The 288,358-nt window shown below is 35.6% G+C and overlaps 12 protein-coding genes across 12 annotated transcripts in view; 6 read left to right on the forward strand and 6 right to left on the reverse strand.

Moving 5' to 3' along the window:
* Positions 1 to 52,493: 52,493 nt before the first annotated feature.
* CSN7 (COP9 signalosome subunit 7) lies at positions 52,494 to 190,296 on the forward strand. Its single transcript, XM_073990970.1, has 5 exons — positions 52,494 to 52,876; positions 52,942 to 53,194; positions 176,017 to 176,237; positions 181,113 to 181,257; positions 190,144 to 190,296. Exons 1-5 carry the CDS (start codon positions 52,679 to 52,681, stop codon positions 190,146 to 190,148), a joined length of 822 nt encoding a protein of 273 aa, XP_073847071.1. The 5' UTR covers positions 52,494 to 52,678; the 3' UTR covers positions 190,149 to 190,296.
* A 28,630-nt stretch (positions 190,297 to 218,926) lies between these two features.
* On the reverse strand, positions 218,927 to 219,604 carry LOC141406540 (larval cuticle protein 4-like). Its single transcript, XM_073992173.1, has 2 exons — positions 219,461 to 219,604; positions 218,927 to 219,378 (listed from the first exon to the last, which is right to left on the reverse strand). Exons 1-2 carry the CDS (start codon positions 219,467 to 219,469, stop codon positions 219,031 to 219,033), a joined length of 357 nt encoding a protein of 118 aa, XP_073848274.1. The 5' UTR covers positions 219,470 to 219,604; the 3' UTR covers positions 218,927 to 219,030.
* Positions 219,605 to 229,862: 10,258 nt separating this feature from the next.
* LOC141386886 (larval cuticle protein 4-like) lies at positions 229,863 to 230,304 on the reverse strand. Its single transcript, XM_073955787.1, has 2 exons — positions 230,293 to 230,304; positions 229,863 to 230,196 (listed from the first exon to the last, which is right to left on the reverse strand). The coding sequence occupies exons 1-2, from the start codon at positions 230,302 to 230,304 to the stop codon at positions 229,876 to 229,878; spliced, it is 333 nt and encodes a 110-aa protein (XP_073811888.1). The 3' UTR covers positions 229,863 to 229,875.
* Positions 230,305 to 230,765: 461 nt separating this feature from the next.
* Positions 230,766 to 231,182, forward strand: LOC141386887 (larval cuticle protein 4-like). The gene is made up of 2 exons (XM_073955788.1): positions 230,766 to 230,777; positions 230,847 to 231,182. The coding sequence occupies exons 1-2, from the start codon at positions 230,766 to 230,768 to the stop codon at positions 231,180 to 231,182; spliced, it is 348 nt and encodes a 115-aa protein (XP_073811889.1).
* A 5,973-nt stretch (positions 231,183 to 237,155) lies between these two features.
* LOC141386888 (pupal cuticle protein Edg-78E-like) lies at positions 237,156 to 237,573 on the forward strand. Its single transcript, XM_073955789.1, has 2 exons — positions 237,156 to 237,167; positions 237,229 to 237,573. Exons 1-2 carry the CDS (start codon positions 237,156 to 237,158, stop codon positions 237,571 to 237,573), a joined length of 357 nt encoding a protein of 118 aa, XP_073811890.1.
* A 4,519-nt stretch (positions 237,574 to 242,092) lies between these two features.
* LOC141386889 (larval cuticle protein 4-like) lies at positions 242,093 to 242,548 on the reverse strand. Its single transcript, XM_073955790.1, has 2 exons — positions 242,537 to 242,548; positions 242,093 to 242,446 (listed from the first exon to the last, which is right to left on the reverse strand). Exons 1-2 carry the CDS (start codon positions 242,546 to 242,548, stop codon positions 242,126 to 242,128), a joined length of 333 nt encoding a protein of 110 aa, XP_073811891.1. The 3' UTR covers positions 242,093 to 242,125.
* A 462-nt stretch (positions 242,549 to 243,010) lies between these two features.
* LOC141386890 (larval cuticle protein 4-like) lies at positions 243,011 to 243,420 on the forward strand. Its single transcript, XM_073955791.1, has 2 exons — positions 243,011 to 243,022; positions 243,094 to 243,420. The coding sequence occupies exons 1-2, from the start codon at positions 243,011 to 243,013 to the stop codon at positions 243,418 to 243,420; spliced, it is 339 nt and encodes a 112-aa protein (XP_073811892.1).
* A 13,602-nt stretch (positions 243,421 to 257,022) lies between these two features.
* On the forward strand, positions 257,023 to 257,512 carry LOC141386891 (larval cuticle protein 4-like). The gene is made up of 2 exons (XM_073955792.1): positions 257,023 to 257,106; positions 257,168 to 257,512. The coding sequence occupies exons 1-2, from the start codon at positions 257,023 to 257,025 to the stop codon at positions 257,510 to 257,512; spliced, it is 429 nt and encodes a 142-aa protein (XP_073811893.1).
* Positions 257,513 to 260,044: 2,532 nt separating this feature from the next.
* LOC141386892 (larval cuticle protein 4-like) lies at positions 260,045 to 260,535 on the reverse strand. The gene is made up of 2 exons (XM_073955793.1): positions 260,452 to 260,535; positions 260,045 to 260,389 (listed from the first exon to the last, which is right to left on the reverse strand). The coding sequence occupies exons 1-2, from the start codon at positions 260,533 to 260,535 to the stop codon at positions 260,045 to 260,047; spliced, it is 429 nt and encodes a 142-aa protein (XP_073811894.1).
* Positions 260,536 to 275,050: 14,515 nt separating this feature from the next.
* On the reverse strand, positions 275,051 to 275,461 carry LOC141386893 (larval cuticle protein 4-like). The gene is made up of 2 exons (XM_073955794.1): positions 275,450 to 275,461; positions 275,051 to 275,386 (listed from the first exon to the last, which is right to left on the reverse strand). The coding sequence occupies exons 1-2, from the start codon at positions 275,459 to 275,461 to the stop codon at positions 275,051 to 275,053; spliced, it is 348 nt and encodes a 115-aa protein (XP_073811895.1).
* Positions 275,462 to 276,483: 1,022 nt separating this feature from the next.
* Positions 276,484 to 276,933, forward strand: LOC141386894 (larval cuticle protein 4-like). The gene is made up of 2 exons (XM_073955795.1): positions 276,484 to 276,534; positions 276,598 to 276,933. Exons 1-2 carry the CDS (start codon positions 276,523 to 276,525, stop codon positions 276,931 to 276,933), a joined length of 348 nt encoding a protein of 115 aa, XP_073811896.1. The 5' UTR covers positions 276,484 to 276,522.
* Positions 276,934 to 288,231: 11,298 nt separating this feature from the next.
* LOC141386895 (larval cuticle protein 2-like) overlaps positions 288,232 to 288,358 on the reverse strand; it is a 464-nt gene continuing 337 nt past the window's right edge. Inside the window, exon 2 of the mRNA XM_073955797.1 lies at positions 288,232 to 288,358. This exon is cut by the window's right edge and continues 245 nt beyond it. Within this exon, the coding sequence (XP_073811898.1) occupies positions 288,232 to 288,358 (127 nt within the window).

Here is a 288,358-nt window from a genome sequence, read left to right on the forward strand (position 1 = left end):
CTTTTGGAAAAAATATTTTTAAAAATCACACGCCTTTTGGAAAAAATATTTTTAAAAAATCCACGCCTTTTGGAAAAAATATTTTTAAAAAATCCACGCATTTTGGAAAAAATATTTTTAAAAAATCCACGCCTTTTGGAAAAAATATTTTTAAAAAATCCACGCCTTTTGGAAAAAATATTTTTAAGAAATCCACGCCTTTTGGAAAAAATATTTTTAAAAAATCCACGACTTTTGGAAAAAATATTTTTAAAAAATCCACGCCTTTTGAAAAAAATAGTTTTAAAAAATCCACGCCTTTTGGAAAAAATATTTTTAAAAAATCCACCCCTTTTGGAAAAAATATTAAAAAAAAAAATAAAAATTTTGGAAAAAAAATATTTTTAATAAGTCCACACATTTCAGAAAAAAATATTAAAAAACCAGACAACCTTTATTCAGTCCGGCTGAATTGAGGATTTCCCATCTAAAACCTTGTTCAGCCAGGCTAAACAAAATTTTTCTTACGGGAACCTGCTGAATATAAGTTTTGTTTTCGTGCTTCTACCCAAAAATGAACATCTTCCGACATTTTTGGGGAAAGCATCTTTAATCTGTTACAAAATGCTTTTGCTTATTGATTTGACACATGCCAATGTGTGCGTGAAATAATTCTAATGTCATGTCTATGTTTGTATTCTCAAAAACAGTCTTGTTAAACACACATTTGGCCACACTCTGCAGCAGACACTGACAAGTTCGGTTAGTTTTGAAAGGAAGTGAAATATTTTCACACATCATGAAACTGGCTTCCTGGCTGGGTGAGTGAGAGTGAGAGTGAGAGTATGTGTTGCCGGTCTTAGTTCTGGGGATGCCTGAAACTAAAAACGGTTGAATGTGTTTTTCATTTTCGGCAATTGGACTACCCCACACACACCGACATCATATGGCTTTAAGTATTTAGGCGTTTTCATGTGAATGACCCTTGGCTAGGCCTGGTCTATAGCCGACTATTTTCACATGATTTTGATGTTGTGTTAGCCTGATGATTTCTGGCATTGCTGACATTGACGAATGAGGAAGGTTGGGTTGGTAGCCATCCGATATGATGTTGATTCGCAATGACTTGAATGACCATAATCACATTGTTGTTTTTGTTCTTGTTTAGCTGCTGGACCCAATACAACAACATCAACATATTTTGCCTATTTCCTATAATAAGCCAATAAAAATATTTTTCTTTGAAATTTCTATGCCCTTGTTGGTATTTGTGCGTGTGTGTGTGTGTGCATGTAATTCAGCAACGTAAACATATTTGTTTACATCGTTTTGTAGAGAAAAGGAATTGAACCGTTTGTTGTTCTTCTAGGCCTTCAGCTTTCGTTGTAAACAAACCCGTTAGCAAAGTTCCAGAAATGGTTTGGATTTCAAAGGATTTTGTTGTTGCTCACTGAGGATATACCGAAAAAAACCACGCAACATATACCCATATTTGACTTATGATAAGCTTACGCTGAGCTAGGAGTTTTGGAAGGTAGCTACGGTTTTTTTAGTGGGGATTTGGAAAAGTTGTTTTGATTCATCCATTCCCAAAACAAATGAAGGTAGAGATAAGGAAGAGATTCCTTCAAACATGAAAACACATTACAAAGCCTTTTTAAGCTTGCTGAATTAAATTACACACAGCTGAATTGGCTTAGAATGCAGCTGAATAGGAAAATTGTCAGATTGAGAAAAAGTGACAATAGGAAAACTTTAATTCAGCCTGGCTGGATAATGGTTTCAAATAGGAAAATGGTTTCAAAGATGGCTGACAGAATATAAAGCTCTATTCAGCCAGGCTGATTGGCAAATTCTCTATGGAAACTTCTATTCAGCCAGGCTGAATGGACATTTTCCTATGGAAACCTTCGAATAAACTTTTCAAATTACCTTCACATTGACAAAAAACCCAAAGGACTTTCACCCCTTCCCCCACCCTATGATTTACCGTTGGCTTATTTATGTTTGCAACAAATGTTATTTATAAAGCTGAGATCTCAACGAAGGCAACTACATGGCATAAATTTTGCAAGCGAAACAAGTGAGCAAAGGCTATAGTCGGGACGGGGCCGACCATGTGATACCCTACACGACTGTGCATAAGGTTTTCACTGGTAAACATTTCTTTTAGGGAATATAATCCGACTACCACCAAAAATAATATGCCTCTTTCTCTCTGGGACACCCATAAGCAATCAAACTTTCGTGACCATCCGATCAAAATTACGACCTGTAGCTTGATTGCAAAAAATGGAAGAATTGGATGAATTACCGACTATTGTGGTATCTCCTTGTTTGACCACCTTCGCCAACCTGCTTTACGCCAATGTAAAGGTAATATTTTCTTCTTCAATTGACAGGTTTTGCCGTTTGAATACCCCTACTAAAAGCCAATATATTCACAAAGAATAAAAATTTGAATTTGTCTCCAAATGAGTTTTTGCCCATTCCGACCCCTGAATATTATCCGACCATCATTAAAATCAGCAGGCTTCTTCCTCTGTGGGACCCCCATTAAACCAAAAATATCGTGACGATCCGATCAAAATTGCGACCAGTGGCGTGATTACAAAAAAATCGGAAAATGGGATGCATTATCAACTATTGTCATATCTCTGCTATTTGACCACCTACGACAACCTAATTTACATCGCTGGAAAGGTGATATTTTCTACTTTCCTTGCCAGGTTTTGCTTTTTATATACCTCTTAAAGAAACAGATATATTGGCTTTGAAATAAAACGTTGACCTTTCTCTAAATAACTGTTTGCCCATTCCGACCCCTGAATATTATCCGACCATCATCAAAATCAATAGGCTTCTTTCCCTTTGGGACCCCCATTAACCCCCAAAATTTCGTGACGATCCGATCAAAATTGCGACCTGTAGCGTGATTACAAAAAAATCGGAAAATGGGATGCATTATCGACTATTGCCATATCTCTGCTATTTGACCACCTACGACAACCTACTTTACATCGTTGTAAAGGTGATTTTTTCTACTTTCCTGGCCAGGTTTTGCTTTTGATATACCTATTAAAGAAACAGAGATATTGGCTTTGAAATAAAATGTTGACTTTTCTCCAAATAAGTGTTTGCCCATTCCGACCCCTAAATATTATCGGACCATCACCAAAATCAATAGGCTTCTTCATCTGTGAGACCCCCATTAACCCTCAAATTTTCGTGACGATCCGATCAAAATTGCGACCTGTAGCGTGATTTTCAAAAAAATAGAAAAATGGGATGTATTACCGACTATTGCGATATCTCCGTTATTTGGTTACCTACGCCGACCTAGTTTGCATCATTGTAAAGACGGGATCTTCTACTTTCATAGCCAGGCTTTGCTTTTGGAAAATTTGCAACCAAAGCTGTGATATTCGTCAATATAATTAAAATCGCAAAAATTAAAATTGGGGTTTTATTTGCTAGTATTGTGATATCTTCGTTGTTTGATCTTCTACGAGCACCAACTTTACATCATTAGAAAGGTGATATTTTCTACTTTCATTGTCAGGTTTTGCTTTTGGTATACCCCATATAGAAGCTGAGATATTCGCTTTGGAAAAAAACGTTGTCTTTTTATCCACCTAAGTTTTTTGCCCTTTCCGACCCCTAAATATTATCCGACCATCACCAAAATCAATAGGCTTCTTCCCCTCCGGGACCCTCATCAACACCAAAAATTTGGTGACGATCCGATCAAAATTGCGACCTGTAGCGTGATTACAAGGTTTAGATGGACAGACGGACAGACGGACGGACGGACGGACTGACGGACGGACACACATAGCCAGATCGACTCAGCTCGTCGAGACATTCATTTTGGTATATATAAGTATGGGTCTACGACCATTATTTCGATGCGTTACAAACTTTTTGGCCAAAACCAACTTATAATACCCTCCCCACATAGTGGTGTAGGGTATAAAAAGGTCTGCTCTCTTGGAATCCACATGTATTTGCATATGTAAATAAAGTTGTAATAAAAACAGCACCCTCTGAACATTTTTTTTAAATAAATTTATTGTTTATTCGCTGAGAGGATTTTGTGTGAAGAAAAAGGCCGCATTTTATTCTTCTTTGATATTTTTATTGAATGTTGTTTAGCTGTTATTTTAAGACTTCAATTTGCATTTTTATGTTTCTCACGAATGTTGAAAATTCCGCTTGGCACAGGCATCTTTCGGATGTTTCTAACCTTACCCTTTAAGCAATCAATTCCAAGCAATTTCTTAAAATTAATTTTTGATGTCTATACCAGATTTCTTTAAGCACTTCAACACCTCGCCTTCGTCTCGTTAACATTCAGCATGTTCTGCACCTAATGATAGGTTCGGTAGAGCGTAATTGGCTTTTCCGGCAAGGAGAACACATCTATACTTGGAATTTTATTGTCATCACTTATGTTCTATTTGGTGTAGCTATGAGGGTGTGAATGTAAGAAAACATGTTATTGGCTGTGACAGCAATGAAAGCAAGAGATACCGTAAAACGGCTGAATCAAATGTCGTCATTAATTTCGTTTAAAAAATATACTTCTTATTCCTGCACCAACATATAAAAGAAACGACAGTGAAGTTTACGTATGGAAACCTCTATTCAGCCAGGCTGAATAGTAAGTTTCCTATGGAAAACTCTATTCAGCCAGGCTGAACAGAAGTTTACCTATGGAAAACTCTATTCAGCCAGGCTGAACAGAAGTTTACCTATGGAAAACTCTATTCAGCCAGGCTGAACAGAAGTTTACCTATGGAAAACTCTATTCAGCCAGGCTGAACAGAAGTTTACCTATGGAAAACTCTATTCAGCCAGGCTGAACAGAAGTTTACCTATGGAAAACTCTATTCAGCCAGGCTGAACAGAAGTTTACCTATGGAAAACTCTATTCAGCCAGGCTGAACAGAAGTTTACCTATGGAAAACTCTATTCAGCCAGGCTGAACAGAAGTTTACCTATGGAAAACTCTATTCAGCCAGGCTGAACAGAAGTTTACCTATGGAAAACTCTATTCAGCCAGGCTGAACAGAAGTTTACCTATGGAAAACTCTATTCAGCCAGGCTGAACAGAAGTTTACCTATGGAAAACTCTATTCAGCCAGGCTGAACAGAAGTTTACCTATGGAAAACTCTATTCAGCCAGGCTGAATAGAAGTTTACCCATGGCAAAACTCTATTCAGCCAGGCTGAATAGAAGTTTACCTATGGGAAAACTCTATTCAGCCAGGCTGAATAGAAGTTTACCTATGGGAAAACTCTATTCAGCCAGGCTGAATAGAAGTTTACCTATGGGAAAACTCTATTCAGCCAGGCTGAATAGAAGTTTACCTATGGGAAAACTCTATTCAGCCAGGCTGAATAGAAGTTTACCTATGGGAAAACTCTATTCAGCCAGGCTGAATAGAAGTTTACCTATGGGAAAACTCTATTCAGCCAGGCTGAATAGAAGTTTACCTATGGGAAAACTCTATTCAGCCAGGCTGAATAGAAGTTTACCTATGGGAAAACTCTATTCAGCCAGGCTGAATAGAAGTTTACCTATGGGAAAACTCTATTCAGCCAGGCTGAATAGAAGTTTACCTATGGGAAAACTCTATTCAGCCAGGCTGAATAGAAGTTTACCTATGGGAAAACTCTATTCAGCCAGGCTGAATAGAAGTTTACCTATGGCAAAACTCTATTCAGCCAGGCTGAATAGAAGTTTACCTATGGGAAAACTCTATTCAGCCAGGCTGAATAGAAGTTTACCTATGGGAAAACTCTATTCAGCCAGGCTGAATAGAAGTTTACCTATGGGAAAACTCTATTCAGCCAGGCTGAATAGAAGTTTATCTATGGGAAAACTCTATTCAGCCAGGCTGAATAGAAGTTTACCTATGGGAAAACTCTATTCAGCCAGGCTGAATAGAAGTTTACCTATGGGAAAACTCTATTCAGCCAGGCTGAATAGAAGTTTACCTATGGGAAAACTCTATTCAGCCAGGCTGAATAGAAGTTTACCTATGGGAAAACTCTATTCAGCCAGGCTGAATAGAAGTTTACCTATGGGAAAACTCTATTCAGCCAGGCTGAATAGAAGTTTACCCATGGCAAAACTCTATTCAGCCAGGCTGAATAGAAGTTTACCTATGGGAAAACTCTATTCAGCCAGGCTGAATAGAAGTTTACCTATGGGAAAACTCTATTCAGCCAGGCTGAATAGAAGTTTACCTATGGGAAAACTCTATTCAGCCAGGCTGAATAGAAGTTTACCTATGGGAAAACTCTATTCAGCCAGGCTGAATAGAAGTTTACCTATGGGAAAACTACGGGAAAACTCTATTCAGCCAGGCTGAATAGAAGTTTACCTGAACAGAAGTTTACCTATGGAAAACTCTATTCAGCCAGGCTGAATAGAAGTTTACCCATGGCAAAACTCTATTCAGCCAGGCTGAACAGAAGTTTACCTATGGAAAACTCTATTCAGCCAGGCTGAACAGAAGTTTACCTATGGAAAACTCTATTCAGCCAGGCTGAACAGAAGTTTACCTATGGAAAACTCTATTCAGCCAGGCTGAACAGAAGTTTACCTATGGAAAACTCTATTCAGCCAGGCTGAACAGAAGTTTACCTATGGAAAACTCTATTCAGCCAGGCTGAACAGAAGTTTACCTATGGAAAACTCTATTCAGCCAGGCTGAACAGAAGTTTACCTATGGAAAACTCTAATCAGCCGATCAAAATTACGACCTGTAGCTTGATTGCAAAAAATGGAAGAATTGGATGAATTACCGACTATTGTGGTATCTCCTTGTTTGACCACCTTCGCCAACCTGCTTTACGCCAATGTAAAGGTAATATTTTCTTCTTCAATTGACAGGTTTTGCCGTTTGAATACCCCTACTAAAAGCCAATATATTCACAAAGAATAAAAATTTGAATTTGTCTCCAAATGAGTTTTTGCCCATTCCGACCCCTGAATATTATCCGACCATCATTAAAATCAGCAGGCTTCTTCCTCTGTGGGACCCCCATTAAACCAAAAATATCGTGACGATCCGATCAAAATTGCGACCAGTGGCGTGATTACAAAAAAATCGGAAAATGGGATGCATTATCAACTATTGTCATATCTCTGCTATTTGACCACCTACGACAACCTAATTTACATCGCTGGAAAGGTGATATTTTCTACTTTCCTTGCCAGGTTTTGCTTTTTATATACCTCTTAAAGAAACAGATATATTGGCTTTGAAATAAAACGTTGACCTTTCTCTAAATAACTGTTTGCCCATTCCGACCCCTGAATATTATCCGACCATCATCAAAATCAATAGGCTTCTTTCCCTTTGGGACCCCCATTAACCCCCAAAATTTCGTGACGATCCGATCAAAATTGCGACCTGTAGCGTGATTACAAAAAAATCGGAAAATGGGATGCATTATCGACTATTGCCATATCTCTGCTATTTGACCACCTACGACAACCTACTTTACATCGTTGTAAAGGTGATTTTTTCTACTTTCCTGGCCAGGTTTTGCTTTTGATATACCTATTAAAGAAACAGAGATATTGGCTTTGAAATAAAATGTTGACTTTTCTCCAAATAAGTGTTTGCCCATTCCGACCCCTAAATATTATCGGACCATCACCAAAATCAATAGGCTTCTTCATCTGTGAGACCCCCATTAACCCTCAAATTTTCGTGACGATCCGATCAAAATTGCGACCTGTAGCGTGATTTTCAAAAAAATAGAAAAATGGGATGTATTACCGACTATTGCGATATCTCCGTTATTTGGTTACCTACGCCGACCTAGTTTGCATCATTGTAAAGACGGGATCTTCTACTTTCATAGCCAGGCTTTGCTTTTGGAAAATTTGCAACCAAAGCTGTGATATTCGTCAATATAATTAAAATCGCAAAAATTAAAATTGGGGTTTTATTTGCTAGTATTGTGATATCTTCGTTGTTTGATCTTCTACGAGCACCAACTTTACATCATTAGAAAGGTGATATTTTCTACTTTCATTGTCAGGTTTTGCTTTTGGTATACCCCATATAGAAGCTGAGATATTCGCTTTGGAAAAAAACGTTGTCTTTTTATCCACCTAAGTTTTTTGCCCTTTCCGACCCCTAAATATTATCCGACCATCACCAAAATCAATAGGCTTCTTCCCCTCCGGGACCCTCATCAACACCAAAAATTTGGTGACGATCCGATCAAAATTGCGACCTGTAGCGTGATTACAAGGTTTAGATGGACAGACGGACAGACGGACGGACGGACGGACTGACGGACGGACACACATAGCCAGATCGACTCAGCTCGTCGAGACATTCATTTTGGTATATATAAGTATGGGTCTACGACCATTATTTCGATGCGTTACAAACTTTTTGGCCAAAACCAACTTATAATACCCTCCCCACATAGTGGTGTAGGGTATAAAAAGGTCTGCTCTCTTGGAATCCACATGTATTTGCATATGTAAATAAAGTTGTAATAAAAACAGCACCCTCTGAACATTTTTTTTAAATAAATTTATTGTTTATTCGCTGAGAGGATTTTGTGTGAAGAAAAAGGCCGCATTTTATTCTTCTTTGATATTTTTATTGAATGTTGTTTAGCTGTTATTTTAAGACTTCAATTTGCATTTTTATGTTTCTCACGAATGTTGAAAATTCCGCTTGGCACAGGCATCTTTCGGATGTTTCTAACCTTACCCTTTAAGCAATCAATTCCAAGCAATTTCTTAAAATTAATTTTTGATGTCTATACCAGATTTCTTTAAGCACTTCAACACCTCGCCTTCGTCTCGTTAACATTCAGCATGTTCTGCACCTAATGATAGGTTCGGTAGAGCGTAATTGGCTTTTCCGGCAAGGAGAACACATCTATACTTGGAATTTTATTGTCATCACTTATGTTCTATTTGGTGTAGCTATGAGGGTGTGAATGTAAGAAAACATGTTATTGGCTGTGACAGCAATGAAAGCAAGAGATACCGTAAAACGGCTGAATCAAATGTCGTCATTAATTTCGTTTAAAAAATATACTTCTTATTCCTGCACCAACATATAAAAGAAACGACAGTGAAGTTTACGTATGGAAACCTCTATTCAGCCAGGCTGAATAGTAAGTTTCCTATGGAAAACTCTATTCAGCCAGGCTGAACAGAAGTTTACCTATGGAAAACTCTATTCAGCCAGGCTGAACAGAAGTTTACCTATGGAAAACTCTATTCAGCCAGGCTGAACAGAAGTTTACCTATGGAAAACTCTATTCAGCCAGGCTGAACAGAAGTTTACCTATGGAAAACTCTATTCAGCCAGGCTGAACAGAAGTTTACCTATGGAAAACTCTATTCAGCCAGGCTGAACAGAAGTTTACCTATGGAAAACTCTATTCAGCCAGGCTGAACAGAAGTTTACCTATGGAAAACTCTATTCAGCCAGGCTGAACAGAAGTTTACCTATGGAAAACTCTATTCAGCCAGGCTGAACAGAAGTTTACCTATGGAAAACTCTATTCAGCCAGGCTGAACAGAAGTTTACCTATGGAAAACTCTATTCAGCCAGGCTGAACAGAAGTTTACCTATGGAAAACTCTATTCAGCCAGGCTGAACAGAAGTTTACCTATGGAAAACTCTATTCAGCCAGGCTGAACAGAAGTTTACCTATGGAAAACTCTATTCAGCCAGGCTGAACAGAAGTTTACCTATGGAAAACTCTATTCAGCCAGGCTGAATAGAAGTTTACCCATGGCAAAACTCTATTCAGCCAGGCTGAATAGAAGTTTACCTATGGGAAAACTCTATTCAGCCAGGCTGAATAGAAGTTTACCTATGGGAAAACTCTATTCAGCCAGGCTGAATAGAAGTTTACCTATGGGAAAACTCTATTCAGCCAGGCTGAATAGAAGTTTACCTATGGGAAAACTCTATTCAGCCAGGCTGAATAGAAGTTTACCTATGGGAAAACTCTATTCAGCCAGGCTGAATAGAAGTTTACCTATGGGAAAACTCTATTCAGCCAGGCTGAATAGAAGTTTACCTATGGGAAAACTCTATTCAGCCAGGCTGAATAGAAGTTTACCTATGGGAAAACTCTATTCAGCCAGGCTGAATAGAAGTTTACCTATGGGAAAACTCTATTCAGCCAGGCTGAATAGAAGTTTACCTATGGGAAAACTCTATTCAGCCAGGCTGAATAGAAGTTTACCTATGGGAAAACTCTATTCAGCCAGGCTGAATAGAAGTTTACCTATGGGAAAACTCTATTCAGCCAGGCTGAATAGAAGTTTACCTATGGGAAAACTCTATTCAGCCAGGCTGAATAGAAGTTTATCTATGGGAAAACTCTATTCAGCCAGGCTGAATAGAAGTTTACCTATGGGAAAACTCTATTCAGCCAGGCTGAATAGAAGTTTACCTATGGGAAAACTCTATTCAGCCAGGCTGAATAGAAGTTTACCTATGGGAAAACTCTATTCAGCCAGGCTGAATAGAAGTTTACCTATGGGAAAACTCTATTCAGCCAGGCTGAATAGAAGTTTACCTATGGGAAAACTCTATTCAGCCAGGCTGAATAGAAGTTTACCTATGGGAAAACTCTATTCAGCCAGGCTGAATAGAAGTTTACCTATGGGAAAACTCTATTCAGCCAGGCTGAATAGAAGTTTACCCATGGCAAAACTCTATTCAGCCAGGCTGAATAGAAGTTTACCTATGGGAAAACTCTATTCAGCCAGGCTGAATAGAAGTTTACCTATGGGAAAACTCTATTCAGCCAGGCTGAATAGAAGTTTACCTATGGGAAAACTCTATTCAGCCAGGCTGAATAGAAGTTTACCTATGGGAAAACTCTATTCAGCCAGGCTGAATAGAAGTTTACCTATGGGAAAACTCTATTCAGCCAGGCTGAATAGAAGTTTACCTACGGGAAAACTCTATTCAGCCAGGCTGAATAGAAGTTTACCTGAACAGAAGTTTACCTATGGAAAACTCTATTCAGCCAGGCTGAACAGAAGTTTACCCATGGCAAAACTCTATTCAGCCAGGCTGAACAGAAGTTTACCTATGGAAAACTCTATTCAGCCAGGCTGAACAGAAGTTTACCTATGGAAAACTCTATTCAGCCAGGCTGAACAGAAGTTTACCTATGGAAAACTCTATTCAGCCAGGCTGAACAGAAGTTTACCTATGGAAAACTCTATTCAGCCAGGCTGAACAGAAGTTTACCTATGGAAAACTCTATTCAGCCAGGCTGAACAGAAGTTTACCTATGGAAAACTCTATTCAGCCAGGCTGAACAGAAGTTTACCTATGGAAAACTCTATTCAGCCAGGCTGAACAGAAGTTTACCTATGGAAAACTCTATTCAGCCAGGCTGAACAGAAGTTTACCTATGGAAAACTCTATTCAGCCAGGCTGAATAGAAGTTTACCTATGGAAAACTCTATTCAGCCAGGCTGAATAGAAGTTTACCTATGGGAAAACTCTATTCAGCCAGGCTGAATAGAAGTTTACCTATGGGAAAACTCTATTCAGCCAGGCTGAATAGAAGTTTACCTATGGGAAAACTCTATTCAGCCAGGCTGAATAGAAGTTTACCTATGGGAAAACTCTATTCAGCCAGGCTGAATAGAAGTTTACCTATGGGAAAACTCTATTCAGCCAGGCTGAATAGAAGTTTACCTATGGGAAAACTCTATTCAGCCAGGCTGAATAGAAGTTTACCTATGGGAAAACTCTATTCAGCCAGGCTGAATAGAAGTTTACCTATGGGAAAACTCTATTCAGCCAGGCTGAATAGAAGTTTACCTATGGGAAAACTCTATTCAGCCAGGCTGAATAGAAGTTTACCTATGGGAAAACTCTATTCAGCCAGGCTGAATAGAAGTTTACCTATGGGAAAACTCTATTCAGCCAGGCTGAATAGAAGTTTACCTATGGGAAAACTCTATTCAGCCAGGCTGAATAGAAGTTTACCTATGGGAAAACTCTATTCAGCCAGGCTGAATAGAAGTTTACCTATGGGAAAACTCTATTCAGCCAGGCTGAATAGAAGTTTACCTATGGGAAAACTCTATTCAGCCAGGCTGAATAGAAGTTTACCTATGGGAAAACTCTATTCAGCCAGGCTGAATAGAAGTTTACCTATGGGAAAACTCTATTCAGCCAGGCTGAATAGTAAGTTTACCTATGGAAAACTCTATTCAGCCAGGCTGAATAGTAAGTTTACCTATGGAAAACTCTATTCAGCCAGGCTGAATAGTAAGTTTACCTATGGAAAACTCTATTCAGCCAGGCTGAATAGTAAGTTTCCTATGGAAACATCTATTCAGCCAGGCTGAATAGTAAGTTTCCTATGGAAACCTCTATTCAGGCAGGCTAAATTGGACTTTTTCTATGGAAACCATCATTTGTCCTTGTGCTCTTCGATATCTTTGTCCCACCAAATGTTTCAATACATCCACCACTTATAACCAAAATTCTGTGCTAATTAACCATAAATAAATTTGGAAATTTTATTCTAATGATTGAAAACGGAAATTACAAAACTTTTGTTTAACATCTAAATTGATTTTGGGTTTTAGCACCAAATGGTTTTGCGGTGGTGAGGGTGGAGGAATGAAAGTTTTCCGCAATTTATTTTTAAGTGACATTTTAAATGAAATCAGATTTGAAAGCACAGAATTTATTGATTTCTTTAAAGGAAATTGAACCTATGTCATAAAGTTTAAAAATAAAAAAGAGGATTAGAAATGTCAAGGCAGAAGGATGAGGGATGAGAGATAATTGTCTTTTTGACAAGAAAGCAAAATTAAATACTACTGGAAAAATACATCAAAAACTTACTTTATGGGGCTTTTTTCTAAAAAAAAAAGTTTCATTAACAACCTTTTCATATAGGAAAAAGTCAGTGAGCTTTTTTCCTATATAGAAAAAAGTTACATCATTGAGCTTTTTTCCTATATAAAAAAAGTTACGTCAGTGAGCTTTATTCCTATATAGGAAAAAGTAACGTCACTGAACTTTTATCCTATAAGGGAAAAAGTTACGTCAGTGAGCTTTATTCCTATATAGGAAAAAGTTACGTCAGTGAGCTTTATTCCTATATAGGAAAAAGTTACGTCAGTGAGCTTTTATCCTATATAGGAACAAGTTACGTCAGTGAGCTTTATTCCTATATGGGAAAAAGTTACGTCAGTTAGCCTTTTTCCTATATAGGAAAATGTTACGTCAGTGAGCCTTTTTTCCTATATATAGGAAAAAGTTAAGTCAGTGAGCTTTTTTCCTATATAGGAAAAAGTTACGTCAGTGAGCTTTTTTCCTATATAGGAAAAAGTTATGTCATTTTTCCTAAAGTCCCTCTGTTAGGATTTCTTATTATACAATTATCTGCTTTCATATTTTTTTTTAGTAAATTTGCAACTTTAATGAAACTTTGTTGCAAAGCCTCACTCAATACTACAATTAAATACTACATTTTATTTTGACCCTTTGCATCGGAGGCCAGCCAGTCAGCCGCTTAAATAAATAACCCCTTGACCTTGTGGCTGTTGCAAACAAAAAATAAAAAACATAAATAAAAAAGTTTTATAATTTTCTATGAACTTGAAATTTTATGCACCCAATGGACCAGTTCCGTTGAAGACACTTGACAAGACAAGGCAAACAAACGCAGCCATCCAGTCAGCCACCACCACCCACATCATATCATGTGATGCTTCTGGTGAAAGGAACATGTCTTAGGCCCATTCTAAGAATGTCTTGTTAGATATGTCTGATTGTCATTCAAATTGAAATGTATTGCTAAAAATAAATAAAAAACCAAACAACTTTTTTTTAGCTCTTGCGGTTACCTTCTTCAAAAACAAGGAAGAATGAGATGAAGCAGAAACCTTGAACCATAAAACCCATAAACTTTTCCAATCCTCAAATACATTTGGTATTTGGAAACAACAACGAAAATAAAGCGACTAACGAATGCACGTTTGTCTCTCTATCCTGCCTGTCTACCTATGTTATGGGTAATCGATATTGTCATATCTTCAAAGCTTGCTTCTTACCGGGGAGCAAGTAAGGCTGTTTTGACTGTTGCTTGCCGAGTTGTCACAAGTGCATGTCCATATTGTGGGTTTGTTGAGGTTTTTTTGGGAGGCAGATTTTTTTTTGACTACTGTTTGCTATTCACTTTCGAAGAAGAAGAAGGAAGCATAGAAGGCTAGCAAGTGTTGACAATAAAATCCTTTCCCATTTTCCTTGTTAAACCTTTACTTACAAATCTCAATGGCCATTGAATGCAAGAAATCTCAAAGACTTTCCATGGATTTGTTTGGTCTTTTCAAACGTTTCTTTTTCCTATTCATTTCTTGTTGAATATTTTTGCATAAATTTGTGAATATTATTTATGATTTAAATTCGAATTTTGTTTATGCTTTAGTTTCTATTTAAGGTTAAGTTTTTTTTTGCATTTAATTCCTGCTGCTAACATCAGCTCTGTTATATGGAAAATCAAATTAATTGAACAATTTATTGCGAACAAAAATGAATAATTAAATAATACCTTATTGAAAAAAAGCTCAAGGAAGAATCAGTTGGACAAGCTTCCTATAAGAAAAGTTGCGCCGATGAGGTTTTCCTAAAGAAAAATTTAATGAGCTTTTGTCTATAGAAAAATTTACGTCAGTGAGGTTTTTCTATAGAAAAAGTTACGTCAGTGAGCTTTTTCTATCTATAGAAAAAGTTACGTCAGTGAGCTTTTTCTATCTATAGAAAAAGTTACGTCAGTGAGCTTTTTCTATCTATAGAAAAAGTTACGTCAGTGAGCTTTTTCTATCTATAGAAAAAGTTACGTCAGTGAGCTTTTTCTATCTATAGAAAAAGTTACGTCAGTGAGCTTTTTCTATCTATAGAAAAAGTTACGTCAGTGAGCTTTTTCTATCTATAGAAAAAGTTACGTCAGTGAGCTTTTTCTATCTATAGAAAAAGTTACGTCAGTGAGCTTTTTCTATCTATAGAAAAAGTTACGTCAGTGAGCTTTTTCTATCTATAGAAAAAGTTACGTCAGTGAGCTTTTTCTATCTATAGAAAAAGTTACGTCAGTGAGCTTTTTCTATCTATAGAAAAAGTTACGTCAGTGAGCTTTTTCTATCTATAGAAAAAGTTACGTCAGTGAGCTTTTTCTATCTATAGAAAAAGTTACGTCAGTGAGCTTTTTCTATCTATAGAAAAAGTTACGTCAGTGAGCTTTTTCTATCTATAGAAAAAGTTACGTCAGTGAGCTTTTTCTGTCTATAGAAAAAGTTACGTCAGTGAGCTTTTTCTATCTATAGAAAAAGTTACGTCAGTGAGCTTTTTCTATCTATAGAAAAAGTTACGTCAGTGAGCTTTTTCTATCTATAGAAAAAGTTACGTCAGTGAGCTTTTTCTATCTATAGAAAAAGTTACGTCAGTGAGCTTTTTCTATCTATAGAAAAAGTTACGTCAGTGAGCTTTTTCTATCTATAGAAAAAGTTACGTCAGTGAGCTTTTTCTATAGAAAAAGTTACGTCAGTGAGCTTTTTCTATAGAAAAAGTTACGTCAGTGAGCTTTTTCTAAAAAAAGTTACGTCAGTGAGCTTTTTCTATAGAAAAAGTTACCGCAGTGAGCTTTTTCTATAGAAAAAGTTACCGCAGTGAGCTTTTTCTATATATAGAAAAAGTTACCGCAGTGAGCTTTTTCTATATATAGAAAAAGTTACCGCAGTGAGCTTTTTCTATATATAGAAAAAGTTACCGCAGTGAGCTTTTTCTATATATAGAAAAAGTTACCGCAGTGAGCTTTTTATATATATAGAAAAAGTTACGTCAGTATGCTTTTTTTCCTATATAGGAAAAAGTTACGTCCGTGAGCTTTTTCTATATAGAAAAAGTTACGTCCGTGAGCTTTTTCTATATAGAAAAAGTTACGTCAGTGAGCTTTTTCTATATAGAAAAAGTTACGTCGATGAGCTTTTTCTATATAGAAAAAGTTACGTCAATGAGCGTTTTCTATATAGAAAAAGTTACGTCAATGAGCTCTTTCTATATATAGAAAAAGTTACGTCAGTGAGCTTTTTCTAACTATAGAAAAAGTTACGTCAGTGAGCTTTTTCTATATAGAAAAAGTTACGTCAGTGAGCTTTTTCTATATAGAAAAAGTTACGTCAGTGAGCTTTTTCTATATAGAAAAAGTTACGTCAATGGGCTTTTTTCTATATAGAAAAAGTTACGTCAGTGAGCTTTTTCTATATATAGAAAAAGTTACGTCAGTGAGCTTTTTCTATATATAGAAAAAGTTACGTCAGAAAAAAGTTACGTCAGTGAGCTTTTTCTATATAGAAAAAGTTACGTCAATGAGCTTTTTCTATATATACAAAAAGTTACGTCAGAAAAAAGTTATGTCAGAAAAAAGTTACGTCAGTGAGCTTTTTCTATATAGAAAAAGTTACCGTAATAAACTTTTTTCTATATAGAAAAAGTTACGTCAGTGAGCTTTTTCTATATATAGAAACAGTTACGTCAGAAAAAAGTTACGTCAGTGAGCTTTTTCTATACATAGAAGAAGTTACGTCAGTGAGCTTTTTCTATATATAGAAAAAGTTACGTCAGTGAGCTTTTTCTATATATAAAAAAGTTACGTCAGTGAGCTTTTTCTATATATAAAAAAAGTTACGTCAGTGAGATTTTTCTATATATAGAAAAAGTTACGTCAGTGAGCTTTTTCTATATATAGAAAAAGTTACGTCAGTGAGCTTTTTCTATATATAGAAAAAGTTACGTCAGTGAGCTTTTTCTATATATAGAAAAAGTTACGTCAGTGAGCTTTTTCTATATATAGAAAAAGTTACGTCAGTGAGCTTTTTCTATATATAGAAAAAGTTACGTCAGTGAGCTTTTTCTATATATAGAAAAAGTTACGTCAGTGAGCTTTTTCTATATATAGAAAAAGTTACGTCAGTGAGCTTTTTCTATATATAGAAAAAGTTACGTCAGTGAGCTTTTTCTATATATAGAAAAAGTTACGTCAGTGAGCTTTTTCTATATATAGAAAAAGTTACGTCAGTGAGCTTTTTCTATATATAGAAAAAGTTACGTCAGTGAGCTTTTTCTATATCTATATCTATCTATCTATATCTATCTATATATATAGAAAAAGTTACGTCAGTGAGCTTTTTCTATATAGGAAAAAGTTACGTCAGTAAGCTTTTTTCCTATATAAGAAAAAGTTACGTCAGTAAGCTTTTTTCCTATATAGGAAAAAGTTACGTCAGTAAGCTTTTTTCCTATATAAGAAAAAGTTACGTCAGTAAGCTTATATAGTTATATAGTTATATAGAAAAAGTTTCATAAAAAAAACGGCGAAACGTTCACAAATGAAAAAGCCTATAGATGGAGATTTTCCTGTTGGAAAATTTGCAGGGGCACATTTCATACTGGAGATGTTCATAGAGAGATATTTTGCTATAGGAAATGTTCACAGAGAATCCTTTTCGTATAAGAAAAGTTGACTGAGTATCATATCCAATAAGAGTTTTTCCTTCAAATAGGCTAGCAGATAAAGCTTACGGATGGAGCTTGAGCTATAGAAAATTTACAGAGGAACATTTTCTTATAGGGAAAGTTCCCACAGGGGCCTTTTCTAAGAAGAAGCTTAAAGATGGAGCGTTTGAAAGGAGAGGACAAGTTTCCCATAAATAAAAAAGTTCTCAGAGAAAACTTTTCCTATTGGCAGAGCTCTCTAGTGGGCTTTTTCCTGAAAAAAATATTGTCCTTTTCCTGCAGGAAAAATTGTCAGATAGATCTTTTCCGTTTGGAAAAGTTCTCAGGACAATATTTATATATCGGTAAATGTTCTCGGAGGTCCCTTTAAGAAGAATTTTCCTATGGAAAGAAATCCTCAAAGAACTTTTCTTAGAGAGAAACCTTTTCATATTCAGCTATTAGAAAATTTCTTAGAAAAATTGTTTCCTATTGTAAAGAAAGATCCTTTTTCTTTTAAGAAAAAATTCGCCGTGTTTAACACCTTTATTGAAAATATACTCCACGTGATTCAAATTAAACTGACTTCAATCCTCCCAAAATAAACAACCAAAAACACACCACACGTCAATTAAAATTGTCATGTTTTTATTTTGAATGTCATATTTAATAGTGCAACAAAAACAACAACAGCAATAATAACAAACGACAAGGTCAATGCAAAACTTTGTTCGTTTTTATGGGACATTTGAAATCAAAATCTTGAACTAAGACAACAACAAAACAAAAAAGAAACAGCAATCATAACATGAAACCTATTTTTTTGTTTATTGTGGCAGTTTTATTTGGGCGCCAAACTTTAGATATATATTTTTTGGGTATCTTGAAATTCGACGAGTTTTTCGTATTCTAGGACATGCGCTTTGCAAATGGGAGCATAATAGAGGAGGGGAAATTTTGAGAGAATATAAGTGTTATACAAGGGATGATAATCCTTAACACAATTTAAGGGGAAGGTTAGCGTTAGAGGACATGTTGTGGAAGAAGGACAAATTTCAGAAGTTTTAAAACAAATTTAAAAAATCGACATTGATCACAAAATGTTGAAAAAAATATATATATAAAAACCACGTCGATCAAAAAATATTTAAAAAAATTGTATGTATATGGTTATTGTTGACCTTTGATCAGTAATTTCCTTCTTCTATTGGTTTGGCTTAAGGTCATAATGAAAAACAGAATATTTTCGGTTTTTAGTTTTTATTTTAATATCCGATATTTCGACTATCGTCAATAGTCATCATCAGGGATTTTATTTACTTTAAAGAGAAACAAAAAACATTTTCTTACATAATTATATATAAAACAATCATATTAATAATTACATTGTGTTGCAACTAATTGTTGTTAAACTACTGCCGTTTCTTCATCCTCGTCTGTTGAGAATAACTTGCCAACTAAATTTTTTGGTGTTTTCTATTGTATTCCTATAAATCTGCATACAGTGTTCCGTGTCAGACTTATAATTAATTATATTTGCTGCAGGTATATTGACAATGTGCAACATTTCTAATATGAATCTATGTTTGTAGTTGTTCTCCTGATCTAAAATATCTACATCTTTGAATAAAAAAAAAGAAATTAAAAAATCCACGTCGATCAAAAATATTTTAGAAAAATCCATTTCGGTCAAAAAATGTTTTTTAAAAATTTAGGTCGGTCAAAATATTTATAAAAAATCTTTAAAAGTCCTCATCAATCAAAAAATATTAAAAAAATCCACGTCGTTGAACAAAAAACCATTAAAATTATTAAAAAAATAAAAAAAAAATTAAAAAATCGTTGTAAAATGCACGTCGAAAAAAAAAATATTTAAAAAAAAATCCCAACAAATCTACTTCGATCAAGAAGGCTTTAAAAAAAATTTACGTCGATCAAAAAATAATTTAGGAAAATCCTTAAAAAATTCACGTCATTGAAAAAATATAAAAAAATAAAATCTACATCGTTAAAAAAAAATTTAAAAATAGATGAAAAAATATTAAAAATATCTTTAAAATAATCCACGTCGCACAGTAGTTCAGAATCGTTTTTCCTGGCCAAAACTCTGTAACTTTTGAATGGATAGAGATATTTTCATAATTCCGACACATTAAAAGCCACAAAAATCGAACTATCGGTTTGAGAGAAATTTAAGGTCAAAGCTAAACATTTTAGTTTTTTCATATTTTGCAGCAACATATGAGTATTTTTGAGTTTTTCATACCCAGCAAAAATACTCATTACAAATTGGCCTACTGTCTCATTATTTTAACACGGGCATGTCATAGGGAGTAAGTACTTATTTTTTGGCCACTAAAAAGTAGATACATAAGTAGTTACTCCCTGGTTACTTCAAGTCGTAACTACTTATTTAAGTACTTATGTATTTACTTTTAAGTGCCAAAAAATAAGTACTTACTCCCTATGACATGCCCGTGTTAAAATAATGAGAAAGTAGGCCAATTTGTAATGAGTATTTTTGCTGGGTATGTTCTAACTATTTAAAAAAGGTCAAACCCCAATAAAGAAACAATAAAAATAAAAAAGTTGAAGATTTTTTTTTTAAAAAATTTAAATTTTTTTCCGAAATTGAAAAAAATACTCTTATAACACTTATAAAAACTCATATATTAAAAAATGTACATTTGTGAGAAAAATCTATAATTTATATGGGAAACGGTATGGAAAAACACACAGATTTTTATCCATGTAATTTCAAAAAAATTAAAAAAGTCTTAAACGGACGGAACGGCACGGGTACAAAAGTATATGTGGACCGAAAGAGGACACTCTCGGGCATCATCCTGTGAAAAGAGAACTTTGTTTGTAAAAAATCCAAGTCCAAGTTAAAAAACAAAAAACTTTTAAAAATCTACGTCGATGAAAAAATATTTTAAAAAATTCCGGTCTATCAAACAAACCTTTAAAAAATCTTCTTCGATCAAAAATTATTTTAAATAATTAGAAGCATTGTGGCGTTTTTTATTTTTTATTGGGATAGCGTTTGCAATTTTGTTTTTTCAAAATAGTCTGGCTTAATCCCATTGTTGTTGTTTTAATATTTTAAAACAACTATTTTATTAGTGGAAAAGATTTGGCATTGTTCGCCAAGGGGTAAGGCAGGGAATACTATAGTTTCGATCCACGCCACTGGATCTCATCAGTTCCCTTGTTTCTTGTTTGTGGATATTCTCCACCGAAGTTATTTTTCAATAACTTCTTCAACAAGAAACTTTTTATACCCAAACATCAATCGTCAGCTCGAAGTATAAAGGTAAGCAAAGAAAAAAGTTCAATGAGAAGTTTTTCCTTGGCAACCTCACACAACTCCGACGAAAGTGTCTGCGAAAACAATTCAAACCTCTTCCACTAGTATGTGTCGTCAAATTTCAACGAATGCACATACCAAAATTTGGTTGGTCTGCTTTACAGCAAAAACAACACACGTCGTGCCAGTGTCTTCAATTAGAAGCATTGTGGCGTTTTTTTATTGGGATAGCGTCTGCAATTTTGTTTTTTTTTTTTTCAAAAAATATTCCTAAAAAAGTTCACGTCGTTAAAAAATACCCCTAAACAAATCCACGTCGTTGAAAAATATCCATAAACAATCCACGTCGTTGAAATAATATTTAAAAAATCCACGTCTATCAAAAATATTTTAAAAAATCTTTAAAAAAATGCACGTCGATAAAACATATTTTTAAAAAATCCACAAACAAATCTTTAAAAAATTATTTTAAATAATTTTTAAGATATCCAAGTCAATCAAAATCCACGGCGATAAAAAAAAGTAAAAAAATATTTTAAAAGTAAATGAAAAAATCTTCACGTCGATGAAAAAATATTTTAAAGCATCCACGTTGCTGAACATTTTTTTTAAAAAAATCTATAAAAAATCCTTGTCTATCATAAAATTGTTAAAAAAACTTTAATTTTTTTTCTTTAACAAATCCACTTTGATCAAAAATATTTAAAAAAATCTTTTAACAAACCACGTCGTTGAAAAATATATTAAAAAATTAACGTCGTTGAAAAAATATTTTTAAAATATCATTTTTTAAAGATGACAAATATTTAAAATAAATGAAACAATATTTGAAAAATCCACGTCAATGAAAAAATATTTTAACAAATCTTTAAAAAAATCCACGTTGATGAAAAACTATTTTAAAGAACCACGTCGCTGAAAAATGCTTAAAAAAATCTTTAAAAAATCCTCGTCTATAACAAAAATTATTAAAAAGCGTTAAAATATTCACGTCGATCAAAAAATAATTTAAAAAAAAATCTATAAAAATCGACACCGTTGAAAAAATATTAAAAACTCTTAAAAAATCCACGTCGTTGAAAAAATATCTCTAAAAAAATCCACGTCGTTGAAAAAATATTAAAAAAAAACTCTTAAAAAATTCACGTCGTTGAAAAAATATTAAAAAAAAAACTCTTAAAAATTCACGTCGTTGAAAAAATATCTCTAAAAAAATTCACGTCGTTGAAAAAATATCTCTAAATAAATCCACGTCGTTGAAAAAATATCTCTAAAAAATCCACGTCGATGAAAAATTATTTTAGAAAATCCATGTCGTTGAAAAAATATTTTAAAACATCCAAGTAGATGAAAAAATATTAAAAACATTAAAAATCCACGTCGATGAAAAAATATTAAAAATATCTTTAAAAAATCCACATTGATAACAAAATATTTAAGAAATATTTTTTAAAAACTTCACACAGTTGAAAAAATATTTAACAAGTAAAAAGTCGTTAAGTTCGGCCGGGCCGAACTTTTTATACCCTCCACCATAAAATATTCTTAATTAAAATTGAATAATTAAGGTCCTTTCACAATTTTAGGTGGAACAACTTTTCGACAATGTATAGACTCCTACTGCCTCCCACTATTGCTTAAATTACACTGTGCACACAAATGGTGGGGCAGAGATAATTCCTTTTGGAGATGGAAACCCTTGGTGTGTGTATATTAAAAACCCCGAAGGACAGATGCGTCGTGAGTCGAACTTCCGCCTTATGGCGTGATGAAGTTTTTGCAAGAGACCCTGTAAGCCATCATGAATTAGCATTTTATCTTTGTTTGTTGTTTTTGTAGAGCACTTAGGCAACAATGAAGAAAGATATAACGCTAAATCCTGATGGCCCACAGGGTCTCTAACAAAAATTTCATCACGCCATAACGCGGAAGTTCGACTCACGGCGGATCTGTCCTTCGGGGTTCATAATATACTCACCAAGGCCTTTCTTCCACAAGAGGAATTTTCCGTGCGCCAGACTTTCACCTCCATTTTGTTGCACAGTGTTATCTAATCTAATCTAAAAAAATGTGTTCAGCTAGGTGAAAGGTACCACCTACGGGGCTATATCAAAGAGTCAACCCATCTTTAAATTTTTTGGCGGAAAAGTTTTACAGCTGCAGGGAACTTCAAGAGTCAAATTGAGGGTAGTTTCATCAAAACAATGTAGACCCTCAAAAATGGACTCATGTTGACGAATTTTAGTGAAGAAATTTCGCGACCACTGAAAATTCCCGAAAACGGGAGGAACAGTTATATGGGGGGATATACCAAAACATGGACCTATATTGGCGATTATTTTTGAATACAACATTACAGCTAGTTCGGTTAAAATTTGCAGCTAAAATTCTCAAAATATCGAAAATAGGGAGATACCGTTGTATGGGGCTATATCAAAACATGGAGCTATGTTGACGATGTTTCGTTGGAGATGTTTTATGACCACTGAGAACTTCAAATGTCAAATTACAGCTATTTCGGTTAAAAACTATAGCTAAAATTATCGAAATACCGAAAATTGGCAGATATCGTTATATGGGGGTTATACCAAAACATAGACCTATGTTGACGATGTTTTGTGGAGATGTTTTATGACCAATGAGAACCTCAAATGGCAAATTACAGCTAGTTCGGTTAAAAATTGTAACTAAAATGCTCAAAATATCGAAAATCGGGAGGTACGGTTATAAGGAGGCCATACCAAAACATAGACCTATGGTGACGATGTTTGGTGGAGATGTTTCATGACCACTGAGAACCTCAAATGTCAAATTATAGCTAGTTCGGTTAAAAATTGTAACTAAAATGCTCAAAATACCGAAAATCGGGAGGTACGGTTATAAGGGGCCATACCAAAACATTGACCTATGTTGACGATGTATGGTGGAGATATTTCATAACCACTGAGAACCTCAAATGTCAAATTGCAGATAGTTCGGTTACAAATTGTGGCTAAAATTCTCAAAATACCGAAAATCGGGAGGTACCGTTATATGGGGGCTATACCAAAACATGGACCTATGTTGACGATGTTTGGTGGAGATATTTCATGACCACTGAGAACCTCAAATGACAAATTACAGCTAGTTCGGTTAAAAATTGTAGCTAAAATTCTCAAAATACCGAAAATCGGGAGGTACCGTTATATGGGGGCTATACCAAAACATGGACCTATGTTGACGATGTTTGGTGGAGATATTTCATGACCACTGAGAACCTCAAATGACAAATTACAGCTAGTTCGGTTAAAAATTGTAGCTAAAATTCTCAAAATACCGAAAATCGGGAGGTATTGATATATGGGGGCTATACCAAAACATGGACCTATGTTGACGATGTTTGGTGGAGATATTTCATGACCACTGAGAACCTCAAATGACAAATTACAGCTAGTTCGGTTAAAAATTGTAGCTAAAATTCTCAAAATACCGAAAATCGGGAGGTACCGTTATATGGGGACTTATATCCTTTGGGATATAAGTTTGTTGACCACTAGGAACCCCAAGTGCCAAATTATAGCTAATTCGGTCTACAAATGTGGCGAAGAACGTCAAAACACCTCAAATCCGGAGGTACCGTTATATGGGGGCAATACCAAATAGTGGCCGATATAGCCCATCTTCGAACTTGAACTCGGGTGCAAAATTTCAGCACTCTATCTCAATTATTGCGGATGCTAGAGTGATTACAACAGACGGACGACCAGACGGACATGGCTAGATCGTCTTAGAATTTTATCCTGATCAAGAATATATATACTTTATAGGGTCGCAAATGATTAGTTCAATGTGTTACAAACGGAATGACAAACTTAATATACCCTACATACTATGGTGGAGGGTATAATAAAGTCCACATCGTTGAAAAAAATATTTTAAACAATTTTTAAAATATCCATATCGATCAAATATTATTTTAAATTATTTTTAAAATATCCAAGTCGATCAAAAAATATTTAAGAAAAAATCTTTTAAAATTCAATGTCGATTAAAACATTTTTAAAAAAATCACGTCGAACAAAAAGTATTTTAAAAAAATCGATAAAAAAAATCCTCCTCTATCAAAAAATAATAAAAAATACGACAATCAAAAAATATATATATATTTTAAAAAAATCCACATCGATCAAAAATTATTTAAAATAATTTTTAAAAAATCCACATCGATCAAAAATAATTAAAAAAATCTCTAAAACATCCAATATTTTTAAAAATCTTTAAAAAAATCACGTCGATCAAAAAATGTTTAAAAAATCTTTAAAAAATCCTCGTCGATCACGAAAATTAATAAAAAAAAACTTTAAAACATTCACGTCGATCAAAAAATATTTTAAACAAACCTTTAAAAATCCACACAGTTGAAAAAAATATAAAAAAATCTTTATACAAAGCAAGTCGTTGAAAAATATTTTAAAAAATCCACGTCGTTGAAAAAATATTTAAAAAAATCGTTAAAAAATTCAAGTAAAATCAACGAAAAAATATTTTCAACAATTTTTGAAAAACTCCACGTCCATGAAAAATTTGTTAATGAATCCATGTCGCTGAAAAATGTTTTAAACAAAATCTTTTAAAATCTTCGTCGATCACACAAATTATTAAAAAACAACTTTAAAACATTCACGCCCACCAAAAAATCTTTAAAAATCCACGGCGATCAAAAAATATTTTAAACAAACTTTTAAAAATCCACACCGCTGAAAAAATATTTAAAAAAATAAAAACTCTTACAAAATCCACGTCGTTGAAAAAATAACTCTAAAAAATCCACGTCGTTCAAAAAATAACTCTAAAAATCCACGTCGATAAAAACCATTTTCGAAAGTCCATGTCGTTGAAAAAAAAATTTTAAAAAAAATTTTAAAAATCCACATCGATGACAAAATATTTATGAAATATTTTTAAAAACCACGTCCTAGAAAAAAAATTAAAAAATTCACGCAGCTGAAAAAATTTTTAAAAAAATAAAAAATTGTCTTTAAAAAATATTTCTTTGAAAAAATATAATAAAAAAAATAAAATTGGTATTTCAAAAATATTCATTAAAAACCCACGCCACTGAAAAAATATTTAAAAAAATAAAAAAGTTATTTGAAATAAATTTTTCTCTAAAAAATTCCTTCGTTGAAAAAAATATAAAAAACAACTTTAAAATATTCACGTCCATCAAAAACTATTTAAAAAAAAATCTTTAAAAAACCCACGTCCATCAAAAAATATTTAAAAATCCACGGCGATCAAAAAATATTTTAAAAAAACATTTAAAAACCCACACCGTTGAAAAAATATTTTTAAAAAAATCTCTTAAAAAATCGACGTCGTTGAAAAAATATCTCCAAAAAAATTAACGTCGTTGAAAAATTATTTTAGAAAATCCAAAATATTAAAAAAAACTAGAAATCCACATCGATGACAATATATTTAAGAAATAGTTTTAAATAATCCACGTCCTAGAAAAATAATTTTTTAAAAACTTCACGAAGTTGAAAAAAACATTTAAAAAAATAAAAAATAGTCTTTAAAAAATATTTCTTCTGAAAAAATATAATAAAAAAATAATAATTGGTCTTTCAAAAATATTCATTAAAAAACCTACGCCGCTGAAAAATATTTAAAAAATAAAAACAAAAAAATTTTTCTGAAAAATTCCTTCGTTGAAAAAAAAATATTAAAAACAACTTTAAAACATTCACGTCCATCAAAAAATATTTTAAAAAAATTATTAAAAAATCCAAGTCCATCAAAATATTTTAAACAAACCTTTAAACCGTTGAAAATATATTTAAAAAAATCTCATAAAAAATCCACGTCGTTGAAAAAATATCTCTAAAAAATCCACGTCGATGAAAAATTATTTTAGAAAATCCATGTCGTTGAAAAAATATTTAAAAAAAATCCAAGTAGATAAAAAATATTCAAAAAAAAAATTAAAAAATCCACGTCGATGAAAAAATTTTTTAAAAAAAAATCTTTCAAAATCCACAATGATAACAAAATATTTGAGAAATATTTTTAAAAATCCACGTCCAAGAAAAATATTTTTTTTAAAAACTTCACGCAGTTGAAAAAATATTTAAAAAATAAAAAAATGGTCTTTAAAAAAATTATTAAGAAGTCCACTTCTTTGAAAAAATATTTAAAAAATCTTTAAAAAATCCACGTCTTTGAACAAATATTTAAAGAAAAAATCAAAATTGGTTTATAAAAAATATTCATTAAAAAACCTACGTCACTGAAAAAATATTTAAAAAACTAAAAAATGGTATTTAAAAAAATACTAAACAAACTAAAAATGATCTCTGAAAAAATATTCTTTGAAAAAATAATTAAAAAATAAGAAATTGCCTCTAAAAAAGTAAGACTATCACTTCTGAAGGTCTTTAAGAAAATATTCTTTAAAAATCCTCATCCGAACGTTTATTGTTGTTTTTGTTATAAATGCATAAGATATGTTTGTTCACTGCTTACTCTGGATCTGGTTCTACTTCACCTATAGGAGTAAGAATGCTTCGATTTGTTGTTACCACAAAGCTACTAGAGTTAGTTCAGTATGTTTGGCTGGGCCTTTGAAAAGGTGCAGTATGTTGAGTGGGCCTGTACCGCATGCTGGGACTACGTCAATATACTGTCGAATGTGACCCCTAAAATCCTGAGGTAGATAGAGGTCGGAATTCTGCGATCATGACATTCATCTCAGTACTCACCTCTGTAGTCCATGTGGTAAATAGAGTGACCATAGATTTGGTGGCGGATATTTGCATATTCCATGCTTGGTAGAACTTGGAAAGATCAATAAATTATCCAACGTTTCAAACTTGTCTGGAGAGTACTTTTCTCAATATCCTCAAACAGTGTGGAGTACAAGACAGTATGAACGGCTTTTGATAAGTCAACGAGCGCCACCAACACTATCCTATTGCAAGGTTTGCTCTGTTTGAGTACTCGACTAATATATGTGTGGAGATGGCGCTCAGCGCTGTTGTCGTGCTGTGTTTTACAGCTATTTCTGACGCTGGGGAGTAGTCAAGCCTCAAGAGTCTTTCCAGCGGCCGACAAAAGCGAAATCGGTCTGTACGATACTCCTTTGCCGGTACATACATATGCCACGTTTATTGTTGTAATGGTCGTTGGAAAAAAATTGCCTTAAAATCCATTTTCATTCTCCATTTCTCCATTCATCCTAGAAGCTCTTAACACTCCACATAGATCATTAACTCGTTTGAAATAAGAATCGTCATTGAATGCATATGAATGCAGGAATGGCTGACTGGCTGGATGCAATGTCATTCATCTGTGTTTTCACGCCATAAAACACACGCATACCACCACATAGCAGCACATTGTATGCCCAATTACGCTTAGACCCTGTGTGCTATTGACTTTAAATGTTGCTAACTTTAACATATGCCCACCCCATCCCACACTTACTTCACAGGATGCTAAGGTATCCTCTACATAGTTTGCTTTTTTGTCCAACATTGAACTGGGAGCAAAATTGTCGATTTAAATGGATAGATGCTAAGTTTTATGACCTGCGGAAAAAAGCATTTTCATGATGACTTTTATTGCTGGAAAATGCATTAAAAGGGAAAAATTATTGGATTTTTTTTTTCTGGCCACCACAGGCAAGGAAAAACCAAACTGCAGTGGCAATAGAAAATGGTAAATGGATTCACTCAAATTCATGTTGTGAATTTTAAATGAAATCGGAATGTAAGGTAATGTAAGGTTTGAGGTGATTACAGCAAGGTGTAAATTTTGCCATAATAAGGACTTTCGTTCTTCTATTTAGGACTCTTTGGTTTTATATTAAAAGCCTGGTGGAAGTTCTATTCCACGTTTCGCTATTAGAAGAACCCTCCATGTAAACCTTCTGATTATTACCTAGAAAACTTTCTATGCCAGAACCTTCTAAATCACTCTAGAAAACCCTCCTGTTATTATGTACGAAGATTTTCTGGCCGTCTTTGAAAACTCCAACTACCCTTAAAGAATTTTTTCCCCTTCACCACAAGCTAAATTCCTCTCATATTATCCAAAGTTTTGATAGGTGATAATAGTCTGTGCGTGTTTCTATTCCCCACCTCCACCCTCCGAGTACAAAGTAATAATATTTCAACATTTTTTATTGTTTAAACAAACATAAAAATCCGGATATCAACCATAAAAAAAAACTGTCATAAGCCAGAACTACCGTGAGAAAACGATTAGCCATGGTAGTAACTGGGACGATAGCAATCTACAACAAATCACAAAGCCGCACTAGGACAACAACTATGGTAACTATAACTGTAACGCAAAGGTTAAACATAACCACAACGGTCACATTGCTGTGTTTACAACAAAACCAAAAAAAAAACACACAGAGGATATAAAAAACTGCTAATACTAACTTAGCCATTAGAGAGAACCTGGTTGGGTACTTAAAGTTAAAAATTAAAATTTAATTTTTAGAGGTCTTAAAATGTAAAAATCTCTTCCTACATCCTCAACAAATTATAACAGTAAGCGTAATAAGAATGACGGAAGTAAAACAACAACAAAAAAATAAAACACAACACCGGAACCATAAAGTACATAATGCCGTGAAGATAATTTCCGGTCATTAAGTCTTTACACTTCTTGGAACGAAAATTAACTTTGAAAATCAACTGACTTGGTTTGTAGCAGCAAAAATGAAATCCAAACCCAAGCATAACCTCCAGTTAAACAACATTATTAATGATAGTAAATTAATGTGCATATAATAAATGCACACACATACACACATGCCCCCCGGTATGAAAAGCAAAACCCAAGCCGTACATTAAAGAGAGCCAAGAATGCAGCTGCCAACATTTTTCTTACAGAATTTCAATTATGTATCGAAATATGTATGTTAACATCATAACTCAATGATTAAATCATGTTTATGGTGGTTTCATTTTTCTTCTTCTTCTTTCCAATAGCCTGGAAGGGTTCATAATTGGAGCTATAAATACATATGGAAAAGTATAAAGGTGGTGCAAAGTTTTTCCAAACAAGGCTATTCTGAAAGAAGAACACTTGGTCTTCACCAAAGATCGGAATGTCGCCAAAATGATGACAAGAAAAATACAAAAAGGACTTCTTATGGAAGACTACATCGACTACATAAAGGAGACCACAAGGGCTTCATTTAGCACAAGATCTTATATTTTACATATTATACACGTCGTTGAAAAAAATTATCTAAAAATCCACTTCGTTCAAATAAAAATATTCAAAAAATCCACTTTGTTGAAAAAATTCTTCAAAAAAATCCACGTCGTTAAACAAATTCTTCAAAAAATCTACGTCATTGAAAAAAAGTCTATGTGCTTTTTTTGGAAAAATCCAAGTCTTTAAAAAAAATCATTAAAAATTGAAGTCGTTAAAAAAAAAATTTTTCATAAAAAAACTTTATAATAAGTCGTTAAACAAATTATTTAAAAAATTCAAGCCGTTGAAAAAAAAATAAAAGTCCACATCGTTAAAAAATATTTTTTAAAAATACACGTTGTTGAAAAATTATTCTTTAAAATATTCAAAATTCATTACAAAATCCAAGTCGTTAAAAAAATATCATAAAAAATTCCAAGTCGTTAAAAAAATTGTTTGAAAAATCCAATCAGTGAAAAAAATCCAAAAAAAAATATTCTTTAAAAAATCCAAGTTGTTAAAAATATTATTTAAAAATACACGTTGTTGAAAAAATATTCTTTAAAATATTCACGTCGTTGAAAAGTATTTAAAAAAATCCAAGTCCTTGAAAAATATTTTAAAAAATTCAATTCCCTAAAAAATACCTTTCAACATATTTTTAAAAAATATACATTGTTGAAAAATATTTTTAAAAAAATATATTTGGTTAAAAATTATTTTACAAAATATACGCCGTTGAAAAATATTTTAAAAAACATTATTTAAAAAATCCACGTTTTTGAAAAAATATTGTTTAAAAATCTACGTCATTGAAAAAGTATTTTTCATAAATCCACGTCGTTAAAAATTAATCTTCAAAAATTCCACGTCGTACAAAAAAAATCTTAAAAATCCAAATAGTTGCAAAACATATTCATTAAGAATCCAAGTCTTAAAAATATCAGTCTTTTAAAAAAATTGCATAAAAGATTCCAAGTCGTTAAAAAATTATTTAAAAAATCCAAGTCGTTAAAAAAAATAAAAATCCACGTCGTTAAAAAAATATTCTTTAAAATATCCAAGTAGTTAAAAACATTAATTAAAAGCACACGTTGTAGAAAAATTATTCTTTAAAATATCCACGCCGTTGAAAAATATTTAAAAAAAATCCAAGTCCTTGAAATTTTTTCATCATATTTTTAAAAAATATACATTGTTGAAAAATATTTTAAAAAAATATGCATTGTGGAAAAATTATTTTAAAAAATATACGCCGTTGAAAAATATTTAAAAAAAATTCCAAGTGGTTTAAAAAACATTCTTCAAAAATCCACGTTTCTCAAACAATATTCTTTAAAACATCCAAAAAATTTATTTAAAAAATCAAAGTCGTTGAAAAAAGTTCATTAAAAAATTCAAGTCGTTGAAAAAAATGCACTAAAAATTCCAATTCGTTTAAAAAAATTAAAAAATCCAAGTTGTTGAAAAAATACTCTTTAAAAAGTCCAAGTCCTTGAAAAATATTTAAAAATAAATCCTACTACAAAAATTAATTAAAAAATCCAAGTCATTGAAAAAATATTCTTTAAAAAATCCAAGTCGTTGAAAAATATCCTTTAAAAAATTCACGTCGTTGAAAAAAATATTCTTTAAACAATTCACGTCATTGAAAAAATACTCTTTAAAAAATCCACGACGTTAAACATATTTTTTGAAAAATATTTTTAAAAAATATACATGGTTTAAAAATTATTTTAAAAAATTTCAAGTCGGTGAAAAAACGGTTTTTAAAAAATCCACGTTTTTGAAAAAATATTCTTTAACAAATTTACGTCATTGAAAAAGTATTCTTTATAAATCCACGTCGTTAAAAAATATTCTTTAAAAAATCCACTTCGTTCAAAAGAAAAATTCTTCAAAAAAATGCACGTCGTTCAAAAAATTCTTAAAAAACCGAAGTCGTTGCAAAAAATATTATTTAAATAATCTAAGTCGTTAAAAAAAATATTTAAAAAATCAAAGTCGTTGCAAAAAATACTCATTAAAAAAATCAAGTGGTTGAAAAACATGCATTAAAAATTTCAAGTCGTTTAAAAAAATAAAAAATCCAAGTTGTTGAAAAAATACACTTTAAAAAATCCAAGTCCTTAAAAAATATTTAAAAACAAATCCAAGTCATTACTAAAAAAATTAATTAAAAAATCCAAGTCGTTGCAAAAATATTCTTTAAAAAATCCAAGTCGTTAAAAGATATTCTTTAAAAATACACGATGTTTTAAAATTATTCTTTAAAATATCCAAATCGTTGAAAAATTAAAAAAAAAAATTAAAAATTCCACGTCATCGAAAAAATTTTTAAAAAACGTTGAAAAAATCTTTTTTTCATTAAAAAAAGTCGTTAAAAAAATATAAAAATCCACGTCTTTGAAAAAATATTCTTTAAAAAATCCAAGTTGTTAAAAATATTATTTAAAATGTCCACGTCGTTAAAATATTTAAAAAATTCAAATCGTTGAAAAAAGTCAAGTTAAAAAATTATTCTTTAAAATATCCACGTCGTTGAAAAATATTAAAAAAATCCAAGTCCTTGAAAAATATTTAAAAAAAATCCAAGTCGTTGAAAAAATATTCTTTAAAATATCCACGTCGTTGAAAACTATTTAAAAAATCCAAGTCCCTGAAAAATATGTTAAAAAATTAAATATTAGTTAAAAATTCCATGTCATTGAAAAATATTTAAAAAAATCCAAGTCGTTGCAAAAAATATTTATTAAAATTCCCAAGTCGTTGAAAAAATGTTGAAAAAATATTCTTTAAAAAATCCACGTCGTTAAAAATATTCCTTAAAAACTCCACGTCGTTAAAAAATGTTCTTTAAAAATCCACTTCGTTGCAAAAAATATTCGTTAAAAAACTCTAATCCTTGAAAAATATTATTTAAAAAATCCACGACATTGAAAATATTTTTAAAAAATCTATGTCGTTGCAAAAAATTTAATAAAACAATTGAAACAAATGAAAAATGTTTAAAAAATCCAAGATGTTGCAAAAAATTTCATTAAAAATTCAAGGCCTTGCAAAAAATATTCGCTCAAATATTTAAAAAAATCCAAGTCCTTGAAAATTTTTTTAAATATTTTTTAAGGACTTGGATTTCACTGTGCAACACTGAAAATGCAAACAACATCTCGTGGGCATTTTCTGAAAGTACATTTTGAGACTACAAAACCCCTAATTGGGTTTCGTGTTTTTAGATCGAGTTTGGATTTTATGGCCTCATCTATACCGGGCAAAAATCTTTACCTTTCTTTTTCCATTTACTTGAAAATAATATTATTTAACAAATACACGTCGTTGAAAATATTTAAAAAAAATACAAGTCGTTGCAAAAAATATTTATTAAAAATTCGAAGTCGTTGAAAAAATTGTTTAAAAAATCAACTTCGTTGAAAAAATATTCTTTAAAATATATACGTCGTTGAAAAAAATATTCATTAAAAAATCAAAGTCCTTGAAAAATATTATTTAAAAAAGCCACGTTGTTGAAAATATTTTTAAAAAATCTACATATGTCTTTGTTTAAAAATGTACAAGTCGTTGAAAAAATTTCATTAAAAAACTTTGTCGTTGAAAAATGTTTAAAAATCCAAGACGTTTCAAAAACTATTCATTAAAAATCCAAGTCATTGAAAAAATATTCTTTAAAAGTCCACGACGCGTCGTGGTCCCACTTGTATGGAAAAGAGTGCCAAAACTAGTTCTACTCGAGCTACCGCCTCCAAATTTTAAACGTAGGTTTATAACAAGCCAAAAATATAGAAAACTATTTTTAGTGGATGTAGGTCCATATTTGGGTGTAGCTCCCATAGAAAGGTACCGTCCGATTTGTGGTATTTTGACGATTTTGGCCAAATTAAACAGCCGATTTGGATGTTATTTTGCATTTTGAGTTCTGAGTGAATAAACTACCTCCTTGCAAAAAATATTCAATATAGGTTCAGGTTTATGTATAGCCGCCATATAAATGTACCCTCAGATTTTAGGTATTTTGAAAATTTTAGCGAAATTTTCCAACTAATTTGGCTGTAATTTGGTATTTTGAGTTCTGAGTGAACCACATACCTCCATGAAAAAAATGGTCAATATCGGTCTACGTTTAGGTATAGCCCCCATATAAAAAATTTTGACGATTTTACCCACATTTTCCAGCCGATTTGGCTGTAATTTTGCATTTTGAGTTCTGAATGACCAAAATACCAAAAATGTTCAGTATAGGTCCAAGTATAGGTATAGCTCCCGATTTTCGGAATTTTGACGATTTTACAGGTGTGGGATAAGAGGAATAACTTAGCGGGTGGCAGATGGGCGCTGCTGGACTTTTTTTAATCGTAAAGTAGAGACGTTCCCCCGCATTCTAAAAAAATCGAGACTTACAAATGCTCACAACATTAGTAAAACTTAAAATAAATTAATAGTAATTATATTAAAAATAGCAGAAAAAGTCATTTATAAACAATTTATTTTTAATGAAGTTAGAAAACGAATTATTAATTTGTTTTTTCGTAAAAACATTGTCAATGCCATCACCTATAAGTTGCATTTTGAAAATTGCACATTTATCTCTCCAATTTTTTATAATTTTACTCATAACCTACGAATGCTTTGCGGATGTATTTTTCGTTTTTAAGGCCTCACATACAAATCACAGCTTCTTCGACTTAACTTGGCGTATAACCGCTGTAAATTTACAAAAATAAGGCTGGATGTTAAAAATTTGATATGATTAGAGAATATTTATTTCAATCGCAATAAAACTTGTCGCCATCAATTTTTCGACTTTTCAAAAAATCCAAAATATACATATATTATATTTTATATCATTTATTTCATATTTTATATCTTAAATTTTATATATTTTATTTTGTATTTTATATTTTATTTTTATTATACTTTATATTCTATATTTTGTATTTTATATTTTTTATTATTTATTTTAGGTCATACTTATTTTTTATATTTTTAATTTTATAATTTGTATATTATATGTTATATTGTATATTTATATACTATTGTAAAATTTTATTTTCTATTTATGTTTTATATATTATATTTAACCTTTTATAATTTTTATTTTGTATTTTGTATTTTATGTTTTTTTTTTTTTTTTAATTTTATATGTCGCCGTCCTCGCATGCCAAAGCTATCTGCGACAGGCTGAGAAGGGGTGCAGACAAGGAAGCCTTGTAATGCGATAGGCCTATCTGTGGTAAGCTATGCGGCTCTATTGTGGTCCACGAACAAAAGTCCATGTGTACATTGAGGACTCAACCAGAGCAAGACGTCATTGTTCTATCAAAAGCCTTTGAAACGTCGAGCAGAAAACCCTCCGACCAAGTTTGAAACATTGAATCAATTATACGTCGTACGTGGAACAACAAGTCGTCGAAGCCCCGCAGAGTGAAACAAGGATTTCTCCAAGCTGGTGTGATACTGTTTAAGCTCTACCTTTCCTGTATCCAACCCCTCCATACGGCATTGTAATCGTTTACGTATGATTGTACAATCATGGCGTCAGGTACCTTCCCTGATGACATTTGTGGGATGCAGATAAAGAAACCTTGTTGACCAGAACTTGTGGCCACAAGGTCCTTTTATAGGAGACCACAAGGTCTTCTTAAAGAAGATCAGCAGATCTTCATATAGAAGACGGACAAGTTTTCTTTTAGATGACCATAAGGTCTTCTTATAGACGACTTGAATGCCTTCTCATAGAATTGAATGCCTTCTCCTCTCATAAAGACCATAAAATCATAAAAAGCCAAAAATATCTTTTCATAGACGACCACAAGGTCGTCTCGTTGAAACCCTCTAAAAAGGTTTGTCATTTCACTCAAACACTTTTTGAATAGAAAGTGTCCTCAAAAACACAAAATAACAGTCTCTTTACTTTTTAAATTTATTACCAATTTTGGCTAAAACAACTTCTTCCTTCCTTCATACACCATGTAAAAAAGGGAGATAAGTTCGAAAGGTAATTCAAAGCAAACATTTCCCCTCTCAAAGGATTAATTCAATGATTGGCTTTTAGCCAGACATTTACTAATCCTTTCAAGCGTATCATTAAATTTTGTTTAAGTACCTATAACCCACCACTTTTGGAACTTTTGTTGTTCACTTTTTTGTGCGTGTTTACCATTAGGCCACTTGAATCCTTTTCCAAACGGTGGAGAGCACTCGCTTTTTTAAGGTTCTTTTTTTTTGCAACACACACTTAACTCTTTTGGGTGAAGAGGGCTTTTTAGTATTGGCATTTGCTTTCTATGTCAAAAAATATTTACTGAAAAAAGAAGCAACACATTATGGCAAAATGACGATAAGAAAACAAAATAATGCCTTTAAACCACCAAAATACGCCAGACGTTTTTTAGTTGAAAAACAGACAAAGTTGATGCATACATATGTAAATTGGGTTCCAGCAACAGTTACTTTTGTAATACTCTCCAGAGACTATAAACATCAAATGGAAAGGTATAGGTCAATAGTCTATGAAAGTCGTACGTGGTGTAAGGTAAAGTGTGAAAACAAACCCTTCCCTTAAAAGTGGATTTATTATTCCCAGTGGTAACCAAAAATGTTTAAGATTTTAAACAATTCGTATCATCTTCATTAGGAGCACTTTATTTTGAAGACAGAACGAACATTTTGGCTAAATTTACATACAAACATACATATGTACTATGTTCCCACAGCATCCCCGAAGAATAAAGGGAAACTTTCATATCAATGAGTAGAGTTGGGAAATGGGTAAATTCCAAGGCATATCGACCAGGTAGTGGCATCGACATACATATTTGTAATATGTTATTTAAAAAATTTCTTTGTTGGGGAAATTACAACAAAAATAATTTTTTTTATAAAATGATTTAACACTTCATATTCGATCGAACAGCTGCACAGAGGACGAAATCATTGATCTAGCGGCGCGAAAGTCAAAAAATCAAAGTATAAAATTGCGAAATGTTTTCCATTGTATCGATTACAGACACTCTGCTGACTAAGATTTTGTTTTTACTTTTTTGTTGTTGTAAATATTCACTCAGTTATTCAGTGTCAAGTGCAAGAAATTTTGACGGATCAGATTTTAATAAAATTGTTGCTAAAAACCTGATCTCATATTTTTTAAATTGTTAAATAAATTCGTAATAAAACTAAACAAAGTTTATTTTTTATTGATAGGGGAGGGTTTAAGTTAAATTAAAATAAAATGTTTGGGGCCTGAAGTTACATAGTTATAAAGCAATAAATTTTCAAAAATTATTATTTTTTGTATGTTTTTAGTGCAATATACTTTTGTTGGATGGAGCGTAACTACGAAGGTCCACCGAGGTTCGGTCCAGTTATTTTTTTAATAATTAAATTGGACTCCCTAGATTCCGAATAACCAAAATTTAGCTGCAAATAGCTGCAAATCTTGCTGATAAATGGTCTTGAAAAATAGCTTAAATCCTCAAAATACCCAAAATCTGTCGGTACGGTTATATGGGGGCTACATGTTCGCAAATTTTGGTGGAGAATTTCTGTGTCCACTGGGAACCCCAAATACCAAATTACACCTAATTTGGTCGGAAAATGTAGCTTTAAATCCCCAAACTACTGAAAGTCGGGTGGTACCTTAAAAGGGGCCTATACCTAAACGTGGACCTATGTCCACAATTTTTGGTGGAAAGGTTTAGTGATCACTAGGAACCCTAAGTACCAAATAACAACTAATTTGGAAGGAAAAGGTGGCTTAAATCCTCAAAATATCGAATATCAGGAGGTACCGTAATATGGGGGCTATACCAAAATATTTCCCTATGTTGTTCATATTTAGTCCATAATTACCCACAGACACAGATTGAGTTGGTGCAAAATTTCAGAAAGATATGTTCATTCGTTTCCAAGTTATTAATTTCGTGCCGCTAGATCAGTGGTTTCGATCACTGTGAGCTGGTGTGATACCACACAGTACAACAAAGTCGAACTTTTTTTAAAATTACAAAAAAAGCAGATTATAAAAGAGGACCGAAAAAAGGAAGACACGTGAATCGACGTTTTGAAAGTTTACGTCGGGAAGTAACCTGAATAGGCGTGGCAAGTTCCGCCCATTTCTACAGATTTTGAAATATTCGACATCAGATTCCTTGGAATCCTTGCATTCTAGGTATAAGGTGTCTTTGGCAATATTACTGACAACAATCTTTTTATGAAAAAATGAACACTCATGCGAGTCACAAAAGGAGTCTTTTTGGTCCATTTTTTCAAAAAAGTTTAAAAACTCATTTAAAATGAGATCGTATCAAATCAAAATATTCTACAAAATTATTTGTCATAAAATTTTACTATAGGTCCCCGAATACACCAAAACTCTAAATCGTACCTAAACGCCAGGAATCTGCCAAGAGTAAAATCACGTTTTAGGGTTACTTACTTACTTACTTAGCTGGCCCATTACAGAACATTTGTTCTATAGGCCGAACTAAGAAGAGATCTCCATTCCTCTCTATTTGTTGCTTTGCTCTCTGGAATACCGCGCCTTTTCATCTCAACATCCACTTGTTTGCGCCATCTATTCCTTGGCCTGCCAATTCTGCGTGCACCGCCATGTGGCATGTATTCATACGCCTTTTTAGCGGGTTCATCATCGCTCATTCTTATGATATGGCCTAGCCAACGCAATCGCTGCATCTCGATACGTTTAACAATATTCATGTCGTTGTATAGCAGATACAGCTCGTGGTTCATGCGACGTCGATATTCACCGTCAACGCAGATTGGTCCGTAGATCTTTCGAAGAATTTTTCTCTCAAACACACCAAGCACTGCCATGTCTGCTTGCGCAAGTACCCAGGCTTCGGAGCCATACATCAGCACGGGTAGTATCAGTGTTTTGTAGAGCGTTATTTTTGTTTGACGAGATGTGGCTTTGTTTTTAAACTGCTTACTTAATCCAAAGTAGCATCTGTTGGCCAATACAATTCTTCTTTTTATTTCACAACTGATGTCGTTTGTTGTGTTGACGGAGGTGCCGAGGTAGACGAAGTCTTTTACTACCTCAATATTATAGGAACCAACTTCCACAGTCGGTCCGAGCTCAATGGACGCATTGCGCGTCGACACCATCAACTTGGTCTTCTCACCGTTTACCGCCAGACCCACTTTAGCAGATTCTCCTTCGACCTTTATAAAGGTATCAGTTACTTCTTTTACTGATCGACCCATGATGTCTATATCATCAGCATAAGCAAGTAACATGTGACTATTGGTGTAGATTGTGCCACTTCTTTTGACGTTTGCCTCTCGTATAACCTTTTCTAGCAGGATGTTGAAGAGGTCACACGAAAGGCTGTCTCCTTGTCTGAAACCTCTTTTGGTACCAAACTCTTCGGAGAGGTTCTTTCCTATTTTAACTGAGGACCTCGTGTCAGTTAAAGTCATTTTACAAAGCCGGATGAGCTTTGCGGGAATACCAAATTCAGACATGGCTTGGAATACCTTTGAGCGCAGCGGACTGTCGAAGGCTGCTTTATAATCGACAAAAAGGTGGTAGGTGTCGATCTGCATCTCTTGGGTCTTCTCCAGGATTTGCCGCAGGGTAAATATCTGGTCAATGGTGGACTTGCCAGGTCTAAAGCCGCATTGGTATGGTCCAATAATCTCGTTGACCATTGGCTTTAGTCGTTCGCACAATATCCCTGACACGATCTTGTAGGCAATAGGGAGTAGACTTATGCCCCTATAGTTAGAGCATACAGTCTTATCTCCCTTCTTGTGGACGGGGCACAGGATACTCAGGTTCCAATCGTCGGGTACTCGTTCTTCCTGCCAGATGGTGCTAACTAGCTGATGAATACACCTTATCAGCGTCTCGCCTCCGGTTTTGAACAGCTCGGCTGGTAAGCCATCGGCCCCTGCTGCCTTATTATTCTTCAGCCGATTTATTGCTGTCTTTACCTCATCTTGGCTGGGCAGTATACATTCAATACCATCTTCTGGGATTGGGACTGTGGTATCTTCGTCTTCTTCGCTGCTATTGGATACCAACAGATTTGAAAAATGTTCTTTCCATATCCTGAGTATACTATCTGTATCAGTTACCAAATTACCTTGCTGGTCTCTACAGGAGGATGTGCCTGTACCAAAGCCATCAGTTTGATGCTTGACTCTTTGGTAGAATTTTCGGACTTCATTCTGGCTCCTGTACATCTCGATTTTTTCACACTCCCGCTTTTCCATCTCTCTCTTTTTCCTGCGGAAAAGACGTTTCTCCTCTCTCCTTTTCTCCCTGTATCTCTCTCGTGCGCTACGCGTTGCTACGGATTGTAAAGTAGCCTTATATGCCGCATTTTTCTCTTCGGTGGCAGCACGACACTCCTCATCATACCATGGATTCCTTGGTGGAGGTCTCTGGTATCCAAGTATGGATTTTGCGGCTGTTTGCATGGAGTGGGCAATGCTTTGCCATTGCGCTGATATGTTATCGGGATGAGGAGGGCTTTGATTAAGCAATTGGGCTAGTTGAGTGGAATATGCTGTGGCTATCTGTTGTGATTGCAGCTTACCGATGTCTAACTTTCGTGTTGTGTCTGCTCGTACTTTGTTTGCTACGTTTAAGCGGGTGCGTACCTTTGCTGCAACAAGGTAGTGGTCCGAATCAATGTTTGCGCCTCGGAACGATCGTACATCCAACACGCTCGATGAATGTCTTCCATCTATCACAACATGATCAATTTGGTTTCTTGTTTTCTGATCTGGAGACAGCCAGGTGCCCTTATGAATATCGAGATGATTAAATCTGGTACTGCTAACTACCATGTTTTTTGCAGCTGCAAAGTCTATCAGTCTCATACCATTGTCAGATGTTTCACTGTGGAGACTGAATTTCCCGACTGTTGGGCCAAAGATATTCTCCTTTCCAATTTTGGCATTAAAATCGCCTAGAATGATTTTAATGTCATGGGCAGGGCAACGGTCATATGTTTCTTCTAAGCACTCGTAAAATATATCTTTGGTCTGTTCGTCCTTTTCTTCAGTGGGAGCATGAGCGCAAATAAAGCTGATGTTGAAGAATTTAGCTTTTATTCGAATTGCAGCAAGTCTTTCATTCACTGGAGTGAAGCTGGATACAAGATGTTTTAGTCTCCGACTAACTACGAATCCACAACCAAACTCATGCTTTACGTCATGGCAGCTATAATACAGTGCGTCACCTTTAGGTGTTGTTGTGACGCCTTTCCCAATCCATCGTATTTCCTGTATGGCAGTAATATCGGTCTTGTACTTTTCAAGTACGTCTGCCAATGCGAAGACTGCACCTTCTCTATAAAGAGTGCGAACATTCCAGGTGCAGATTCGCAGATCATGGTCCTTAAAACGTTTGCGGGGTTCGTCAACTTTAGAGGGGTTTGTTTTTCTTTTCTTTCGTTTTTTCATAGTAGGCTGTTTTTTCTAGGGGAGGGTTACTAACCCGACGCCCAAACCCAAGTTTTTAACGTTCTTATGGGTGAACGCGCGGCACATGTTAGCTCACTACCTTTAACGGGTGTTAAAGGCAGTTCCCCAGGTGACACCACGGGGAGGTCAGTGTCCACTTGGGATGAAAGAGGGACCAAGATAAATCCTGGGCTTTGCCATGTTAAAACCGGTCAGGACCGTTCCTTGGTATCTTCCATCCAGGGTTAATGTTTTACTTTATCTGAGTTTATTACGTTTTGTCCCACAAAACTTCATTCTAGATAGAAGACGTCAAACACAAAAATATTCTCCATCAAATTTCAATGTAAGTCGCCAAATAAATGAAATATGTATTTACAATATTTATCAAGAAAATATATACATTTTTGCTCTGTTCCAGAACCTGCAAGAAGCTACTATTTTTTACTACGATAACATTTTTTCCTCTATGTTATCGAAAAAATAGTAGAAATTAGTAGATTCTTGCAGTACTGGAACAGACCACAAATTTGCCAACAAAACACCCACATATTCTTTGAATAAATTTGTTTTGTCCTGGGCCGCATTACAGTAATTTCACTGAAATTTTGACACGAAATTATGCGTCTCTAGATCGAGTTCCATAGTAGAATAAAATCATAAAAATGCTGTAGTAGGGAATTCGAGCTAAGAACGCCTAATTTCATGAAATTTTTTAATGAAATTCATACTAGTGTGGACCGGGACTTAGTTCTTTTTTCGGGTTGATGCATGAAAGTAACATGAAATTTATGGTCTGTTCCAGTACTGCAAGAATCTACTAATTTCTACTATTTTTTCGATAACATAAAGGAAAAAATGTTATCGTAGTAAAAAGTAGTAGCTTCTTGCAGGTTCTGGAACAGAGCATTAGTTTTAGACGAAAGTTGTTAGAAGAAGAAATATTCTACACAAAATTTCACTATAATACTATGTTTTCATTTACGAAATCCACTCGATTTCAACTGTCAATTCCATTGCTCAAACGTCAAATGAAATCCAATCGATTTCAGATGAGTTTTCATTTGACGTATACGCAAAGGAATTGACAGCTGAAATCGAGTGGATTTCGTAAATGTAAACATAGTATAAGTCCCAGAACAAACTATAGCTGTGTTCCAGAACTAAAAAGTTTTTGCAACTTTTACCCATTTTACCCGAAAAAGCGTTCCCGTACACAAAAAAGTTGTAAAATGTTCACTTCTCTTTGAACAAAAAGGGCGCTGAATGGCGCTCTCTTTAAAAACTTTTTACTCGACAAATTTGAGCGTGTTAAAAATAGTAACATGGCTGCCGGCGTCTGATTGGCTGATACGCCGACTTTGACATTTGTTCCAGTTTTTTATACCCTCAGCATTTATGCTAACGAGGGTATATACACTTTCATACGGGCAAAATGTGCCTCATCGAAATAATGGTTTTAGACCCCAAGTATGTTTGGACGAAATGTGTTTCAGACAATTTGGAGTCGATTGAGCAATGTCCGTCCGTCTGTCTGTCTGGCTGGCTGGAGCGCACGATAACTCTCGAACGGATGAACCGATTCGGTTCAAATTTTGGCTTTCGTAATATTTTGCCCAAACTTAGTTTAAGTTCGAAGATGAGCTATATCGGTCCACTCCTTCCGGTACCTCCCCCACAAAAGTTCGAAAATGTTCGGAAAATTTGTGCGCACGATAACTCATGAAGGGAGTAACCGATTTGGTCCATACTTTGCCCATCGTGGAGCGTGTGCCAGACTTAGATCAGGTTTTAATATGGACTCAATCGGTCCACTCCGTCGGGTACCTCCCACACAAAAATTTGGAAAAGTTCAGTTTAGGACCATCTCTCGAATCGCTTTGATTTTTGCTTTATCAACTTGTATTCACTGTCCTCCATACGCCGGTATAAGTTTCATCAGGGGCAAGTCCATACTTCCTGAGAAAATAGCCTGAAAGTTGCAAAAACCCCTATGACACCGTGTGAGGAGGTTGGAGGGCAAAATAATTCTCGAACAGGTCTGCCGATTCGGTCCAAAGTTTGGCCTTAGTAATATTTTGTCCAAACATAGTTTAAGTTCGAAGATAAGCCATATCGGTCCACTCCTTCAGGTACCTCCCCCACAAAAGTTCAAAAATGTTCAGAAAAATTGTGAGTACGATAACTCTTGAAGAGAGTGGCCGAATTGGACCATACTTTACACACCCTAATATATCTACCAGATATAGATCATATAGGTTCCAATATGGACTCAATCGGCCCACTCCTTCGGGTACCTCCCACACAAAATTTCGGATAAGTTCAGTTTAGGACCTGCTCTCGAATCGCTTTGATTTTTGTTGCAGCAACTTGTATTCACTTCCCCCCATACGACGGTACAAGTTTTATCAGGGGCAAGTCCATACTTCCTGAGAAAATGGCCGGAAAGATGCAAACAACCCCTATGACACCTTGTGTAGTGGTTGGAGCGCAAGATAACTCTCGAACGGATCTGTCGATTAGGTCCAAAATTTGGCCTTCGTAATATTTTATCAAAACATAGTTTAAATTCGAAGATGGGCTATATCGGTCCACTCCTTCAGGTACCTCCCCCACGATAACTCTTGAAGGGAGTGACCGATGTAATCCATATTTTGCACATCCTAATATATCTACCAGATATAGATCAGGTTCGAATATGGACTATATTTGTCTACTCCTTCTGGTAGCTCTCACACAAAATTTCGAATAAGTCCACTTTAAGACCTGCTCTCGAATCACTTTGATTTTTGTTGAAGCGATTTGCATTCGCTACCTCCATTACGACGGTAAAAGTTTTTTCAGGGGCAAGTCCATATTTCTTGGGAAAACAGCCCGAAAGGTGTAAAAAACCCATATGTCACCATATGTGGCGGTCGGAGAGCACGATAACTCTCGAACTGTTCAACCGATTTGGACTAACATTTGGTCTTCGTCATATTATGTCCAATATTTAAAAAATATCACTAAAATGCTAGGACGATATCACTTGAATGGGGCAACAAATTTGTTCCAAACTTTGGATCTCCTAATATTTTATCAAAATTTAGTTTAACTTCTAAAATGGCCCATATCGGTCCTCCCTAAGGGTACCTGCCCTACAAAAGTTCAACATTTGTGTCTTAGTGCAGTTAATTCCTAATCCACATTTTTGTCGACAAGTTCAAATGTCCAAAAAGGGCCGCAAAATTCTGAAGAGACATTCGATCTGTCCGTGGGTGAAAGTTTCACTTCACATTGGCTGAGGGTATATATCTGTCGGCAAAGCCGACAGACACTTTTTTACTTGTTTGACATATTTTCAATTTTTCCGTTCCCGAACTATTTCAAAAAACTTTTGTGTGAGAAAAATTTTTTTACAGTTCTCTCTTTTACGAGTTTTACTATTAAAAAGTACAGGAACGAAGCTTATATATCTAAGTAAAATACTTTGTTAAGAAAATTACGTTACAAAATTAGATATTATAGGTAGAAATTATTTGTTAAACTTTTAGAATCTTATTTGAAATTTATTCCATACTTAGTCAAAATCTCCTAAAGTACTTCACTTTTTGGGGATTGTGTCAAAAAAAGAAATGTTCCAAATCAAATTTCATTATGAGTCTCTGGACAAAAGAAATTAGTAGCTATAATATTTAACATCTCCAGAAGCTTTCGCTTTTTATATATGATTTAGGACCATATTCTACCGTTTTTATTCACATTTTCGTTATCTGCGGTCACAAAATTATTTTATTGATGTTTTTCATAATAAATTCTTGCAGAAGATTATGCGTACTCGATCCGAACTGTTTTTGAAATTACGTATTTTAGTACTATAAACTAAAATAACGTCATCAGGATAAGTCATAGGTTCCTGATATTGTATGTGAAAATGCGGGGACAGTCTACGGCTATTCTCCAGTGATTATATCTAACATACGAGTCCTAACATCCATGATTTTGACATGGTCCTAAATACTATAATGGTGGCAGCTACTCATGCTCATCATTTCTTTGTAAATCATTTCTTTCATAAAAAACAACACAGAATTAACATCAAGCATTAACAATTGTGACAGCGCCATCTATTGACATACCAGTAACATTAACTTTTTCCATGTTCGTGTAGATACAGTCAATGTGAAAATAAATCTAATGTGTACAGTACACCAAATCAGCTGGTCGCATCACAGATGAATGTTAAATGGTGCCATTTCAGCGATTTTGTGGCAATTTCCAAACATTTCTAAATTACGAACGATGAAAGTCCCAATACACACTAAACCGATTTCGATGAAATAATTTCAAGAGATTAAGTCCCGGGCCACACTAGAATAATTTCACTGAAATTTTAAAATGATATTATGAGTCTCTAGATTGAGTTCCATAGTAAAGTCTTGAGATTGCTGCATGGTACAATTAGAAAGGTAGATGCCTCAGCCCAGCTGATCGAATCTAAAATGTCAAAAAACTATGAATTCGCCATGAAAAATCAAAAGAAACAAGAAAGTATCAGTCAGCTGAGCCGACAGAGATATACCCTCAGCCACGTACCCGAAGAAAAAAAGTTAACACAATACTTCTGTAGGTTTTTTAGCTGTTGGGAAAATTTTCCAGGATGGAAAGGGCCTAAACTACATGTTGCAACAAAATTCAGAATGATCCAAGACGAGTGCATTTTTTCCAAACTTTGGGTAGGGTGTACCCATAGGAGTGATCCGATGTAGTACATATTCGGACCTAATACAAATCTGTAGGAAATATTTTTTTTCTTTATTAGTAAAGTAAGTAATATTACCAATAGCAAAGTTTGGCTCAATTCGGTTATTCCCTCCTAGAGTTATCATGCCCACAATCTTGGCGAAAAATTTTGAACCTTTGTGGGGGAGGTACCGGAAGGCGTGGACCGATATGGTCTATCTTCGAATTTAAACTAAGTTTGGACAAAATATTGAAAGACCCAAAATTTTAACCAAATATGTTGATCCGTTCGAGAGTTATCGTGCACTCCAACTACGATACATGGTATTATATGGATTGTTTGCAGTTTTCGTGCTGATTTCTGAGGATATATGGACTTGCTCCTGGAAAAAATTATATCGTCGTAATGGGGGTAACGAATACAAGTGGCTGCAACAAAAATCAAAGCGATTCGAGAGCAGGCCTTAAACTGCACTTAAGCAAAATTTTGTGTGGGAGGTACCCGAAATAGTGAACCAATAGGGTCCATATTGGAACCTCATCTATGTCTGATAGAAATGTCACGATGTGCAAAGTATGGAATAATTCGGTTACTCCCTTCAAGAGTTATCGTGCGGACAATTTTTCCGAACATTTGTGAACTATTGTGGGGGAGGTACCTGAAGGAGTGGACCGATATTGTCCATCTTCGAACTTAAATCAAATCTGGACAAAATATTTCGATACCCAAAATTTGAACCGAATCGATTGATCCGTTCGAGAGTTATCGTGCGCACCAGCCAGCCAGACAGACAGACGGACGGACATTGCTAGATCGACTCAAAGTTGTCTGAAACGGATATCGTACAAACATACATGGGGTCTAAAACCATTATTTAGATGAGGCACATTTTTGGCCGTATCAAAGTGTAAATATAAAAACCATATGATTCGGTAAGTAAGAGATAGCATGTCTACACTTTATAGACAAACACAAGCGATAAAAAGAGACAACAAGAGACCATTTGGCGAAAATTTGACAGTTTACATTACAAAAAAGTTGCTTTGTTGTAGCAATTCGCCGATGCATCTACCTTCCTTATTGTACCATGGATTGCTGTAATGGGGAATTCGGCCTAAGAACACCTAATTTCATGAAATTTTTTAATGAAATTTAGTCTAGTGTGGACCGGGACTAATGCTTGGTTTACATTTACGAAATCCACTCGATTTCAACTGTCAAATCCACAGGTTAAACGTCAAATGAAATCCAGATGAGATTTCATTTGACGTTTGTGCTATAGAATTGACAGTTGAAATCGAGTGGACTTCGCAAATGTAAACTTGGTATAAGCGTTCTTAGAACGAGTTCAATACCCACCCAGCAAAAAAGTTTGGAAGTAGTGCAATGCAGTGTTATGATTTCACAACATCTTTCGATGTAGTGCATGAAAAATGCACTCCGTTCGATACGTTTTAGAAGCACTCGCTTAAAGATCCCTACAAGCACAAGCCAATTTGTTGATCCCTAGGAAAGATGTCGCAGTTTTTTTTTCTAATATAAGGAAGAGTGTCTAAAATTCTAAAGGCCTGCGTACATAAGCTGCCTTGCCTGCTTACCTTGCTTACTTCTGATAAAAGAATAAAAAAGAAAAGGGCAACCCAGTTCGAAATTTCCTCGGCCTTCTTTATTCTTTTATTTTTATTATGTCAAAATTGAAGCAGGAAAGCAAGGCAATCAGGCAGAGCAGCTTATGTACGCAGGCCTTAAGAATTTGTTTAAAAAATAAAGAAATATTAATTAAATTGGGAACATTGCGGTAATTCACGAGACGGAAATTAGTTTTGGAGTTGGAGTAAATTTCGAAATCTGAGCTGGAGTGGGAGGACAATATGTATAAAAACCCTTTGGATGACGAAGCAAAATCAAGCAGAGGAAGTAAACTCAGTCACGCTTAAACGTAATGGAGAGTTTTTATAATTTGTGTTAATATAATAAAGTTCTTAATATTGTTGTTTTACACAAAAAATAAATGAATTTTATATATTTATTTTGGTATACTTCGCAATTGCTTACATTTTTATAGCATATAAATACAATCCAAAACACTGCATCAAATGCATTGATTTGGATCGAAAATGGAGTGTATCCCAGTTGTGTGCTGTGGAAGCAAAATGGAGTGCATCCATTTTCGATCCAAATCACGGCTTTTGATGCAGTGCTTTGCATTGAATTTAAAGTCTTTCTTCGGATTGTGTTTTTAATCAGTTCGAAATTTCCTCGGCCTTCTTTATTCTTTTATTTTTATTATGTCAAAATTGAAGCAGGAAAGCAAGGCAATCAGGCAGAGCAGCTTATGTACGCAGGCCTTAAGAATTTGTTTAAAAAATAAAGAAATATTAATTAAATTGGGAACATTGCGGTAATTCACGAGACGGAAATTAGTTTTGGAGTTGGAGTAAATTTCGAAATCTGAGCTGGAGTGGGAGGACAATATGTATAAAAACCCTTTGGATGACGAAGCAAAATCAAGCAGAGGAAGTAAACTCAGTCACGCTTAAACGTAATGGAGAGTTTTTATAATTTGTGTTAATATAATAAAGTTCTTAATATTGTTGTTTTACACAAAAAATAAATGAATTTTATATATTTATTTTGGTATACTTCGCAATTGCTTACATTTTTATAGCATATAAATACAATCCAAAACACTGCATCAAATGCATTGATTTGGATCGAAAATGGAGTGTATCCCAGTTGTGTGCTGTGGAAGCAAAATGGAGTGCATCCATTTTCGATCCAAATCACGGCTTTTGATGCAGTGCTTTGCATTGAATTTAAAGTCTTTCTTCGGATTGTGTTTTTAATCAGTCTAAAGATGTAATAAAAATACAAGCAATTGCAAAATATCCCACAATAAATAAATTGCATTTACTATTTGTTATTTGTGTAAATCAAGAATAGAAAGAACTTTATTATATAAACACAAATTAAAAAAAGTTTCCATTAAATAAATTCAATCGCAATTGAGCTTACTTCCTCCGTTCTCCATTTAATTCAAGCGCATCTGATTTTGCTTCATCATCCTAAAGGGTTTTTATGATGCCGTCCCATCACTAGTTCAGCTTTCGACATGGACTCCAACTCCACTCCATTAAAAATGTCCGTCTCGTGAATTAGCGCAAAAATGTTCGCAACTCAAGTTTTTATTTCTTTATTTTATACAAAATTATACACTTTTTTTGTTTAAAAAATGATTTCGCCAGCGGCGGGTAGGGATTAGCAAACTGGTTTGTTTTGTAGGGATCATTAGGTTAGTTTAGTAATACCTTCTCTGATCCAGAGGTATGGCTTTTAAGGTAGAAACACAATCAAATACGCCGCTTCGTTCACGCTCAGTTTCATGTAAAGGATTAAAGGCCAAGTACTACCTAACTCAAATGCTATCGAATTCATTTGAAATAGGTAGTACTTGGCCATTAATCTTTTACATGAAACTGAGCGTGAAAAAGCGGCGTATTTCATTGTCGGTTTTACCTTTTTCAAAAGTAAAGGAACATACCAATTTTTACCATATTTGTAAAGAAACGTATCCACTGCAAAAAATACAATAACTTATAGAACATTTACACTAAAGGATTTGGGGCTGGATTCTTGTTCTATGAAAAGTTGAAATGAAAAATATTTGCTTTATAAAATTTTTCATTTGACATTTATTTCCTTTATAAAAGTTTTCATTTCAAATTTTCATAAAACAAGAATTGAGCCCCTGGATTCTTGTTCTATGAAAATTTGAAATGGAAAAAACGGAAAACAAAAAGAAATTGACGATTTTCATTCATACTTTTACAACTGTTTTGCAGTTGTCTGGACGCCTACGTCACACAGGCAAGTTTTGGGTTTTTGACAATCAATACATGTACTCAACTGTCCTGTCATGTGTAAACGCAGGTTTACTAACACTTACATATAAGCTCTGTTCCTTTCCTTTTTTAATAGTAAAAGTTTTGACAGCGTTCGTTTTTTTCATTGACGTAGGTGGATGAAATTTTGGGAAAATCTATTATTTGTACGTAGGACTTTTGGTATTGAAAGCGGATTATGTAGGTCCATGCTTTCGTATAGCCCCCATACAAAATGATGCTTCGTTGTTTTAAGGAATTTTTAATATATTTGTCCCATTTTACCACCGAATTGGTTGTAATTTGGTATTTTGTGTCTCCAGAGGCCAAAAAACATTCCTACCGAAGTTGGTTTATATAGGTCCACGTTTTGGTATAGCCCCCATATAACGCCCCACATAAAGTACGCGTCATTTTAATATATTTTGAATGTATTAGTACTATTTGACAACAGAATCGGTTGCAACTTTGTATTTTGTGTTTCCAGAGGCTAAGAAACATTTCTACCATATAATGTTTATATAGGTCCACGTTTTGATATAGCCCCCATAGGACGATATCTCCCGATTTTCGGTATTTTGAAGGTTTTGGCCTTATTATCACACCGAGATGGCTGAAATTTGGTATTTAGTCTTCGTTGGGGGTATAAAACTTCCCCCCCCCCCCCCAGAAATTTGTAGGTATAGGTCCGCGCCATTATATAGCCCCCATAGAACGGTAACTTCCGATTTTCGATATTTTGAAGGTTGTGGCCACATTAATCCACCGAAATGGCTCGACCGAACTTAACGCTTTTCCCACTTGTTCATAACTCTGTTGGACTACATCGAAAGATGTTGTGAAATCATAACTCCAATTGCACAACTTCCATTTTTTTTTTTGTGGTATAATAAAGTTATTTTATTCAATTGCTATAGTGGGAAATTCGTTTTACGAATGCCTAATTTCATGAAATTATTTCATTGAACTCGCTCTAGTATGTCCCGGTCCACACTAGAGTGATTTCAATCGTAGTTCAATTAAAAAGGTTAGCTAAAGCTATCTGTCAGTTTAATTTTTTTCTTTCGAGTGTTCCCAAAACTTCCAAAATTATATACACAATCTGTGTATGGGCGTGTGCTGTTTGAAAAATGTGTCAAACAATTTTAAAAGCAGTCGAATTCAATGATTTTTAAATTTGTTTTTAGAACATTTGTGTGGAAGAAATTCTTCAGCTTTGCATTGAAACAATCATTTCATCATATCCACAATTCGATTATGTGGAAAAACTTTGACACTTCATTCATTTTTCGCGTTTTTTTTTATAAAATGCTCAAAAAATGTATTGTAAACAAACCCACTTGTTGCTTTTGTGTTTAGTAATTTTGACGTTTTAGGAATTCAGGAAAAAACAGGTTTCTATAATTCGTTTTCATCTAGATCTACCTCTTTAGTCCCGGTCCACACTAGCGTGAATTTCATTAAAAATTTCATGAAATTAGGCGTTCTTAAATCGAATTCCTCACTACAGCAATTTTATTATTTTACTCTACTATGGAAGTCGATCTAGAGACGCATAATTTCATGCAATTTTTTCAATGAAATCACTCTAGTGTGGACCGGGACTTACTTATACCATGATTTCAATGAAATAATTTCATGAAATTAGGCGTTAATTAACAAAAACAAATGAAAAAAGCGAACGCAGTCAAAACTTTTACTATTAAAAAGGAAAGGAACAGAACTTATATGTAAGTGTTAGTAACCCTGCGTTTACACATGACAGGACAGTTGAGTACATGTATTGATTGTCAAAAACCCAAAACTTGCCTGTGTGACGTAGGCGTCCAGACAACTGCAAAACAGTTGTAAAAGTATGAATGAAAATCGTCAATTTCTTTTTGTTTTCCGTTTTTTTAATTTCAAATTTTCATAGAACAAAAAAGTGGTAAAACTTGAAGATTCTTGCACGTAAAGGAACAGAGCTAATGTGAAAAACTTCTTATTGGATTTTGAAGTCTACATTAAAGCTCTGTTCCAGAACTAAAAAGTTTTTACAATTTTTACCACTTTTACACATTCTGCGTTCCCGTACATAAAATTTATATGAAAATCGTTTACGACTTTTACAACTTTTACAACTTTTACCACTTTCTAAAGTACGGGAACAGGCCATAAAATAAATAAATGCAATGCTTGGTTTTCATTTACGAAATCCGCTCGATTACAACTGTCAATTCCTTTCCTTAAACGTCAAATGAAATCCAATAATTTCAGATGAGTTTTCATTTGACGTATACGCAAAGGAATGGACAGTTGAAATCGAGGGGATTTCGTAAATGTAAACCACCAAGCACAAGACTTCTTCCCTCGTTGAAATGATACAATTATTTATTTCGGCGCTTTTTCCCTATCTTTGCACAGGCATCATTGACACAAACGAATACCAAAAACAGCTGATTGTCAAATTCGCAAAAGTTTTTTGTTTGCCGGTGACGACAAAGGGACAAAAGGACGGATTCGATCAATTTTATAAATAAATTTCTCAAGTTTCCTTAAATATTGCGAAAAAATTGTGCTCCATACGAAAAGAAGAAGAACCGAGTCAACCAACAATATGACACAACAAGATATACTCATGAGTGACGAGCCTGTGGCTCATACCAATGATACATCCAGCAAACAATTGCAACAATTCATTTTGCTGGCGAAGACCGCACATGGTTCTGCCATTTTGGAACTGATAAAACAAGTCTTGGAAGCACCGGGTGTTTATGTGTTTGGTGAATTGTTGGTTATGCCCAACATAGAAGCGGTAAGTTTGGAGTTTGCATAGAAATGTGATTGATTTTGTTCAAAATGTATCTTTGTTGTTTTCAGCTCAAGGAGGGCGACAATGTCAAGTACTACAACACATTGAATTTGTTTGCCTATGGCACCTATAAACAATATCGCCAAAAACCTGAGGATTATTTGGAACTCACCGCTGCCATGCAAAAGAAATTGCAACATTTAACTATTGTCTCGCTCGCCATCCAGAACAAGTGTATACCATATGAAATGCTGCTGGAGGAGTTGGAAATCGATAATGTTCGCCATTTGGAAGATGTTATTATTGAAGCAATCTATGCAGGTAAGTGGGAAAAAGTTTACGGATAGATTTGGGAAAGTGGTAAATAAGTGATATTTATTGTGAAAACCCTGTTTGTGTTGCATATTGAATTTTTTGTGTGAATCGGTGTTTTTAACTATAAATCTTAATTTTAACTTTAAATCTTAATTGTTCATTTTCACTGGGTCTTTTCAAAACCACGGGGTGACAATCTGCTCATACTCTGCTCTCTATGTCAAATGTTTTTGTTGGCGAGATATTATATATATATATATATATATATATATATATATATATATATATATATATATATAATTGTTCCACAAACATCCCAGACGGGACAGGGGAGACTTCTCTCATATCAATGAGTGCACCCCGATTCATATTTGCTCAATGATATGGGACCTACTGTTTATCGCCGAGTCCGAACGGCGTGTCTTACGACACCACTTTATAGAGAAGTTTTACATGGCTGAAATACTCAGGAAATGTCGCCAACATTACTGAGGGGTATTTTGCCACCGTTGAAAATGTTGATGTTGCCTGGCCGGGGAATCGAATCCATGACCTTCTACGTGCAAGGCGGGTGTGCATACCATTGCACCACGGTGGCAATGGCGAGATATTTATCAAAATTTAATAATAGGAATGTGTTAAAAAACATAAAGTTAGAGGTAACAAAGGTGGAACTTCTCTATAACGCAGCATTTGTGGACCGATGAATAATATCATCTTGCGACAATGTTTCGAGAATATTTCTACAAATTCTTCAGCACACACTCTGGCATAAGATGAATGTAGTGGCTGGACTCAGCAAATTCTGAAATCTTGTCCACAGGTAGGTCTTGGAATGCTGACTACGCCAATATAAAAATCATGTGCGGGAAGTCCGTATTTCCCGAGATATAGGCTTCGAAAATTCCGAAAAACCCATATGATTTTTGACAAAAAATGATTTTGAAAAAAATTATGATCGCGTTAGCCCTGTTTAGTATCTGTCCATAGGGAGAAAGTCTTAAATCCAGGCCGAAGGCCGGCTTTTTTCCACAAAAATTTAATTTTTGAAAACTTTCTGTGGCAAAAGTTTTAAGTCCAGCCACTACATTCAATTTGCTCCCACACTCTCTAAAAAATCGGTGAAAACTATTTCCACAGTCGTCAAATAAAATACGTTAAAGATAAGTATATACCTATGAAGAATCGCAAATAGTGAGAGAAGTAACAAATTAACAACTGAAACAGCAAATTATTATACAATTGTGAAGATCTATCCTGAATGCTTTTATAAATTAATCGGTTCTTTAAAATCGTTGGTGTTGCCACCGAATTCAAAGTATACCTTCAATTAAATGGTTAGGAATCCATCATTCGGAAGAAATGAGTTCCTAATTATGGAAATTTGCACCTGATGGTCGACAGCATCGGACACTTTGGACAGATCTAGTCTGTTTCGGACAATTTGGATCGATTTAGGACTGTTACATAATATTTTTCCAAACTTAGATTGGTCGACTCGGTCTCGTAGACTTCGGCTCCGACTCCGAAACCCTGGTATCAACCACCACAATTTGCGATGAGAAGTCATACGATACGCAGAATCATCATGTTAATGCTAAAGCAATTGGACCAACCCGGAGTTGAGTTTTTGGCAAGTGCCCCATAACCTATCGTTAGCCACTCATATTGTACCAGATGTCTGGAAAATTGGCTCCGACTCCGAAACCCTGGTATCAACCACCACAATTTGCGATGAGAGGTCATACGACACGCAGAATCATCATGTTAATGCTACAGCAATTGGACCAACCCGGAGTTGAGTTTTTGGCAAGCGCCTCATAACCTATCGTTAGCCACTCATATCCAGATGTCTGAAAAATTGGCAGGGAGGTCCCGCTACTAAGGTCAGGCAAGGATGGCAGCAGAAGCCGATCAAACGACTTCCCTCCAGCCTTGTTTGAAATATAGGGTAAGTAAAAAAGGAAATACCTCAAGGTTGAGTGATATCTCCAGATCTGTTAAACTCTACCGCAATATATGGAGATAATTGTACGACGAGTTCTTTCCTCGATGACATATGTGATATGTTAAATGTCTATAGACCTGACTTATCGCAGTTATTCCACCTGAGGAATATGAAAGCATCCGCCGCTAAATTCACTGCCTCACAGCCACCTTGACGACTGACATGAGGCTCCCCCTGAATATGTTGGTAGATGGTCCCCTGATTCTGAACAATAACTACCCACACTGCTATTTGCGACAAGATCAGAAGTATAGGAACAAAATTCTCAAGTCGCTAGCCGGCTAAACTAAGGTTGGGCCCGAATTGATGTCACGATACCCTGCCCTGCATGTGGATTGGGACCACACGACAAGCTACATTTGTTTAGCTAGCCAGGAGCTTCTATAGACATTTTCTGAAAGAAAGGGTGCTCTTATAGACCTTTTCTGAATGAATGGCATCTTCTATAGACCTTTTCTGAAAGAAATGGTGTTTCTATAGACCTTTTCTGAGAGAAAGTGTGCTTCTATTGACGTTTTCTGAACGTAAGGGTGCTTCTATTGACTTTTTCAAAAAGAAAGGGTGCTGCTACAGGACTTTTCTGAAAGAAATGGTGCTTCTATAGACCTTTTTCTGAAAGAAAGGGTGATTCTATAGATCTTTTCTGAAAGAAAGGGTGATTCTATAGACCTATTATGAAAGAAAGGGTGCTTCTATAGACATTTTCTGAAAGAAAGGCTGCTTCTATAGTCATTTTCTGAAAGAAAGGGTGCTTCTATAGACTTTTTTTTAAAGAAAGGCGCATCTGTGGACATTTTCTGAAAAAAGGGGGCTTCTATAGACCTCTTCTGAAAGAAACGGTACCCTTTCTGAAGAAAATGGTGCTTCTATAGACCTTTTCTAAAAGAAAGGGTGCTTCAATTGACCTATTCTGAAAGAAACGGTGCTTCTATAGACCTTTTCTAAAGGAAAGGGTTCTTCAATTGACCTTTTCTAAAGGAAAGGGTTCTTCAATTGACCTTTTCTAAAGAAAAGGGTTCTTCAATTGACCTTTTCTGAAAGATACGGTGCTTCTATAGACCTTTTTTGAAAAAAGGTTGATTCTATAGACATTTTTTAGAAAGAAAGGGTGATTCTATAGACCTTTTCTGAAGAAAACGGTTCTTCTATAGACCTTTTCTGAAAGAAAGGATGCTTCTATTGATCTTTTCTGAAAGAAACGGTGCTTCTTTAGACCTTTTCTAAAGGAAAGGGTGCTTCTATTGACCCTTTCTGAAGAAAAGGGTGCTTCTATTGACCCTTTCTGAAGAAAAGGGTGCTTCTATTGACCCTTTCTGAAGAAAAGGGTGCTTCTATAGACCTTTTCTAAAAGAAAGGGTGCTTCAATTTACCTTTTATAAAAGAAAGGGTGCTTCAATTTACCTTTTCTGAAAGAAACGGTACCCTTTCTGAAGAAAAGGGTGCTTCTATAGACCTTTTCTAAAAGAAAGGGTGCTTCAATTGACCTTTTCTGAAAGAAACGGTGCTTCTATAGACCTTTTCTAAAGGAAAGGGTTCTTCTATTGACCTTTTCTGAAAGAAAGGGTGCTTCAATTAACCTTTTCTGAAAGAAAGGGTGCTTCTATAGACCTTTTCTGAAAGAAAGGGTGCTTCTATACACCTTTTCTGAAGAAAAGGGTGCTTCTATAGATCTTTTCTGAAAGAAAGAGTGGTTCTACTGACCTTTTCTGAAAGAAAGGGTGTTTATATAGACGTTTTTTGAAAGAAAGGGTGCTCCTATAGACCTTTTCTGAAAGAAAGGGTGCTTCTATAGAACTCTTCTGAAAGAAAGGGTGTTTATATAGACCTTTTTTGAAAAAAGGGTGATTCTATAGACATTTTTTGGAAAGAAATGGTGCTTCTATAGACATTATCTGAAAAAAGGGTGATTCTATAGACCTTTTCTGAAGAAAACGGTGCTTCTATAGACCTTTTCTGAAGAAAACGGTTCTACTATAGACATAATCTGAAAAAATGGTGATTCTATAGACCTTTTCTGAAGAAAACGGTGCTTCTATAGATCTCTTCTGAAAGAAAGGGTTCTTCTATACACCTCTTCTGAAAGAAAGGGTGCTTCTATAGACCTCTTCTGAAAGAAAGGGTGGTTCTATAGACCTTTTTTTGAAAGAAAGTGGGCATCTTTGGACATTTTCTGAAAAAAAGGGGGCTTCTATAGACATTTTCTGAAAAAAGGGTGCTTCTATAGATCTTTTCTGAAAGAAAGAGTGGTCCTACTGACCTTTTCTGAAAGAAAGGGTGTTTCTATAGACCTCTTCTGAAAGAAAGGGTGCTTCTATAGACCTCTTCTGAAAGAAAGGGTGCTTCTATAGACCTTTTTTTGGAAAAAAGGGTGATTCTGTAGACATTTTTTAGAAAGAAAGGGTGCTTCTATAGACATTTTCTGAAAAAAGGGTGATTCTACAGACCTTTTCTGAAGAAAAGGTGCTTCTATAGACATTTTCTGAAAAAAGGGTGATTCTATAGACCTTTTCTGAAGAAAACGGTTCTTCTATAGACCTTTTCTGAAAGAAAGGGTGCTTCTATTGACCTTTTCTGAAAGAAACGGTGCTTCTATTGACCTTTTCTGAAAGAAACGGTGCTTCTTTAGACCTTTTCTAAAGGAAAGGGTGCTTCTATTGACCCTTTCTGAAGAAAAGGGTGATTCTATTGACCCTTTCTGAAGAAAAGGGTGCTTCTATTGACCCTTTCTGATAAAAAGGGTGCTTCTATAAACCTTTTCTAAAAGAAAGGGTGCTTCAATTGACCTTTTCTGAAAGAAACGGTGCTTCTATAGAACTTTTCTAAAGGGAAGGGTTCTTCTATTGACCTTATCTGAAAGAAAGGGTGCTTCAATTAACCTTTTCTGAAAGAAAGGGTGCTTCCATAGACCTTTTCTGAAAAATGGTGCTTCAATTGACCTTTTCTGAAAGAAACGGTGCTTCCATAGACCTTTTCTGAAAGAAAGGATGCCTCTTTAGACCTTTTTTGAAAGAAAGGGTGCTTCTATAGACATTTTCTGAAAAAAGGTGCTTCTATAGACCCTTTCTGAAGAAAAAGGTGCTTCTATTGAAATTTTCTAAAAGAAACTGTGCTTCTATAGACATTTTCTAGAAGAAAGGGTGTTTCTATAGACCTTTTCTGAAAGAAAGGGTGATTATATTGACCTTTTATGAAAGAAAGTGTGATTCTATAGACCTTTTCTGAAAGAAAGTGCGCTTCTATAGACCTTTTCTGAAAGAAAGGGTGCTTCTATTGACCTTTTCTGAAAGAAAGGGTGCTTCTATTGACCTTTTCTGAAAGAAAGGGTGCTTCTATTGACCTTTTCTGAAAGAAAGGGTGCTTCTATTGACCTTTTCTGAAAGAAAGGGTGCTTCTATTGACCTTTTCTGAAAGAAAGGGTGCTTCTATTGAACTTTTCTGAAAGAAAGGGTGCTTCTATTGACCTTTTCTGAAAGAAAGGGTGCTTCTATTGACCTTTTCTGAAAGAAAGGGTGCTTCTATTGACCTTTTCTGAAAGAAAGGGTGCTTCTATTGACCTTTTCTGAAAGAAAGGGTGCTTCTATTGACCTTTTCTGAAAGAAAGGGTGCTTCTATTGACCTTTTCTGAAAGAAAGGGTGCTTCTATTGACCTTTTCTGAAAGAAAGGGTGCTTCTATTGACCTTTTCTGAAAGAAAGGGTGCTTCTATTGACCTTTTCTGAAAGAAAGGGTGCTTCTATTGACCTTTTCTGAAAGAAAGGGTGCTTCTATTGACCTTTTCTGAAAGAAAGGGTGCTTCTATTGACCTTTTCTGAAAGAAAGGGTGCTTCTATTGACCTTTTCTGAAAGAAAGGGTGCTTCTATTGACCTTTTCTGAAAGAAAGGGTGCTTCTATTGACCTTTTCTGAAAGAAAGGGTGCTTCTATTGACCTTTTCTGAAAGAAAGGGTGCTTCTATTGACCTTTTCTGAAAGAAAGGGTGCTTCTATTGACCTTTTCTGAAAGAAAGGGTGCTTCTATTGACCTTTTCTGAAAGAAAGGGTGCTTCTATTGACCTTTTCTGAAAGAAAGGGTGCTTCTATTGACCTTTTCTGAAAGAAAGGGTGCTTCTATTGACCTTTTCTGAAAGAAAGGGTGCTTCTATTGACCTTTTCTGAAAGAAAGGGTGCTTCTATTGACCTTTTCTGAAAGAAAGGGTGCTTCTATTGACCTTTTCTGAAAGAAAGGGTGCTTCTATTGACCTTTTCTGAAAGAAAGGGTGCTTCTATTGACCTTTTCTGAAAGAAAGGGTGCTTCTATTGACCTTTTCTGAAAGAAAGGGTGCTTCTATTGACCTTTTCTGAAAGAAAGGGTGCTTCTATTGACCTTTTCTGAAAGAAAGGGTGCTTCTATTGACCTTTTCTGAAAGAAAGGGTGCTTCTATTGACCTTTTCTGAAAGAAAGGGTGCTTCTATTGACCTTTTCTGAAAGAAAGGGTGCTTCTATTGACCTTTTCTGAAAGAAAGGGTGCTTCTATTGACCTTTTCTGAAAGAAAGGGTGCTTCTATTGACCTTTTCTGAAAGAAAGGGTGCTTCTATTGACCTTTTCTGAAAGAAAGGGTGCTTCTATTGACCTTTTCTGAAAGAAAGGGTGCTTCTATTGACCTTTTCTGAAAGAAAGGGTGCTTCTATTGACCTTTTCTGAAAGAAAGGGTGCTTCTATTGAACTTTTCTGAAAGAAAGGGTGCTTCTATTGACCTTTTCTGAAAGAAAGGGTGCTTCTATTGACCTTTTCTGAAAGAAAGGGTGCTTCTATTGACCTTTTCTGAAAGAAAGGGTGCTTCTATTGACCTTTTCTGAAAGAAAGGGTGCTTATATTGACCTTTTCTGAAAGAAAGGGTGCTTCTATTGACCTTTTCTGAAAGAAAATGTGCTTCTATTGACCTTTTCTGAAAGAAAGGGTGCTTCTATTAACCTTTTCTGAAAGAAAGGGTGCTTCTATTGACCTTTTCTGAAAGAAAGGGTGCTTCTATTGACCTTTTCTGAAAGAAAGGGTGCTTCTATTGACCTTTTCTGAAAAAAGGGTGCTTCTATTGACCTTTTCTGAAAGAAAGGGTGCTTCTATTGACCTTTTCTGACAAAACTGTTGTTTGATATTGTAACTAAACTTATCATCTTCACACATTTCATATCCCAAATGAACCATAGGAATATCTCTCGACAAACTAAGTTCATCGATATGACCTTATACCATAATGACATTAAAAATGATTCAATGCAATATTCAATCTTCTAACAAAGCCTTCTTATAAGAAATGAGAATTCTAAATCACATCTAAGATTGATTTCATGAAATCTTAGCCCACTACAAGCAGCTATCCAGCAGAGTCATATGAAGACAACATTAGTCATTGTCAGATTTAAGAAAATTTCATTTTAAAATTTGAGAACAATTTCAGTATCCATATCTGAAGGATAAATCATAGTAAATACATAGCATAAAATCATTTCCAAAGCTGGTGGCATTGTCTTAAGGCTGTAAACACACTCGAATACACGGAGCAAACAACATTCACTCTCGCTTTATCACTGATGATGGCCCACACAATGTGAATGTGAAAACTAAGTGAAGGATATTTATCACAACACGCACGATTCGAAATTAAATTGTTGTAGTATGGCATCTTTTGTGTGTGGCAAGCAAATTGTGTGTCTGATGGCGGAGCGTTTTGCGCGTTGTCAGTAACAATTTAAATGAAATTCTCTCAACTTAATTAAGGGAGACAGAGACACAGTAGTCAGTCAGTTATTCACTTAATGTTGCTCCTATATATTTGCATTTGTCAATTTGCTGCTGGCTTTCTGCTGAAGAACACATGTTTACAGATGTGAATTCGATTTATATTATGTTAAAATTCTGCTATAAATTATGCAAATATATGCGAGGGGTTTGGAATCTAGTATTGGAGCTACTTAATAGTACACTTTTGCTCATCATATGAGGTCATTTGGGAACAAAGAATGAAATTATCACCAATGTCTAGGATCTGTAGATACATAATTATGGAACGTTCAACTAAAATTGTGGAAGACCCACCGTAGAGAGTATATAATCTCAATGCAGGCAATTTCATTTCAAGTCAAATTTGAACGTTTTTAGTATCAAAAGGAACGTAACCCAAAATAATGAAAATATTTTACAACTAACTAATTGGTTTTTCTTAATTTTAGAATTCCATTTGAACTTATTTAAGACCCCACCTTAAATTACATGTCATTCCACTGTTCTATGCCCACAACAAACATTTGATACATCATCTAAGCAATCTGCGAAATAATTACATGCATTCTCTATTAAATGGTGTTTGTGTCTGCATTCACCAGATCTACTGAACTGGATGGTGGAGCGAGCCTTAACTATCCTTACTAGTTTCACAAAGAGCATAAGAATAACAACAACAGCAGACAGACAAAAAAGAAGTAACTAAATCTGCCATTTATGGATGATTGCTGGTTACGCTATACGCTATAGAGTTGGGTTTGGCATGGCGGGAGGATTAGTTACTGGGTTACGTTAACACACATATACCAAGTGAGCCCAGACAACAAGCAGTCGTACACATTACATTTATTTGTGTGCGTGTGTGATGGCATGTTATTTGTCGCTTTACAGGAAATGTTTCCAATTTAGTTGTTGTCATACACAATGGAACAACATATAACGACCGAGCAAGCAAGCACTTTAGTAAATCGCAATGCTATTCTGCTTTTGGTTATTGTATCCTTTTTTACAAGCCGTAGAAGAACTTCTACTTTTTCTTTGTCACCATTGGGAGTCTATGGTGACATTGAAATTTCGAAAGATACCGAAGAAATAGGTATTGAAATCACGTAGCATGAAAATAAATGCTTGTTCAAAAGACATTTTGAAAATTGTACAATGCATTGCTATTTTTTGCTTTTCTTTAATAGGTGGTGCGATTTTCTATTGATGTTTTGACTAGACGGCTTGGCATCAAAAGCTTCTGATAGAATATGGTATCAGTTTACTTGGCTTGGAGTTGGAATAGAAAGCATTCGTTTTTGGTATTTCAAGGTTAAACATGTGTATCAGTATTTGGACGGGTTAAGGTATCATTTTAATTAATCTTTACAACAAGGAGTTTTCTATGAGAAGATCACTTGGTCTTCTGTGAGAAGACAACTTGGTCTTCTATGAGAAGGAAACTTGGTCTTTTGGGAGAAGACCAGTTGGTCTTTTAGGATCAGACCGTTTTTATGCTCTTCTATGAGAATACCACTTGGTCTTTCATAAAAAGGCTAACGGGTCTTCTATAAGTAGGACATCGGGCCTTCTGTGTGAAGACCACCGGTCTTCTACTTGGTCTTCTATGAGAATACGTTTTTTATACTATTCTATTAGAAGGCCACTGGCCTTTCTATTAGAAGACCACTGTGTATTCCATGAGAAGACCACTGGCTCTTCTGTACGACATTTTTTGAAAGTAAGGGCGCTTCTATTGACCTTATCAGAAAGAAAGGTTGCTTCTGTTGACCTTTTCTGAAAGAAAGAGTGTTGCTAAAGACCTTTTCTGAAAGAAAGGGTGCTTGTATAGACATTTCCTGAAAGAAATGGTGCTACTATAGGTAATTTCTGAAAGAAAGAGTGCTTCTGTAGACCTTTTCTGAAAGAAATGGTGCTTCTATAGACCTTTTTTTTGAAAGAAAGGGTGCTTCTATAGACTTTTTTTTAGAACGGGTGCTTCTATAGACCTTTTCTGAAAGAAAGGGTGTTTCTATTGACCTTTTCTGAAGGAAAGGGTGTTTCTATTGACCTTTTCTGAAGGAAAGGGTGTTTCTATTGACCTTTTCTGAAAGAAAGGCCAACGTGTATGCTATAAGAAGGCCACCGGGTCTTCCATGAGAAGATCACTTGGTCTTCTATGAGAACACCACTGGATCTTCTTTGAGAAGATCACTGGGATAAGATAACACTGGGTATTCTATGAGAAGAGCACTTGGTCTTCTAGGAGAAGAACACTATATGAAGAACACTTGATCTTCTATGAACAGACCACGTGGTTCTCTATGAGAAGACGACATGGTCTCTAGGAGAAGAACATTTCGTCTTGGTCTTCTAAAGAATCAGAAGACAGCGTGTCGTGTGGTCCCAATCCATATGCAGGGCATGTGATGAGTATCGGACCCAAAATGAATTGAGTCGACTGCATCATCCGAATCTTAACTAGGCTAAAAACACACTGGTGTTTGCCTTGGCATCTGGCGTTCTTCTGCTGCAATGGATGGGAGGTGTTCTGGGCCTGGGCGACTGCATCATTGAGAATGCTATCCAAACCTGTCTGATAGCCGCGTTGGTCTACACCATTTTTAGAAGCAATTCGAATTTCTTTAGATTCAATTCGTAACATTTCATTTGTAATTCGAGAATTCCATTTGTAATTTGAAGCTTTTCAATTGTAATTCGAAAATTCCATTTGTACTTCGAATTATTCCATTCGTAATTCGAGGATTCCATTTGTAATTCGAAGAATTTCCATTGTAATTCGAAAATTCCATTTGTAATTCGAAGCATTTCCATTGTAATTCGAAAGTTCCATTTGTAATTCGAATTATTTCATTTGTTGTTGTAGCTGCATAGAAACCTACGTGGAAGCATAGGCTTGATGCTGGGTTGGCAGCCGCCGGCCGAAACACTGTGGATTCTGGTCAATCCGGTAACCCACTGCCATTTGTAATTCGATTTATTGAAATTTGAATTATTCCATTTGTAATTCGAATTATTCCGTTTGAAATTCATATTATTCAATTTGAAATTAGAATTTTTTCATTTGTAATTCGAGGCATTTTTTTTGTAATTCGAAAAAATCAAATATAAAACCGATGCAACAAGATATTTTGTATTTTTTTACTTATTTCAAATTCAATAATTTGAATTTCAAATGGAAATATTCGAATAAAAAATTAAATAATTCGAATTTCAAATGGAAATCTTCGAATAAAAAATTAAATAATTCGAATATCAAATGGAATGTAATAAAATACAAATAGAATTATTCGAATTACAAATGGAATTTTCGAACTACAATTGAAATGCCACGAATTACAAATGTAGTTCTCGAATTACAATTAAAATACTACGAATTACAAATGGAACTCTCGAATTACAATTAAAATGATACGAATTACTTCTGAAAATGGTGTAGATCATGAAGATCTCTCCTGACGTGACAAGGTGGGGGAAGCCTGTCAACTAAATCGTGACAGGAATGCAGGTATTGCTTAGACAACAGGATGTGGTTATGCACCAGGATGTGGTTATGTACCAGGATGTTGTTATGCACCAGGATGTGGTTATGTACCAGGATGTTGTTATGCACCGGTAAAACCAAGCTGGTACTGCATAGATAAAATCCTGTTGTGCTAATACACCGTTAAAACCTTCGTCTCCTCATGAAGATGGTGTTGCATTCCTCTGGTTTGAAAATTATTCCACTGCGTAGCGCTCACATTTCCATACCACGCAGGCGACGCATAGCTTACCACACACCGGCCTATTGCTTTGTAAGATGTCAACAAGGTTTGTTTGTCAGCAACCCAAGTGTTGCCGGCCAGCGATTTAAGAACCTTGTTCCTACTTGTGATCTTATCGCAAATAGCTATGGTTTACGCGGGCGGCTTAAACATGCTATCGAGCGTTACACCCAATATTTTGGGTTATTGGTCGACCAATATGTTAAGTGGGAGCCTCTTTTCGGCCATGTAATTGGTGATGTGTGGTAGTGGATTTAGCAGCGGATTTCATATTCCTCAGATGGAAGAACTGCACTAGCTCAGCTATGCAGACATTTAACCTATCAGATATTTCGTCGACGATAGGACCCGACGCACACTGGTCGAAACCACTGATCTAGCGGCGCGAAAGTCAAAAAATCGAACTATAAAATTGCGAAATATTTTCCATTGTATCGATTACAGACACTTTGCAGACAAAGATTTTGTTTTTTCATTTTTGTTGTTGTAAATATTCACTCAATTATTCACTATCAAATACAAGAGTTTTTGTTTCATCAGATTTTAAAAAATTGTTGCAAAAAATTGGCTTCATATTTGTTTAAATGTTAGATAAATTCGTAATGAAAATGGACAAGATGTATTTTTAATTAATAGCAGAGGGTGTGATTTAAATTATAAAAATTACTTTGGGATCTGGAGGTACTTAGTTATATAGCAATAAATTTTCAAAAGATTAAATTTTTTAGTGTTTTTATGGGTTGTACGCGCTTGTTCCATAGAGTGCATCTTGTAAACTTGGCCGAACTTAGGTCCGATTAGTTTTTGGGGAATGAAATTGGACTCTCTGGATACTGAATAAACACATTCGGGCTGCAAATATTTGCAAATCTTTTGATGAATGCACTTTTAAAATAAGAGATTTTGCATGAAATTCATACAAATTTAGCTGTGCATTTGTATGGGAGCTAAATAAAAATATGGACCTATCTTGAGAAATGTTTGCAAGGAGGACTTCTACCCCCGAAGACACTATTATACCATATTGTTCAAACTACGTTTAAACAACTACCAAATCTGCTAAAATTTATTTATATTTATTAATGTATGCCTTCTAAATGTAAACTACGTATAATTATATCTTATGTTTAATAATACGTTACTGAATTGTACTAATTTCACATCTCTACTTTGCTTTCGTCAACTATTCTGAACGAATGTTAATATCTTTGCTTTACCAGTACTCCTCTCTCTGAATAAAAAACACTTCTTAAACGCACGCCGACTGGTAAGCACCTCTCCTCATCTCTAAACTTTTTATACAACAAATAAACTGAATTACGTTTTATAACGATTTGTGAAAATATTAATTCCTTGTGTTTTATTTTCTCATCTCTCATTTCTCCGCAAATTATTCCTCATTTGCTATGAGGAATAATTAATAAAAATATACAGTCCACTACTTTCTACTATTTGATGTTCCTGTTGGATATTTCTTTGGCTCGTCTCTACACAGCAAAACCCTACCAACAAAACATCAACTTTATTCACATATTATAGCTAAATATGTTATTAAATATGGGATAACACGTAAAAATTCAACGAATCGGGGGTACCATAAAAGGGGCTACATCGAAACATAAATCCGTATTGAAAAAGTTTTGAAAGAAGATTTTATACGCACTGAGAACACGGAATACAAAATTACAGCCAAGTTGAATTAAAAATGTGGTCATGATATTCAAAATACCTTAAATTGGGAGGTACGGTTACATGGGGGCTATATCAAAACGTGGACCTATGTTCATAATTTTTGGTGGAAATATTTTGTGACCACTAGGAACCCTAAGTACCAAATTACAGCTAATTTGCTACGAAATTGTGGCTTAAATCCTCAAAATACCGAAAATCGGAAGGTACCGTTATATGGGGGCTATACCTAAACATTAGCCGATATTGTTCATATTTGGCCCATTATTACCCACAGGTACAAGCTGAGTTTGTGCAAAATTTCAGTGACGTATCTCAATTCGTTTGCAAGTTACGAATTTTGCGCCGCTAGATCAGTGCTTTCGACCACCGTGCGACGCCAAGATGGTACAATCATCGGCATACATTATATGTTTGTGGAAAATATTTTTTGAGGTTTAGTTTCCTTTAAGGCGTCCACACACCTATCAGTCTGTCCGACAGCATTTGTGATAGTATGTGTAAATTTTCGAGTGGAGGCCTTAACTTATTCGAAACTATAATTTTTGTTATAAAACAACATTACATTTAGTTATAATTCGTAACATTTCATTTGTAATTCGAATTATTCCATAAAATTCAATTACTAATAGATTTTCAATTGACTCTTAAAATGACATAGTGACAAAATTAAAATTGAAATGAAAATGTACTATTTTCGTTGTTTTAACAAAATAACTGACATTTTGGGGGCATTTTTGTTTTCCACTCAAATAGTTTCGAAAAACAAAATAAAAAAGCGCATCACAAAAAGTCATTGCAAAACATTTCCAATAAAAAAATAAAACTACAAAACTAGCTGTAAAATTGTAATCATTATTTTCAATTCAAACACAAAAAACATGGTGTTGGGGGAGAGTTTTCAAAGCTTCGATCATTGTATTATGTATTACAAATGTTTCAATAAAAAAACATGGAAATAGGGGAAAACTAATAGGTTAACAAATTTAAACAAATTGATGACAACTGCAACGAAAAAACTGCTATATTTGCAAATCTGTCTTGTTTGGGCTTCAAAAATAGAGACATGCGAAACAATAAGCAAATCCCCGGATTATTTGGCTAACATAACATCAAAAGGATTTTTCGTTATGTTTTGTTTTTATTGAACGTCGATTGAAATACCTTTTTGTTTTGGATACATTTAAAACTAATTGCTTTTATAATTTCACAGAAAGAGAAAAACTTTTTAACACATTTTAAAATTGATTGTCGTATGGCTTTGTCGGAATTGCCAACAGCAAAATACCATCAGCGATAACAGGAAGGGTGGACCTGAATATACTACGAAGAGACTCTTAATTTTAAAGCTAAATAGATTTTCGTAGGTGATAAAATTATTCCATAGACAGAGTCAATCAACATAGAGCTATTGGGAAGCATTGACCTCCCTCGAGGATCAAAAAGAGAACTATTTTTCTATAGGTGTTCCTCTAGAACCCTTGAGGACTGCTTTTCTATAGAAAAATTTTCCTCAGGATCCCCTGAGGACTGTTTTTCTATAGACAAATTTTTCTCAGCATCCCCTGAGGACTGTTTTTCTATAGAAAATTTTTCCTCAGGAATCCCTGAGGACGGTTTTTCTATAGAAAAAATTTCCCTGAGGACTGTTTTTCTATAGAAAAATTTTCCTCAGGAACCCCTGAGGACTGTTTTTCTATAGAAAAATTTTCCTCAGGAACCCCTGAGGACTGTTTTTCTATAGAAAAATTTTCCTCAGGAACCCCTGAGGACTGTTTTTCTATAGAAAAATTTTCCTCAGGAACCCCTGAGGACTGTTTTTCTATAGAAAAATTTTCCTCAGGAACCCCTGAGGACTGTTTTTCTATAGAAAAATTTTCCTCAGGAACCCCTGAGGACTGTTTTTCTATAGAAAAATTTTCCTCAGGAACCCCTGAGGACTGTTTTTCTATAGAAAAATTTTCCTCAGGAACCCCTGAGGACTGTTTTTCTATAGAAAAATTTTCCTCAGGAACCCCTGAGGACTGTTTTTCTATAGAAAAATTTTCCTCAGGAACCCCTGAGGACTGTTTTTCTATAGAAAAATTTTCCTCAGGAACCCCTGAGGACTGTTTTTCTATAGAAAAATTTTCCTTAGGAACCCCTGAGGACTGTTTTTCTATAGAAAAATTTTCCTCAGGAACCCCTGAGGACTGTTTTTCTATAGAAAAATTTTCCTCAGGAACCCCTGAGGACTGTTTTTCTATAGAAAAATTTTCCTCAGGAACCCCTGAGGACTGTTTTTCTATAGAAAAATTTTCCTCAGGAACCCCTGAGGACTGTTTTTCTATAGAACATTTTTTTGGTACAGAAGTTTTTATTACTTGCAGGATGGTTGGTATTGAAAATCGGATATATGGGTCCACGTTTTGAAATAGCCCCCATAGAACGGTACCTCCCGATTTTCGGTATTTTTAGGTTTTAGCTTTATTATCCCACCAAAATGACTGAAATTTGGTACGTGGTCTTCTTTAGGTATAAAACTTTCCCCCAGAATTTTGTCGGTATCGGTCCACGCCTTCATATAGGCCCCATAGAACGGTACCTCCCGATTTTCGGTATTTTGAAGATTTTAGCTTCATTATCACAACGAAGTGGCTGAAGCTTGGTACTTAGTCTACGTTGGTGGTATAAAACTTTCCCCCAGAACTTTGTCGATATCGGTCCATGCCTTCATATAGCCCTCATAGAACGGTACCTCCCGATTTTCGGTATTTTGAACGTTGTGGCCTCAATATTCCACCGAAATGGATGAAATTTGGTATTTAGACTTCGTTGGGGGTACTCAAACTTCCCCTTTAAATTGGCGGTATACGCCTTCATATAGCCCCCAATGAAAAGGTACCTCCCGATTTTCTGTATTTTGAAGGTTGTGGCTTCAATATTCCACCAAAATGGCTGAAATAGGTATTTAGTCTTCAATGTGATATAAAACTATTCGCCAGAAATTTGTCTGTACAGGTCCACGCTTTCATATTGCCCCATTTCCGACTAAAATTCGGTATATCCCACCGAAATGACTGAAATTCGTTATTTAGTCTTCCAAGAGTTATAAAATATTCCAGAAGAGTATTATCAGTATAGGTCCACGTCTTCCTATATCCCCATATAATCGTACTTCTTGATTTTCGGTATTTTTTAAGTTTTAACCCCATTCTCTTACCGAAATATAGGAAATTTGGTATTTTGTCTTCTTTGAGTCTAAAAACTTTCCGTCAGAAATTTGTCGGTATAGATCGACGTTTTGAAATAGCTCCCATAGAACGGTGCCTCACATTGTTTTACCGAAATTGCTGAAATTTAGTATTAAGTCTTCTTCATACACGAAAGGAAACAAATTATTTCATTTTACTTCAATACAACTTGTGGTGGAGGGTATAACCAGTTCGGCCCGGCCGAACTTAACGCCGTTCTTACTTGTTCTATAGAAAAATTTTTCCTCAGTAACCCCTGAGGACTGTTTTTCTATAGAAAAATTTTCCTCAGGAACCCCTGAGGACTGGTTTTCTATAGAAAAATTTTCCTCAGGAACCCCTGAGGACTGGTTTTCTATAGAAAAATTTTCCTCAGGAACCCCCCTGAGGACGGTTTTTCTATAGAAAAATTGTCCTCAGGAACCCCCCTGAGGACGGTTTTTCTATAGAAAAATTGTCCTCAGGAACCCCCCTGAGGACGGTTTTTCTATAGAAAAATTGTCCTCAGGAACCCCCCTGAGGACGGTTTTTCTATAGAAAAATTGTCCTCAGGAACTCCCCTGACGACGGTTTTTCTATAGAAAAATTGTCCTCAGGAACCCCCCTGACGACGGTTTTTCTATAGAAAAATTGTCCTCAGGAACCCCCCTGACGACGGTTTTTCTATAGAAAAATTGTCCTCAGGAACCCCCCTGACGACGGTTTTTCTATAGAAAAATTGTCCTCAGGAACCCCCCTGAGGACGGTTTTTCTATAGAAAAATTGTCCTCAGGAACTCCCCTGAGGACGGTTTTTCTATAGAAAAATTGTCCTCAGGAACCCCCCTGAGGACGGTTTTTCTATAGAAAAATTGTCCTCAGGAACCCCCCTGACGACGGTTTTTCTATAGAAAAATTGTCCTCAGGAACCCCCCTGACGACGGTTTTTCTATAGAAAAATTGTCCTCAGGAACCCCCCTGACGACGGTTTTTCTATAGAAAAATTGTCCTCAGGAACCCCCCTGACGACGGTTTTTCTATAGAAAAATTGTCCTCAGGAACCCCCCTGAGGACGGTTTTTCTATAGAAAAATTGTCCTCAGGAACCCCCCTGAGGACGGTTTTTCTATAGAAAAATTGTCCTCAGGAACCCCCCTGAGGACGGTTTTTCTATAGAAAAATTGTCCTCAGGAACCCCCCTGAGGACGGTTTTTCTATAGAAAAATTGTCCTCAGGAACCCCCCTGAGGACGGTTTTTCTATAGAAAAATTGTCCTCAGGAACCCCCTTGAGGACGGTTTTTCTATAGAAAAATTGTCCTCAGGAACCCCCCTGAGGACGGTTTTTCTATAGAAAAATTGTCCTCAGGAACCCCCCTGAGGACGGTTTTTCTATAGAAAAATTGTCCTCAGGAACCCCCCTGAGGACGGTTTTTCTATAGAAAAATTGTCCTCAGGAACCCCCCTGAGGACGGTTTTTCTATAGAAAAATTGTCACCCAAATCTTATTATATGTCAATTGTTCTTTGTAATAAATTTTAGAAAAATCTTAGCCAAACTAACCTCAATTATCATCTGTTCTTGTGTTTGACAAGAAAAGCAACAAAAAATCAATTAAAAATTCCAAAACCGAAAATTGCGGTTAAACTGAGCATTGCATCAATTTAGATATATTTATTTTTAATTACAATAAATATCTTTTTGAAGTTATGTATTTATATAGTTTCTAATACAGAGGTAGGGCTATTATTTGATTGTAAAGAATTCATTAAATCTACTGAAGATTCTAAAAATCAAGGAAATTCGCAACTTTGTCAGCATTTTTTGGTTGGGTCATCTTTATAATTTAGAGACGCTTCCTAAGCGACTGCCATATCGGCTTTGCTCTTTTCAAAAACACCCGCCAGTACATGAACTGTAACTTCTCGGCAATGGGCTCATGGTCCTTTTAAACAAGCATATTATCCTTTTTGGGATTTTATTATTGATCACTTCACTAGACCACTTAAAATAATCTGCCTCCCAAAAAAAATTTTTTTCCCTTCTCTGCCCTAAAGCAATTATATTTAAAATTGTCTTTCTTTCTACTTGGTGCTAATTTTTGGGCGAAACTTTTTTAGTTATTAAAAGTTTAAGAAATTTATTTTTGTGTGTTCTCAAAGACAAAACTTTAGAACTGGCAACTGGTAAATATGCAACTGGCAAAAAACTGGCAAAACTAATAGTCTCACAAACAAGTTATTGGCTGGTGATAAATCATGGTAAAATGTTCTCAATGCTCTACAGCTTTTCATTTACCATTTAGATTTTTATGTTTTTTTAAATAAAGTTGTTTTTTTTTCTATTTTAGTAATGGCTTTTTTTAATTTCTATGGCAACCCAAAAAAGAAGAAGTTTTTGTTTTCTATTTATACCCTACACCACTATGTGGAAAGGGTATTATAAGTTTGTTTTGGGAAAAATTCATGTAACACCGCGAAATATTCGTCGGAGACCCCCAATGTGGTATACCAATCTTCATATCTCGGCGAGATTAAGCGATTTTGAGATGTGTGTCCGTCCGTCCGTCCGTCCGTGTGTCCGTCTGTCCATTATAAATTGTAATCAAACTCCAGGCCGCAATTATGAACCGATCGTCACGAAATTTGGTATGTAGGTCGGTTTCACATCAGAATAGATATTAATTGGTGATGATCGTGAAATATTTAGCGGGTGAAATGGACCAAAAACATAATTTTTATCCGATTTTGTAGCTGCTCTGTAGGTCGCAATAATAGTCCGATCCCCTCGAAATTTTAAATAAGGTAAGAGTATATGACGAAGTAGAAGCTTGCAATTTGAGATGGCGATCAGATAATATTTAGAGGGTTAAATGGACCACAATTTTTGTGTGAAAATTGTGAAAAGTTTTAATATACAGCTTATTACTTTTTTCCTGGAAGAGACATTCCGGGCAAGTAAGCTATACTTGGAAGAGGAACGCTTGACCTTTCTATTGATGTCTATTGTGTTGATGTACGTGATCAGATAAAAGAGTTACAATCTAATATATCTAGTTTTTTGTTTGTAGTGTTTTCATAAACACGTTAGAGGTCGCAATTACAGCTCAATAGTCGCGAAATTTTGCTGGAGGTAAGAGTTTAGATTTAAGAAAATGCCTATAATTTTGCAGGATGATCTGATATTATTTAGCGGGTGACATAGACCATTGCTTTGTATGAAAAATATACAAATTTTATTTTTGGTCCATATTTTAATTCCTGGAGGGCATATACCGGCAAAGTAGCCTACATATGAAAAAATAACTACTGACCTTTCCCCTGATGCAAATTGCAATAATGTTCTGCTAAATAATGTGCCTAGTGCCTAATATATAATAGGTTTTGTGTAGATAACCACAATTTGCTCCCATGATACAAATTGTCTCTATCATGACAGAGAAATTTTCAGTTCAATTGTCCAATTGGATTTTTTATACAAATATTGCAACATCGGGTTGCCTCGCTACATATTTTATACCTCAGGATTTAGGGTAAAGGGGATACAAACAAAATACGACCAAAGATGTGTCTCATCGAAATATTGGTTTTAGACTCCAAGTATGTTTGGACGAAATTCGTTTCAGACAATTTGGAGTCTATTTAGCGCTGTCCGTTCATCCGTCTCTCTTAATGTCTAGCTGGCTGGTGCGCACGATAACTCTCGAACGGTTCTACCGGTTAGAACCAAATTTTATACAACGTAATATCTTGCCCAAACTTTGTTTAAGTTCGAATGTAGGCTATGTCGGTCCACACCTCCCCCAAAAAAGTTCAAAATTGTTTTCGAAAAATTGTGTGAACGATAACTGGCGAAGTGAGCAATCGGTTTGCTCCAAACTTTCCATATACATATTATTATTCCTTCCATATATAGATCGGATAATATATAGATCGGATCCATATATAGATTCGGAAAAGAGAAATTTAAGAGTCCTATCGAATCGTTTTGAATTTTTTTCAACAGATTGTACTTGCGCCGCAAATCCGCAAGATAACTCTCAAGGGGATTTTCTGATTGGTCGAAACTTTACACATCGTATTATTTCATCCAGTCATGTGTCAGGTCGGAATATGGACTATATCGGTCCGTCCTTCGAGTACCTCTCACACAAAATTTGAGAAAAGTGCAGTTTGAGGACCCGTATCGGATCTATTTGATTATTATTTTTTTTTTTGAAGAAGGTTCTGTTTACGGTCCCTATTCTAGTCCCTTTCCCGGGGTAAGTCATACTTCCTGAGATAATAGTCCAGAAGTTCCAAAAACCCCTGCCGGCTCCAACTAAAATTACAAATTTGAAAAAATAATTCTCAAATATTTCCAAAACTCAGAACGTAGCTTACTAAATTGATTTCGTATATCCCCATATTACGATACCTCCAGATTCCACGTATTTTGAAGCAAACTCGTGTTACTAAATAAATATATTTTTGTATATCACCGTTAGCGCAGCTGACTTATACTATATTCTTTGCTGTGTAATTGAATATGAATAATTTTGGGATTTATAAAATTGTTTGCATGCAATTTTCGAATTTCTCTTCATTGTTAGTTATTTCTACCGGTATAAAATATATTTTTGATATCACAATATATGCCCACAATGAACTATTTTCGAAGCATTTGTGAGGTACAAGTGCACAATTTTTGGACGATAGATCTTCAATAAAATCGCAATTTTCCCAATTACCAATTATCAAATATGCCAAATTGCATGGTATATATTTATTTATTTAAGGTGTATTCCAAAAAGGAACCTGGTATTCAAAGACAATTTGAGGGGCTAATCAATGTGAATTTTCCAATTTTCGAATATTTTTTAGAAATGTATAATTTATATTTTTCCCCAAATATCCCAGTAAAGACAAGGGAGGCTTCTCTTATATCAATGGATTCATATTAAGTTGATATGTGACCTAGTTTTTTATCGCCGAGTCCGAACGGCGTGTCCTCAGTTTCCACTTGTAGAAACGTTTTTCATGGCTGAAATACTCAGGAAATATCGCCAACATTACTAAGGGGTATTTTGCCACCGTTGACAATTTGATGGAAATCGAACTCGGAAATTCAGCGTGTAGGCGGTTTCACATAGCTAATTCCTACAGGTTGTGGTGTAGGGTATCACATGGTCGGCCCCGTCCGACTATAGCCTTTGCTTACTTGTTTTATAATGGGTTTTTCTTTAATTTCTATGCCAACTCAAAAAATAAGATGGAGCGTAAATATGTATGCATCAAAAAGAAATAGGATGTTCATTTACAGCATCGTCATCAGCAAAGTTCAAAGAGAAATTTAAAAAACCATATAGCCAGAAAAGCTTTTCTTCCTGTTGTCAACTTAAATAGTTTTTGGCTTTGCTCCAAAAACCATTAGCCTTGGCCTACCTGAGAAGAAATGGAATTTAAAGAAAATATAGAAAGTTGTAATCAATTTGAAATAAATGTGGGATGTTGGTGTTTCGTTATATGTTTCCACGCTTTTGGATGGGGGCAAAGGAAATAGTGTCAAGTAGTTTAGTATTTTTTTTAAGCAATGGCCTGTAATCAATCTAGCCTCCACAAAATGGAGATAGGATGCTGGAATTTTGTCAATATGCCTCTTTGTTTGTTTGCATGTAGGTCAAGTTCGATGATGGGCTATATCGGTCAACGTTTTGGTATATCCTCCGGTTTCAGGTATTATAAAGTTTTTTGTCGCATTTGCAGACCGAATTAGCTATAATTCGACACTTATAAACTTATATTCCAAAAATTATGGACATACCATTTTTGGTATATCCCGCATATAACGGTACCTCTGGATTTTCTGTAGTTTGAGGGTTTTAGTTACAATGTACAACCTAACTAGCTTTTAATTGATATTTGAGGTTCTCTGTGGTCACGAAACTTCACACAAACATACATAAAAAAATTAAAGAACAATTAAAAAATTAAGAACAAGTATAATAGAATAAGGTACAGAAAAATTCTTTAAAAAAATCTTCCAAGAGTTATACAATATTCCAGAAGAGTATTATTAGTATAGGTCCACGTCTTCCTATATCCCCATAGAAGCGTTCTTCTTGATTTTCGGTATTTTTTAAGTTTTAGCCCCATTCTCTTACCGAAATATAGGAAATTTGGTATTTTGTCTTCTTTGAGTCTAAAAACTTTCCGTCAGAAATTTGTCGGTATAGATCGACGTTTTGAAATAGCCCCCATAGAACGGTGCCTCACACTGTTTTATCGAAATTGCTGAAATTTAGTATTAAGTCTTCTTCATACACGAAAGGAAACAAATTATTTCATTTTACTTCAATACAACTTGTGGTGGAGGGTATAACAAGTTCGGCCCGGCCGAACTTAACGCCGTTCTTACTTGTTCTATAGAAAAATTTTCCTCAGTAACCCCTGAGGACTGTTTTTCTATAGAAAAATTTTCCTCAGGAAACCCTGAGGACTGTTTTTCTATAGAAAAATTTTTCCTTAGGAACCCCTGAGATCTGTTTTTCTATAGAAAATTTTTCCTCAGGAACCCCTGAGAACTGTTTTTCAATAGAAAAATTTTCCTCAGGAACCCCTGAGGACTGTTTTTCTATAGAAAAATTTTCCTCAGGAAACCCTGAGAACTGTTTTTCTATAGAAAAATTTTTCCTTAGGAACCCCTGAGATCTGTTTTTCTATAGAAAATTTTTCCTCAGGAACCCCTGAGAACTGTTTTTCTATAGAAAAATTTACCTCAGGAACCCCTGAGGACTGTTTTTCTATAGAAAATTTTTCCTCAGGGACCCCTGAGGACTGTTTTTCTATAGAAAAATTTTCCTCAGGAACCCCTGAGGACTGTGTTTCTATAGAAAAATTTTGCTCAGGAACCCCTGAGGACTGTTTTTCTATAGCAAAATTTTCCTCAGGAACCCCTGAGGACTGTTTTTCTATACAAAAATTTTCCTCAGGAACCCCAGAGGACTGTTTTTCTATAGAAAAATTTTCCTCAGGAACCCCTGAGGACTGTTTTTCTATAGAAAAAATTTCCTCAGGAACCCCTGAGGACTGTTTTTCTATAGAAAAAATTTCCTCAGAAACCCCTGAGGACTGTTTTTCTATAGAAAAATTTTCCTCAGGAACCCCTGAGGACTGTTTTTCTATAGAAAAATTTTCCTCAGGAACCCCTGAGGACTGTTTTTCTATAGAAAAATTTTCCTCAGGAACCCCTGAGGACTGTTTTTCTATAGAAAAATTTTCCTCAGGAACCCCTGAGGACTGTTTTTCTATAGAAAAATTTTCCTCAGGAACCCCTGAGGACTGTTTTTCTATAGAAAAATTTTCCTCAGGAACCCCTGAGGACTGTTTTTCTATAGAAAAATTTTCCTCAGGAACCCCTGAGGACTGTTTTTCTATAGAAAAATTTTCCTCAGGAACCCCTGAGGACTGTTTTTCTATAGAAAAATTTTCCTCAGGAACCCCTGAGGACTGTTTTTCTATAGAAAAATTTTCCTCAGGAACCCCTGAGGACTGTTTTTCTATAGAAAAATTTTCCTCAGGAACCCCTGAGGACTGTTTTTCTATAGAAAAATTTTCCTCAGGAACCCCTGAGGACTGTTTTTCTATAGAAAAATTTTCCTCAGGAACCCCTGAGGACTGTTTTTCTATAGAAAAATTTTCCTCAGGAACCCCTGAGGACTGTTTTTCTATAGAAAAATTTTCCTCAGGAACCCCTGAGGACTGTTTTTCTATAGAAAAATTTTCCTCAGGAACCCCTGAGGACTGTTTTTCTATAGAAAAATTTTCCTCAGGAACCTCTGAGGACTGTTTTTCTACAGAAAAATGTTCCTCAGGAACCCCTGAGGACTGTTTTTCTATAGAAAAATTTTCCTCAGGAACCCCTGAGGACTGTTTTTCTATAGAAAAATTTTCCTCAGGAACCCCTGAGGACTGTTTTTCTATAGAAAAATTTTCCTCAGGAACCCCTGAGGACTGTTTTTCTATAGAAAAATTTTCCTCAGGAACCTCTGAGGACTGTTTTTCTACAGAAAAATTTTCCTCAGGAACCCCTGAGGACTGTTTTTCTATAGAAAAATTTTCCTCAGGAACCCCTGAGGACTGTTTTTCTATAGAAAAATTTTCCTCAGGAACCCCTGAGGACTGTTTTTCTATAGAAAAATTTTCCTCAGAAACCCCTGAGGACTGTTTTTCTAAAGAACTGTTTTTCTATAGAAACCCTGAGGACCGTTTTTTATATTTATTATCCTGAGGAAAATTTTTCCAAGGAAAACATTGCTATATATATACTAAATTATGTAATATGTTTTAAACCAAAAATTTAAACCGTAATTATTTTGGCTTTAAAATGCCACAAAGTGAAAAGCAAAAAATGTTTTTTTTTTTGTAAACCCTTTGACTAACTGTAACCCTCATGTTTCATTACCACTAATCCTGGCATAATCTCCTATGTGGTTTCGGTTTTATTTGTATTTATTTTTAATTCAAATAAAAATACATTGAAAACATAATCTCGTTCAGCCCTCCCCCTTTTTAAAGATTTGCTTAAATTTGTTGTCCCATTATCAATTCGATGCACGAATTAGTTGCAAACAACTGCACTAATGAATGCAATATTCAATTGAAATTTTATTTTCACTCTGATGTTTTGCAATATTGAACAGCTTGCCATAACGAATGTAGTTTTTATTTGTTTTTAAAACTATTTGTTCTTTTTTTACCTAGAGCCAAAAAGTATGCAATGAAAATTATTTAAAATTTCAAAATTTCTGAATTAAATCTGTTCATCATCTGTTTTCAATAAAAATAACAAGAAAATTGTATTGTATATTATTCTTACAAATAAATCTTTCAAAAACTTCTAACAACAACATTAGTTGTTGCTGTAACCAAGTGTTAGATGTACAAAAAAATATAAACTCTATTGAAACTTTCTCTTTCGTAATAGTAGAGTTAGTCAGCACATAAGTAGGAACACTGTAAGTAACTTTGAGACGACAGCCATGTGGTAAAACTTTTCTTTATTGTGGTGATGCTGAAAATATTTGTTGAAAATATTGGTTTATGTTCGGAAGAGGAGGGAAACTAGAAAGGCCAAAAAGCTTTTACTACAATCTTCAATTTAATTGTATCGGAGCTGGTTAGATGGTTTCTTACTTCCTTGCCTTATACTGCAATTTAATACCCGTTTTACTTTACCGCTCACAAAGCCGAGTTTTACACCTCTTGTAATGCGACGTTGATAGTTTAAGTTTGAACCACATTTACTTTAACTGTCACAGCATTTTGCAGCAACCACCACCTCACTTTACCAGCAGAAAAAACCAACGACTCTGCTACCCTGCCTGCCTGCTTGGTGACACAAAAAATTGCTCTCAACTTTGTTCAAAATAAATGTCATAGCAATAAGGAAAAGTTGTTACGAAGCCCTGGCCTGCAATGTAATATTGTAAAAATGTTGCTGCTAACTTTAAACGTAAACCACAAAACTTTTGCCTCATTGTTTTGGCCCAACATTTTAATGGAGAGAGGGAATGCCACGAGAAAGAGAGAGCACCAGCTTTGGCAAAAATTCTTGTCATTTTTCTTTGCTTTATTAAAAAGTTCGTCGCATTGACCAAAAAGTGTTAGCACTTTTCACACAATTATTTTTCTACGAATGAGCAACTCAAAACTTTTCTCAGAACTTGAAAGCCAAAGAAGAAATACATAGCTGGAAGTTATTTTCTTGGAAATAACCACCACAACTTAGTTGTTGTTTCTAAGATAAAACAAAATACTTGTGGGCAATTTTTCCAAAATGCTCGTCATTACTTTGCTGGGTTATGGAATGATTGATTATTTGAAAGGCATGTTATATAATTAAAAAAAAAGTAATAATTAGAAGATATTACTCAAAAGTCTTTTAATCTCTATAGGCAATTCTAAATATTCCTAAAAGTAGACAAACTCCCTATTTCTCATTCTCTATCTGAGGAGTAGAAAGAAATCCTCAGGTACCACACTGAGGACTGTTTTTGATTTAAAAAAAAACCAAATGAGGAGTTTTTTTCTTATTAAAAAATTCCTAAGGTCATCTAAAAAATTCTCAGCCCCTCTGAAGACCTTTTTCTAAAAAAACAAGTAAAAAAGTATCAGTCGGCTTTGCCGACAGTGATATACCCTCAGCCTGTGTTTTTGAAACAATTTTTTTTTCCAAAAAACGCATATATTTAGGGGGTTTTAGAAATTTTGGGCGTTTGAACCGACAGGAAATTTTGATTAGGATTGAAGATCAAAAGTTTTGGGAAGGAGATACTAAAAAGAATTTATCTCCAGCCACTACATATGGTACCATAGGGGTTTTTTACACCCTTCGGGCTGTTTGCTCAAGAATTATGGACTTGCCCCTGACAAAAACTTTTACCATCGCAATTGAGGCAGCGAATGCAAGTTGCTTCAACAAAAATCAAAGTGATTCCATATCAGGTCTTATCCGAAATTTTGTGTGGGAGGTACCGGATGGAGTGGACAAATATAGTCCATATTTGAACCTGATCTATATCTGGTAGATATATTAGGATGTGTAAAGTATGGACCAATTCGGCCACTCCCTTCAAGAGTTATGTTTGGACATAATATTACTAAAGCCAAATTTTGGACCGAATCGGCAGACCCGTTCGAGAGTTACCTTGCGCTCCAACCACCTCACACGGTGTCATAGGGTTTTTTTTTGCAACTTTCAGGCTATTTTCTCAGGAAGTATGGACTTGCCCCTCATGAAACTTATACCGTCGTATGGGTGGCAGTGAATACAAGTTGCTAAAGTAAAAATCAAAGGGATTCGAGAGATGGCCCTAAACTGAACTTTTCCGAAATTTTGCGTGGGAGGTACCCGAAGGAGTAAACCAATTGAGTCCATATTGAAAGCTTATCTAAGTCTGGTACACATTTCACGATGGGCAAAGTATGGACCAAATCTATTACTCCCTTCAAGAGATATCGTGCGCACAAAATTTCCGAACATTTTCGAACTTTTGTGGGGGAGGTACCGGAAGAAGTGGACCGATATAGCCCATCTTCGAACTTAAACTAAGTTTGGGCAAAATATTACGAAAGCCAAAATTTGAACAGAATCGGTTCATCCCTTCGAGAGTTATCGTGCGCTCCAGCCAGCCAGACAGGCAGACAGACAGACGGACGGACATTGCTCAATCGACTCCAAATTGTCTGAAACACATTTCGTCCAAACATACTTGGGGTCTAAAACAATTATTTCCATGAGGCACATTTTGCCCGTATGAAAGTGTATATACCCTCGTTAGCACAAATGCTGAGGGTATAAAAATCCTCAGGTCCATCTGAGGTTTTTTTTCGTTAAGAAAAATTCTCAGGTCCCTTAGAGGAACTTTTCGTCAAGAAAAAAATCCTCAGGACGTTTTGAGGACTTTTTTGATCTATCAAAAAAAAAAATCTTCGGTTCCCTTCGAAGACTTTTTGTCGTCTTCAAGGGTTCCTGAGGAAATTTTTTCTACAGAAAACCGTACTCCGGGGTTCATGAAGAAAAATTTTCTATTGAAAATCAGTCCTCAGGGGTTCCTGAGAAACATTTTTCTATAGAAAAGCAGTCTTGAGGGGTTCCCGAGAAAATGTTTTCTATAGAAAAACCGTACTCCTGCGTTTCTGAGGAAATTTTTTCTATAGAAAAACAGTCCACGGGGGTTCTTGAGGAAACTTGAGGAGGTCCATCTAAGGACTTTTTCGTTAAGAAAAATTCTCAGGTCCCTTAGAGGAACTTCTCGTCAAGAAAAAATTCCGCAGGCCGCTTTGAGAAATTTTTTGGTGTACAAACATTTTTTCGGGTCCCTTCGAAGACTTTTTGTCGTTTTGAAAAAAAATCCTCATATAAGACTGTTTTCGTCCAGAAAAAAAAAATCCTCAGTTCACCAACAGAGGACATTTTTTTTTAAGAAAAAAATCCTCCGTTCTTCAACTGAGGACTGTTTCTTTTTTCATTTCCTCAACTACGAGCTGTTTTTCGTATAGAAAAAAATTCCTCAGGACCCTTAGGGGCTCGTTTTCGTATAGCAATATTTTCTCAGAGATGTTTTTGGCCTATAAAAAATTCCTCTGGTCCCGATAAGGACTGTTTTTCGTCCAGAAGAAAACCTCAGGTCGACACGAAAAAATTCCTCAGGACCCTTTGAGGACTTTTTTGCCTACAAAAAATTCCTCAGGTCCCTTCGAGGACTTTCTGTCGTCTACAAAAATTCCTCATATCAAGAAAAGGACTGTTTTTCGTCCAGAAAAATCCTCAGTTCACCAAATGAGGACTGTTTTTTTTTTGTATAGAAAAATATTCCTCAGGACCCTTACTGAGGACTGTTTTTCGTATAGAAAAATGTTCCTCAGGACCCTTCCTGACGACTGTTTGTTTTTCGTATAGAAAAATATTCCTCAGGACCCTTCCTGAGGACTGTTCGTTTTTCGTATAGAAAAATATTCATCAGGACCATCCTTCCTGAGGACTGTTTTTCGTATAGAAAAATATTCCTCAGGACCATCCTTCCTGAGGACTGTTTTTCGTATAGAAAAATATTCCTAAGGATCCTTCCTGAGGAGGACTGTTTTTCGTAGAAAAATATTCCTCAGGACCCTTTCTGAGGAGGAAAAATATTCCGTATAGAAAAATATTCCTCAGGACCGTTCCTGAGGACTGTTTCTTTTTCGTATACAAAAATATTCCTCAGGACCCTTCCTGAGGACTGTTGTTTTTCGTATAGAAAAATATTCCTCAGGACCCCTCCTGAGGGCTGTTGTTTTTCGTATAGAAAAATATTCCTCAGGACCCTTCCTGAGGACTGTTGTTTTTCGTATAGAAAAATATTCCTCAGGACCCTTCCTGAGGACTGTTGTTTTTCGTATAGAAAAATATTCCTCAGGACCCTTCCTGACGACTGTTGTTTTTCGTATAAAAAAAAATTCCTCAGGACCCTTGCTGAGGACTGTTGTTTTTCGTATAGAAAAATATTCCTCAGGACCCTTCCTGAGGACTGTTGTTTTTCGTATAGAAAAATATTCCTCAGGACCCTTCCTGAGGACTGTTGTTTTTCGTATAGAAAAATATTCCCCAGGACCCTTCCTGAGGACTGTTGTTTTTCGTATAGAAAAATATTCCTCAGGACTCTTCCTGAGGACTGTTGTTTTTCGGATAGAAAAATATTCCTCAGGACCCTTCCTAAGAACTGTTTTTCGGATAGAAAAATATTCCTCAGGACCTTTCCTGAGGACAGTTTTTCGTATAACCTATGGACCCATCCTGAGGACTGTTTTTCGTATAGGCAAATATTCCTCAGGACCCTTCCTGAGGACTGTTTTTCGTATAGAAAGAAAGTTACTCAGGGCCCGTTCTGAGGACTGGTTTTCGCATAAAAAAGTTACTCAGGCCCGTTTTGAGAAAAACTTCCTCAGACCAGTTCTGAGGACTGTTTTTGGTATAGAAAAAAATCCTCGGACCAGTTCTGAGGACTGTTTTTCGTATAGAAAAATATTCCTCAGGACCCTTCCTGAGGACTGTTTCTTTTTCGTATAAAAAAATATTCCTCAGGACCCTTCCTGATGACTGTTGTTTTTCGTATAGAAAAATATTCCTCAGGACCCTTCCTGAGGACTGTTGTTTTTCGTATAGAAAAATATTCCTCAGGACCCTTCCTGAGGACTGTTGTTTTTCGTATAGAAAAATATTCCTCAGGACCCTTCCTGAGGACTGTTGTTTTTCGTATAGAAAAATATTCCTCAGGACCCTTCCTGAGAACTGTTGTTTTTCGTATAGAAAAATATTCCTCAGGACCCTTCCTGAGGACTGTTTCTTTTTCGTATAAAAAAATATTCCTCAGGACCCTTCCTGAGGACTGTTGTTTTTCGTATAGAAAAATATTCCTCAGGACCCTTCCTGAGGACTGTTGTTTTTCGTATAGAAAAATATTCCTCAGGACCCTTCCTGAGGACTGTTGTTTTTCGTATAGAAAAATATTCCTCAGGACCCTTCCTGAGAACTGTTGTTTTTCGGATAGAAAAATATTCCTCAGGACCCTTCCTGAGGACTGTTGTTTTTCGTATAGAAAAATATTCCTCAGGACCCTTCCTGAGGACTGTTGTTTTTCGGATAGAAAAATATTCCTCAGAACCCTTCCTGAGGACTGTTTTTCGCAGAGCTCCGTTTTACTCGCGAGTGAAATTTTGGGGGGAGGTGGTAAGTTTTTTGGGTGCATTTTTTTTTTTGGTGAGGTGGGGCAAGTTTATTTGAGGGTGAGGTAAGTCTTTGGGTGGGGAAAGGGGCAGTTTGCATCCTTAAATTGCTCGATTTCAAGAAGAGTTTCACTCGCGAGTTGAATTCGAGCGAATTAGAGCGAGTATTCGGAGCTCTGGTTTTTCTTATAGAAAAATCTGCCGAGGATCCTTCCTGAGGACTGTTGTTTTTCGGATAGAAAAATATTCCTCAGGACCCTTCCTGAGGACTGCTGTTTTTCGGATAGAAAAATATTCCTCAGGACCCTTCCTGAGGACTGTTGTTTTTCGTATAGAAAAATATTCCTCAGGACTGTTTTTCGCATAGAAAAAATTTACTCAGGATCGTTCTGAGGACTGTATTTCGCATAGAAAAAAGTTACTCAGGCCCGTTCTGAGGACTGTTTATCGCATAGAAAAAAAGTTACTTAGACCCGTTTTTAGGACTGTTTTTCGTAAAAAAAAAATTTCAGACCCGTTCTGAGGACTATTTCGTATAGAAATTTTTTCTCAGGACTTTTTAGGACGTATTTGGTCTACAAAAAAATCCTTAGGTGCTGATAAGGATGGTTTTTCGTCCACAAACAATTCTCAGGTCCCTAACTGAATACTGTTTTCCTTATAGAGCTATATTACTAGTTCCTCAACTGAGGACAGTTTTTCTTAAAAAACTTCTCAGCTTTTCCAGGGGACTCTTTTTCGTATAGAAAAATATTCCTCAAATCCCACACTGAGGAGTGTTGAACTCAGAACTCTTTTTCTTATAGAAAAATCCACCGTTGCCCATTTTTTCTATAGAAAAAACATTCGTATAAGACTGTTTCAGGTCTTCTGAGGACTGTTTTTTATATTTAAGAAATCCTCAGGTATCCTGAGCACTGTGTTTTGTATACAAAAAAATTCCTCAGCCCTGACACTGAAGACTGTTTTTCGTCTGAAAAAATCCTCATGCCCGTTCCGAAGAACGTTTTACCTGAGGACTTTTTTTTGTATAGAAAAAATCCTCAGGTGTGACACTGAAGGCTGTTTTTCGTCTAAAAAATTCTCAGGTCGCTCAGAGACTTTTTTCTGAAAAAAAAAACTCTTCAAGTCTCAAATCAAATCACTTCGTAAAGGGACAATGATAACAATCCCTCTGATAACTCATAAAAGAAACCTCCAGCCATTCTGAACGCAGTTCTTTTTTTAGTCGAAAAAATCTTCCAATCTTTCGACGGACTATACTTATTATAACAAAATCCTCTGGTTTTTTCTGAGGACACGCTTTAGTGTAGAATAAGATTACTTTCGTCCCTCTGGGTTTCCATTTCAGGACCCTTGTTTTTCCTCTAATGGCTTCTAAAGGGTGTTTTTTTTAAAATTGTAAAAAATAACGCAAAAAATTAAATTGTTATCAAAATTTTTTTTTATTCGAAAGATCAATACATGACATTAACATTTGAAAACGATTTCGGGCATATGGGCACCGCGGCTGTTCTTGACGAAGTGCATTCTGGACGTCCAATGTTTGGCCACTTTTTCGAGCACTGCTGGCCGTATGTCACGAATAACACGAACAATGCTGGCCTCCAAGGCATCAATTGTTGCTGGTTTATCAGCATAAACCAGTGACTTCACGTAGCCCCACAGGAAATAATCGAGAGGTGTCAAATCGCACGACCTTGGAGGCCAATTGACAGGTCCACTTCTCGAAATCAACTTATCGCCAAATTTTGATTTCAATAAGTTGATGGTTGCGTTCGCCGTATGGCACGTAGCGCCATCCTGTTGAAACCACATCTCCTCCGGATCAATGTCATCCATATTTTCAAACAAAAAATCATTGATCATGGTGCGGTAACGATCTCCATTGACCGTAACGCGAGCTCCGGCCTCATTTTTGAAGAAATAAGGTCCGATGATGCCACCAGCGTGAAAACCGCACCATGCGGTGCATTTTTCTGGATGTAATGGAGTCTGTAGGGTCTCTTGTGGATTGGTCTCACTCCATATGCGGCAATTTTGCTTATTAACAAACCCGTTAAGCCAAAAATGCGCCTCATCGCTGAGCACAATTTTGCGATAAAACAACGGGTCATTTGCCAACTGCTCTAGAGCCCAATCGGCTAAAGAACGACGCATATAATGGTCTCGTGGCTTCAATTCCTGCACCAGCTGGATCTTATACGGGTGTAGGCCGAGATCTTTGCGCAAAATTTTCCACGTAGTGGACGGACAGAGCCCCAATTCCTGCGACCGACGACGAATCGATAAATTTGGATTTTCTTCCACACTTTCGTTTACAGCGGCGATATTGTCTTCAGTACGCACATTCCTTCGACGTGCTGGTGTTATTGCATACTCTAGAGAGTATGTGGTACGAAATCTATCCGCAGTTCGACGAATGGCTTGTTCAGATGGACGATTATGTACGCCATACAAATGACGAAGTCGTCTATAAGTTGCGCGAATCGACGACTGATTTTCAAAGTAAATTTGGATAATTTCGTAGCGTTGTTCAAGCGTGAGTCTATTCATGATGATTTGTCAGAGTATACTGAAACAAATAAAAAAAAAAGTTTCATCAAAATTTAATTTTTTGTGTTACTTTTTACAATTTAAAGTTCTATCTAGCTTAAAAAAACACCCTTTATAAAAAAATGTTTCCCTTTTTATTAAAAAATCCTGACGAAAGCCCTTTTCTATAGAAAAAAAATCCTCAGGTAGCTGAGCAATGCTTTGTGTAGAAAAAATCCTCAGTTGTGTCTAAGGAAAGTCTTTCTTATAAAAATTTCTCAGATCCTTTCTAATATTAAATCTCCTATTAATATTAAATCTCTCATTAAACCTTATTAAATATATATATATACACCTTAAATACTCCAACATACCTATCCTTAGCTAAACCTTAACAAATCCTTCTAATATTCGGGCTTTAGCAGGAAAAAATTGAACCATTAAATACTGATATCCGGCCGCATTAGCCAACAAACAAGCCGTCGTTAAACTCACTTCAGCAAAGTATTTTCCATACATTTTGTTTCTTTCTTTGCCAGGCACTTTAATTTTTGGACAGCCTAAAAGTAGGCCACAACAGTGGCCATGTGTTGAATTGTAACATTGACAGCTGTAGTGGCAAAATGTTAAAAGCTTACATATATTTCTTCTTGCCACTTTTCACCTGTCTAAAGTGTGGCTATTATAAGTAAAGACCACCACTGACTGACTCTTCTCCGACTAAATGTAGATTTGGATGGTTGTAAAAATGAATGGACAGTAACGTGGACATTGGACACAAAAACATACGAAAAGAGGAAGCAAAAAAAAATAAAATTACACCAGATAGACATCTAGACAGGAGCTACAACAAAAACAATAAGTGGTGGTGGAGTAGGAGGAGATAAGGAAGGTAGGGGGAATGAGAGTAATTTTTGGTCTACATTTGTTGGTTTTTATTGTCCTCAGGCTAAATAGCAGGAAACCAACAACAGCAACAACAACAAAAGCTTACCAGAAAAACAAATAAAATCTCTGCTTGCCACACGGCATGCTGTAAGCTAAATGTTCAACATTTCGTCCATGGTTCCCCAATCTCTACCCTCCCCACCAGCTACCTTTCCGTTTATGCTTTTCGTCCTTTGTTTATGTTTACTTTGTGATTTCTTCTATTGATTTGTATGTAGTGTCTTGTGATTAAAACTCCATTGGGTGCTCGGTTTGTTTGTTTTCTTTGTTGTTTTTGTTTTTGTTTGTCTGGTCATAACAATTATTTCAAATAATAACGTTTTTATTAAAATTAAACAACAACAACAGCAAATCCCCACAATAATTGTTTCATATTTGATGGTGATTCTTATCAGAATAGATAATGATGTCGATTTTGACACTCGCCATGTGATGTGGAGAGGACACCTGTTGCTCTCTAATGGATGTAGCATTAATTAATCTATACAAATATTTATTCAGCTTAGGGAGTGGATAAATAGATACATAGAATGGTTAATTAAAAGATTAAATTAAAAAAATATTGGTTATACTTTTAGGATGAATTGAGAAAAATTAAAACTTGTGCATACATTTGGGGTTTTAATTAAAAATAGCTGAGGAAAATTTCAGAGGGATTTGAGGAATTTTTTCTATAGAAAAAAAGACCTCAGAGGGATCTGAGGAATTTTTTTCTATAGAAAAAAAGACCTCAGAGGGTTCTGAGGAATTTTTTTCTGTAGAAAAAAGACCTTAGAGGGGTCCGAGGAATTATTTTTCTGTAGAAAAGGGCTCAGTTTGGTCTGAGAATTTTTTTCTATAGAAAAAAGACCTCTGATGTGCCTGAGGAATTTGTTCTATAGAAAAAAAGACCTCAGAGGGGTCTGAGGAATTTTTTTCTATAGAAAAAAAACCTCAGAGGTTTCTGAGGAATTTTTTCTAAAGTAAAAAAGACCTCAGAGGGGTCTGAGGAATTTGTTTCTATAGAAAAAAAAGACCTCAGAGAAGTCTGAGGAACCCCAGTGGGATCTGAGGATTTTTTTCTATAGAAAAAAAGACCTCAGAGGGGTCTGAGGAATTTTTTTCTATAGAAAAAAGACCTCAGAGGTGTCGGAGGAATTTTTTTCTATAGAAAAAAAGACCTCAGAGGGGTCTGAGGAATTTTTTCTATAGAAAAAAAGACCTCATAGGGGTCTGAGGAACTTTTTTCTATAGAAAAGATATTTAATTTAAAGATATTTAATTTAAAATTTATTACTTTTATTCCTCAGACCGCTCTTAGGTCTTTTTTTCTATAGAAAATAAGACCTCAGAGGGGTCTGAGGAATTTTTTTCTATAGAAAAAAAGAGGTCTGAGGAATTTTTGAGGAATTTTTTTTTGAGGAATTTTTTTCTATAGAAAAAAAGAGGTCTGAGGAATTTTTTTCTATAGAAAAAAAGACCTCAGAGGGGTCTGAGGAATTTTTTTCTATAGAAAAAAAGACATCAGAGGAGTCTGAGGAATTTTTTTCTATAGAAAAAAGACCTCAGAGGGGTCTGAGGAATTTTTTTCTATAGAAAAAAAGATTTTTTTCTATAGAAAAAAAGACCTCAGAGCGGTCTGAGGAATTTTTTTCTATAGAAAAAAAGACCTAAGAGCGGTCTGAGGAATTTTTTTCTATAGGAAAAAAGACCTCAGAGGGGTCAGGAATTTTTTTCTATAGAAAAAAAGACCTCAGAGGTGTCTGAGGAATTTCTTTCTATAGAAAAAAAACCTCAGAGGTGTCTGAGGAATTTTTTTCTATAGAAAAAAGACCTCAGAGGTGTCTAAGGAATTTTTTTCTATAGAAAAAAAGACCTCAGAGGTGTCTGAGGAATTTTTTTCTATAGAAAAAAAGACCTCAGAGGGGTCTGAGGAATTTTTTTCTATAGAAAAAAAAAAGACCTCAGAGGGGTCAGGAATTTTTTGTGTCTGAGGAATTTTTTTCTATAGAAAAAAAGACCTCAGAGGGGTCTGAGGAATTTTTTTTGCTATAGAAAAAAAGACCTCAGAGGTGTCTGAGGAATTTTTTCTATAGAAAAAAATACCTCGGAGTGTTCTGAGGAATTTTGTTCTATAGAAAAAACACGTCAAAGGGGTCTGAGGAAATTTTTTCTATAGAAAAAAGGCCTCAGAGAGGTCTAAAGATTTTTTTCTAGAGAAAAAAAGGCTCAGTTTGGACTAAGAATTTTTTCTATAGAAAAAAGTCTTCAGATGGGTCTGAGGAATTTTTTCTATAGAAAAAAGACCTCAGAGCAGTATGAGGATTTTTTTTCTATAGAAAAAAGACCCTTGAGGGATCTGAGGAATTTTTTCTATAGAAAAAAGGGGGTCTGAGGATTTTTTCTATCGAAAAAAAAACTTAGGGGGGTTTGAGGATTTTTTTCTATAGAAAAAAGTCTTCAGAGGGGTCTGAGGAATTTTTTCTATAGAATAAAGACCTCAGAGGGTTCCGAGGAATTTTTTCTATAGAAAAAAGGCCTCAGAGAGGTCTAAAGATTTTTTCCTGAGGGATTTGACAAATTTTTTCTATAGAAAAAAAGACCTCAGGGGGTCTGAGAATTTTTTCTATAGAAAAAAGACCTCAGAGAGTCCGAGGATATTTTTCTATAGAAAAAAGGACCCCTGAGGGATCTGAGGAATTTTTTTCTATAGAAAAAAAGACCTCAGAGAGTCCGAGGAATTTTTTCTATAGAAAAAACCTCAGAGGGGAATTTTTTCTATAGAAAAAAAGACCTCAGAGGGGTCTGAAGAATTATTTCTATAGAAAAAAGACCTCAGTGGTGTCTGAGGAATTTTTTCCATAGAAAAAAGACCTCGGAGGGGTCGGAGGAATTTTTTTCTATAGAAAAAAAGACCTCATAGGGGTCTGAGGATTTTTTGTTCTATAGAAAAAAGACCCCTGAGGTATCTGAGAATTTTTTTCTACAGAAAAAAGAGCCCAGAAGGCTTCTAGGATTTTTTCTTTGCTTTAAAGCATAAAAAATCATCTTTACCAAGATATTTAATTTAAAATTGATTACTTGACTATAGACTAGACTGATTAATTTGCATAAATGTATTCGTATGTATGTATGTATCAATGACTCAGTCTTGATGTATGTCACCTTACAAAGTGCCTTCATTATGCTACAACGCGTTTACTCCACCCGTTGTCATTTTCATCATCATAATTTTACATTAAACTCAATTACCCGGGCTGTGGTTATGCGGTCTCTACGTAATCGAATGATGTGTGTCAGACATGACAGGTGTTATTTTTTTAATGTGTGACAAACTGAATCCTTGCAGAATTAAAAAAGTCGGTTTTGTGATGTTGATTTTGTTGTGGATTCTTTTCATACCTTTAAACAGCCACCCATATGTATGTATATGCCTTTCTTTGTCTAGTCTCCTCGCTTGGTGTTGGTGGTGGGTATGAAGAAGATACAAAAAAACCAAACAATCAAAAGCAGATAATAACTTATATTATGGCGTCCGGGAGAAGAATGTTGCTGTCACTTTCTAATTAAATATGTATTCAATTTAATTGAAAGTTATTTATTTTTCTCGGTTACAGTCCATTAACTAACTGACATAAAGTATTTACAAGGAGATAGACTGACTACTAGCAAATAAGAAGATAAGGTACTTGAAAGTTGTGTAAAATGTTTAAATAATGGACAAAGCTTCTTCTGCTTCTTCTTCTTTTGGTGGTTTTTGTGTTGGATCTTGTGCTCTCGGAACCAATTTCTAAAGCATGACATTGCATATACTCATCAAAGTAATTCCTATTTTAATTAGTTTATTGAATCTAATTTAATTAAAAAAGTTTCAAAAGCTTTTGAGCTTTGACCATGTCGTTGTTGTTCCCTCATCCCATTCCTCGTGGTGGAGGTTTTAAATTTAATCTAAAAAAACTTTAAATTTAACATTTGGCCCTTCTAAATTGCTTAGATTAAGGCAATGGTTATGTGTGGTTAGATTCTACAGCCTAAAGGTATGCAACACAACTTTGGGTTTTGTTTGTTTTTTCCTTTCTTTCTCTTAATATTAAGAAAACTTTGTTAAGATTTTAATTTTCTTCTCCAAAGCTAATCTCTTTCGCTTTTTTTGTGTTTTTTGTTTTCTTTCCAGGTAAATATCTAGTCGTACTTTTAACTTTGTTAATTTAATTATAAATGTACCGACGCTGGTACGGCTGCTGCTGTTGGGGACCCACACGTGTGAAGTTTGTTGTGTATGTGGAAAAACTGTTGCTTTTGGAAAGTTAACTTTGCAAAACAAATTAATGCGGAAAGGAGAAAAGTTTTTGTTTCCTGATGTCACTTAAATCTTAATGAAAACAATTGCAGGAAGTTGTTTTTTGCAAAAGACTTGTGAATAAATTATTAAAGATTTTCGCTTTAATAGGAGCTTTAGGATTACCATGCCAATTGGATAAAAGAGGAGGTGTAGATTATGCCTAATGGTGGTGTTTATTGGATCAGAAAGAGGTCGCTTCGTTTCTGGTTCACAATGTTTCCAATATGTCAATTCCGTAGAGATAGGTCCTAAAGGTCCCTCTCGCAAAATTTAAATATTCTTAAGCATCGTTAATACCAGAAATTGTTCTTGAAACCCTAGGATTTGTTAGCATAGCGTGCATACGAGTATGATCTTCGAGTGGTTGAGATGTACCTTCCAATCGAAACCATTTAATAACAAGATGAAGCGGTACTTTATGATTACAACAGAATAAAAAAATCCACAATTTCATGCCAATTGCAGGAAGGATTTCAAAGGAATAAACTATTCCTAACAATAGATCAAGTAACATAACTATAGATTGAAACTTACAACCGACAAATCTTGGCGACAGGTCTTATCTGAAGAATTTTTCTATAGAAGAAAAAAACTTAGAGGGGTCTGAGGATTTTTTTTCTATAGAAAAAAACCTCAGAGGGGTCTAGGAATTTTTTTCTATAGAAAAAACCTCAGAGGGTTCTGAGGAAAAAAACCTCCTTTGAAATTTTTTTCTATAGAAAAAAAAACTTCAGAGGGGTCTGAAAAATTTTTATATAAAAAAAAACTTCAGAACAACTTTTTTCTACAGAAAAAATATTCAGAGAGGTCTGAAGAATTTTTTCTATAGAAAAAAAAACTTCAGAGGGGTCTGAGGAATTTTTTGATATAGAAAAAAAAACTTCAGAGGGTTCTGAAGATTTTTTTCTATAGAAAGAAAAACTTCAGAGGGGTCTGAAAATTTTTTTCTATAGAAAACAAGTAAAAAAGTTTCAGTCGGCTTTGCCGACAGATATATACCCTCAGCCAATGTGAAGTGAACCTTTCACCTGCGGACAGATCGAATGTATTTAAGGTCTCTCCAGAATTTTGTGGCCCTTTTTGGACATTTGAACTTCCCGACAAAAATGTGAATTAGGAATTAACTGCACTAAGACACAAATGTTGAACTTTTGTAGGGCAGGTATCCTTAGGCAGGACCGATATGGGCCATTTTAGAAGTTAAACTAAATTTTGATAAAATATTAGGAGACTTAACGTTTGGACCAAATGGGTTGCCCCTTTCAAGTGATATCGTCCTAGCATTAGTGACATTTTTTAAATAGTGGCGAGAAGTACCGAAAATTGTGAACCGGAAATGTTGGACGAAATCGGACCGAAAATGTTGGACCAAATCGGTTGAACAGTTCGAGAGTTATGGTGCTCTCCGACCGACACATATGTGTGATATAGGGGGTTTTTAGACCTTTCGGGATGTTTTCCCAAGAAATATGGACTTGCCCATGAAAAAACTTTTACCGTCGTAATGGAGGTAGCGAATGCAAATCGCTTCAACAAAAAATCAAAGTGATTCGAGAGCAGGTCTTATCCGAAATTTTGTGTGAGAGGTACCAGAAGGAGTAGACAAATATAGTCCATATTCGAACCTGATCTATATCTGGTAGATATATTAGGATGTGCAAAGTATGGATTACGTCGGTCACTCCCTTCATGAGTTATGGTGCGCAAAATTTTTCCGAACATTTTTGAAATTTTGGGGGAGAGGTACCTGAAGGAGTGGACCGATATAGCCCATCTTCGAATTTCAACTGGGTTTTGATAAAATATTACGAAGGCCAAATTTTGGACCGAATCGACAGATCCGTTCGAAAGTTATATTGCGCTCCAACCACTACACAAGGTGTCATAGGGGCTTTTTGCACCTTTCCGGCCATTGTCTCAGGAAGTATGGACTTGCCCCTGATGAAACTTGTACCGTCGTATGGGGTGAAGTAAATACAAGTTGCTGCAACAAAAATCAAAGCGATTCGAGAGCAGGTCATAAACTGAACTTATCTGAAATTTTGTGTGGGAGGTACCCGAAGGAGTGGACCGATATAACCCATCTTCGAACTTAAACTAAGTTTGGACAAAATATTGCGATAGCCAAATTTTGGACCAAATCGGTTCATCCGTTCGAGAGTTATCGTGCGCACCAGCCAGCCAGACAGACAGAAGGACGGACATTGCTAAAGCGACTCCAAATTGTCTGAAACACATTTCGTCCAAACATACTTGGGGTCTAAAACCATTATTTCGATGAGGCACATTTTGCCCGTATGAAAGTGTATATATCCTTTTTTTTCTATAAACAACAGTCCTCAGGACAGGCCTGAGGATTTTTTTCTATACGAAAAACACTCCACCGTACAGACCTGAGGATTATTTTCTATACGAGCGAACAACTGTCCTCAGGATAGGACGAAGGAATTTTTTTCTATCAGGAAACAGGCCTGAGGAATTTTTTTCTATACGAAAAACAGTCCTCAGCACAGGAATGAGGAATTTTTCTTCTATACGAAAAAACAGTCCTCAGGACAGGCATGAGGAATTTTTTTTCTATACGAAAAACAGTCCTCAGGACAGGTGTGAGGATTTTTTTTCTATACGAAAAACAGTCCTCAGGACGGGCGTGAGGAATTTATTTCTATACGAAAAACAGTCCTCAGGATAGGCGTGAGGAATTCTTTTCTATACGAAAAACAGTCCTCAGGACAGGCGTGAGGATTTTTTTTCTATACGAAAAACAGTCCTCAGGACAGGCGTGAGAAATTTTTTCTATACGAAAAACAGTCCTCAGGACAGGCCCGAGGATTTTTTTTGCTATACGAAAAACAGTCCTCAGGACAGGCCTGAGGATTTGTTTTCCTATACGAAAAACAGTCCTCAGAACGGTTCTGAGGAATTTTTTTCTATACGAAAAATAATCCTCAGGACGGGTCTGAGGAATTTTTTTCTGTCCATGTATTCTTCCGGACCTGAGGAATTTTTCTCTATAGAAAAAGTCTTCATCAGCGCATGAGAAATTTTTTCTATATAGAAAAAGTCTTCCTCAAGACCTGAGGAATTTTTGTCTATAGAAAAAGTCTTCATCAGCACTTGAGCAAGTTTTTTCCCGATAGAAAAAGTCTTCCTCAGGACCTGAGGATTTTTCAGCGCCTGAAGCAATTTTATAAAGAAAAATACTTGCTCGAAAACTGAGGAATTGTTTGAACATTTTATAGCAAAAGACGTCCTCAGTATCTGAGGCATTTTTTAACATCTCATTATTTTTTCTACCGAACCATGTTGTCCTCAGTACAAGAGAAAAAAATTCATCTTGTATAGAAATGAGCCATCTTCATGATCTGAGAATTTTTTTTTCTATAGAAAAAAGTCTTCCTCAATACTTGAGGAAATTATCTTTCTCAATACCTGAGGATTTTTTTTTGCTACGGAATAAAATCTTTTTTCAGGACCAGAGTAAATTTTTTCTCTTAAAATAAGTCTTCTTCATGAGTTGAGGATTTTTTGATTGACTTCTTCAGTATATGAAGAAGAGTTCTTCAAAGACTTCCTCAGGAAAATTTTGTTTCAAAAAATTTTTCCTCAATTGAAAAAGTCTGCCTCTGGACTTGACGATTTTTTTCTCTATAGAACAGGACATGAGGAAATTTTTTTCTATAGATAAAGTCGTCTTCAAGACCTGAGGAAATTGTTTTCTATAGAAAAAAATCTTCCTTCAAAAGTACTGCGATAGGAGTCATGTTATTGTCCCCGAACATCTCCCATAGTGTCTTCAACTTCGTTGTCGCATTCATCGTCGTCTTGGGAATACGAGACAACCCGTGTAGTGAATAAGACTCCCCAATCACTCATGTCAGAAGGGATTTTCATTATTAAGAGAGAGAGAGAGAGAGAGAGAGAGAGAGAGGAGAGAGAGAGAGGTCAAACGTTACAAGAGAGAGCTCCAGCTGCTTTGTGGTTATAACCGATTGATATCTAGGCCTGGAGATAGAGCTAGATTAACCAGGAAAACGAAACCAAAAAATATAGTATGATGCTGTTACAACTACTACCCTTCTCACATATTCGTTGACTTTAGAGATGGACGCGTGTCACGATCGTGACACTAAACAACAACAACTAAGAACTTCAATGACGACAAAGTACATTTTAGTTGCTGTTGTTGAGTGTCACGATCGTGACACGCACCCCTTTCTAGCTTTCTTTCTATAACCAAAAAAAAAAAAATATTCGACCTTCGGAAAGCAGAAACTGTTTAGACTTTCCAACGAATTCGTTCGGAGAGGAACCTCTTTGAAATTATTATTATGATTACGGAACAATTTCTAAAATACACCGAGAAACTAACCACCATTATATAATTGTCGTAAAGCACTTGTCCTATTACGACACTGTCTTGTGTCGTGTCATGATGTCGTTGTGGTGAAGCAGAATTTTTATTTATAGACATACCTTTACACTTAAGCCATTAAGCATGTTTTATTACCTGACTTAATTTTCTACATTAATGGCATTTAAGATATGCAATAACTGTAAATTTGCGCATTCTGTTAACAACATCTAAGTGCGTATGATCACGATACAGACAAGCAAATATGTAAAACAAAGTGGAGGAGAATAAACCTAAGAGGTATATCCTTTTTTAGCAAATGCGTCTACTTCATATACAACCCAAAAGATAGCTTTCTGGTCAAAGTTTTTGGGGGTTTACCTAACGTAAAGTCTCCCGGGGAATTTAAATTCAAAATAACCCCCTTTGTCTTTAGACGATTGAGAGGTCCACTGTGTGGGTGAGCACAAGGCCCTCCAACTAAAATTCTCATTTTCCAAATGAGACGACTGATTGTCTTTCCTAATTTAAAATCTGTTCCTCATCTCGAAAGACCAAAATTTCGATCACAATAAAAAATTCTTAATTTTTAGTGTTTACTTTTCTATTTTTATTTCAAATAGTCATTTGATTTGATTTCTTTTCAATCTTTTCCCCACCTCCCCACCCTCAATTACTATTACCAAAATGATGATATCACAACGAAACGAACAAATATCGTCACACGCAAACCATTCATTCACAAACTTTGCGTGTGTGTACTTTGTTAAAGTGTTTATTTGTCTACGTAGTTCTTCAAAATACAAAAGCTGTCGTCCGTGTATTGTATACATTTGAGTGCATGTCTATTCATGTCTACATTTTCGAATGCCCCTCTAATAGCTACACTTACATATATGTCACTCATGGAAAATAGCATTTTTCGGTTAACCACTTCCTAGAACATAGAAATGTCCTTTTACAAATTTGAATTCATTGTAAATCATACCTGAAACATGGTAGTGGAGAGGGAACTGAGTGAGTAAGTGGGCGAATGAGTGGGATTGGATACAGTTGTGAGGAAAATTGTGGCAAAGATTGGAAAAATGTGATGAAAAAATAAATCCCTTAACAAATAACTTTTCCCTGGGGAAAATACCAATAAAGAGGTAAGAGATCATTGGTTCCACAAAGAACCTTAAAGATTCCCTAAAACCTTAAAAAACTACATTTAAAAAATGTACGAGAGTTCTATGTTAGCTCTTTAAAATGTTAATAAGATAATGGTCGGGGGAGTAGTAAATTAAATCAGAACTGAAAATATCAGTTAATGAACCCCATTCCAAAGTAACGCGAGAACGGTCACGTAGATGTTGTTGTTGTAACAGTGTTTGTTATTTTGTTTGTATGTTCGTTCTTCTGTTCAATCTGGCTCTGGGTCTACCTCCAGTTTCAGGAAAGTGGCTGCTTCGATGGGATGTAACCACAGATCCCCTGGAGTTAGATGAGTAGGTTTGGCTGGACAGTTGAAAAGGTGTTTTGTGTCGTGCGGGACCATGCCACATACTGGGCAGATGTCTTGCACGGCGCGATTTCCGCCCAATAAGAATTTAGGCGACTGCAATATCCCGAGCATAGTTGAGCCAAAACTACTCTAGTTTGTCGTGGCAGCTGATGCTCCTCAGCTGCAATAGATGGGGTATGTATTTCGAGGACTTTATTCACACTATAATTGCTTAAGGCCTTGACAACTGCATCCGTGTGAATACTATTTAAACCTGCTTGATGTGCTTGTTGATCTAGGGGTTCTCTCCTGTATCGTTGGACCTCTCCCTCTAGAGCATGGATATCCTTCCTGATCTGCCTGAATGTTGGGCTTAGCCACAATATGGTGATTGGGATGGCTCACACGGAAACATCCAAGCAGGTACTGCAACGAAAGCATATCATTGTGTTGGTTTACTGGAAGAATCTTTGCCTCCTCGTGTAGATGGTCCACTGAAGATTTGAGGAGGCACCCTGTTGCTGTTCGCAGGGCAGCATTCTGGCAAGTTTGAATCTTTTTCCAATTCGTATCACATAATCTCGGGGACCAGACTGGCGCCGCATAGCTTACCACAGACCGACCTATCGCGTTATGTGGTTAACAAGGTTTCTTTATCTGCACCCTACGTGCTGCCGGCTAGGGACTTGAGGACCTTGTTCCTACTTTTCAGTTTGTCGCAGATAGCTGCGGCGTGCGCGCACGACGTGAAAGTAATGTCGAATGTGACCCCTAAAATTTTGGGACAGTTTGTGATCGGAATTCTGCTACCGTCGACCACGACATTCAATTCTTTTCCAAACTGCGCTGTCCAGTGGTGAACAGAGTGGCTGTTGATTTTGTGGCGGAAATCTGCATATTCCTCGAATGGAAAAAGGTGGTAAGATCGGTTCAGTCTCTCACAGATGTCATCAGGATAGGTACAATCATCCGCATACGTTACGATCTCGATGCCGTCTGGAGGGGGCGGAATACAGGAGAGGTAGAGGTTAAACAGTTCCGGAGATATCACCCCAACTTGGGGAACTCCCTGTTTCACTCTACGGGGTTTGGACTTCTTGTTCCGGAATTCCACGTACGACTGGCGTCCACACATATAATTGCCTATCCAACGTTTCAAGCTTGGCGGGAGGGTTGCCTGCTTAATGTTCTCAAACAGCGTGGAGTGCCTGACTGTATCAAAGGCTTTTGATAAGCCAAGCGCCACCATCACTGTTCTATCGCACGGCCGTCTCTGGTTGAGTGCTTGACAAATATGTGTGTGGTAATGGCGTGCAGCGCAGTTGTCGTGCTGTGCTGCTTACGGAATCCATGCTGATGATCGGTAACTTAATAGCTATTTCTGATACTGGGGAGGACTAAGGCCTCAAGGGTCTTTGCTACGGGCGACAAAAGCGAAATCGGCATGTACGAGTCACTTTTGCTGGCATCCTTGCCGGCCTTCCGTAGTGGGACCACCTGCCCATTTTCCAGACTTCGGGAACAATGAGGGTGGATAGCGACAAGTTGAGAACTTTAGTGAGATACTCCACTCCTCATCTAGCTGCTTCAGCATTACCATGGAGATTCCATCAGGGTCCAACGCTTCGAATGATTTAGCGATCCTGATGGCATTGGCAACATCGTCCATTGTAAACTGTGGTGGTTTCTCCTCGGCAGAAAGAGATCTGATGCGACGTAATACTCTTCTCTTCGCCCTGTCACGTAGTGGTGGTTCTTGTTTAGGACCACTATTGATAGTGCGACGTTACGTCTATTGAGGTCTTGTATAGACAACAGAAGACCTATTTAGGTCAACACAAGACCTCTTGAGATCTTCTATAGACAACAGAAGGACCTCTTGAGGTCTTCTATAGCCAAGAAAAGACCTCTTGAGGTCTTCTATAGGCGACAGAAGACGTCTTGAGGACTTCTATAGACAACAGAAGACTTCTTGAGATCTTCTATAGACAACAGAAGACCTCCTGAGGTCTTCTATAGCCAACAGGAGTCTTCTTGAGGTCTTCTTTAGCCAACAAAAGACCTCTGGAGGTCTTCTATAGACGACAGAAGACGTCTTGAGGTCCTCTATAGACGACAGAAGACCTCTTGAGGTCCTCTATAGACAACAGAAGGCCTCTTAAGGTCCTCTATAGACAACAAAAGACCTCTTGAGGTTTTCTATAGGCAACAGAAGACCCTCTTGAGGTCTTCTATAGACATCAAAAGACCTCTTGAGGCCTTCTATAGACAACAGACGATCTCTTGTGGTCTTCTATAGCCAAGAGAAGACCTCTTGAAGTCTTCTTTGGACAAGAGAAACCCTCTTTAGGTATTCTGTAGGCAACACCTTTTGAGGTCTTCTATAGCACACAGAAGATCTCTTGAGGTCTTCTATAGCCAACAGAAGACCTCTTGAGGTCTTCTATAGCCAACAAAAGACCTCTTGAGGTCTTCTATAGACGACAGAAGACCTCTTGAGGTCTTCTATAGACGACAGAAGACCTCTTGAGGACTTCTATAGACAACAGAAGACTTCTTGAGATCTTCTATAGACAACAGAAGACCTCCTGAGGTCTTCTATAGCCAACAGGAGTCTTCTTGAGGTCTTCTATAGCCAACAAAAGACCTCTTGAGGTCTTCTATAGACGACAGAAGACCTCTTGAGGTCCTCTATAGACAACAGAAGACCTCTTAAGGTCCTCTATAGGCAACAAAAGACCTCTTGAGGTTTTCTATAGGCAACAGAAGACCCTCTTCAGGTCTTCTATAGACAACAAAAGACCTCGTGTGGCCTTCTATAGACAACATAAGATCTCTTGTGGTCTTCTATAATCAAAAGAAGACCTCTTGAAGTCTTCTTTGGACAAGAGAATCCCTCTTTAGGTATTCTGTAGGCAACACCTTTTGATGTCTTCTATAGCACACAGAAGACCTGTTGAGGTCTTCTATAGCCAACAGAAGACGTCTTGAGGTCTTCTTTAGACAACATAATTCCTCTTTAAGTATACTGTAGGTTGAGGTCTTCTACAGCCAATAGAAGACCTATTGAGTTCTTCTATAGCAAACAGAAGACCTCTTGAGGTCTTCTATATCCAAAATAAGACGTCTTGATGTCTTCTTTAGCCAACAGAAGACCTCTTGAGGTCTTCTTTAGACAACAGATTTCCTCTTTAAGTATTCTGTAGGTTGAGGTCTTCTATCGCCAACCGAAGACCTCTTGAGGTCTTCTATCGCCAACCAAAGACCTCTTGCAGTCTTTTGTAGACAGCAGAATAGCTCTTGAGGTCTTTAACAGCCAACAGATGACCTCGTGAGGTCTTTAATAGCCAACAGATGACCTCTGGAGGTCTTTAATAGCCAACAGATGACCTCTGGAGGTCTTCTATAGCCAACAGAAGACCTCTTGTGGTCTTCTATGGCTAACAGATGAGCTCTTGAGGTCTTTAATAGCCAACAGAAAACCTCCTGAGGTCTTCTATAGCCAAGGAAGGCCTCTTCAGGTCTTCTACAGACAACACAAGACCCCTTAAGTTCTTCTATAGCCAACAGAAGACCTCTTCAGGTCTTCTATAAACAACAGATGACCTCTTGCGGTCTTCTACAGCCAACAGAAGACCTCTTGTGGTGGTCTATGGCCAACAGAAGACCTCTTGTGGTCTTATATGACCTCTTAAGTTCTACTATAGCCAACGGAAGACCCCTTGTTGTTTTCTATGGCCAATGGAAGACCTTTTGAGGTCTTCTATAGCCAAAAAAGACCTCTTGAGGTCTTCTATAGACAACGAAGACCGCTTGAGGTAGTTTTTCGACAACAGAAGACTGTTGATGTCTTCTAAAGGCAACATAAGACCTATTGAGGTCTTCTATAGTTATCTATTGGGGTGCTCTATAGACAGCAGAAGATCTTTTGGAACTCTTCTATAGAAAATATACAACAGTAGACCTCTTTAGGGTCTTCTATACGCAACAGAAGACTGTAGTGGTCTTCTACAGATAACGGAAGACGTCTTGATGTCTTCTGTAGACAACAGGAAACCTATTGAAGTCTTTTATAGGCAACAGAAGATCTCTTGAGGTATTCTATGGACGATAGAACCCTATAAACAAAAGAAGACCTACTGAGGTCTTCTATTGGCAACAGAATACCTATTGAGGTCTTTTATAGGCAACAGAATACCTACTGAGGTCTTCTATAGAGATCTATTGTGGTGTTTCATAGGCAACAGAATACCCTTTAAAACTCCTATAGACCTATTAAGGCCTTGTATAGAAAACTGACAACAGAAGATATCTTTATGTCCGGCCAAAACGATGTCTATATAAAATCGATTTTGTGGCCGAAAACAAAGTTGCGGTTTTTGGCGACCAGGAGATCGGTTAAAAGGTCATCTGGATGGTCTTCTATATAGGCGACCAAAAGATCTTCCATACCGACGATCAGACAACCACAAGTACGTTTTTTTTACAAGGGTTGACTTTATGTATGTCCCTATACGCGTCCACAGGTTCGTCCCTATAGGCGACATAATAGACGATCAATGGATGACCTCAAAAGGTTACTGTAAGGAAGAGACTTACTTACTTAGGTGGCCCACAGAATATTTGTTCCATAAGCCGAGCTAAGGATAGATTTCCATTTTCCCCGATCGCTAGCAATCTCTTCCCAGTTAGTGGGAATACCACGATCTTCGATGTCATCTTTCACCTGTTCTTTCCATCTAAGTCTTGGCCTTGGAAGAGAACCGTCTTTATAATCGACTCAGAATATCGTTTGAATTTAACCTATTCAGACGAGTTTCTGGTGATCTTAAAAGCTTATCAAATAGTTGTTTTTAGAGGCGACATTTTTGGCGAATAGAAGACCACTAGGTAATCTACTTGGCTTCAGCAAACATCCCATCATTTTGGGGGCTATGTCTCAGAAGGTATTGGCTTTCTAATTTTGACAGTTTCGATTTGTTCCTCTAAAATATAGGAATCAGCGGCATAAGGCTCTATTCTTATATACTGCCTTCACAAAATTGGCGCCCAATGTAAACAAATTTGTACGTTGATTCTTGTAAAAACCTTTCTGAATAGTGGCGCCCAATGTGAAAAATTTTTATTGAAATGTGTCTTCAGAATGTCCGACATTTTCGATTTGCTCATCTATAATATAGAAATCAACAGAATATGGTTCTATTCTTATATATTTCTTACACAAAATTGGCGCCCAATGTAAACAAATTTGTACGTTGATGCTTGTAAGAACTTCTTAAATAGTGGCGCCCAACGTCAACAATTTTTTTTATGAAAACGTGTCTTAAAAATGTCCAAAATTTTCGATTTTTCCTCTGAAATATGGAAATCAACAGCATATGGTTCTATTATTATATTTTGTTTGCAGCCAAATGGCGCCCAATGTAGACAAATGTGTATGTTGATCCTTGTAAAATTTTTTTAAATAGTTGCGCTCAATGTGAATAATTGTTTCTACTCAAATGTCCGACATTTTCGATTTGTTCTTGTAAAATATAGACATCAACAGCATAGTAGGGCTCTACTCTTAGATATTGCATACACAAAATTGGCGCCCAATGTAGATAAGTTTGTAGGTTGATCCAAGTAAGAACTTTTTAAATAGTGAAGCAAAATATGAAATATTTTTATTGAAATGTGTCTTTAAAATGTCTGAAATTTTCGATTTGCTCCTCTAAAATATAGAAATCAACAACATAGGGCTTACACAAAATTGGCGCCCAATGTAGACAATTTTTTATGCCGATCTTTGCAAAACCATTTTTAAAATGTGGCGCCCAATATCAAAAATTTCTATTGAAATATGTCTTTAAAATGTCCGTCATTTTCGATTTGGTCCTCTAAAATATAGGAATTCAAATTGGCGCCCAATGTAGAGAATTTATTACGTTGATCCATTTAAAACCTTTTAATAGTGGCTCCCAATGTGAACAATTTTTATTGAAATGTGTCTTTAAAATGTCCACCATTTTTTGAGTTGTCCCTCTAAAATATAGAAATCAACAGCACAGGGCCCTATTCTTATATTTTCTTTACAGCCAATTGGCGCCCAACGTGAACAATTTTTAAATGTCATCACATATCGACGAACTCTTTTTGCTTTTAACTGTACATAGTTATGCTCAACTATGAAAATGTGCTGGCACATGTCGTTCATAATACTTTTCCTTCCTTGACCTTCCTCTCCACTATTTCCTCCTCTTTTCCTCTACCCAAAAATACCAATATCCTTTTAACAATTGAGTCATGACATCGACCACAAATGTTACACTTGCAAACTTCAAGCATTCATGGCTTCGTGTTGCTGTTGTTGTTGTTGTCGTATGCATGTAAATACATCATTTGGACATTGTGCACACATTTGAATGGTTTAAATATCCTTCTGAAACAAGGTTTGTGTACTGCTGCACACAATAAATGGCAGGATAGACGACACGCACGTACAACATACATTTCTACATACAGACGTACGTATATTCGAATGTATTTACCATTCATAGAATTGTGTTTTAAGGAATTTGTATGTAAATATTTACAATAGACATGTGAGAGTATAGTCAAAAAGTTTTGGTTAAGCACGAAAATTGTCCCATCCGCCGCCTTTGCTGGCCACTCCACAACAAACTCATAGTCGTCGTCCTCTTCGTCTACTATTACATATGACAGGGAACATTTATAGTGATTTATGTTATGGAAGTCGGATGTTGACATTTGATTTACCCCCACCCCCCAACAACCAATACTCGAGAGTAAAATTTCAACTCAATGTAGCAAAATGGGTGCGTTGTGAACGAATGGTAAATAGTAGATGGATAGCTGGAAGGTTAACATATGTACGTTCTTCCGTTCAACTAAGTTTTTGTCAACTTTAGTTTTATGGTATGACAAATAAATGTTTATATATTCCATAAAGAGCAAAACAAAACAAGGCAAAAAAAAAAAAACATTTTATTGTCGTTCCCAAGTAGCTTTTAGTTGGTTGGTTGGTTGTTGCCGCTTAGGAAATTGAATGAAGCATTTTTACCTTTTTGGTAAATTTTTAAAGTGCCAACATATTTCATGTTGTGATTTTTACAAACTCTAGTGACCAGTTTTGATGGTGATGAGAGGAAGGACATAATCAGAAGCGACTAAAAAGTAAACCCTTAAAATGGCGATATATTCTAAATTCATTTTCAACATTTGTGGGTAAGAAATCCTTGAATTAGGCTATAAGTTTGATATTAAAGACCTCTAATACCTTTAAGACCTCTGTTGTCGAAAGAAGACCTCAAGAGTTCTTCGGTAGTTGATGGAGAACCTCAAGAGGTGGCCTGATGTCTATAGAAGACCTCGAGAGGCCTTCTGTTGTCGATAGAAGACCTCAAGAGGCCTTTTGTTGCCGATATAAGACCTCAAGAGGTCTTCTGTTGTCGATATAAGACCTTAAACGGCTTTCTATTGTCGTTAGAGGACCTCAAGATGTCTTCAGTTGTCGATAGAAGATCTCAAGAAGACTTCTGTTGTCGGTGGAAGACCGAAAGAGGTCCTCTATTGCCGTTAGAGGACCTCAAGATGTCTTCTGTTGTCGATAGAAGACCTCAGGAGGTGTTCTGTTGTCGATGGAAGACATCAAGGGGTCTTCTGTTGCCGATAGGAGACCTCAACAGGTCTTCGGTAGTCGATGAAAGACCTCAAGAGGTGTTCTGATGTCTATAGAAGTCCTCAAGAGATCTTCTGTTGTCGTTAAAAGACTTCAAGAGACCTTGAGTTGTCGATAGAAGACCTCAAGCAGTTTTCTGTTGCCGATAGAAGACCTCGAGAGGCCTTCTGTTGTCGCTGGTAGACCGCAAGAGGTCTTCTGTTGTCGATAGAAGACCTCAACAGGCCTTCTGTTGTTAATAGAAGACCTCAAAAGGTCTTCTGTTGTCGATGGAACACCGCAAGACGTCTTCTGTTGTCGATAGAAGACCTCAACAGGCCTTCTGTTGTCGATGGAAGACCTCAGGAGGACTTCTATTGTCGATGGAAGACCTCGAGAGGACTTCTGTCGTCGATAGTAGACCTCAACAGGTCTTATGTTGTTAATTGAAGACCTCAGGAGGTCTTCTATTGTCGATATAAGATCTCAAGAGGTCTTCTGTTGTCTATAGAAGACCTCAAAAGTTCTTCTGTTGTACATATGTATAAGACATTAAGTGGCTTTCTATTGTCGATAGAAGACCTGCAAAGGCCTTCTGTTGTTGATAAAGACTTGCACAGGTCTTCTTTTGTCGATAAAAGACTTCAACATGTCTTCTGTTGTCGATAGAAGACAAACCAAAAGTCTTCTGTTGTCGATGGAAGACTTCAAGATGTCTTCTGATGTCGATACAAGACCTCAATAGGGCTTCTCTTTCCGATAGAAGACCTCAAGAGGTCTTCTGTTGTCGGTAGAAGACATCAAGTGGTCTTTTGTTGTCGATAGAAGACCTCAGAAGGCCTACTGTTGGCGATAGAAGACCTCCAGAGGCCTTCCGTTGTCGATAGAAGACCTCCAGAGGTATTCTGTTGTCGATAGAAGACCTCAAGGGATCTGTTGTTGATATGGTGATACAAGACCTCAAGACGTCTTCTGTTGTCGATAGAAAACCTCCAGAGGTACTCTATTGTCGATAGAAGACCTCAAGAGGACTTCTCTTTCCAATAGAATACCTCAAGAGGTCTTCTGTTGTCGGTAGAAGACCTCGAGATGTTTTCTGTTGTCGATAAGCGACCTTAAGACGCCTTCTGTTTTTTATGGAAAACCTAAAGAGGTATTCTGTTGTCTATGCAAGACCTCAAGAGCTCTTCGGTTGTCTATAGAAGCCGTCAAGATGCCTTTTGTTGTTGTTAGAATACCTGCAAAGACCTGTTGTCGATATAAGACCTGCATATGTCTTCTGTTGCAGGTAGAAACCTCAAGAGGCCTTCTGTATCCGATAGAAGACCTCAAGTGGTCTTCTGTTGACGATAGAAGACCTCAAGAGGAATTCTGTTATCGATATAAGACCTACAGAGGGCCTCTGTTGCCGGTAGAAGACCTCAAGAGGCTTTCTGTTTCCGTTAGAAGGCCTCAAGAGGTCTTCTGTTGTCGGTAGAAGACCTCGAGAGGTTTTCTGTTGTCGATAAACGACCTTAAGAAGTCTTCTGTTTTCTATGGAAAACCTAAAGAGGTCTTCTGTTGTCTATAGAATGCACATAAGGTCTTCAGACTATCTAAAAAGAATGTATTCTGTTAACGATAGAAGACTCAAGAAGTCCCCTGTTGTAGATAGAAGAAATCATTAACTTTTCATTTGTCAATAGAACACTTCATAAGGCCTTCTTTTGTCGATAGAAGGCCTCAATAGGTACCCAGAAGACCTCAAAAGGTATTTTGTTTTCGATAGAATAGCTCAAGAGGTTTTCTGTTTCCTATAGAAAATATCAGGATGTATTCTGTTGCCGATAGAAGCCCTCAAAAGGTGTTCTGTTGTCGATGGAAGACATCAAGAGGTCTTCTGTTGTCTATAAAATACTTCAAGAGGTCTTATGTTATCGATAGAAGACCTCAAGAGATCTTATGTCATGTGTAGAAGTCCTGCAAGGGTTTTCGGTAGTTTATTGAAGACCTCAGCAGGTCTTCTGTTGTCTATAGGACACCTAAAAAGTCTTCTAGTGCCTTGTATTGTTTAGGGAGGATCTGTAGTCTATAGAAGATTTTAGGAGGTTTTCTTTGTCTACATAAGTTCTTAAGAGGTCTTGTGTTGTCTATAGATGACCTCATGGGGTCTTCTGTTGCCTATAGAACCCATATTAGGTCTTGTATTGTTCAGGGAATACCGCAAGAGGACTTCTATGGTCAACAGAAGAACTCAGGAGGACTTCTGTTGACTTGTGTTGCCTGTAGAAGATCTCAAGAGGTCTTCTGTTGCCCATATAGCCGTTAATAGGCCTTGTATTGTTTAGAGAAGAGCTCAAGAGGACTTCTATGGTCTATAGAAGACCTAAGGATGTCTTCTGTTGTCTATATAAGTTTTCAAGATGTCTTGTTGTGTCTATAGAAGACCTCGAGGGGTCTTCTTTTTCCTATAGAAAACTTAATAAGTCTTGTACGGTTTAAGGAAGACCTCTAGAGGACCTCTGTTGTCTATATGAAACCTCAAGAGGTCTTCTGGGTCTTCTGTTGCCAAACAACCCCAAATAGGTCCTTCGTTGCGAGAAGACCTATAGGAATCTTCTGTTGTCTATAAAAACAAAACCTCTAGAGGTCTTTCTAGAGACGTTGTCTCTAGAAGACCACAAGCTGTCTTCTGTTATCTGTAGAACACTCAATAAGTCTTATTTTGTCCATAGAAGACCTCAAGAGGTCATTTGTTGTTGAAAGAAAACATCAAGGGGACTTCTATTGTCTATGGAAGACCTCAAGGGGTCTTAAAAAAATTAAAAGAATTCACCTCTGCTGGCATCTTTGCTTGGCTTTAGTAGCTAACTTTCCAAGCTTCTGGCACAATATGGGTGGCTAACGATGGATTCAAGACATTATAAACCAAACCCCGGGTTCATCCAGTTGCTTAAGCATTACCATTGAGATTCCGTAGGGGGCACAACGTTTCGGATGATTTCGTGTTTCGGATCGTTCATCACATATTGTGTGTGTACTTCCTCTGAGAGGGCTATTATACGGCGTTGTATACTTCTCTTGGCTCTATCGCTCTCGCTGTGCTCTATAAACTGTGGGTTAAAAAAATGCGCATCTCTTTGGATATGTTACGCCGTTTAAATTATCCGTCTTTCCCGCATGCGAGAGTGAGTTAAGTGATTTGTCTAAAATTTAGTCAAACCCGTGTCTATTTTGCATTGCTTCAGGTGGTCTAGCCACATTTTCTGCTGAAGCTCCCCCAGTAGCCTGTTGAGTTCAAAAGTAATTTCCCCTTAACTCTTGGGTCTTTAGGGTTCGTACAACGATGCTCGTTACGCTCATTTGCTAGTGTCGTCACCTATTCTGTGAAATTTTTTCTATTTTTGGGTATTCGACCGTTTTCGGTTATCTGTAGAAGACTTCAAGAGGTCTTCCTTTATCTATAGAAACCTCTAGAGGGTTTCTATGCTCATAGAAGACCTCAAGATGTCTTCTGTTTATCTGTATAAGACTTCAGGAGGTCTTCTGTTATCTATAGACGGCTTTAAGAGGTCTTCTGTTGTCTATAGGAGACCTTAAGAAGTATTCTCTTGTCTATAGAAGATCTCAAGAGGTCTTCTGTTGTCTAAAGAAACTCTCAAGTTGCCTATAGAAGACCTCAAGAGGTCTTCAGTTGGCTAAGGAAGACTTCAAAAGGTCTTCTATTGCCCATAGAAGAAATTGTCTCAAAAAATGATTTCCTGTTGCTCGAATGAATGGCTTTTTGCCTATTAATGACTAAAAGAAATTTTATTCCATTTAAAAATTGAAAAAGGTCCCGCACAAACCACTTTTAATTTTTATGATATATGAAATAAAGTTATATATAATATTAAATTATATATATGTTATAATACGATGATAAAATTATACCCTAGACAGACATACGGCAGCGTTAAATTGCATTAACTGCCTTAATTCAAATTAATTCGTGCATTATCCACATTCTTAATGCACAAAATCAAACTGAATTTAAAGGGCATTTAGGTATTTCAATATGGCAATACCGTAGAAGAGAGCCAATATTCATATGAGGGAGAGATCATATTCATGCTCTGAGACACAAGGACAACAAAAAATACTGTGCAAACAACAACAAAACAGCAATGAGCTGTTTCGTAAATGCAGAAACTGTCGTCTGTCAGGCTAAAATTAAATGCACCTCTTAATGCAAATTAACGCTGCCGTCTGTCTAGGGTATTAGTGAGAAACAAACGGTTATGTCATTTTGGTTATGTTGTGTGCCCCCATACCTTGTTTTCAGTGAAATATCTGCTTATAGTGATTTTAAAAGTTTGTCAAAAGTTCTGAAAAATAAACACTTTAAAAGCTTTTTGTACCGAAAATTTTTTTATTGAATCACTTTTTAATTAAGGGGTCGATTATGGATAGCAACTCAACTGTAGTTGCGTTGCCCGATGAGAAAATCACACAATTAAAATAACTGAAACTACAGAAATTTTTGTCAAATCCATTTAATGTCAGTGTTTTGAACCTTCAGCTATTAATTTAATTGTAAAAAAGAATGAATTTCAATGAGGAAATGGAAATTTTTATTTTTAAATTTGCTTTCGGCAACGCAACTGGAGTTGGGTTGCTATCCATAATCGACCCCTAAGATTTTATGCAATCTTAGATAAAAACTCATCAAATTATCATACAGGGATACGATATTGTAAAAAAGTCACAACCCTAATGTTTATATTTGCATTAATGCCTCAAATGGTTCACTTAAAAGGACATTGTAAGATAATTGTGTAGTTTACATTAAAGGAGGAAGCATTGTCCTATTGACTATATACAAATTTACATACATATGTATGGTTGTATGTGGTTACCCAGGTCCCTAGCACATTTCCATATGACATTTTATATTCAATGCTCATTAATAAGATAAATATGTCATACGTTGCATGAGGAGGTGTGAGATTTGTAAACCTTATCAATCGGACTCGGACAACTCTTTAGAATTTTGTGGTTGTAGGGCACACATGATAGCACAAATGTATGTAGTGGTAATATGGCTGATGGGAGGAACTATCATTTGGAAAAGTGGTTTTCAATTGCTACCACTTAAACGACATAACCACGATTGTACATTTAGATGGCTATGGAAGATTGCATGTGACATGTTTCCAGGTAGAAGACTAAAGTCTTACGAGGATAATTAATATTTATCTTAATGAAACATTAGTAGATAACACCAGAAGACATCTTGATGTGTTCTATAGACAAAAGAAGACCTTATAAGGACTTCTATAGACAACAGAAGTCATCCTAAGGTCCTCTATAGACAACGGAAGACCACTAGAGGTCTTCTATGGGCAACAGAAGACATCTTGAGATCTTGATGTCTTCTTGAGTCCTTCTATAGACAATAACAGACTTCTTGAGATCTGTTACAGATAACAAGATACCTCTTCGATCTTCAATAGGCACCTGAGGACATCTTTAGGTAATCTATATGCAGCAGAAGTCTACAGACAACGGAAGACCTCTTGAGGTCGCTTATAGGCAACCGAATACCTCTTTAGGTCTTCTATAGACAGCAGAAGATCACCTTAGGTCTTCTCTAGACAAAAGGAGACCTCTTAAAGTAGAAGACTTCTCGGGATCTTCTATCGAAAACAGGATACCCTTTAAGATATTTTATAAACAACAGAATGCCTCCTAGGTCTTCTATACGACAACAGAATACCTCTTGAGATCTTCTCTAATTAACAGAAGTCTTTTTGAAGCCTTCTATAGACACTAAAAGACCTCTTGAGATCTTCTACAGACAACAGGAGAGCTCTTAGATCTTCAATAGGCACCAAAAACATCTTTAGGTCATCTATAGGCAACATCAGACTTTTTTGATTTTCTATGGACAACAGAAGACCACTTGAGGTCTTCCGTAAACCACGGAAGACCTTTTGACGTCTTCTATCGAAAACAGAAGACATCTTGAGGTCTTGTATAGACAATGGGAGACCTTTTTTTAGGTTTTCTATGGATATAGGACAACAAAAGAACTTTCGAGGGCTTCTATCGGCAACAGAGGTCTTTTGGAGGTCTTTGGACCTCTTGGGGTTGACAAGAGAAGAGGTCTGCTATCGACAACAGAAGATTTATTGAAGTCTTTTATCGCCAACACAAGACCTTTTGAGGTCTTCCATAGACAACAAAATATCTCTTGAGGTCTTCTATGTCCCGACGTCTTCTATCGAGAAGAGACACAGAAGACCTATGTACAAAAGAAGACCTCGTGAGATCTTCTATAGACAAAGAAAGAAATTTTGAGATCTTCTACCTTTTGAGGTCTTCTATAGACAACAGAAAACCTCTTGAAGTCTTTAGCGATAACGGAAGACCGCTTGAGGCGTGATGTGCTCAACCTGTAGTAGGTCCGTCAGCGTTTTCATTATCTATATGAGACCCTTCAGATGTGTATTTTCTCCACAGAAGACCCTTCGAAGGTGTCCTATATTTTTAGAAGACTCTTTAGTGGTGTCTTCTATCCGCAAAAGACCCTTCAGTGTTGTCTTCTATACGCGGAAGACCCTTCAAAGGCGTCTTCCCTGTATTATTTCCAGACGTGTATTCTAAAATGACCTTTTGAGGTCTTATAGGACAACAAAACAAGTCCCTGTAGTCTTTCCAGACATGTGTTCTACTTAAAGAAGACGCTTCAGAGGTGTCTTCTATCTCTAGAAGACCTTTCAAAGATATCGTCTATTTATACAAGACCCTTAAGAGGTATTTTCCTCCACAGAATACCCTTCGAAGGTGTCTTATATTTATAGAAGACTCTTTAGTAGTGTCTTCTATCCGCAGAAGACCCTTCAGTATTGTCTTCTATACACGGAAGACCCGTCTGAAGTGTCTTCTATTCAAAAACAAGTCCCTGTAGTATTTCCAGACGTGCATTCTATTTGTTGAAGACCCCTCAGAGGTGTCTTCTTTCTCTAGAAGACCTTTCAAAGATATCGTCTATTTATACAAGACCCTTAAAACGTGTATTTTTTCCACAAAAAACCCTTCGAAGGTGTCTTATATTTATAGACGACTCTTTAGTGGTGTCTTCAGTCTTGTCTTCTATACGCGGAAGACTCTTCAGAGGCGTCTTCCCTGTAGTATTTCCAGACGTGTATTCTATTTATAGAATACCCTTCAGAGGTGTCTTCTATCTCTAAAAGGACCTTATGAGGTCTTCTAGGACAACAAAACAAGTCCCGTAGTCTTTCCAGACAAGTGTTTTACTTAAAGAAGACGCTTCAGATGTGCCTTCTATCTCTAGAAAACCTTTCAAAGATATACAAGACCCTTAAGAGGTGTATTTTCTCTACAGAAGACCCTTCGAAGGTGTCTTATCTATCTCTAGAAGACCTATCAAAGATAACGTCTTTTTATACAAGACCCTTAAAACGTGTATTTTCTCCACAGAAAACCCTGCTAAGGTGTCTTATATTTATAAACGACTCCTTAGTGGTGTCTCCTATCCGCAGAGGATTCTTCAGTGTTGTCTTCTATATGCGGAAGACCCTTCAGAGGCGTCTTCGCTGTAGTATTTCCAGACGTGTATTTTATTTATAGTATACCCTTCAGAGGTGTCTTCTATGTCTAAAAGGACCTTTTGAGGTCTTCTAGGACACTCTGGACGTCTCTCGACAACAGACACAGAAGACCTATGTGCAATAGAAGACCTCGTGAGATCTTCTATAGACAAAAGAAGAAATTTTGAGATCTTTACCGACAACGGAAGACCGCTTGAGGTGTAATGTGCTCTACCCGTAGTAGGTCCGTCAGCGTTGTTATTATATATATGACACCCTTCAGGGGTATATTTTCTCCACAAAAGACGCTATCTATAGAAACGCTTCGAATGTGACTTCTAGCCGCTGAAGACCCTTCAGATGTGCCCTCAATCCTTAGTAGGCCCTTCGAAGATGTCTTCTATCCATAGAAGACGACTCAGAGCTGTCTTTTAACCATAGAAGGCTCTTAAGATGTGTCTTCTTTATACAGAGGACCCTTCACAGATGTCTTATTTATTTAAGACCCTTCAGAGATGTCTTCTGATTACACTGTGAACCGAAATTTTGGGGGGTGGAAAATTCCTATTGGAGATGAAAGCTCTTGGTGAGTATATACAGAACCCCGAAGGACAGATTCGCCGTGAGTCGAACTTTCGCGATATGGCGTGATGAATATTTTGCTGGAGACCCTAAAAGCCATCTGGAATCAGCGTTATATCTTTGTTCGCTGTTGTTTAAGCTTATATTTAAGATGACATGTCTTCAGTCAAATCAAATGAGGATTTTTTCGTAGAAAATTTCGACCTTCTAACTCGCTTCCTTCAATGTCCTTTTCGTCCTTTATTTCAAGAACCGCAATAAAAGTGGCACAAGATGACATTTTTCAGCTTCGGAATATTCTACAAAAATGTCACTCGGAAGATTTTAGGTACGGTTCCCAAAGACATAAAATCGATAAAATCATGTTTAAGCGGTCGGTTTTCACTTTTACCCGAATCTTGCTCAGACAGCCCTATATCTATTTATTTCAATACATTATTGTTAACCTATTGATGATCTAGAATTCTCGGAGTCATTAAAACAGTTGTATCTTGTTTTGCTAAGCACCTTAATTTCATTATTTTTTGGAATAAATATCCGGATATCCGAATTATGGAACCGGTTATTCTGATATTAAAACCGAATTTTTATCCGGTTTTTATGAACCGAATAACCGTATATGTATATCATTAGAAAGCTATTAAAATTGTCCAATAGATATGAGTAATATGCATTAGACGTTTTAAGCGGTTATGGTGCTGGAACAAAAAAACCGTATTTTTGAACCGTTTCTTAACGTTTTTGAGGATACATTTCTGTGCGTGAAAAAAATTATGATCATGACCTGGGGGGTGGAAAATTCTTTTTGGAGGTGAAAGCCCTTGGTGTGGACATACAGAACCCTGAAGGGCAGATCCGCCGTGAGTCGAACCTTTGTGTTATGGCGGGTTGAATTCTGGGATGGTGACCCATTATTGCAAGCTTAAAAAGTTACGTAACTGAATTTCAAGTGGGTTTAGGGTGCTACTGGGACAGTATGTGCTAAGTCAAATCGTTTTAAGACGATTTCTGTAGAACATTTACTGTCTTACTATTATCCTGCTCTTTTTGTTGAAGAAGGTATAAAAATATACTTTAAAGAAAAGGAAAGATACAATTTCAGGGTTAAAATATTAAAACAAAAAAATCCTCAGCCGATTTGGCTAGGGCATATCACGAAAATAATCTTACGCCGACATAGCACATACTGTCCCACTAGCACCCTAAACCCACTTGAAATTCAGTTACGTAACTTTTTACGCTTGCAATAATGGGTCACCATCCCAGAATTCAACCCGCCAAAACACAAAGGTTCGACTCACGGCGGATCTGCCCTTCAGGGTTCTGTATGTCCACACCAAGGGCTTTCACCTCCAAAAAGAATTTTCCACCCCCCAGGTCATGATCATAATTTTTTTCACGCACAGAAATGTATCCTCAAAAACGTTAAGAAACGGTTCAAAAATACGGTTTTTTTGTTCCAGCACCATAACCGCTTAAAACGTCTAATGCATATTACTCATATCTATTGGACAATTTTAATAGCTTTCTAATGATATACATATACGGTTATTCGGTTCATAAAAACCGGATAAAAATTCGGTTTTAATATCAGAATAACCGGTTCCATAATTCGGATATCCGGATATTTATTCCAAAAAATAATGAAATTAAGGTGCTTAGCAAAACAAGATACAACTGTTTTAATGACTCCGAGAATTCTAGATCATCAATAGGTTAACAATAATGTATTGAAATAAATAGATATAGGGCTGTCTGAGCAAGATTCGGGTAAAAGTGAAAACCGACCGCTTAAACATGATTTTATCGATTTTATGTCTTTGGGAACCGTACCTAAAATCTTCCGAGTGACATTTTTGTAGAATATTCCGAAGCTGAAAAATGTCATCTTGTGCCACTTTTATTGCGGTTCTTGAAATAAAGGACGAAAAGGACATTGAAGGAAGCGAGTTAGAAGGTCGAAATTTTCTACGAAAAAAATCCTCATTTGATTTGACTGAAGACATGTCATCTTAAATATAAGCTTAAACAACAGCGAACAAAGATATAACGCTGATTCCAGATGGCTTTTAGGGTCTCCAGCAAAATATTCATCACGCCATATCGCGAAAGTTCGACTCACGGCGAATCTGTCCTTCGGGGTTCTGTATATACTCACCAAGAGCTTTCATCTCCAATAGGAATTTTCCACCCCCCAGACTTTGAGTTCCATTTTGTTGCACAGTGTTATAGAAGATCCCTCCGAGATATCTTCTATCCACATTTCAAAGGTGTCTTCTACGTATAGAAGACCCTTCGGAGGTGTCTTTAATTTATATAAGATTCTTCGGAGTTTTATTATATTTTTAGAAAACCCTAAAGATGCATCCTCTGGAGGTGTCTTCTATCCATTAGAGATCCTTCAAAGTTGTCTTCAATCCTTATGAGACCTTTCGGAGCTATTTACTATGAATAGAAGGTTCTTCAGAGGCGTCTTCTATCCATAAAAACCCATCATTGGTGTTTCTTATCCACACAATACCATTCAATGGAGTCTTTTAATTGTAGAAGAGTCTTCTAGAGGTGTCTGCTATTTATATGACACCCTTCAGATTTTTATTATGTTTTTGGAAGACTCTCCAGAGGTGTCTTCTTCCCATAAAAGATCCTTCAAAGATGTCGAAAGGTCATAGGAGGGTGTTTTCTATAAATAGAAGGTTCTTCAGACGCGTCTTCTATCTAAAAAAACCTTCCTAGGTTTCTTTTATCCACAGAACACCTTTCACAGATATCTTCTAATTATAGAAGACCATTCAGAGGTGTCTTCTATTTATATAAGACCCTTTAGAACTTTATTTTATTTATAGTAGACCCTCCAGAGGTGTCTAATATTTATCGAAAATGCTCTGGAAGTGTCTTCTATCTATTAGAGATCCTTCAAAGTTGTCTTCAATCCATAGGAGACCTTTCGGAGGTATTTTCTATGGACAGAAGGTTCTTCAGAGGCGTCTTCTATCCATAAAAAGTCCTTCATAGGTGTCTTCTATTTATAGAAGACCCTTTAGTGGTGTCTTCTGTTCATAGAAAGCCATTTATACCTGTATTCTGTTAATAAGACACCTCAGAGATCTCTTCTAACTATATAAGGCCCTTCAGAGGCAATCTTTTATTTATAGAAGACGCTCCAGATGTGTTTTATATTTATAGAAATTTCTCTGTAGGTGTCTTCTATCTATTAAATACCCTTCATAGGCTATTCAGAAATGTGACATATTTATAGAGGATCCTTGACAGATGTTTTCTATCTATTAAAGGTCCTTCAAATTTGTCTTCAATTCATAGGAGACCTATCGATGGTGTTTTCTATGACCATAAGGTCCTTTAGAGGTATCTTCTATACATAAAAAGCCATTCATAGGCGTCTTCCATCCACAGAAGATCTTTCAATGGTGTCTTCTAATTATAGAAGATCCTTTCAGAGGTGTCTTATATGCATAGAAGACGCTTTATAGATTTATTATATTTATACAAGACCCTCCAGATGCGTCTTATATTCATAAAAGATCCTTCAAAGTTGTCTTCAAACCATAGGAGACCTTTCGGAGGTGTTTTCTATACATAAAAAGCCATTCAAAGGTGTCTTCTATCCACAGAATATCTTTCAATGGTGTCTTCTAATTATAGAAGACCCTTTCAGAAGTGTCTTATATGCATAGAGGAGGTGTCTTCTTTCATAAGAGGGTCTTCTGTCGATAAAAAGCCATTCATAGGTGTCTTCTATCCACAGAATATCTTTCAATGGCGTCTTCTAATTATAGAGGACCCTGTCAGAAGTGTCTTATATGCATAGAATACCCTTTATAGATTTATTATGTGTCTTATATTCATTGAAGATCTTCTGGAGGTATCTTCTTCTTTCGTAGGAGGGTCTTCTGTCGATTAAAAGTCATTCATAGGTGTCTTCTATCCACAGAAGATCTTTCAATGGTGTCTTCTAATTATAGAATACCCTTTCAGATGTGTCTTATATGCATAGAAGACTCTTTATAGATTTATTATGTGTCTCATATTCATTGAAGTTCTTCTGGAGGTGACTTCTTCTTTCATGGGAGGGTCTTCTGTCGATAAAAAGCCATTCAAAGGTGTCTTCTATCCACAGAAGATCTTTCAATGGTGTCTTCTAACTATAGAAGACCCTTTCAGAAGTGTCTTATATGCATAGAAGACCCTTTATATATTTATTGTTTCTTATAGTCATTGTAGATCTTCTGGAGGTGTCTTCTTCTTTCATAGGAGGGTCTTCTGTCGATAAAAAGCCATTCATAGGTGTCTTCTATCCAAAGAAGATCGTTCAATGGTGTCTTCTAACTATAGAAGACCCTTTCAGAAGTGTCTTATATGCATAGAAGACCCTTTATATATTTATTGTGTCTTATATTCATTGAAGATCTTCTGGAGGTGTCTTCTTCTTTCATAGGAGGGTCTTCTGTTGATAAAAAGCCATTCATAGGTGTCTTCTTTCCACAGAAGATCTTTCTATGGTGTCTTCTAATTATAGAAGACCATTTCAGAAGTGTCTTATATGCGTAGAAGACCCTTTATAGATTTATAATGTGTCTTATATTCATTGAAGATCTTCTAGAGGTGTCTTCTTCTTTCATAGGAGGGTCTTCTGTCGATAAAAAGCCATTCATAGGTGTCTTCTATCCAGAGAATACCTTTCAAATATGTCTTCTAGCTATATGAGAGCCTTCAGAGGTGACTTCTAGGCATAGAAAACTCTTCAGAGGTGTCTTATTTCCACAGAAAGATCGTTATTAAGTGTATAGGTGTCTTCTATCTAAAGATGGGTAACAAGCGACGACACCTATGGACACATTTATCTACCTTTAATACGCAATCAATCAATCTAAATTCCGCTTCTCTATCACATAAAAACAGGCGGCGAACGAACTTCCTGCCAATACAATGACAAAGTAGAGAGGATAACTTTCATTAATTTATTTTTCGTGGTAAAGGTTATGTCCGAACTTGCTGATGATATTTATATACACACGTCATATTGACAATAGCTTATATCATCTGTTGAATATTCCTTCCAACTCCACACAAAAGAGACTCACAAATACACACCCACAATTCCATTATGCCACCAATCCCCACAATCCTGGGCAATCAAACATTCTCTGTCAGACTGTGTCATACATTCTTATCGATTGAAATGACACCAAACCCCGGACAATATTTCTCAAAGTCAGTATCAGCAGTAGCACCTCTACCACCATCACCACCACCACCAGCGGCTGCCACAATAAATACTTATAAGACGGATTTTCCGGAGGCATGTCCAGTTACTCACTACAACTACTACTTGTTGTTGTTGAAATTGTCATCGAGGGCTTTAGAGTAGTGGACAAATTGTTGTTGTTGTTGTTTTTTTATTATTGAGGTCATATTTATTTATGGCAAATATCTTCGTTACGATGGATATCTTGTTCTTGTTGGTTTTGTGTGACATACGAATATGTCACCCCAATACTCGTCTCGAAGCCTCTGCGGAAGGTTGGGTGTATTGAGTTATAAACGTTGATTAATATTTGATAAGTTCATCATTGATATCGCAAAGAAAATAATTGATGTTTGATGTTCTTTTCTGTTGTGTTTTTTCGAAACGGAATTGTAAAAGTCATGTTAAGTCAGCTATTTGCCATAACTTCTTGTTGGCTGGATTATGGTCATCAAACATGATCTGATATCATAATAGAGGTTATCCATGTTTTCTTTTAATAATAACAAGAGGATTTCTTGGACTACATATGTTCTTGGCAAATATTGCTCTTTAAGATTGGGAAACTCCAAAATTCCCAGTTTAAGAAATCCTTAACATTCCCTTAAGGAAATCTACATCTTCCACAATTAAAACTAAATGTATAAAACAATAAAATAACAAATTTTACCTTTGTTGCATTTTCAAATAAAATCCTGGTTGTCCTTGTCTACACCACCATCATCACTCTTAGTCTCTAAGCGTATCAACTACCAGTAAAGAATAGCTTCAAAAGTTGGCTAGCATTGACACAGACATTTCGAATTACAAACATCTCCATCGTTGTTAATACTCCTGTGGTTGGTTTTTTTGTTTTTGGTTGAAGAAACCAAATTTCTGTTTTGTTAGTTTGGTTGGTTTGTGAATGTCAAAACTAATTAAAAGTTGCCTCCAGACTTTTACACACAATTGGGAAACATAGCAATGCATATCCCTTTGGTTACCGTAGATTTTTCTCAACAACACAAAAAAATATTCGAGAACATTTTAATTGCTGTTGCTCTCTGTGCCATTCAGGGGAAGACCATTAAAAATCACAGATTCAAAATAATGAATATATGTTGTAAAACAGACAGAGAGGAAGATTAACAGTCTTTGGTCGGAGAATTATTACGGCTTTAGAAAAAAACATAATTTCTTTTATCTGCGTTCTTTTTGATCTCAGAAGAAGAAGACCTTGTGGTCTTTCACGAGGAAACCATGTGGTCTTCCATGAGAAGACCTGCTGGTCTTCTATAAGAAGACCTAGTGGCCTTCTATAATAAGACCTAATGGACTTCTATAAGAAGACCTAGTGGACTTCTTAAGAAGACCTTCTATAAGAAGGCCTGGTAGTCTCCTATAAGAAGTCCTGTTAGTCTTCCATAAGAAGACCTAGTGGTCTTCTATACGAAGAATTGGTGGTATTGTTTAAGAAAAACTGGTGGTCATCTATAAGAAGACCTGGTGGTCTCCTTTAAGGATTCCTTCTTCTGTGGATAACATATACTAATGTAGGGTTTTCTATAAATATATGACACCTCTGAAGGACCTAGAAACACCTTCGAAAGGTCTCCTATGGATTGAAGACAACTTTAAAGAATCCTTTATGGATAGAAGACAACTCCAGAGGATCTTCTATAAATATAAGACACATCTGGAGGGTCTTTTATAACTATAATAAAACTCTGAAGGGTCTTATACAAATTGAAGACACATCTGTAGGATCTTATATAATTAGAAGAGAATATTGAAAGGTCTTCTGGGGATAGAAGCCACATATGAAAGGATTTTTCTGGATAGAAGACATCTCTGAAGGACCTTCTATTCATAGACAACATGTCCGAAGGGTATTCTATGGATTGAAAAAATATTGAAGGATCTTTTGTGGATAGAAGACACCTCCGGAGGATCTTCTATAAATATATTACACCTCTTGAGGATGTTCTTTAAATATGATAAACCCCTGAAGGTTCATATATATAGCTAGATGGCACCTCTGAACGTTCTTCTATAATTAGAAGATACCTAAGAAAGGTCTTCTGTGGATAGGAGACTCCTATGAAAAGCTTTTTATGGATAGAAGACACCTCTAAACACCTCAGAAATGTCCCCTATGGATTGAAGACAGCTTTAAAGGATCTTTCATGGATATAAATCACCTCCGGAGGAACTTTAATAAATATATGTAAGATACCTCTTGAGGATCTTCTTTAAATATAATAAAATCCTAAAGGATCTTATGCAAATAGAAGGCACCTCTGAAGGGTCTTCTATAATTAGAAGATACCTTTGAAATGTCTTCAGTGGATAGAAGACACCTATTAAAGGCTTTTTACGGATAGAAGACATCTCTGCATTGAAGATAAGTTTGAAGGATCATTTATGGATGGAAGGCACCTACAGACGATCTTCTGTAAATATAAGACTCTGAAAGATCTTGTACAAATAGAAGGCGCCTCTGAAGGGCCTTCTTTAATTAGAAGATACCTTTGAAAGGTCTTCTGTGGATAGAAACCACCTCTGAAGGGTCTTAGTTAAATAGAAGACTCCTCTGAAGTACCTTATATTCATAGAAAACACCTACGAAAGGTCTCCTATGGATTGAAGAGAACTTTGAAGGAATATTTTATGGATGATACATCTGGAGGATTTTCTTTAAATATAATAAAACTCTGAGGAGTCTCATATATAGAAGACACCTCTGATGGGTCTTCTATAACTAGAAATTACCTTTGAAAGGTCTTCTGTGGATAGAAGACACCTATGAAGCGCTTTATATGTATAGAAAACACCTGCAATGACTCTTCTATTCATAGAAAACACCCCCGAAAAGTCACCTATGGATTGTAGATAACCTTGAAGAATCTTTCATGGATATAAGTCACCTCCGTAAATAAATATAACATACGTTCCATAAATATAAGATAAGGGGTTTCGTTAAATATAATAAAACTCTAGGGGTCTTATATAAATAGAAGACACCTCTGAAGGGTCTTATATAACTAGAAGCCAATATTGAAAGGTCTTCTGTGAATAGAAGCCATCTATGAAGGGCTTTTTACGGATAGAAGACAACTCCAGAGGATCTTCTAAGGGTCTTATATATATAGAAGACACTATTGAAAGGTCTTCTGTCGATAGAAGACGCCTCTGGTGGACCTTCTATTCATAGAAAACACATTTGAAAGGTCTCCTACGGATTGAAGACAACTTTGAAAGATCCTTTATGGATAGAAGACACCTCCAGAGGATCTTCTATAAATATAAAACTCCTCTATAGGGACTTCTATCAATATAACATAGCTCTGAAGGGTCTTATATAATTATAAGACACTATTGAAAGGTCTTCTGTCGATAGAAGAAGGACTTTTTATGGACAGAAGGCACATCAGAAGGACCTTCAGTTCATCTCCGAAAGATATTTTATGGATTGAAGAAAACTTAGAAGGATCATTTATGGATAGAGGACACCTGCAGGGGATCTTCTATAAATATATGAAACTTTTGGAGGGTTTTCTATATAAATATAATAAAGCTTTGAAGCGTTTTATATAAATTAAAGACAGATCTTCTATAAAACCCTGTTGTCTTTTATAATACCCTTTTGTTTTCTATAAGAAGGCCTGGTAGCCTTCTATAAGAAGAACTGATGGTCATCTATAAGAAAACCGGTGGTATCCTATAATTTTTCTATAAGCAACCCTTCAGGTTTACTATCTTTTATCTAATATCTTCTATCTGTTATAAGTCCTTATGGTCTTCCATGAGAAGGCCTTGTGGTCTTCTATAAGAAGACCGTGTTGTCTTCTATAGGAAGATGTTGTGATCTTCTAAAAGAAACCCTTCAGGTCTTCTATGAGAAGCCCTTCAGGTCTTCTATAATATGTCTTCGTCTATGAGAAGTCCCTCAGCTCTTCTATAAGAAGCCCGTAAAGTCTTTTGCAACAAGCCCTTCGGCTCTTCTATAGACGTCGTACGTCGTTTATTAGAAAACCTTTGGGTCATTGCGGTAAAAAACGACCTCCAAGCCTTTTATAAGATGCCAACATCTTCTATGAGAAGCCCATGAGATGTTGTCTTTTTATAGAAGACCAGCAGGTCTGCTATAAGTATACCCTGCGATCTTCGATAAGAAGAAGAGATGGTATTCTATAAGAGACCTTGAAGTCTTCGATAACAATACCTGGTAGCTTTCTATAAGAAGACCGGTGGGTTCTCTATTACAAAATCTGGTTGTCTTCTATAACCAACCCTAGTGGTCTTCTATTAGAACACCTTACAGAAGGGGTGAAGACCTGCACTCCTCAGTCTCGGAACTAAATGATAGAAGTAAACACAATATTTACTTCTGAAGTCTGTAGAGTTTTGTCGTCGTTTTGGTCCAAATTCTCAGTTAGCATGGAGCCACCGAAAAAAATTCCCGTCGTAACTAAGGCTGCATACACAGAAAATTTTTTTATCGATTTTCCGGCGATAAAAAAAAATTGTCATATTGACGAAATTCGATAAAATTATTTGATCACAAAGTAAAAATACAACTGATAAAATATTTCACATGCTGACTAAAATATTTATCGATTTTTTTATATTGAACTGATAAAATATTTCACATATTGACAAAAACATGTATCAAAATAAATGATAGAAGTAAACGCAATATTTACTTCTGAAGTCTGTAGAGTTTTGTCGTTGTTGTTGTGGGTCAAATTCTCAGTTACTATGGAGCCACCGAAAAAAATTTCCGTCCTAACTAGGACTGCATACACAGAAAAAAATTTTTGTCGATTTTCCGGCGATAAAAAAAATTGTCATATTGACGAAATTCGAAAAAATTATTTGATCACAAAGTAAATATACAACTGATAAAATATTTCACATGTTGACTAAAATATTTATCGATTTTTTTAATTGAACTGACAAAATATTTGACATATTGACAAAAATATGTATCAAAATAATCCAAATTTTGTATCAGCATTCAGTGGTTGTTAGAATAGCTACCAATAAATATTAGGGTTATAACTTTTTCGAAATTTTTGCAAATATCAAAAAATACCACCGCCTAGCCGCGTAGAGCACGAAAAACTACTATGAAATTCGGTGTCATTTTTTCTCTATCGCGAAAAAAGTTTCCCCACCAAATGCATTGAAGTTCAGTAATGCATTATTTAATTTTATTTGTTAAAATTACATATACGCTTTCTGTAATAACTTATTAATAGTTTTAATCTAATTTAAAATCAATATCGAACTATTCTCGACCAATTTGGCTTTTGGGTTTGCATTCAACAAAAAACAACAAAATAATTGTAAATATGAACATCGATTGAAAAAAATGTATTCAACAATTTTGTTTCATCAAGAAAATATTTTGTTTTTATCAAGCACAATGTGGAATATTTTGATAAATATTTTTGTCAATGTGTGAAATATTTTATCAGTAGTATTTTTACTTTGTGATCAAGTAATTTGATCGAATTTTGTCAATGTGACAATTTTTTTTTATCGCCGGAAAATCGATAAATTTTTGATTGAATCTTTGAAGAATCTTTATGTACAAAATTTATTTGTACAGGCCTTTTCAACATATTCTCAGTTTATAAGATGACTTTTTGGCCGTCTTTCTATATGAAGCTCTTCTTTTTTAAAATAACGTGCTAGAATAACTCCTTCTGTAAAAACTCTTTCTGATTTTATGTGGCAAATCTTTCCTTCTTAATCTTAATTGTTCTTTTAAAGACTAAAATTTTCCCATAGTACTACACATAGTACACATTCATGACTTTGTACTGTAGTATATTTCTATCCTTTGAATCGAAATTCAAACAAAATCTGAATGGAGAGAACATCATCTTGTTGCCTTTTGAATCCTTGTGGGAATAAATGTTGTTGTCAAGGATATTTTTTGGTAATGAAACAAAGTTGTTACTTTGATTTTTGCATACAGAAAAAGTGGGAGAGAGAATATGAAACTTGTTGCTGTACTGAGTGACTCTTGTTGTTGTAAAGTACAAATTTGGTCATAACTTTTTTTGGTGATAATTTGTTTGTGTTATAACTAATTTACTACAAGTAACCACAGAAGACTACCTGCTTGGGCTTTGTATTATTGCAAGTGAGCTTATTTGGAGAGAGAGATAGAAAGTTTATAATTAAAGTAACTGATAGGAATTTTAATGTTGTCGATTACATGCATGATTTAAAATTCTCTTAATTATAATTCTGTTTAAATTGTGGAAGTTATTGCAAAATTTCTCGCATTCTCCTCTCAGCCCTGATTGTGTGTGGAGTGTATTGGAAGAAGAAATCCTATTGGCTTGGAGTTTGTTGAGGTATAACCAATAGCTTTTGTTTGGGATTAGTGATTTTGACTGTTTTGCCATTTGTTTCGCTGTAGTTTTTCGTTGTTTCTTAGCTGACTAAAGAAAATCCTAAATTGCACCGCTTGTATGGCAGAAAATCTCATTCAAATTGAATTTTCAAGCTGAAATTGCATAAAGGAAGTGAAATGATACCGAAGTGAACAGCGAAAAATATGGTAAAGCAATCAAAAAACATTCAAAACATGTTGTGATTTAGATTGACCTACTGGCTTCAGATGATTGGATAACTCAGTGAGATTTTAATGGGGTCTCTATAGAAGATAAAAATGGAAGAACAAAAAGATTTTTGTACAAATCTTTTTGTATAAGGTAGAAAAAAATGTTACCAGATTTGAATTCTTTCATCGATAAAAAATGTGATTTTTAAAGAATATTTTTCCTACAACTTTACCAAAAATAAACGTGAATTTTTAAAGAATATTTTTCCTCCAACCGTAACAACAATAAACGTGGATTTTTAAATAAAATTTTTCCCACAACCATACCAACAATAAACTTGGATTTTTAAAGAATATTTTTCCTCCAACAATACCAACTATAAACGTGAATTTTTAAAGAATTTTTTCCTCACAACCAAACCAACAATAAACTTGGATTTTTAAAAAAAATTTTCCTACAACCACACCAACAATAAACGTGGATTTTTAAATAAAAATTTTCCTACAACCACACCAGCAATAAACGTGGATTTTTAAATTAAAATTTTCCTACAACCACACCAACAATAAACGTGGATTTTTAAATAAAATTATTCCTACATCCACTCCCACAATAATCGTGGATTTTTAAATAAAATGTTTCCCACAACCCTACAACCAATAAACTTGGATTTTTAAGGAATATTTTTCCTCCAGCCATAACAACAATAAACGTGGATTTTAAAATAACATTTTTCCTACAACCCCACCAACAATAAACGTGGATTTTTTAATAAAATTGTTCCTACAACCACACCAACAATAAACGTGGATTTTTAAATAACATTTTTCCCACAACCATACCAACAATAAACGTGTATTGTTAAATACAATTTTTCCTACAACCACACCAACAATAAACGCGGATTTTTAAATAATATTTTTCCTACAACCATGTCACCGATAAACGTGGATTTTTAAATAATATTTTTCCTACAACCATGTCACCGATAAACGTGGATTTTTAAATAATATTTTTCCTACAACCATGTCACCGATAAACGTGGATTTTTAAATAATATTTTTCATACAACCATGTCACCGATAAACGTGGATTTTTAAATAATATTTTTCCTACAACCATGTCACCGATAAACGTGGAATTTTAAATAGTATTTTTCCTACAACCATGTCACCGATAAACGTGGATTTTTAAATAATATTTTTCCTACAACCATGCCACCGATAAACGTGGATTTTTAAATAATATTTTTCCTACAACCATGTCACCGATAAACGTGGATTTTTAAATAATATTTTTCCTACAACCACATCAACAATAAACGTGGATTTTTAAATAATATTTTTCCTACAACCACATCAACAATAAACGTGTATTTTTAAAGAATATTTTTCCTACAACCATGTCACCGATAAACGTGGATTTTTAAATAATATTTTTCCTACAACCATGTCACCGATAAACGTGGATTTTTAAATAATATTTTTCCTCCAACCATAACAACAATAAACGTGTATTGTTAAATATAACTTTTCCTACAACCACACCAGCAGTAAACGTGGATTTTTAAATAATTTTTCCTCCAACCATGTCACCAAAAAACGTGGATTTTTACATAAAATTTTTCATACAACCACAGCTAAAATAAACGTGGATTTTTAGAGAATATATTTCCCACAATCATACCTACAATAAACATGGATTTTTAAATAATATTTTTCCTACAACCACAACAACAATAAACTTGGATTTTTAAATAATATGTTTCCTACAACCACAACAACAATAAACGTGCATTTTCAAATAAAAAATTTCCTACAACCATACCAACAATAAACGTGTATTGTTAAATACAATTTTTCCTACAACCACACCAACAGTAAACGGGGATTTTAAATAATATTTTTCCTACAACCATGTCACCGATAAATGTGGATTTTTAAAGGCTATTTTTCCTACAACCACACCAACAATAACTTTGGATTTTTAAAGAAGATTTTTCCTCCAACTATAACAACAATAAACGTGCATTTTTAAATAATATTTTTCCTACAACCACACCAACAATAAACGTGGATTTTTAATGAATATTTTTCCCACAACCATACCAACAATAAACGTGTATTGTTAAATACAATTTTTCCTACAACCACACCAACAGTAAACGTGGATTTTTAAAGAACATATTTCCCACACCAACACCAACAATAAACTTGGATTTTTAAAAAAAATTTTTCCTACAACAACACCATCAATAAACGTTGAATTTCAAATAAAAAATTTTCCGACAACCATACCAACAATAAACTTAGATTTTTAAAGAATATTTTTCCTACAATCACACCAACAATAAATGTGGATTTTTAAAGAATATTTTTCCCACAACCATACAAACAATAGACGTGTATTGTTAAATACAATTTTTCCTACAACCACACCAACAGTAAACGTGGATTTTTAAATAATTTTTTTCCTCCAACCATGTAACCAAAAAACGTGGATTTTTACATAAAATTTTTCATACAACCACACCTAAAATAAACGTGGATTTTTAGAGAATATATTTCCCACAATCATACCTACAATAAACATGGGTTTTTAAATAATATGTTTCCTACAACCACAACAACAATAAACGTGCCTTTTTAAATAAAAAATTTCCTACAACCATACCAACAATAAACGTGTATTGTTAAATACAATTTTTCCTACAACCACACCAACAGTAAACGGGGATTTTAAATAATATTTTTCCTACAACCATGTCACCGATAAATGTGGATTTTTAAAGGCTATTTTTCCTACAACCACACCAACAATAACTTTGGATTTTTAAAGAAGATTTTTCCTCCAACCATAACAACAATAAACGTGCATTTTTAAAGAATATTTTTCCTACAACCACACCAACAATAAAAGTGGATTTTTAATGAATATTTTTCCCACAACCATACCAACAATAAACGTGTATTGTTAAATACAATTTTTCCTACAACCACACCAACAGTAAACGTGGATTTTTAAATAATATTTTTCCCACAACCATGTCACCGATAAACGTGGATTTTTAAAGGCTATTTATTTTTTTATTCGCCTAAAGATCATCCAAAATTACGAAAAAAATTATTTCTGCAGGCCTCCTCAAAACTTTCTCATAGGAGCCTGGAAAACTGTCATAGAATATTAAAAAAAACTTCTTTCTTCTTCTTAAACCTCAACAAAATTGTGTACAAATTTATTTGTACAGGCCATGGGATACCTCTTGCAGCCCTCTTTAATAATTACTTTGTACAGACCTACATAATATTTGTTTTCTGTGGATCAGGGAAACGTTTTCTTACCGCCTATTCTCGAGTAAAAGTAGGTACAAATTTATTTGTATTTGCCTACTGTGGACCTCGTCATACAATATCAGAAAAATAAAACATTCGCCTAAACCTTGGCCAAAAGTATGTACAAATTTATTTGTACATGCTAAAATACATAGGAAATCTTGGCAATATTAGCTGCAGTTAGGTAGGGATTCCCTAACCACTATACCACAGTTGCCCACCTCTCAATTTGTTTAAAGTTCATAGGATTACTATTAATATTATCCATAAAGTCCTCGAAATAACAACTTTTTATCCTTTAATTTTCCCAGTGGCAATTAAATTCCCATTTTGAAAACTTCATTAGTTACTATTACCCAGAAAAAAAAAATTAATTTGTTTCCAATATTAATCTCTTGTTATTTGTAATAATATTAATTATTTATAAAGTTCCAGCAATCAGCATAATTGTATTTTAAATATATTTACTTAAGCATAGTCACAATTACTAATGGAAATATGCGTTGAACTTAAAAAAAAAAACAAACATATTAACTTTGTGACTTAATACAGTCAAGGTTTTTTATCGTCATAAAATGTAAAAAGAGAATTAATTTATTACAAAGTCATTCTGAAAAAGTTAATTATACAATTCAACAAAAGATAGTTAGATTAATTATTTTTAATGAATTATGAGAGCAATATATGAAAATGTTTTTTAAAGAATATTTTTTCCACAACCATACCAACATTAAACGTGGATTTTTAAACAATATTTTTCCCACAACCATACCAACGATAACCGTGAATTTTTAAAAAATAATTTTCCTACAACCATACCAACAATAAACGTGGATTTTTAAAGAATATTTTTCCATACAACCATACCAACAATATCCGTGAATTTTTAAAAAATATTTTTCCTACAACCATACCAACAATAAACGTGGATTTTTAAATAATATTTTTCCTACAACCATTCCAACAATAAACGTGGATTTTTAAATAATATTTTTCCCACTACCATACTAACAATAAACGTGGATTTTTAAAGAATATTTTTCCCACTACCATACTAACAATAAACGTGGATTTTTAAAGAATATTTTTCCCACTACCATACTAACAATTAACGTGGATTTTTAAAGAATATTTTTCCCACTACCATACTAACAATAAACGTGGATTTTTAAAGAATATTTTCCCACTATCATACTAACAATAAACGTGGATTTTTAAAGAATATTTTTCCCACTACCATACTAACAATAAACGTGGATTTTTAAAGAATATTTTTCCCACTACCATACTAACAGTAAACGTGGATTTTTAAAGAATATTTTTCCCACTACCATACTAACAATAAACGTGGATTTTTAAAGAATATTTTTCCCACTACCATACTAACAATAAACGTGGATTTTTAAAGAATATTTTTCCCACTACCATACTAACAATAAACGTGGATTTTTATTTAAAGAATATTTTTCCCACTACCATACTAACAATAAACGTGGATTTTTAAAGAATATTTTTCCCACTACCATACTAACAATAAACGTGGATTTTTATTTAAAGAATATTTTTCCCACTACCATACTAACAATAAACGTGGATTTTTATTTAAAGAATATTTTTCCCACTACCATACTAACAATAAACGTGGATTTTTATTTAAAGAATATTTTTCCCACTACCATACTAACAATAAACGTGGATTTTTATTTAAAGAATATTTTTCCCACTACCATACTAACAATAAACGTGGATTTTTAAAGAATATTTTTCCCACTACCATACTAACAATAAACGTGGATTTTTAAAGAATATTTTTCCCACTACCATACTAACAATAAACGTGGATTTTTAAAGAATATTTTTCCCACTACCATACTAACAATAAACGTGGATTTTTAAAGAATATTTTTCCCACTACCATACTAACAATAAACGTGGATTTTTAAAGAATATTTTTCCCACTACCATACTAACAATAAACGTGGATTTTTAAAGAATATTTTTCCCACTACCATACTAACAATAAACGTGGATTTTTAAACAATATTTTTCCCACTACCATACTAACAATAAACGTGGATTTTTAAAGAATATTTTTCCCACTACCATACCAACAATAAACGTGGATTTTTAAATAATATTTTTCCCACTACCATACTAACAATAAACGTGGATTTTTAAAGAATATTTTTCCCACTACCATACTAACAATAAACGTGGATTTTTAAAGAATATTTTTCCCACTACCATACTAACAATAAACGTGGATTTTTAAAGAATATTTTTCCCACTACCATACTAACAAAAAACGTGGATTTTTAAAGAATATTTTTCCCACTACCATACTAACAATAAACGTGGATTTTTAAAGAATATTTTTCCCACTACCATACTAACAAAAAACGTGGATTTTTAAAGAATATTTTTCCCACTACCATACTAACAATAAACGTGGATTTTTAAATAATATTTTTCCCACTACCATACTAACAATAAACGTGGATTTTTAAAGAATATTTTTCCCACTACCATACTAACAATAAACGTGGATTTTTAAAGAATATTTTTCCCACTACCATACTAACAATAAACGTGGATTTTTAAAGAATATTTTTCCCATTATCATACTAACAATAAACGTGGATTTTTAAAGAATATTTTTCCCACTACCATACTAACAATAAACGTGGATTTTTAAAGAATATTTTTCCCACTACCATACCTACAATAAACGTGGATTTTTAAAGAATATTTTTCCCACAACCATACCTACAATAAACGTGGATTTTTAAAGAATATTTTTCCCACAACCATACCTACAATAAACGTGGATTTTTAAAGAATATTTTTCCCACAACCATACCTACAATAAACGTGGATTTTTAAAGAATATTTTTCCCACAACCATACCTACAATAAACGTGGATTTTTAATGAATATTTTTCCCACAACCATACCTACAATAAACGTGGATTTTTAAAGAATATTTTTCCCACAACCATACCTACAATAAACGTGGATTGTTAAAGAATATTTTTCCCACAACCATACCTACAATAAACGTGGATTTTTAAAGAATATTTTTCCCACAACCATACCTACAATAAACGTGGATTTTTAAAGAATATTTTTCCCACAACCATACCTACAATAAACGTGGATTTTTAAAGAATATTTTTCCCACTACCATACTAACAATAAACGTGGATTTTTAAAGAATATTTTTCCCACAACCATACTAACAATAAACGTGGATTTTTAAAGAATATTTTTCCCACAACCATACCTACAATAAACGTGGATTTTTAAAGAATATTTTTCCCACAACCATACCTACAATAAACGTGGATTTTTAAAGAATATTTTTCCCTCAACCATACCAACAATAAACGTGGATTTTTTAAAAATATTTTTCCTACAACTATAATAACAATAAACTTGGATTTTTAAAGAATATTTTTACTGCAACCATACCTACAATAAACCTGGATTTTTAAAGCATATTTTTACTACAACCATACTAACAAGAAACGTGGATTTTTAAGGAATATTTTTACTGCAACTATACCACCTAAAAAGGTGGATTTTTAAGGAATATTTTTACTGCAACTATACCACCTAAAAAGGTGGATTTTTAAAGCATATTTTTCCTACAATCATACAGTATAGGTGGATTTTTAAAGAATATTTTTGGCTAGGCCATATCATAAGAATGAGCGATGATGAACCCGCTAAAAAGGCGTATGAATACATGCCACATGGCGGTGCACGCAGAATTGGCAGGCCAAGGAATAGATGGCGCAAACAAATGGATGTTGAGATGAAAAGGCGCGGTATTCCAGAGAGCAAAGCAACAAATAGAGAGGAATGGAGATCTCTTCTTAGTTCGGCCTATAGAACAAATGTTCTGTAATGGGCCAGCTAAGTAAGTAAGTAAGTATTTTTTTACAACATTTTCCCTGCCAGCATATGACCATTAAACGTGGTTTAGTGAATATTTTCATTTTTCATTCTTTACTGCACAAAAATGTTTCAAGGACAATTTAATGTTGTTTTGTTGTTAATCCCTGAAGTCATTCCTCTTTGCCAATAGACAATTGCACTGCCTCCATATACATATTCGATGCTGAGATAGCAGGCATATAAAACAGGATATAATAGCTTTTATTAGTCTAAATTGCTGCTTTGTTGTTTTATGTGGCTTCCACTTTAGAAATCCCCTAAAGGTATGATCTCTCTGATGCAAATATACATATAGAGATGGAGACAGAATCGTATGCTGTTGTTGTTTTTGTTTGTGGGAATATGTTATATCCTGGATGTTTTTTTTTTTGTTGTGGGGCCACACAAGGTGGATAGTTGTTGCTTAACAGGATTCACATATCAGTTGGTTCTTTGTCTCTTATCTGTGAGTTCTGCCTGCATTTGCTTAGTTTATGACATGCTTTGACCCGTTTCAGACAATTTGTATTTCATAAACTTGTTCGCAACAGTTAAATGGGGGACATATATTGCTGTTTTTCTTTCGAGAGTTGTTTTTTTTTTCATGTATACGACTGGAATTTCATAGGGACAGGGTAGGTGTAGTATACATATGGTCGGTCTGGTTTCACAAAAACAAGCTCCCTTTTTCCTATGTCATAACCCCCAACGAAACGTCTGATTTGTTATGAAACAACCGCTTTTTCCTGCTGCTATACCTATCCTATACTATACTATACTTGTATGTTTGTTTTTATTAACTTTTACCAGGATTTGTGTACGTTTCATCTTCATGGTGGCGATGTTAGATGGTGAGGTAGATAGATGGTAGTGTTCATTTACATTTTTCATCTGTTTTAGCTTTTGGATATGCTAGGTAATTGCTTTCACTATGTTTTGGTTTTGTCTTTCCCTTTTTTTGTTGCTTTATCTTTTGATTTTTTTGTGTATGTTCTGTTTTCTATTTCCTTGTCATATCCTACAGTGACATTGTAATGGAATCCATTGCCACAGGTGGTAGTTGATGAAGGTGTGGATGGGGTAGGTTAATGGAGAGAAACATATTTGGCGGATAAATGGTTGGGTGTTTTTGAGGGCTGAGGTGGGGGAGATAGATATTCATATGTCCTCCTTCTTGTTGCCATTAAAAATCCACTTCTGTTGCTTGGTATTGTTTTAGGAAAAATATTCCTTAAAAATTCACTTTTGTTGTTTGGTATTGTTGTAGTAAAAATATTCTTTAAAATTCCACTTCTGTTGTTTGGTATTGTTGTAGGACAAATATTCTTTAAAAATCCACGTTTATTGTTGGTATGGTTGTAGGAAAAATATTATTTAAAATTTCACGTTTATCGGTGGTATGGTTGTAGGAAAAATATTCTTTAAAAATCCACGTCTATTGTTATTATGATTGTGGGAAAAATATTCTTTAAATATCCACGTCTATTGTTATTATGATTGTGGGGAAAATATTCTTTAAAAATCCACGTTTATTGTTGGTATGGTTGTGGGGAAAATATTCTTTAAAAATCCACGTTTGTAGTCGGTATGGTTGTAGAATATATATTCTCTAAAAATCCACGTTTATTGTTCATGTGGTTGTAGGAAAATTATCCCTTAAAAATCCAACTTTATTATTGGTATGGTTGTAGGAAAAATATGTTTTAACAATCCACGTTTATTTTATTCTTGGTATGGTTGTAGGAAAAATATTCTTTACAAATTCACGTTAATTGTTGGTATGGTTGTAGGAAAAATATTCTTTAAAAATCCACGTTTATTGTTGAAAAAAATCTACAAATCTACATTTATTGTTGATATGGTTGTGTGGAAAATATTCTTTAAAAATCCACGTTTATAGTGGGTATGGTTGTGGGAAAAATATTCTTTAAAAATTTACGTTTATTGTTGGTATGGTTGTAGGAAAAATATTCTTTAAAAATCCACATTTATTTTATCGTTGGTGTGGTTGTAGGAAAAATATTCTTTAAAGATCCAAGTTTATTATTGGTATGGTTGTAGGAAAAATATTCTTTAAAAATCCACGTTTATTGTTGGCATGGTTGTAGAAAAATATTCTTTAAAAATTCACGTTTATTGTTGGTATGGTTGTAGGAAAAATATTCTTTAAAAATTCGCGTTTATTGTTGGTATGGTTCTACGAAAAATATTCTTTAAAAATCCACGTTTATTTCATTGTTGGTATGGTTGTAGGAAAAATATTCTTTAAAAATCCACGTTTATTTTATTGTTGGTATGGTTGTAGAAAAAATATTGTTTAAAAATAGACGTTTATTGTTGGTATGATTGTAGGAAATATATTCTTTAAAAATCCACGTTCATTGTTGGTATGGTTGTAGGAAAAATATTCTTAAAAATCCACGTTTATTATAGGTATGGTTGTCGGAAAAATATTCTTTAAAATCATCGTTTATAGTTGGTTGTAAGAAAAAATATTCCTTAAAAATCCACATTTATCGGTGGTTGTTGGAAAAATATTCACTAAAAATCCATGTTTATTGTTGGCATGGTTGTAGGAAAAATATTCTTTTAAAATTTACGATTAATGTTGGTATGGTATTGGAAAAATATTAATTAAAAATCCACGTTTATTGTTGGTATGGTTGTAGAAAAATATCCATAACAATCCACGTTTATTGTTGCTGAGGTTGTAGGAAAAATATTCTTTAAAAATCCACATTTATTGTTGATATGGTTGTGGGGAAAATATTCTTTAAAAATTCACGTTTATTTTTGGCATGGTTGTAGGAAAAATATTCTTTAAAAATCCTCGTTTATTGTTGGCATAGTTGTAGGAAAAATATTCTTTAAAAATTCACGTTTATCGGTGATATGGTTGTAGGAAAAATATATAAAAATCCACATTATTTGTTGGTATGGTTGTAGGAAAAATATTCTTTAAAAATTCACGTTTATCGGTGATATGGTTGTAGGAAAAATATATAAAAATCCACGTTTATTTTTGGCATGGTTGTAGGAAAAATATTCTTTAAAAATCCTCGTTTATTGTTGGCATAGTTGTAGAAAAAAGATTCTTTAAAAATCCACGTTTATTTGTTGTCGGAAAAATATTCCTTAAAAATCCAAGTTTATTGTTGGAATGGCTGTGTGAAAAATATTCTTAAAAATCCACGTTTATTATTGGTATGGTTGTGGGAAAAATATTCTTAAAAATCCTCGTTTATAGTTGGTTGTAGGAAAAAATATTCCTTAAAAATCCACATTTATCGGTGGTTGTTGGAAAAATATTCACTAAAAATCCATGTTTATTGTTGGCATGGTTGTAGGAAAAATATTCTTTTAAAATTTACGATTAATGTTGTTGGTATGGTTGTGGAAAAATATCCATAACAATCCACGTTTATTGTTGCTGAGGTTGTAGGAAAAATATTCTTTAAAAATCCTCGTTTATTGTTGGCATAGTTGTAGGAAAAAGATTCTTTAAAAATCCACGTTTATTTGTTGTCGGAAAAATATTCCTTAAAAATCCAAGTTTATTGTTGGAATGGCTGTGTGAAAAATATTCTTAAAAATCCACGTTTATTATTTGTATGGTTGTGGGAAAAATATTCTTAAAAATCCTCGTTTATAGTTCCACGTTTATTCAATCCACGTTTATTGTTGCTGAGGTTGTAGGAAAAATATTCTTTAAAAATCCACATTTATTGTTGATATGGTTGTGGGAAAAATATTCATTAAAAATTCACGTTTATTTTTGGCATGGTTGTAGGAAAAATATTCTTTAAAAATTCACGTTTATCGGTGATATGGTTGTAGGAAAAATATATAAAAATCCACATTAATTGTTGGTATGGTTGTAGGAAAAATATTCTTTAAAAATTCACGTTTATCGGTGATATGGTTTTAGGAAAAATATATAAAAATCCACATTAATTGTTGGTATGGTTGTAGGAAAAATATTCTTTAAAAATTCACGTTTATCGGTGATATGGTTTTAGGAAAAATATATAAAAATCCACATTAATTGTTGGTATGGTTGTAGGAAAAATATTCTTTAAAAATTCACGTTTATCGGTGATATGGTTGTAGGAAAAATATATAAAAATCCACGTTTATTTCTGGCATGGTTGTAGGAAAAATATTCTTTAAAAATCCTCGTTTATTGTTGGCATAGTTGTAGGAAAAAGATTCTTTAAAAATCCAAGTTTATTTGTTGTCGGAAAAATATTTCTTAAAAATCCAAGTTTATTGTTGGAATGGCTGTGTGAAAAATATTCTTAAAAATCCACGTTTATTATTGGTATGGTTGTGGGAAAAATATTCTTAAAAATCCTCGTTTATAGTTGGTTGTAGGAAAAAATATTCCTTAAAAATCCACATTTATTGGTGGTTGTTGGAAAAATATTTATTAAAATTCCATGTTTATTGTTGGCATGGTTGTACGAAAAATATTCTTGAAAAATTTACGTTTAATGTTGGTATGGTATTGGAAAAATATTAATTAAAAATCCACGTTTATTGTTGGTATGGTTTTAGAAAAATATCCATAACAATCCACGTTTATTGTTGCTAAGGTTGTAGGAAAAATATTCTTTAAAAATCCACATTTATTGTTGATATGGTTGGTATGGTTGTAGGAAAAGTATTCTTAAAAAATCCACTTTTATTGTTGGCATGGTTGTAGGAAAAATATTTTTTAAAAATCCTCGTTTATTGTTGGCATAGTTGTAGGAAAAATATTCTTTAAAAATTCACGTTTATCGGTGATATGGTTGTAGGAAAAATATATAAAAATCCACATTAATTGTTGGTATGGTTGTAGGAAAAATATTCTTTAAAAATCCACGTTTATTTGTTGTCGGAAATATATTTTTTAAAAATTCACGTTTATCGGTGATATGGTTGTAGGAAAAATATATAAAAATCCACATTAATTGTTGGTATGGTTGTAGGAAAAATATTCTTTAAAAATTCACGTTTATCGGTGATATGGTTGTAGGAAAAATATATAAAAATCCACATTAATTGTTGGTATGGTTGTAGGAAAAATATTCTTTAAAAATCCACGTTTATTGTTGTTATGGTTGTAGGAAAAATATTCTTTAAAAATCCAAGTTTATTATTGGTATGGTTGTAGGAAAAATATTGTTTAAAAATCCACGTTTATCTTTACAAATCCAGGTTTATAGTCGGTATGGTTGCGGGAAAAATATTCTTTAAAAATTTACGTTTATTGTTGGTATGGTTGTAGGAAAAATGTTCTTTAAAAATCCAAGTTTATTGGTATGGTTGTAGGAAAAATATTCTTTAAAAATCCAAGTTTATTATTGGTATGGTTGTAGGAAAAATATTCTTTAAAAATCCACGTTTTTCTTTACAAATCCACGTTTATAGTCGGTATGGTTGCGGGAAAAATATTCTTCAAAAATTTACGTTTATTGTTGGTCTGGTTGTAGGAAAAATATTCTTGAAAAATTTACGTTTAATATTGGTATGGTCGTAGGAAAAATATTTATTAAAAATTCACGTTTATTGTGGGTAAGGTTGTAGGAAAAATATTCTATAACAATCCACGTTTATTGTTGCTGTGGTTGTAGGAAAAATATTCTTTAAAAATCCACATGTATTGTTGATCCACGTTTATTTTGATATGGTTGTAGGAAACATTTTCTTTAAAAATCCAGGTTTATAGGTGGTATGGTTGTAGGAAAAAATATTTTATAAAAAGCCACATTTATCGGTGGTATGGTTGTAGGGAAAATATTCTTTAAAAATCAACGTTTTTTGTTGACGTGGTTGTAGGAAAAATATTCTTTAAAAATTCACGTTTATAGGTTGTATAAAGGCCCTTTTTACATTTGTTTTTTTTATACTACCACCCTAGTAACTTAGTTATGATTTATTCCAACCTTACCCTTGCAATGTTTTGATTTATATTCCATATACCACTTACCACCTACCTTGTTTGCTTTCTACGTCGCATTGTTAACTGAATATAAAAATGTTATTTACGTTTTCCCTTTTTATACGTTGTTCGTTCGTTCACCCCTTTTTCGTTTTCACTTTCACTCGAGCAGCTCTTTGCAACCAATTTGTAACAACAATTTAGCTACAGTTTCATTTAAATTTTAGTAACGTTCATGCGATGGTAATTTTTACAGATTCTAGGATAACCTAGCAGAAGCACACACATTTACATATTTAGTAAATATTATTTACACAAATCTAACTTTGAATGTGAAGTGTTTACTTTGTCAGATAGATGCTAATTCCAATGTTAATGCCAAGGTCAGTTAATGGATTAAAACACTGTTGCAAAAAAGAGTTTAACATTCAGGACTAACTCAGAGAGATTAAAAAAAGTTCAACAAGTAAGGAATTGTTTGTGGAATATTGGTTATTTATAAATATTTGTTTAAATGAGAATATATGAAGCATAGTTTTAGGTGCACGGCATTGAAATGTAAAAGGCATTGCCTATGTTAAGGGCAAATAGGGAAGATAAAATAATTTATAAATTTATTTGTTCATTGTAGCGGTTTTAATTTATAACTGAACTAAACCTTATTGATTTACGACATTGACCGTCATAGGCTAAGTAGCCTGAAAGCCATATTATCTAACCATATAATTTCATCCTCAATGTATGCTATGTTTATGTATATTATTATGGGATATTCTCTTCTCCCCCTACTATTTCATGACATATAAACATCCATCTTAATCCTCAAAGTATGCTGTATGTTTATGGATTTTACTCAAAAGCCTAATTATATGTTATGCATCCCATAAATAAATGTTTCCATTAATGAAAATGAATTGCAAATCAAAGAGAAGTTAACCATAAATGCGAAGCTTGTGTAAACCATTTATTGACTAATATATTTATGTAAAAAATTCGTCTGGTAATGTTTCTACACCCACACACAATCCATTTCCGTTTACATAATTCTTGTTCATATGCCACTCACTGAAAAACTTAATACAAATGCAATTTACACTCTAGGACTTCAATGTTCATTTCTATTTCTGTTCCAATAAATTTAATTAACTTATAATTGATATGTTTATCACTATGTGACTTCGGACTAATACCCAATGGGGAATACATAATTTCGTTGTAAATACCATTACTATTTATAATAATTTATTTTAATTAATAAAATTGACATAATAGTGAAATTTAATTAACTAACGGTATTAAGTGTGTCAAGACAATCAAAGAACATAAATAATTGTTAAATAAATTTAATTTTTTTCTAAAGAAAAACAGTCTTCAAAAAGGTGTGAGGAATGTTTGTTTATACGACAAATAGTTATAAGAGGGGTACGGGAAACTTTTCTATATGGAAACAGTCCTCAGAGTGTTCTGGGAGGTTTTTTGTCTATACGAAAAACAGTCCTTAGATGGTTCCAGGGAATGTTTCATATTGAAAAAGAGTCCTCAGGGTGTCTGCAGAATTTCTTTATGTACGGAAAACAGTCCTCATTGTGGGACCTGTGCATATTTTTTTCTATACGAAAAACAGTCCTCAGAATTTTCTAATGATTTTTTCTATAGAAAAACAGTCCTCATAGGTGTTGTCTGAGGACTTTTTTTCTATATAGAAAAATGTCCTTTAGAGGTGCTTGGGGATTTTTTCCTGTAGAAAAAAGTTCGCAGAAATGTCTGAGAATTTTTTCTATAACAAAAAAATCCTCAGTGTGGAACCTGAGGAATTTGTTTCTATACGAAAAACAGTCCTCAGTGTGAGACCTGAGGCATTTTTTTCTATACGAAAAATAGTCCTTAGTGGGGGACCTGAGGATTTTTTTTTCTATAGGAGGTGTCTGAGGAATTTTTGTCTATACGAAAAACTGTCATCAGAGGTGTCTGAGGATCTTTCCTATACGAAAATTTTTTTTTTATACGAAAAACAGTGAGGAATTTTTTGTTGTACGAAAAGCAGTCTTCAAAGGTGTCTGAGGTTTTTTTTTTTCTAACCGAAGAATAGTCCTCAGGTTGGGAGCTGAGGAAATTTTTTCTATACGAAAAACAGTCCTCAGGGTGGGACCTGCGGAATATTTTTCTATACGAAAACAGTCCTCAGGTTAGTACCTGAGGAATTTTTTTCTATACGAAATTCCTCAGGTCCCACACTGAGGACTGTTTTTCGTATAGAAAAAAATTCCTCAGGTCCCACACTGAGGACTGTTTTTCGTATAGAAAAAAATTCCTCAGGTCCCACACTGAGGACTGTTTTTCGTATAGAAAAAAATTCCTCAGGTCCCACACTGAGGACTGTTTTTCGTATAGAAAAAAATTCCTCAGGTACCACACTGAGGACTGTTTTTCGTATAGAAAAAAATTCCTCAATTCCCACACTGAGGACTGTTTTTCGTATAGAAAAAAATTCCTCAAGTCCCACACTGAGGACTGTTTTTTGTATAGAAAAAAATTCCTCAAGTCCCACACTGAGGACTGTTTTTCGTATAGAAAAATATTCCTCAGGTCCCACACTGAGGACTGTTTTTCGTATAGAAAAATATTCCTCAGGTCCCACACTGAGGACTGTTTTTCGTATAGAAAAATATTCCTCAGGTCCCACACTGAGGACTGTTTTTCGTATAGAAAAATATTCCTCAGGTCCCACCCAGAGTACTGTTTTTCGTATAGAAAAATATTCCTCAGGTCCCACACTGAGGACTGTTTTTCGTATAGAAAAATATTCCTCAGGTCCCACACTGAGGACTGTTTTTCGTATAGAAAAATATTCCTCAGGTCTCCCTGAGGACTGTTTTTCGTATAGAAAAATATTCCTCAGGTCTCCCTGAGGACTGTTTTTCGTATAGAAAAATATTCCTCAGGTCTCCCAACCTGAGGAATTTTTTTCTATACGAAAAACAGTCCTCAGGTTGGTACCTGAGGAATTTTTTTCTATACGAAAAACAGTCCTCAGGTTGGTACCTGAGGAATTTTTTCTATACGAAAAACAGTCCTCAGGTTGGTACCTGAGGAAAATTTTTCTATACGAAAAACAGTCCTCAGGGAGACCTGAGGAATATTTTTCTATACGAAAAACAGTCCTCAGTGTGGGACCTGAGGAATATTTTTCTATACGAAAAACAGTCCTCAGTGTGGGACCTGAGGAATATTTTTCTATACGAAAAACAGTCCTCAGTGTGGGACCTGAGGAATATTTTTCTATACGAAAAACAGTCCTCAGTGTGGGACCTGAGGAATATTTTTCTATACGAAAAACAGTCCTCAGTGTGGGACCTGAGGAATATTTTTCTATACGAAAAACAGTCCTCAGTGTGGGACCTGAGGAATATTTTTCTATACGAAAAACAGTCCTCAGTGTGGGACTTGAGGAATTTTTTTCTACACAAAAAACAGTCCTCAGTGTGGGACTTGAGGAATTTTTTTCTATACGAAAAACAGTACTCTGGGTGGGACCTGATGATTTTTTTTTCTATACGAAAAACAGTCCTTAGGGTGGGACCTGATAAATTTTTTTTCTATACGAAAAACAGTCCTTAGGGTGGGACCTGAGGAATTTTTTTCTATACGAAAAACAGTCCTCAGGTTGGGACCTGAAGAATTTTTTCTATACGAAAAACAGTCCTCAGGTGGGACCGAGGAATTTTTTCTACGGAAAAAAAGTCCTCAGAGGTGCTGAGGATTGTTTTCTTTAGAAAAAATGTCCTCTGAGATCCCAAAGATTTTTTCAGCAGATATCCTGAGATTTTTTTTCTATGGAAAAATAGACATCAGAAGTGCGAACTGAGGAATTTTTCTAGGTAGTATTTTTACGGAAATTCAAAAAGTCTTCCACCATATAGGTCTTCATATCGAAACCGAAGTTTTATAGAAGACAAGAAGGTCTTCTTATAGGTCACCAGAACGACACCTAATAGATGACTAAAATATCTTCTTACAGATTCTTCCATTAGGCCTTTACGTCTACCATGGATTTATCGACTGATATTCTTTGATATTATAGCCCAACAAAGCTCAACGAAATTGGCATTATCATACAAAAACATTCTACGTAAATCACTCTGGAATTTATGCTACCATCCTCCCTACCCCCAAAAGTATGCTGTACATGTTATAAAATACAATTTGATTTGAAATCCATTGAAACCATGATGTCCATAACTTCATCAGTCATTCATTTATTTTGTTTCTAACAACAAAACTTTTCTCTATTGAACATAGTTTCCGATAAGAGGGGGGAGGGGAGTTGGTTCGAAATTAACCTTTACTCTAGTTATTGGTTTTCCAAGTGCCTTTTTTTGGCTTCTTGATGCTTTTGCTAACAGATTTTTTTGACTGCTGTTACATTAGTGTAGAGTAGCCAGCTGGTGGTTAGGGTGAGATGTAACTTTTTCAATTATAAAGTTGTAAACAAAAAACTCATGGAAATATTGAATTTTTCCTAGAAATTCTCAAAACAAATGAATGAATGGTCAATATGAAACAACGAGAAGTGTTTTGATTTTTTTGTTTTTCATTTTATCGAAAGATGTTTCTTATATTAAAGACAATGTATTGATAACAGGTTGTTCATAGCAGGTATTTGGTATTTTGGAATTTTTAAAGAATATTTTTCAAGCTAAATTAGACCACAAAACGTGGATTTTTAAAGAGTATTTTTCCTACAACCATACCAACAATAAACGTGGATTTTTTAAAAAATATTTTTATAACAACCATAACAGCAATGATTGTGGATTTTTAAAGAATATTTTTCCTACAACCATACCAACAATAAGCTTGGATTTTTAAAGAATATTTTTCCTACAACCATACCAACAGTAAACGTGGATTTTTAAACAATGTTTTTCCTACAACAATACCAACAATAAACGTGGATTTTTTAAAAAAATATTTTTCCAACAACCATAACAACAATGATTGTGGATTTTTGAAGAATATTTTTCATACAACCATACCATCAATAAACTTGGATTTTTAAACAATATTTTTCCTACAACCATACCAACAATAAAATAAACGTGGATTTTTAAAGAATATTTTTCCTACAACCATACCAACAATAAAATAAACGCGGATTTTTAAAGAACATTTTTCCTGCAACCATACCTACAATAAAATTAACGTGGATTGTTAAAGAAAATTTTTCCTGCAACCATACCAACAATAAAATAAACGTGGATTTTTAAATAATATTTTTCCTACAACCATACCAACAATAAAATAAACGTGGATTTTTAAAGAAAATTTTTCCTGCAACCATACCAACAATAAAATAAACGTGGATTTTTAAAGAATATTTTTCCTACAACCATACCGACAATAAACGTGCATTTTTAAGGAATATTTTTCCTGCCTATTCCCAGTTTGACCTTTGGAGAATATAATTGGTATATTTAGTCCTTAATATCCCCAAATCACCATATTAATAAAAACAATATCAATATAAAAACCACTCAGAATTCTATGCCATTGATAGTTTGCCCAGTTAGTAAATGTTTATTTTCTTTTGAGGCAAATTCAATTGAATTAGAAAAGTTTTGTTTTCTATTTACCCGCCCACAGTTTATTGAAGTGTTTTCTTTTTTTCTTATGTAAACTAATCATAATCGTTGCATTGTTGCTCTTAGTTAATCTTGGTATTTAATAGACTTTCACTTTTACTTGGCCTTTTTTGTGTTCCTTTCATGTCTTTGTAGCCTAAAACTATACACCTTTAATGTTCAGCAACATTTAAGCCTTTAAGTATGCTGTGACTTTTGATGAGGGAAAGCAAGAAAAACTATTAAAAAAGTTGTTATCCCAAGTTGGTAGTAACATTTAATCTACTACCACAATAATGATGAAGAAAAGTGAGGAGAGGAGAGAGGAATTCCACAAAAAACAGTAAATCTTAAGAGAATGGGTATATTGTTGTTCCTATTAGTTTCTCGACTAAATTAAACAAACCAACAGAAGCAACACAACTTTCTAAAAGTAATTAATCCTGAAGAGTAAAAGAGAGATACAAACTTAGAGAAACTGAAAGAGAGTGAAATTGTTGTGGTTGTCATTTTGGTTTGGAGCGTTAATATATAAAATCAACAAACAAAATAAAAAGGATTACAAGGAATGCCTGGTGGCCCGTTTTCCCTACCAAAACATGACCTCTCCCCCGCCCCTCCCAAAATATAAAAGTTAACACTCATTTATAAGGAAATTTAATTAAGATTCATTTTGTGTAATATTAGACACCGTAATAAAGGATATCAGGTTTAACTCAATAATGTTTGGTGGTCTCATATAATGGTCCAAGTCATTCATCACGTAATAAAATACCATTAACTTTAGATTTTTAATGAATATCCTCGTTGCATTGTTGTTGTTTATCTTGTTTTGTGGGAGAGCGTATGTTTGAGCGTACGCTGTGAATATTAAAAACTTTTTGGGCAAATTCATGACATGAGGGAGGTAAAAACAACACGTTTTATGAAGACTGTCAAAGTTTAAAAGAAAAATTTTAATGGAGTTGGAGGTGCGGACGAAAAATCAAAGTATTTGAAATTTGGGTCACACTAGAAGAGATTAAAAATAGACACAGGTCGATGAACGTGAAATTTTAAAGGAAAGTTCATTCTTTGACTAACAAACCTAAAGAGTGGATTCCCACAAAAGCCCCAAAGGCCTCTTTGAAAAAAAAAACCCAGGAAACCAAGTCTTCCCAGACAAGACGAAAAGTTCTATAAAGAAAAGATGAATAAGTCTTAAAAAAATGGTCTGCTAATGGAAACTCAGAATGTCTTTTCATAGGAGACCGCAAAGATATCATTCATTCAGTTCATATAAGAGTGGTCTATAAAGTCTTCACAGAAAACAATATATGTATCCAATAGAAGACTAGATGGTGTTTTTATAGGAGAAAATTTTCCAAAAAAAAAGACCAAATCGTCTTCTCAAAAAAAAAAAAAAAAAAAAAATCTAAAAGGCATAGGCTAGATGGACATTCGATGCCCTATCCAGAAAAAAATATTCCGTCGACGAACCCCTCCCCATTGTTTGGTGGGGGGCCCAAAGTAATTACCCTTTAGCAGCTTTCGTAGTGGGTATATACAATATTTTTTTCCAAAATCTGAATATATTTAGAAATTCTTGAAAGACATAGGATAGATGGACATTCGTTGCCCTATCCAGAAAAAATATTCCGTCTACGAACCCCTCCCCATTGTTTGGTGGGGGCCACAAAGTAATTAACGTTTAGCATTTTTTGTCGTTGGTACTTTTGTTAGAAATTGACACGTATATAATTATTTAAAACTTTAAACAAACCTCATTAATATAAATAAATATTTACAGTTTCCTTTAATTCAGTTAATTATTGTTCAAATATTATAACGAATTTAATAGTTTCATTCTTAAATTAAATTTTCTCATTAAATTCCAATTTAAATTTAGCCTCAGCAGTGCTCTGTACAGTACGCCGTTGTTGGTTCGTGTCTTTGCTAAAATTACATTTTCCAATTTGAAATCCAATTTATCTTCACACACATAAATGTGGTGTCATCATTAGGCTCATCGTCTTCAGAGTCTTTTGGAAGTATGACAACTTCTTCGGTATTCTTTCAAAAGACTAAAAGGACGTCTTCGTTCTTCTCGTCCTTATGGTTCTTCCCATAGAAGATAAAAAGCTCTCTGAGAGGTCAATAGAATCTTCTTCACAAATAAGACTTCCTAAATAAAACGGGTTTTTAAAAGACCAGACCGGGAGGTCTTCCCCGAGAAGACCAGAACTTCTTCTTATAAAAGTCCAGAACTAAATGATTCAAAGTTCTGCTAAAAGACCCAAAGGTCTTTTCATAGCAAAAATTCTTCGGGACACCTGAGGATTGCTTTTCTATCACAAAAAAAACCTCTGGACTTTGAGGATAGCTTTTATACAAAAAAATCCTCGGGACCACCTGAGGATTGTTTTTATATAGAAAATTTTTCTCTGGACCACCTGATGATTGTTTTTATATAGAAAGAATTCCTCTGGACCCCTTGAGGCTTGCTTTTGTAAAGAAAAAATCCTCTGGAGCCCTGAGGTTTGTTTTCCTATATAAACAATTTTCTGGACACCCTGGGACAGGGTTTTCTATAGAAAAAATCCTCTAGAACAGCTGACGATTTTTTTTGCGCAGCAAAAAGTTCCTCTGGACACCTTGATGCTTGTTTTTCTATAGAAAAATCTCGTCTGGAGCCTCTGAGGATTCTTTTTCTATAGAAAATATCTGCTGGACCCCTGAGAACTATTTTGCTATAGAAAAACTCCTCTGGAAACGTTGTTGTTTTTGTACAGAAAAAAAAATTGTTTTTCTATACAAACAAATCATCTGGACCGCCTGAGCATTGTTTTTGTACAGAAAAAAAATCCTATGGACAACTTGAGGGCTATAGAAAAAATTCCTCTGGTCCCCCTGAGGACTGATTTTCTATAGAAAAAAATTCATCTGTTCCCCCTGAGGACTGTTTTTCTATAGAAAAAAATTCCTCTGGACGCCCTGAGGACTGTTTTTCTATAGAAAAAAATTCCTCTGGACGCCCTGAGGACTGTTTTTCTATAGAAAAAAATTCCTCTGGACGCCCTGAGGACTGTTTTTCTATAGAAAAAAATTCCTCTGGACGCCCTGAGGACTGTTTTTCTATAGAAAAAAATTCCTCTGGACGCCCTGAGGACTGTTTTTCTATAGAAAAAAATTCCTCTGGACGCCCTGAGGACTGTTTTTCTATAGAAAAAAATTCCTCTGGACGCCCTGAAGACTGTTTTTCTATAGAAAAAAATTCCTCTGGACGCCCTGAGGACTGTTTTTCTATAGAAAAAAATTCCTCTGGACGCCCTGAGGACTGTTTTTCTATAGAAAAAAATTCCTCTGGACACCCTGAGGACTGTTTTTCTATAGAAAAAAATTCCTCTGGACCCCCTGAGGACTGTTTTTCTATAGAAAACAAATTCCTCTGGACCCCCTGAGGACTGTTTTTCTATAGAAAACAAATTCCTCTGGATCACTTGAACACTGTTTTTCTATAGAAAAAAATTCCTCTGGACCCCCTGAGGACTGTTTTTCTATAGAAAAAAATCCGCTGGATCCCCTGAGGGCTGTTTTTCTATAGAAAAAAATTCCTCTGGACCCCCTGAGGACTGTATTTCTATAGAAAAAAATTCCTCTGGACCGCCTGAGGACTGTTTTTCTATAGAAAAAATTCCTCTGGACCCCCTGAGGACTGTTTTTCTATAGAAAAAAATTCCTCTGGACCACCTGAGGACTGTTTTTCTATAGAAAGAAATTCCTCTGGACCACCTGATACCTTTTTTTCTATAGAAAAAAATTCCTCTGGACACCCTGAGGACTATTTTTCTATAGAAAAAAAATCCTCTGGAACCCCTGAGGACTGTTTTTCTATAGAAAAAATCCTCTGGTCCCACTGAGGACTGGTTTTCTATAGACAAAAATTCCTCTGGACCGCCTGAGGACTGTTTTTTATAGAAAAAATCCTCTGGACCCCCAGAGGACTGTTTTTCTATAGAAAAAAATCCTCTGGACCCCCTGAGGACTATTTTTCTATAGAAACAATTTCTCTGGACCCCGTGAGAACTGTTTTTCTTTTAAAAAAAATCAACCGGACCCCGTGAGGACTGTTTTTCTATAGAAAAAATTCCTCTGGACCCCCTGAGGATTATTTTTCTAAAGGAAAAAATTCCTCTGGACCCCCTGAGGACTATTTTTCTATAGAAAAAAATTATTTTTCTATAGAAAAAAATTCCTCTGGACACCCTGAGGACTATTTTTCTATAGACAAATTCCTCTGGACCCCCTGAGGGCTATTTTTCTAAAGAAAAAATTCCTCTGGACCACCTGAGGACTATTTTTCTATAGAAAAAATTCCTTCGGTCCCCCTGAGGATGATATTTGATATTTATTTATACTGGACCCCTGAGGACTGTTTTTCTACAGAAAAAAATCCTCTGGACCCCCTGAGGATGGTTTTCTAAAGAAAAAAATCCTCTGGGCCCCCTGAGGATGGTTTTCTATATAAAAAATTCTGTGGGCCCCATGAGGTTTGTTTTTCTATAGAAAAAAATCCTCTGGATACTCTGAGGATTGTTTTTCTATAGAAAAACTCTCTGGGCCCCCTGATTACTGTTTTTCTATAAAAAAATCCCCTGCACCCCCTGAGGATTGTTTTTCTATAGACAAAAATTTCGTTGGACCCCCTGAGGATTGCTTTTCTATAGAAAAAAATTTCTTTGAGAACTTGAGGAATGTTATTCTACAGTAACAAATTCCTCTGGACACCAAAGGGTTGTGTTTATAAAATAAATCCTCTGGACCCCCGACTGTTGTTTTTTTCAATAGAAAAAAAAATCATCTGGACCGCCGGAGGACCGTTTTTTCTATAGAAAAACACTAGAAGGTCTTCTCATGGAAAACTCAAAGCTCTTCTCATAAATGACACGAAGCTATTACAATAGAATGCCCTAAGGTGTTATCATAGAAGGCGAAAGGTTTGCTCAAAAAAGACCCAACAGTTATTTCATAGAAAGCCCAAACGTTTTCTTATAGAAGATCCGAAGGTCAGCTCGAATATGATCTTCTCATAGGTATGCACAAAGACGAAACAAAGGTCTTCTCATGTAAAATAATATGTTCTTTTCAGAAAGGGATTTCTTGCAGAAAACTACACTGGTTTCTCTTAGAAGACCTGAAGTTCTTTTCTTAGAAAGTCGGAAGATAATCTCATAGAAGACTCGATGTTCTCCTTATGGAAGTCCCGATGTTCTTCCTATAAAAGACCCTATGTTCTTTTAATAGAAAACCCAAAGGTTGTCTCATAGAAAACCCAAAACCGTTCTCATAGAAAACACACAAGTCTTCTGTTTTAGAAGACCTTTGGATCTTCAATGAGAAGATCATTGGCTTTGGTCTCTTCTATGAGACTACCTTATATCGTAGAAGACCCAAAGGTCTTCTCGTAGAAAACCTAAAAGACCCATAGTTCTTCATATAGAAGAATATTGTGCAAAAAGAAATTCCACAAAATTTTCACCAGCGAATAATAAAAATCTCTGCTTAAAAATTAAATGATGATATTAAAGAAATAAAATCCATGGCATCCAATTAGGTTTTCTGCCTTAATATTAGCAGTTGCGAAAGGAATCCGTCTATCTATATTCTATCAGTATTCGAAGTTTCTTCATAAAAGCAGAACAAAGATGTAACATTTTCCATGCCGATTTGTGCTTTAATTTCTGTTAATATTGGGGGTTATCATGAACGGCAATTCCCCGTGAATTTTTTCACTTTCTCCCTGCAACGGCGGAAAGACGAAACTCACGGGGAAATTTCATTCATGATAACCCCCATAATCTACTACATGGCCAAGGCACGGTCTCCATAGGCCCTTATAAATTATATAATTTGTCTGATATCCCTTCAAACATTTTTATTCTCTTCATAACAATTCTATGAGTTGTAATTCGATATCACTTCATCTACGAATGTCCTTGAAAAAAATTTGGCCTCTCATAGTCTTAAAAAAAACTTAAATCACCTTCAAAGTATATATTTTTTGGGCATACTTTTAGTTGCCATTTTAAAAGGTATCATCATTTATGGCCTACTTTTAGGCAAGTTTTTGTTATTAAACTTTTTTCAAAAGCTTCAAAACAAGAACAAAACATTTTACAATAAAAAATTCTAACAACTTTTCCATTTCACCAGCGAATCATAAAAATCTCGGCTTAAAAATGGAATAAAAATATTACAAGAAATAAATTTCATGGCCTACAATTAGGCGTAGGAAGAAATAAATAAAAAATAACAATATTTTTATGGTTATACAGCAAGAACAACAACAGCGCAACAACTGAGAAAATTGCTAATAAATATTAAAGCTCTTGGAAAATTGTTCCGCCTAACTTTAAGACCTTAAGGCAGGTGAACGATAATAAATCTTCCAAAGACATACATATCTTATTGCTTCTTTTTTATTGCTGATGAAGAAGACAGGCTCATTTCTTGTTGTTTTTTTTTTCTTCTTAAATTTTAATATGAAATAAAAACGGCGTTAACATCCATCCATCATCATCAACAACATTCAACAACTGTTGCCTTAGGCCGAAAACATTGAAGGCTAATAATAAATTCTGCTTCTTCGACGTATTTGCCGATACTTGATGACAGCAATGAAGTCAGGCGACACGCGTAATATTGTACCACTCTGTAAGAGAAGAAGACGAAGAAACCCGTTTCATGACTCAAATTACATTAAATGGAAAAATTTTCCATTGCAAAATGTAGTTATAGACCTCAATTTGAAAATCAAACACACATTCCTGCTTTTTCCCGTTTCCCCCCTTCCAGCCCGACATTGTGTTATTCTAATGGGAAGAACAAAAAACGAAGCCATGAAAAGAAAAGTAAAATACAAATATTTGACACAAGGTTGTCAGTTAAACAAACACTGATGAATACAGCAGAAAGTAAAGCAGGAAGGAAACTCGTGTCAAAGTGTAAAAACCCCTGAGACAAGAAGTTCCTCAGCACCCTCCGTCGCGCAACAAAACTTTTGCTGTTGTTTGATGAGGTTTTGTACACCAAAGAATGTATTCAAATGTCATATCATGGTTTGCTAACAGCGCCACCACCACCTCCCCCACTCTTTTTTCCATCAAATTTTGTGAATGTTCGTTCCATTAAAATGTCTTGTTATGCCTTAATAAAAAATTACTTTTAATAAACAAATTTTTCAATAACATGAAAAACATAATTTCAATAACTTTCATTTTTATTTCAATATAAAATAAGTTTTCGAAAATTATGAGGAAGACACGAGAAATGGTGGAAAGACAAAGACGAAAGTAATCTGCACCTAAAAGTATGCACAATCTGCATACCCTGCACCTAAAAGTATGCACAAGAAATAGAGGAAGACAAATTTAAAGTAATATGTCCCTAAGAGTATGCAACAAACATACACAAGAATGACTTTCCCCAAACAATGAGTGCTGCTCGATTCCCTTTTTAGTTTAGAGTTAAAAGAACCGCCATAAGTTTTGATCTTATCCACAAACATTACCTCTTCTTGGCACCTGAGATTAAAACCAAATTTCCCTCTCCCTTCATACCACCCCAATCCAAAAATATTTATAACTGATTGATTCGTTCTTAAATAACCAAAATTGGATATAAAGAAATTATGCATATATTTTATGTAAATATTTATGCTCGAGAAAGTAATTCAAGAGCAAAGAGAAAATGACGGCGCGGTAAACTTACACAAAGCATGTCATCTTTGTGTCGCCATTCCCCAATTCCAACCGCCACCCCCGTCTACCCCTCTACCATGTAATCTAAACCAATGTTAATAATATTGTCATTGCCTTTTGTCAATATTTCCATAATTTCGTGGTTGTTTCGATTGAAAAATGCCTTAAGATAATAGATAAACAAGAATGAATTCAATGAATTCACTCCAAATTCAAATTGAATTTCAACAAAGAATTCAACAAATTTATGTATTTTTAAAGAATTTTTGGTGAGTTGAATGTGTTGAAGAATATCCTCGGGGAAAATATTTTTAAAGAATTTTAAAACAATTTCTAGTTGATGTCGTTTACTTTGACAAGTAATTAGAAATGTGTTTGAATATTACATCCTAAAAGTATGCAACAGACATTACTTGTAAGATTTAATATTCATTAGCAGCTGGTTTGTATTGGAAATTTTTTAGGGAATTGAAAATAAATGAAAGACTAAGAAGAAAAACATCCTCTGGAACAAATGAGTAATGTTTTTCTATAGAAAAAACGTCCTCAGGTCCCACTAAGGACTGTTTTTTGATAATCGTGGATTTTTTAAAAAGTATTATTTCAATAATAAAAAATATTCAATTCAATAGAAATAGAAAATATTATTTCAATAATTGTGGATTGTTTTAAAAACATATTTTTTCAATAATCGTCGATTTTTAAAAAAATATTTTTTCAATAATTGTGGATTTTTTAAAAAAATATTCCTTCCAATAAACGTGGATTTTTAAAAAATATTCCTTCCAATAAACGTGGATTTTTAAAAAATATTCCTTCCAATAAACGTGGATTTTTAAAAAATATTCCTTCCAATAAACGTGGATTTTTAAAAAAATATTTTTTCAATAATCTTTCAAAAAAAATAGAAAATATTCTTTCAATAATTGTGTATTTTTTAAATAACCAAAATGATTTTTTAAATATTCTTTCCATACTAGTGGATTTTTTTAAGAAATATTTTTTCAATAATCGTGGATTTTTTTAAGAAATATTTTTTCAATAATCGTGGATTTTTTTAAGAAATATTTTTCATTAGTCGTAGATTTTCAAACAAATATTTTTTGAATAATCATAGAATTTTTTAAAAAATATATTCTTTCAATAATCGTGGAATATAGAAAAATAGTTTTTCAATAATTGTGGAATTTAAAAAAAAATATTTTTTTCGATAATCGTGAAATTGTTTATTCTTTCCATAATCGTGGTTTTTTTAAAAAATATTTTTTCAATAATCGTTGATTTTTTAAAAAATATTTTTTCAATAATCGTGGATTTTTTAAAAAATATTTTTTCAATAATCGTGGATTTTTTAAAAAATATTTTTTCAATAATCGTGAATTTTTTAAAAAATATTTTTTCAATAATCGTGGATTTTTTAAAAAATATTTTTTCAATAATCGTAAATTTTTTAAAAAATATTTTTTCAATAATCGTAAATATTTTAAAAAAATATTTTTTGGATTATTGTGGATTTTTTTTTAAAAAAAATATTTTTTCAATAATCGTGGATTTATTAAAAAAGATTTTTTCAATAATCGTGGATTTATTAAAAAATATTCTTTCAATAATCGTGGATTTTTTAAAAAAATATTTTTTCAATAATCGTGGATTTTTTAAAAAATATTTTTTCAATAATCGTAGATTTTTTAAAAAATATTTTTTCAATAATCGTAGATTTTTTAAAAAATATTTTTTCAATAATCGTGGATTCTTTAAAAAATATTTTTTCAATAATCGTAGATTTTTTAAAAAATATTTTTTCAATAATCGTGGATTTTTTAAAAAATATTTTTTCAATAATCGTAGATTTTTTAAAAAAATATTTTTTCAATAATCGTGGATTTTTTAAAAAATATTTTTTCAATAATCGTAGATTTTTTAAAAAAATATTTTTTCAATAATCGTGGATTTTTTAAAAAATATTTTTTAAATAATCGTGAATATTTTTGTCAATAATCATGGATTTTTTTAAAAATATTTTTCAATAATTATGGATTTTTAAAAAATATTTTTTCAATAATCGTGGATTTTTTAAAACATATTTTTTCAATAATCGTAGATTTTTTAAAAAATATTTTCTCAATAATCTTGGATTTTTTTAAAAATATTTTCTCAATAATCGTGGATTTTTTTAAAAATATTTTTTCAATAATCGTGGATTTTTTAAAAAATATTTTTTCAATAATCGTGGATTTTTAAAAATATTTTTTCAATAATCGTGGAAAAATATTTTTTCAATTATCATGGATTTTTTAAAAAATATTTTTTTAATAATCGTGGATTTTTAAAAATATTCCCAGCAAAATTTGACGGAAGGGGTTCTTTACGATGACGTGATTTCATGTCATCTTTTGCATTGGTTCAAAGGAAGTCGTGAAAGATCCGATCTTTTCATTAGGATTTGAACCAATGCAAAGGAAGTCGTGAAAGATCCGATCTTTTCATCAGCATTTGTACCCATTCCATCGATCCAATAGAGATGATGTTTGTGCTTTTATTTACACACCTGTTTATTTTCATTTTAGTATGTTCCAGTACTGCAAAAATCTACTAATTTTTACTATTTTTTCCGATAACATAAAGGAAAAATTGTTATCGTAGTAAAAATAAGTAGATTCTTGCAGTTTCTGGAACAGACCAAAGTTGTTAGAACTGTCGTCGTGATGTTGTCTTACATTTCCTGCATATCAAACAACTAAAACTTCTAAACAATTGGTATTATATGAAGTCCCAACCATCGAGCTAAAAATAGAATCGGACTGCACACATTGCTATTGTAAAAGTTCCCTTGTCTGTTCTAAATCTGACATAGAATGAAATCAATCAAATCTCGCTTTTTGGAATTTGAAAAAAAAGTCCGAAACGAAAAGGAACAAGAATCTGAAAATAAAGAAGAAACTACTTTTGGAAAGAAACAATTAAAAATAAATTAATTAAGCATAAATGGTATTTTCCATAAAAAGTTTCTCCTCCCCGTTCGTTACATTTTGTTCTTAGAGATCCCTAAAGCAAGCCGGGTTGTAGATCCCTACATACAGTTAGTCAACTATATAATTGCAAACGATGAATTTTTAAACATTTAGATGTTTAATTAGGAGTTACTAAAAGATATTCTTTCAATAATGTTGGGATTTTTGTAAATATCTGTTAATTTAACTGTTAATGACAACATCAAGCCAATAAATCCAGAAATCGGTTGGAAATAACAAAAACAACGGGCAAAAAGGATAGGTACCTGGTTTTTGTGGTGTCAACTAAATAATTGCAAAATGAATTAATGTGCAATAAAATCGTGGGATTCCCCCGCAATTTTTTGCATTTAAGTATTTTTAAGACTTTTATGGAATGTGGACATGTAGATCCATAATTTTTGATCATAAATTATTTTTTGTGGGTGTAACATAGACGGTATATTCAGAAAAAGAGAAAGTCAGGTAAACGGTTTTGGAAAATATGCTACTTTTGGTCTATTCCAATTATTATAATTGTAATTCCGAAAGAGAAATGCCTAAAATCACCTCTCGTAAGCTGAGAAGAGTATAGAACATCATATAGCGCACCGTGAAAGAAACCAGGCTCAAACTGAGGGCGTTACATGGCAGGCGCAAAATAGTAACCACACGAATGGAATGTAGAATGTTTAAGGAAATTAACGAAATAGCCCAAAGCAGCACCAGAAAATTGTTTTTTTCTAATTAAAAATGATTTTGGAGTAAGTGTGTCACATGGGAAAGTCAGAAAAGTGCTACATAATAACAAGCACTCATCACGAGTGACTAGGTAAAAACCATTGCCCTCCATTCACAATATATAGAAACTATTCAGACTTGTTATAGATAACTTTTCACGCCATCTTTAGTATTGGGATGGCGTTATATTTTCTGATGAGACTAAAATTATGTTGTACTATCACAATGGACCTCAAAAAGTATTTGGAAACCCCTTGGAAAACCATAGAAAACAAAAATTTAATACATACCGTAAAGTTGGAAAATTTTCAGTTATGGTATGGGGTTGTATACCAAACAGTGACGTTGGTAAAATCCTGATTTTGAAAGAAAGAATGACATAGGAGGATTATTTAGATGTTTTTAGAAAAGATTTAACCAAAAGCGTTTACAAGCTGTTGTTGATGCTAAATCTGGGCAAACGAAATATTAGAACCAACATTTCGAAAAATACCGTGAAAGACTGAAAAGTTGTGAATTTTGCAATTCTTTAGTTGACAGTGCAAATAATGAGTTGTACTAATTTTTGTTAATTTTAAGAAAATGTTTAGTGAAATTTAGCTACTTTTTATTTTATTATATTAATAAACATATGTAAGAATTGTATTGTTAACAAAAATATTAATAATGATATTTATTTATATCAATAAAATGATGTTTTATTTAAAATTTTGTAATAATTTTGGTTTTGCAATAATTAAGTTGACTAACTGTATTTCCGTCACTAAACAAAAGAGTATAAATTACCAAAATGTTGTTATAAAATAACAAAATTATAAAATAAAAGTAATTTACGAAATAAAAATACTTAAAGGAGTGCATTTGGAGTCCATGTCGAAATCTGAACTGGTGATGGGAAGATAATTGAAAAAACCTTTTGTAAGATGAAAGAATACCAGTTGCGGAGAACGGAGGAAGTAATCTTTTGCGTTGCAGCGGTGGTGATTACATTGCAATTTTGGATGTAAACTTTTGAAAAACTAAACTGATAAATTAATTGTAGTTATTTCATGAATTCGTTTGAATTAATAAAGAGTTTTGTTTTTCATGAAAACCATATTTCAATACAGCATTTCCATTTTCCAAACAAGACATGACAATTTCATGCCATGTCAAAGCATGGGTGAAAATGACGTGTCAAAGCATTGGTGGAAATGTCATGTCAACGCATTGGTTAAAATGACATGCTTAGGATCCAGAAAAGAACGTCATCTTTTGGGGTCCACGCTCATATAAAATTCATCGATGAAGATGCTAAAAAGATGACATGCTAGATCACTTGCACCCATGATTGAATGTCATCTTTGGCATCGAACATTTTGCTGGGTTTTTTCAATAATCGTGGAGAAATATTTTTTCAATTATCATGGATTTTTTAAAAAATATTCTTTCAACAATCGTGGATTTTCTAAAAAAAAAGTTTTTCAATAATCGTGGATTTTTTAAAAAATATTTTTTCAATAATCGTGGATTTTTTAAAAAATATTTTTTCAATAATCGTGGATTTTTTAAAAAAATATTATTTTCAATAATCGTGGATTTTTTTTTAAATGTTTTCAATAATGGTGGATTTTTTTTTAAATATTTTCCGTAATCGTGGATTTTTTAAAAAATATTTTTTCAATAATCGCGGATTTTTAAACAAATATTTTTTTCAATAATCGTGGATTTAAAAAAAATATTTTTTCAATAATCGTGGATTTTTTTAAAAAAATATTTTTTCAATAATCGTGGATTTTTTAAAAAATATTTTTTCAATAATCGTGGATTTTTTAAAAAATATTTTTTCAATAATCGTGGATTTTTTAAAAAATATTTTTTCAATAATCGTGGATTTTTTAAAAAATATTTTTTCAATAATCGTGGATTTTTAAAAAATATTTTTTCAATAATCGTGGATTAAAAAAAAATATTTTTTCAATAATCGTGGATTTAAAACAATAAATTTTTTCAATAATCGTGGATTTAAAAAAAAAACAATATATAATCGTGGATTTCTAAACAAATTTTTTTTTTTCAATAATCGAGGTTTTTTTTTTAGATTTTCAAACAAACATTTTTGCAATAATCGTGGAATTTAAAAGAAAAATATATTTTTCTATAATCGTGGAATTTAAAAAAAAATATTTTTTCAATAATCGTGGAATTTTTTATTCTTTCCATAATCGTGAATTTTTTAAAAAATATTCTTTCAATAATCGTGGATTTAAAAAAAAAAAATTGAATAACATAGGATTTTTTTAAAAAAATCTTTCAATAATCGTGTATTTTTTACAAATATTTTTTCAATAAGCGTGTTTTTTAATATTTTTTCAATAATCGGAGATTTTTTTTAAACATTTCTTCAATAAAGGTGGATTTTTTAAAAAAATTCTGTCAAGAATCCAGGACTTTTTAAATATTCATTCAATATTTTTCAATTTCTTTTAAATATAAAAAAATATTCTTTCACTAATTGTGATTTTTTTTTTAAATATTCTTTCCATAATCGAGGATTTTTTTAAGAAATATGTTTTCAATAGTCGTGGATTTTTTAAAAAAAATATTTTTTCAATAATCTTGGATTAAATTAAATATTTTTTCAATAATTTTGGATTTTGATAAAAAACTTTTGTCAATAATGTTGATTTCAGTAATGTTGATAATGTTAATGTTTTCAATAATCCTGGAATCTAAACAAAAAAATATTTTTCAATAATCCTGAAATTTAAAAAAATAATATTTTTTCAATAAGTCTTGAATTTAAAAACAACAATTTGTCAATATTAATCGTGATTTTTTTTTAAATATAATTTTCATAATCGTGGATTTTTTTAAAAATATTCTTTCCGTAATTGTGATTTTTTAAATATTCTTTGTCCATATTTACATTAGGCAATTTTCCATAATCGCAGATTTTTAAAAAAGATTTTTTCATTTTTTTAAAAAATATTATTTTCAATAATCCTGGATTTTTTTTTTAAATATTTTTAATAATCGTGGATTTTTAAAAAAAAAATATTTTTTTAATAATCGTGGATTTAAAAAAAATATTTTTTTAATAATCGTGGATTTAAAAAAATAGGTTTTCAACAATCGTGGATTTTTTTAAATTTTTTTTTTTCAATAATCGTGGTTTAAAAAGAAAATATTATTTTTTTCAATAATCGTGGATTAAAAAGAAAATATTAATTTTTCAATAATCGTGGATTAAAAAAAATATTTTTTTCAATAATCGTGGATTTAAAAAAAAAAACAATGTATTTTCAATAATCGTCGATTTTTTTAAAAAATAATGTATTTTTTCAATAACCGTCGATTTTTTAATAATCGTGAATTTTTAAACAAATATTTTTTCCAATAATCGTAGATTTTCAAACAAATATTTTTTTCAATAATCGTGGAATTTAAAAGAAAAATATATTTTTCAATAATCGTGGAATTTAAAAAAATATTTTTTTAATAATCGTCGAATTTTTTATTCTTTCCATACTCGTGAATTTTTTTAAAAAATATTTTTTCAATAATCGTGGATTTTTTAAAAAATATTTTTAAATTTTTTAAGAAATTTTTTTTGTTGAATAATAGAAGATTTAAAAAAAATCCTTTCAATAATCGTATATTTTTTTAAAACAATTATTTTTTCAATAATCGTGTTTTTTTAATATTTTTTCAATAATCGTAGATATTTTTTAAACATTTCTTCAATAATAGTGGAATTAAAAAAAAAATTCTGTCAAAAATCCAGGATTTTTCTTTACATATTCTTTCAATAATCTTGAATTTACAAAAAAGTATTTTTCAATAATCGAGGATTTTTTAAAAAAAAATATTTTTCCAATAATTTTGGATTTTGTTAAAAAAAATGTTTTCAATAATGTTGATAATGTTAATGTTTTCAATAATCCTGGAATTTAAAAAAAAATAGTTTTCAATAATCCTGAAATTTAAAAAAAAAAAATATTTTTTCAATAAGTGTTGAATTTAAAAACAATCATTTTTCAAAATTCGTGGAATTTCAAAAAAATATTTATTTCAATAATCGTGGAATTTTTTAGAAATAACATTTTTTTCAATTTAAAAAAAAAATTCAATAATCGTCTTCAGACAACTCTGGAGACTGTTTTTATATAGAAACATATCCTCAGCCACCACTGACGGCCATTTCTCTATAAAAAAACATTAAATACACCTGAGGCCTATTTTTGTATAGAAGAACATTCCTAAGGCCCCTCTGAGGACTGTTTTTTTGTATAGAAAAAAATTCTCAGACCCTCTGGAGACTGTTTTTCGTATAGAAAAAATTCCTCAGGTCCCACACTGACCACTATTATTGTATAGAAAAAATTTCTCAGATCCCACACTGAGGACTGTTTTTCGTATAGAAAAACAAGTAAGAAAAGTCTATAGTCGGACGGAGCCGACCATGGGATACCCTATACCACTATCCCTGGACAGTCGCTCTCCACGGAACTTATTTCAATGATTGTGAAAATTTAATTATCAAATATCAGAGATGTAATGTATAATACTTATGACCAAAACCAAAAAGTTATCTAGCATGACAAAGACATTTTTGTAGCAGGAAAGGAAAATTTAGTTCACACAAACTAAAATGTAATGAAACCCACTTATATAGTACTACTACTTTCGTTGTTTAACCGCTACGTTATTGAAATTTTTACCAATTTCACACAAAAGTTTCAGTCCATTTAACCCGGTAAGTATTATCTGATCTTCACGTTGGTTTGTACGCTTCTTCTTCATCATAAACTCAAACTTTGTTTAAAATTTTGCGGGTTATTATTTTGACCTACAGAGCCGCTACAAAATTGGTTAAAACTTTGTTTTTGGTCCATTTCATTCCCTGAACATTGCACGATCATAAGCAAAAACTAACCATTTCTATTCCGGCCCGAACCCAACCTCCTTAAAAAATTCGTTACAATCGATCCATAATTGCGGCCTTAAGCTTGTTTACAATTATTAATGGACGCTAAATCGCTTTATCTCGTCGAGATATGAATTTTGGCATACCAAATAAGGGGTCTAGGGCGAATATTTCGTGGTGTGGCATGGGATAAAAATGTGGTTCTCTACACAGAACCCATTATATATTAGGCAGTAGGCCCGTTATTTAGCAAACACTTTATTGCAATTTAAATCAGAGGAAAGGTCAGTAGTTTTTCCCATATGTAGGCTACTTTGCGAAATATATATGTCCTCAAGGAATTAAAATAACGACCAAAAATAAAATTTTTATATTTTTCATACGAAAGTAATTGTCCATTTCACCCGCTAAAGAATATCAGATCATCATTCAAAATTGTAGGTATCTTTTTCGACCTATACTCTTACCCGGTGCAAAATTTCGTGACCATTGATGTATAATTGCGACTTCTAGCGAGTTTGTTTTTACACTACAAACAAATAACGGAATATATTAGGCTGTAACTCTGTTATCTGATCATGCACACCAACATAATTGGCATCAATTGAAAGGTCAAGCTTTCCACTTTCAAGTATATCTCACTTGTCCGGAATGTCACTTCCAGGCATTAAGATATAAGCTGTATATTAAAAATTTTCACAATTTTCACACAAAAGTTTTGGTCCATTTAACCCTCTAAATATTATCCGATCACCATCTCAAATTGCAAGCTTCTCCTTTGTGATATACTCTTACCTTATTTAAAATTACGCGTTGATCGGACTATTATTGAGACCTACAGAGCCGCTAGAAAATTGGATAAATATTATGTTTTTGGTCCATAACACCCGCTAAATATTTCACGATCATCACCAATAAGAATAGGGATCTATTCTGATCTGAACCCGACCTCCATACAAAATTTCGTGACGATCGGTCCATAATTGCGGCCTGGAGCGTGTTTACAATTTATAATGGACAGACGGACGGACGGACGGACGGACGGACTGACGGACGGACACACATCTCAAAATCGCTTTATCTCGTCGAGATATGAAGATTGGTATACCACATTGGGGGTCTCCGACGAATATTTCGCGGTGTTACATGAATTTTTACCAAAACAAACTTATAATACCCTTTTCCACATTGTGGTATAGGGTATAAAAATCCTCAGGTCCCATACTGAGGACTGTTTTTCGAATAGAAAAAATATTCTCAGGTCCCACACTGAGGACTGATTTTCGAATAAAAAAAAAAAAATATTTCCTCAGGTCCCACACAGAGGATTGTTTTTCGTATAGAAAAAAATTCCTCAGATCCCACACTGTTGGCTCTTTTTCATATAGAAAAAATCCCAGACAATTCTGAGAACTTTTTTTCGTATAGAAAATCCTCAGGTCCCACACTGAGGACACTTTTTCGTATAGAAAAAATCCTCTGACCCCTGATGACTTTTTTTCGTATAGAAAATCCTCAGACCCCTCTGAGGACTTTTTTTCGTATAGAAAAAAATTCATCAGATCCTACTGGTTTTCGTGTAGAAAAAATCCTGAGGTCCCATTAAGGACCCCATAGGACTGTTTTTCGGCATTAGTTTCTATTTCATTTAAAGTGCCTACCATTAGCCTTCTCGGAATTTCTATTCTATGTATTCTTAGCATTTTGGATATATCTTTTTTTCCATTGAAATTTATTTCGCACATAATTTACAGGCTACTTGTCAGTCACTCACTCGATAAGAATATTTGATGATATTTATTTTTACAATTTCTTCCTCCTTCAGTTTTTTTTCTGTTCAAATAAAGAAAATAAAACTAAACGAAAATCAAGTGTCTATAAACAAAGAAGAGAAGACAGCCTGGGAAGACATCAAAAATATTACCTCCCCCATAATAATGAATGCTGAGAATAAGAACTTTATGATTTTATGACTAAATGTATATTTTTTGGTTATTGCTTGGCAAGCAGAAAAGAAGGACGGACGGACGGACGAAAGAAAGAACGGAATGTATTGATGGTAAATTAGCACTTAGTTTTGTGCAAAGGGAATAGCATCAAGTCAAGTTTCAAAGCCCTAAGGAAAACAAGACACAAGATGTTGGTCCCTACAGAATATCTTTGACCTTGTAGTTTGTTTTATGTTTTGGAGGAGGTACCAAGTAAACCACCTACACATACATTTATATTTAAATAAATTAATGTACACACACACTCTATCACAAAATATTTACTTTATAAACTTTTTACTTAATTTGTCAGTGATTTGTTTTGTGTGGTTTGTTGTTTTTGAGGGGATATTTATTTTGTGGGTTACGATGAGGGGAGAGCATTTCCATTTATTAGACGGCCTTGTCTGTGGGGTCTCTTTTGACAGAATATGACATTTAATTCTCTTTATATCATTTAGGGAGATGTTTTTGTTTTACATTTGTTATTATTGTTTGTTTTAGTAAAATTTCTACAGAGACACGAACAAATGTCCTTTGGCCCGCCCCAACATAACTTTCGACACACACACAAAAATATGTAAAATATTGTGATTTCAGATTTTTTAAGAGGATATTAAACTTTATCTGTTTTAGAAAATTAAATTGACAAAATATTTGCTCCGCACACACACAAACAAGTTGAAATAATCAAAAACTTCCTCCTAAAAGTATTCTTTAAATTGTTTTTGTTCGACAATGTCGTCCTTAAAGTAGACAATGAATTTTTATTATGTTAGAAAACAAAGTTTTACATATGTGTGTGTGTGTTTACGATTAAACGATGAGAAACTAATGGCCGATTTAAGGACTTTTTTGTACTTTGCCTAAAGATTTGCAGAAGATTACACAATGGCCCACATATGTAGCATGCATGGATACGAATGTGGAAAAAGGAGGAAAAAAGAAAGAAAAGAACAAAATCTAAGCTATTACAAAAGTCCTTAGGATAGTGGCATAAACTTAGGGGTCTCAAAAATAAGTTTAGAGAAGTGAATAAAAACAAAAGGCAAGTTTAACTGAGATTCCCATTAGGCAACACAAAAATGGGGAAGGAAATTAAATTTCAAAATAAATTCCTTAAACTTTTATTATAAAAATTAAATTTGTAAAACAACAAAACATTGTGGAACGCATGAGAAAGGTAATAAATACAAATAAAAAAAAAAAAAAAACGAAAAATCGGTTACAGGGGACCAGAGGAATTTTTTTCTATAGAATAACAGCCCTCAGGGGACCAGAGGATTTTTTCTATAGAAAAGCTGTCCTCAGGGGACCAGAGGAATTTTTCTATAGAAAAACGGTTCTCAGGGGACCAGAGGAATTTTTGTCTATAGAAAAGCAGTCCTAGGGGATCAGAAGAATTTTTTTCTATAGAAAAACTGTACTCAGGGACCGGAGGAATTTTTTTCTATAGAAATAAGTCCTCAGGGGACCAGAGAAATTTTTCTTCTATAGAAAAACAGTCCTCAGGGGATCAGAGGAATTTTTTCTATAGAAAAACAGTCCTCAGATGTGTCTGAGGAATTTTTTTTTCTATAGAAAAACAGTCCTCAGTGTTGTCTGAAGCATTTTTTTCTATAGAAAAACAGTCCTCAGGGATGAGGGGAATGTGTTTCTATAGAAAAACAGTCCTCAGGGGACCAGCGGATTTTTTCTATTGAAAAACAGTCCTCAGCGGACAAGCGGATTTTTTTCTATAGAAAAAAATTCCTCAGTGCTCTTTGAGGACTGTTTTTCTATAGAAAAATTCCTCAAAAACATCTGAGAACTGTTTTTCTATAGAAAAAAATTCCTCAGACACATCTGAGGACTGTTTTTCTATAGAAAAAATTCGTCAGACACATCTGAGGACTGTTTTTCTATAGAAAAAAATCGTCAGACACATCTGAGGACTGTTTTTCTATAGAAAAAATTCCTCAGACACATATGAGGACTGTTTTTCTATAGAAAAAAAATCCTCAGACACATCTGAGGACTGTTTTTCTATAGAAAAAATTCCTCTGATCCCCTGAGGACTGTTTTTCTACAGAAAAAAATTCCTCAGAGACATATGAGGACTGTTTTTCTATAGAAAAAAATTCCTCACACACATCAGAGGACTGTTATTCTATAGAAAAAAAATTCCTCAGACACATCTGAGGACTGTTTTTCTATAGAAAAAATTCCTCAGACACATCTGAGGACTGTTTTTCTGTAGAAAAAATTCCTCAGACACATATGAGGACTGTTTTTCTATAGAAAAAAATTCCTCAGACACATATGAGGACTGTTTTTCTATAGAAAAAAATTCCTCAGAAACATCTGAGGACTGTTTTTCTATAGAAAAAAATTCCTCAGACACATCTGAGGACTGTTTTTCTATAGGAAAAAATTCCTCAGACACACCTGAGGACTGTTTTTCTATAGAAAAAAATTCCTCAGACACATCTGAGGACTGTTTTTCTATAGAAAAAAATTCCTCAGACACATCTGAGGACTGTTTTTCTATAGAAAAAAATTCCTCAGACACATCTGAGGACTGGTTTTCTATAGAAAAAATTCCTCAGACACATCTGAGGACTGGTTTTCTATAGAAAAAAATTCCTCAGACACATCTGAGGACTGGTTTTCTATAGAAAAAAATTCCTCAGACAAATCTGAGGACTGGTTTTCTATAGAAAAAAATTCCTCAGACACCTCTGGGGACTGTTTTTCTATAGAAAAAAATTCCTCAGACACATCTGAGGACTGTTTTTCTATAGAAAAAAATTCCTCAGACACATCTGAGGACTGTTTTTCTATAGAAAAAAATTCCTCAGACACATCTGAGGACTGTTTTTCTATAGAAAAAAATTCCTCAGACACATCTGAGGACTGTTTTTCTATAGAAAAAAATTCCTCAGACACATCTGAGGACTGTTTTTCTATAGAAACAAATTCCTCAGACACATCTGAGGACTGTTTTTCTATAGAAACAAATTCCTCAGACACATCTGAGGACTGTTTTTCTATAGAAACAAATTCCTCAGACACATCTGAGGACTGTTTTTCTATAGAAACAAATTCCTCAGACACATCTGAGGACTGTTTTTCTATAGAAAAAAATTCCGCAGACACATCTGAGGACTGTTTTTCTATAGAAAAAAATTCCTCAGACACATCTGAGGACTGTTTTTCTATAGAAAAAAATTCCTCAGACACATCTGAGGACTGTTTATCTATAGAAAAAAATTCCTCAGACACATCTGAGGACTGTTTTTCTATAGAAAAAAATTCCTCAGACACATCTGAGGACTGTTTTTCTATAGAAAAAAATTCCTCAGACACATCTGAGGACTGTTTTTCTATAGAAAAAAATTCCTCAGACACATCTGAGGACTGTTTTTCTATAGAAAAAAATTCCTCAGACACTTTTGAGGACTGTTTTTCTATAGAAAACAATTCCTCAGACACCTCTGAGAACTGTTTTTCTATAGAAAAAAATCCGCAGTCTGAGGACGGTTTTTATATAGAAAAAATTCTTCAGAACCCTCTGAGGTATTTTTTTTATAGAAAAAAATCATCAGAGTTCTTAGGGATGTCCTGAGGAATATTGTTCTGTACGTTTTACCATCTTCAGGGGTTCCTGAGGATGTTTACCATACGAAATTCAGTACTCAGCGGTTCCCGTATTTGTTTATCTAAACGAAAAACAGTCTTCAGGTTTCCCAAGGATTTTTTTCTATATACATTTTCACATTATGGCCTTTTAAAACAGGCCGCTAGAAGCTTTTTTATACCCTCCACCATAGAATGGAGGGTATATTAAGTTTGTCATTCCGTTTGTAACACATCGAACTAATCATTTGCGACCCTATAAAGTATATATATTCTTGATCAGGATAAAATTCTAAGACGATCTAGCCATGTCCGTCTGTTGTAATCACTCTAGCGTCCGCAATAATTGAGATAGAGTGCTGAAATTTTGCACCCGAGGCTCTTTTTTCCATAGGCAGGTCAAGTTCGAAGATGGGCTATATAGGTCCACTCCCCCATATAACGGTACCTCCGGATTTGAGGTATTTTGACGTTATTCGCCACATTTGCAGACCGAATTAGCTATAATTTGGCACTTAGGGTTCCTAGTGATCAACAAACTTATATTCCAAAAGATATGGACATAGGTCCATGTTTTGGTATAGTCCCTATATAGCGGTACCTCCCGATTTTCGGTATTTTTAGAATGTTAGCCACAATTTTTAACCGAATTAGATGTAATTTGCCATTTGAGGTTCTCAGTGGTCATGAAACATCTCCACTAAACATCGTCAACATAGGTCCATGTTTTGGTATAGCCCCATATAACCGTACCTCCCGATTTTCGGTATTTTGAGAATTTTAGCTACAATTTTTAACCGAATTAGCTGTAATTTGTCATTTGAGGTTCTCAGTGGTCATGAAACATCTCCACTAAACATCGTCAACATAGGTCCATGTTTTGGTATAGCCCCATATAACCGTACCTCCCGATTTTCGGTATTTTGAGGATTTTAGTTACAATTTTTAACCGAACTAGCTGTAATTTGACATTTGAGGTTCTCAGTGGTCATGAAACATCTCCACCACATATCGTCAACATAGGTCCATGTTTTGGTATAGCCCCCATATAGCGGTACCTCCCGAATTTCGGTATTTTGAGAATTTTAGCTAAAGTTTTTAACCAAAATAGCTGTAATTTGACATTTGAAGTTCTCAGTGGTCATAAAGCATCTCCAACGAAACATCGTCAACATAAGTGCATGTTTTGGTATAGCCCCCATATAACGGTATTTCCCGATTTTCAGTATTTTGAAAATTTTAGCTGCAATTTTTAACCGAACTAGCTGTAATGATCGGTATTTTGAGAATTTTAGCTGCAATTTTGTCTATTCAAAAACAATCGTCAATATACATAGTTCCATGTTTTGGTATATCCCCCCATATAACTTTACCTCCCGATTTTCGGGAATTTTCAGTGGTCACGAAATTTCTTCACTAAAATTCGTCAACATGGGTCCATTTTTGAGGGTCTACATTGTTTTGATGAAACTACCCTCAATTTGACTCTTGAAGTTCCCTGCAGCTATAAAACATTTCCGCCAAAAAATTTAAAGATCGGTTGACTCTTTGATATAGCCCCGTAGGTGGTACCTTTCACCTAGTTGAACACATTTTTTTATATTAGATTAGATAACACTGTGCAACAAAATGGAGGTGAAAGTCTGGGGCACGGAAAATTCCTCTTAGGGAAGAAAGGCCTTAGTGAGTATATTATGAACCCCGAAGGACAGATGCGCCGTGAGTCGGACTTCCGCGTTATGGCGTGATGAAATTTTTGTTAGAGACCCTGTGGGCCATCAGGAATTAGCGTTATATCTTTGTTCACTGTTGCTTAAGTGCTCTACAAAAACAACAAACAAAGATATAATGCTAATTCATGATGGCTTACAGAGTCTCTTGCAAAAATGTCATCACGCCAGAATGCGGAAGTTCGACTCACGGCGCATCTGTCCTTCGGGGTTTTTAATATACACACACCAAGGGCTTTCATCTCCAAAAGGAATTATCTCTGCCCCAACATTTGTGTTCACAGTGTAATTTAAGCAATAGTGGGAGGCAGTAGGAGTCTATCCATTGTCGAAAAGTTGTTCCACCTAAAAATGTGAAATTACCCTAATTATCCCATTTTAATTTAGACTATTTTATGGTGGAGGGTATAAAAAGTTCGGCCCGGCCGAACTTAACAATTTTTTACTTGTTCTATACTAAAAACACTCCTCCGGGATCCAAAAGATTTTTTTCTATACAAAAACAGTTCTCCGGGGGTTAGTAGAACTTTTTTATAGAAAAAGAGTCCTGCGGTAGTTTAGAGGATTTTTTTCTATAGAAGGGCAGTCCTCATTGTAGATCCAGATGATGTTTACTGAAAAACAGTCCTCCGGCTGTCAAGAGGATATATTCTATAGAAAGACAAGCCTCCGGGGCTTAAGAAACCAGAAGATCCGTCTGAAGAATGTTATTGTGGTCTGTGTCACCACGTTATAATATTAATGGCCGGAATATAGAAAATGCACTTAGTTCTTACTTTTTCGTATAGAAAAAATTCCTCTGAAGAATGTTCCGAGGACTGTTTTATATCTTCAAAGACGTAACCCTCTTTGGGCATTTCAGGTGACGATATAAAAAAAATCCTCAGTTAAAAGTATGTTTCATCAAATCATATTATTTATGATTTCCAAAAATTAATCTGTCACTTCTCTTTTAAACTTTCGTTTGATCTGTCCCAATTAATTTGAACTTCATTTGTCCATAAAAACAAAATCTCTCATATTTTGTTAAGAAAAGTTATGACATATTTTAATAGAATGCTATTATTAGCTAGGCCACAACATACCTCTGCCACGCCAACATTTCCTAGGAGTTTTGAGAATGCTTGTTGCCAAAACTTATTTGTTTGTTGTGGTAACGAAGACTGACATTTTATTAAATAGCATCGCATCTTGTGTCTGTTCAGTTGTATGCAGAAATGTTACTTCTTTTCCGTGTCAACTGTCACAGACAATTCTGTCTGTTAGTACAATTCGTGGAAGACTTTTGTGAACGTTTGAAAAACTCCAACATGTGAAATATCAATTTCCCAGAATGAGAAGCAAAGGAATACTCAGAAGAAATGTAAAATTGTATGTGAAAATCAGAAGATAAAAGAAGTCAGGTATTGTCAATTCTTGCCGGGAAAATAAAAATATTTAATATTCAATTGGCGCCCAACCTGGGGTTGAAAGAATAAAAATTTCAAAGTAATGTATTATCTGTGTGGTCAATTGAGTGGAGAAATAGCCGATGTCAAGAGATTCTATTGTAAATAAGTGACGCTTTGCCCACAGTCAAATGGAAAGTGGCGCCCAACGTGGGGTCACAATAAAATTTAACACTTATTAACACCATACAACTTTTGTTGAGTTAAATTAAATAGTGAATATTAAAATATTTAATAAACAATAGATATTGGTATCATTGGCGCCCAACCTGGCTCTGGAAGTATAAAAATGACAAAGTAATGAATAATCTGTGTGGTCAATACTTAAGAAATAGCCGATGTCAAGAGATTTGTTTGTAAATAAATGACGCCATGTCCACAAATCAAAACAAAGTGGCGCCCAACGTGGGGCCACCATAAAATTTAACACCATGTTAAATAAATATTGTGTTTTTGGGTCTTTCCAAAGATTCCATTTTTTATCTCAAAATATTAAAGGGGGTTTTCACATCAATTTCCCTTTATTGGATCCATGACCTCTTCCAATTATTTCGACAATCCTTCATAATCACTAAGCTGCCTGGTATTTAATAAAAGAACGGAAATTGAGCAAAAAGAAAACATCAAAACGTACACTCATTTCTCAGAACAGAAAAAGAAAATAATTACAATACAAACTCCCCAGGTCACCACAGTTCTCAAAATTCATTTATATAATTGTCATGATAAACCACATGTTTTACATATACATACGAGTACGAGTACACACATACATATATAGAGCATTTTTATGAAAATATTTGGACACGTTCATTAGACAAAGTAAGACCATGTCCGACTATGAATTATTTTCCGGAACTTTGATATAAAAAGAATAGTAATGCTGATGTTTGTTTGGACAAACGTTGATGACGATGATGACATGAATGTTTATTTGGCCATCATTTGTTACTGTAATACGACAAGGAGCGCTAAGGGGGAAAAGGGTGATAAAGCATAAAAACTCAACTCTCAGAGAACGGAAGTACTAGCATGTCCAACTACTTCTCCAGTGTTATATTATTAGCAAAGGAATTTTTGGCCAGGAAATGTTCTTTCAAAAAAACAGAAAATCATACATGACAGTAGAGAGTATGTGTCATTTAATTAAAGTTGTTGACATTAATTCATACATGTACAAACACAAGGAAAACATGCAGACAATGAGTGACAAAAGAAGGTATAGTTATAAAAGTGTTATGCCTAAGAATAATTATAAAGAATAACTTGTTTCTTTAACCATTTCGTTAAAATTCCTGTTGGGAACTAGGGATTTTTTCTATCCAAAAATAGAACTGAAAAAATTGTTTCTATCAAAAAAAAAAAAAAAAAAAAAAAAAAATGACTTCAGGGGGTGCCGGGGTTTTTTTCTAACGAGAAACAATCCTCAGTTGGTCCAAGGGAATTGTTTTCTCCGAGGTCTTAAAGAATTTTTTTCTAACGAAAAACCGTACTCCAGGGGCCCTTCTTACGAAAAACAGTCCTCAGTGGGTCATGAAGAATATTATTCAAACGAAAAACAGCCCTCAGGTGTCCTGAAGATTTTTTCCTATACGAAAAACAGTCCTCGGGGTTCATGAGGTCCGTTTTGTAACGAAAAATAGTCCTCAGTGGGTCTTGAAGATTTTTTATTTCGATAAACATTCCAGAAATGGTCATGAGGAGGGTTTTCTAACGAAGAACAGTTCTCAAGGGGTCCTGAGGATTTTTTGTAACGAAACAGTCCTGAGAGGAATTTGATTCTATCGATAACCAGTCCTCAGGGGTTACTGAAGATTTTTGTTCTAACGAAAAACAGTCCTCAGGGGTTATGAGAATTTTTTCAAAAGAAAAACAGACCTCAGGACTCCTGAGGAAATTTTTCCTATACGTAAAACCGCCATCTTGGGATCCTGAGAATCTTTTTGTAACGAAAAACAGGGGTTCTTGAAGAAATGTTTCTATCGAAAAGCAGGCCTTAGAGGGTGATGATGAGTTTTTCTAACGGAAAAACCGTCCTCAGTGGGTCTTGAGGAATATTTTTGTAACGAACAATCCTCAGGGATCTTGAAGAATTTTTTATATCGAAAAACAGTACTCAGGGGTTCTGGAGGATGCTGTTCTATCAAAAAACACTCCTCCGGGGTCCTTTAGATTTGTTTCTATTGAAAACAGTCCTCAGCTGGTTCTGACAAATTGTTTCCTATCGAAAAACATACCTTAGTGGCCTCTGAATTTTTTCTATGGACAAACAGGAGTAATTTTTTCCAATCAAAAAAAAAAAAAAATAAAAAAAATAAAAAAAAAACGGAGCTCAGTGTGTCCTTAAATTTTGTCCTAACGAAAAACAGTCCACGAGCATTTTTTTCGATAGAAAATTTGTGGTCAGTTGGTCCTGAGGATTTTTTTTCTATCAAAAAACAGTCCACAGGGTTACCTGGGGATTTTTCCTGGGGTATTTTATCTGGCGTAAAATATTTGTCTATCGAACAAAAAGTAATCCCAGGGAGCATCACGAAACGGTCCTCAGGGGTTTCTGAGGATTTTTTCCATCAAGAAACACCTCTTTTGAGCTATTTATTCTTTGGAAAAGTCTCTCTCGAAATTTTTTCTATAGGAAAGCCCTACTCAGTAGGTCCTGAGGTATAGTTTCTGTGGAAAACAGTCCTGAGATTTTTTCTATTGAGAAACAGACAAACCGTTCTCAGGAGGTCCTGAGACATATTTTTTTGTATTGAATTTTTTTCTAACGAAAAACAGTCCTCAGTGGGTCCTGAGGATTTTTTTTCTAACGAAAAACAGTCCTCAGTGGGTCCTGAGGAATTTTTTTCTAACGAAAAACAGTCCTCAGGGGGTCCTGAGGAATTTTTTTCTAACGAAAAACAGTCCTCAGGGGGTCCTGAGGAATTTTTTTCTAACGAAAAACAGTCCTCAGGCGGTCCTGAGGAATTTTTTTCTAACGAAAAACCCACTCTGAGGGTCCTGAGGATTTTTTTTGACGAAAAACAATCCTCAGGGGGTCCTGAGGATTTTTTTTTTAACGAAAAACAGTCCTCATGTGGACCTGAGGAATTTTTTTCTAACGAAAACAGGCCTCAGCGGGTCCTGAGGATTTTTTTTTCTAACGAAAAACAGTCCTCAGGGGGTCCTGAGGAATTTTTTTCTAACGAAAAACAGTCCTCAGGGAGTCCTGAGGAATTTTTTTCTAACGAAAAACAGTCCTCAGTGGGTCCTGAGGATTTTTTTTCTAACGAAAAACAGTCCTCAGTAGGTCCTGAGGAATTTTTTTCTAACGAAAAACAGTCCTCAGTGGGTCCTGAGGAATTTTTTTCTAGCGAAAAACAGTCCTAAGTGGGTCCTGAGTAATTTTTTTCTAACGAAAAACACTCCTCAGTGGGTCCTGAGTAATTTTTTTCTAACGAAAAACACTCCTCAGTGGGTCCTGAGGATTTTTTTTCTAACGAAAAACAGTCCTCAGTAGGTCCTGAGGAATTTTTTTCTAACGAAAAACAGTCCTCAGTGGGTCCTGAGGAATTTTTTTCTAGCGAAAAACAGTCCTAAGTGGGTCCTGAGTAATTTTTTTCTAACGAAAAACAGTCCTCAAGGGGGTCCTGAGGAATTTTTTTCTAGCGAAAAACAGTCCTAAGTGGGTCCTGAGTAATTTTTTTCTAACGAAAAAAAGTCCTCAGGGTTTCCTGAGGATTTTTTTCTAACGAAAAACAGTCCTCAGTGTGGTCCTGAGAAATTTTTTTCTAACGAAAAACAGTCCTCAGGGGGTCCTGAGGAATTTTTTTCTAACGAAAAACAGTCCTCAGGGGGTCCTGAGGAATTTTTTTCTAACGAAAAACAGTCCTCAGGGGGTCCTGAGGAATTTTTTTCTAACGAAAAACAGTCCTCAGGGGGTCCTGAGGAATTTTTTTCTAACGAAAAACAGTCCTCAGGGGGTCCTGAGGATTTTTTTCTAACGAAAAACAGTCCTCAGGGGGTCCTGAGGAATTTTTTTCTAACGAAAAACAGTCCTCAGGGGTCCTGAGGAATTTTTTCTAACGAAAAACGGTCCTCAGTGAGTCCTGAGGATTTTTTTCAAACGAAAAACAGTCCTTAAGGTTTCCTGCGAAATTTTTTTCTTTACGAAAAACAGTCCTCTGGGCTGCCAGAGGAATTTTTTTCAAAAGAAAACAGACCTCAGGTGTCCTGAGGAATTTTTCCTACGAACAACAGTCCTCAGGGGACTTGAAGAATTTTTGCTATCGAAAAATACTCCACAAAGGCTCATGTGGATTTTTTTCTAACGAAAAAAAGTCCTCAGGAGGCCCTGACAAATTTTTGCTATCAAAAACATCCCCAGGGTGTCCTGCGGAATTTATTTCTATACGAAAAAACCACTCTGAGGGTCCTGAGGATTTTTTTGACGAAAAACAGTCCTCAGGAGGACCCGAGGAATTTTTTTCTTTCGAAAAACAGTCCTCTGTGTGTCTTGAGCAATATTTTTCTAACGAAAAACGGTCCTCAGGAATTTTATTCTATCGATAACCAACCCTCAGGGGTTACTGAAGATTCGTTTCTAACGAAAAACAGCCCTTACGCATAGGAGTCCTCTTGAGGTCCTGAGAATTTTTTTGTAACGAAAAACAATTTTCAGTCTTCAGTTGTTTCTATCGAAAAGCAGTCCAGAGAGGGTTATGAGGAGTTTTTTCTAACGGAAAAGTCCTCAGTGGGTATTGAGGAATATTTTTCTGACGAAAAACAGTCCTCAGAGGCCCTGAGAATTTTTTGTAACGAACAACAGTTCTCAAGGGGTCCTGAGGAATTATTTTTTAACGAAACAGTCGTCCGGGTTCCTGACGATTTTTTCTTACGAAAAACAGTCCTTAGGAATCGTTTTCTAATGAAAAACAGTCCTCAGGGGCCCTGAAGTTTTTCTTTCGAAAAACGGTCTTCAGGGGATCTTGAGAATTTTATTCTATCGAAAAACAGTCGTCGGGGGGTCCTTTGGTTTTTTTCTGCATATTTTTTTGTTATCGAAAAAGAGACCTTAGTGGTCCTAAGAATTTTTTTCTGTGGAAAAATTGGAGGGATTTTTCCAATCGAAAAACGGTCTAAGAGTATCCTGAGGAATTTTTTCTAACGAAAAACAGTCCTGTGGGAGACCCGAGCATTTTTTTCCTGAGGGAATCCTGAGAATTTTTTCTATCGAAAACCAGTCCTTAGGGTGTCCTGTAGATTTTTTCTATAGAAAACCCGTTCTCAGTGCTTCCTGAGGATTTTTTTCTGTCGAAAGAAACAGTCCCCTGGGCAGACTGAGAAATTTTTTTCTATACGAAAAACAGTCCTCAGGGTTTCCTGGGGAATTTTATTCTATCGAAAACAGTCCTCAGGGGGTCCCGAGGAATTTTTTCTACAGTCCTCATGGTGTTCTTAGCATTTTTTCTATGGAAAGAAAGTCCTCATGGGGCTCTTAAGTATTTTGTCTATCGAAAAACAGTCATAGGGGGTTCTAAAGAATTTTTTTTTTATTGAATACCAGTCCTCTGTGATTCCTGAAGCAATTTTTTTCTATCGAAACCCGTCCTCAAGTTGTCCTGAAGAATTGTTTCTATAGGAAAATGTCCTCGGGACTAGTTGCATTATAAAAAAGTGGTCAGAGGGTTCTGATGAATTTTCTTCTACATAGAGAAACAGTCCTCTGGGGGACCTGAGGAATATTTTTCTACAGCAACCTTTTGTTGCTGCACTTTCTGCACTCTCTGTATACATGACATTCCTATGAAATGGAGAAAGGCTAACACAGTCTTTATTTTTGCATGTACATTGTTTGTGTTCTTTTTTCTTCTTCCTTTTGATTAAAGTGATGGACATTTTTGGAACACTTAGTCAAAGTGTAAGGAACAAATTAATTGGAAAACAAGTTTCAAAGCATGAGCAAAACATTTTTGGACAAAATATGGAAATTAATTAATTTGAAAAATATACCCGAAGGATGTGGCCTTTGCGCTGACATTTTTGGTATAAAATTTCTCTTTGAGACATTTATGAATGCATTTTCCTTTATAAATTAATTTGAAAAAAAATTAAAAGAAGATAAACAAAATAAAATAGATATATAAACAAAATAGTATTGCAAGTGGCGCCCAACGTAACTACCTAAACAGTAATTTGTGGAAATCATTTGGTTTTCTTTATTGTTTTACTTTAGGGAAGATTTAAGGCTCCTAGGTTCTTATAGTTCTCCAAAGACTAGGGATTTCGATATTTTTCAAAATGGCGCCCAACGTGGGCTACCGAATAATAACCATTTTAATGTCTTCCCATAATATATTTTTTAGTTATTCATTGCTATGGTAAACTTAAATACATATTATTAAAAGGTTTTAAATTAAAAAAATGGCGCTCAATGTGTTACGCTACTTGAAACCTGTCAGTATCTTCCAATATTTTCTTTTCCACAACCTTTTAACATAAAACATTAAATTGAATGTAAGGCCTTTCATACGCCTGTTCCTAGGAATTAAAAGCATTTCAAAGGATTTTTTGTGCCTTTAACAAGTGGCATTTGAACGGTTACATTATTCAGTTATCTCCTGAATAACCAATAACAAACACTACCAACAACTATTGCAGCTTTTACCATTAAATGTAGTTCTCCTGGGTTGTTTTTTTTTCTCCGTCTATCTTTTGCATTCAATCAAACACATGGATCCCCAGCAACAAATAAATGACTACATCTGTATCTGTCTATAAAGTGTGTTATCCTTTTGCGGAAAAGTATAACCTTGTATCTGCATATCAGGCTCCCATATTGTTTCATTTTCCATTTAATCGAGTGCTACATGTGTGTGTGTGTTTTTTCTTCTTTTGTTTTATTGCAGATATTATTCATGGAAAGCTGTTTCAGAATAATCGCTTTCTGGAAATCGATTATGCCCAGGGTCGTGATATACCACCCGGTTATACAACAAAGATTGCTAAAACCCTACAGGATTGGGTCGATTCATGTGATGCCATTTCCAATTGCATTGTCGAACAGATAAAACATGCAAATGCTGAAAAATCAAAGAAACTCGATAATAAAAAACAAATCGAACAAAAGGTAAGTGCTGTGAGGGGGTTAATGATGGTGGAGATACTTTGCAATATAACGAAATCTTAAATTTATTGGCTTTATAAAAAAAACTATAGAAAAAAATTCCTGAGGACTGTTTTTCGTATAAAAAAAATCCTCAGGAAGACCCCTGAGGACTGTTTTTCGTATAGAAAAAAATTCCTCAGGAATACCCCTGAGGACTGTTTTTCGTATAGAAAAAAATTCCTCAGGAATACCCCTGAGGACTGTTTTTCGTATAGAAAAAAATTCCTCAGGAATACCCCTGAGGACTGTTTTTCGTATAGAAAAAAATTCCTCAGGAATACCCCTGAGGACTGTTTTTCGTATAGAAAAAAATTCCTCAGGAATACCCCTGAGGACTGTTTTTCGTATAGAAAAAAATTCCTCAGGAATACCCCTGAGGACTGTTTTTCGTGTAGAAAAAAATTCCTCAGGAATACCCCTGAGGACTGTTTTTCGTGTAGAAAAAAATTCCTCAGGAATACCCCTGAGGACTGTTTTTCGTATAGAAAAAAATTCCTCAGGAAGACCCCTGAAGACTGTTTTCCGTATAGAAAAAAATTCCTCAGGAAGACCCCCTGAGGACTGTTTTTCGTATAGAAAATATTCCTCAGGAAGACCCCCTGAGGACTGTTTTTCGTATAGAAAAATATTCCTCAGGAAGACCCCTGAGGACTGTTTTCCGTATAGAAAAAAATTCCTCAGGAAGACCCCTGAGGACTGCTTTTCGTATAGGAAAAATTTCTCAGGAAGACCTGAGGACTGTTTTTCGTAGAGAAAAAATTCCTCAGGAAGACCTGAGGACTGTTTTTCGTAGAGAAAAAAATCCTCAGGAAGACCTGAGGACTGTTTTTCGTAGAGAAAAAAATCCTCAGGAAGAGCTGAGGACTGTTTTTCGCAGAGAAAAAAATTTTTCAGTAAGACCTGAGGACTGTTTTTCGTATAGAAAAAAATTCCTCAGGAAGTCCCCTGAGGACTGTTTTTCGTATAGAAAAAAATTCCTCAGGAAGTCCCCTGAGGACTGTTTTTCGTATAGAAAAAAAATTCCTCAGGAAGTCCCCTGAGGACTGTTATTCGCATAGAAAAAAATTCCTCAGGAAGTCCCCTGAGGACTGTTTTTCGTATAGAAAAAAATTCCTCAGGAAGTCCCCTGAGGACTGTTTTTCGTATAGAAAAAAATTCCTCAGGAAGTCCCCTGAGGACTGTTTTTCGTATAGAAAAAAATTCCTCAGGAAGTCCCCTGAGGACTGTTTTTCGTATAGAAAAAAATTCCTCAGGAAGTCCCCTGAGGACTGTTTTTCGTATAGAAAAAAATTCCTCAGGAAGTCCCCTGAGGACTGTTTTTCGTATAGAAAAAAATTCCTCAGGAAGTCCCCTGAGGACTGTTTTTCGTATAGAAAAATATTCCTCAGGAAGTCCCCTGAGGACTGTTTTTCGTATAGAAAAAAAATCCACAGGAAGACCTCTGAGGACTGGTTTTCGTATAGAAAAAAATTCCTCAGCAAGACCTGAGGACTGTTTTTCGTTTAGAAAAAATTCCTCAGGAAGGCCTGAGGACTGTTTTTCGTATAGAAAAAATTCCTCAAGAAGACCTGAGGACTGTTTTTCGTATAGAAAAAAATTCCTCAGGAAGACCTGAGGACTGTTTTTCGTATAGAAAAAAAATTCCTAAGGAAGACCCGAGGACTGTTTTTCGTATAGAAAAAAATTCCTCAGGAAGACCCCTAAGACTGTTTTTCGTATAGAAAAAAATTCCTCAGGAAGACCTGAGGACTGTTTTTCGTATAGAAAAAAATTCCTCAGGAAGACACCTGAGGACTGTTTTTCGTATAAAAAAAAATTCCCCAGGAAGACACCTTAGGACTGTTTTTCGTATAGAAAAAAATTCCTCAGGAAGACACCTGAGGACTGTTTTTGGTATAGGAAAAAATTCCTCAGGAAGACACCTGAGGGCTGTTTTTCGTATAGAAAAAAATTCCTCAGGAAGACACCTGAGGACTGTTTTTTGTATAGAAAAAATTCCTCAGGCAAGCACCTGAGGACTGTTTTTTGTATAGAAAAAATCCACAGAAAGACCCCTGAGGACTGTATTTCGTATATAAAAAAATTACTCAGGAAGACCCCTAAGGACTGTTTTTCGTATAGAAAAAAATTCCTCAGGAAGACCCCTGAGGACTGTTTTTTGTATAGAAAAAAATTCCTCAGGAAGACCCCTGAGGACTGTTTTTCGTATAGAAAAAATTCCTCAGGAAGACCCCTGAGGACTGTTTTTCGTATAGAAAAAAATTCCTCAGGAAGACCCCTGAGGACTGTTTTTCGTATAGAAAAAATTCCTCAGGAAGTCCCCTGAGTACTGTTTTTCGTATAGAAAAAAATTCCTCAGGAAGACCCCTGAGGACTGTTTTTCGTATAGAAAAAAAATTCCTCAGGAAGACCCCTTCGGACTGTTTTTCGTATAGAAAAAAAATTCCTCAGGAAGACCCCTGAGGACTGTTTTTCGTATAGAAAAAAATTCCTCAGGAAGACCCCTGAGGACTGTTTTTCGTATAGAAAAAAAATTCCTCAGGAAGACCCCCTGAGGACTGTTTTTCGTATAGAAAAAAAATTCCTCAGGAAGACACCTGAGGACTGTTTTTCGTATAGAAAAAAATTCCTCAGGAAAGCCCGTGAGAACTGTTTTTCGTATAGAAAAAAATTCCTCAGGAAAACCCCTGAGAACTGTTTTTCGTGTAGAAAAAAAAAACATCCTCAGGAAAACCCCTGAGAACTGTTTTTCGTATAGAAAAAAAATTCCTCAGGAAGACCCCTGAGGACTGTTTTTCGTATAGAAAACAATTCCCCAGGAAGACCCCCTGAGGACTGTTTTTCGTATAGAAAAAAATTCCTCAGGAAGACACCTGAGGACTGTTTTTCGTATAGAAAAAAATTCCTCAGGAAAGCCCGTGAGAACTGTTTTTCGTATAGAAAAAAATTCCTCAGGAAAACCCCTGAGAACTGTTTTTCGTGTAGAAAAAAAAAATCCTCAGGAAAACCCCTGAGAACTGTTTTTCGTATAGAAAAAAAATTCCTCAGGAAGACCCCTGAGGACTGTTTTTCGTATAGAAAACAATTCCTCAGGAAGACCCCTGAGGACTGTTTTTCGTATAGAAAACAATTTCTCAGGAAGAGCCCTGAGGACTGTTTTTCGTATAGAACAATATTCCTCAGTAAGACCCCTGAGGACTGTTTTTCGTATAGAAAAAAATCCTCAGGAAGACCCCTGAAGACTGTTTTTCGTATAGAAAAAAAAATTCCTCAGGTAGACCTGAGAACTGTTTTTCGTATATAAAAAAAGAAATTCCTCAGGAAGACCCCCGAGGACTGTTTTTCGTATAGAAAAAAAAAATCCTCAGGAAGATCTTTAAGAACTGTTTTTAGTATAGAAAAAATTCCTCAGGAAGACCCTTGAGGACTGTTTTTCGTATAGAAAAAAATTCCTCAGGAAGACCCCTGAGGACTGTTTTTCGTATAGAAAAAAATTCCTCAGGATGTCCCCTGAGGACTGTTTTTCGTATAGAAAAAAATTCCTCAGGAAGACCCCTGAGGACTGTTTTTCGTATAGAAAAAAATTCCTCAGGAAGACCCCTGAGGACTGTTTTTCGTATAGAAAAAAATTCCTCAGGAAGACCCCTGAGGACTGTTTTTCGTATAGAAAAAAATTCCTCAGGAAGACCCCTGAGGACTGTTTTTCGTATAGAAAAAAATTCCTCAGGAAGACCCCTGAGGACTGTTTTTCGTATAGAAAAAAATTCCTCAGGAAGACCTAAGGACTGTTTTTCGTATAGAAAAAAATTCCTCAGGAAAACCTGAGGACTGTTTTTCGTATAGAAAAAAATTCCTCAAGAAGACCTGAGGACTGTATTTCGTATAGAAAAAAAAAATTCTCAGGTAGACCTAAGAACTGTTTTTCGTATAGAAAAAAATTCCTCAGGAAGACCCCTGAGGACTGGTTTTCGTATAGAAAAAATTCCACAGGAAGACCCCTGAGGACTGTTTTTCGTATAGAAAAAAATTCCTCACGAAGACCTGAGGACTGTTTTTCGTATAGCTTAAAAACTTACTCAGGAAGACCTGAAGACTGTTTTTCGTATAGATAAAAAACTTCCTCAGGAAGACCTGAGGACTCTTTTTCGTATAGATAAAAAACTTCTTCAGGAAGACTTGAGGACTGTTTTTCGTATAGATAAAAAACTTCCTCAGGACCTGAGAACTGTTTTTCGTATAGATAAAAAACTTCCTCAGTAAGACCCCTGAGGACTGTTTTTTGTAGAAAAAATGACTGTTTTTCCATGGAAGAAATTGAAATTCCTCAGGAAGTCAAGCAAAGTTTTTCTATAGAACAACAGTCCTCAGAGCGTGGTCGTGTACGAAAAACCGTCCTCGAGCAATATTTTTCATGTACGAAAACAGTCCTCAGATGTGTCTCATAGAGTCCTGAGGATGTTTGTTTTTCTATACGAAAAACAATCCTCAGAGGTGTTTGAGTAATATGTTTCTGCTTGAATTATTTATCTCTTAAGTTGCTCTGAACTTTTATGGACATCTATTAAATATTCATTTCCTAAACTGAGCCACTTGACGGAATCACAGCCACTTGATTTGCCATGATTTTGTAGCCGTCAATCGCCACCGTCATACCTTATTAATTTAATTAAAAGTTTACCATTATTCGAGTTTTATGTTATTGAGAATAATGACTGCCTAGAGTACGACTTCTCGCTGTCCAAAACAGCTGGTGGTTAGCCAGCCAGCCATTCAGCTAAACATTGGTAATGCTCTTTCAATTCTCTAACTTCTTTTTTTCGTTCTTTCCTTTTACAGATAATTAATTTGAAGAAAGTTTTCAAAACTCAAATTAACGACAATGATGATGCCATGCAAATCGATTCACGGGAAACAACCTCATCCACTAGCCAGGAGGCAGCTCGCAAGAAAAGTTCGAAAGTTAAGCCATCACGATCTGCGGGTAAGTTGTGGAAGAAAAACTTTAAAATTCACTTAAATTCAATTGAAGTGCCAGAAAGAGGGGATGAGGAGTTGGATGAGGTAGAGGTGATGAAATACAATGTTGAAAGGTGCTAGGTTTACATAGAGCGTATTCTGGCTCACTTTTCTCGGCCCTGAATCAGCAGCATTGAAAAATCATTTTTGCCACCCCTACTTGGACACTTCAATTTGTAATGCAGTGCTTTTTAAAAGTTGCCGTGCTGATGATGATGCATCAGTTTTAGTCCAGTCACTCATCTGTAGTTTACATCCATCAAATGCCATGAATACTCATTCGGCGTTCGTTGTTGTTGTTGTTTTTGTTGTTCGCTATTTGAATAGATTTTCAACGTTGTGGCTGCGCCATTGAAATTCCAAGAATATTGGTGGTCGTTGATAGTTTTGATGATTGCTGACTGTTGCAGCCGCAGCATGTAGCTGTTTGCCATCCGCGGTGGATGGCTGGGAGTGGATGGCCTTTTCATCAACAACATTAACGGCATTAAGTTAGCGATCCTTGAAGTTAATTCAATGAAGCGTCTATTTTAAATGACTTTTAATTTGTTTTCTTTGAGTTGAAATTTTGAATTGATTTCGTCGGTGTTGTTGGAGAAAGTTTCTTTTATAGGTTTTTCGTTTTTGAGAGTTACAAATGATTGCCAATGAGTCAAGTGATTTTCAATGGATATTTTTGAGGACATTATTGAGTAAGACACTGCAATCAGTATATATATCAAGGATCTGAATTTTTGCTATATTAAAAATATTATTCAAGAGGCCATAGGAAAATAAACCAGCCCTGAAAATAACAGAACTCTGAGGACTAGTTTCTATAGAAAAACTCCTCAGGAAGCCACTGAGGACGGGTTTTCTATAGCAAAAAATAGCAAAATTCTATAGAAACATCCCCAGAACCAACACTGAGGACTATTTTGGTATAGAAAAAAATCCTCAAGACCCCATAAGGACTGTTTTTCGTATAGAAACTGTTTTTGTTAGAAAAACTTCTCCAGGAGGACTGAGGACTGCTTTTCTATAGAAACAAATCGTCAGGACAAATTGAGAACTAGTTCTCTATTAAAAAAAACTTAAGGGAGCCCTTTGGACTGTTTTTCTATACAAACAAAATTCTCAAGACGCCTTGAGGACTGTTTTTCTATAGAAAAAAAAATCCTCAGGAAGCCTTGAGGACTGTTTTTCTATAGAAAAAAAAATCCTCAGGAAGCCATGAGGACTATTTTTCTATAGAAAAAAATTCCTCAGGAAGCCATGAGGACTGTTTTTCTATAGAAAAAAAAATTCCTCAGGAAGCCATGAGGACTGTTTTTCTATAGAAAAAAATCCTCAGGAAGCCATGAGGACTGTTTTTCTATAGAAAAAAATCCTCAGGAAGCCATGAGGACTGTTTTTATAGAAAACAATTCCTCAGGAAGCCATGAGGACTGTTTTTCTATAGAAAAAAATTCCTCAGGAAGCCATGAGGACTGTTTTTCTATAGAAAAAAATTCCTCAGGAAGCCATGAGGACTATTTTTCTATAGAAAAAAAAATCCTCAGGAAGCCATGAGGACTGTTTTTCTATAGAAAAAAATTCCTCAGGAAGCCATGAGGACTGTTTTTCTATAGAAAAAATTCCTCAGGAAGCCATGAGGACTGTTTTTCTATAGAAAAAATTCCTCAGGAAGTCATGAGAACTGTTTTTCTATAGAAAAAAATTCCTCAGGAAGCCATGAGGACTGTTTTTCTATAGAAAAAAATTCCTCAGGAAGCCATGAGGACTGTTTTTCTATAGAAAAAAATTCCTCAGGAAGCCATGAGGACTGTTTTTCTATAGAAAAAAATTCCTCAGGAAGCCATGAGGACTGTTTTTCTATAGAAAAAAATTCCTCAGGAAGCCATGAGGACTGTTTTTCTATAGAAAAAAATTCCTCAGGAAGCCATGAGGACTGTTTTTCTATAGAAAAAAAATTCCTCAGGAAGCCATGAGGACTGTTTTTCTATAGAAAAAAATTCCTCAGGAAGCCATGATGACTGTTTTTCTATAGAAAAAAAATTCCTCAGGAAGCCATGAGGACTGTTTTTCTATAGAAAAAAAATTCCTCAGGTAGACATGAGGACTGTTTTTCTATAGAAAAAAATTCCTGAGGAAGCCATGAGGACTGTTTTTCTATAGAAAAAAATTCCTGAGGAAGCCATGAGGACTGTTTTTCTATAGAAAAAATTCCTCAGGTAGCCATAAGGACTTTTTTTCTTTTTTGTTTGTTTTCCTATAGAAAAAAATTCCTCAGGAAGCCCTGAGGACTATTTTTCTATAGAAAAAACCTCAGGAAGCCCTGAGGACTGTTTTTCTATAGAAAAAATACTCAGGTCGCCACTGACGACTGGTTTTCTGTAAAGAAACAACCCACCAACTCTGAGGACTATTTTGGTATAAAAAATATCCTCAAGAGCCCCTAAGGACTCTTTTTCGTATAGAAAAAAATCCTCAGGAAGACACCTGAGGACTGTTTTTCGTATAGAAAAAAATTACTCAGGAAGACCCCTGCGGACTGTTTTTCGTAAAGAAAAATTCCTGGAGAACCTCCTGAAGACTGTTTTTCTATTGAAAAAAAATCCTTGAGGACTGTTTTCTATAGAAAAATATCGACAGGTCTCACACTGAGGACTGTTTTTCTATAGAAAAATCCTCCGTACACTCCTAGGGATTGTTTTTCTATAGAAGAAATTGCTCAGGACATCCCTGAGGACAATGTTTCTATTAAACGTCCTTCTGAATAAATCTCAGGAATCTCTTAGGACCGCTTTTCTATGTAACAAAGTTCACAGGGCACCCATGAGCAAGTTTTTCCCTAGAAAATATCCTCTGGACTGTTTTTCTGTGGAAACAAATTCCTCAGAATTGCTTTTCTATGGGAGAAACCCCCAGGACTGTTTTCTGAAAAAAATCCTCAGAGCACGCTGAGGACTTTTTAAATAAGTTTTTTTTTTTTATAGAAAAAATCCCCAGCAGTTCAGTGGACTCTCAAGACCAACTGAGGACTGTGTTTTTATAGAAACAATTCTCAGGAATACCTGAGGACTACCTTTTCTATAGAAACAAATTCTCATTACACCCCTCAGGACAGTTTGTCTATAAAAAATCCAAAGACTGTTTTTGTATAGAGAAAATCTTCAGAACATCCCTGAGGACTGGTTTTCTACAGAAAAAATCCTACGACACCTTGAGGACTTTCTTTATAGAAAAAATTCTCAGGTCCCCGTGAGGACTGTTTTTCTGTAGAAAACTATTTTACAGGCCTTCCCCTGAGGACTTTTTCTGTAAAAAACAAGTAAGCAAAGTCTATAGTCGGACGAGGCCGACCATGTGATACCCTACACCACAACCTCTAGGAATTAGCTATGTGCAACCGCCTTGCCTCCTGGCGACATAAAATTGTCAACGGTGGCAAAATACCCCTTTGTAATGTTGGCGATATTTCCTTAGTATTTCAGCAATGAAAAACTTCTCTACAAGTGGCAACTTAGGGCATGCCTTTCGGATTCGGCAATAAAAACTAAGTCACATATCAATGATCTAATATAAATCCATAGATATAAGAGAAGCCTCCCATGTCCCTACTGGTATGTTTGTGGAACAATTATATAAATAGTTCATTGTGGTTACATATTGTGCGCACCAGCCAGCTAGACAATAAGAGAGACAGATGAATGGACAGGGCTAAATCGACTCCAAATTGTCTGAAGCGAATTTCGTCCAAATATACTTGGGGTCTAAAACCATTATTTCGATGAGGCCGAGAGTATAAAATAGCTGGCGAAGCGACCAAATGCTGCAATATTTGTATGAAAAATCCAACTGGACAACTGAACTGCAAAATTCTCTGTCATGATAGATACAATTTGTAGCATGGGAGGAAATTGTGGTTCTCTACATTAAACCCATTATATATTAGGCAGTAGGCCTGTTATCTAGAAGACACATTATTGCAATTTGCATCAGGGGAAATGTCAGTAGTTATTTTTCGATATGTAAGCTACTTTGCCGGTATATGCCCTGCAGGAATTAAAATATGGACCAAAAATAAAATTTGTTTATTTTTCATACAAAAGCAATGGTCCATGTCACCCGCTAAATAATATCAGATCATCATGCAAAATTATAGGCATTTTCTTCAACCTAAACTCTTACCTCCAGCAAAATTTCGCGACTATTGAGCTGTAATTGCGACCTCTAGCGTGTTTATGATAACACTACAAACAAAAAACTGGATATATTAGGCTGTAACTCTGTTATCTTATGATGTACACCAACACAATTGGCATCAATAGAAAGGCCTAGCGTTCCTCTTCCAAGTATAGATTACTTTCCCGGAATGTCTCTTCCAGGAAAAAAGACATAAGCTGTATATTAAAATTTTTCACAATTTTCACACAAAAGTTGTGGTACATTTAACCGTCTAAATATTATCTGATCGCCATCTCAAATTGCAAGCTTCTTCTTTGTCATATACTCTTACTTTATGTAAAATTTCGAGGCGATTGGACTATTATTGCGACCTACAGAGCAGCTACAAAATCGGATAAAAATTATGTTTTTGCGGCCTGGAGTTTGATTACAATTTATAATGGACAGACGGACACACGGACGGACGGACGGACGGACACACATCTCAAAATCGCTTTATATGAAATCGCTTTATATGAATATCGCCGAGATATGAAGATTGGTATACCACATTGGGGGTCTCCGACGAATATTTCGCGGTGTTACATGAATTTTTACCAAAACAAACTTATAATACCCTTTCCACATAGTGGTGTAGGGTATAAAAAATCCTCAAGCCCTACTGAGCAGTGTTTTTCTGTTAAAAAAATTCTTAGGTCCTACTGAGCAGTGTTTTTCTGTAAAAAAAATTCTCAGGTCACCCTGAGAACTGTTTTTCTGTCGAAAGAAATAACTCATGACACCCCAGAAAACAGTTTGTCTATTGACAAAATACTCAGGACACCTCTAAAGACTGTTTTTGTATAGAGAAAATCTTCAGAACATCCCTGAGGACCGGTTTTCTATAGAAAAAAAATCCACCGGGCACCCCTGAGGACTGGTTTTCTACAGAAACAAAATCGTAGACTCCTTGTGAACTGTTTTTATAGAAAAAAATTCTCAGGTCCACCAAAGCACTGTTTTTCACAGGTCCCCATGAGTACCGCTTTTCTGTAAAAAAATCGTCAGCTCCTACTTAGTAGTGTTTTTCTGTAAAATAAATCTTCAGCTCCTACTGAGGAGTGTTTTTCTGTATACAAATTCTCAGGCCATCCTGAGGACTGTTTTTCGTATAGTAAAAATTCCTTAGGTCGCACACTGAGGACTGTTTTTCATATAGAAAAAAATCTTCAGGTCTGAATGTTATTCTTTAGAAAAAAACTTCTCAGATCACACACTGAGGACTTTTTCCTATGGAAAAAAATTCCTCTGGACTGTTTCTTTTATAGAACAAAATTCCTCAGGTCCACCTTATGGCTGATTTTGTACAGAAAAATTCCTCAGGACTGTTTTTATATAGGAACAAATTCTTTTTCCATAGAAAAAATCCTCAGGGAAAAATCTTCAGTTCCACCTGGCTGATTTTATACAGAAAAATTTCTCAGGACTGTTTTTATATAGGAACAAATTGTTTTTCCATAGAAAAAATCCTCAGGGAAATTTCTTCAGTTCCACCTGAGAACTGTTTTTAGATAGAAAATATACCTTAGGTGTCCGGAGGACTATTTTTCAATGAAACAAATTCCTCAGGTTTCCTGAGGACTTTTTTTCCATAGAAAAAAATTCTCATGTGTCCCGAGGACTGTTTTTATATAGACAAAATTCCTCAGGATTGGTTTTATATAGCAACAAATATTTTTCAGAAAAATGCCTTAGGACCACTTGAAGACTTTAGAAAAAGTTCTCAGAACACACAGGAAGACTGCTTTTGTGTAGAAAATTTCTCAGGGCACACCTGATGTCTGTTTTTCTATAGAAAAAATCGTCAAGACTCACCTGAGGACTGTTTTTCTATAGAAAAAAAATCCACTGGACAATCCTGAGAACTCTTTTCTACAAAAAAATCCTCAGGACACCACTGAGGGCCATTTTTATAGAAAAATCCTTATTTTATTTATTTCTTTATTTATTTTTTTTGTAATAAAAAGCCCTATTGCCAAGGAACTATTACAATATGCAACTTTACATTTAACATTAATGACATAAAAAACTTAAAAATAACAAAAATTGTACATTTAAGGGAGCAGAGCAACTACTCCATAAAAACCTCCTTAATGAGGTGGCAGTTACAAAAGTAAAATCAGTTGGAATAAAATTTAAAAAAATTAACAAGTTAGCGATTGCAAGAAATATAAGATTACGTCAAAGATGACTACTCAAGAAATACACATTTCATTTTCCTCTGTGCAAAGAGGGAAAGAAAAACATGTTAAATTCTATTAATTTGCTTCATGGAGAAAAGCAATCTTTTTATTCCGAAATGACAACAATCTAAAATTAAAATGCTTTAAATGATTTGGCAGTGAGTTAAACAAGCGAGACACTCACAATAAACGATCTTTCCATGTGAACATCCAACCTGGGAATAATTAAATAAATTATTTCTATAGAAAAACCCCTAAGAAGACTGTTTTTCTATAGAAAAAAATCCTCAGAAAACATCTAAGGACTGCCTTTCTATTAAAAAAAATTCTCAGGATTGTTTTTCTATAAAAAATCATTAGGGCTGTCTATCTATTGAAAAAAATCCTCACTTCCCATTGATGACTGTTTTTTTTTATAAAAAAAGTATTACGTCCCACTGAGCACTGTCTTTCTATAGAAAAAGAAAAATCTTCAGGATTGTTTTTGTATAGAACAAAATTCGTCAAAATTCGGACTGTTTTTATATATAAAAAATTCCTCAGACTAGTTTTATATTGCAACAAATTGGTCGAGACTATTTTCTTCGTATAGAATTTTTTCTTTACAAAAAAACTCCTCAGGACTGTTTTTATATTGAAACAAATTGATCAAGACCGTTTTTCTTTAGAAAAATTCAGCAGGACCACACCTGAGGACTGTTTTAGAAAAACCCTCAGGACAGCATGGGGACGGTTTTTCTATAAAAAAATTCTGGACATGCCGGAGGACTGTTTTTTATAGATAAAATTTCTTCAAGACTGTTTTTGTATTGCTCAAAATTTGTCTGGTGGACCTGAGACTTTTACAGAACACACAGGAAGACAGCTTTTGCGCTGAAAAATTCCTCAGGACACACCTTATGACTGTTCTTCTATCCCTGAGAACTCTTTTCTATAACAAAATACTCAGAAATGTTTTTGTATTGCGAAAAATTGGTCAGGACTCTTTTTCTATATAAAAAATCCTCAGGACACCACTGAGGGTCATTTTTATAGAAAAATCCTTATTTCTATAGAAAAACCCCTCAGAAGACTGTTTTTCTATAGAAAAAATCGTCAGAACAAATCTGAGGACTGCCTTTCTACTAAAAAAATTTTCAGGATTGTTTTTCTATAAAGAAAAATCCTTAGGGCTGTTTTTCTATTGAAAAATTTCCTGACTTCCCATCTATAGAAAATAAGTATTACTTTCCACTGAGGACTGTCTTTCTACAGAAAAATCATCAGGGTTGTTTTTGTATAGAACAAAATTCTTCAGCTCCACATGAGGTCTGTTCTAATACAGAAAAAATTCCTCAGACTAGTTTTATATTGCAACAAATTGGTCAAGACTATTTTCCTATAGAATTTTTTCTAAATAAAAAAAGTCCTCAGGAATGTTTTTAAATTGGAACAAATTGATCAGGACCGGTTTTCTTTAGAAAAATTCCGTAGCACCACTCCTGAGGACTGTTTTAGAAAACCCCTCAGGACAGTCTGAGGACTGTTTTTCTATAAAAACAATTCTGGCCATGCCTGAGGACTGTTTTCTATAGCAAAAATTTCTTCAGGACTGTTTTTGTATTGCTCAAAATTTGTCTGGTGGACCTGAGGCTTTTACTGTAAAAGGCTGTGTTTTTTTCTACAGAAACAAATACTCAGTCAGGTCCATTAGAGGACGCTTTTTCTATAGATAAATTCGTCAGATCTTCCTGAGGGCTGTTTTTCTTTAGGAAAATTTTCTTAGGACCCTTTGAAGAGGACAGTCCTTCTGAGGACTGGTTTACGTATGAAAAAATAGTCTAATTTCACCCTGACTTGAAAGTTTAGCTTGCATGCTCTTAAAATATGTCTGGAACTCAAACCTATTTCTTCGAAGTACACGTCTTCTTTAATTGTCATCTCATTTGTCGAAAGTTGTCTTCTACTATTTTTAGTGTCTTTCCACACATATTTATCCTATCTATTTTTGCAAATTCAATGTCCCTATAAGATATTTCTTCTGCACGAGTTTTATTAATTTTGACATGTTGGTTAGCAGCATTCTTTGTTCCAGCTGACCTTTAGGATAATACAGGATTTATATTTACTTAAAGCGAGAACACAAAAAAAGTGAAGATTATTTTGGTATGCTAGTTAGTATATGTTTAAGTTTATGTGACCCTAGTGTGATTTCTCCGTGTGTGCGTGTCAAAATCTATTATGGTATTTGACCTTTAGCTGGATAAATTCTTATACAATTTGTTATCATATGCCCTGCAGCATTTCTTGCTGCTAAAATATTAACAGTAGCTTTCTTCTAATAATATTTTAATTGTATTAAAGCGGGGAGGAGGTGGAGAGCGACGGGACATTTTTTGTTATATATTTTTTGTGTGTTATCGAAAAAAAAAGATTTGTAATTTTTCACTTTTCTTTTTCTTCTTTTCTTCTCTTTCTAGTTTGAAAGGATGCTGAGAACTGAATTGACTGAATGCGGACAAGTAAGAGTCGTCTGGCTGATATGGGGACACCAGCTTAGTTTATGAATATTCAAATACACAGCTCGTTCATTATTATTCGCTAATAAAATATCATCTTTTTCTGGAATTTAATTTATATGCAAAAGACAATATTTAATTTATTTGATACAGCAAAGCAACAGCGTGGCCTGACAAATGACAAAAAACAATCCTTTTTTGTTCTCAATAAAATTTTATAAAACAAAAATATCAACGCATAAATTACGGAATATCAGCATAGAATGATGCTATCACATCTTAAAATTTGAATGTAAATTTTTGCATAACATTATCAGACAGTCAAGGTCAGTCAGTCAATTTTGTTAATAAGTTAAGTTGAAGCTTTTTTTTATCAACGATGTTAACCTTGACCTAAGTCAATTAAGTGATTGCCTTAACTCTAGAAATTTGCCAACAAAAAGTCTATTTTTTTCCTTTCTTCGTCACCAGTTTGAATAAATCTGTTTGCAGGGCCAAAGTTTTTAGCAACTCTTGCACATGGTAAAAGTCTCTAAGAATGATTATGAACACCTTCCACTTTCATTTGAATTTTAAATTTATTACAAAATTTTTTTTTCAAACCAATTCAAGTGTAATTATGAAATTTAATCAAACAAAGTTTCATTATTTTTTTCCATCACTTTTTTTAAATAACATCAAAAATCATCATTTTTCTCCTTGAAGTTTTCTCCAAACAGTTCTAGGCTTCATGGCAGCTCGTCGCACACAGACATTTCTAATTCGCAAAACTTTTAATAGCACTTTAAACAAATTTAATACTATCCAATATATTATAAAGTTGCACATACACAGCACACATACAGACTTACATATGTATATATTTGTTTATATGTATGTGCTATTTGATGCCATGTAATCCCAAAAAAGTGTTATTAGATATTTTAATGCTAGAAAAACTTTCTCTATCACTCGCTCTTTGCTACTTTACGCTTGAAAGATTTTCTATATTGCCATGCAATTGAGTTGTTCACTTTTTTGCGAAGTTTTCAAAAGAGTTGAGGATATGGATATGGAATGGATATGTATTTTTGGTTATAGATGCAAACTAGAGAGGGAATTGGAAAAGAGCTTTTATTCATCAGCCTATTTGAACTATGGATTACGTACTGTTTTTATTGGCTCACAATCATTACTATTTTGACCACAGTTGTAATTATTGCAGCATGGGGCGAAGATTAGAAAAGTCTTTCCTTGTCTTAAAGGTCAAGGAACATCCCTCATATCATATCAAGACCCCAAGAGGTATTTTGTTGTTTATAAGAACTTCGGATCAGCTATGAGGAGAGAAGACATTTTATCTTCTATGAGAAGACCTTGTTATCTTTTATAGATATACATTCTGATTTTCTGTGAGGAGACCTGCTGATTTTCTGTGAGAAGACCTTCTGATCTTATATGAGTAGACCTTCTTTTCTTGTGTAAGAAGACATTCTGACATTCTATGAGAAGACCTTCTGATCATCTATGAGCAGGCGTTCTGATCTTCTATGATAGGACCTTCAGAATTATATGAGAGGACCATCTGAATTAAATCAAAGGACCTTCTGATCTTCTATCAGAATTTTTGATAGTCTATGAGAGGACCTTTTTATCTTCTATGAGAAGACCTAGTGATTTCTTTTAAGATTGCCTTCAGTTCTTCGTTAAAAAGACCTTCTGGGCTTCTATAAAATACCTTCTGGTTCTCTAGATTAGGCATTTTGATCTTCTATAAAAGTATCTTCTATAAAAGACCTTTTTTGATAGTCTATGAGAGGACCATTTTATCTTCTATGAGAAGATCTAGTGATTTCTTTTAAGATGGCCTTCTTTTCTTGGATAAAAAGACCCTCGGGACTTCTATAAAATACCTTCTGGTTCTCTAGATTGGACATTTTGATCTTCTATAAAAGTACATACTGACTGTTCTTCTATAAAAAACCTTCTGGTCTTCTATATGAAGACCGCATGTTCTTCTGTTCTTCTATATGAAGTACTGATCTTGTATAAAAAGATCAACATTCATAAGAAGACATTCTTGTCCTGTATAAGAAACCTTCCTGCCGTAAAAAGGCCTAAGACCACTGGAGGAATTCTATATACAACAGAAGACCTCTTGAGATCTTCTGTAAACAACGGAAGACCTCGATAGGTCTTAAATAGACAACAGAAGACCCCTTGAGGTCTTCTATTGGCAACAGAAGACATCTTTAGGTCATTCATAGGTAACAGAAGACCCTTAGAGGTCTGTTAGGTGTTCAATGGATAATAGAAAACCCTTAAGGTCGTCTCATTTAGACAACAGAATACATCTTGAGGTCTTGTATAGACTACAAAAGAATTTTTGATGTATTTTATAGACAACAGAAAACCTTCTTAGGTATTCTATAATCAACAAAAGGCCTTCTGTGGTATTCTTTAGACAACCGATTACCTCTTGAGGTCTTCTATTGACAACAGAAGACCCAATGAAGCATTTTTAATAGGTCGATGGGTTCTATAGAGAACAAAAGACCTTCTGTGGATTTCTTTAGATAACCGACAACCTCATGAGGTCTTATATTCACAACAAAAAACTTCTGGAGATTTTCCGTAGAAAAACAGATGACCTCTTCAGGGCTTTTTTTGTAAAAGGCGATCTCATGGTGTCTTATATAGACAACAGAACTCTTGAGGTATTTTTAGATCACAGAAGATCTCTCGAGAGCCTATAACTTGTATTCAACAGAAGACCCCTTGAGGTCTTTTTTGGATAATAGAAAACCTATTGGGGACTTCTACAGACAACAGAAATCCTCTTGAGGTCTTCTAAAGATAACAGAAGATATCTTGAGGGCTTATGTTGACAACAAAAGATCTCTTGAGGTCTTTTACATACACCAGAACACATCTTGCGGTCTTCCACAGAAAAAAAATCACAGACCCTTCTGAGGACGGTTTTTTGTATAGAAAAAAATCTTCGGACTGCTCTGAAGTCTGTTTGTCTGCAAAAAAAAATCCTCAGATTCCTCGGAGGACTGTTTTTGTAGAAAAAAATTCTCAGATCCCTCTGAGGACTGTTTTTATTTATGCATTTTGTAAACAACTTTACACTAATTTTTCAAAACAGTCCTCAGTGGGACCTGAGGAATTTTTTTCTAAATAAAAAACAGTCCACAGTCCTTAGAGGAGGCTGAAGATTTTTTTAATACGATAAACTGTTTTCGGGAATTTTTTTCCTATAGTAAAAACCATCCTCAGAGGGGCCTGAGGAACTGAATAATATGGAAAAAAATCCTCAGACCACTCTGAGAACTGTCTTTCTATAGAAAAAATCCCAGGCAGTTCTGAGGACTGTTTTTCCATAGAAAAAAATTCTCAGACACATCAGAGTTTTTCTACAGACCCTTTTGAGGACTGTTTTTCGTAAAGAAAACAAATTAATTCCACAGACAACTCTGAGGATTGTTTTTTTACCCTCAGCATTTATGCTAACGAGGGTATATGAAGAAAAGACAAAATTTTTTAGTTTTCCATAAAAAAAAAATTAAAAATTTTTTTTTAAGCTACATGAATGATTTTTGGTACATAGATTGGGAAAAAAAATCCCATTCTTAAATCTGTTCGAGATACTAATTTTGGTTGTTGCGCGCAAAAGTTATGGCGGTTTCAATTCTGATAAAAAGAAAAAAATCTTTAAAAGACTCTAATCATTATATTGAGAAACTCTCTTAATTAGGGGCTCCCTACATACTATATGGTTACTGAGGTCCCATAACTTTAGTGAAAAAGTTGTAAATTTTCGCGGAAATTAGGAAAGCATTCAAAACAATTGGTAGTTTACAACTTGTTCTAATAAAATTCAAGCTGTTTATGCATCTGAAAAATATATAAAAAATATGTACGTAATCTAAACATCGCGAAGATTCAAATGAAATGCGTGTAAATCGCGAAATCCTCAAAATCACTTGATGCGCATGCGGTTTACCAATACAGCGAATTCTTCTCTTTTAATTTGTACACATTTGCCAGGATTTACTTTGGCTGCTAAGATGTAGCATCGTCTGCAGTTTAGTGTGCAACAAACTGTATTACGCTTATATTTTGCACAAAGTGCATACAATTTTTATGCGCATCCGATTTCACTATCAACCGTGAAAAAATACATCGATCTAAACATATTTCAATAAAATCCATCAAGAACCGTGGATGTAGCATCACACAGTATTTTTTGGATAAATCGGATACAGCTCCCATACCACTAAATTTTTCAAACCGCTGTTTTCGCACAAACGCGAGTGATGATTCACTTTCTTCATTGAAATGGAAACGATCCACATAAAACACGAATTAGTCAGCGATATTTTGAAAAGCATTTTTCGCAAATTTTTCATTTTTTGCAGTAGCCATTTCCGCCGTTCTAGTAGATGGATTTTTACGATCTGTGATTCATATGATCCGGATCGTCGAAAAACTAAAATATCGCGGGGTACCAGAACACTCAAAACGATATTGTAAATACTGTACCCAAAAAATAGGTTTTTTAGAAAAAATATCACACTAATTTTTGGCCTTTGGCAGTAGATTACTCTGCTGCTGTGTGGGCTACATACTCAATATACATATCAGATTATGCGAAATCGCGAGTTCTTTAATCCTATAATTTGTTTTTCGAAATATCCGAATGCGCGTCCCAGTTAGATAAAAAATACAAAAAACACCTGAAATCCGGCTTCAAAATGTCAGCATCCATAAAAGGTGGATGCAGTGGAAATTTTGGAAAGTGATACATTAGAAGTGTAATCTTCATTTTGTATTCTCCAACTTTTACTTTGGTCAGATGTCCGTCATTTGAATGATTTAATCAGAAATCGAATAGCAATGTAAAAAACCTGTTTAGATTCAACGTGTTTTTACCTATGGTTTTTCCTTTACGCGGTCGTAACTACCACGTAAATTAAATTTTTTTGCTAAATTTTTGAGCTTTGTACAAAAACATCTAAATTAATCCAGCAATAGTCATAGTTACTGGCAAACTACAATAGTTCGCGTATTATAATAGTGCAAACCTTGGCTTCATGGAAACTAAAAAATTTTGACTTTTCCTCATATACACTTTCATACCGGCAAAATGTGCCTCATCGAAATAATGGTTTTAGACCCCAATTATGTTTGGACGAAATCCGTTTCAGACAATTTGGAGTTGATTTAGCAATGTCCGTCCGTCTGTCTGGCTGGAGCACGCGATAACTCTCGAATGAATCAACCGATTTGGCTTTCGTAATATTTTGCCCAAACTGAGTTTAAGTTCGAGGATGGGCTATATCGGTCCACTCCTTCCGGTACCTCCCCCACAAAAGTTCGAAAATGTCCGGAAAATTTGTGCGCACGATAACTCTTGAAGGAAGTAACCGATTTGATCCATACTTTGGACATCGGGAAATTTCTACCAGACTTAGATGCGGTTCCAATATGAACTCAATCGGTCCACTCTTTCGGGCACCTCCCACACAAAATTTCGGATAAGTTCAGATTAGGGCCTGCTCTCGAATCGCTTTGATTTTTGTTGCAACAACTTCTATTCGCTGTCCCAAATACGACGGTACAAGTTTCATAAGCGGCAAGTCCATACTTCCTGAGAAAATAGCCTGAAAGGTGCAAAAACCACCTATGACACCGTGTGTAGTGGTTGTAGAGCAAGATAAATCTCGAACGGATCTGCCAATTCGGTCCACAATTTGGCCTTCGTAATATTTTGTCCAAACATATATTAGGTTCGAAGATAAACCATGTCGGTCCAATCATTCAGGTACCCCCCCCCCCCCCCCACAAAAGTTTGAAAATGTTCGGAAAAAATATGCGCAAGATAACTCTTCAAGGAGTGACTGATGTAATCTATACTCTGCACATCCTAATATATCTACCAGGTATAGATCAGGTTCGAATATGGATATTTGTGCACTCCTTCGTATACCTCACACACAAAACTTCGGATAAGTTCACTTTAAGACCTGCTGTCGAATCACTTTGATTTTTGTTGAAGCGATTTGCATTCGCTAACTCCATTACGACGGTAAAAGGTCCATATTTCTTGGGAAAACATCCCGAAAGGTGTAAAAAACCCCTATGGCACCATATGTAGTGGCTGGAGGCTCGAACCGAATATAGCTATATTATGGTTTTCGCAGGCTAGTGTGATAAAAAAGCCCTATCTATCGATATCCCCTCAATTTTTTTAGTTTTAATCCTATCCATACTTTTGTCGGTGCATACGGCCATAATTTTGAAAACCCCCCTAAATACATAATTTTTTTGCGGATTTCAATCCACACAGGCTGAGGGTATATCTCTGTCGGCAAAGCCGACTGATACTTTTTTACTTGTTGGATAGTAGAAAACATATTGGGGACTTCTACAGACAACAGAAATCCTCTTGAGGTCTTCTATAGATAACAGAAGATATATTGAGGACTTCTGTTGACAACAACAGATCTGTTGAGGTCTTTTACATACACCAGAACACTTCTTGAGGTCTCCTATAGAAAAAATATCAGTCCCTTCTGAGGACTTTTTTGTATAGAAAAAATTCTTCCGACTGCTCTGAAGACTGTTTGTCTGCAGAAAAAAATCCTCAGATTCCTCCTGTAGTGGAATTCTGTAACTCATTTTTGCTGTTATCGATAATTGTCGGTAAAATTAAAATGCTTATAATTTCGATAATTTAAGAAATTTTCCGGTAAGTTAACGATGAATAAAAAGTAGTCGCTAGGCTCTACCGACACAAACAGTGATGCCAACTTTTCTTTATGTTTTTAGTCATAAATTTGCGATTTAATTTTACCGATTTTTGTCGGTAACAGCAAAAATGAGTTACAGAATCCCACTACTGAGGACTGTTTTTGTAGAAAAAAATTCTCAGATCCCCCTGAGGACTGTTTTTATTTATTCATTTTGTAAACAACTTTACGCTAATTCTTCAAAACAGTTTTTAGTGTGATCTGAGGAATTTCCTATACGAAAAACCGTTCTTAGAGTGACCTTAGGAACTGAATAATATGGAAAAAATCCTCATACCACTCTGAGGACTTCCCTTCAATAGAAAAAATCCCAGGCAGTTCTGAGGACTGTTTTTGCATAGAAAAAAATCCTCAGACACATCTGAGGGCAGTTTTTCTATAGACCCCTTTGAGGACTGTTTTTCGTATAAAAAAGAATAATTCCACAGACAACTCTGAGCATTGTTTTTCATATAGAAAGAAATTAATTTCTCAGACACGTGTTTTTCGTAGAAAAGAAAATAATTCCGCCGATACCTCTAAGGGACTGTTCCTCCCTCAGACACCTCTGAGGACTGTTTTTTTCTCAATAAAAAAAATCCTCAGGCCTCTCTGATGACTGTTTTTTTCTATAGAAAAAACCTCAGGCCTCTCTGATGACTGTTTTTTTCTATAGAAAAAATCTAAATAGATTTAAGCCGCTCCACGGCCGATATGTCAGATGAGCCTCTACCAAAGGCGAAACATGTCTCAGTGGTGTTTGTGTGGGTTCGAATCTTCGGCTTTCCACTTTCACTTGCATCATTGGTCATTAAGCTCGACTCTATAGTAATTGTTCCACAAACATCCTGTACGGGACAAGGGAGACTTCTCTCATGTCAATGAGTGCACACCGATTCATATTAGCTCAATGATATGGGACCTACTGTTTATCGCCGAGTCCGAACGGCGTGTCTTAAGACACGACCTGTAGAGAAGTTTTACATGGCTGAAATACTCATGAAATGCCGCCAACATTACTCGACTCTAGCGATAAATTTATTAAAATTGGAGGAACTGTTTTTAAAATTCCTTAAATGTTTTAGGCCCATTTTACCACACTACTAATATAACCTTTTACCGGATTTTTTTCTTTGAAAGGCAGACTTCGTACTCTGTTGGTTAAGTCATAACTCTGTGTATAATTATACTTCGTATGGGATGCTCGGTGCATCCAAAAGACTGCCGCAGCTAGTCTGTATATGAATTAAATAGATGAAGCAGTCGGTCTGCTTTAGTTGAGTGGTTGTAAGGCACTGATTTATTTAAAATATTTACAACTTACTTGCTAGTTTACAAAAGCTTCGTTCCCGTACTTTTTAATGGTAAAACTCGTAAAAGAGAGAACTGCAAAAAATTTGTTCTTACACACAAGTTTTCTGAAATAGTTCGGGAACGGAAAAATGGAAAATACGTCAAAAAAACTGGAACAAATGTCAAAGTCGGCGTATCAGCCAATCAGACGCCGGCAACCATGTTACTATTTTTTTACTCGCCCAAATTTGTCGTGTAAAAAGTTTTTAAAGAGAGCGTCATTCAGCGCCATTTTTGTTTAAAGAGAAGTGAACATTTTACAACTTTTTTGTGTACGGGAACGCTTTTTCGAGTAAAATGTGTAAAAGTCGTAAAAATTGTAAAAACTTTTTAGTTCTGGAACACAGCTAAAATATTTCTTAACCTAACTACAATCTTTAATTCTTATCTATGAATGAAAAGGGTCATAAAACCTTAAGTGCGACCGCTCATAAGTGCAACAAATAATGCACACACAACACCAGTGATAACAGCTACCGCCGCATGTGGGATCTTAAACACTATCTTCTATTTGATGTGTTCACGAAATATGGGAACATAATTTACCATTTATGATAAGAACTCATAATGGTAATAAAATATTTATTTACTTAGGCTGCTGGAAATTCTAGTGGAAGATTTATTTTTAATTATCAATTTTTCCAGCACCTCGACATGAGCCGAAAGTATGTACAAAAGTTGTTTGTACACTCTGTATTATATATTCTTTGCAATGTTTCACATTAATGAGAAGTTTTTGTACGCAACATTAGTATCCATTACAACCAAACACAATATTTCAGTTTATGGCATGGTTTTTTAAAGCGTTAATAATGTATTTAATGAACATTTCATGATTTCAATAATATCGAAATCATGTTCAATTTACTACCAATATAATATCTAATTTTATTTTTAACTTCGGTGGCTCCAAAATAATTAATTATTAACCAGATTCACTTTCAAAGTCTTAACCCATTAACACCAAGATGTATCTTCACTTTCTGTGACAAAACACACATTTGAATAATTTCTTTGTTTGGTTAGCTTGTTGCTTTTGATACCACAATGTACTATGCCCAAAAAAGAAGCCACCGATAAAACCGGTCCAATGTATTCTTACAAATTTGTATAACAACTGCCTTTGCGGTCAGTCATGTGCCTCGTTGATGATTTGTTTGTTTTGTTTCGTGTGTTTGCTGCCGGCTGATCTCAATGACCATAAAAATTATAACTATTAACACCATTTGACATTCAAAATTATATATTGGCTGGGTTGTTGTTTTGTTATGTTTATTTTGAGATGAAAAGATGAAGCGGTATGTTTATCATTTGGACAGATGACAGTTTAAGATTAGCTATTATGATGATTATGTCTTGGTCGAGTGACGAAGAAAACTAGTTTCAATTTTTGTCAGTTTTATTTGAGACACACTCGTGGGAACTACAAGTGAAATGTTTTGCCCACCAAATATAATTTGAGAGGAATATTTGATATTGTGATTCCATAATATTAACTTTCGACGATCTTAAAGTGAAACTTCTTCTTCATTTTCGCTTAACTGCTTAAGGAGTGTAGGGCCTCTACAAACATCCTCCAGAGCATCTGTCATTTGCTATTACATTTACTTCACTCCATGATTTTCCGGTGTATTCTAAGTCATCATAAGACTTCATTTCCAGGATTTTTAGGCCTCCCTTTTTTCCTCGATCCAAGGCTCGAAGGCATAGTTCTATTCACTTATATTTTCTCCGTTTTATGATGGTTGTTATTGGGATGGTGTTGATTGCACTTTTGATACAGATCGAAATTGCTTATAGAATTTGGTCACCAAATTCTCAGTATATATCGAAGTCATCAGTTCGTAAATGGCTGTAACTATGCATTTAAAATACTACTGATAAAACAGTCAATTTGAATATAGTTATTTTTGTATTCATCGATATTATTGACGAGTTCCAGATGGTTCGTAGTTGATTTTAATCTCTGCCGATTGGACTTATGCTTACAAGATAACAGAGCTTCTCCACGAATTCTATAGGTTCGACTTCAACAAAAAAAGGGGTCTGAGATTGTGGATTTTGTGTTTTTGCTTTGGTTTCATTTATATTAATCTTAAGTCCTGCACTAGCTGACTCTTTTACTAAGTCATTAATCATTGACTGCATATCGCAGTGTTTTATGGACAAAAGGTATATGTTGTCGGGTTTTTGTGTTTATTCTTCTTTATTTGCAAATCCGTTATCCGGATATAAGCGATCATACAATAACATTATAAATGTGTTGTGCTATTTTATTTTATGTTATACAGGCATAAACAGCTCTCTATTTCATGCCGCCGAAATCATGTTTCTTTCATCATGGCAGCCTGTCCAATCTTGTATGTTTTTCAGCCAGTTCAATTCTCTCCTGCCTCTTCCTCTATTTCCTTCTACATTTTTTTCCTTTTCATTTATCATCATATGTCAAACATATGCAATTTTCCGAGCTTTGGCATGTTGCAGCAATTGTCTATCTAAACCCATTCTGTGTAAAACGTCCTGGATTGTTAAATGATCAGTCCATTGTATCTTTAAAGTCCTTCGGTAGACCCATATCTCGAAGGATTCAAGTTTTTTCTCATCTCCAATTTTGATGGTCCATGTCTCAACTGCGTATAGTAGTACGGGCCAGATATAGCATTTCACGAATCTGACTTTTGTTGAGAGGCTTATATCATGATTTGTAAGGACTGTATTGTATTTGAAAAATGCATCTCTGGCCATCTCTATACGACGTTTGATTTCCTTGGAAGAGTCCCATATTTCATTTAACAATAATCCAAGGTACATATGTGAAATTAGTGACTCGCTCAATATTTTTATACCCTCCACCATAGTATGGAGGGTATATTAAGTTTGTTTTTCCGTATGTAACGCATTGAAATACTCATTTGCGACCCTATAAAGTATATATATTCTTGATCAGGGTAAAATTCTAAGTCGATCTGAGCACGTCCGTCCGTCCGTCCGTCTGTGGTAATCACTCTAGCATCCATAAAAATAGAGATAGGACGCTGAAATTTTGGGAAAATGCGTCTTTTGTTTGCAGGCAGGTCAAGTTCGATGATGGGCTATATCGGTCCACGTTTTGGTATAGCCCCCATATAACGGTACCCCCCGATTTACGGTATTTTGACGTTTTTAGCTACATTTTCAGACCGATTTGGCTATAATTTGACATTTAGGGTTCTTAAGTGTCAACAAACATATATAACAAAACTTGTGGACATAGGTCCACGTTTTGGTATAGCCCCCATATAACGGTACCCCCCGATTTGCGGTATTTTGACGTTTTTAGCTACATTTTTAGACCGATTTAGCTATAATTTGAAATTTAGGGTTCTTAAGTATCAATAAACTTATATAACAAAAGTTGTGGACATAGGTCCACGTTTTGGTATAGCCCCCATATAACGGTACCCCCCGATTTGCGGTATTTTGACGTTTTTAGCTACATTATCAAACCGATGTAGCTATAATTTGACATTTAGGGTTCTTAAGTGTTAATAAACTTATAAATTAAAAGTTGTGGACATAGGTCCACGTTTTGGTATAGCCCCCATATAACGGTTCCCCCCGATTTGCGGTATTTTGACGTTTTTAGCTACATTTTCAGACCGATGTAGCTATAATTTGACATTTGGGGATCTTAAAAGTCAATAAACTTATATAACAAAAGTTGTGGACATAGGTCCACGTATTGGTATAGCCCCCATATGACGGTACTCCCCGATTTACGGTATTTTGATGGGTTTAGCTACATTTTCAGACCGATTTAGCTATAATTTGACATTTGAAGTTCTTAAATGTCAATAAACTTATGTGACAAAACTTGTATACATAGGTCCACGTTTTGGTATAGCCCCCATATAACGGTACCCCCGATTTACGGTATTTTGATGTTTTTAGCTACATTTTCAGACCGATATAGCTATAAATTGACAGTTAGGGTTCTTAAGTGTAACTAAACTTATATAACTAGTGGACATAGGTCCATGTTTTGGAATAGCCCCCATATAACGTTACCGCCCGATTTCAGGTATTTTGAGAATTTTACCACCAAGTTTTAACCGAATTATCTGTAATTTGAACATTTGACATTTGAAATTCTTAGTGGTCATCACACCTCTCCACCAAAAATTGTCAAGAAAGCCCCCATATAACGGTACCTCCCGATTTTCAGTAATTTGATGATTTTAGCTACAATATTAAACCGAACAAGCAGTAATTTGACATTTGAAGTTCTTAGTGGTCACAACACCTCTCCATCAAAAATTGTCAACATAGGTCCATGTTCGGATATAGCTCCCTGTAACGGTACCTCCCAATTGTCAGTAATTTGGCAATTTTAGCTACAATTTTTAACAGAACTAACTGTAATTTGACATTTGAAGGTTGTAGTGGCCACCACACATCTGCATCAACAATTTTCAACATAGCCCCAATATAACGATACTTCCCTATTTTCGATACTTTACTTAAAATGTTTAACCGAACGTAGGTCCATGTATAGCCCCAAAACAAACCTCACGATTTTCCGTACCTTAGCATTATTTGTTGGACGAACTTTCTGTAATTTGAAATTTAATAGCCAACAAAAATTGTTCATTTAAGTTCATATTTTCGTATAGCCCCGATACCTCCGAACTAGCTGTTAATGACATTTGAAGTTCCCACGTTATGTACCGATTTTCGATATTTTGAGGATACTACCTAAATTTTTTAACCGAATTAGGAGTTATTTGACATAAAAGGCTCCCATCAAAAACTGTCAACATAGACCCATGTTTTATTATAACCCCTATATAACAGTACATCCCAATTTCTAGCCCACCAAAAATTGTCAACAGTTAGATATAGGCACCATAAAAAGGGCCTCTCGAATGAAGCATTTTATGTACATTATCTGACATTTTAACGTACTCACTTAAAGTTGGGAACAGGAATGAATATTTTATGGTGGAGGGTATGAAAAGTTCGTCCCGGCCGAACTTAATGTTTTTTTACTTGTTATTATTAATTTTTGGTATGGTGTGATAATGGTCATTTTTCTTACTCACAACCATGTATTTTTTTTAATGTTTATTTTTAGGCCATTTGCTTCGCTCACACTTGTAAGTTTATCTACGAGCCTTTGTAAACCAGGTAGACTGCTAGCTACTATTACGGTATCATCTACATATCGTATACTATTTATTGTTCGTCCATGTATTTTTATCCCTATTCTTTCAATGTTGAAAAGCATAGGAGACAATATGCACCCCTGTCTTACTCCTTTTGATATAATAATTTCGTCCGTAGTTTCGCCATTTATCTCAATCCGTGCAGTTTGACTCCAGTATAAGTTTTTAATGCATCTTATTTCCTTCTCCCCAACACCAATGTCCTTCAATTACTATTACCTTGTCGTGTTGAACTGTGTCAAATGCCTTTTCATAATCTATGAAGCAAAGGAAAACATCTTTCTAGACATTTCTGCACCAGTATCTGCATGGAGAGTAAAGCCTCTCTCGTCCCACCGCCCTCTTTGAAACCAAATTGTGGTTCTCCCATAGCCTTTTCACATATGGGGTATATTCTTGTGTGTATCATTCTTAGAAAAATTTTTAGGATGTGGCACATGAGGCTAATCAGTCTGTACTCACTGCAATTCCTTGCATGCATCTTCTTCGGTATTGCTATAAAGGTCAATAATAACCAGTCATGTGGGTTCTGGCCATATACATTATTAAAGAGTTTTACTAATATTTGTATATTGCGTCCATCTATTAGCTTCAACACTTCGGAAGGTATTTGGTCAGGTCCTGTTGATTTTTTGTCCTTCAGCGTATTAATTGCATGCTCCACTTCAGACTCCGTTATCGGATTTCCAGCAATATTGATATTAACGTTTTCGTTGTTGGATCGGCTTTCATCTGTAAACAATTCTTCAATATATTATTTCCAATGGCTCTTTATTTGTTCTGTTTCAAAAATTGGCTGGTTGTTATTATCAATAAGCGTTGTGGGGATATTTTTCCTATAAATTCCGGCCGCTTCTTTCAATTTTTTGTGAAGATTAAAATCATCGTGCATATTCTGTAGGTGTTCAATTTCTTGCCACTTTCTATTTAACAGTGTGTTTTTGGAAGCACGAGTTGCTGTTCGAATTTCTTTGTTGATTTCCCAATATTTCTCGTAATCCACGTTTTTAAATTTACTGCGTTCTGCTCGAAGCTCTAAAATTTCATTGGTCATCCATTCCTCATTATTTTTTCTAGTGCAGTTTCCAAGGGAGTTTTCAGTAATTTTACATATTGTGCCCTTCGCATTATACCTGAGGTTTTCCAAATCGTTCATGTCGATCCTTCCTAGTTCCTTGTTCATGCTATCCTTCACCTCGTTTTTACTCATTGGATCATTGAGTTTCTCACAGTTAATTCTGACCCTAGTCTTCTTTTTTCGTATTGTTACTAGTTTTATTCGGATATTTAACATGAGACGGTTATGGTCCGATGGCACGTCTGCCCCTGATTACGCACTATATTATAAATCTACACTTTTTTGCATTTATCAAGCCTTTATCTCAGAAACGAATAGGAACTTGGCCTTGCTGTCTTTAGCAATATTGTAGCCCTAAACTAGTAGAACTTATCTTTTGAAGAAAACACATAAGAAAAACTCCATCTAGGGCATCAAAATCTATAAAATATAGACAATTTTACATAATTGTTGAAATTTTGGTCAGTATCGGCTAAACTATTGGGAGTTGAACCAAGTAACCCTTTGCAAAAATCTTCCAAATAAAGTTCTCAACAATTCTTTAGCACATTCTGAAACTCTAAAATGCTAACTTCATGTTGTTTAAGCGGTATTTTGCATCATATCTTTTACAATACGCATTTCAGACACAGTTCACATCAACAGTTTATTCTCGCATTTCGGATTTCACTACATTATTGACATTTTTATTAAATCGTCGTTGAAAAATGTACTGAAAACAACGGTATAGAGGCATTTTACAACAATAACATGTTCTGAAGAGTTGTGTATTACATTCCATGGAATATTTTTCCAAAAGAAAATATTCAGAAAAAATGAACGGTTTTGGAGATACGGTGCGAAATATATAAAAATTGTGGTATTTTTGCATATATTTTGAAATTTGAGTCAATAAATTTAGTTTTTCGAGTTCATTATTTCTCCAAATATTGTATTCTTGTCCTTATCTACAAATTTGCTTCAGAGGTCAGAAGAAGATTCGCATTGGTTTCAGAGATATAGCCCCGAATTTCATTAAAAACTCAATGTTTAACCATGCTTACATGGGACCATAAAATCCGAGCTGGATCTTGTCGTTTGGGTCTGTACTTTCAAAAAATCCGCAGTTCGAATTATTTGCACAAGATCACCTTAAAAATGTTGCACAGTGTTATTGTAATTTCATGTGATTTCGTCATTTTTAGCAATTCATTGATTTCGTCATAGAATTTTTCAACCTCGTCTGTGTTTCCATCACACGTGGGTGCGTATACTTGAATAATGTTTAAGTTAAGCGTTAGTTAACTTATCGGACATTGGAACAAATCCAGCAACATGTTTGCTAACGATGATACCTACACCTCTTCTGTGTGTCCCGTCCATATTTGCTGAGGAGTATATCGACTGGGATGGTCGGTGCACGTTTTTTTAGCCCCCGTAGAACCGTACCTCCCGATTTTTAGTATTTTGTATGTTTTAGTGTCACAATGATCAACCGAAATGACTGAAATTTGGTGTTTAGTCTTCGGCGGAGGTATCAAACATTCCAACAGACAATTATTTGGTTAGGTCCACGTTTTGATATAGCCCCCATAGGACGCTACCTCCCGATTTTCGGTATTTTGAAGCTTTTAGCCTCATTATCACATCGAAATGGCTGAAAATCGGTATTTATGGGTCTATCTTGTATTGCCACTAAACTTAAGTTGCGTTGTCAGTTGTCTGCGCGACTGAGACGAAATGTTGTACCATTAATGTCAACTCAACTGGGTGGTCGATAAACATGTTATCGATCAGTATTTTTTCAAACTTGTGACCTCTATTCGCAAAAAAAAACATTTTAAAAATAATTGCGCTTTGGATAACTCTTTTGTGTATTCTGGACAATATTTTAATATTTTGGCTAAGTTTTCGAGCAAATTTGGAAAACAACCCAAGATTGGAATATAACCTGCCCATCAAGTTTTATTTGCTGTCCCAAAAAATGATAAGTTCGGTGGAATTAATTTTTGATGATGAAGAAAATGTACAGGACATTGCATCCATCTATTAGAAGAAATTTGAGGAACAAGTCGAATCCATTGGAATTGCCATCTGCACTGTAAGCTGATGATCATATGGAAAGATCTGTATAATCAGTAAATTATTTCAGGTTTAAGGCTTATTTTCGATTGCCAAAGGATGCCGTAGTTTACGTTGTGGAAACGTTAAAGGATGACTTCAAAGTAAGTTACAGATCAACAGCAATACCCCCACTTTTAAAAGTGTGCGCAGCGTTGCGATTCTTGGAGGACGGAAGTTTCCAAAAGTCCCATGGTCGAGAGTATTGAAGGAAGTTGTCCACTTGATAGAGGACAAATTGTGCCAAAATTGGATCGTTTCGAAGTTGACAGAGGAGGAAAAAAGGCAAAATAAAAACCATTTTTATTCAAAAACGAAATTCCCTGGTGTAGTTGGCTATATAGATGGAAGATGTTCGTCATTTGTACTTAAACTGAACCTACTGTATTTGTCACCAAATGTATTTGCTAAAGATTTGCTGTTGTCCGCTCCAAAGGCGATAAATTCACTTATTGTGATGGACCACCACCAGTGTCGTTGAAGTTTATTTTATTTTGAGGCATTTTCTTTTTCAACATTGCTTTAAAGTGAATCCAGACTCTGCCACTCTTCAGGTGTTCGTGTTGGAGGTTCATGGCTGTTTAAACTGTCCGAAATGGACCTTCACGCTTCATCCGCTGTGGCTTTAGTTTCACCAAAACTCCGGAACTCCTCGGGCTAAGTTTGGATTTTCACTCAGTTTATCAATTAATATTTCGAACTGCTGCTTTGTCGTTATTTTCACCATATTGATACATTATAATTATAATAATTAATTAATAATGATACAAAGAATCAATAATTGTTAACAAAATGTTTATTTTTCCTTCTATTTTACTTCTTGTTTCTTCGAAAATGTTCACTGCAACTGAAAATTGGTGGTTGCTGAAAAACAGCCGCTTCGTCAACTGAGATTCGCAACTTCAGTTGAAAGTTGCCATACGTGAATCAATTTTGACAACTGGCAACGCCACTCAACGATAATTGTTATCGATGATCGACCCCTTAGTATTCGTTGGGGGTTTATAGCTTTCCACCGGAAATCTGTCGGTATTTTGAAGGTTGTGGCCTCAATATCCACCCGAAATGACTGAAATTTGATGCTCAGTCTTCATATTTTTTGTGAACTTATTGAGTACATCAAACTCTTGTCTTTAAATATGAGAATTTTCCTTTAAATTTTTTTTTTTTTGACCAATTAATGGTCAAAAAATCGAATTTTGACTTTCACTGTTTACCATTTTTTTTAATTGATATTTTTAAAAGTCTATCGTTCAAAAGCAAGATTATTACGTACTTAATAAGCTCACAAAAATATATGATGATCGGTCTATTTGTTTTCGAGCTATAGCCAACACCGCAAAACGCTCTCTTAAAAAAGGGGGTTACCCTGAGTGAGATGGTCACTGAAAAAGAGAAATAACATGTTCGTCTGCAAACCTCTGCAGCTGGAACCTTTATACATTTGAAGAACTCGCCCTTCACAACTCAAACAGAAAATAATATCGATATACACTTTTATAAAATTTTTTCCCACTACACTAATTTTAAAATTTGGTTCACAAAATCGGTGTGCTAAGCACCACAGACTTGGGTAGCTGTAAACACCTTATGATCACTATGTACATACTTCCAAACAAAATTAAATCCATGTTTGTTACATTCAAAGCAACTGTAAATTATTTCAAAACGATAAATTACTTTAAATATTAAAACTTTGGAGCAAAATAAAAGTTATTATTTTTAGTAAAATAAGGACAAAAATACATATTTCCAACAATTATCGGATTTGAACCTTCACATGGAAAAACAACTACTTGACAATTCCAAATTCAAATTCCTTCAAAATGAAATGTTTACTCTCAATTCTCATCAATAAATTTGTATTCCTAAGTACTTGATTTTGACCATTTTTGGCCACGGTCGTGACACTGTGCGTCGCAAGTTCAGCTTTGTTCCTTTACATTTTTAATGGTAAAAGAGAAAAGTGTCAAAAAAGTAAAGGAACGGAAAAATGGTAGATCTGATAGCAATGTCAAAAAGAAACATCCAAAAATCAATTTTCGTCTTTTATATCACAGTTTTTAATTTAGTTTAGTCAGCTTTCGACTTTTTCTTCTGTTTTTCGTCCATTTTTTTCTTCATTGTGAAATAATCGCCAAACAAAAGTCGATAAATCAGTTCTACCATTTTTTTACCTGGAGAAATTTTGCTAGCAGCCTGTGGTAGAAGAGAAAGGCATATGTACCCTCTCCTCTCTCACTCTCTTAAAAATTGCTGCCAGTTTTACCACTTTTTGGGGTTAAGGAACGCTTTGCATGTTAAAAATGGTAACAAATGGTAAAAATGGTAACCTCAGGTAAGTAAAGGAACACAGCTTTCATCTATGAATGCGGAAGGCTTGTAGAAATGACAAAAGAATACTGTCGGTGTAGGGAATATTGCCTTTATCGAATTTATTTAAACATTCTGAAGGATAATTTGAAATGTAGCCCTGACAAATGGGATTGGGGATAACATTCCAATTGTATCAAGATAATGACCCCAAGCACAAATCACACATTGTTCGAAAATGGATGCTATATTACTGTTGATTCAAACACTACCCCAATCACCGCTTTTGAATCCGATAGCAAATTTATGGAGTATCTTGGAGACAAATATAGAAAGTCATAAAATCTAAAGTATAGGAACCCTGAAAAATTTGCCTTGCAAGAACAATAGGAAAAAAATTCAGATTTCTGGCACTGAAAATTTAGTGAAATCTACGCCAAATAGGCTAAAAACTGTAAAGGATAACAAAGGATATCACAACAAGTCCTAAACACCTAAGAAATTATTTTTGTTTAATAAAACTTTTAGTGTGGATACCAGAGTTTAAAAGGCAGCATCTAAAAACATTAGCATTAGCTGTACACTTCAACTGCTACACAATATCGACACACACGGCTAAATAAGCAACCGAACGCATATTTATTTTTGTACATTTTTGCTTATTTCGTTTTTTACGCCTAATCTTTTTTGCGTTAGGCATAATCGACAACCACGCTACATATTTAGCAGTCGGCTGACCATTTGTCGCAGCGAATTGGCCAAAGAGGGTGTTTTTTATGACTACGGTTGCCAACGCAGTAATAAAAAAGGTGTCATTTAATGTCAGAGTGTCCCCATCATATATGGTAGAATCTAAAGAATACTAATTATTATTGTTTAAAAATAAAAAAAATATATTTTGAACGAAAAAGTGGAATTAATTATATCGTGATTTTTAATGCATTACACTGGTAACCCTGATCCCAAAAACAATTGTTTGCTGAAAACATGGCTAAGCCGTTGAAACTTTGTTGCTTATTCTCTTTTCTGATATGTGTTGATCGTGTGTGCTGCAAAATATGAGTATGCGTGTTCGACGCTTTTTTATTATAGTAACAATATCAAATAGCATCAGCATCGCTAGCAATATTTTTGTGAAATTTGTTGCTACATGTTGCCGTTGTTCATTGGTGCTAAACATATTTCGAAGAAATTTTAGCAGGCAAAGCTGCAAATATTCGGTGCTTTTGCTAATATGGCGTTAGCATTTTAAACCCTGGTGGATACTTTTCATTGTGAGGTAGAAATCGATGCTGTTTAACAATTTTTATTTTTTGTATCTTCCAAATTTACCTGAATTTTGCTAATTTTATTTTATTAATATTAGGTTAAGACACTAATGTAAAAATATAAAAAAACAACAACATCTTTTTTCATTAATTTTCTCTTAGCAATCACAGTTTCAATTAAAGAAACTGAAGTGGATACTTTTGATTGTGACTCACTGTATATTGAATGAGAGATTGATCTTAAGAATTCGATTTCCCAACACTAACTAAGAAGCAAACTTCATTTCAAAATTCTCTAAAATACCACCATACACTTTTTCATCTGACATTTCTACTATCGATATAATTTTGCTTAGTGATTCACTTGGCGGATTCCCTCAACTGCGGAAATCCAGAAAAACTACATTCCAGACGATATCACATCAAATCCTGTTATAAAACTATTAACTTTGTCCCAATTATAAAAAAACCTGAATTTTTTCGTATTCCATGAAAAATTCTATGCAAGATGCCAATGAAGTATGCTTGCACTACATTTTGAATAATAGTATTGAATCTGTTGCGAAGCGATCTTTAAAATTGATTACGTCTCCCATCTCTTGGTCGAGGCTACTGAACAACAGCGCTACAAAGAATAGAACACGTTTTAGCAAATTTAATTTTTAATGGAAATTTCTTTGTTTTTGAAATATTTAAAACCAGACGAAATTTCACAAAAGTACGTAAACATTTCTAAGAGATGTCTAATAAATTTGTCATTAATAATAACTGTTTGCCTTTCAAAAAATAATTCAATTCTAATTTAACCAGTTCCATTGTTTTAAATGATTTTTTTAACTGAAATTAAACGTAAGATTTACAGCATTATGATATACTACATATGAATATTGAACTGATCCATTTGTCAACTATTTATTTGAATAAGACTTTCAGTCAAAGGGATACTCCGGATATATTGTTGTTAGTTTGTGGATCGGTTACTATTTACACAAAATATTGCCAGCTATATGGAAAGCTGAGTTGAATATGACAATTTAATTATCTTTCAAGAGCTACAAGACGCCTTCTCCCAGACAAAGAACAATCACTGTACGGAATTCATATATCATTTATTTTCAACAACGGATTTTCTCCTATACCGATACTAGAAAAGATGTTCATAGATGTTTAGCAAAAGTTTCGCTCAAAACCTCTAGATATTGCCATATAGGTCTTTTATCAATGTCTTGTAAGCTGTGCTTTTTACAGACGCGGAAAGGCCAGTTTTATTACTCAGAAATAAATGGGGATTGTTTTTTAAAGATTTTCATCAGGAGCCAAGGAGGACAAAAGTCCCAAAGAGTATAAACCAATAGGAACATAAAACGTGGACTTTTTTTTTAATATTTGTACCTCGAAGTTTCAAAGATAATAAATTGACGCAATGACGGTTCTAATTAGAAAGTACGAGTGTCAAAGCAGGAGAGTCATAAGGATCTCTCCTTGGACCAGTGGTATACATTCTGTTCATCTGCAACATATCAGGATCACCTGAAAAATAATTGCTGGTTACATACGCCTATGATGTCCTGTGTGCGCCACGAGATTGATTTGAGCATACTGTTCGGAATCGCTTTTTCCTGGTCAAAACTCTGTAACTTTTGAACGGATAAAGATATTTTCATAATTCTTTTTTGTTCGACTGATAACATTTCGATTTCTGTGTTTTAGTTGCAGAGGGATTCAAGGTCAAAGTTAAAAATTTGAGTTGAAATGAGGAAAAAACTCAAATTTTTACCCATGTAATTTCAATAAAATTTAAAAAAGTGTTAAACTGACAGAATTGTGCGGGTACAAAAGTACATATGGGCTGAAAGAAGGCGTCATTCTGGGAAAACGGAACGTTATTCCAAGCTGTTCCCTAAAAGTTCTAGTCCACCAAATTTAGAATTTCACTAAAATTTAGTACCTGGGGAAAAATAAAATAGCTCACTTCGTGTAAACGCTACGATAATTTATTGAAACGGTTCTTAAAGACAACAATCCTACCTAACAAACAAATAAACACAATAGCTGTTATAGTTTCCGAGAAATAGATATTTCTTTCTCCAGAAATTTACAAAAATAACGTATTTTCAAAAATTGTGGTCTTTAGCAGCAAGCCACACCCACACCTTCTAATCCCACGGCAGCGGGTTCTCTGTACCGGATTGACCCGGAACTACACAACATCATTGTTCCGGCCAGCGGCTGCCACCTCAGTGTACATATGTTTGTATTTGTTTAGTTTTTCTGTGTTGGGAGCAGCATATCCCGGAATGCCTGCTCCGAATCCTTTTGGTCCCTGACGGGACGGAGGAAAACCCAAAATATTTGTGCTCGGTTTGTCACATCCGCATCTTCACCCACATCCAGCCTTCGGTGAGATGCAATATATGTCAGGAGTAGGTGTATCTAAGGGGTTGCTCTGGACTTGTCCACGTGAGGGATTACGACAGGGACTACGTTGCTGCATGCTGTGTGAACACAGTCCCCAGTGAGTCGTCATCGGTTTACGAAACTTCCTCGCCGTCTGGTTATGAGACTCCCCCGCAGTCCCCTCGACAACAACCGCACATGCAGCCTTTAACACCAGCCGTTGTTGTCCCAATCCCGTAAAAAGCATATTTTTGCAATTTAATTGCAATGGACTCCGAGGTAAGATCGTGGAAATAGTAGATTTCATGAGTCGGAGGAATATCAAGGTCGCTGCGGTGCAAGAAACCAAGCTCAACAACAACTGTAGCTTACAACGTTGCGATGGTTACAACGTGCTAAAGAAGGATCGCACCAGAAGTGGAGGTGGGGGATTAGCTTTCCTATTGCACCAGTCTGTCCAATACAGACCTATCTCGCTTGAGCCTGTCTCTAATGACCCGTACATGGAATGTATGGGGTAGCAGTCAGGTGTGGAACTGCCGAGATAGAGTTGCTGAACGTATACATCCCGCCGAGAAATAGCTGTATCTCCGATTACGTGCCTAACATTAGCCTGCTTTTGGAAGGTCATAATCGTCTGGTCCTGGGAGACTTTAATGCGCATCATGAGATGTGGCATTCGGCCCTCGGAAACGACCAGAGAGGTACAGTGCTGGCTGAGCAGATTGACAGCTCTACGTTTTGCACGGTCAATGAGGACGCCCCTACCAGAATTAGAGGAGAGTGTCACAGATCGCCAGACATAACCATCGTGTCACCTGGTCTGACAAATGACGTTACCTGGCAACCCATCATTTCCCTTGGATCAGACCATCTCCCCATAATAGTCTCCATTAGCAGACCACTCGATTTCATTACCTCTGAACACCGCACATTCGTCAATCATAAGAAAGCTGATTGGCCGGGTTTCAGAGAGTTCACCAATCACCGCTTCAGAGAACTGCCCAATCCTTCTGATGTTCGGGTAGCGGAAAGGACTGCTGCAGCCGCTCGCCATATCCCTGCTGGTAACAGGCTGGTCGGCGAGCATAAGTGGTTAAACCATCTGAAGGGTTGCAACATTGGAGCCGGTATAGATGAATTGTGGGCAACGGTTAAGTCACTCTCGAACCCTGGAAGAAGGGAAGATAGGACCTTAGTCACGTTTGGCGACGTTACGTTGACTGACCCGAAGAGTTGCGCAAGTCATTTCAGTCGACAGTTTGTCGAGCACCCCTAGAGTGACTGGCGAAGAAAAGTGTATTACGTCGCATCAGATCTCTTCCTGCCGAGGAGGAACCACCACAGTTTACAATGGATGATGTTGCCAATGCCATCAGGAACGCTAAATCATCCAAAGCGTTGGGCCCTGATGGAATCTCCATGGTAATGCTGAAGCAGCTGGATGAGCCGGGAGTGAAGTATCCCGAAGTCTGGAAAATGGGCAGAGTGGTCCCACTACGGAAGCCAGGCAAGGATGCCAGCAAAAGTGAATCGTACAGGCCGATTTCGCTTTTGTCTACCGTAGCAAAGACACTTGAGGCCTTACTCCTCCCCAGTATCAGAAATAGCTATCAAGTTGCCGATAATCAGCATGGATTCCGTAAGCAGCACAGCACGACAACAGCGCTGCACGCCATTACCACACATATTTGTCAAGGACTCAACCAGAGACGACCGTGCGATAGAACAGTGATGGTTGCGCTTGATTTACCAAAAGCCTTTGATACAGTCAGGCACTTCACGCTGTTTGAGGACATTGAGCAGACAACCCTCCGGCCAAGCTTGAAACGTTGGATAGTCAACTATATGTGTGGACACCAGTCGTACGTGGAATTCAGGAATAAGAAGTCCAAACCCCGTAGAGGGAAACAGGGAGTCCCCCTAGGTGGTGGACCCCCTCCAGACGGCATCGAGATTGTAACGTATGCGGATGATTGCACGATCCTGGCGTCGGGTACCTACCCTGAAGACATCTGTGAGAGACTGAACAACTACTTAACCGATCTTACCACCTTTTTCCATTCGAGGAATATGCAGATTTCCGCCAAAAAATCTACAGCCACTCTGTTCACCACATGGACAGCGCAGTTTGGACGTGAGTTGAATGTCGTGGTCGACGGTAGCAGAATTCCGACCACAAACTGCCCTAAAATGTTAGGGGTCACATTCGCACACGCCACAGCTATCTGCGACAAGCTGAAAAGTAGGAACAAGGTCCTCAAGTCCCTATCCGCCAGCACTTGGGGTTCAGATAAGAAAAACCTTGTTGACCACATAGGTCGGTCTGTGGTAAGCTATGCGGCACTAGTCTGGTCCCCAAGATTATGTGATACGAATTGGAAAATGATTCATTCTTGCCAGAATGCCGACCTGAGAACAGCAACAGCGTGCCTCCTCAAATCTTCAGTGGACCATCTACATGAGGAGGCAAAGATTCTTCCAGTAAATCAACACAATGAGATGCTTTCGTTGCAGTAGCTGCTTGGATGTTACAGGGTGAGCCATCCCAATCACCATCTTGTGGGTAGGCCTGACACATTCAGGCAGATCAGGAAGGATATCAATGCTCTGGAGGGAGAGGTCCAACGATACAGAAGAGAACTCCTACATCAACAAGCATATCAAGCAGGTTTGAATAGCATTCACACGGACGTAGTTGCCAAGGCCTTAAGCAATTATAGTGTGAATAAAGTACTCGGAGTACATCCCCCATCTATCGCAGCTGAAGAGCGTCAGCTGCCACGACAAACCAGAGTAGTTTTGAATCAACTACGCTCGGTATATTGCAGTCGCCTAAATTCTTATTGGGCGGAAATCGATCGCGCCATGCAAGACATCTGCCCAGTATGCGGCATGGGCCCGCACGACACAGAACACCTTACAACCTACGCATCTAACTCCAGTGGATCTGTGGCTACATCCCATCGAAGCAGCCATTTTTCTGGAACTGGAGATAGACCCAGAGCCAGATTGAACAGAGGAACGAACATACAAACATAATAAAAAACACTGTTACAACAACAACAACAGCAAACACGCTACACATGCCAATTTTTCGTTGGAGCCGAGCTTAATGACCGATGATTTGTTTTGCGAGTGAAAAAGAAAAGCCGAAGATTCGAACCCACAAAACCACGATTATATAACATGTTTCGCCGTTGGTAGCGGCTCATCAGAGATATCGGCTTTGGAGTGGCTTCTCGGTCATCGAATTGCATTTGAAACATAAAAATATTTTTTGAATTTTTAATCGAGCTAACATGACCTAAGGGGTTTTTGTATTGAAAAAGTGAATTCTAGCGAAGTCACCACACACTCAACCAATATGCTATGATCGTTTCGCTGGTGAATTAACTCAGCTCATCAGGCATATTGAATGTGAAAGGCTGATTTTGATAACTTCAATTTATACAACCATTATTACAAATTTGTAGATATGAAGTATTTTTGAAGCCTTTTACTTATGAAGTCAACCTAGTTTTTTTTTTTGTCTAGGAAACCTTTCTTAATACATACACATTTACAATCGAAGATGGGTTTTCTTCATGAATTTTAATGCCTTCCATTAAGGAAGTTTGATACTTCCTTCATTTCGGGCGTTTGATAGATTGGCAGTGGCTTAGAACGCTGAGATCTCGACAACATTGTCCGTTTGTTGCAAAGACCTAGTCTCAAAACACAGCCGGGGCAGCCCGGCTCTGCTTTGAATTTTTATTCATTGTTGTCTTATTAGGACGAAGGTCATTATTTATGAAAGTTTTAAATAAATTGAATTTTTAATCGAGCTAACATGACATAAGGAGTTTTTCATTTCAAATTTTCTCCGAACTAGAATACAGATCCTGGTTCCATTTGGTGAATAGAATGAACAAATATAGATTCGCTCAATGAACGAGATTGCCCAACACGTCTGCAGATTGATAGGAACGTGTAGCATGTTTCCTTGCCACATGTGAGATAACTACATGTTTATGACCTCTTCATAAGATTTATAGCAGATGTGTTCGTACGTACATATGTACATAAATGTGTTCGCTCCCTCTTTATTACACTCTAGTATAAAGGCATGTTTATTTTATAGCTTTTTGCTGGGTTGACCTTCTTTATGAAGATTTATTTGAAATATAACCAATGGAATTGACATTTGAAATCCTGTGGGTTTGTTAAATCCGGTTATATATAAACGTTCTATTAGGTTAAGTCGTAATGCCATTCTAAGTTCTCAAGATTATTTCTAATCTAAGGGGTCGATCATCGATAACAATTATCGTTGAGTGGCGTTGCCAGTTGTCAAAATTGATCCACGTATGGCAACTCTCAACTGAAGTTGCGAATCTCAGTTGACGAAGCGGCTGTTTTTCAGCAACCACCAATTTTTGCAGTTGCAGTGAACATTTTCGAAGAAACAAGAAGTAAAATAGAAGGAAAAATAAACATTTTGTTAACAATTATTGATTCTTTGCATCATTAATTAATTTTGTGTATCAATATGGTGAAAATAACGACAAAGCAACAGTTTGAAATATTAATTGATAAACTGAGTGAAAATCCAAACTTAGCCCGAGGAGTTCGGGAGTTTAGGTGAAACCAAAGCCACAGCGGATGAAGCGTGGAGGTCCATTTCGGACAGTTTAACAGCCATGAAGCTCAAACACGAACATCTGAAGAGTGGCAGAGTCTGGATTCTGGAATTTGGTGACAAATACAGTAGGTTCAGTTTAAGTACAAATGACGAACATCCTCCATTGGACCCCCATAATGTGCACATGTGCTCTATCTATATAGCCAACTACACCAGGGAATTTCGTTTTTGAATAAAAATGGTTTTTGAGTTTTGATTTTCTTGGTCCAATTGGATTTATTTTGTTGTGTTTTTTAAGCTTGTAGACCTAAGTTTAGTAAATAAAAATTCCTTTTTATTTCATTTATCCCGACGTTTCGTCAATTACTTGTTGACTTCTTCAGGGGATGCGTAATAAATTGGATAATATTTACATGGAGTTTTTTGTCAATGCACAAAATAGAATTATTAAAAATACAATTCTTTAATTAATATAAAAAACGACTTAAAAAACTAGTATCACAGGCTCCTATATTGCAATTCTGTAGCTGACACTTATGTTGTTGGTATCCTCTTTGAGGTTCATTGTTCTGTCTATTTTTTGTTGTATGCGTAAACTTTCTATTGTGTATCTTTTGTTGTCTGTCTGTCAACTTCGAAACACACAAGGAAGTTGTCCCCTTGATAGAGGACAATATCAAGGGGACAACTTCCTTCAATACTCTCGACAATGTAGATTGAGCCATGCAATTGTTGAAATCATTGCCATGGGACTTTTGGAAACTTCCGTCCGCAAAGAATCTCAACGCTGCGCACACTTTTAAAAGTGGGGGTATTGCTGTTGATCTGTAACTAAATTTGAAGTCATCCTTTAACGTTTCCACAACGTAAACTACGGCATCCTTTGGCAATCGAAAATACGCCTTAAACCTGAAATAATTTACTGATTATACAGATCTTTCCACATGATCATCAGCTTACAGGGCAGATGGCAATTCCAATGGATTCGACTTGTCCCTCAAATTTCTTCTAATAGATGCAATGTCCTGTACATTTTCTTCATCATCAAAAATAATTTCACCGAACTTATCATTTTTTAGGACAGCAAATAAAACTTGACGATCCGAAGATTCAATGGGCAGGTTATATTCCAATCTTGGGTTATTTTCCAAATTTGCTCGAAAACTCAGCCAAAATATTAAAATATTGTCCAGAATACACAAAAGAGTTATCCAAAGCGCAATTATTTTTAAAATGTTTTTTTTTTTGGCGGATAGAGGTCACAAGTTTGAAAAAACACTGATCGATAACATGTTTATCGACCACCCAGTTGAGTTGACATTAATGGTACAACATTTCGTCTCAGTCGCGCAGACAACTGACAACTCAAGTTTAGTGGCAATACAAGATAGACCTATAAATAAATTATACCATTACGGTTTTCAAAATCCACGATGGGTTTCTCTGTCTCTCCCTCTAACGATTCCTTAGTTTAGGAATTAAGAAATCATTTATCTTTTTTTACCATCCCCCCATTATAATTTTTAGGTGAGGAAATAATTGAGTCCTTATCGGAGTCCTTTTTGCAGCTCTTTTAACCTAACTTATATTTAGATATTTCCGTCCCACCTTTAAATATAAATTCCACCAGATTTTGTACGTTTTTGCAGTTGTTTTTCAACTATTTATTCAATCGCTGGCAGTTATATACAAAAAATTTCTAGTAAATCAACCATTTACTCGAATACGTTAGTGTTTACTGGGTGGGTTCATCCTTTGGTGGATGGGCCTTGATGTATTCAATAGCCTTGAGTATGGCTTCTGGAATTGGTGGTGGTGTTGGCAAAACGTCACTCTCTGGATGATAACCATTTTCATCAGCTACATAGGTGACCTTAATGTGTTCTCCCTCAGGAGAGATATATTCATAGGAACCATGCATATTGCCATTTGCATCACCGACAGCTTCCTCGTGGATATTGTTGGTAGTGTCCAATTTATATTCAAAACCATCGGCACGGACATCCGATGTCATTTCCTTAATTTCAGCATGCATTTCATCTTCGGCGGCAGCAGCAAAGGCAAATAGGGCAAATAAAATGAACTGGAAGGAAGGAAGGAAGGAAGGAGGGGAAATTATTTTTTTTATTATTTATTTCTATTTTGGTTTGTTTTAATTTACTTACATATTTCATTGTTTGTTTTTCTGTTTTGTGGCAGTTCTCTTGTTGAGGATTCGCTAAAAGTAACTGATGTTATTCCAAGCCTTATTTGAGGTTTTTATATTAATTTCCAGATCAGATACTTTATGTATGTATTTTTTTCCTTCATTGCAAATTCTATCTTTGAATTCGTAAAATTACGTTTAATAATTAATTAACGTTGTTTATTATTGTCATTGTATCCAGAGAGTTCAAAGTCAGCTGCTACTTCTTGTGCTGCCTGGAGGTGGCCAGATTCTTCAAGGAAAGGTTTTTTTTTATTTTTTTGTTAATTTTTTTTACGAGAAATGTTGAAAATCGAGTTTCATTAACATCTTATTTAAGTAATAAATAAATATTTATAATTAACCCAAAAAAAGATATCCATCTTTAATTGCATTAACATTGTGGTCAATGGCGTACGAGATTGAGTTGAATGGGGAAGGTTGTAATTCTCAAGGCGGTAGGTGTAAATGACAGTATCTAAGGAGACTGTGAAGGAGTTTATATGGATAAAGGAGTTTATAGTTTTGTTCCTTTACTTACCTGAGGTTACCATTTTACCATTTGTTACCATTTTTAACCTGCAAAGCGTTCCTTAACCCCAAAAAGTGGTAAAACTGGAAGTTATGTTTAAGAGAGAGGGAAAGAGCAAAAATTCCTTCTCTTCTACCTGAGGTTACCAGACAAATTTCTTCGTGTAAAAAATGGTAGATTTGATTTTTCGACATTTGTTTGACGATTATTTGACAATGAAAAAATATGAACAAAAATAGAAGAAAAAAGCGAACACTGACAAAGCAAAATTAAAAACTGAAATAAAAGAAGCAAAGTGAAATTTTATGTTTCTTTTTGACATTGCTACCAGATGCACCATTTTTTCGTTCCTTTACTTATCTGGTAAAACTGGTCATGAGAGAGCAATTTTGACAGTTTTCTCTTTTAACACTTTTACCATTAAAAAGTAAAGGCACAAAGCTTATATACGACTGTGAATGAGTCTTTTTAGACTACTGTGAAGACATTTCTTAAGACAACTGTCAAGAGGAGTAACCGAATTCCAAAGTTTGTTATACAAAAAAATTAAAAACCGAAAACGATTTTTTGAAAGCCAATCGGGGCAATCATGCAAACCAATTTCGTGAGGAATTTGTTCTGTTCCCCCAATTTCACAGTTTTTATACCCTCCACAATTGTATGGAGGAGTTTATTTTTCCGTTTGTAACGCATTGAAATAACCATTTGCGACCCTTTAAAGTATATACATATGTACATACATATATTCTTGATCAGGGTAAAATTCTAAGTCGATCTATGCATGTCCGTACGTCTCTAGAATCCGCAAAAATGGAGATAGGACGCTGATAATTTGGGAAGATGCGTCTTTTGTTTGCAGCCCGGTCAAGTTCAGTGATGGGCTATATCGGTCCACGTTTTGGTAAAACCCCCCTTATAACGATATCGAGCGATTTCAGGTATTTTTTATACCCTCCACCATAGGATGGGGGTATATTAAGTTTGTCACTACGTTTGTAACTACTCGAAATAATAATTGTGGACCCCACAAACTATATATATTCTTGATCAGCGTGAATTCTACATCGATATAGCCATTTCCGTCCGTCTGTCCGTCTGTGGAAATCACTCTAGGGTCCGAACGGATTGACGTAGGTGGATGAAATTTTGGTAAAATCAATTATTTGTACGTAGGACTTTTGGTATTGAAAGTGGGCTATGTAGGTCCGCGCTTTCGTATAGCCCCCATATAACGCCCCATATAAAGTACGCGTCATTTTAATATATTTTGAATGTATTAGTCCCATTTGACAACAGAATCGGTTGCAATTTTGTATTTTGTGTTTCCAGAGGCTAAGAAACATTTCGACAATAAAATGTTTATATAGGTCCACGTTTTGATATAGCCCCCATAGGACGATATCTCCCGATTTTCGGTATTTTAAAGGTTTTGTCCTCATTATCACACCGAGATGGCTGAAATTTGGTATTTAGTCTTCGTTGGGAATATAAAACTTCCCTCCCAAAAATTTGTAGGTATAGGTCCGCGCCATCATATGGCCCCTATAGAACGGTAACTTCCGATTTTCGGTATTTTGAAGGTTGTGGCCACATTAATCCACCGAAATGGCTGAAATTTGTGGTGGAGGGTATAAAAAGTTCGACCCGACCGAACTTACCGCTTTCCCACTTGTTTATTATTCATATTTTCAAACCGACATTTAGAGTTCCTAGTGATCATTAAACTTATATTCCAAAACATATTGGCATAGATCTATGTTTTGGTATAGCCCCCATATAACGGTACCTCCCGATTTTCGGTATTTTGAGGATTTTAGCTAAAATTTTTTTTAATTTAATTTCACGAAACTTCTCCACCAAAAATCGTCAATATAGGTCCATGTTTTGGTACAGGCCCTATATAACGGTAACTCCCGATTTTTGGTATTTTTAGGATTTTAGCTAAAATTTTTAACCGAGTTAGCTGTAATTTGACATTTAAGGTTCTCTGTTGTCACGAAACTTCTCCACAAAAACACGTCAATATAGATCCATGTTTTGGTACAGGCCCCACATAACGGTACCTCCCGATTTTCGTCATTTTGAGGATGTTAGCTAAAATTTTTAGCCGAATTAGATGTAATTTGACATTTGAGGTTCTCAGTGGCCACGAAACTTCTCCACCAAAAATCGTCAATATAGGTCCATGTTTTGGTACAGGCCCCATATAACGGCACCTCTAGATTTTCGGTATTTTGAGGATTTTATTGAAATACTTTTTTCCCAAAAAACCGTATGTATTTAGGGGGGTTTTCAAAATTTTGGGCGTATGGATAGGATTAAAGCTAAAAAATTTACGGAGATATCGATAGATAGGCTTTTTATTACACTAGCCTACGAAAAACATAATATCGCTGTAAACAGGGCCACTAGGAAAACCTTCGGTAAAAATGTCCAAAGGATCCTCGAATCACACACAAATTTTGAACATTTGTGTGGGTGGTATCACAAGGATTGGACAGATTTGGCCCAAAATTTGAACATAAACTAAGTTTCGACAATGTTTAGAGATCCAAAGTTTGGACCAAATCGGTTGCTACGTCTATGAGAATATTTTTTAGCGAATATTTTCGAACTTTTGTGGGGGAGGTACCGGAAAGAGTGGACCTATAAGCACCACCTTCGAATTTCATCTACTATTCGAAGAAATATTACAATATCCAAAGTCTGGACGAACGCAGCATTCGGTTCGAGCCCTCCAGCCACTACATATGATGCCATAGGGGTTTTTACAAATTTTGGGCTGTTTTCTCAAGAAGTATGGACTTGCCTCTGAAAAAACTTTTACTGCTGTAATTGAGGTAGCGAATGCAAGTTGCTTTAACAAAAATCAAAGTGATTCGAGAGCAGGTCTTAAAGTGAATTTATCCAAAATTTTGTGTGGGAGGTACCCGGAGGAGTGCACAAATATAGTCCATATTCGAACCTGATCTATATCTGGTAGATATTTTAGGATGTGTAAAGTATGGACCAAATTGGTTACTCCCATCAAGAGTTTTCGTGAGCACAATTTTGTGGGGGAGGTACATGAAGGAGTGGACCGATATGGCTTATATTCGAACTTAAACTAAGTTTGCACAAAATATTACGAAGACCCAGTTGTGGACCGGATCGGCAGATCCGTTCGAGAGTTATCTTACGCTCCAACCACTACACACGGTGTCATAGGGATTTTTTGTACCTTTCAGGCTATTTTCTCAGGAAGTATGGACTTTCCCCTGATGAAACTTGTACCGTCGTATGGGGGGCATTGAATACAAGTTGCTGCAACAAAAATCAAAGCGATTCGTGAACAGGTCCTAAAGTGAACTTTTCCGAAATTTTGTGTGGGAGGTACCCGAAGGAGTGAACCGATTGAGTCCATATTGAAACCTTATCTAAGTGTGGTACACATTTCACGATGTGCAAAGTATGGACCAAATCGGTTACTCCCTTCAAGAGTTATAGTGCGTACAAATTTTCCGAACATTTTCGAACTTTTGTGGGGGAGGTACCTGAAGGAGTACACCGATATGGACCATCTTCGAACTTAAACTAAGTTTGGACAAAATATTACGATAGCCAAATTTTGGACCAAATCGTCTCATCGTGCGCACCAGCCAGGCAGACAGACAGACGGACGGACATTGCTAAATCGACTCCAAATTGTCTGAAACACATTTCGTCCAAACATACTTGGGGTCTAAAACCATTATTTCGATGGGGCACATTTTGCCCGTATGAAAGTGTATATACCCTTTCTAGCCTAAAGGCTAAGGGTATAAAAGGGAATATTTTGTCGATTTGGTGAGAGTATTCTATAATTAATAGAGTTGCGTCGTTCATGAACGAACCGGCTCAAAGGAACGATTCCGTGAAAAGAACGAACGGATCCGTATCCAGCCCATTCTTTTATATCGTTCATTTAGATCCCCGATGGACGAGTCATTGCTGCTTACAAAATTAGCAGCATTGGTTTTGCAGTCAAACTCTAAACAAACGCTGCGTTAGCGCAAACAGCACAAATTTCCACACAAAACAAACAATGATTCAGAGAGCTACTCTCGCTCAGTAACTCACCTCGTTCAGTAGCACATCTCGGTCATATCTTTCTTTTGCATCATTCGTTCATCTGGTTCTTTCATGTCAAAACCACCACCACTACGTTCAGAAACAAAACCACCCCCATTAGCACACAATGTGTCATTCGTGAACGAACATTTTCAAAAGAACGATTCGGTGAAAAGAACGACAGAGTCATATGCAGCAGAGAACGAACGACTTCAAAAGAAAATAATAAAGTCAAATGTATTGTTGAACGAAAAAGAGCCAACGAACGAAGTAAACGACCCGGATCTTTTTGGTGAACGGAATGAAAAAGATCGATCCGCTCAATGAACGAGATTGCCCAACACTAATAATTAAGTGATTCAAGTAGTTTTCAATGTTTCAAAACACTCATCTAAAAAGAATTTCACTTTTTAAAAGGATTTTCCGTGCGAAATATTCAGAGGGAAATAGAAGCTCTTACCTTCCTACGCCACTGTTTTTTTGTTGGCTGTCCCGTTCAAGGTCATTTATCTTTATGCAAATGCTTAGAAATTCCGCAATAATTTTCGTTTGAAGTGCAAATGCAAACAAAGTACACGTACACGTTTAATTTTGTTTTTAATTTTTTTTAACCAGAAATCAATAATGAATTTGTTCGACCATTTTTCCTGAAACATATTTGGTTTTGTTTGTTATCGAGAATTGGATCAATTAATTTGCCATCTTGTATTGTGTAATGAATTCAAACATTTTCGACAGCTAACTTATTACCAGTATTAATAAAAAGCGGCAAACTTATGAATGAAATGTTTGAGATTGAAAGTGCGTGACTAACATATGGAACAATTTAACAGGTATCACGGTAGAGTCAAGTGATAAATATAATGAGGTGGCTAAAATCAAATTAAATGTATTCATTTAAGCAACACCTACTAGATTAGATTTTTGAAAAATATTAATTTTTAATAATTTTTATTTGTTTGAAACTGGTTTCCTCTATAAGTTATAGTTATGAGAATTGAGACACTGGGACCTTATAGTACGTTTATATATAACCGGATTTAACAAACCCACTGGGTTTAAAATGTCAATTCCATTACGTATACGTAAACAAATCTTCATAAAGAAGGTTAACCCTGCAAAAGGCTAGATTATAAGCATGTCCTTAAGCTCTTCTGAAAAAAAATTATAAGGAAATCTTGTGATATTCCTGTCTTCAAAAGGATAACCATCTAATAAAAAACGTTCTACAAAAAATTGTTTTCCTATAAGTGACCTGTAACGTTCTGTAAATTTTAATGTAGCGAACAGAGCAAGTCCTATCGAAATGGGACTAAAGAAAATGTTACAGAGGACTTTCAGCGCTATAACATTTTCTTTAATCCCATTTCGACAGGACTTGCCGTTGTGAACTTTGACCGCGATTTACTTAACACATTCGCGGACGCAAAAAAACTCAGAGAGGTGCAAAAAATTACTTACTTACTTAGCTGGCCAATTACAGAACATTTGTTCCACAGACCGAACTAAGAAAATACCTCCAATTCTCTCTGTTTAGTGCTTCGCTTTCTGAAATACCGCGCCTTGTCATCTCTTCATCCACTTGTTTGCGCCATTTTTTCTTTGGCCTGTTCTGCGTGCACCGACATGCGGCCCGAATTTATACGCCTTTTTAACGGGTTCATCATCGCCCATTCTTATTATATGGCCTAATCAACGCAATCGTTGCATCTCGATACGTTTATCTATACTGATGTCGCTGTATGGCAAGTACCCAGGCTTTGGAACCATACATCGGCGCGGGTAGTATCAGTGTTGTGTAAAGCTTTATTTTTGTTTGACGAGTTGTGGCTTTGTTTTTAAACTGCTTACTTAAGCCAAAGTAGCATCTGTTGGACAATACAATTCTTCTTTTTATTTCACAACTGATGTCGTTTGTTGTGTTTACGGCGGTGCCGAGGTATACGAAGTCTTTTACACAGTTGGTCCGATCTCAATGGACGCATTGCGCGTCGACACCATCTTCTCGCCGTTTACCGACAGACCCACTTTAGCAGATTCTCCTTCGACCTTCATAAAGGTATCGGTTACTTCTTTTACTGATCGTCTCATGATGTCTATATCATCAGCATAAGCAAGTAACATGTGGCTATTGGTGTAGATTGTGCCAATTCTTTTGACGTTTGCCTCTCGTATAACCTTTTCTAGCAGAATGTTGAAAAGATCACACGAAAGGCTGTCTCCTTGCCTAAATCCTCTTTTTGCACAAAACTCTTCGGAGAGGTTCTTTCCTATTTTAACTGAACATCTTGTGTCAGTTAGAGTCATTTTACAAAGCCGAATGAGCTTTGCGGGGATACCAAATTCAGACATGGCTTGGAATACCTTTGAACGCAGCGGGATGTCGAAGGCTGCTTTATAATCGACAAAAAGATGGTAGGTGTCGATCTGCATCTCTTGGGTCTTCTCCAGGTTTTGCCGCAGGGTAAATATTTGGTCAATGGTGGACTTGCCAGGTCTAAAGCCGCATTGGTGTGGTCCAATTATTTCGTTGACCACGGGCTTTAGTCGTTCGCATAATATCCCTGACACTATATTGTAGGCGATAGTTGGAGTTGGAGCATAAAGTCTTATCTCCTCTCTTATGGACAGGACACAGGATGCTCAGGTTCCAATCGTCGGGTACGCGTTCTTCCTGCCAGATGGAGCTAACTAGCTGATGCATACACCTTATCAGCATGTCGCCTCCGGTTGTTAACAGTTCGGCTGGTAGGCCATCAGCTCCTGCTGCCTTATTATTCTTCAGGCGGTTTATTGCTGTCTTTGCCCCTCATCTTGGCCGGTTGGTACACATTCAATACCATCTTCTGGGATTGGATCTGTGGTATCTTCGTCGACAGTTTGGAAAACTACTCTTTCCATATCCTTAGCACACTATCTGTATCATTTACCAGACTACCTTGCTGGTCTCTACAGGAGGATGTGCCAGTTCCAAAGCCATCAGTTTGATGTTTCACTCTTTGATAGAATTTTTGGACTTCATTCTGCCTCCTGTACATCTCGATTTGTTCACACTCCCGCTTTTCCATCTCTCTTTTTCCTGCGGAAAAGACGTTTCTCTTCTCTCCTTTTCTTCCGATACCTCCCTCGTGCGCTACGCGTTGCTACTGATTGTAGAGTAGCCCTATATGCCGCATTTTTCTCTTCGGTAGCAGCACGACACTCCTGGTCATACCATGGATTCCTTGGTGGAGGTCTCTAGTATCCAAGTAATGATTTTGATTTATTAGGGGGTTTTCAGATATTGCGGACTTTTCAGATATTGTATACCTGAAGGAATGGATCGGAATAGCCCATTTTTGAATCATTTCTTTTCTATAGATATCGCGCCCACCGGGCACCGCATAACTTAGAGAAAATCAATATGGATAATTTTTGAAGTTAAACGAAGTTTGTACAGAATATTACAGAGAAAAAATGATGGACCTAATGATCCGTTCACTACGCATGGTGCCGTATGGCTTTTTACAGCGTTCGGTCCATTTTCCCAAGAAGTATGGACTAGCCTTTGAAAAAACTTGTACCGTCGTAAGGGAGCAGCGATACAAGTTGTTACTCATGCAGATTTCGTATGTAGAAGAAAGAAGGTACATTTTTGTAGTTGGTAGTTGCTTCAATTTTGATCGGTTTGATATCTGTAGACAAAAACCTGAGAAAATATTTTAAAAGAAATTTGACCTTGAGGATTTTGACCTTGAATATAAAAATTGATTTTTGTTCATATTGAGAAGGGCAACAACTTTGCCTCTGTGAATAAATCGAATTACTCCATTGTTTCGAAAATATGATCCAAACAAATTTATCCCTTTTGATATCAAACCATTAAAGCTTCGGAGGCCTTTAACCGCAAAAGTTGATATGATAGGGAAAAACGGCGAGACACGTGTCTTTGCATTTGTGGTCTTCTATCATGCGTTGCTGTCATAATATGGTTAATAAATTTCGTGTCGCATAGTGTATATATACCCTCAGCCTTTAGGCCAAATATAGATAAGGTTCGAATATGGACTATATTGGTCCACTCCTTCGGGTACCTCCCACACAAAATTCGGATAAAGTGAAGTTTAACAGCTCCTCTCGGATCGTTTTGAAATGTGTTTCAGTAAGTTGTTCATGCGGCTCCCTTTACAGCGGTACACTTTTTAAAAGGTTTGGGTCAAATTTAGTAATTCAAATTTCACCCTCTTCCTGTCAACCGATTAATCTGAAATTTTGTATACACTTTGGATTTTGGTGACAATACAATTATATTTATTCATTATCATTATAAATTCAAGATGGCGGCCGCTACAAAATGGCGGATAACGTAGGTTTTATCAATCCCATCAGTATGGGTATCAAATGAAAGGGCTCAACAAGCAGAATACAATATACTATAAAAAATTGAAATCCAAGATGGCGGCCGCTACACAATGGCAGATAACGTAGGTTTTATCAATCCCATAAATATGGGTATCAAATGAAAGTGCTCAACCAGTAGAATACAATGTACTATATAAAATTAAAATCCAAGATGGCGGCCTCTACAAAATGGTGGATAACTTAGGTTTTATCAATCCCAACAATGGTATCAAATGAAACAACATGGGTCTCAACAAGTAGAATACAATTTACTATGCAAATTGAAATCTAAGATGTGGGAACATAAAAGTTATAGTAATTTTTTTTTTAAATAGAATTTTTGTCGATTTGTTCCATATCCACACTTATGACACAAATGTGAAATATTGAATATCACATGGAACAAATTGACAAAAAAATGTTCGCATCTTTGTCTCAATAAATTCAAAACTTACAAATCGAGAATTAAAATTCTGATTTTTTAAATGCGTTTTTAAACTTGTAGGTTATTAAAAAATTAATTTTATACCTGGAAAACTCGTCGAAAGGTGTATATCTCGGAAACTAGAGCAGATAGGAAAATTGCGACCAAAAATTCTGAAAGAGCATACGCAAAAATCCTAGAAACCACCTATATCTCTAAAAGTCAAAAATGGCGTATGGAACACTTAAGCATGACACCGACGATATGTCAATGATTTGGTATAGCCTCACATTACGGTACCTACAGATTTTAAAGCAAACTCGTGATACAAAATCAATATATTTTATATACGGCATAATTGTTGTGTTTGGTTTTTTTTTTTGGTCAGTGGCTGAGGGTATATCACTGTCAGCACAGCTGACGTACTTTCTTACTTGTTTTATAGACCCCTTTTTGCTATTGGAGACCACACGGTCTTCTTATCGAAGTCTACCCGGTATTCTTATAGACACGTTCTTCCTATGGAAAACCGGCGTTCTTATTTTAGACCACATGACCTTCTTATGGTCTGTTTTCTAGAGTTGGGCAATATCGTTCAATTGAACGATCCAGATCACTGTCCTCGTTCCAAGAGTAACATCATAAAAACCAACGTTTGAAATTGAGTATACGCAGCTTTGTCAAAGAAATTACCGGTGCCCATTGAACGAGATAGTGATTCGGATCGTTCAATTGATCGAGATTGCCCAACTCTACTGCTTTCAGCTTTATTCGCACTAAACCTTTGTATTGCGCTATTTGGAAATTGTAATTCATTCGAAAGCCTGCCTTTCATTGAAAACAAACAACAAACACATAACAATTCTAGTATTTTTTATATACAAAGCTTATTTATTTAAACATTTAAATTGGAATTTCCAATATAATTCTCTTCGTTATCAGTAACCTAACGCATTGTTATTCACTTGATTTATGGCTTTGGTGGATGAGTTCTAATGTATTCCATGGCTCTCAAAACGTGAGCTGGAATTGGTGGTGGAGTGGGAAGCCATTCACTTTCTGGATGATAACCATTTTCATCGGCGGTATACTGGACCCTAACATGCTCTCCCTCGGGTGTGTCATATTCGTAGAATCCAATCATGTTGCCATTTGCATCGCCTTTGGCCGCCTGGCGGCTGTGCTCCAATTGCCAATTGTTTTCAAAACCATCGGGACGGACATCGTTAAGATAAGTTTGGGCAACTAGCTCATCGGCGGCAACAATGGCCAAGAGGGTGGCAAAGACAATCTAAGGAAGATAATTTTTGGTAGATGTTAGAACAGTAACATTTTTTCAAGTATATTTCCAGGAATTGCTAGGAAGTGCTTCAATTTCATAACTTACCCACTTAAACATTTTGAAAAAATTGTTGTTACTTTGGTTTCTTTGTTTATTTGAAACTGTTTGAAATGCTACAGTAGTGTGGCTTTTAAAGAAATTCTGTGCAGTGCCAGAACTTTTACCAAATGCCAAGGAAACAAGTTTTGGTTTTGGTTTTTTAGTGGCTAATTATAATTTCTTTTGTAGCATATTTTGAAATGTATGATCTTTGCAATTATTCCAGAGCAAGAAATTTGATTCATAGCGGTACAATTTCAGAGTTGTTGCTTTATAAAATATGATTTAATTTAATAATTTATGTGTTAATATGACAACGAAAATATCGTTAAGGCGTTAAAAATTATAGAGCAGAAATAGCTTTTAGAAAATATCCCGTTAGCTTGTATTTCCGTTTGCTTTAAAAGCCACCTTTAGTCCAGAAAATTTGTCAGTTCTAGTCATAGTTCCAATCAACTATACAACCAACTATCTCCAAAATGTTCAAATTCGTAAGTTGAATCAGTTAAAATTTTTCCAAATCATCTTCATATAAAAAATTAAAATATTCTACCCTTTAGCTTCTCATTACCGTTGCCGCCCTTGTGGCCATTGTTGCCGCCGATGAACTAGTTGCCCAAACTTATCTTAACGAAGTCCGTGCCGATGGTTTTGAAAACAATTGGCAATTGGACCATAGCCGCCAGGCGGCCAAAGGCGATGCAAATGGCAACATGATTGGATTCTACGAATATGACACACCCGAGGGAGAACATGTTAAGGTCTACTATACCGCCGATGAAAATGGTTATCATCCACAAAGTGAATGGCTTCCCACTCCACCACCAATTCCAGCTCACGTTTTGAGAGCCATGGAATACATTAGAACTCATCCACCAAAGCCAGAAACCAAGTGATTAACAGTGCCAAAAGCAAAAAAAAAAAATCTGATGGCGAAGAGGATTATATTAGAAATAGGAACTGAAATCATTCAATAAATAAGTTTTGTATATAAAAAAATATTCGAAATTTTGTATCTTAATTATTTATTTTCAATTAAAGCCAAGTTTTTGAACGTCTTATAATTTCCATACAAAGGCTTAGTGCGAATAAAACTGAAAATAGACCATAAGAAGGTCTTAACGAAGAGCGCTTGGTCTTCTATAGGAAGAACGTGACTATAAGACAACGTTTGGGACTTCGATAAGAAGCTCCTGTGACATCATATATAAAGAACGTGTCTATGAGAATAAGAAGACCGTTTGGTCCCCTATACGAAAAACATGTCCATAAGAAGACCGTTTGCACTTCGATAAGAAGATCGTGTGGTCTCGTATGAAAGACCTGTAGTTTTATATACATCTTGAAGGCCATTGAATACATTAAGGCCCATGGACATGAGGTCCACTAGACCATACGTCTACGGTGAAATTAAAGTCTCCACATCTTGATTTGCCGTTTTATTTTCTTTTTTGGAAATTTGTAAATTTTCATGGGCTCATATTTCGTAAACTATATGAAATTTTGAGAAAAGTGGTAGCTATTGTCTCGTGTTACAACTTCTCTGAACAAAACTACCTGAAGGAGAGCTCCAATGCTTTTGCGGTGTACTAGAGAATTTTTAATTATTATCTTGGCTACAATATTTGTCTTAGTATTGGATCGAAAATCTGAGTGGTTTAGCTGTTATAGGCCAAAATACAAAAAAAAAAAACAATTGGAGTATTACCCCAATGGCTTAACTTCATCATTACCTTCTGTTACAGAGAGTAATGTTTTTCAAAACGAACTGACAGCGTTGCAAAATTTTACCGATCGCTACCAATATCATGATTTCATCCCGGCAAAGAGAATTATCAATTGGCTTTTCAGCTTTTTGAAATGATGCCTTAGCGGAAAACCTAATTCTTTAAATGTCCGGCCGAAAAGTGAGTGTGATTTTCATTTATTTGAGAATACTAGAGACTTAAAGAGTTAATTTCCTTGGTTTGTTTACATGACACTAACATTACAAACAAAAACAAATTTCTATGTGGTTCTGGTTGAGTTGTATTTTTTGCAGTATTTACTTTACCTTGTTTGTTCTACCATGAATATGTTCAGAGAAATTGTAGCCTGAGACAATAGCTTTACTATTGGAAAAAGAACATTTCCAAAAAAGGTAAACAAGTAAAAAGTCGTAAAGTTCGGCTCGTCTTTTTATACCCTCCACCATAAACTAGACTTAATAAAAATCTAATCTAAAATATGTGTTCAGCCAGATGAAAGGTACCACTTACGGGGCTATATCAAAGTGTGGATCTAACTTACTTAGCTGGCCCATTACAGAACATTTGTTCAATAGACCGAACTAAGAAAATATCTCCAATTCTCTCTGTTTAGTGCTTCGTTTTCTGGAATACCGCGCCTTGTCATCTCTTTATCCACTTGTTTGCGCCATCTATTCTTTGGCCTGCCAATTCTGCGTGCACCGCCATGTGGCTCGAATTTTTACGCCTTTTTAGCGCTCATTCTTATTATATGGCCTAGCCAACGCAATCGCTGCATCTCGATACGTTTAACTATATTGATGTCGTTGTATAGCAGATACCGCTCGTGGTTCATACGACGTCGATATTCACCGTCAACGCAGATTGGTCCGTAGATCTTTCGAAGATTTTTTCTCTCAAACACGCCAAGCACTGCCTTATCTGTAAGTTCCCAGTCTTCGGAACCATACATCAGCACGGGTAGTATCAATGTTTTGTAAAGCGTTATTTTTGTTTGACGAGTTGTGGCTTTGTTTTTGAAGTGCTTACTTAAGCCAAAGTAGCATCTGTTGGCCAATACAATTCTTTTTTTTATTTCACAACTGATGTCGTTTCTTGTTTTTACGGCGGCGACGAGGTATACGAACCACAACCTTTAAATTATAGGAACCAACTTCAACAGTTGGTCCGATCTCAATGGACGCATTGGGCGTCGAAAACATCAACTTGGTCTTCTCGTCGTTTACCGCCAGACCCACTTTAGCAGATTCTCCTTCAACCTTCATAAAGGTATCGGTTACTTCTTTTACTGATCGTCCCATGATGTCTATATCATCAGCATAAGCAAGTAACATGTGGCTATTGGTGTAGATTGTGCCACTTCTTTTGACGTTTGCCTCTCGTATAACCTTTTGTAGCAGGATGTTGAAAAGATCTTCTTGACTGAAACCTCTTTTGGTACGAAACTCTTCGGAGAGGTTCTTTCCTATTTTAACTGAAGATCTTGTGTCAGTTTGAGTCATTTTACAAAGCCGAATGAGCTTTGCGGGGATACCAAATTCAGACATGGCTTGGAATACCTTTGAACGTAGCGGGCTGCCGAAGGATGCTTTATAATCGACAAAAAGGTGGTAGGTGTCGATCTGCATCTCTTGGGTCTTCTCCAGGATTTGCCGCAGGGTAAATATCTAGTCAACGGTGGACTTGCCAGGTCTAAAGCCGCATTGGAAAGGTCCAATTATTTCGTTGACCACGGGCTTTAGTCGTTCGCATAATATCCCTGACACTATCTTGTAGGCGATAGGGAGAAGACTTATGTCCCTATAGTTGGAGCATAAAGTCTTATCTCGTTTCTTATGGACGGGACACAGGATGCACAGGTTCCAATCGTCGGTTACGCGTTCTTCCTGCCAGATGGGGGTAACTAGCTGATGCATACACCTTATCAGCGTGTCGCATCCGGTTTTAAACAGCTCGGCTGGTAGGCCATCAGCTCCTGCTGCCTTATTATTCTTCAGCCGGTTTATTGCTGTCTTTACCTCATCTTGGCCGGATGGTATACATTCAATACCATCTTCTGGGATTGGATCTGTGGTATCTTCGCCGACTTCGCTACTATTGGATACCAACAGTTTGGAAAAATTCTCTTTCCATATCCTTAGCACACTGTCTGTATCAGTTACCAGATTACCTTGCTGGCCTCTACAGGAGGATGTGCCAGTTCCAAAGCCATCAGTTTGATGTTTCACTCTTTGGTAGAATTTTCGGACTTCATTCTGTCTCCTGTACATCTGCGGAAAAGACGTTTCTCCTCTCTCCTTTTCTCCCGATACCTCTCTCGTGCGCTACGCTTTGCTACTGATTGTAAAGTAGCCCTATATGCCGCATTTTTTTCTTCGGTAGCAGCACGGCACTCCTGGTCATACCACGGATTCTTTGGTGGAGGTCTCTGGTATCCAAGTACTGATTTTGCGGCTGTTTGCATGGAGTGGGCAATATTTTGCCATTGTGCTGATATGTTATCGGGACGAGAAGCGCTATCATTAAGCAATTGGGTCAGTTGAGTGGAATATGCTGTGGCTATCTGTTGTGTTTGCAGCTTGGCGATGTCCAACTTTCGTGTTGTGTCTGTCCGTGCTTTATTTGCAACGTTTAGACGGGTACGTACCTTTGCTGCAACGAGGTAATGGTCCGAATCTATGTTTGCTCCTCGGAACGATCGTACATTCAACACGCTTTATGCATGTATTCCATCTATCACAACGTGTTCAATTTGATTTCGTGTTCTTTGATCTTGCGACAGCCAGGCGCCCTTATGAAAATCGAGATGCTTAAATCTGGTACTGCTAACTACCATGTTTCTGGCAGCTGCAAAGTCTATCAGCCTCATACCATTGTCAGATGTTTCACTGTGGAGACTGAATTTCCCGACTGTTGGGCCAAAGATATTCTCCTTTCCAATTTTTGCATTAAAATCGTCTGGAATAATTTTAACGTCACGGCCAGGACAATGGTCATACGTTTCTTCTATGCGCCCGTAGAATATATCTTTAGTCTGTTCGTCCTTGTCTTCGGTTGGAGCATCAAGCTAATGTTGAAGAATTTTGCTTTTAATCGAATTGCAGCGAGTCTTTCATTCACTGGGATGAAGCTGGAGACCAGATGTTTTAACCTCCGACCAACTACAAATCCGCAACCAAACTCATGCTTTGTGTCATGGCAGCTATAATACAGTGCGTCACCTTTAGGTGTTGTTGTGACGCCTTTCCCGTTCCATTGTATGTCCTGTATGGCAGTAATGTCGGCCTTGTACTTTTCAAGTACATCTGCCAATTGCGTAAACTGCACCTTTTCTATAAAGAGTGCGAACATTCCAGGTGCAGATTCGTAGATCATGGTCCTTAAAACGTTTGCGGGGTTCGTCAACTTTAGAGGGTTTTGTTTTTCTTTTCTTTCGTTTTTTCATAGTAGGCTGTTTTTTCTAGGGGAGGGTTACTAACCCGACGCCCAAACCCAAGTTTTTAACGTTTTTATGGGCGAACGCGCGGCACATGTTAGCTCACTACCTTTAACGGGTGTTAACGGCAGTTCCCCTGGTGACACCACGGTGAGGTCAGTGTTCACTTGATATGAAAGAGGGACCAAGATAAATCCTGGGCCTCGCCATGTTAAAGCCGGTCAGGACCGTTCCTTGGTATCTTCCATCCCCTACGTCACCCAAGTGTGGATCTATCTTTACAATTTTTGGTGGACAAGTTTTATAACTGCAGGGAACCTCAAAAGTCAAATTACGGGTAGTTCCGTCAAACAATGAAACTAAGACCCTTAAAATACCGAAAATCGGAAGGTACCGTTATATGGGGCTTGTACCAAAACAAGGACCTATATTGGGGAGAAGTTTCGTGGCCACTGAGAACCAAAAAAAACTGAGAAAAACCAAAAATCGGAAGGTACCGTTTTATTGGGGCTTTAGCAAAACATGGGCCAATGTTGACGATTTTTAGTGGGGCCACTGGTGAACCTCAAATATCAAATTACAGCTAATTCGGTTAAAAATTTTAGCTAAAATCCTTAAAATACCGAAAATTGGAAGGTACCGTTATATGTTAACGATTTTTGGTGGAGAAGTTTCGTGGCCACTGAGAACCTCAAATGTCAGAATGCAGATAGTTCGATTAAAAATTGTAGCTAATATTCTCAAACTACCGTTATATGGGGCCTGTACCAAAACAAGGACCTATATTGACGATTTTTTGTGGAGAAGTTTCGTGGCCACCGAGAACCTCAAATGTCAGATTGCAGATAGTTCGGTTAAAAATTGTAGCTAAAATCCTTAAAATACCGAAAATCGGGAGGTACCGTTATATTGTGGCTATACCATGGACCTACATATATTGACGATTTTTGGTGCAGAAGTTTCGTGACCACTGAGAACCTCAAATGTCAAATTACAGCTAGTTCTGTTAGGTGTCCAGCGGAGGGTTAAATGTCAAATTAACAAACTGTTAGATTTGCTAGTTTCTACACGGGCAAATTCGTCTAGCAGAAAATAGTAGAAGTGAGCGCTTTTCATCGCCATTTGTGTTCAAAGAGAGATTTTCAGCTCTCTTTTTGGAAAACGGGAACGCATTTCTAACAAAATTTGTAAAAATGTAAATAGCACTAATTTGCAGGTTCTGGAATACAACCATTGTCTTCTTGTGGTACCCCAAAATAAATTCCTTCAGCAGCCACAAATGTCTTATAATAGAAAACCAAACACCTTTGTGCTAAATCTCCAAAGGCCTTCGTACAGAAGACCCAAAGACCAAAAGTCTTCTTATAGAAAACCAAAAAGTCGTCCGATTGGGGACAGTGAACTGTCTAAGAAACCAGAAATAGTTAACGGATTCAACTATTAGAATTTGATTTAATGGTTTCAATAGAACCTGTTATTTCGAGCAAAGCCAATGAGTAAAAATCTTCAGGCAATTTCATTAACGGTAAGTAAAAAGTATTATTAAAATTTGGCATTTTACTATTCATAAAACCAGTACAAGAAGGGTCGATAATAAATTTTACAATATAAATATGATGAAGAATAGAAGCAACTGTTACAGTTCTCCGATTGTAATTGAAGTTCTAAAATCGAATTCAACAGCAATGTTTAAATTTGTAAGTTCCAAAGAAGGGGGAATTCCAAGGAATAAATAATAAATCCTTTTTCGATTTTTAGCTGATTCTCGCCACCTTGCTGGCCTTTGCCGCCGCTAGCGACAGTGATGTCAATGCTGAAGTTAAGTCATATGTAAACAATATGGATGCCGAGGGTTTCAGCTATGGCTTGGAAACTACAAATGACATTAGCATACGTTCTGCCGGTCATGATAATGGCGATATGAATGGCTTCTATGCATTTACCTCTCCCGAAGGTGAACGTGTCGCGATCGCTTATACAGCCGATGAAAATGGTTATCATCCTGAAAGTGAATGGCTGCCCACACCACCACCAATTCCAGACCATATCTTAAGAGCCATTGAATACATCAGGACTCATCCACCAAAGCCAGAAATCAAGTGAAGAGAATTAAAATGGAAATACGAAATGAAATCATTAAATAAATAATTTTTGTTTATAAAAATAACCGAAATGTTGTGTGTTTATTATTTGTTTTCCGTTAAAGCCACGCTTTCGAACCAGTTACAATTTGCAAATAGTGCAATAGCTTTCGATACAAAGGCTTAGTGGGAATAAATTAAAAAAAAAAAAAAAAACTAGTAAGAACGGCGTTAAGTTCGGCCGGGCCGAACTTGTTATACCCTCCACCACGAGTTGTATTGAAGTAAAATAGAAGGAATAGTTTCCTTTCGTGTATGACTTAATACCAAATTTCAGCAATTTCGGTAAAACAATGTGAGGCCCGTCGATCAAAGAAGACTAAATACCAAATATTTCGGTAAGAGAATGTGGCTAAAACTTAAAAAAATACCGCAAATCAAGAAGTACGCTTCTATGGGGATATAGGAAGACCTGGACCTATACTGATAATACTGTTCTGGAATATTTTATAACCTCTTGGAAGACTAAATAACGAATTTCAGTCATTTCGGTGGGATATTGATCGAAACATGGGCCTATACCGACGGGTTTTAGACGAGAATGGGGGCAATATGAAGGCGTGGACCTGTACAGACATATATGTACCTGGGGAACAGTTTTATATCACCATTTCGGTGGAATATTGAGGCCACAACGTTCAAAATACCGAAAATCGGGAGGTACCGTTCTATGGGGCTATATGAAGGCGTGGACCTATACCGACAAATGTAAAGGGGAAGATTGAGTACCCCTAACGAAGTTTCAATACCAAATTTCAGCTATTTTGGGGTAATATTTAGGCCACAACCTTCAAAATACCGAAAATCGGGGAGGAACAGTTCTATGGGGGCTACATGATGGCGTAGACCTATACCGACAAATTTAGAGGGGGAAGTTGTATACTCCAAAAAAGGTTATATACCAAATTTCAGCCATTTCGGTGGAATATTGAGGCCACAACCTTCAAAATACCGAAAATCGGGAGGTACCGTTCTATTGGGGCTGCATGTAGGCGTGGACCGATACCGACAAAATTGTGGGAGAAAATTGTATCCCCCCACGAAGACTAAGTACCAAATTTCAGCTATTTTGGTGTGATAATGAAGCTAAAACCATCAAAATACCGAAAATCGGGAGGTGCCGTTCAATGGGGGCTATATGAAGGCGTGGACCGATACCGACAAAATTCTGGGGGAAAGTTTTATACCCCCAACGAAGACTATGTACCAAATTTCAGCCATTTCGGTGTGATAGTGAAGCTAAAACCTTCAAAATACCAAATATCGGGAGGTACCGTTCTATGGGGGCTATATGAAAGCGTGAACCTATACCAACAAATTTCAGGTGGAAAGTTCTATACACCCAACAATAACTAAATACCAAATTTCAGCCATTTTGGTAGGATAATGAAGGTAAAACCTTAAAAATACCGAAAATCGGGAGGTAGCGTTCTATGGGGTCTATATCAAAACGTGGACCGATATATCCCATTTTCAATACCAACCATCCTGCAGGTAATAAAAACGTCCGTACCAAATATTGACTCTCTATCTTTAAAATTGCGAGCTGTATCTTGATTTCAACAGACAGACGGACATGGTTAAATCGACATAGAATTTTATGCTGATCAATAATATATATACTTTATAGGGTCTCCGACGAATATTTCGATGTGCTACAAACGGAATGACAAATTTAAATATACCCTCCATAAGGTGGAGGGTATAAAAACAGACCATAAGAAGGCCATAAGGTCTCCTAAGAGGAGACCATGTGAGCTTCCAAAAGAAGAAGATCGTGTATCTTCCATTCCATTCTATAGGAAAAACGTGTGGTATAATGGTCTGCAATAAGATGGACGAGAATAGCATGTGGACCGTGTGGCCTTATATAAGAAAATCATGTGTTTCTCGATATGAATACAGTGTGATCCTCTATAATAAAACCATGTTTTCCTTTATAACAAGACCATGTTAACCGGACCCACCACTTGTAGAGATTTTCTTAAACGGCTGAAATATTTTTTCGAAGTGTTGCCTACAGAAAACGTTTGCCACCATTGTACATGTGATGTTTGTTGTCTGGCCTAAGAATCGAGCCCCCGGGTGCCCACGTTGGCCCACAATCATAGGTTCATGCAAATAAAAAAGAATGGACTAATTAAACTAAAACCATTAGATCCTTAGTTTCAATAAAAAGTACACCTCCCAATAATATTAAAATTCAAGTAAAGTGAACGCCTAAAAGTATACTTTAAATTTGGACAATACCAATTTTCAAATAAGATAAATTCATTGTTTGCTTATAAAAACGTCCACAGTGTTTTTTCTTGATAATAGAACACACTGTCACCTTTTAGAAGACCAAAGGGTCTTCTTATAGAAAACTTGACGGTATGGTATACCTCTTACAGAATTATAGTAATTTAGTTCAATTGGCATGTTGTATGTCATTCTCAATTAATATCTTCAATTTTGTAAAAAAAAAAATTTAAGGAAAAAATATCAGTCGGCGTTATAGTGCGGTTACCCACATCGAGAGGATTTATTTGACGTTTGCGCTATGGAATTGACATTTGAAATCCAAACCCACTGGGTTAATCCGGTTAAGTGTAACCGGGGTATTACGGGTATTACGATGACGAATCTTAATGTTCTAAGAACACAGTCACAAGTAAAAAGTCGTTAAGTTTAGCCGGGACGAACTTTTTATACCCTCCACCATAAAATAGTCTTTATTAAAATTTAATAATTAGTTTCCTTACACAATTTTAGATTGAAACATTTTTCGATCCAAATGCTTAAATTATCTAATCTAAAAAATGTGTTCAGCCAGGTGAAAGGTAAAACCTACAGGGCTATATCAAAGTGTTGGCCAATCTTTACAATTTTTGGTGGAAAAGTTTTATAACTGCAGTGAACCTCAAAAATTAAATAATGGGTAGTTCCGGCAAACAATGTAGCTAAGACCCTCAAAATACCGAAAACCGGGAGGTACCGTTATATAGGAGCTATGCCAAAATATAGACCTATGTATGTTGACGATTTTTAGTGAAGAAGTTTCGTGTGTACTGAGAACCTCAAATGTCAAATTACAGCTATTTCGGTACAAAATTGTAGCTAAACTCCTCAAAATATCGAAAATCGGGAGGTACCTTTATATGGGGGTTATACCAAAACATGGACCTATGTTGACGATTTTTGGTGCAGACATTTCGTGACCACTGCTAATCTCAAAAGTCAAATTATAGCTAGTTCTATCAAAAATTGTAGCTAAATTTCTCAAAATACCGAAAATCGGGAGGTACCATTATATGTGGGCTATACCAAAACATGGACCTATGCCCATAATTTTTGGTATATAAGTTTGTTGATTAATAGGAACCTTAAATGTTAAATTAAGGCTAATTCGGTTTGAAATTGTGACTAAAACGTCAAAATACCTGAAATCGGGTGGTACCGTTATATGGGGACTATACTAAAACATAGACCGATATAGCCCATCATCGAGCTTGACCTGCCTGCAAACAAAATAAGCTTCTTCCCAAAATTTCAGCGCCATATCTCCATGTTTGTGGATGCTAGAGTGATCACCACAGACGGACGAACATGAATATATCGACTCAGAATTTTACCGTGAAAAAGAATATATATACTATAGGGTCGCAAATTATTATTTTAATGCGTTACAAACGAAAAAGCAAACTTAATATACCCTCCATAGTATGGTGGAGGGTATAAAAAATGGTTTACTGAAGGACAAGTCTTGCTGAAAGTATTTTTCAAAATGTCCATGAATATAAATCTTAAGGTCCACTAGACCATACGTCGGCTGTGAAAATCGAGCTTCCACATTTTGACTTTCAGTTTTTTTCTTGGGTTCATATTTGACTTTTTTAAAAGTATTGGTACTGTCTCTAGTTAAAGTTCTCTTAACATATTACTTCGAAAAACCTTCGTTTTCATTGTCAAAAAGTGTAAAATGTAGAAAATTCAAAACGGAATAAAATATAATAAAAATATGAAGTGTGTTGAAATTGAAAATAAATTCCACCTCAAATATTCTAAAAATATGACTTCAATTTTTTAGCTTATTTTTCAACTTCTAGTGACCATAACATAACTAGAAATTCAATTCGACGTCCCATTGTTAAAATAATTAGTTAGTAGGGTTTTTGTAAGTAGGTACGACTACCAAACGTACTATAAAAACCCATTAGTTTGGGAGGATTTTTTTCTGGTTATGGACACTTTCTTCCTATAGAAGACCAAGCGCTCTTCGGTTAAAACCTTCTTATGGTCTATTTTCAGTTTTATTCGCTCTAAGCCTTTGTATGGAAGGGCATTAATTACACTCTTTGAAAATTATAACACGATCGAAAGCTTGGCTTTCATTGAAAACAAATAATAAAAATAAAACATTTCGAATATTTTTATATACAAAACTTATTTATTTAATGATTTCAAGTTGTATTTCTAATATAATCCTCTTCGCCATGAGATTTTTTTGCTTTTGGCACAGTTAATCACTTGATTTATGGCTTTGGTGGATGAGTTCTAATGTATTCCATGGCTCTCAAAACGTGAGCTGGAATTGGTGGTGGAGTGGGAAGCCATTCACTTTCTGGATGATAACCATTTTCATCGGCGGTATACTGGACCTTAACATGCTCTCCCTCGGGTGTGTCATATTCGTAGAATCCAATCATGTTGCCATTTGCATCGCCTTTGGCCGCCTGGCGGCTGTGCTCCAATTGCCAATTGTTTTCAAAACCATCGGGACGGACATCGTTAAGATAAGTTTGGGCAACTAGCTCATCGGCGGCAACCATGGCCAAGAGGGTGGCAAGGACAATCTAAGGAAGATAATTTTTGGTAGATGTTAGAACAGTAACATTTTTCCAAGTATATTTCCAGGAATTGCTGCAATTAATATCAGAACTTACCCACTTGAACATTTTGAAAAAATTGTTTGCTGCTTTGGTTTCTTTGTTTGTTTGAAACTGTTCGAAATGCTACAGTAGCGTGGCTTTTAAAGAAATTCTCTGCAGTGCCAGTACTTTTACCAAATGCCAAGGAAACAAGTTTTGGTTTTGGTTTTTTAGTGGCTAATTATAATTTCTTTTGTAGCATATTTTGAAATGTATGATCTTGGCAATTATTCTAGAGTAAGAAATTTGATTCATAGCGGTACCATTTCAGAGTTGTTGGTTTATAAAATATTATTTAATTTAATAATTTATGTGTTAATATGACATAGAAAATATCGTTAAGGCATTAAAAAATATAGAGCAGAAATAGCTGTTAGAAAATGTGCCGTTAGCTTGTATTTCCGTCTGCTTTAAAAGCACCCCTTAGTCCAGAAAATTTGTCAGTTCTAGTCATAGTTCCAATCAACTATACAACCAACTATCTCCAAAATGTTCAAATTCGTAAGTTGAATCAGTTAAATTTTTTCCAAATCATCTTCACATAAAAAAAATTAAAATATTCTACGCTTTAGCTCCTCATTGCCGTCACCGCCCTTGTGGCCATTGTTGCCGCCGATGAACTAGTTGCACAAACGTATCTTAACGATGTCCGTGCCGATGGTTTTGAAAACAATTGGCAATTGGAGCACAGCCGCCAGGCGGCCAAAGGCGATGCAAATGGCAACATGATTGGATTCTATGAATATGACACCCCCGAAGGGGAACATGTTAGGGTCCACTATACCGCCGATGAAAATGGTTATCATCCAGAAAGTGAATGGCTTCCCACTCCACCACCAATTCCAGCTCACGTTTTGAGAGCCATGGAATACATTAGAACTCATCCACCAAAACCATAATAAAGTGATTAATTAACAATGCTTTTGGATTATATTGAAAATACCAATTGAAATAATTAAATAAATAAGTTTTGAATATAGAAATACTCGAATTGTTGTATGTTTTTATTTATTCTCAATGAAACCTAAGGTTTGGAACGAATTACATTATGCGAAGAGTGCTTACAGCAAATAAAGCTGAAACCCGATCATACGAAAGCCATGTGATCTAGAAGAGGGACGCTTGGTCGCTCGCTACTGGATGGACGTGTCTATAAGAATGTCGGGAGAACTTCGATAAAAAGACTTTGTTGTTTCCTAAAGAAATAACGTGTCTATATGAATGAGAAGATCGTGTGGCCTACTATATGAAGAACTTGTCAATAAGAATACCAGGTGGACTTCGATAAGAAGAGCGTGTGGTCTCCTGAGTAAGGAGATACATCTTGAAGGCTATTAAATGTACATGAGCTCCACTAGACCATGGACGTCTATGGTGAAAATCGAGCCTACACATTGCGACTTGCAGTTTCTTCATTTTTATACCCTACACCACTATGTGGAAAGGGTATTATAAGTTTGTTTTGGTAAAAATTCATGTAACACCGCGAAATATTCGTCGGAGACCCCCAATGTGGTATACCAATCTTCATATCTCGGCGAGATAAAGCGATTTTGAGATGTGTGTCCGTCCGTCCGTCCGTGTGTCCGTCTGTCCATTATAAATTGTAATCAAACTCTAGACCGCAATTATGGACCGATCGTCACGAAATTTTGTATGGAGGTCGGTTTCACATCAGAATAGATCGCTATTTTAATTGGTGATGATCGTGAAATATTTAGCGGGTGAAATGGACCAAAAACATAATTTTTATCCGATTTTGTAGATGCTCTGTAGGTCGCAATAATAGTCAGATCGCCTCGAAATTTTAAATAAGGTAAGAGTATATGACAAATAAGAAGCTTGCAATTTGATATGGCTATCAGATAATATTTAGAGGGTTAAATGGACCACAACTTTTGTGTGAAAATTGTGAACATTTTTAATATAAAGCTTATATCTTTATTCCTAGAAGAGACATTCCGGGCAAGTAAGCTATACTTGGAAGAAGAACGATAGACCTTTCTATTGATGTCAATTGTGTTGGTATACATGATAAGATAACAGAGTTACAGCCTAATATACCCTGTTATTTGTTTGTAGTGTAATGATAAACACGCTAGAGGTCGCAATTATAGCTCAATAATCACGAAATTTTGCACGAGGTTATGAGTAAGGTAGAGGAAGATGCTTACAATTTTGGATGATGATCTGATATTATTTAGCGGGTGAAATGGGCCATTACTTTTGTATGAAAAACACAAAAAAAAATATTGTTGGTCTATATTTTATTACCTGGAGGGCTTGTACCGGCAAAGTAGGCTACATATGAAAATAGAACTACTAACCTTCCCCCTGATGAAAATTGCAATAAAGTGTCTGCTAGATAACGGGTCTACTGCTTAATATATAATGTGTTTTGTGTAGAGAACCACATTTTCCCATTCCCAGTTGTTGCATTAGCCTCAATAAATATATTTTTTCTCATGATGGAATCTCTCAAATAAAACGCTTGCCTTTTGCCCAATTATAATTTAAATGCAAGCGTTTTATTTGAGAGATTCCATCATGAGAAAAAAATATATTTATTGAGGCTAAGCGACAAATTATTTTCTAGTTTTTAGTGCATTTATAAATAAAACACTGAAACTTAATTTTTTTAAATTATTTTTTATTTTTAACTTTTTAGTAAATACATTTTTTTGACCACTGAGAACAAAATTATAGTCAATTTAGGCCGCAAATTTAGATAAAAACTTTAAAATGTCTGAAATCGTGTAGTACCGTTATATAAAGGCTAAACCAAAACCTGGACTTATGTCCATAATTTCTGGTGAGGAAGTTTCTGTACCATTGAGAACTCCAAATGCCAAGTAACAGCCAATTCTGCCTAAAAATGAAGATAAAATCCTTAAAACACTTGAAATCGGGTGGTACTGCTATATGGGGGCTATACCAAAACCTGGTCCTATGTCAACAATTTTTGGTGGAGAAGTGTCTGTACCATTGGGGACTCCAAACGCCAAGTTACAGCCAATTCGGCCTAAAAATGAAGATAAAATTTTTAAAACACTAGAAATCGGGCCGTACCACTATATGGGGGCTATACCAAAACCTAGACCTATGTCCAAAATTTTGGTGGGGAAGTTTCAGTACGATTGGGAACCCCAAATGCTAAATTACAGCCTATTTGGGTTGAAAATGAAGATAAAATCCTTCAAACACTTGAAATCAGGTGGTACCTATGTCCATCATTTTTAATGAGGAAGTTTCTGTACGGTCCAAAATTTGGCCTTCGTAATATTTTGTACAATCTTAGTTTAAGTTAGAAGATAAGTCATATCGGTCAAATCTTTCAAGTGCCTCCCCCACAAAAGTTCAAAAATGTTGGGAAAAATTGGGCGCACAACCCTTGAAGGGAGTGACCGTTTTGGTCCATACTTTACACATCCTAATATATCTACCAGATATAGATCAGGTTCGAATATGGACTATATTTGTCCACTCCCTCGGGTACCTCCCACACAAGATTTCGGATAAGTTCACTTTAAGACCTACTCTCGAATCACTTTGATTTTTGTTGAAGCAACTTGCATTCGGTGCCTAAATTACGACGGCAAAAGTTTTTTAGGGGCAGGTCCATACTTCTTGAGAAAACAGCTCGAAAGGTGTAAAAAACCCTATGGCAGCATATGTAATGGCTGGAGAGCACGATAAATCTCGAACTGATCAATTGATCTATCTCCGTAGATTAAAGTTTCGATTCACATAGGCTGATGGTATAACTCCGTCGCACAGTGGGGAAAAATGCAGATCTAGCGTGCAGAAAATAAAATAAGATAATGATAAGAATAGCTTTAGATTGACAATTTTACTCCATTTATTGATACAATTGGCCTATTTGTATTATTTATATATATATTTTTTTGATCTAACTCCCATAGGGCAGTACCTCCCGATTTATGTAATTTTGATGATTTTAGCCGCATTATCCAACCGAAATGGCTGAAATTTGGCATTTGGTCTTCGTTGGGGGTATAAAATATTCCGACAGAGAATTGTTGGTACAGGCCCACTTTTTTAAATAGGCCGCATTGGAAGGTACCTCCCGATTTTGGTAATTTTGAAGATTTTAGCCGCTTTATCCAACTGAAATGGCTAAAATTTGGCATTTAGTCTTCGTTGGGGGTATAAAATATTCCAACAGAGAATTGTAGGTACAGGTCCACTTTTTTAAATAGGCCCTATTGGAAGGTACCCCCCGATTTCGGTAATCTTGAAGATTTTAGCCGTGTTATCCAACTGAAATGGCTTAAATTTGGCATTTAGTCTTCGTTGGGGGTATAAAACATTCCAACAGAGAATTGTCGGTACAGCTCAATTTTCTGATATAGAACGATTTTCGGTATTTTAAAAAATTCACCCACATCATCGCACCGAAATGGCTGAATACTGATTTGAATATACATAATTTATGGTGGAGGGTGTAATAAGAGTTCAAAATCACCCCATTCTGCACTTTTTGGTAATAAAAACTTGTATTTAACTGTTTGGAGACGCATCTCTGCATTAATTTTCCTACTTCCACCCGTATCGTTGGAACCGTAGGACGGACTTTTTCATGTTGTAATTTCTTACCTGCTATGCCGTGATTAATTCCAAGTGATATCTGAACTGGGTGCCACCGTGGTGCAATGGTTGCACAGCCGCCTTGCACGCTAAAGGTCGTGGGTTCGATTCCCAGGCCAAGCAACATCAAACGGCTTAAATCTAGTTTAGTAAAAACTCTCAGATTTTTTCGAAATTTTTTCCATAGGTAGATATTTTTACGCTGATTACGGGAATGTAAAATTTTCTTGGGGGACGGACCCGGTTACCCGGTTATTCGACCCGAAAGTCCGGGTACCCGGTACCCGATAGACCCGGTTCTACTGAACCGATTCTTACAAAATGGTTATCGTTGGAAAGCTTATGAAAATCTCTCATTCTAAGGTCAATATCTCTGGACCCAGTGAAGGTTTTATAACAAATGGCACCATTTTGGAAAGGTTGAAGTATGACCTATAAAATTACGTCAATTAATTGAGCACCCATAATGGGCCCTTTTTCGACTTTTTGAGTGTTTTATGGAAAAACCCGGGTCCAAAAAGAGGTATTTTGGTTATAACTTCTGAACCCCTGGAGATAACCCCATCATATGACCACTTGTTGGATAGGTATTTTCATAAGCTTTCCAACGATACCCATTTTGTAAGAATCGGTTCAGTAGAACCGGGTCTATCGGGTACCGGGTACCCGGACTTTCGGGTCGAATAACCGGGTAACCGGGTCCGTCCCCCAAAAAAATTTTATATTCCCGTAATCAGCGTAAAAATACCTACCTCTGGAAAAAATTTCAAAAAAATCGGAGAGTTTTTACTAAACTAGATTTGTTCCCATCAAACATTTTTCAACGGTGGCAAAATACCCCTCAGTAATGTTGGCGACATTTTCTGAGTATTTCAGCCTTGTAAAACTTCTCTACAAGTGGTGTCTTAGGACACGCCGTTCGGACTCGGCAATAAACAGTAGGTCCCATATCATAGAGCTAATATGAATCGGGGTGCACTCATTGATATGAGAGAAGTCTCCCTTGTCCCATCTGGGATGTTTGTGGAACAATTATATAATATATATTATTATTATATCTGATCTTATTTATCAAAATGTTTCCCATAATCTTAGTTTTAGCATATTTCCTAAAAATTGATATAAAACCAAAAGTCGCAGGTAAAATTTTAAGACATTATTATAGACAAGATACATAAAAAATTAAAAAAATGAAAGCTAAACTCGGCTAATTTCCATACTAAACGCCTATTTTAATTGAAGAATTTAGACAAAATGGGCCTTACATTTATTTACCCCGAAACATCTAAATTAAAATAACTTATGGGTTTCAAAACTATTTAATTTATTTAAATATCATTACGGTATATCAAAAATACAAAAGATTCCGTAATAATATATTCACAGAATTCACAAGTCTATCGCAATTTTACACCTTAAACTGGTCATCGTTAGCATTGTAAAAAATATCAATTTTAAATGTACCGTTATTCCATTCTGACTAACTATTTCTAATTATTACATATACCGTTGGGTACAGTCAACACTCTAGTTCAATACTGTACTAGCGTTTCATAGTTTCCTTCAAGTCCATTTTTTGATTTTCTGCACGCTAGATCGGTATTTTTTCCCACTGTGTGTCGGCGGCAGCGGCAAATGCTAGCAAGTCGGTGAAAATCAACTACAAATCGAAATCGTTTGCTTCTACTGTTGGTCTTATTTATATTGTTAAGTTTTGTTTGTTTTTAATCTTCATAATTGCTATACCAGTTTAATGGTACTTCTTTTAATTTTTAACGGTTTAATTTCACACGCGAGAATTTTTAATAAATTTAATTGTTGCGTTTTGATTTTTGATTTACCGTTGATGAAATTCCATACTAAATATAACGGCTTCCGTTAGTTCTAGCGAAACCTACAATTGTGGTATTATAGTCCATTTAGATATGTCTTCATTAACCGGATTTAGCACATTATCAGGTGTTATTTGCTAAATCCAGCCAAAATCTACCAGATTTCTCATACAAAAATAAATCCTCCTATTGAGTGGATTTGTTTTAAATCTGGCATAAATCCTCGTATACAACTCAGTTTTTTGCAACATGTTGCTAGAAAATACAAAAAGTTGCAAGCTGGCACAAGAAACAAGGTAGATGTTTTGATGTACAAAGTTAATTTTAATCAACCAAGACTAATATTTATGATGTCTAAACGATAAAATAATTCGTTTATTTATTTTAGATGGGCAAACTGCGGTAAAATAGTTTGCTTGCTTTATTTGCTCTTTAGTTAGCATTAAGCTGGGTACACATTGTCAGTTTTGAATGACAGCTTTGTTGTTTGCTAGTGTGGCCGTTCGTTTTTGTCATTCATCATGCAACCACAAAATATTTTGTGGTTGCTGGATGGTTTGACAGTTATCGATAATTGCGAAATATCGACATTCAAAACTGGCAATGTGTACCCAGCTTTAGTAGCATAATGTGCAAACATTTTCAGTATTGAACAATAATTTTGTAATTTGACGTATGTTTTTGAGACGAATTCAATTTACAAAAAATTCTTTTGACGTTTCAAATTCGATCAGATGGGCTGATGCATCTACCTTGGTAATTGTGCTATGAACAAAAATCAGCTGACTGCCATTTAAATCCTCCAAAATGTATATCTAAATGCAATAAGATTTGTTCTGGATTTATTAAATCCAGTCGAGGATTTATGGCTAGTCTAAATGAGCTATTACCATCAGGTATTCTAATACCTAAATATTTTCGTATAAGAAACCACAAGAGTTAAAAAAAGACGAAGAGGTCTTACTATAGATGATCAAAGGGTCTTATTAGATAAGTGACGTGTTCTTATAGAAAGGCCAAAGGGTCCTCTTACAAAAGACCACAAAGTTTTTTATAAATGTCTATACATAGCATCCTTTTACAGAAAACTTTCTCCAGAGGTCTTCGTCTACTGTAAGAGAAATAAGAAGACCTTCTTGTCTTCTTGTAGAAGTTTATTGAGTCAAAATTACAGTGATAAAAAGGCCCACCTGTAAAAACTCAAAAACCATCTAAAAGAGGCATTATACATTAGCTTCGTTCCCGTACTTTTTATTGGTAAAAGTTGCAAAAATTACAACATTTTCCAAAAAGTATAGGAACGGAAAATGGTAGAAATGTGAAAAAGTCTCAAAATTAGAAAAAATTTCAACACATTGGGTATAAATCAGACTATATAACCCTAATTGATGATGACGCCACAAAATATTATTTCATACATTAAATTTCGATAATTTCTAATAGGTCATCTATATCAGAGTCCAGCCACACATCTTCACTGGATAAATCCTCTAATAAGAGGTAAAATAACTCCTCCATGTCTTAAGTTTTTTTTCACACAATTTGCTTCACACTTACCCTCCACCAAAGTATGGAGGGTATACTAAGTCGATGGTCAGAGGTTTCGTGAAAAAAGTTCCACAATCGACTTCCACACTAGAGTAACATCATAAAATTGCAGTATTGGAGAGATCGATTGTGGAACACCTAATTAAACACAACTTTTTTTTAATGAAACCTCTCTAGTCTGACCTTCGACTAAGTTTGTTTTTCACATTGTAAAGCATCAGTGTAAAATTCTGAGTCTATATATACATGTACGTCGGTCTGTGGTAATCACTCTACCAAATGGAGATAGGACGCTGAAATTTTGGGACGATGCATCTTTTGTTTGCAGGCAGGTCAAGTTCGATGATGAGTCATATCGGTCCACGGTTTGGTATAGCCCCGATATAACGATACCGCCCGATTTCAGGTATTTTGACGTTTTAGTCAAATTTTCAAACGGAATTAGCTATAATTTGACATTTAGGGTTCCTAGTGATCATCAAAGTTATATTCAAAAAATTATGGGCATAGGTCCATGTTTTGGTATAGCCCCCATACCCGATTTTCGGTATTTTGAAACTTTTAGCTAAAATTTTTAACCGAAATAGCTGTAAATTTACATTTGAGGTTCTCAGTGGTCACGAAACTTCTCCACTAAAAATCGTCAACATAGATCGATGTTTTGGTATAACCCCCATATAAAGGTACCTCCCGATTTTCGGTATTTTGAAACTTTTAGCTACAATTTTTAACCGAAATAGCTGTAATTTGACATTTGAGGTTCTCAGTGGTCACGAAACTTCTCCACTAAAAATCGTCAACATAGATCGATCTTTTGGTATAACCCCCATATAAAGGTACCTCCCGATTTTCGGGAGAATTTCAGCTAAAGTTTTTTTCTACACAGCCAAATTCGTCTAGCAGAAAATAGAAGAAGATAGCGCTTTTCAATGGCGTTTTTTGTTCAAAGAGAGCTGCAAATTTTGCTACTTTTTGGAATATGGAAATGCATTTCTTGCAGAAATTTTAAAAATATTACTAAATTCCATTATATATGTGCATAAAACATAAAACCAAATACCCGGCAGTGAACATCACTAAACAGTTACAGCTTAGTTCTGGTAAAACTTAATACAAGAAGTGAAAAGGATAAAATACAATGCCTTCAACTACTGGCCGCAGAAGCTTAAGATCGAAGAAAATGTTATGTGAACAATGCAAATTGGAGATTAAGGAGGGGAAAGAAGACTTTATTCAGTGCGATAATTGTTCCAATTTTTTTCATTTTAAATGCACAAAACTGAATAAAAAACAATATGAACATTTTCTTGTGAATCGACAAGATGAATATGTGTGTCATGTTTGCAATAGAAATAGTGATGGCAAAATTGAAGAACAGTTGCATCGAATGGAAGATAAACTGACTGGTAAAATCGACCGCTTAGCAGATTCCGTGGAGTTTATGTCAACGAAGTTCGACGAGTTAATGAGGAGCGTTAAGGCTAATTCGCAAAAAATAGACACAATAGAAAAGGAAAATCTTAAACTAAAATCTGAAGTAAAAACATTAAAAGATTCAATTAAAATGTTAAATGATCAACGCGTTAAAAACGACTGCGTAATCAATGGTATACTGGCTGTGGAAAATAAAGGTGCTGTGGAAACAGTAATCGGTCTCTCGGAAACTATCGGTGTTAAAATCAATGAAGAATATATAGATGAGGCTTATTTTTTAAATAAGCAGAGTGCTAATAACAAAAATCAATCATTGATAGTTAAATTTAACTCAAAATCGGCTAAAAATAAGCTCATGGAAGCCAAAACTAAATTAAAAGAAAATGAATTCACAAAGTCAGTTTATATTAATGACTATTTGAGCAAAGAATCTCTTGAACTTTTCAATTATAGTAAATCATTGAAAACTATCGGTTATAATCATGTTTACACGTTTGGAAGTAAAATATATGCTAAAAAGAGCGCCATTGCCAAGCCTAAATTAATCCGCACTAAAGCTGATGTTGATGACTTATTGATTCAAGCTACAACAAGCAGATACCAAGGAAGAAAATCCATGAGAATTGTACCAGTTTGTGAAGAAGAAGATGATGATGATGATGACAATGATGGGCATGTCGATTTTGCATCTCCAGAAGAACAACATTAATAAACTTGTATTCTAATATCACGTTTTGTTATCTTTTTTCAATATACATATAATGTTAAATAAAAACCAATATGGAAATATAGATTGTTTTATAGAAAATTTTTCGTTTAACAATTCTAATTTTAATATTATGTCTGTAAATGTCAGAAGCATTTCGTCATATAGTAAATTCACTAAATTCAAAGCTTTAATCGCACAGTTACCAGTTTTACCTGCCATTATAGCCGTTCAAGAAACTTGGTTTTCCAGAGAGATTACACAAATTTATAACATACCTGAATACAATGTTACTCACTGTTGTCGATGTGATGGTTATGGTGGAACATCCCTGTATATACGAAAAAATCTAGTTTATGCGGTGGAGTTATGTGAAAGCAAAAATTATATAGAAGCTATCAGAATATCGTTAGATGGTTTCAAAATAAATGCAATTCCACTAAAAATTTCTACTTTCCACCGATAACCGAAATGTGACTCAAAAATTTTCCTTGACTACCTAGAAAATGAATTGTGTGGTAGTTACTGCACAGCATCAATAGTTTTTGGAGATTCCAATATAAATCAACTGAACCCATGTGAATCTTCGGATATGTTTTCAATTTTAGCATCTGTACACTATGAATCTTGCCATAATTTAGTTACCCGCCCTGGTAGTAATACGTCTATTGACCACGTATACAGCAACGTAGCAAATAGATTACATATTGTTACGACCGAATGTGAACTATCAGATCACAACATAATTTGGTGCCAAATCCAAAGTAGTTTACAAAATAATCAAATAACTAAAAGATTTATTAAACAACGAAATATGAACAACATTATCGCGCAAATTCGAAATGAAGCAAGTAATTTCATTTATACAGGCAATCCTTCTATTGATATGGATAATATCACTTCCATTATTTCCAACAGTATAAAGGATCATACAACGATAAAAGAAGTTAAAGTGTCATCAAAAAGTTTGATAGCTCCTTGGGAGAATGAAAATCTCCAAGCACTGAGGAAGTTCAAAGAGAAGTTATTGATTAAAAGAAGGAAACATGGTCGTGATGCAATAACAGAGTCCACTTTGAAGCGTATAAGTCGCATAATAAAAATTGCCAGTTCAACGTGCATGAACTCGTACGTTAACCAGAATCTGGAGAAATTAAGCCAAAACCCTCGTAAATCTTGGGAGTTTTTAAATAAATGTTTAGGTAGGAGAGAAAAGAAAAAAATACACTTAAAAGATCACATGGATGTGGTAGTATATGATGAAAATGTCATATGTGATATGTTCAATGAATATTTTTTAAATATTCCAAAGAGCTTGAAGGATAGCATTCCTTACAAAGATGGCGACCATTGTAATAAACTTCACAGCCTAGTACAATGTCAGCAAATATTTTCATTGCAGGTTTTGCATCGAACTGACATTGAAGAAGAAATTAAGAATATAAATACAAGTAAAAGCCCTGGATATGACGCAACTGATGGCAAAGTACTAGTGGCTTCCGCAAACTACATAAGCGAACATCTTGCATCAATTTTCAATGTAATGATAAATACGTCGATTTATCCGGATGTTCTTAAAATGGCAAAGATAATCCCAATACCCAAGTCTAAGAACTCGTATAGAACATGTGATTTCCGACCTATAGCTTTATTGCCACTGATTGACAAGCTATACGAAAAATTAATTCATAAACAATTATGGAATTTTCTGGAAGAAACCAATCTAATGTATCCAATGCAATTTGGATTTAGGAAACATAGTGGAACCCATGAAGCTGTAGTAAATGTACTCAATATAATTTGTGATAGTCTGGACGCAAACTTCGGTGGGAGCAGTTTTTTACGATTTTTCAAAAGCCTTCGATTTAGTTGACCACGCCATACTGCTTTCAAAGCTACCATATTATGGTATTCAGGGTAAAGAACTCAAACTATTGGAAAGCTACCTTACAAACAGGAAACAGTTTGTAGATGTAAACAGCGTAAATGGAGAGGTTGGCTTAGTGGAGCATGGAGTACCACAAGGGAGTGTATTGGGGCCCTTGCTATTCACAATATTCCTTAACGATATTTCCAATTTGAATCTCTATGGAAAAATAATTATGTATGCTGACGATGTAACCTTGTTGTATCCATACAATCATGATTTGGTACTAAAGGCCCAAATGGAGCACTATGCTGGGATTTTAAAAGAATATTGCAGGATCAATAAACTAGTTATTAACTCCAACAAAACAAAAATTATAAGATTTCGACCTCGGCCTAGTGAATCAGATTTCAATGTATCCATTGGCGAAACTACCATCTTTGAATGCGAATCAGTAAAATATTTGGGTATACATATACAAAACAATTTGACGTGGAATGTGCATATTGACGCGTTAAAAATGAAAATTGCGCCAGCCATCGGAATTCTGCGGAAGTTCAGGAGAAAATTTGATGTTAAAAGCAAATATATGCTATATAATGCATTAATACAGAGTCATTTAAACTACATGGCAATTATATATGCCCACCAAAAAACCGCACAACTCAAAGGTCCCAGAATAAGGCTCTGAAGATTGTTTTTAATCCCCCTAATTTGTACTAAAAATTAATACTAACAAAACAAAGGTAATGATTGTTAGTAAGAAAAATCAACATAATGAAGCTAAATTAAAAATAAATAATGCATATGTCGAGAGAGTACATAACTTCAAATACCTGGGTGTACTTATTAATGACCAATGGGATTGCTCGAAGGAAATACGATGTCGGATAGAGATGGCAAGAGATGCATTTTTTAAATATAAGAAAATCCTTGTCAATCATGATATAAACATCGAAACAAAAGCAAGGTTTATAAAATGCTACATCTGGTCAGTTCTACTGTATGCCGTGGAGACGTGGACTATTAAAGCTGCTGATATACGACGATTGGAAGCCTTCGAAATGTGGGTCTACCGCAGAGTTTTAAAAATACCATGGACTGCGCACGTGACAGATGCCGAAGTATTGACAAGAATGAATCAAAGAAGAGAACTCATAGCTACAATCAAAAAACGAAAAACCTCATATCTGGGACACATCATGAGAAATGTAAAATATAGATTATTACAAAAAATCCTGAAAGCAACAGTTGAAGGTCGGCGTACCAGAGGCCGAAAAGAGATGACCTGGCTAAAGAACATAGAAGAATGGACAAAATATAATAATTCGGCAAACCTTCTAAATGCGGCAAGAAATAGAAACACTTTTGAGATAATTGTTAATAATTTATAAATATATAGTACTAAATAATATCAAATTTAATATGTATATAAATAAGTAAATGAAATGTACCTCGATATGTATTGTATTGTATGGTCGCTTACATTCGAAAATCGAATTAGCAAATAAAGAAAGAAAGAATTTGTACTCAACGCACGAGCTTTACAGAACTGTTTCCAAAAATATTTTACCATTGTATGGGTGTTACAAATTGCAGTTGTTGAAATATATATTTAAATCCATACATGGTATTGGTCTGAAGTCAATCCAGTTTAATCCCAGCCAAACTGTGGTAAATACAAGAAATTGTTCAAACTTAAGAGTGAAGAGATGTCGTTCAGAAGTGACTAAACAACGTATTGAACATAGTGGATGTTTGGAATACAACCGTATCCCTAATGGCATAAAAAATCTTCCAAGAATATCTTCTTTTAAAAGAGAAATAAAATCATTTTTGTTATCAAATATACAAATGCTTCTGACATAATTGTTTCGATTTAAAACTTTTACATATTCATACATGTGTATGTATTTCACACATTTAAAGTAGTCATCCGTTCTTTAAAAATTGATTATTCAAACTAGTAAGCCCCAACAAAGCCTTGAAGGCGCTGGGGCAACACATAACCATTGTAAAAAAATCAAATTGAAGTATATATTAAATAAACAAAAAAAAAAAAAAAATGGTACTAATTTGCAGGATCTGGAACACAACCATTATCTTGTTGTGGTAGCCTAAAATAAATTCCTTCAGCAGCCACAAATTTCTTCTTATAGAAAGCCAAACTCCTTCGAGCTAAATCTCCAAAGGCCTGCGTATAGGAGACCCAACGATTTACTTTTAAAAAACATAAAGTCTTTTTATAGAAAACCAAAAAGTCGTCCGATTGGGGACAGTGAACTGTCTAAGAAACAAGAAATAGTTAACGGATTGGCTTTTTAATTCAACTATTAGAATTTGATTTAATGGTTTCAATAGGACCTGTTATTTGCAGCAAAGCCACAGCGTAATAATCTTCAGGCAATTTTGTTAACGGTAAGTAAAAAATATTATTCAAATTTGGCATTTTACTATTCGTAAAACCAGTACAAGAAGATTCGTTAATAAATTTCACACTATAAATATGAAGAAGAATGGAAGCAAACGTTACAGTTCTCCGATTGTAATTGAAGTTCTAAAATCGAATTCAACAGCAATGTTTAAATTTGTAAGTTTCAAAGAAGGGGGAATTCTAAGGAATAATTAATAAATCCTTTTTCGATTTTTAGCTGATTCTCGCCACCTTGCTGGCCTTTGCCGCCGCTAGCGACAGTGATGTCAATGCTGAAGTTAAGTCATATGTAAACAATATGGATGCCGAAGGTTTCAGCTATGGCTTGGAAACTACAAATGACATTAGCATACGTTCCGCCGGTCATGATAATGGCGATATGAATGGCTTCTATGCATTTACCTCTCCCGAAGGTGAACGTGTCGCGATCGCTTATACAGCCGATGAAAATGGTTATCATCCTGAAAGTGAATGGCTGCCCACACCACCACCAATTCCAGACCATATCTTGAGAGCCATTGAATACATAAGGACTCATCCACCAAAGCCAGAAATCAAGTGAAGAGAATTATAATGGAAATACCAATTGAAATCATTAAATAAATAATTTTTGTTTATAAAAGTATCGGAAATGTTGTGTGTCTAGTATTTGTTTTCCGTTAAAGCCAAGCTTTCGAATGAGTGCAAATTGTAGCACTATTTGCAATAGCTTTCTGTACAAAGGTTAAAAAACTGACCATAAAAAGGCCATGTGGTCTCCTAAAAGGAGATCATGTGAGCTTCCAAAAGAAGAAGAAGAAGTCGTGTAGCTTTAATCGTCAACATAGGTCCATGTTATTATATAACCCCCATATGACGGTACCTCCTGATTTTCGGTATTTTAAAGATTTCGGCTAAAATTTTTAACCAAACTACCTGTAATTTGACACACGAAACTTCTCCACCAAAAATCGTCAACATAGGTCCATGTTTTGGTATAAGCCCCATATAACGGTAGCTCCCGATTTTCGATATGTTGAGGATTTAAGCTAAAATTTTTAACAAAATATATCGGTAATTTGAAATGTGAGGTTTTCTGTGGTCACGAAACTTCTTCACAAAAACTGGCAACATACATAAGTCCATGTTTTGGTATAGCTCCTATATAACGGTACCTCCCGGATTTCGGTATTTTGAGGATTTCAGTTAATATTTTTAACCGAACAAGCTGTAATAAAACATTTGACGTTCTCAGTGGCCACGAAACTTTTCCACTAAAAATCGTCAACATAGGTCCATGTTTTGGTAAAGCCCCCATACGACGATACCTCCCGATTTTCGGTATTTTGAGGATTTCAGCTAAAATTTTTAATCTAACTAGCTGTAATTTGACATTTGAGGTTCTCATTGGTCTCGAAACTTCTCCACCAAAAATAGTCAACATAGGTCCATGTTTTGGTATAGCCCCTCATATAACGGTACCTCCTGATTTTCGATGGGTTGAGGATTTTAGCTCCAAGTTTTAACAAAACTAGCTGTATGTTGACATTTGAGGTTATCTGTGATCACTAAATTTCTTCACTAAAAATCGTCAACATAGATCCATGTTTTGGTATAGCCTCCATATGACGGTACCTCCCGATTTTCGGTATTTTGAGGATTTCAGTTAAAATTTTTAGTCAAACTAGCTGTAATTTGACATTTGAGGTTCTCAGTAGTCGCGAAACTTCTCCACCAAAAATCGTCAAGATAGGTCCATGTTTTCGTATAACCCCCATATAAAGGTACCTTCCGATTTTCGGTATTTTGAGGATTTCCGCTAAAATTTTGAACCGAATTAGGTGGTTTTTGACATTTGAGGTTCTCAGTGGCCACGAAACTTCTTCACTAAAAGTCGTCAACATAGGTCTATGTTTTGGCATAGCTTCTATATACCGGTACCCCTGGTTTTCGGTATTTTGAGGGTTTTAGCTACATTGTTCGACTGAACTACCCGTTATTTAACTTTTGAGGTTACCTGCAGTTATAAAACTTTTCCACCAAAAATTTTTGAAAATAGGTCGACACTGTGATATAGCCCTGTAGGTTTTACCTTTCACCTGGCTGAACACATTAGATTAGATAATTTAAGAATTTGGGGTATCTATGGTCGAAAAATTTTTCCATCTAAAATTGTGAAAGGAAACTTATTATTCAATTTTAGACTATTTTATGGTGGAGAATATAAAAAGTTCGTCCCGCCCGAACTTAACGACTTTTTACTTGTTCTAGGATTGTATTCTTAGAACGTTAAGATTCGTCGCTCCCATTTTTGGTTTTTTGTACAGTCACAGACGGAGGGTGTAGCTCTGTCGTCGTAACGCCAACTGATATTTTTTCTTTTAATTTTTGTCTTTACAAAATTAAAGATATTAATTGAGAATTACATAAAACTCGCCAATTGAACTTAATTCCTATAATTCTGTAAGAGGTATACCGTATACCATACCGTAAAGTTTTCTATAAGAAGTCCGTTTGGTCTTCTATAAGATGACAGTGTGCTCTACCATAAGATGACCTTGTGTTCTATTATTGAAAAAATACACTGTGGACTTCTTTCCAATCAAACAATGAATGCATTTATTTTAATCGACAAATGATATTGTCAAAATTTCGAGTATACTTTTAGGCGTTTCCTTTATTTGAATTTTAATATTATTGGGAGGTGTACTTTATATTGAATCTAAAGGTTTTAGTTTAATCCGTCTATTTTTTATTTGCATTAATCTATGAGTAGGGGTCACCGTAGGCACCCGGGTTCGAATCATAGGCCATATAACAACACCTGTGCAATGGTGGCAAAAATGTAACATTTCGTGAGTATTCTAGCCGTATAAAAAATTCTCTAGAAATGGTGCCTTAAGACACTATGGTCATCAAGGTCTTGTTCTTATAGAAAAGCACACGGTTTTCTTTTAGAAAGCCACGAAAGGTATTGCACTATTTGCAAATTGTAACTGGTTCGAAAGCTTGGTTTTAACTGAAAACACATAATAATAAACACACAACATTTCCGATATTTTTATAAACAAAATTTATTTAGTGATTTCAATTGGTATTTCCATTATAATTCTCTTCACTTGATTTCTGGCTTTGGTGGATGAGTCCTGATGTATTCAATGGCTCTTAAGATATGGTCTGGAATTGGTGGTGGTGTGGGCAGCCATTCACTTTCAGGATGATAACCATTTTCATCGGCTGTATAAGAGATCGCGACACGTTCACCTTCGGGAGAGGTAAATGCATAGAAGCCATTCATATCGCCATTCTCATGACCAGCGGAACGTATGCTAATGTCATTTGTAGTTTCCAAGCCATAGCTGAAACCCTCGGCATCCATATTGTTTACATATGACTTAACTTCAGCATTGACATCACTGTCGCTGGCGGCGGCAAAGGCCAGCAAGGTGGCGAGAATCAGCTAAAAATCGAAAAAGGATTTATTAATTATTCCTTAGAATTTCGCTTTTTTTTAAAACTTACAAATTTAAACATTGCTGTTGAATTCGATTTTAGAACTTCAATTACAATCGTAGAACTGTAACGTTTGCTTCGATTCTTCTTCATATTTATATTGTGAAATTTATAAAACCTTTTTGTACTGGTTTTATGAATAGTAAAATGCCAAATGTTGAAGAATAATAATTTTAATAACATTTTTTACTTACCGTTAATGAAATTGCCTGAAGATTATTACGCTTTGGCTTTACTCTAAATAACAGGTTCAATTGAAACCATTAAATCAAATTCTAATTGTTGAATTAAAAAGCCAACTATTTCTTGTTTCTTAGACAGTTCACTGTCCCCAATCGGACGACTTTTGGGTTTTCTATGAGAACCCTTTTGGTTTTCGATAAGAAGACTTTTGGCCTTTTAAAAGAAAATCTTTGGGACTTCTATACGAAGACCTTTGGAAGTTTAGGACGAAGGTGTTTGGCTTTCTATTAGAAGAAATTTGTAGCTGCTGAAGCAATTTATTTTGGACTACCACAAGAAGACAATGGTTGTGTTCCATAACCTGCAAATTAGTACTATTTACTAATATTTTTAAAATTTTTGCTAGAAATGCGTTCCCGTATTCCAAGAAGTAGCAAAATTTGCAGCTTTCTTTGAACAAAAGTAGCGATGAAAGCGCTCTCTTCTTCTATTTTCGGCTGCGTAAAAACTAGGAAGTCCAAAAGTTTGTTCATTAGACATTTAATTGTCAGTGATATATAGGTAAGAAAAAGGTTCAATATGATGAATACACACAAAAAGAAAACAAAAGATCATAACAAAAACAAGTACAAAGTCGTTAAGATTGGCCGGGACGAACTTTTTATACCCTCCACCATAAAATAGTCTTTATTAAAATTGAATAATTAGTTTCCTTTCATAATTTAAATGGAAAAAAATGTCGACAATTTATACCCCAGATGCTTAAGTTATCTAATTTAAAATATGTGTTCAGCCAGGTGAAAGGTAAAACCTACAGGGCTATATCAAAGTGCCGACCTATCTTTACAATTTTTGGTGGAAAAGTTTTATAACTGCAGTGAACCTCGAAATTTAAATAATGGATATGTAGCTAAGACCCTCAAAATACCGAAACCGGGGGTACCGTTATAAAGGATCTATGTTGACAATTTAATTGAAGAAGTTTTGTGACCACACAGAACCTGAAATGTCAAATTGCAGATAGTTCGATTAATAATTTTAGTTGAAATTCTCCAAATACCGAAAATCGGGAGGTACCGTCATATGAGGGCTATACCAAAACATGGAGCTATGTTGACGATTTTTGGTGGGGAAGTTTCGCGACCACTGAGAACCTCAAATGCCAAATAACAGCTAGTTCGGTTAAAAATTGTAGCTGAAATCCTCAAAATAACGAAAATCGGGAGGTACCGTTATATGGGGGTTATACCAAAACATGGACCTATGTTGACGATTTTTAGTGGAGAAGTTTCGTGACCACTGAGAACCTCAAATGTACAATTATAGTTATTTCGGTTCAAAATTGTAGCTAAAATCCTCAACACATCGGAAATCGGGAGGTACCGTTATATGTGAGCTATACCAAAACGTGGACCTATATTGACGATTATTAGTGGAGAAGTTTCGTGGCAATTGAGAACCTCAAATGTCTTATTACAGCTAGTTCCTTTAAGAATTGTAGCTAAAATCCCCAAAATACCGCAAATCGGGTGGTACCTTTATATGGGGGCTATACCAAAATATGGACCTTTATTGACGATTTTAGTGGATTAGTTTCGTGACCATTAAGAACCCTAAATGTCAAATTACAACTAGTTCGATTAAAAATTTTAGCTGAAATCCTCAAAATACCGAAAATCGGGAGGTACCGTCGGATGGGGGCTATACCAAAACATGGACCTATGTTGACGATTTTTGGTGGAGAAGTTTCGTGACCATTGAGAACCTCAAATGTCAAATTATAGCTATTTCGGTTCAAAATTGTAGCTAAATCCTCAAAATAACGAAAATCGGGAGGTACCGTTATATGGGAGTTATTCCAAAACATGGACCTATGTTGACGATTTTTGGTGGAGAGGTTTCGCGACCACTGAGAACCTCAAATGTCAAATTACAGCTAGTTCGATTAAAAATTTTAGCTGAAATCATCAAAATACCGAAAACCGGGAGGTACCGTCGGATGGGGGCTTTACCAAAACATGGACCTATGTTGAAGATTTTTGGTGGAGAAGTTAAGTGGCCACCGAGAACTCCAAAAGTCAAATTACAGCTAGTTCGGCTAAAAATTTTACCTAAAATCCTCAAAATACCGAAAATCGGGAGGTACCGTCATATGGGGGCTATATCAAAACAATAACCTATGTTGACGATTTTTGGTGGAGAAGTTTCGCGACCACCGGGAACCTCAAATGTTAAATTACAGCTAGTTTTGTTGAAACTTGGAGCTAAAATCCTCAACACATCGAAAATCAGGAGGTACCGTTATATGGGGGGCTATACCAAAACATGGACCTATGTTGACGATTTTTAGTGGAAATGTTTCATGGCCACTGAGAACGTCAAATGTCAAATTACAGCTATTTCGGTTCAAAATTGTAGCTGAAATCCTCAAAATACCGAAAACCGGGGGTACCGTTATATAGGAGCTGTACCAAAACATAGACCTATGCTGACGATTTTTGGTGGACAAGTTTCGTGACTACTGAGAACCTCAAATGTCAAATTACAGCTAGTTCGATTAAAAATTTTAGCTGAAACCTTCAAAATACCGAAAATCGGGAGGTACCGTCATATGGGGGCTATACCAAAACATGGGCCTATGTTTACGATTTTTGGTGGACAAGTTTCGTGACTACTGAGAACCTTAAATGTCAAATTACAGCTAGTTCGATTAAACATTGTAGCTGAAATCCTTAAAATACCGAAAATCGGGAGGTATAGTCATATGGGGCTATTCCAAAACATGGACCATGAACCATGACGATTTTTAGTGGAGAAGTTTCGTGACCACTGAGAACCTTAAATGTCAAATTACAGCTAGTTCGCTTAAAAATTGGGGCTAAAATTCTCAAAATACCGAAAATCGGGACGTGCCGTTATATGGGGGCTATACCAAACCGTGGACCGATATAGCCAATAATCGAACGTGACTTGCCTGCAAACAAAAGACGCATCTTCCCAAAATATCAGTGATAGAGTGATTACCACAGACGGACGGACATGCATAGATCGCCTCAGAATTTTACCCTGATTAGAAAATAGATATACTTTATAGGGTCCAAAATTTGGCTTTCGTAATATTTTGTCCAAACTTAGTTTAAGTTCGAAGATGGGATTTGTCGGTCCACTCCTGCCAGTACCTCCCCCACAAAACTTCGGAAATGTTCCGAAAATTTGTGCGCACGATAACTCTTGAAGGGAGTAACCGATTTGGTCCCTACTTTGCACATTGTGAAATTTCTACTAGACTTAGATGAGGTTCCACTATGGACCCGTCCTCTCCTTCGGGTACCTCCCACACAAAATTTTGGAAAAGTTCACTTTAGGACCTGCTCTCGAATCGCTTTGATTTTTGTTGCAACAACTTCTATTCACTGTCCTCTATACGACAGTACAAGTTTCATCAAGGGCAAGCCCATACTTCCTGAGAAAATAACCTGAATGGTGCAAAAAATCCCAATGACACCGTGTGTAGTGGTTGGAGCGCAAGATAACTCTTGAATGCCGATTCGGTCCAAAATTTGGCCTTCGTAATATTTTTTCCAAACTTAGTTTAAGTTCGAAGATAAGCCATATCGGTCAACTCCTTCAGGTACCTCCCCCAAGAGTTCAAAAATATTCGGACAAATTGTGCGCATGATAACTCTTGATGGTTGTGATCGATTTGGTCCATACTTTACACATCCCAATATATCTACCAAATATATATCAGGTTCAAATATGGAGTATATTTGTCCACTTCTTCGGGTACCACCCACACAAAGTTTTGGATAAGTTCACTTTAAGAACTGCTCTGGAATCACTTTGAATTTAGTTGAAGCAACTTTCATTCGCTGCCTCAATTACAACGATAAAAGTTTTTTCAGGGGCAAGTCCATACTTCTTGAGAAAACAGCCCGAAAATTGTAAAAATCCTCTATGGCACCATGTAGTGGCTGGAGAGCACGACAACACTCGAACCTAATACGGAGTTGATCCACACTTTTTATATCGTAATATTTCTTCGAATATTAGATGAAATTCGAAGGTGGTGTTTGTAGATCCACTCCTTCCCGTACCTCCCCCACAAAAATTCGAAAATATTAGCTAAAATAGTACGCGCGATATCTCATAAACAGAGCAACCCGGTTAAGGGTCTGTGCGAGGATCCCTTGAAAAATTTTACCTAGTGGTTCTGCTTACAGCGATATCATGTTTTTCGTAGGCAAGTTCATGCTTCCTGATATAATGGTCTAAAACCTCTAAATTATATGGTGACCAACTGAAACGACAAAATATAAGACCCAAAATAAGACCCACTTTCAAAATGGAATATGTCGGTCCATTCCTTTCGATACCTTCCCCGCAAGACTTTTTGAGCTTCTATCCCAATCCATATTTTTGTCGGTCATACACCCAAATTTGCAAAACCCTTTAAATATATACTTTTTTGGAAACAAAGTGTTTCAGTTCACACAGGCTGAGGGTATATTTCTGTCGGCAAAGCCGACTGATTCTTTTTTACCTGTTACTATGGTGGAGGGCATAATAAATGTAAAGCAAATTGTGAGAAAAACTTAAGATATGGGGGAGTTATTTTACCTCTCATTAGAGGATTCATCCAGTGAAGATGTGTGGCTGGACTCAGATAAAGATGACCTATTGGAAATTATCGAAATTATAATAATTTATAATTGTTCCACAAACATCCCTGAAGGGACAAGGGAGACTTCTCTCATATCAATGAGTGCACCCCGATTCATATTAGCTCAATGATGTGGGACCTACTGTTTATCGCCGAGTCCGAACGGCGTGTCTTAAGACACCCCTTGTAGAGAAGTTTTACAAGGCTGGAATACTCAGGAAAATTGTTCGATGTTGCTTGGCCGGGGAATCGAACGCACGACCTTCAGCGTGGAAGGCGGGCGTGCATACCATTGCACCACGGTGACACGCGAAATTTTGAAATAATATTTTTTGGCGTCATTTTCAATTAGGGTTATTTAGTCTGATTTAGACTCAAAATGTTGACATTTTTTGAATTTTGAAACTTTTTCACATTTCTACCATCTTTCCGTTCCTGTACCTTTTGGAAAATGTTGCAATTTTTGAGAGTTCTCTCTTTTGCAACTTTTACCACTAAAAAGTACGGGAACGAAGCTTATTTCTACCATCTTTCCGTTCCTGTACCTTTTGGAAAATGTTGCAATTTTTGAGAGTTCTCTCTTTTGCAACTTTTACCACTAAAAAGTACGGGAACGAAGCTTATGTATAATGCTTCTTTTAGATGGATTTTGAGGTTCTACAGGTGGGCCCTTTCATCACTCTAATTATGACTCAATAATCTTCTACAAGAAGACATGCAGGTCTTCTTATTTTGTGTTTGATGAGAAGGCCTAGAAGAACTTGTGATCTTCTGTAAGAGGACCCTCTGGCCTTTCTATAAGAACACTATTCACATCTCTAATAAAAACTTTTGATCATCTATAAGAACACCTCTTTGTCTGTTTTTTTTTTCTTGTTTTTGAAACTCTTATGGTAATCTAATACGAAAATACATATTTAGATATAAGAATACCTGGTGGTAATACCAGAATAGTAGGTTTCACTAGAACTAACGGAAGCCTTTATATTTAGTATGGAATTTCATCAATCGGTAAATCGATAAACAAAACACAACAATTAAATTCATTAAAAATTCTTGCGTGTGAAATTAAACCGTTACAAATTAAAAAACGTACCATTAAACCGGTACAGCAATTATGAAGATCACCAACAAACAAAACTTAACAATATAAATAAAACCAACAGTAGAAGCAAACGATGCAGATCTCGGATTGTAATTGAACTTAGCAAATCAAATTCAACAAAAATGTTCAAATTTGTATATTCCAAAATTGGAAAATTCCAAGGAACAAATGATAAATCCTTTTTTCGATTTGTTAGCTGATTCTCGCCACCTTGCTGACCTTTGCCGCCGCCGCCGACAGTGATGTTAATGTTGAAGTTTCGGAACTAGTATCGGATGTCCGTGCTGATGGTTTTGACTATGCCATGGGAACTTTAAATGGCATTCATAAATCGGCCAAAGGTGATGCAAATGCCAATGTGCAGGGTACCTATGACTTTATCACTCCCGAAGGCGAACATGTCTTAGTGACCTATACAGCTGATGAAACTGGTTATCATCCTAACACACAGTGGTCCCACTTGTATGGAAAGGAGTGCCAAAATAGTTATATTCGAGCTACCGCCTCGAAATTTCAAATATAGTTTTATATCGAGCCCAAAAGAGAGAAAAACAATTTTTATGAATGTAGATCCACACTTGGGTGTAGCCCCCATATAAATGTACCGCCCGATTTTTTATATTTTGACGATTTTAGCCAAATTATCCAATCGATTTGGCTGTAATTTTGCATTTCGTGTTCTGAGGGAACAGCATACCTCCTTGCAACAAATGTTCATTATAAGTCCAAGTTTAGATATAGGTCCCATATAAACGTACCTACCGATATTCGGTATTTTGACGATTTTAGCCAGTTTTTTTAACCGAGTTGGCTCTAATTTTGTATTTTGACTTCGGAGAGAACACCATACCTCCGTGCAAAAATATAATTAATATAATATAATATAAAATATAATATAATTTTCAATATAGGTCCACGTTTAGGTATAGCTCCCATATAAACGTACCTCCCGATATTCTGTATTTTGACGATTTTAGCCAAATTTTCCAAACGATTTAGCTGTAATTTTGCATTTTGAGTTCTGAGGGAACAACATACGTCCTTGCAAAAAAATGTTCAATATAGGTCCACGTTTGGTATAGCTCCCATATAAACGTAACTCCCGATTTTTTGTATTTTGGCGATTTTACAGGCCTGGTATAAAGGGAATAACTTACAGGGTGGCAGCTGGGGGCAGCTGGATCTTGTTGGATCTTGTTTTATCGTAAACCAGAGACTTTCCCCTGTATTTTAAAAAAAATATGGACTTGCCCTTACGGGGCCAACATTAGTAAAACTCAACATAAATTTATAGTAATGACATTAAAAATAGTACAAAAGTTCTTTACAAAGAATTTATTTGTAAGGAAGTTAGAAAACGAATTTTCAATATGTTTTTTCGTAAAAACATAGTCAATGCCTAGAGATGGGAAATGGGTAAATACCCAAATGGGAAAAATGGGTAAATTGGGTACAAATGGGTAAATACCGAGGTATTTACCCAATATGTGTGTAAAAGCTACAGAAACTAAAATCATCCAATTAGACGAGAAAACGCAGTATTTTAAAAAATTTTAACTGACTATGAATAAAAATACCTTTTTTTTTCGGAAATATGACTAGTTAATATTTTACCAATTTTGGTCCATATTTTTTGGTAAATCTCTCATATATAGTAACAGCGTAATTTTTGACATATGAGAGCTTCTTTCGGAAAAACGTAAATGCTGGACCGATATTCTTATTTTTTCATATATCTGATGGCTTAACTTTTGATTTCAACTGACAATCTTGAGATTTTGTCCTCTTCGACAAAGCTATATTTGTTGCGGTCTGCATTGATTTTCTTCCTACATACAACTCCAACGCTCGATTTTACATATAAAAAGTATAGCCCGCGAGGTTAAACCGCTTTTTTGTTTTCTGTTTGATTTTCTGTGTGACAGAAAAACTAAATTTTCATTTCAAAATAAATTTTTAAATACCCAAATAAACACCCGAAAATTTTCTATTTCCTTTTTAATAGAAGGTCATGAGGACCTCGATAAGAGGGCGATGCAACCTTCCACAATATCATCTTATTGTAAATGACCATATGGTCTTTATAAGAAGACAGTGTGATCTTCTATAAGAAGAACATTTGGTGTACTATAAAGGACCATTTGGTCTGCTAAAGGAAGACTGTTTGGTCTTCTTTAAAAATACCGTTTGATCTTCTATAAGAAGTCTGTATTCTTTTTTTTCATATTTATTTATTCATATAACAAGTAAAAAAGTATCAGACAGAGATATACCCTCAGCCTATGTGAATTGAAACTTTCATCTACGGACAGATCGAATGTATTTAGGGTGTTTTCAGAATTTTGTGGCACTTTTTTGACACTTGAATTTGCCGACAAGAATGTGGAGGAGGAGGTACTTGAAGTAATGAACCGACATAGTCCATTATGTTAGTGGATCTTTTTTTGGGAGTCATATCTTTTCGATAGATATCGCGCTTACTAGTCATTTCAGTGGGTCATCGTATAACTTTTGGACCAGTATTAGCGTTGCCGACTAAATTTTGTCGAAAATTGTCAAAAAAATGCAAAGTATTTACTACATTTCGACAAGAAATTTTTGATCTTCCCTAGAAGTACCAATATAGATAAAAACTGTTAAAAAATAACAGCAAACTAAGAATTATTTAGTGATAAAAATAACATAAATCACATTCATTAACTCACAATACAAATTGAAATAAATTTGTATTAATTTTCTCGTTTAGAGTTAGATTAGAGCTTAATGATCGGAAATTTTTTGCAAGTGAAAAAGGAAAGCCAAGGACTCTAAACCACACAGTCACCAAATTACGTTACCTGGTTTCGCTGTTGGTTAAGCAGCTCTTCAGACGTATCGACTGTCGAATGACTTCTCTGTCATAGAACTTTTCGTTTTTTAAATGCAAATGTGTTTTTATACATTTACGGATATTTGGCCGTTGAAATGTATTTCTTCATGACAAACGCTAACTCTAAACGAGAAAATTAATAAAAATCATTAAAAATTATTTTCGCCCTAACAGGCAAAATTTCAAAAAATAAATTTGTTTGTACTTTTAAATTGTATGTAAACATTTTTTTCACATATAGGCAGTGCTTGCAATAAAATTATTTTAGTCTTGTATATCTTAAAAGTTTACACATCGCATCTTCAATAGTGGCATCAACGCAAGTGGTCTCATGTAATTTTAAAAATCTTTTGTATACATGATTCCTTCGAGAGACTCATTTATTTCATTTATTTCATAGTTTAGTTTAATTCATATTAACTGGACTGAATATTCTCTCAAGATTAACAGATGAATGAGGTAAGATCAACATTATTCCAATAAATTTGTTCAATACTGAGATCGAATTGTCTGCTCGTTTAAGTTCAAGGATGGTTTTCCAACAAAATACCAAATATACATCATTTGTCTTAAATAAAGTTCTAAAAGCAGCATGTTTAAGTTCGCGGAATTCAGAATCTAGCTTCTGTTTTTTATTCTGATCTATAAATTCATATTCTTTAACAATTTCATGAAACGTTCCCACTTTTCCACTTACTATAAGGTGTGGGTTTATTGCAGATAAAGCCTTGAAGAGTTTATCAAGTTTAAATCTTTTCAAAATTTGATCGCAAAATTCTGCATAAGAATTAATACAATATTTACCCAGCAAAATGTTCGATGCCAAAGATGCTATTCAAGAATGGGTGCAAGTGAAATGGAATGTCATTTTTTCAGCATCTTCACTCATTCTTTTTACAAGAGCGTGACCCCCAAAAGATGCAATTCATTTTCAAATCCTAAGCATGTCATCTTTACTAACTCGATGGAATGGCATCTTCAACAATTCTTTGGCATGGCATCTATACCAATCCTTTGGCATGCCATCTTAACCAATTCCCAAGAATAGCATTTTCACTAATCTTTGGCATGTCATTTTCACCAACCTTTTGGCATGTAATTTTCACGTGTTGTTCGGAAAATGGAAAATGCTGTATTGAAAAATGATTTTCATTTTTTTATTTTATTAACTCAAAGGAATTAATGAAATAACTATAATTTATTTATCATCATCGGTGCGTAGTCTGCTCGATGACATCAAACAACGAGGGTGCTTGACAATATCAAAGGGCTTTGCTAAATAAAGTGTCACTATCACTGTTCTATCGCACGGCTTGCTCTGAGTGAGTCCTCGGCTAATATGGAGATGGAGATGGCCTTCAGCGCAGTTGTTGTGCTGCTTACGGATCCTATGCTATTGATCGGCAACTGGAAAGTTATTTCTGATGATAAAGCCACAAGGGTCCTAGCTACGGGCGACAAAAGCGAAATCGGTTTGTAAGATTCACCTTTGCTGGCATCCTTTCGGGCTTCAGTAGCTGGCCTATTTTCCACACTTCGGAAACAATGTGTTTGGCAAGCGACAGGTTGTAAATTTAAGTGAGAAACCTGACTTCCGGCCCTCCCAGCTGTTGCAGTCTAAACACCGCCGCGCAACTGAGTTTACTTCCTCCGCAACAGGTTTTGATTCATCTTACAAAAGGTTTTGACTTCCCATCAGTACAGATTTCGACATTGACTCCAACTGCAGATTACTATTTCGTGAATTTTATTTTACAACGTTTTGGAAATGTTTGTTGTTTGTAGGGATCTACAAATCGACTTGTTGAGCAGGGTTCTCTAGAGCAGGCAAGGAAACTTTTATAATTGGTCTGGTCCTTTACTTTTAAAAATGGTAAAAGTGGTGAACTGCTCTCATATAAATTGTATGCTTTTAAAAGTAAGGAAACACTTTGCGGGTAAAAACTGGAAACCACAGGCACGTAAAGGAACACGACTAATACCAAAGAGTGCAGTCCGACTCTACTTTAACTCAATGATTTGGACTTCCTAGCATAATAAATCTTACATTGCTTTAAACGTACATATTTAGATAAATAAAAGAATATATACATGTGTAAAAATAAAAACACAAAATTCATCTCTATTGGATCGATGGAATGGGTTCAAATGCTAAGGAAAAGATCGGATCTATAACGACTTCCTTTGAATTGGTTCAAATGCTGATGAAACGATCGGATCTTTCACGACTTCCTTCGAATGGGTTCAAATGCTGATGAAAAGATCGAATCTTTCACGACTTCATTTGAACCAATGCAAAAGATCCATTGAAATCATGGCATCTCATGGAACCACTTCCATAAAATTTTGCTGGGTAATTATTTCATTAATATTTTCGGAGGGATATGGGTTGTCTGCAACATGTCATTAACATATATACCAAAATAGACTTCACTAGAATTGAGATAATTTGAAGAATTTCTATATTTTGTTGCACTAATACAATTATTTTTAATGATTAATTTTTAATGAAATTGCTCATAGTAATTTTCAAAAGTCGTTCTAACTCGAAATACAAAATGTCTATTTTAGTACTTTCGCTTTGAAAAATTCTATTAACGTTGTAAATAAGGGGAGGTTATACTTTAAACACAATAAATAAATTTTGTTGGTTTTTTATTTTTATTACTAGCTTCTTTGGAAAATTTAATTTTTAATGGTTCATATAAATTTATTAAACGGATTACCACTGCTTCTAACTAGAGCCATCGTTTTTGGCTAGGATGTAAAATTTTTGTAGGTTTAATTTATAAAAAAAAAAATAAAATTGCATTCAGCTCATTTGTCCTTTTAGGACTTCCTCCTAAGTAATTATAGATATCTTTTGCTAAAGATTTTACACGCAGAAAAATATATGTTAGAAATATGTTTGGTTCCAAACAAATATTTGTTTGGGGCTGACTGCAAACAAATATATGTTTGGATCCAAACATAATTTGTTTGTGTCCATTTTGTAACATATCTCAATTTTATATGTTTGGGTACCAACATCTTTTTTATGTTAGAACATATTTTTTATGGGTGAAGAGGAATTTTATTAAGGAGAGTAACAAGAGGGCTCTCGCAGCTGCGGAATGCTGGTTTATAATAAAGAGCTGTGTGCATGGTGTAATAGGAGACGCAGACGTTTTGTGATTTGTATGCGTAACACACGTGTGTTTGATGCTTTGTTGTTGTTAACCAACGTAGCAAGCAAAGAGGAAAAGAAAAAATAGTATTAATTATGTTGGTCTTTTTTAATCAGTGTTCTAGAAAACATCGTTGAGTAAAGACGGTAAAGTGAGTGAATAAATCTGTATTTTGTCTTTTCTTAAAGAAATTGAGCTTTTTAGTAAATTAAATGTCGAATACATACATACATATGTATATTTGAAATATGGATGTACCTATTTATTACATTATATAATCATTTGATTCCAGATGTCGATTTCCCGCTGATGATTTCAATTTTGAAGAAAATGTGTTTTATTTCACAACTAAGGAGAAGCGTTCAACGATGTTTCTATATAATTTTTTCTATTTAAAAGTGCGACTTTTTATAAGTTATTTCATGCAGTTATTCATTTATTAAAGTGTGGTATGTATTTCTCTTGGAATTTTGTATGTACCTTTGTGTCTTTGTTGCTTTTGTTTTTTTTTCTACGCCCTTCAATAAAAAACACCACCATTTATAAATGTGTTTATATGTTAGAAATAGCCAATGGGCGCCTGTTGAGAGCATGTGCATGTGTTTTAGCTTTTGGGTTTGTATTTGTTTGCACCCAAACATATATTTGTTTGCAGGACCCAAACATATGCTATGTTTGGAACTGTTTGCAAACAAATATATGTTTGCTGCAAAATATATTTGGGACATATGTTACAGAGGCCGTTTTTTCTGTGTGTACTTCAGATGGCAGCTTTTCACATGCATATGATGAGCATAAGGCTAACGAATTGCAAACACATTTTATAACGTCTGGTAGTAGAAAACTGATGTTTCCCAACAACATTCCGAATAATGGCATTTGATTTGGTACTACCCATTGCCATCGATAATGCCACCACTGACTCCGTAAATATAGTTTTGCATAGTTTCACCAAAGGATCAGCAGCAGCGAATGCGATGTTGTGTTCAACAATGAAGAGTGCTTTCTTTCTGCTATGTTGCTCTTAACATCTGTGCCTAATCGGATTTTTCTGACGAAACTTTTAACATGAATCCCCCCTTCTTTCAGCACATGGTTTAATACGATCGTCTTCCATCCAATCTGTTTTGATTTTCCTGCGCTTCTTGGTATCGTCCTACAAAAAATATATACCGTTCTATTATCCAATTGTATTGATTTTTTCTTAAAGTTTTACTTGATCTACCAACGTATTTTTATCACCAGGCTCATTATTTTCTGCTGCTGTGTTTCATAAAGAAATATTTTTTTGAGATATTAGGAAAACATTTGTTATGTTTCATACCACCAAAAGTTACGTGAAGTCGATTTATTTAAAAATCCCTACTGCATTTTTTTTTCTTATTTTTGGATTTTTCTCATCTACACACATTGCTGTTTCAGAATTCGCAAAAACTTCCCAGGTGTAAGCGGTTTTCATTTAAAGATAGTTAAGGCGCCCCGTATATGGCCGTGTTTAACAAGGATGCGATACAGTCAGCGAATTGTCCCAATTTAAACTTCTATATCTCAATACTGGTAAAACCTACGCAAATAACATAAAAGTCAATCATGTAGATGGTCCATTGGGTCATCAACTGTAGAGTAGATTGCCCATTGGGTCGTCTACTGTAGAGTAAATGGCCCCATTGTGTCGTCTACTGTCGAGTAGATGGCCCATTGGGTCGTCTACTGTAGAGTAAATGGCCCCATTGTGTCGTCTACTGTCGAGAAGATGGCCCATTGGGTCGTCTACTGTGGAGTAGATGGCCCATTGGGTCGTCTACTGTAGAGTAGATGGCCCATTGGGTCGTCTACTGTAGAGTAGATGGCCCATTGGGTCGTCTACTGTAGAGTAGATGGCCCATTGGGTCGTCTACTGTGGAGTAGATGGCCCATTGGGTCGTCTACAGTAGAGTTGAAGGCCCATTGGGTCGTCTTCTGTAGAGCAGATGGCCCCATTGGGTCGTCTACTGTCGAGTAGATGGCCCATTGTGTCGTCTACTGTAGAGTAGATTGCCCATTGGGTCGTCTACTGTAGAGTAGATGGCCCATTGGGTCGTCTACAGTAGAGTTGAAGGCCCATTGGGTCGTCTTCTGTAGAGCAGATGGCCCATTGCGTCGTCTACTGTAGAGCAGATGGCCCATTGTGTCGTCTACTGTAGAGTAGATTGCCCATTGGGTCGTCTACTGTAGAGTAAATGGCCCCATTGTGTCGTCTACTGTCGAGTAGATGGCCCATTGGGTCGTCTACTGTAGAGCAGATGGCCCATTGTGTCGTCTACTGTAGGGTAGGTGGTCCATGGGGTCGTCTGCTCTGTTCTGTTTTCTTTTGAGAAAATATTTATATTAAATTATGCAAATATTGCTCTGATATTTTTTACCAAATTACCAACACAGAGTTTGTTCGAACCACCCTAATGAACGTACAACATATCGAGTTTTTTAATATGCATTAATTATTTATTTAACTATTTTTTTTTTGTTCATGTTTTTTCTCGAAAAATGTGTTCAACATTTTTCATATTTAATATCACAATTCAAGTAGGTATAATTTTTTCGCCTAATCGCGCCAAATCTTCCACGAAAATCTCAACTTATTTTTATTCCTTTGGTGGATGAGCGTGAATGTATTCAATGGCCTTCAAGATATGGGGTGGGATTGGGTGTGGTTGTGGCAAGTGATCACTTACTGGATGATAACCACTGTCATCGGCTGTATAAGTGACCGAGATATGTTCACCCTCGGGAGAGGTATATTCATAGGAACCCTGGACATTTCCACTTGCATCGCCGGCGGCTACCTCATGAATGCCATTTGAAGTTCCTACGGCATAGTTGAAACCATCAGGACGGACATCTGACGTTAATTCAGTAATTTCAGCATTGACATCACTTTCGGCAGCGGCGGCAAAGGCCAGCAATGCGGCGAGAATCATCTAGAAATTCGAAAAAAAGGATTTATTATTTATTCCTAGGAATTTTCAATTTCCGAAACTTACAAATTTAAACATATTTGTTGAATTCGATTTGTTTGCTTCAATACAATTCGAGAACTGTAACGTTTAGCTCTACAATTCGTCTTATTTATATGGTTATGGCTTTCTTATTCGAACTTGACAATTCTTGTACTGGTTTTATGGTACTTCTTTTAATTTTGAAAATTAAAATGCTAAATTCAAAGAAAAAAAATTGAAATGTGTTGCTTTTTTACTTAGCGTTAATGAAATTGCTTGAAGTTTATTACGCTTTCATTTTGTTCGAATTAACAGGTTCTGTTCCGTTGAAACCTTCAAATTGAATTCTAATGGTTGAATTTTCAAGATAATCAGTTAACTATATTTTTGAAGACCTAAAGTGTTTCTTCATTGAGGAGACCAAAAGAAGACCAATATGTCCTCTTGTATGAGCCCTACGGAGTCTTCTTAAAGACGACTAGACAGTATTTCTAAAAAATGTTCTTCTTGTACAGGTCCAAAAGGTTTTCTTAGGGAAGACCAAAGGGTCTTCTTATAGAGAACCAAAATGCTTTCTTTTTGAAGACCTCATGTTCTTCTTGCAGAAGCCCAAAAGGTCCTCTTGAAGAACCTCAAATAAGTCTTCTTATAGAAGACCCGAAAGTGTTTCTTAAGGAAGACCCGAAAGGTCTTCTTATCGAAGACACCAAATATTCCAAAGAAGCCCCATGGAGATAATCCATTACTTATTGATATTTAATTCTGAATTTTTGAAGACACATTTCTCTGGTGGGGACAATGAACTGTCTAAGAAACCAGAAATATAGTTAACAATTAGAATTCGATTTGAAGTTTTCAATCCAATAGAACCTGTTAATTCGAACAAAATGAAAACGTAATAAACGTTATGCAATTTCATTAACGCTAAGTAAAGAAAGTCACACATTTCAATTTTAATTCTTCAAAATTGCCATTTTTATTTTCAAAAAGTGCCATAAAATCAGTACAAGAATTTTCAAGTTCGGATGAGACAGTTAAACATATAAATAAGACGAATTGTAGAGCCAAACGTTACAGTTCTCGGATTGTAATTGAAGCAAACAAATCGAATTCAAAAAATGTTTAAATTTGTAAGTTTCGGAAATGGAAAATTCCAATGAATAAATAATAAATCCTTTTTTTCGATTTTCTAGATGATTCTCGCCGCCTTGCTGGCCTTTGCCGCCGCTGCCGAAAGTGATGTCAATGCTGAAATTACTGAATTAACGTCAGATGTCCGTCCTGATGGTTTCAACTATGCCGTAGGAACTTCAAATGGCATTCATGAGGTAGCCGCCGGCGATGCAAGTGGAAATGTCCAGGGTTCCTATGAATATACCTCTCCCGAAGGAGAACATGTCGTGGTCACTTATACAGCCGATGACAGTGGTTATCATCCAGTAAGTGATCACTTGCCACAACCACACCCAATCCCACCCCATATCTTGAAGGCCATTGAATACATTCACGCTCATCCACCAAAGGAATAAAAATAAGTTGAGATTTTCATAATCTTATCTAAAGGAAAACTTGGCGTGATTTGGCGAAGGAGATTATATTTAAATTGTGATATTTAATGTAAAACCTTAAAAAAAAAAAAAACTTATCAAAATCGTTAAAAAAATAATTAATGCATATTAAACAAAATACGATCTGTTGTACATTCATAAGGGTGATTTGGACAAAATCATTGGCCATATACTCGACAGTAGACGACCCAATGGACCATCTACTTGACAGTGGACGACCCAATGGACCATCTACTCGACATCTATTGGCCATCTAGACGACCCAATGGGTCATTTACTCTACAGTAGAAAACCCAATCGGCCATCTACTCTACAGTACTTTTTTTTTTGACTTTTTTTATTTGATCTTTATTGATATATATAACTATATAATTTACATTTCATGATTCCCACGAAGCGTCTTGCTTGTCTGCAGGATAACTTAGATGTACTTTACATAGATACATTTACTTAAATTAATTTTATAAGCTCAGCTGTATTAAGTTCAGATTTAATGATTATGAAGTTTACAAATTATTAGATCTCATTGTATAATTATTACTGGGAATTTATATAGTGATTTTTTAATTTTTTTTTCCTTTTCATCTTATTTCTAGTGTTGAGTAGTCCTAGAGGCAATTCGTTTAACGTGGTTGGTAAACTCACTGCTAGGGCTCTTTTACTATAGTCATTTTTGAAGCTTGGTATTTTGTATCTTCCTTCCTGGCGCCTTCTAGTGTTCATTTGATGACTGATGCGATGTAGAAGATCAGTATTCTCGGAGAATTCGTTTATTATTGTAGTTTTGTAGAGGTTTTTAATGTTTAGGACATGTAATTTTTTGTGTAATTCGCTGGTACTGTTTTGCAGGTTACGTCGCGATGTGGTGTTGATCTGACTATTTTCAGTTGTTAATGTAGAGTTGGTTGTTGTAATGTTATTTTGATGGTATAATGTAGATTTTTGGAGGCTTTTTTTGAGTATTTTGAGTATACTATTTTGGGCATTTTGTAATGTTCTGCAGTATGTGGCATTTCCCCAGGCTGTTATTCCATGCCTAATGTATGATTCTACCAGGGAAAAGTACGCTTGTCTTAGGACGTGGTATGGAGCGCAATTGCTTAAGTGATATATAGCATATGTTGATTTTCTGAGTTTCTTCCTCACGTTGTCTATTTGGGGTTTCCATTTTAAAGTACTGTCTAAGATTACACCAAGATATTTGTATGTGTCTACCACTTCTATTTTGGTTGCACATGTTTCTTCGTTATGTTGGCTGATTGTGGTGTTTTTGTGTAGACAGTTATAGTCATGGAATAGTATCGATATTTCCGTGGTTGGGGAATGCTTCGATCTGAAATGCATCAGTTTCGTTTTATTTGCATTAATAACTAGCCCATTATCATGGCACCATCTGGTTATTTTATTCATTTCAGATTGCATCCTTTGTTCTGCGGAGTGTAGAGATTTATCGAATACTAATAAGGCTGTGTCATCTGCGTATGAGAAAGCCAGACTATCGTTAAGGGACTTTAACATATCATTAGTATATATGATGAAGAGAATGGGTCCAAGTTTTGATCCTTGTGGAACTCCATACTCTAATCTTTGTTTGCTGCTGGTGCACTTATCTATTTTGACTGTAAATGTTCGACATTTTAAATAGCTCTCGAACCATTTCAGGCTGTGTCCTCTTATTCCATTCGATTCTAGAATGTTAAGCAACTTTTGATGAGACAGTGTATCGAATGCTTTACTGAAATCTATAAACATTGCCAAGCAATGTTTTTTCTCTGATAAATTTTGGTTAATTTCATTCGCGAAATTACCTAATAGTTTATTTATACTTTTTCCTTTTAGAAACCCATATTGATTTTTGTTTATGACTTTAAATTTTTGTAAGTAACTATTCAATCTCCTTGTAATTATTCCCTCTAGTATCTTTTCAATGATTGGAAGTAAGGAGATCGGTCTGTAATTTTCATATTCAGATTTTGTTCCATTCTTATATATTGGGCGTATTATAGAAGTTTTGAGCATATCAGGTATAAAAGGTTCGAATATGCTTTTGTTAATCAGTTCTGTTAATATTGGTGCTAGAATGTCTGCGTTGTTTTTAAGATCAATTGGCCGAATTCCGTCTGAGCCCGCGCTTTTTCTGGTGTTAAGACTTTTTAATATGTTTTTTATTTCTATAACATTAGTTTCTTCGAGGAACATAGTGTTTGGCCTGCTTGTTTCGGTCTGTTGCAGAGTTTGTATATCACATTTATGTACAATTTTTTCAACATTGTTTTTGAATTGCCATGCGAAGTTTTCAGCAATTTCAGTCGTATTTTGGTTTGTGAAGTTCATTTTTATAGTGTCATCTATATTGTAACATTTCTTTCCCATCACCTCATTTAATGTTTTCCAGGTCTCTCTGATATTGCTCCTGTTGCGTATAAATTCTCTGTAGTAATATGAGTTTTTTGCGAATATTATTTTCTTATTAAGTTGGTTGTTGAAACTTTTATAAAGTTTCTCGTTATACGCATTTTTTGTTTTTCGATATTTTTTATACAATCTATCTCTTACATTGCAACAATTTATTAACTCTTCATTCAGCCATGGATACCCATTTCTGCTCACAGTTTTATTTCTTCTAGATTCTTTCGATTTTTCGTATACATCACAGAATGTTTTATGAATTTTTTTAAAAAGGTCTTCCATTCCATTTGCTTCTCTAGCTATATCAGACCATTTTATTTGTTTTAATAGACTATTAACTTTTCTATTATTCATTGGTGGTTCCCATTTCGATGCATCCGCAAATCGTATAGTGATCTGATATGGTTGTGTTGATTATGGCTGATTTGATATTCTGTTTCGAATTGTGTCTTATGAACAGATGATCAATACAGCTTTCCCTTCCACTATGTTCATCTACTCGAGTTACGCCAGATATTATACATTCTAGACCATTGGACGCGCACATGTCTAAATAGTTTTTTGTTGATATGTTGTTTGCATTAATATCAACGTTCATATCACCCACTAAAATGATTCGTTGTTTGGTGTTTACATTCTTCAAGCACTGGTCTAATTCTTCAATGAAATGTTTTATGTTTAAATTGGGAGGTCGATAGCACGGAAATATTGATAATTTATTGTTGTCATTCATTGATATTTCAATGAAAATCGCTTCCATGTATTTTGTTTTCATATCTATATTTTTAAACGGGATTTGTTCAGTAATGTAAATTGCGATACCTCCTCCTCTGTTTTCTCTATTTAAAAAGGCTGAGTTAAAACCACAGATTTCATAAAATTGGGTTTCATCATCATTAATATTTGTTTCTGTAAGTACTATTATTTTTAATTCGCTGATTATGTCTTTAATTCTTGTTAAAAATTCGGCGAAATTTTTTCTCAGTGACCGAATATTCATGCATAATACGGATAGCGTTTGAGTATTCACATGCTCCTTGAGTTCATTGAAGGTATTAAAAATTTTGGTTTGGGAATTCATTTTAATTCTTTTGATTTTTTATAGTTTTTCTTTTTCACAAAAAAGATTAAAAAATAGGCTTTGTTTATCTTTTTCACAAAAAGATTAAAAATAGGTTTTGCTTAAATTGTTTGAAAAAATTTATTTAATTTCGCATTCATTTAATATCATCTAAATGTGGCGGTTCGTTTATTATTGGGTTTTAGTGATCAGTTCCAGTTGGGTTTTAGTGATCAGTTCCCAATGGGCCATCTACTCCACAGTAGACGACCCAATGGGCCATCTACTCCACAGTAGACGACCCAATGGGACATCTACTCTACAGTAGACGACGCAATGGGCCATCTACTCTACAGTAGACGACGAAATGGGTCATCTACTCCACAATAGACGACCAAATGGGCCATCTACTCGACAGTAGACGACCAAATGGGCCATCTACTCGACAGTAGACGACCAAATGGGCCATCTCCTCGACAGTAGACGACCAAATGGGCCATCTACTCGACAGTAGACGACCAAATGGGCCATCTACTCGACAGTAGACGACCAAATGGGCCATCTACTCGACAGTAGACGACCCAATGGGCCATCTACTCGACAGTAGACGACCCAATGGGCCATCTACTCGACAGTAGACGACCCAATGGGCCATCTACTCGACAGTAGACGACCCAATGGGCCATCTACTCGACAGTAGACGACCCAATGGGCCATCTACTCGACAGTAGACGACCCAATGGGCCATCTACTCTACAGTAGACGACCCAATGGGCCATCTACTCTACAGTAGACGTCCCTATGGGCCATCTACTCTACAGTAGACGTCCCTATGGGCCATCTACTCTACAGTAGACGTCCCTATGGGCCATCTACTCTACAGTAGACGACCCAATGGGCCATCTACTCTGCAGTATACGAGCCAATGGGCCATCTACTCTACAGTAGACGTCCCTATGGGCCATCTACTCTACAGTAGACGACCCAATGGGCCATCTACTCTGCAGTATACGAGCCAATGGGCCATCTACTCTGCAGTATACGAGCCAATGGGCCATCTACTCTACAGTAGACGGCCCAATGGGCCATCTACACTACAGTAGACGGCCCAATGGGCCATCTACTCTACAGTAGACGACCCAATGGACCATCTATTCTACAGTAGATGACCCAATGGGCCATCTATTCTACAGTAGATGACCCTATGGACCATGTACTCTACAGTAGATGACCCTATGTACCATCTACTCTACAGTAGACGACCCAGTGGGCCATCGTCTTGACAGTAGACGACACAATGGGCCATCTACTTGACAGTAGACGACCCAAAAGGCCATCTACTCTACCGTGGATGACCCAAAAGGCCATCTACTCTACCGTGGATGACCCAAAGGGCCATCTACTCTACAGTAGACAACCCAAAGTGCCATATACCCTACAGTAGACAACAGAAAGGGCCATCTACTCTACAGTAGACGACCCGTAAGGTCATCTACTCTACAGCAGACGACCCAAAGGGCCATCTACTCTACAGTAGACGACCCAAAGGGCCATCTATTCTACAGTAGACAACCCAAAGGGCCATCTTCTCTACAGTAGACGACACAAAGGGCCATATACTCTGCAGTAGACGACACAAAGGGCCATATACTCTGCAGTATACGACCCAAAGGGCCATCTACACTACAGTATACGACCCAAAGGCCATCTACTCTACAGTAGACGACACAAAGGGGCATATACTCTGCAGTATACGACCCAAAGGGCCATCTACACTACAGTATACGACCCAAAGGGCCATCTACTCTACAGTAGACGACCCAAAGGGCCATCTACTCTAGAGTAGACGACCCAATGGGCCATCTACTCCACAGTAGACGACCCAATGGGACATCTACTCTACAGTAGACGACGCAATGGGCCATCTACTCTGCAGTAGACGACGAAATGGGCCATCTACTCCACAATAGACGACCCAAAGGGCCATATACTCGACAGTAGACGACCAAATGGGCCATCTACTCGACAGTAGACGACCCAAAGGGCCATCTACTCTACAGTAAACGTCCCTATGGGCCATCTACTCTACAGTAGACGACCCAATGGACCATCTACTCTACAGTATACGAGCCAATGGGCCATCTACTCGACAGTAGACGACCCAATGGGTCATCTACTCTACAGTATAGGACCCAATGGGCCATCTATTCTGCAGTTGACGACCCAGTGGCCATCAATTCTATAGAAGATGACCCTATGGGCCATCTACTCTACAGTATACGAGCCAATGGGCCATCTACTCGACAGTATACGACCCAAAGGGCCATCTACACTACAGTATACGACCCAAAGGGCCATCTACTCTACAGTAGACGACACAAAGGGCCATATACTCTGCAGTATACGACCCAAAGGGCCATCTACACTACAGTATACGACCCAAAGGGCCATCTACACTACAGTATACGACCCAAAGGGCCATCTACTCTACAGTAGACGACCCAATGGGCCATCTACTCTACAGTATACGAGCCAATGGGCCATCTACTCGACAGTAGACGACCCAATGGGTCATCTACTCTACAGTATAGGACGCAATGGGCCATCTACTCTGCAGTAGACGACGAAATGGGCCATCTACTCCACAATAGACGACCCAAAGGGCCATATACTCGACAGTAGACGACCAAATGGGCCATCTACTCGACAGTAGACGACCCAATGGGCCATCTACTCTACAGTAAACGTCCCTATGGGCCATCTACTCTACAGAATACGACACCATGGGTCATCAACTCCACAGTAGACGACCCAATGGGCCATCAACTCTACAGTAGACGACCCAATGGGCCATCTACTCTACAGTAGACAACTCAATCGGCCATCTACTCTACTCAATGGGCCATCTACTCTACAGTAGACGACCCAATGGGCCATCTACTCTACAGCAGACAACCAAATGGGCCATCTACTCTACAGTAGACGACCCTACAGGACATCTACTCTACAGTAGACGACCCTATGGACCATCTACTCGACAGTAGACGACCCAATGGACCATCTGCTCGACAGTAGACTACCCAATGGGTCATCTACTCTACAGTATAGGACCCAATGGGCCATCTACTCGACAGTAGATGACCCGACGGGCCATCTACTCGACAGTAGACGACCAAATGGGCCATCTACTCGACAGTAGACGACCCAATGGGCCATCTACTCGACAGTAGACGACCCAATGGGCCATCTACTCGACAGTAGACGACCCAATGGGCCATCTACTCGACAGTAGACGACCCAATGGGCCATCTACTCGACAGTAGACGACCCAATGGGCCATCTACTCGACAGTAGACGACCCAAGGGCCATCTACTCGACAGTAGACGACCCAATGGGCCATCTACTCTACAGTAGACGACCCAATGGGCCATCTACTCTACAGTAGACGACCCAATGGCCCATCTACTCTACAGTAGACGTCCCTATGGGCCATCTACTCTACAGTAGACGACCCAATGGGCCATCTACTCTGCAGTATACGAGCCAATGGGCCATCTACTCTACAGTAGACGTCCCTATGGGCCATCTACTCTACAGTAGACGACCCAATGGGCCATCTACTCTGCAGTATACGAGCCAATGGGCCATCTACTCTACAGTAGACGACCCAATGGGCCATCTACTCTACAGTAGACGGCCCAATGGGCCATCTACTCTACAGTAGACGACCCAATGGACCATCTATTCTACAGTAGATGACCCAATGGGCCATCTATTCTACAGTAGATGACCCTATGGACCATGTACTCTACAGTAGATGACCCTATGTACCATCTACTCTACAGTAGACGACCCAGTGGGCCATCGTCTTGACAGTAGACGACACAATGGGCCATCTACTTGACAGTAGACGACCCAAAAGGCCATCTACTCTACCGTGGATGACCCAAAAGGCCATCTACTCTACCGTGGATGACCCAAAGGGCCATCTACTCTACAGTAGACAACCCAAAGTGCCATATACCCTACAGTAGACAACAGAAAGGGCCATCTACTCTACAGTAGACGACCCATAAGGTCATCTACTCTACAGCAGACGACCCAAAGGGCCATCTACTCTGCAGTAGACGACCCAAAGGGCCATCTATTCTACAGTAGACAACCCAAAGGGCCATCTTCTCTACAGTAGACGACACAAAGGGCCATATACTCTGCAGTAGACGACACAAAGGGCCATATACTCTGCAGTATACGACCCAAAGGGCCATCTACACTACAGTATACGACCCAAAGGGCCATCTACTCTACAGTAGACGACACAAAGGGGCATATACTCTGCAGTATACGACCCAAAGGGCCATCTACACTACAGTATACGACCCAAAGGGCCATCTACTCTACAGTAGACGACCCAAAGGGCCATCTACTCTAGAGTAGACGACCCAAAGGGCCATCTACTCTAGAGTAGACGACCCAATGGGCCATCTACTCTGCAGTAGACGACGAAATGGGCCATCTACTCTACAGTAGACGACGCAATGGGCCATCTACTCTGCAGTAGACGACGAAATGGGCCATCTACTCCACAATAGACGACCCAAAGGGCCATATACTCGACAGTAGACGACCAAATGGGCCATCTACTCGACAGTAGACGACCCAATGGGCCATCTACTCTACAGTAAACGTCCCTATGGGCCATCTACTCTACAGTAGACGACCCAATGGACCATCTACTCTACAGTATACGAGCCAATGGGCCATCTACTCGACAGTAGACGACCCAATGGGTCATCTACTCTACAGTATAGGACCCAATGGGCCATCTATTCTGCAGTAGACGACCCAGTGGCCATCAATTCTATAGAAGATGACCCTATGGGCCATCTACTCTACAGTATACGAGCCAATGGGCCATCTACTCGACAGTATACGACCCAAAGGGCCATCTACACTACAGTATACGACCCAAAGGGCCATCTACTCTACAGTAGACGACACAAAGGGCCATATACTCTGCAGTATACGACCCAAAGGGCCATCTACACTACAGTAGACGACCCAATGGGCCATCTACTCTACAGTATACGAGCCAATGGGCCATCTACTCGACAGTAGACGACCCAATGGGTCATCTACTCTACAGTATAGGACGCAATGGGCCATCTACTCTGCAGTAGACGACGAAATGGGCCATCTACTCCACAATAGACGACCCAAAGGGCCATATACTCGACAGTAGACGACCAAATGGGCCATCTACTCGACAGTAGACGACCCAATGGGCCATCTACTCTACAGTAAACGTCCCTATGGGCCATCTACTCTACAGAATACGACACCATGGGTCATCAACTCCACAGTAGACGACCCAATGGGCCATCAACTCTACAGTAGACGACCCAATGGGCCATCTACTCTACAGTAGACAACTCAATCGGCCATCTACTCTACTCAATGGGCCATCTACTCTACAGTAGACGACCCAATGGGCCATCTACTCTACAGCAGACAACCAAATGGGCCATCTACTCTACAGTAGACGACCCTATGGACCATCTACTCGACAGTAGACGACCCAATGGACCATCTGCTCGACAGTAGACGACCCAATGGGTCATCTAGTCTACAGTATAGGACCCAATGGGCCATCTACTCGACAGTAGATGACCCGACGGGCCATCTACTCGGCAGTAGACGACCCAATGGGCCATCTACTCGACAGTAGACGACCAAATGGACCATATATTCTACAGTATATGACCCTATGGACCAGAGTAGATGGTCCTATGGACCATCTGTTCTACAGTAGACGACCCAGTGGGCCATCTAGGGGGGACCCAATGGACCATCTATTCTACAGTAGATGACCCAATGGGCCATCTATTCTACAGTAGATGACCCTATGTACCATCTACTCTACAGTAGACGACCCAGTGGGCCATCGTCTTGACAGTAGACGACACAATGGGCCATCTACTTGACAGTAGACGACCCAATGGGCCATATACTCTACAGTAGACGACCCAAAAGGCCATCTACTCTACCGTGGTTGACCCAAAGGGCCATCTACTCTACAGTAGACAACCCAAAGGGCCATATACCCTACAGTAGACAACAGAAAGGGCCATCTACTCTACAGTAGACGACCCGTAAGGTCATCTACTATACAGCAGACGACCCAAAGGGCCATCTACTCTACAGTAGACGATCCAATGGATCATCTACTCTACAGTAGACGACCCAATGGGCCATCTACTCTACAGTAGACGACCCAATGGGCCATCTACTCTACAGTAGACGACCCAATGGGCCATCTACTCTACAGTAGACGACCCAACGGACCATCTACTCTACAGTAGACGACTCAGTGGGCCATCTACTCGACAGAAGGCGACCCAATGGTCGTCTGACGCATTGGGTCAGACGTCAGTAGGTCTACTGATCTACTATTAGCAGAGCTTGTTGTATTTTATAACAAAATCTTCTAGTCTTTCATAAGACGGTTCATTACGATCCATTCCTTCAGGTATCTCTTCCGCAAGAATTCCACACTTTTGAACTTCAATCGAATTTAAGTCAACTTCTGGGATCGCATTGAAATTGCTATAGCGGCTAGTTTTTGTGATCATGACTACAACAATATAATTTTGTTTGGCTGAGGGAAGCCAATACTTCCAAATGTATGGTCGCCTAAATGTGTCAATATTTAGTGCCACTTCCTCATTCATGTCTCTAACTAAAGTTTTTCGTATTCTTTATTGCAATGCCACAATTTCATTCTCCTCTAGAGAATTTTCACAGCTACAACAGTTTCCTTAGCCCCATTTCGATATGACTTGCGGTTTCCAAGCAAAATCGCGAAAACCTAAAATAAACCTAAAAATGTGAATTTTGACCGCGAGTTTTTCTTGATTTTGGATTTTTCTCACCTATGAACATTGCTGTTTCAAAATCCGCGAAAACTTCCCAGGTGTAAGCGGTTTTCACTTAAGGTTCGGTAAGGCGCACTATGTATGTTATTTTTTATAAGGTAGCGATACAGTCAATGTATTGTCCCAATTTGAACTTCTATATCTCAAAAACGGTAAAACCTACGAAATTATCATAAAGGTCAATCTTGTAGAGATTTTTCATAGCTACAACATTTTCTTTAGTCTGATTTCGACAGAACTTGCGATTTCCAAGCAAAATCGTGAAAACCTAAAAAACCCCTAAAAATGTCAACTTGAATCGCGATTTATTTTTATTTTTTGTTTTTCTTATCTATGAACATTGTAGCTTCGGAATCCGCAAAAACTTCCCAGGTGTAAGCACCTTCCATTTAAAGTTGCTTTAAGAGCACCGTGTACTATGTTGATTGGATCAGTCAGTGAAATAACTAGGCCCATTGTTCAGGCCCAGAAATTTACGCAGGTACCATTTAAAACATCTTTTGTCACTTAGGAAAATATTACTTAATTTAATTAGGATCCCTTCATAGCAAATTTAGAAACACCACTTCTACCATGCCGTCATATGTTATTACCTCAGCCTATGACCTTTCGACTATTTATCTGCCGATTGATTTTTGTTTTAAGAAAAATAAATATATTTTTTTAATCTAAGAAAAAACACTTCCACACATTTTGAGTTTTTCAAAATGGTATTCATTTATTAATCATTATTTAATTAAATTGCTCTTTGTAAACAATAATAATAATGAATATCACAACTCAGTATGCTACACCCACATTGTTGTCTCTCCTCTCGGCGATTCCATTAGTGGAATTATGTCCGCAAACAATGTTTAATGTTTGGCAGGTTCTTCCTTTGGTGGATGAGCCTTAATGTATTCGATGGCCTTCAAAATATATTCTGGAATTGGTGGTGGTGTGGGAATCCATTCACCTGATGGATGATAACCATTTTCATCG

Source organism: Musca autumnalis, unplaced genomic scaffold (assembly GCF_047663935.1).
Source record: "Musca autumnalis isolate F117 unplaced genomic scaffold, ASM4766393v1 scaffold_5, whole genome shotgun sequence".
Lineage (NCBI taxonomy): Eukaryota > Metazoa > Arthropoda > Insecta > Diptera > Muscidae > Musca > Musca autumnalis.

Bases quoted from the DNA above. Each gene is read 5' to 3' on its own strand.
- CSN7 (XM_073990970.1), top strand. From the start codon at position 52,679: ATGACACAACAAGATATACTCATGAGTGACGAGCCTGTGGCTCATACC. The intron at 52,877-52,941 runs GTAAGTTTGGAG...TGTTGTTTTCAG, and splicing joins TTATGCCCAACATAGAAGCG to CTCAAGGAGGGCGACAATGT. The intron at 53,195-176,016 runs GTAAGTGGGAAA...GTTTTATTGCAG, and splicing joins TATTGAAGCAATCTATGCAG to ATATTATTCATGGAAAGCTG.
- LOC141386891 (XM_073955792.1), top strand. From the start codon at position 257,023: ATGAAGAAGAATGGAAGCAAACGTTACAGTTCTCCGATTGTAATTGAA. The intron at 257,107-257,167 runs GTAAGTTTCAAA...TTCGATTTTTAG, and splicing joins CAACAGCAATGTTTAAATTT to CTGATTCTCGCCACCTTGCT.
- LOC141386892 (XM_073955793.1), bottom strand. From the start codon at position 260,535: ATGAAGAAGAATCGAAGCAAACGTTACAGTTCTACGATTGTAATTGAA. The intron at 260,390-260,451 runs GTAAGTTTTAAA...TTCGATTTTTAG, and splicing joins CAACAGCAATGTTTAAATTT to CTGATTCTCGCCACCTTGCT.